Here is a 288,358-nt window from a genome sequence, read left to right on the forward strand (position 1 = left end):
CCAGGAAATGCTGGGGTTTGAAAGCTCCCATGGAACTCTGATTTCATCCTGGTTTGAGTGGAGCCAGCAGAGGGAGAGGAGGCTTCTCACAGAAACCATATTTTTATATTGCAACGTCCAGAGAAATTCAGTAATTCAGAGTCCCGAGCATCTCAACAGAGGAAAGGGAAGACAAAGCTGCTTTGCCAAACTTGCACAAGCTGAGCTTGCAGAGCTTTCCTTTCAGAAGAAATAAAATCTAAGCCCTTTGGTAGCATGGTGTCTCAGAAGGATTTCTGAATCCATCTGTGGGGTGGAAGGTGTGGTCTGTAGTGCAGAAAGTGAGTGGGAACATCCTCTCAGGTTTTGGATGCTGAGATCCAATTCTCTTTGGATCTGAGCAACCAGATTTACCTCTGCTCAGCATTTTGTGCACCACGATGCTGACCAAAGGCTGGAGGAAGGGATGGACAGACACTCAAACAGCTCAGGCTGTTCTGCTCCTCTGTTTCTCTAGGTCCTATCTACTGATCCCCCACCCTACTCATCTCCTCTAAATTCTCACCATCCTCTCCTGACATCACTAAACTTCTTGCATCCATAACTTCTCCTGGCAGGGATTCCACAGCTCTGTTACATTTGTGTGAAGAAAAACTTCCTGTTATTGTTAACCTGGATTTTACAAGCTCTGTATCATGGCCATTTGTTCTTGTGCTGGAAAAACCACAGAATGGTTTGGGTTGGAAGGGACTTCAAACATCATCAATTTCCACCCCGCTGTGATGAGCAGGAACACCTTCCACTAGACCAGGTTACTCCAGGCCCCATCCAGCCTTGTCTTGAACACTTCCAGGGAAAAGGCAGTGAACAGTTTTTCCCTGCTTAACCCCTCCTTGTCATTTGTGGTACTCCAGGTCTCTGTCATACCCCCAAACTGTCCCTTTTCCAGATTCAGTCATGTCTTATATGGAATTATTCCAGACCTTTGATCACACTTTTTACACTTTTTTAGAGCTTTTCCAGTTTAATACATGCTTTTTTTTTTTTTATGTTATGAAATAATTATACATTATTTAAGGTGTGGATGACCCAAGCCTATAGAAAGTGATGAAATTATTTTTGTTTTGCTTTCTATTCCTTTCTTAATCATTCCTAACATTCAATTCACCCTTTTTCTTTTCTTTTTTTTTTTTTTTTTTTTTTTTTTGCCTGGTGTCTTCTGAGCCCTGAACTGATGTTTTCATTCAAGATTCACTTCTTAATCATAATAGTCAGCTCAGAGCCCATCATTTTATAATGAATCTAGGGGTTGTTTTTCCCCACATGCACCACTTTCTGTTTATATACACTGAATTTCATCTGTCACTTTATTGCCCAGCCACTCAGCCTCATAAGGACCTTCTGCAACTCTTCACCCTTCACAACCCCACTGTTAAAAGCCAACAGGAAGGCCGTGGCTCCTTTTGCTCAGGGAAGCTTAGCAGGGACTGGGCAATGCAGGGAGACTCATCCTTGGGCAAACTTGGCTGGATTAGCTGCCTGTAGATTTCCCTCAGGACAAACTGGGCACTCTTGGGGATGCTCAGAGCCTTCAGGCAAAGGAGGAGTTTTCCCAGCAATTCCTCCATGCAATTCTCTGCAGCCTTCACCTAAATGGGGCCTGTCTGAAAGCCTGGGGATGTGAGGATGGGGAGGAGCAAGGCAGGCTTGCCCTGCACAGCTGCAGATGGTGCTGGGACTTACACTGGCTATGGTACAGCCACACGTCTGCTCATGTCAGCTCGTAAAAGACAAAAAAAAAAAAAAAAAAAAAGAAATCGCCTTTGGTTTAAAGTTTGCCCCCTCTGCACCCCCCCTTTTTTCCCCCCTCTCTGCTTCAAAAGAAAGACAGGTTTGAGTCTGACTCTGAAGCACCCTCTGCTACAGTATGTGCCATTTACTTTAGTAAGGCTGATTAAGTCATGCATTTACAAGTAGACCTTCCATCAGAGCTAATTTAAAGCAGATGTTCTGGGTTCCACAGCCAGGGAGGCATCAATCTGAGAACTGCAAGGGTCTCTGTAAGAGCACTGTTTTTACTGCACTTTACAGAGCACTGGGAGGAGGTTAATTGGTGTAAAAGTTTAATTTCAAATAAGGATCCCCTTTTAAAGTTGCATATATGCATATACTTTTTATGGAGCGTTATATTACAAAGTCAAAGTGGGGGAGAAAAATCATCCAAAAACATTTCAGGATCAAAGACACCCAACCTGTCAACTGCTAAGATATTTTTATGAGGAAATAGGACTCACATTTTCTCCAGAAGAAGCAGAGAGAAGTAAGAAGTGGAAAAATATTTAACTAGATTCCATGGTATATTAGAAGAAGGAGAAATAAAACCACCCATGCCAATATGTTGGTTTCAGAACCTTCTGGCTTGGCTTCTGCTGCTGAAAATATTGGCAAGAAAATGCTCTGCACTGGGGATATTTATTAGAAAAGCAATAGATTTGTACAGTTTAACAATAGAGGGAGGATTCAGAGTCGTCCATTTGCTCTGTGTTCTAACTTTCAACTACTTTTGTTTTTTATTTGCAAGCCAGAATAACTATACTTATCCCTTGAAATGATCGTCAGCACTGGCTTAGCATAATTGTATTATTTTATTAATTGTACTGCCTATGGAGGGGTTATGGCCTGTTTCTTACACTGAAAACTGCACAGGCTACTCCCAGATGGGAGGCCAGTCTTTTTATGAAGCTTAAGTCATTTAGATTTACAATTTGCACTTATTAGAAGTTATCAGATTTTTTTGCCTTTAATAAAGACAACAAAAGAAACCAGATTTACCTTGAGCTTCAGTTTAGTTTTGTAGCAATACAGACTATGGCAGTGTTCAGCTCCAGAAAGGTTCTCTCTTCCTCACCATTCCTGAGGGAGAATCTCATTAAATGTTGTTGCTCTTCCTGCCTTGTGCTACAGGAGCATCTATGGGCCTTGGCCAAATTTGCTTAACACTTTCCAAACCACAGCCTTGACAAAGCACCTTCAAGTCTGCCAGGATAAGAGAGATAGAAACAGGCTGCAAATGCTTCCTGCAAAGGAGAAATGAGTGATTTACTCAAGGCTGTAGAAAAACTATGCCCAGAGACCTCATACACACTTCTTCTGCGTGCCAGTCTAGAAGCCCAGTCACAGCAGGCTCTGTTTCTGATCCTGATGAAGACTTCTCATCAGACAGTGCTGAAATGTGACAGAAAGGCTCTTATTTGTTATTTCTCCTTTCCCAAGTGTTTGGAGCCATTCCAGACTTGCATGACCAAGGGAGATTTGGGGGGAGTTCAGTGTAGAGGCTCATTTCAGACTTTCTGGGCTGTAACCTTCAGGGCGAGCTTGGAAAAGTCATGTACACAGAGTGTAGGGCACACAGCCCTGGCTTGTGGTCCTCTTCTCCTCCTTGTACCTCAGGGATCTGTAGTGTTGTGCTACAGAAAGAATTCCATGATGATGTGGTGATGTTTGAGTCACATCCATTGCCCTAAGTTCCTCCCCTCTGCCCATCTGTCTGTAAGTGGTTCTGTGCTGGGATGGGGGCAGCACTGACTGAGCCCCGTGCAGCTCAGGAACAGGGAATGTGTGGCCTGGAAAGGGGAATGGAGGAGTTTGCTTTGGAGGATTCCCAGCAGGAGCTGAGCACTGGGAATGCTGGAGGTGCTGACGTGCAGGATGTTTCCCAGACAGCAGAACAGTGCAGGTGCTGTAACTGCACTGCTCAATGGGCACTCTGCTGAAGGGCTTGGCAGGATTTTATCCCCCAAATTAAGGGTAGCTGTGTAGAAGGACTCAATCCTCAGATCTTTTATGACTGGGAAGAGCACACCAAGCCCATCACTAAATATGTCCCTTCCTAGGGCAGCCTGAAATGGTATTGATAGGATGAGTGAAGTTCCTGTGCAGGGTTTGCACCTATTCTTTATAGTCTGGTTTAGTGAAACACAGAGACCTGAGTGGGCTCTGGGCCCAAGGAAGAATATAATCCTTCAGGGGATATGGAACTAACCATCTCATAATGTATGGAAGCCAAAACAGGCAGAGCACACTGGGCCAAATGCATCCTGACTGGAAATCCTGCAATTTGAGAAGGCTGCAACACAGAGGAGTTTGACCCAATGAGTTTTGAATTTAGAATAGATGCCAAGTAGTAACCATTCCCATGTGAAAATAGCAAACATATCTCTTTGAGAGCAGTGTGTTCCAATGAAGTGCATGAACTTAAGGGTTTTTTCCTTTCCAGGTGAATAATGCAAAAACAAATTAAAAGCAGGAAATCCTGATAAGTGGTACAAGGATGTCTGTGCTACAATAGCATCAATCCCCATCTTCTCTGGCCCCCTTTTTCAACACTTTCTTCCTCATTAATCTCATTTTCAAAGTCCTGAAACAAGTTGCTGCCAAGCCTGATTTTTTTTGCCAAAGTTTTTTTTTTTATACTCCAGCCATTTGGAATATGTATTGTGGTTCTGTTAAAATACAGAAGAGAGAGAGAGAGACTGCTCAAAAGGCAATTACTAGTCGAGTTTATACAAAACAGCAGTTTTGTAGGTTCCTTACCTTTGTTTTGTCTTTCAAATTCACCTCTGAAAACATGGCTTCCAAATTCCATGGAGTAACTTTCAATCTCCCAAATGCAAACTGTGAGGTCTTCAGTTAGCAAATACTGAATTTTGGAGCACATTGGAGTTGTCCTCTTTACTTCAACAGGCTCTTTTGTTTTAGCTTTTACTGACATCAGTACATCCCTGGTAACTTGGGATCTCTGCACATTTTAAGCCCCAGACTTGCAGCTCTCCAAATATCTCTTCTCCCAGAAAAAATGAGTATTTACAGCACCTTTGAGAGATGTGGGAGTTGTATCTAAATCCAAACTTGAAATCCCCAAACTCCTATTCATAAACTTCACACCCTGAAACTATGTAGAATCCCTAGTGCCCAGCAGCAAAGTTCCCTAAATTCACACCTCAGATTAGGTGCCTCCTCCTCCTTCCAGATGCTGCTGGGACACCAATATCACCAACCCAAACCATTCTGTGATTCTTTCTATGACAAATTTTGATTAATCTCCCTGGTATCCAGCGAGGACATGTGGGAATTGTTCAAAGCTGCACCAGGAGAGGTTTAGACTTGACATTAGGAAGCATTTCTTTACTTAGAGGATGGTCAGACACTGGAACAGGCTTCCTAGAGAGGTGGTTGATTCCCCAAATCTGTCAGTGTTTAGGAGGCATTTGGACATTTGCCCTTAATGCACTGGTCAGCCCTGAAGAGGTCAGATAGTTGGATCGGATGAGCATTGTAGGTACATTCCAACTGAAATATTCTATTCTATTCTATTCTATTCTATTCTATTCTATTCTATTCTATTCTATTCTATTCCATTCCATTCCATTCCATTCCATTCCATTCCATTCCATTCCATTCTTCTTAAATCACACAATTTTTATAGTGAAACATGCTAGATAACCAGAATTGCAACCATCATATTGGATGTGTGGTTTCATCATTATTTTTCCTACTTCCATTTCTAAGCACACAGATCAGTCTGATGTTCATAAAATCAGGAGACAAAATGCAAGACTCTGTCCTTGGATGCATCCCCATGGATCCTGGGTTTAGTTGCTGGTGCCAAATGGGCTCTGTGCACAGCACCCCATTCAGCTCTGCCAAGACATTTCCTGCTCCCCCCAAATTTATGATGTCACTTGGAGCAAAACTCATCTCAATATCTTACTTTTATGATGGCAACTCTGTTGTGAATCTGATATAAAAGCAGCAGTACCCTGGCTTCTCAGCTGGTGTAAAAAGGAGAGCTGCATCAGTTTGTGCCAGCTGAGGATGTGGTTCAAGCTTTTTGGTTTTTCTTTTCCCTGCAAGCTGTTTGCTGCAATCTCAGGGACGCTGGAAAAAATGTTAACATCAGCCAGTTGGGGGCAGGAGGGAAAAATCCCTGAAAATTTAATATAGTTGCAGAGCAGTTTTTGTTTTTTCCATTAGCCAGTATTCTCAGGTTACCAGAAAGGAATTCATTGTCCTTCTCCACATTTGCTTGAAACAAGAGATTGAAAGAGTTGAGAATAAATGGCCAGGCTGAAAACTTGCAGTGCTTGTGCTGGGGTTTGGGTTAGGGCCCTTACCAATAGAGGGCTGATTAGGCATCCATTTCCCAGTCCTCAGCAATGAGATTAGGAAGTGCAGGAAATTCATTGTCATGAGCTTGCCACTGCTGGCTTGCTCCAACAGCCATCCATCAAGGGACTGACAAGCTCAAACTGTCCATGTCAATCTGCAGCTGCCTTTAATCACACACAGATTTATGGGACACCCCCCTCGCCCCCTGTGGAGATCTAGAAACTGTGCTTTGTTTTGCCTTGACATATATTTTTCCATTTAAGATGAAGAAGTATGAGTCCTATTAAGCTGCACTGCAGCTAAGAAGCAGAAGGGGCAAAGCTCTGTCTGAAATGGAGGAAATGATGATGTAATTTTGAACAGTTTAGGACTGAAGGGATTAAAAGCTTTGGAGTAGGATTTGGAAAGTCTCTGGTGTTACGTAGAGTGGGGTTATATCTCCTGCCTCCCCACCTGGACAGAGAGGACCTTTTTTCCTGTTTACTGGTATGGGGGTTGTTGTTGTAGCTGTGTTGCTCATAAAGCTCCATGGCACTTCATACTCCATCATCATTTCCATCACAAACCCTCCTTTCCTGGGAGGGATCACAGCATCACAGTCAACATTTGCTGCAGGGTAAAGCTTGCCCCAAGTGTCTGGTCTCAAGCTGAAGAGCAGCAGGGCCATGAGGCAGGATCAGCCTTGGAAGCTTTCCACTTTCTAGTAACATCACACTTACCTCATTTTCTAAAATGAGCATTTCTAGCCATTATCAACAACCCCAGGCCAGGGATCATGCTCCTTTTCCATGTGTTCAGACAGCTCCCTGTCCAGTCCCTGCAAGGATCTCTATCCCCACTGCTTTGGTGGTGGGACACATGTCCTGGGTGATCCTGGCCAGGCACGTCTCACTGTGGAACACCTCAGCAGGCTCAGCAGCTCCTTGGCTCCCCTCCCCACCCCATCTGCTGCTCCCTGATGCTCCAGGCAGGGGCTGCACACCCAGGGAAGGAAGGGGCTGGTTTTCCTCAGCCTCCCCTCAGCCGTTCTGCTCATCCACAAGAGGTCCAAGGGAACACGGGTGAAGTCACCCCATGCTGCTGAAGCCCTGAGTGGTCTTTGCAGTGCTGTCTTCCAGCAGTTCAGTGGGTTTTGGGGGTCTCACTGGCTGTTTTCATTAAGAGAAGAAACTCACTTTAGTTATTTTACAAAGTTAATGATGAAAACCTCTTCATGAACTCAAATCCTTTTTATTAACCAAATCTAGTCTCTCTGAGCAGAGCAGGAATCAAATAACATGTGGGGACAACACCTGGTCTTACTGTAATCAGCTGCTCCCCCATGTTCTTTGTCCTTTTCTGTGTTATTCTCTCTAGGTTGGGCTCTAAGCACATCTCTGGCTGCAGCTCAGGTCTTTGGATCCTTCTCTGGTTGCTGCCTTTTCCCCTCTTACCATTCCTCTCATGTCCAGACACATGATCAAGCCAGAGCTGTATTCTGTCAGAAATGCTCTTGTCAGGTTTATCATGAAATTGAATTTGTCAGCTACAGATATGTCCATATCAAATACAAGACAGGGGTATCAAGCTAAGAATAAGTTGACAAATGGCAAGAAATAAATTACTTCTTAATCTCCAAGAACAGAAGTGGTATTTTGACAGGTGTTCTGGCCATGCTTTAAGGGATAATCAAACTCCCTGCTTGCTCCAAACACATGGAAAGTCAGTACACATGCAAAAAGTGGCCATATCCCCCAGTAAAAACCTGCCTGAGAAATACCTGCATTGCAGATGTATTTTCAAAGCCTGTTCTGTAATTACTCTGCTATATGGAAACACAGCATGAAGTTGTGGTCTGCTCCCATTAGTTTTAATCACAAAGCAGGCAAATAAAATCAGCTATTCAGGCATGCTGAAATAACATTAAGAGCCTGATAAATTTGCAAGTGCAATCACAGTTGCAAGTCAGAAGATATTTACAATTCAAAGAGCATCAGTCCAATTCCAGAGGCTTCCAAAGATCTCCTTTCTAATCAGTCTCCAATGTCAGAATAATTAGAGTGTTATATGCTCTGATAACAACTTTCTCAAGTTCCTTATCTGAATAGAAATAGCACAGGGACTGTCTCACTCAGGAGAGTGTAAATCAAAAGTGAAATGACAGTTTTAGTGGAGGCTCTGGGATTTATTTCAGCTGAAGACCTGCCCATGCCATGATGACATACAAGCTGGCCATAAAGACAGCACTAAATGAATCTTAAAAACGTTAAGAGAGATCCAGTTTGCTCTCAGAAGAGGTCAGTGATTTATAGGATTCATATTCCTGTATTGTTTTTATTGTTATTATTTTATGACAAGGTTCATCCAGGGTCAGTTGAGACTCCAGAGCTCTCTGTAGCTGAGCTGTGCCTGTTGCAGTGGCTGATAAAAGAGGGAGGGAAGAAATTTCCATCTATCCCATGCCCGGGAGTGCATTTCTGCTGGAGGCTGGAGTGCTGCTCCTTAGGGAACAGAGCTGGGGATTACTTCTCTAGAGCACAGCAGCCTTCAAGGGTCCCAACAGGAGCTTTTTGAGGTTGCCCAAAAAGAAGTGTTTTCAGCAGCACAAACCACTCCTGGCAGGTACATCCTGCTTGGTTCCTGAGACTCTGTGTTATGGAAAACAAGCCTGTGTAAGTCAGAGGGCAGCTCATGGACATTGCCCCACATTTCTGCTTGGATTCACATCAATCTGGTGAATTAAATCTTAATTAAAACAAGGTTTGTGTGGCACCAGTACTCACATGGGTATGGTATTCTCTTTTGGAAAGGCCAGGAAACCATAACTGCCCAGAAGAAAAATATTGAGCCACGTCCAAAAGTCCTCTTTGCTCAAAAAATATTCCACAAAGACAAAGAGAGTAGAGTTCTTTTGAGGGATCACAAGCTGCACACCTTAGCAAAGCTGAAATAATGTGGCAAAGCCATTTCACAGGCTGCCCCACTGCATGCAAGTAGGGAAAAAATACACAAGCAAACCCACTACTGCTTGCCAGTGGCCAAGAGCCAGGGAAAATACAGTTTTGACTCATTTTCTCTTCTCTTTCTCTCTCTGTGTTCTCTTCCTCTCTCTTTGTCCTCTCCAGAGCAATTACAGGTAGACATCCAGCAGAAGATTTCAGAGCTCAGGCTGAGTTCTACAGCATCCACTCTGCTCACTACAGGTACCAGAAAAAGTGGTGGAGAAGTATCTCCAGATACTTTTGGGAGCTGTCTCAAGACTCCTTGTAATAAATGATGTTTTCACAATGATAAGCAGCAATTGACTGGTAGGCTGAAGAACAACAACATGGTCACCCAAAATTGATGTTAAATCCTGTCACCTGGAAAGGTGTTCTGCAACATTACTTAGTCCTTATGCCTGGAAAGAGTTTGGTCCTGAGCCCTGACACACAGGTGGACTTTTGCCATCAAGCTGGGAGAAAGCTTCCCTTCAATTCCAGATGCACAAAATTAAATCTGTGAGCTCTGGTCAGTGTTGCCATTGCTGGCTTTCACAGGGTGGTTTAAAAGGGCTTTTTCCCATTGTTTTTCCAAGGACCTGCCCAAAAAATGTTTCCATCCAAACCACCATCATGCAAGACTCCAGCAGAGGAGAGAAGAACAATAGCATACAAGGTTCCAAGTTCAATAGCAATTTCAAGGATTTTGGCTGTTGCAGTTAATGAGTGGCAGTTTCTCTCAGGCCTCCTTTCCTTAACCCTTGACAGCCAAGGATTGGAAAACTGCTGGTTGAGAGGGCAAAGAGGTCAAAAAAACCCCATTTATTTAGCAGACATGAATTATTAAGAAAGCAAAACTAAAAAAATTTTTAAGTGTTTTGAAGCAAAAATGTCAGAGAAAATGAGATTTTATTTCTATTTCCACTTTTGCTTAAGTAAGGCATGAGACTGAAGGGTGGGGTTCAGAGTCTGGATTTTGGGCAGGGCTATTTTAGAAGGCTGAAGACAGTCCAACAGTTGCTCTAGGGCAAGCACTTCCCAAATTTAGGGTATCTTAAAAAATATATGTATCCTGATCTGAAATCTGTGGCTTGGGCATGTTTGTAAACATTTCTTTTTCTTGAAAAAAAAGAAAAATCACTATATGGTGCCACTGCAGAAAAACCCTGGAGCTACCTGAAACTACCTTGTCACACCTTCCCTTCCAAAAGGTGTGGGAGAGGGGTGAGAGATACAAGACTGAAAAATGGGGAAACCCGATGTTCCCCAAAAAAGAAGCACAAACAGGTTCTAAAGGACAGAAAAAAGCATCTCCCAACTCCTCTGTGGGGAGAGCCCGAGGAGGAGACAGCAGCTCCTCACAGGATGTGTGAGGGGACACGCCTGGGGGACAGGGACCCCTGCCAGCAGCTGCCAGCCCACACCAGGAGCATTGCTGGCCTCTGGAATGATGAGGCCCAGGCTTCAAAGCCCTTGTCCCAGGTCACAGCAGCCCTGACAGCCAGGGGCAGACCCTGCTGGTGGCCTGACACAGGCTGAGCCCCTCCCAAGGCAGCCCAGGCCTCCCGAGCCGAGCCTCGGTGTCCCCTTGGATGGAGCAGGTGGGGACCTGAGGTCACCTCCATCACACAGTGCCAGGATCAACACCTGGCACAGCGATGCCTTGCAGTGGTACCTAGAACAGAGGCTAGACAAGATCAAGAGAATAAAGTGGGGATTTATTAAAGGCCCTCAAACAGGAACACCCCGGGCAGGGAGGCCTTCCAGAGGCCTCACCCAAGCTGGATGATGGCCACGAGTTTTTCAGACAATTTTAAGCTTGGTCCATTTACACATCAGGGGTTAATTCTCCAATTACAGCTTCAGGTAATGAAGCCAAACACCCCCAATTTGCTCCCCCTCAATTCCAAGTTTTGTTTATAGTTTTTGGGGCCTGAGGCAGTAGGGTGTCCTTGGATTTCAGGCCAGAGGGATTGTTTTGTCTGACCAAAATGTGAAGGCAGTTAACTAACACTTCATATGGAGTTTAGAGTAATGCAGTACAGAATTTTAAAAACATAGAAGCTAAAATCCTAAGGCATCACAGCCAGGGGACAATGAGAGCCCTCCAGGCCAGAGCTTGAGAGAGGGTTCAAATGGAGCAAAATGTGCCACAGGGAAGGACACAGCATTTCAACCTCCAACACAAGAAAATCCATTATTTCATGGGAGTTCAGCACCCTGCCAGGCACTGCTGCTGTACACAACCCTCTGAGCTGGTTGCTCCTTCTGCAGCAGAGAAGGATTTAACCTGTCAGACACAGGAGCATGTTCTGCCACACCTCCCTGCACCAGGATCTGGTGGCCTCCAGTGCCCCATCTTTGCTGACCCCAAGGTACTTTCCTCCCTCTGCCTCAATTTCCAAGTCCCACGAGTGTGAATGGTGTCACAGATGGGAACAGACCAAAACTGGGGCAACAGAAATCCATTCAATATATCAGCACTTTGGTGTTACCTGAGATACTTCATTTGCAGTTGCTGGTGGTATTCTAAAGACTTTTGTCCATCTTGGGGACAGGGTAAATCCCCAAGATGCCCAGTACAGCTCTGGAGAAAAGAAGAGGCCCTCCCATTCATGGTGAATGCTTGTCAGAGTCCCTCTGACAGCTCAGCACTTGATATGAATGAGGGAGGAGGCTGACAGCAAGTGGAGATCTTCAGGCTAATTACCTGGAATAATTTGCCTGCAGGTGCTGTGCAGGTGGTCTGAGCCCTGAGGCACTGACCTAGGAAAAGCCATGGGAATCCTGCATCCTGCTCCCATCTCAGCTGCAGCTCTGGGATGCTGAAAAAAAAAACCCAGATTCCACATTTTAATCCACAGTTATCAACTTCGAGTTGCTTCAAAAGAGGAGGAAAAATCTGATGTCATTGTAAAGTTTACCTCTGTTCATTTTAGCAGCTTGCTCCGTGTCAGCTTTAAAAGAAGGGGGGAATTTCCTCACAGATGAGAAGAGCATTCATCAGCTAAACCCTGCAGGCATTTAAAAACCAAATCAAAATACACATTCTTTCCTGAGGCTGGCCAGGCAGCCACTGGGAGTCACCCCCTCCTGAACAATGATGTTTTAAAATATTCTGGGATTTTAGTTAGCCAGTGACAAACTCTCTAAAACGTGCTTGAATTCTTCTTCTCCAGGCCACTGACTTGAGGGTTATCATGTCTGCATTAAGGTTTAAAGCTATTCAACAGCTCTTTAAGTGCAATTCTCAAGATGTTTGAATCTTGTGAGTCACAGTGGCTTCTAAGGAGAAGCAGTCATTTATATCTTGGATTATCAGTAAAATCTAATCTCTGGGAACAAATAAAAAAAAACATGACACCATTCTGTCATTTGACATTCAGGAATATGACATGAAATAAGGTTACTGGCTTATGCTACATGCTTTATTGGTTTCTAAAATCAGATACAAGTCCATGATCAATGCATACATTTCTTAACATTGCATGTGCACTGCTTGGGGCTTATCCCAAGAAACAATTGCAATCCTTCCCACACCCAGAAAACATATTGGCTAAGACTCAATATAGGGTGATCCCAAATTTACCAAGAATCTAAAGTCTTCCTTCACATGCTCAGGGCCAAGCTTCTGGGTGAGGGCTTAGAAAAATACTTTCTGGGGAGTTGTCATTCAGAATGCAGAAGATTCCCTTAGAGCCAGCATGGACAGAGGACATGAATTACCCCCTGTGAATTTTAGGGTAAAGAAATTCAGCATATTCTGAGACTACTTCAGAATTCACTTTTTACACAGAAGTTGTCCACTGGTATCAAAAGCTGAAATGCAACAAAGAGGTACAGAAAAGGATCAAAAGAAATGACTGTTCAAAGGAAAGAGTAGGAATATTGAAACCTAAGGAATTCCAGGCAGTTTGGCAAATCTGAAATTCATATTCCTGCCTTACAACCGAGAACCTGTTGTACCATAAAAGAAACCCTTATTTTAGCACCCTTTTTGAGATGGATTTTTAAGTTCTTTGGAGAGGAGCTGAAAGCAAATGGGTTTTGCTTTTGCTGCAGTACAGGACAATTCTGTAGCATGTGATTTTTAAATAATCAATGTTTGGAGAGCTGTAGCTGCAGTGTGTGCACACGTGGGTGTCTTGTCACCTCCCTCGGGCCGGATGGTTTGGGGTGTTTCCACCAGGAGGACACATATGCTGAGCTGTGGTCAGATGCCACTTCAGTGCCATTCTGTTTATTTTTAGGAAATGCAAACTGATCCCTCTGTGCCAGGATGTGATGGGATCAAACAGCAGGAGGCTGCCCCCACGCTGCCCCAAACCTTTTGTTCTTTGTCCTTCTTCAGGATGTGCCTCATGTTTGCTTTATCCCTTGCTGCTCTTGCCCACTCTTCTCTATCAAATAGCATCAGCCTCTTTATCATAGGAAATAGAAATGTCCTGGGAATGTCTCCATATCCTTCTAGCCTCTCAACTCAGTTTTTAATTATTTGCCCTGTGCTCTGCTCTGTTTCTTGTTTCTTTTTGGCTGCCACTAAACGAAGGAGCTGTTTCACTACAGAAGGAAGAGAGCAGTGAGACCAGCCCTAACCTGAGACCAAACACACCCTTTGGAGGCTGTTTTCCAGGGGAACAGCATCCCATCTTCTCCTGCCTCTTGCTGGGTCCACACCAAGCAGAGGAAAGGACTGTGGGCAGGTTAGAAATGGCACAACCACAACCAGGAGCCTCTACTTTGTTCATGATGCTTTCATACCACGAGCTCAGTCTGAGCTCTCTCCTGTACAAACCTCCTGGGGGGATTTGAATCTTCCTGATTGTTTTTGTTACATCTGCCTTTTGAGACAGTCCCTGAGGAATATTATTCTTTCTTTAGTATCTGCTGTCTCTTTCATAAACTCTTTCTCACTTCTCCTATAAAAACATATCCAGAACAGAACTCCTTCCAGTTTCCAATTTAATTTTATTCCTGAGCAGTTTATGCCCAGTTGTTTCATGCTGTGGCTATGCCTTAACTTGAATAACTTTTCCATCCCTGATGTTCTCCCACACAGTATGTGAAAGGTAATTTTTTTTTTTTTTCAGGGCTCCTCACATTTCTTATCACAAATCACTTTTAAAAAGTTTATGACTTCCCTTTCAAAGACTTTGGAGGCATCAGGATTTCAGGTAGATACAACACACTGGACAAATGACACATACCACCAGCCCCTCTTTATCAATGGATGGTGCATTTTCAAGCTGAAAGCCATCTCTTTAAATGAGTACAAGCTTTTTCATACTCTAAGGGCAGGGCTTTTATCTTCCTGCCTTTTGTACCCACCACTGTTTTTCCAGATCCAATAAGAAAAGCCCACCTGAATCCACTGCAGCATTCTTAACATCATCTCTATACAAGAAACATCCAGCATTTAAAATGATTGAGTTTAATTTTCCAGCATTCACTGGTGCTGTCAGCCTGTTTCATGGTATGAATTGGGTGAAGGTCAGGGCTTGACTGACCTTTGTCCAAGGTGTCCCTGCCCATGGCAGGGGAGAAGGAACCAGCTGACCTTTAAGGACCCTTCCAACCCAAATAATTCTGTGCCTTCAGGTTTAATTATGCTCAGTTAATCCATTTTCTCAGCTGTAAATAAAGCCTCTTCTTCTGTTCCTAGTCAGTGGAGTGATTGTTTAATGAGCTTATTTCTGACAGTACCTGGATCAGTTTTACCACCTGTGCCTCTATGAGATCTGGAAAACAGATCCTGGTTCCTTTTCAGAAACTGTCCTACACTGCTGCTTTCCCCATTCAGAGGCACTGCCCTGTGCTGGCACGAGTCCAAGGACAATTCAGAGAACTTCACTTGCTTTTTCCACAGCTCTTTGCCCCTCCACACTCACATCTCTGAAAGCCATGTTTCACAGTCATTGTTCTGTAATATCCTGCTGTTTCTCAGAAATGCTCAGTGAATGAGTGGGAATCCACACTTGCCCCACAAAAGCCCAGATTCCCTGAACCTCTGTGCAGGTCTCGACTATGATGCACTTTCCTCCCTGATCTGACTCTTCAGCTCTGTGCCACCTCCTCTAGCACCTGTTGGGGGAGAAGTTTGTATTGGGAACTTCTGAAATTCTATTCCAGATTATTTTGTATGGCTAAAGGCTTTTTCTGCAGCCAGGATTAATTTTTCTTTCTTAAATTGCAAAGTGAAAGGCTGTAAGAGAACTCCTTCTCATCCTTTGTATGCCAGTTCAGTTTTTCTTGTTTTATGGGGTTTGAACAATGTTTCAAGTCAATTTCTTCTGCTTCTCTATCCTTTCAAGAAGGGCATTTCCTTTTCCTTCACTTCAAATTTTGACTCTCTCCAGAACAGCTTAGGTTCATGGCTGGTGCCCAACTATTTATCAAGGACTTGTACAAACCCTAGATAGTTCAGCTTTTTTTTTTTCTTTTTCTTTTCTCCTCAGTCTGGCAGTAAATCTTGCAGCAGCATCAAAGCTGGGTTGCTCAGGTCCACACTTAGAAACCCATGTGTGTCCATCCTTCCCAGTCAGCCTTCTAGCCTGCAATGTTGAGCTAAGCAGAAAGACCTTTGAGAAGCCTTCCCATCTCAGTGCAGTTTTGCATTATTTTAGAAAAAAACCCAAATTATTTCCCTTATTCAAACTTCTCCGAGTTACTGATGGTTACAAAAAATTCCTATAAATGTCTTAGTTTAGCCAAATTTTCCAGCTCCTACATGAAGAAGGCTGACTTCACTGTCCTCTGTGACCCTTCTGTCACCTTAGCCAAGCAATTTTTCAGCTCCTCAAAAGCACTTGCAGAATCAGGAATTAATTTGCTGCATCATCATCTTCTTCATCACCCAGCACCATGTAACTGGAGGAATATAAGACAAGACATCAGTCTCTTTTTTTAGATTGTATTTTTAGCCTTTTGCAGGTTACATCAATCTATTTTTAGACTAAATAACTAAATAAAAACTTCACTCACCTTCTGCTGGTCAGTCCTGACAGCAGGGGTGCTGTTGGAAGAGATGGGTGGGGAAGTGAGAGCACAGGGCAGCCTCTCATCCTCCATCCCAGCTGCCAGAAATCTTTGAGCCAAGGTGGAAGGCAGGGACACCTTCCACTAGACCAGGTTGCTCCAAATCTCCTCCAGCCTGGCCTTGAACACTGCCAGGAAAAGGCTGAAAAGGCTCCACAGTTTCTCTGGACAACTTTTCCCAGTGCTTGACTGCCCTCACAGTCAGGAATTTCTCCCCAATAACAAATCCAGTCCTGCTGTCTGTCAGTCTGAAGCCATTCCCCCTCGTCCTGCCACTCCATGCCCTTGTCCCAAGTCCCTCTCCAGCTCTCCTATAGGGCCCCTTCAGGCACTGAAGGGCCACAACAAGGTCAAGCAGGAATTGCAAAGGTAAAGAGGCTGGATTTCAGCCTCTCTTCATGCAGAGTTAAGGATTTTCTCTGTTAGAGTAATTTTTTTTCCATGGAGCACCTTGCTCAAAAATCTTTCATGTCTTTTCTTTCTTTGAGGCACAATCCAAGCACTGCTTACCTTGTTGACTTTGCTGGTTTCATTTTGGGAACAAATGGCCCAGTAGAAGCACTGCAGGGTGTTGGGACTCTCCCTCTACCTGCCACAGATGAGAAATCAAAATATAGATATAGATATAGATATAGATATAGAGATATAGATATAGATATAGATATAGATATAGATATATAGATAGATAGATAGATAGATAGATAGATAGATAGATAGATAGATGATAGATAGATAGATAGATAGATAGATAGATAGATAGATAGATAAAATCAGTGCAGAAGCATATAGGAACTTTTGAATTAACACCCCTTAAAGAGTTTTACTGGCTCCATTTTACAAAATCTGAGAGGAATCAGGGTTCAAACCCACAGAGGTAATTTCTGTCACCCTGGGCAGGCAGGGCTGGCAGATGGGACCTGGCTGTGCCCGTGAGAGCCATCAGTGTGTGAGCAATGGTTCTGCCTCCAGGTCAGCAAGATGCCTCTCACCTTCACAAAGTCACCCCTAACACAAGACCTGGCATCTCCTCAAAGATGAGCAGAAGTTTGGAAATCAAAGATCTTTTTCATTCCTGAGCATTTCCATCCTACTCACTGGGAGTCTTTGCATTCTGCAAGAATAAGGCAACCAGAAGTGGTGGAAAAGTGGTGGAAAAAACCCACCCTCCTCAATTTGACACAATTTTTACCATTTGCTAGAGAATGGTTACAACCCCCTCAAAATATGAGTTCTCTTCATTATAGAAATACTTTTTTATTCCTTTAAAAGCCAACGGAATGTGGACAATGAACAATCTCACATTCAGAAGCCAACTTTTCATCGGGGTTTATCCTTTTGATTTGGAAACTGGCTCATTTATGCTGGAAAAATTCTGTGAAATGTTGCAATAAAAGAGGCTCTATTTTTGCATTAGCAGAAATATGCACACACAGAAACCCAGGCAATACAAAAGCCAGCAAACAAAGGAGTGCCCAGCCCATAAGCTGCAAACTGCAAATTTCTTATTTCAAGCACAAAGGCCACATAGATGCTTGCCATCTCTAATAATAATAATGCATTCTGCCACCCAACAGCACAACATTCCCACCAGGCAGGGTATTTTTCCCTGCAAAACAGAGCTTGGTGGATGTGGCTTCAGCTGCCTAAATGTCATCTCAGTCTGTTGCAATCTACTGTGAACTCTCAAGATAAAAGTCATATGTCACAAACTCACAGCAGTTTCTGGATTTGCTTTAGGACTAGAATGTTCCTGGGCAAAAGCTATTCAATAAGGAAGAAAATCTGTCTTCTGGTTTTTAATGGTTCCCTGAAAGTTGCTTCTCACTGATTTTTTTCTTTCCTTCTTTTTTTTGCCTGTTTTTGTACATGTCATTTTATTTCATAAATCAGATCCATCCCAGTTCCATCAATCAGACATGGGAGTGTCCTTATAGAGCCATAGGATACCCTGAGCTGAAAGGGATCCAGAAGGATCATCAAAGCCCCACTCCTGAGTCTTGCTTTTCTGTATGGCAAAGGAGTGCAGAAACTGTACATACTGTTTGAGGGGAGGAAAAAAAGAGAATCTGAATCCAGGATAAGCTTCTGGCCAAAGCAGCTCAGATTTTCCATCTCATCTGCAGTTGAGACATGAAAAGCACAGGTTAGGACTGGGCAGCAGCCTCCAACAGCAGAAGCTCTATTTCTGGCAATCTTCTCCCCAAAGTTTCTGTGTGTAACTCTATTTATGGGCTTTTAGACCAAATACAGTAAAACCAGGTATGAGAAGGATACATTTAGACTGAATCAAAGTTTGAGGGAAGGGTAGGCTTTTTATGTTTCACATACACTTGCTGGCAGATATTTATAGATGATGACTCTCTGAACTCTGATCCACAGTCAAGGAGTGGGATGAGTTACATGAATTCAATGCCACGAGCTCAACATAATTTCCTTTCAACACCATGGCCAAATTGTCTTGATTTCCTCACCTGTAAAATGGGGGATAACACTTATCCCTTTTACAGGGGATAATGTTATAAACATTAGTTTAATTACTTGGAGAGGCACTGACTTCATACTGTAAAATAACTTTACCTGTACTAGCTGTGCCACACAGGAGGAGCTGAAATCAAACCCAGGAAAGTGAGGGAGAAAGGAAGCATAATTTCCTGTTGTATGATGCACTCTGACTAAGAATATAAACCCAAGGGACCTTGGGAGGAAAGGTTTTTTGCAGCCTGCTTCTCCCCTTTCACCATTATGCCCATGCAATGCCAAACACATTCCTCCTTTACCCAGAGAGCAGGGAGAACACAGCCCTTCCACCTAAAATCAATTTTTCTTAGATTCCAGAGCAGCTGTGGTGCCATGTGCCAGCCACCATTCCCCATCCCATGTGCCCATGCTGTGCCCACTTGTCCCCTCTGGTTGCAGAATAAATCAGAGGAGCCACTGTGGTACAGCTGAGAAAGCAATGGAAAATCCAGCCAGCCAGGAAGCTTCTTCTTCTTGATTTCTGTGAAGTTCTCCACGCTTGGCAAGCTTTGTAAGCTCAGTAGTGGGAACTGAAAAGGAAAAACCATCACGTACCATTTTTCTGTGGCTTGCAAATGTGAAATAAATCAAGAGATAAAACATCAAGACATCTGTGATACAAGATTTGTTTAGTGAATGTTTAAAGCATTTAATCTCTGTTCTTCTGGCTCTCAGTCCTGGTTGCTGGGACATTATTATTTTACCTATTTTCCAAGGTATAATCACTTACATCTCAAGAATTTTCTGGCTGTGTTCTGTATTCCCCTTTGCACGACTTGGATAAATCTCCATAACTACCCATCTGTCTCATTTTCTGCCTTCTGATTTATCATCTCAACATCCCCATGTGACACCAGTGAAGTCCCCATTGCCAACAGCAGGGCCAGCTGTGCTACCTCGTTATTCCACCCCTTTGCTGCCTCTCAGAGCTGGGCCAGGTGTCCCTGGGCCACAGCCACTGCTCAGGCAGGGACAGGCACGAGCTGAGCTTCCCATCACCACCAAACTCCTGTCCCTCCACCCTCTGGGCCATAGGACATCCCCTTTTCCCTCTCTTCACACAGAATGATGACAAGGGGCAGGGCTCAGGTTGGTGTGGGAGTCCTGGGGAGCCCCACAAGCCCAGGGTGAAACTGGCACTCCACCACCAGCCCCTGGTGGGTTGCACAGAGGAGCCAGCCCAGGGTGAAGGAGGGCTCAGCAAACAGCCCAGCAAAGATTTGCAGATTGATGGATGGCCTGAAAATAGACCTTTCAGCATCTCTTTCTTCTGTGCCACGTGGCCTTCTGTCTGTCTCCAAACCCTGGTTATCCCAGGGGTCGTGCAGGGACCTCTGCCCCAGCAGGTCTCCATTGTGCCTGTTGTTTGAGCTTGGCTACAGCTGTTTAATTCTCATTAAACAGCCAAGTTTCTTTTCATCTTCTTCCAAAAGAAGATCTCAAGTCTTACAACAACATCGCCTAGGAACTTTCTGCTCTCCTTTGAGGACATATTTCTTTCTAGTGAAAGGAAAATTTCCCAATAACTTTCTTCTGCTGCCAGGCACCAAGGCAAGGCAGCATCGTGCCACTCCCTCATCATTTCCTAAGAGCCTTGCACATCACTTTATTCAGGGCTGTACCCTCTCCTTTTAGTTTCCTATTCTCATTCCAGCCTGTCTGCTCAAATGCAACCAAAGGTGTAAGAAAAAATCCCTCTTGGGACAGTCTGTCCCACGGTGCACCCACGGCCATAAAACCTTGGTGGCCTCACTACTGGTTCTTATCAGCCATCACACCTTCAAGCACAGAAGGTGTGTCTAATATTAGCCAGGAAACGTCGTGGAGAAGACCTGGACTTTTTCAGCTAATCAGTATTAATAACTTCCTATGTTTGTAGACAGCCCATAGGAAATGCAGCTTGACTCATCTACCCTGTAATTAGATGAACTCCCCGAAAAAGTGCAGGTGGCTGCACCACAAAGGCACATTAGCCAAGGTGCAGAATGTGCTCCTGACCAAAGGGCAGATAACAGCAGCTATAATTTCCTCCACTGATATAATGTAAAAAAAGCAGCATTTCTGACAGATTTGGCATATGGCTGAGGTTGGAAAGTCAAGAAGTCTTTTCTTTCCCTCCCTTATCTCACTCAGGGGAAATCTGTAATATGCACAAAGCCTTGATTTATTTTTTACACTCTGGCATATTACTGAAAAATAATTACAAAGCAAAAATTCATGGATACCAGAAGATATTCAGGCCTATTTGCTGTATAAGTTAAACCTAGACTGTGATTCTTACCGAAGATATTTGTTTCCTGTGTTCTTTTCTGCTGCCAAGTTCAGCCATATATCACTTTTATGTATCTGAAGGCCATGGTGTAATGCAATATGAAGCTCTGAATGGGATAAAGTTACATATTCTCCATTGATTTTCCATTGTATCCATTATCTTTAATGTTGGAATGCAGGTTAGTGTGAGTGCCGGAAGCCTCTGCACCTCTGTGCTGGCTGCTGCCCTAGGAAAACCATCCCTGGGGTCTCAGCAAATCAGCTGCAAGCTGCAGAGAGGAGACAGGAGTTCCCTAAAGTGTCCAGCTTAATGGGGGAAGCAGTAGGAAAGAGAGAGGGAGAAGGTAAACTCAGGGATGGGGACATGAGAGGGGCTGGGAGGAAACCAGAGAAGGGCTGGAGGGAAGGCAGGGGCAGGAGAGGAGAGAGAGGAAGGGAGCAGGACCTACTGCAAGGCTTTCTATCAGTGGAAAATTGCTTTTTCCATGCTTAACAAAGGAGGAAGAGAAAGAGATCTGTGGCTCATGATGCTGCTGCAAAGTCCCACAGGCACCACCAGCATCACTGCCCAGGAGAGCAGAAAACAGCAGCCACCAGTGCTTGAGTGCCATTGCTCCCCAGCCCCAGATCTTGTGGAGATCAAGCTGAGGGTTCAGCTGCTCACCCCGTGGGTCAGGATGGGCAGGGAGAGTGTTCCCAGGCAGCCCTGGAGCTTGCCACCATGGCAGATCAAGCAAAGGCTGATGAGAGGGACAGGAGGATGCAGCTGGATGGGGAAGGCAGGATGCTCCCGAGGCTTGTCGCCCAGCTGGGCCCAATTGCACTGGGACTAGATGTTAACACTAACTCTCTAACAAGCTTCTCAAATCACATTTTTAAGGCCATGTGTTAACAGAAAACAACTGTTCAAATTTAGCAAGTTCCAGCAGCACTTTCACCCTTGTTCTGTCTGGGCCTCAGGAGTACGAAACGCCACCACCACTTCATTTTTCATCCCTCTCACAAAGGGGCAGAGCTGTTAGTCAGCTGCCTTGGACGGTCCCACGCAAGCAATGCCAGCAGGATTTCTCCATGTGTGACTAACTGCTCCTCCTGGGAGGCCAGAGATTCCCACTGGGAAGGTAAAGGACCCCCCATGTTCTGTAATCTTAACTCTGCAGTCACCACTGCTGCTGCTGTAAAGTGTTTTTAAGATGAAAATCCTTCTGCAGGACAGGTGACCTGCTCGTCTCCATCTGGGCTTTACTGTTCTGGCTACTCTTGGTGACATCTGTGACTAATTCATGATGGATGAAACCGAGCTGTGACCAGTACAAAAAACCTTTATTAAAACCCTGCCGGGTTAATCAGCAGGCCTTCCTCAGAAAGAGCTAATTCTGAGTAATTCCATGGGATAACATTCCTGGAAGGAGCATCTCATCCAGCTTACCTTGAAGCACATCAGCCATGGACACCTTGTGGCACCTATAACCCAGGGGACAGAGCTTAGGGACCTTTGTGCAACTTTTCCTTTACTTATTTGTCCTGGTAGAGAAAAGGCTCAAACTCAGATGGAGCAAAACCTTCCCAGCTGGTTTAAGAAAAATCTGGTACCTTGTTTAGTGCGAGCTGAGCTCTACGTGCATGTGCTGCACAGCAGGACCCCTTTTCTCATTTAAACAGCCAATTAAAGCCTACTTTGGCACTTAGCACATGACATCAACTTGCAGTACTTAACCTGCCTAGCACAGTGTGAATTTAATTTGATAAAGGGGCAAGTAATAAAGATCCTGGAAGGCTGGTTAAAGTTCATTAAGCCATTCCTTTCAAGGTATACTTCCCTCCAGTGCAAAAGCCTGCATCTACTTTTTTTTTTTCTTTAAAGCTGTGTTGTATCCTGCCACCAGAAAAAGGTGCCTGTGTCACATCCCGACAGGGTATATTTAAAGTCTCACTGTCAAAGCCATGGCAGGCCTTGGTTCTTTGCCCAGGAATGTGCAGAAAGAAAAATAAAAGCCCTTTTCCCTGAGTGTGGGGCGAGGAGTGCAGTGTGTGCTGGTGCAGGCAGGCTCCTGGGAGGGGAACGGGCTTCTGTCACACTGAGCTGTATTCATGCTCCTTCTCCTGAGCCATCCGTGGTTCCAGATGGATTTCATAAACAGATGAGGAGACTCCTCTGAGTTCACTGCTTTAATGCAGCCCGTATGGCTGACTCATGTAATAAGTATTTAATCATGTTGATGAAAATGGTTTCAAAAACTTCCACCACCCACAGTGCTGCTCCCCGTGGGGCTGATAACACCCCAGCCCAGCCAGGGCACCTCCTTCTCCCACAGCCTCCCCAGGTGCCTGCCTTGCCTTTCACCAAGGGCTTTCCAATGTGTGCATGCATTGTGCACTGCCACCCTCTAACAAGGGCCCGTTCATCTTTGAACATACTCCTCAAATCACCCACTGAAGTGCCACAAAAAAGATGGTCTCTGAAGCCCCACATTCCCCATGCAGCTGTTTCAGAGGTCACTCAAGGGTTAACACTTTGGTGTTTATATCTTCTTATTAGTTTCTGTTTGTGCTCACAAATGCCCATGCATTAAAAATTTGCTGAGCTTAAGTGGTCTCCATTTGTAAACAGAGAAATGCCACAAAGCCTTGCAAATATTGAGTCATCTTGGGTGGAAATTGTTCTTTTTGTCAGCAGAAGTAATTCCTGATGCCAAGAAGAACATGGGCCTTCATCATTCCCAGACATGGACCTAAAGGAACATATGTAACACCATCATGTGGCAACCAGCAGTCCACACAGATTCAGTGTATTTTAAGCTACCTCAGAAAAGTCAGGGCTCCTCCTCCTCCTCCATTCAAGGCTGGATTCCTGTTCATGTTTGTCCTTTTACAACACTCACTGGTGTTCAGCAGCAATGTTCTTCTGAGAGCTCTGGGGAAAGGAAGATGAGTCCCGTGCTGTCTTGCACAGGATCCCAGTCACAAACAGAGAGAGGAACCCCTCCTTTATTACATGAAATTTTGTGGATGAGTCCAAATTTGTTGAATTAAATTTAATTTAAAGTGTTGTGGGCAAGGCCGTGTGAGGAGCTTTAATTTGTCAGATAATATTTTCCAAACAGTAGAAATGTTAAAAGCTGAAGGTGTGCCTGCAGAATGCTACCAGTTCCAAGGCTGCTTACATCCTGACAGGGAAAATTATTTTCTGCCATGAGACCAGCCAAAACCTCCACTTTGTGTCATTAAGTTAGTTTCTTTTTGTAAGCAAATTATTTTCCAAATCCCTGAAATGTAGCACAGTGTTCATGGCTTCAGAAGCTGGGTTTATTATAATTTCCCTCACTTCATTTTACAGTAGCCATTTTTTTAATTTCTAAACGTGCAGATGTATTGAAAAGATACCAGTGTAGGCTGAACAGAAAGTTGACTGTGATGCTTTCTCATCCACTTGCAAAGAGTGTGCCCAGGAATTACCCCATGCTTTCTGAGATGCCCTTCATGCATAGTTGTCACTGCTATAGTTGTGCTTCAGTGGTTGGTGTTTAAACCTTCAAAATTGGGAAGTCTTTGTGACTGGAAGGTCCTCAGGACTGGGAAACCTTGTGGCTGTGTGTGTCTGGTATTGCTCTGGCACCAAGATTTACCCAGCTCTAAGAAATGGGAACATTAGGGTCTTTAGAGGCTTGATAACAAAATCCAGAGTTCACTTAACACAAGTCCTTCATTCTTCCGTTCACCAGGTTGTGAATTTTGGTGCAGCAGCACCAGACTGAAAGTGCAGGAATTCTGTATCTCAATTCAGAGCACCTAATGAAGATGTCATCGTGACCCTTCAGAAGAGCACCTTAAACAGGAAAGCACTGGAACAGTGGAGAAGTCTCAATTTCCTTGCTTATGACTTCAGACTCCAGAGCTAAAGGACACCAAAGAGAGAGTTTAATGCCTATAAATCTTGCAGTGTGAACTGATTCATGACTCAGACAAAGCCCAAGTCCCTAAGAGTCAGGAGAACAACCCTTTAAAATACAGTTTGCTACTATTGCTGGAAACTTTAACCCGCTGGCTTCACACTCAGGAGGTTTAAGCTGCAAATGGCAGGAGAGGATTTATGTGCTCCTCTGAACAAAATACATCAGGGTAGGAAAACTTGACCCGACAGTTTTGAGACGTGCCTGCCATAAATAACCAATTGATTGGCTGGGCTGCAAAGCCATTAGCAGGCGTGGGGAGCCTGCTGAGACTCAGACACGGCGTAAAATGCTGGAGGTGCCAGCAAAATGGACACAGCCATCGGCTACGTGGTCACCTCCCAGCAGAACTGCTCAGGAGGGCTGCTGAAAAATGGAGCAGCTTTTATCTCTCTCATTCCATGACACCCTGGAAGGGGGATCCAGTCTGTGCCTGGGATCCAGGCTGTCGTGGGCCAAGGGGGAAGAGAAGAGAGATAAAATGACCACCTTGTGCTTGAGCAGTAAATCATCTGGAGGAGCAGAAGTGTTTCAAATGAAGTTGGAGATCATGCCTTGACAGGTTGCAGACGAGTCTTTGCCGCTGTAAATTACCACGGCTGCCAAGTGGCACTGGTAGGTCTGAGCTAGCAGGGCTTTCCACCCCCAGAAAAGTGGCAGCAGTTACAGCAGAAGAGAATTTGATGACTCACATCACAGATTTCAGGACAGAGGGCCAGAGCTTGCTTTGACCTCTGAGAATGAGAGGGAAAAGGTTAAAATGACCCAAAGAATGTATGTGATGCTCCCATCTTCATTCCCACTGCTGCAATCACACTTTCTGGACTTTCTGGACTGGGTTGATCTTTTTGCAGTGCCCCACTCTGATGGCAAGGGAGAAGGTGGAAGTCCCATAGAGCAATGCTTGCCAAATCTTCCAATCTGGAGAAGAGCAGGCAGAAGGAAGCAGAGCAGACATGATGCTGGTCTACTCCAGACACTCATTTACACTTGAGACACGTGCACATTGCAAGTGAGAAGGAATCTGGGTGTAAATGGCTACAGAAACAGCAGGGTAATGATGAACCAGAGCCAGCTCCTCAGGGAGGCTGTGGATCCAGGCACTATCCTCAAACAAACAAAGATGGGACCTTGTTGCTCCTCATCAAACATGAGATGGGAAGGGATAACTGGTAGATGAAGGGCAGGAAGGAAGGATGTGGACACGTGAAATTCACACAGAATCACTAGGTTGGAAGAGACCCTCAAGATCACAGAGTCCAATCATTCAGTCTGATCCTGCTCAGAGCCTCAAGTGCTTTCCCTGCTCAAGGAGCTGAATGGGGCACCTCTCAAGGGCCATCTCATATGGTAGGTATCTCCTCTGTCCTGGCACTGCCACCACTCCAATCCATTGGCTCTTTCAGAACCAGAGGATTCCTCTGCTATGTAGGACTCAGTTTCCATGGACAGTTTTTCTTTCTTTGGGGTTAGATTCAACAGTTGGGTATGGGGAGCAGATTCCTGCAAGAGAGGAATTGTTTCCAAATAAGAGAATTGTTTCCAAATAATTGTATTTACACAGTATGCAAATGTGCACTGGCCAAGTATTGATGTGCTATTCAGGTGTTTCCTGAAACACCAGAAATGGTGAAAACCAGGAGCAGATTCAGCTGCTTACAGGAATCTGGCCATTCCTATGAACTGCAAACCTGTCCAAGTGTGACTGAGCCTTGAGTCTCACTGACTAAACTCAGATTTTATTTTAACACCCTGCTAACCCAGTAACTACTCCCCCCTTTTTTAATGCACAGGAGGTTATTGATCCCCATCCCTGGAAGTGCTCAAGGCCAGGCTGGACTGGGGTCTCAGCAACCTGGTCTAGTGCAAGGGGTGCCTGGACTTTGTGTCTCTAAAACACAGAGGAAAGTGTTGCCAAGTACTTTGAACTTATTTTTCTTTTGTTGTTGTTGTTGCTGCCGATTCTTTTTTGAACTGAAATCAGCTTTAATCAAAGGATTGGTGGCAAGAAACTGTTGAGATCTTGCTTCTGTTTTACAGGTAGTATTCATGGACTTGTATAAATTAGGGAGATAACAATCATCATCTTTAAAAAGAGCAAGACCTCATCAGCACCTCATCTCTGACAAGAGACAGTAATAAATGCTTTGGAAACAAGTATTGGAAAGGGAAGGGCAGTGGTCCCACCCTCCCAGCCCACAGTAGTTCAGGGCCTTTTGAAGGCAGCTGCTGTATCAAAATGGCTCCTGCAGTGAGCAGGCACAGTCAACACCACCACTGAGGTGTTCTGCAATGCCATGAAACTTCTTAGATAAGAAAGCAGAGGGGAAGGTATTGACCTCTTCTCTCTGATCACCAGTGTCAGGACCCAAGGGAATGGCTGGAGCTGTGTCAGGGCAGGTTTAGGATGGGTATCAGGAAAAGGTTCTTCACCCAGAGGGTGGTTGGGCACTGAACAGGCTGCTCAGGGAATGGGCACAGCACCAGCCTGACAGAGCTCAGGAAGAATTTGGGCCGGGGGTTAGACTCCATGATCCCTGTGAGCCCCTTCCAACCCAGGATGTATCTATGATTCTGTGATAGCTCCTTTTGCTGCCTTTAACTTTGCTGTCAGGCAAGTGTTTTAGGCACCATCTAGTCCTGGCTTTATGGGATAAAGTGGAAAACAGCTCCATATTCACTTCTTGACTACTGAGGGCCCCATCCACATCCCCTCCTCACTCGCTCTCCAAGTGTCCTACTCTCTTTGAACTGACCATTTTTTGGAAGCCTAACACTACATTTTGGACAAATGTTTTGCTACAGGAAGAAAGTACTTGCTTTTGGAAGTGTCATTTTAGTGCATACAGCACAAATGTTTATAAATACATACCTGCACACAGACAGGGCACTTGTCAAAACACATTCAAAGGATACCTAGGTTCTTTCATGTATTACATACTCAGAGTGAAAATAACCAGCTATATTTAACCCAGATCCAAGCCCAGACTAAATTATTTCAAAGGTCAATTAAAGAACAGAAAATCTCACTAGCTAAGAGATAAAAAAGCTCCCATTCATCTGCAGTTCCAAGAGCTTTCACAGAACCAAAGCACAGGATGAGAAACTGTAATTAATTACCATTTCATATAAAAATCATTGACAACTCCAAGTTTCTCTACCTGCCAAGACCTGAATTCAGATGACTGCATTTGGCCTACAGCAGTTGATGGAAACTCCATCACTCACCACACTGATGTAGTTGTTTGGAAACCAACGGCTCTTGGCAGGGCAAACACATTTCAGCTTCTGTTGAATGACTGCACATATGAGGAGCAGGAGATGAGACAGACCAATAGCCAGTGCTCAGATTCAGATTATGTTTTGGCTGGGGCTTAAAGTTCAGGTCTGAGGCCAAGTGGAGGCTAGGATTTAGCCTGCAATGTAATCCTGAAATCACATGGGCTCTTCTCCTCAGGTGTTGGCCTCGGTGGCAGAGGCTGGGGGTGTTTTCTCCCTTGCCTTGGTGAGTCTGTTGGTTTGGCAGGCACTGCTGCGCTCGCTGCATTCCTGTTCCTTGGCCCCGCGTCAGTAGTTCTGGAAAACTCTTATTCGACCACAACTGGAAAAGAAAGAGAGGGAAAAAAAAAAAAAAAAACCAAGCCAAAACCCACAGATCAAATCTGTAGGATGGGTTTGAACCACAGAGCCCAGTTTTTTTACCCTGACAGCCTGCATGATCTCAGCACAGACATAACCACAAACAGGCAAAGGAAGCACTCGGGGAGCTGAGCTCTCTCCCATCAGCAGCCTGAGCCAGCAGGCGATAACAGTCCAACCAAGAGAGCAATGAATGCAGTGAGCCAAATCCCTGAAGAAACTCTGGGATTTGTTCTCTCTGGCTGATTGGAAAAGCTGTTTCCAGAACTCAAGTCAACACCTTCCTTCAACCCCAGAACACCTCCTTGGGTAAACATAATCACCTTCCAGGTTTGGTCCTTACTCAGAACGAGATCACTCTGCATAGGAATCATATTTAGCACAGGTCACGGTTTAAAGCACCATCAGAAATATCTGCCAGAGCGGTCATGTTTCAGCTCTGCCATCAGCCCTAAGGTGAGAACACCCCAGTGTGGATTTGTGATGTGCACCAGAACGTTCATGCACTAATGAATGATGGCCCAGCTCCATTTCTTGTGCAGTCTGCAACTTCCCAACGTGTCTGACACTCTGGGAACCCACGCGCAACAGTGATGGAAAACTTGGAAAGCGAATGGAAGCGAAGAAAAGCCCTTGGTGTAATTTTACAGTGTGTGAAAGACTTAAAGCAAGAAACACAACCAGATGCCACAAGGAAACTACTTTCAATTAGTTCTGCTTTGTGTTATACCTACTGATGAAAAATAAAAACAAATTCATTCTGTCAACAGCTCTATCTATAGCATAATCCTTAAATGAACTCATCCGTCAAACTGGTCTCCTCTGGCAAAACATATTACAATCCCTGTTTCTCAGCTGCGGGAATCAATCATCTGGTTCCCAAACCCATTGGTCAACAGCTTAAGAACCCAATATATTTTTATTGCACTGAACAAGCCAGTCACAGGGCACCAACCTCACCACACCACCTATGTACAAAGGCCTCGTGTATTAGCAGACTCAGCGATTCCAGGGGAGCTCTTCCCCTGTCAAGGTTCCACAGCAAACCTGCCTGACCTGGAATAAAAAGCAAACCTCAGCCTTTTTGCCCCAGCAGCATCCATGGGATGTGCTGCTGCTCACAACTGGACAAGGCAAAAACATCAAAGAACAAACCAGATTTTTTGTGGGTGGACAGTTCAGAGAGTGATGTTTGAACCAGGAGATACAGAGGGAGGGATGTGCATTTTTAAGCCAAAGCTAATGGTTCCACTGAAGTAGCAGCAGAGCCACCCCACCAAAGCACTGGCAGCATTCAGTAGCATCTGCAGTGTTCCTCAGTGGTGAATGCTCCCCATCCTCCATGCAGGAGGACCCTGAAGAAGGGGTCTCTTCCCAGCACTCCAAAGGCTGCTACAGCCCAAGAGCACACCCTCCTTCCAGCAAGGGGACCCTGTGAGAGGGACACCAACTCTCAGTCCTGTGTTATCCATGAGAATGTAAAGGCACAGCCCTACTCCATCCTGGATGTACAGAGGGGTGTAGGTGTGGGGTTTCCAATGGTCTCAGTGCCCAACCTCTCATGCCAGGCCAAAGGGTAGAACTGGCCAAGCTGAGATAATATGGGAGAGCAACTTTTTCATAGGCAGATTGTGACAGGACACAGGGGAATGGCTTTGAAACAAAAGAGGTGAGACTTAAAATAGATATTGGGAAGAAATTCTTAACTGTGAGAGTGGTGAGACACTTGCACCGATTGCCCAGAGAAGCTGTGGATGCCCCACCCCTGGGAGTGTTCCAGGCCAGGTTGGATGGGGCTTGGAACAACCTGGGACAGTGGAAGGTGTCCCTGCCCATGGCAGAGGGTTGGATTGAGATGAGCTTTAATGTCATTCCAACACAAACCATTCTGTGATACGTGCTCTGCATGAACGACATCAGGATGCAATGGTCAGAGAACAACTTTAGTCATGCTTACCAAAGACTGAAATGTGCCTCAAAATCATTCTTGAAATCCCATTTCCCAGCAGGACTCACTCGTGCTAGGAGCAGACACTTCTGCAATTGGTGCTCTTGGCCTCACAACATTGGCTGATAGAAAAAAATTACCAAAAGTGAAATGTAACTGAGGTGTTTTTTGCAGAGTCATTGGCTCAGACAATGCAGCAGTGGTTTTACCTGAGGCAACCTTATGAGAGCTCATTATGTAGCTGTATTTTAACAAATTAAATGCCAATTTCTTTGAAATTCACTGGGAATCCCTATAAAATAATTTATGACACAGACACCAGTGCAAAAAATCAAGCAATTTTGAGCAAAGCAGACATATCAAGGATACCCTGGTCTTACTGTTCCAGCAACAGTACCAGCTACTCTTGGCATTGCAGGAGCAGCAATATCTGACTGATGCTGCACTGGTTCAAGATAAACTTCCATCATTTCCCATAGATTTCAGTCCCCTGGAATATTTGAGAAATTGCTTCTGGTTTTGATGCAAGCCTTCACAAGAAGCTGAACCTTTCAGAAAGGTAACATTTTCTGGGTGGCATTTCCCTGAATCTTGGGGTGCAAGCAGAATGGCAGAGGACTCTCCCCACCACAAGCAGATCTGCAGATGTCTGTTATTGCTCAGGAAAATTGCACAGACAAATAACTCTGAAAACACCACAGGAAGCTGACCTAGTGATGAGGTTTTAAGGAAAAAAAAAAGGAAAAAAATAAAAACATTTAACCTACATTTTTAGCAATATCAGAGTTTATAAAAAGACTGGGCTACCAGCAGGTTGGAGAAAAGCAAGGTGTGTCCACAGTGTGGCAACCTACCTTTTCCTGGATGGAGACTGGCCATGGCCAAACTCAAGGGAACTGTGTGCCCACTCCAGCAGGTGCCACATCTCCATGGCAGGGGAACATTGACATGGCCCATTGGGGCACACAGATGTCAATAAATTTCACTGCAGAAGGCAGCAAAGGCAGTAGGACTCAGCTTGGTGTGGATTTTGACAGCTGAGAAATACCTGCCCAGGGCTCCCAGACCCAGCCAGCCCTGGTGTGGGCCTGGCAGCCTGAGGAGGGAGGAGGAAGGGAGGAATTTGAGCTGAAATCAAAGCCAGACATCCCCAAAGAACAAAGCCGTGCCTCCGGACGTGTGTACACTGGGGGGATCTCTGGGCAGACAGGTGCCTGGCACACAGGGACAGACAGGGAATTCTGACAGCCAGACATCTCCTGTGCCCCTTCCCTTGGCAGGAAAGAAGAGCTACCAGCAGAGCTGGCCAGAAAACAAAGCAACAACGGCATGGATCTCTGGAGAGTCAGACAATCCCCGTGCAGCAAACAGAGTCAAGCTGGAGGAGCAGAACCTCACAGGCAGTGGCTGCTGAGGGCACCTGTGCTGCAGAGCCAGCCCCTGGGGAATTCATCCAGTGTTCATCATCCTTAAACCCAAAAACCATCCCCTTCCCTGGCATCACCATGGAAGCAGCCTTGGCATGGTTCCTGTGTCAGAGGACACACACAGAGCTCCCTGCAGGCAGCAGGAGGGGAGCTGAGCTCTGTCCTGGAGTGCTCCCCTCTCTACACATCCATCTTATGTGGAAAGGGACCTGAAAGACCTCACCAAATCCAAGCATCCATCCCCCTGAGCCAGCTCCAAGCTCTGTTCCTAAGCCAGCATGAGGTTTGAGCACCATGAGGTTTTTCACAACAATATACTGAGTGCACCTTGGCTGTGCTCCTGTATGTCCCAGATCCACTCTACAATCATGAGAAGTAAAAGGATTTTTTGTTTTAAAAGACTGAATTCTGGCTACTGGCACAACCTTAAAGGAGACAGTATCTATATGATGATCAGCCATGGTTAATTCTTTCCATTCCTACTGAAGTGGTGAAAATTGGTGATGTGGCACAATTTTCCTTCTTACTCTGGGACTCAGGAGTCAGATTTGGGAACTGACAAGTGATCATAAAAGAAAATTGACTGAAAAACAACTGTATCAAGCAGACACTTGAATTCTGAAGGAGGTAATCTGTTCTATTCAAGGAAAGGTGAAGATTATTCTGAATATTTTCAGAAAGAAAAAAATATATTATTGAGACAAGGCAGACACAAAACTAACACGAAATAGAGTCATTGCTGGTCACTTCCCAAAATCTCTAGGGGAAGGGAGCAGATGCCCAGGGCAGATGAAGTCCTGGCTGCAGGGCTTGGGCTGCTCTGGGCTTTTCCCATGATGGTGCTGGGGGCCAGGGCAATGTTTCCTACCTCAAAACCATTGTTTTGGTGAGTTTGTCCAGCATCACCAAAGAAGCACAGTCCAAGGGAAGCCATGCAATCCTCAAGAGCAGCTTGGATAAAGAATAGGGCAGGGTCAGAGTGTGTCAGACCAGGAGCAGAGAGCTCTGTGGGTGCCTGATGAGCCCAGCCCAAGCCGGGGGTCACCCACTGGGCATCCCTGGGTCCGAGCTGTCCTCCCAGCCCCAGGTGCTTTCTCCTGCTCTGCTTTAAGTGATGGAGGGGTCAGGGGCTCTCCCCAGCAAGAAATGGCACTGCAGAGCCCTTGCCCTCACCGTCAGGACATTTGTGCTCCTGATCCCTGCATCCTGCTGTCCTTGGGGAGCTGCCCTGAACACTTGTGCCCTTCACATCCTTGGGATGGTGATCACCCCAGGCCCAGCACTGAGACAAGCTATAAATATTCCTCCCAACCTTCCCCCATCACTCAATCAATCCCCTGGCACCCCAGCAGTGGCCACAGGCTCTGTGGAGCAGCCCCCAGCCCCAGGCTGGCCTGGGGGCACCAGCTGCTTCCCCCTCCCAGCAGGATGGGATGCTCAAAGCCCCAGGGGGGGACGGGGCATCCCACAGGCTCTCCCAGAGGCACCGGCAGATTAGCAGCTCTATTTTCCAATCTGATCCACTCCCACCCCCCTCCAACTTCATTCAACTTACAGGAATTTAAGAGAACTTGGCAGGACAGGCAGGACCTAAATATAAACCCTGGTGGCCACTTCGTCAAACAAGCCCCGATGAGCAAATGGCCTCAGTACCTGGAATGTGGGTTCATGGAAGTGCCAGGTCAGCAAAGCAGCTGCCTCTTTGCTCCCAGCACAATGGGGATAGCAGAGATGCCATCAGCACGAGTTTTTTCCTACCCTGCTGTGCACTAAAAAAATTATTCTTGGAACATTATGGAGCAGGGGAGTAAAAATAGATATGCAGGTTCAGCACATGGCTCTCCTCGCTCCTTGTGATTGCACCTTGTTTTGCAGAGAATAGAAGAAAAAACAGTTGTGCCACCCTGTTAAACTCTGCATGCTCAGCAGCTCCTGACAATGACACTTGCTGCTTTCCAGGCTCGTTTTAGAAATCCTTCCAGCAACCTGGGTGTCTCTGTGGTGTCAATTAAACCAGAAAAGATGAGTCTGTAATCAGACCAGCCTGGGTGGGAAAGCTCAAAAACTTGCTGCAACATCCTCAGGTGAAGCTCAGTTTTGCTTGTCACTGTTGGCAGCAGCAAGGAGTCACCACATGGAAAAGGAAGCTGGAAGCAAGGTTTGCTTTGCTCCAAGATCTCCTCTCAGAGAGCCATCCCTGAGCCCCACACCATGGCTGGTGGGAGGCAGCTCCCACAGCTGCTCACTGAAGTTTTTTTGGCACAGTGAAGCTCAGTAGAGACCAAACCAGCTGGAGCTGCTGGGATGCATCACAAGCCCTGTGGTGCCCTGCCCATGGCCTGTGCCCATCACAGAGGGCCAACTTTGTCTGCTCCCCTGAGAAGTGACAGTGGTTAAACAATCCCAGTGTTAATGCTGGTGGAGTCACTTCAGGGATGCAGCCTGGGAGGGGCCATGCTGGTGCTCACAGCATCTCCCACTGAGCCACCTCCTGTGGCTTTTTCAGACCCTTGGGGACAGGCAAGTATGTTTAGGCCAGCTCAGAAGGGGCTGGGTGACAGGCTGTGGCCTCAGGCTCTCCTCTGGTTTCCTTGAAGGAGGAGGATGAGGCTTCAAGATGGGTCACCACAATGGGACCATTGTGGGGGGGTGAGGGCAAACCAGGCAAGGATCCCAGGGAGGCACAGACAGCAATTCACAGAGGGTGACAGAGAGAGGGGCTGGTGTCCCCTCCCAGCCCACACAGCCCCTGCACAGCAGGGATGGTGCCATGTGCTTTTAAATGGACGCTTTGCCACACCACATTTTCAAGAGACGACCCAACAAATCCTTCCTCATCTTGCTCCCTCCTCCCCTCCCCTCTCAGCCACCTTCCTGTGGCATTCACACTCTCTGAAAAAATCCCTTTGCCCAGGATTCTTCTCCTGGGAAGCTGAGAAGCCTCAGAGAAAAAGGAAAACAGTTCTTATTTGCTTCTCCTGTGTGAAATGTGTTTGGGGATTGTTTCATTGGATTCTGGTGTGAGTTCTTTTGCCTCTTTGGCAAGCTGGGGCCAAGCTGTGTCAGGACTCTGGAAAGAGTCACGAGTTTTCATTATTATCTTTCCAGCTTTCTGCAAGTATCTGTATTCTTTAGTATAGTAGAGTATTCTTTAATATAATACAGTACCATAAAGTAATAAATCAGCCATCTGAGAACATGGAGTCAGATGCATCATTCCTGCCTTCGTTGGGGCATTTCCCTGCAAACACAATACCTTCTTCCTTCCCTGAGGAATGGAAGGGCTGGGGAATTTTTTGTGCCTTGGTGATCTTTAGCCTTGGCTTCCCTGCAGCTGCAGAAACCCACAGCAGTTTTGTAGCTGCTCCAGAACCAGCCTGGTTGTGTCAGAGCCCAGCCTGGCCAGAGGAAGCCCCTCTTTAGGGCCTGGATCCTGAAGATTCCAGCAATCACTGAAAGCCCCTGGCATTTGGCCTCCTAAAGACTTTCTCAGCTACAGGATGCCACCAGGAAAAGGGACTGGCCCTCACCTGCTCATGCCCTTTATCATCACTCTAAGCCCCTGGGCTGGAACGGGACAACAAAAAGCTTTTAAATTCACCAAATTACCAACAAAACCTCACATGTTTTTCCAGGTAACATCCACTGGACCCTGCTTTTTTCAGCTTTTTCAGTCAAGCACGTTTCGTCTGTGGTGTAGAAAAGATCTTCAATCCTCAATTTCCCAAAAGATCACTTAAAGGCAAGCTGGAGGGAGTGGAGAGATGACAAGGGGTTTTAATAGAAGGCAAATTAAGCTTTTTATAAGTCACTTCCAAACTGATTTATATAGCCAAGGCTGCTCCACTGTGCTTTCACAGTGGAAAAGTCTCTTAAGAAAACACCTTCAAAAGACTGATCCAACTCTCCTTGAAGCCAGGAGAGGCAAAGCATGCAAGTGAAAACCAGGGCTAAAATGTGCACAGAATCCACAAAACACTCAAAATCACCATTCAAAGATTGTTCCACAGTCCCCTGAATTCCAGATGCTGGAGCCTAATGGATAATGCTGAGCTATCAAAACATGAATGTACGTGGAGTTTCTTTAGTCTCAGCATTATGACTTCATTTCTCAGCATTAACGTTCATTTCAAAGCAAGGAATTTTGCTTGGCCTCCCCTGGGACCCCTAAAACCCTGGTGTTTGTACTCCACCCCTGCAGCAGGAGCACAGGGTGGCAGGGAAGTGCTAAAGCCAAATGTTTCCCCCTTTGCAGCGTGCTGGAGAATGTGCAGCGACACCTCTGCTCAAAGGGAAAGCCTTGTTTAGATAAGGCACAGCAAACACGAGGCACAGGCCCTGCAGGAACAGCTTCAGGGGCTGGGAGAAGGTGGAATATCAGCTTTCAGTATTTGTGGGTGGAAAACAAAAAAAAAAAATCTGTCCATGGTTTCCATGCAGGTTCAGCCTGAGGCTTTGCATCCCCCAGGGAAATGTCATTCCTTGGCTTGTGAGTCACCAAACTGAACTGTCAGATTAAAGAATGGCAAGACAGACATCTTTGGCTACCCAGGCCAAGACAATGTCTCTCCACCATCATCAGAGTCATCTCCCCTTGGAAAAGCACCAGATGAATGTTCCTGTTGCTCAGATGATTCCAGAATGTATGACTTGTAAACAGCAGTGGAAACTGTGCCAGCAAATACCAAAAGGAAAACTGTAATTTTTTAACAATTGTTGAGCTGGGCCCAGCAGTGACACTCTGAGCACCTTGTGGGATGGTGTCCCTTGAGACATTAGATTCTCCCTCATCCCATCTGGTATCACTTGTGCACAAGGGCTGCTTGCCCTGGATGGTGCCACTGGTTGTGCAACAGCTGAGGCTGCTCTTGCTCATCCCCACCTCAGTCCTTGGGCAGTGCTGTGGTGACAGCTGGCAGCCCCAAAGTGCCATGGCAATGGCTCCTTCTGCCCTTCACTGCTGTCTGTGCCCACCAAATCCAAAGCAGGCCAACCTCATGTGACCAGGTTAATGAATAAGTATGAAATCATGTAAGGAAAGGGCTCTTAGCTCTCCACTCCACCTTTCCATTCCACCAATGCCTGGCAAGAGGTCTGCAAGCAGGACCTCACTGTGCTGCACTGCTCCCCAGAAAAGCACACATCCAGGAGGGGTAAAAGAACCAACACTCTGAAGATTCAGCAATTTGTTAAAATAAATTCCAATAAATTCCACATATTAGTGTTGAGGTAAATGTGTGCAGTCAAACATGTCAATATCAAAAGGGCAGTGAAGGCCATAATCCCCTGCTAGAGCTGGGCAGAGGAAGGCACTGTGCTGAGTCTCAAATCCTTTCTGGTGACCTCAAAGCAAAGCCACTCCCAGACAGATCTTCCATCTGCACCTCTCACCTACCACATGGGACTTCACCAAAGCTCTCTGCACCTCTGTAAGTGCTGAAGAACCTGGGCAGCACCTGCTCAGTGAGCAACAGAGGGAATTCCCCTGCACCCCTACCCAAAGCTCTGGGTGAGGAGCCTCCTATGACCACACAACAAGCAGCAATTGAAATGCACCAAGAGGAGGTGTTATTCTGGTGAATGTTCCAAAAGTTTGCCCCAGTGCCATGCACATGTGGGCTGGCAAGGATTCCCTTGGCACAGCTTCTGCCCAGGCTATCCCTGTACCCATCAATGTGCAGCTGATTCTGCTCACTGCTTTGGCCCAAAGGATCAAAGATTGATTATTGTATTTGAAGAGAAGTGGACTGTAGAAATGTGAGCTGAGAAGTGAATAAACCCCTTGCATTCACTCATCTTTCCCTTTAACAAGCATGGAAGTTGTTCATCAAAACCAGGAATACAACATTAAAAGTGAGTCCCAGAGTGTCCCAGTGGAAGGGGGGACAGCTGTAGGAAGCTGTAAAACTGAGGCTCCTTAACACTTCCTACAGGAGATTCACAGCCACAAGCTGCACACACCCAGAAATGCTACACTAAACCCCACTTTCAGCCCAAAGCACAGAGAAACATCCAAATGTGACAGAAGGTGAGAATAAGGCCTGAGATTTTCAAGGCCCTCAATTCCAGCCCAACAGGCTCCATGCTGTCATAACCACATCCTAAATCTTTTCTCCATCCCTGTGTGAATCCCAGTATCAAGTGGAGCTACCTGGGAGGACAGAGAGAAGGGGCTCCCAGGAACCCTGTCTCACTTCAGTCCATGGAGCAGTGAGATGGGCTCCTGAAAGGCAACAGACTGGAACAAGAGCCCCGAGCCTCCAGGGCTCATTAGCTCTCCTTGGCCACATCTGTGATTTGCTCCATGATGTGTGGAGCAGGAATTTCCATCCAGAAAAGTTGTCCCCCACCCTGGGCTGCTCAGCCACCACACTGACCTCCCTGGCCATCACAGACACCTGGAGACATCCATTAAATCACGCCTGCAATCTGGAATGTAAATCAGCTGGGGAAGGCATTAATGGCAGCAATGTCAAGGCTCAGCACAAACCTTCCCGAGATGAACTGTCCTGCCCCTGGCTGGGCTGACAATAAAAGTGTGACATCATGTGCAAACGAGCTCAGAATTCAAACCAGGTGCCGGGAGCTGCCTGGTGCTGTGTGGCTGCAAAGCCCCAACATGTGAGCAGGGATGGTGCTGGGGCAGGAGCAAGGCTGAGCATAGCCAGGACACACAGCAACAAAACAGCCAGTGCAGCACAGGACACAATCCTGCACTGCATGGAAAATGCTGGGATTTGTGCTCTTTGGTGCCAGTTCCACTTGGGGCAAACACTATTAAGTGTAGAGCGTTGCTGGAAGTCATTTCCAAATGTGTGAACTTTCCTACAGCTCTGGAATCAAGGCAGCAGCACAATAACGAGGGGGTTTCCACGTTTGCTTCTACCCAGGACTCCCCTGGACCTTGCAAAGTGCTGGGAGCTGCACTCACAGGACACAGCTACTGGAGAGCACTGTGACTTACAGCCAACAAGCACATCCATGCTTCAGAGCCCCTCCTGGCCAGCCACTGCTCCTCTGCTGCTACCCCTAAGGAAATGGCCTGCTCCCCATGGCTGACCCTCACCTTGCTCGACAACAAGGCCCATCCCAAAGGGTCTCCATGAGCAGTTTTTCACCCCATTATGCACTGCCAGGCCAACTGTTCACCCTTTCCCCACATCCCAGAGGCAGTGCTGGCACAGAGCTGTGAAATAAATTTTGAAAAACATTGAATTCATCCTTGTAAGAGAAACCATTTTGATAGCCCTACAAGCTTCCACTCTGTGATTTTTAATTTCCTGAGTACAACTGACATTTTCAAAAACTCTAAAAATCATGTGCCCATGTGGATCAGTTCTGTTCATGGTAAGCTCCTATCTGGCAAGTGGTTGTAGCTAAACCACCAGTAAGTTTGGGTGAGATGCATTCACTTCCAGCTGAGAGACACTGAGATTAGTTACATTTCTTAACTTCCAGTCTCCTGATTTTTGAAGAACACCAGCCTCTGAATAAATTCTGCTAGCTCCTGTTACAGGGGGGACCACTTCAGTACAGAAGAGGCAGGTTTGCTGTCCATGAACCAATACCTGGGAGGACAATAACTGCATTTCTCATTTTTTGCATCCTTATGTTCTGGAGAGCACAGTCCAAAGGGTAAAATCCATCTCTGGGAGCAGATTGGCCTGGGAGGGGCAGTTAGGAACATTTCAGGATGTGCTGCAAAGCATCACCTGCATAAGAGTGGGGATCACACACACACTGTGCAGAGTGTAAACTGTTCTTTATTTTTTGCTGGTCATTTTTTGGAACATGTCCTGGCTGTCCCACAGTGAGTCTGAGGCAAGGAGAACTCAGAACAGAAAATCTGTTGTACAACACACAGGTTTGACATGAGCTGGGCAATTTTTACATCCAGATCATTATTAATTTCTTTTGGGAATTCCATTTCCACATGAAGCATGGCTGGATGAACACTACTGAAGCACACAAATACCAAGACCACCACCACAAACTGCAGGAATTACACAGCACTTTTGTAATGCTGAAAATTCTCTCCCACTGGCAGCAAGAGTAAACATGTCCAAAGGTCTCTTTGTATGGAGAGCAGCCACAATGAATGGGTTTCAACATCAAAATCAACTGGAAAACAACAATTTCAGGTAAAGTGTTAAATCTAACTAGGAAAGGAGTTCTACAATAATCCCAGTTTTGAGCACTGTTGTTTAGCAGTCTCCTTCTTGCCATGCTGGTTACAAAAACCATTCTTCACACCCAGCTTACCACAGTCCAGCTGAAACCTGAGCAGCCTCCAAATGGACAAGGAATGGAAATAGGAGAAAAACAGAAAATAAATCAAAGGCAACCAATAAATTTTCATCTCTCACATTGTTCTTCCTGCTCAATTGGGGAAAGGGAACTTTTCCAAGTGAGTTCAGAAATGCTGTGGGTCCCTTCATCCATTGCTGTCAAGTCTTCAGTGAAGAAGGTTGGAAAATACTGATGACAGGCAATAAAGCAGAATCACTGAAATTCATAAATCTGGGAATTTGGAAGAAAAAATATCTGTATGCAAGAATAATGAAGAAAATATTTGTCAGCATTTAAATGAACGGAGAGTTCCACACTGGAGGCCTCTTCTGCTCAAAAACTTCATGGAAGTGCACAATGGTAGGAAAACCCTTTAGAGAGACAATGCACAGCACAGCTGTGGGAGATGAGAAGGATAAATTACTCTGGTTTTTCATTGTGGACAACACTCATATCTTCTAAATTTGGGAACAGAAATTCTTTTTCTGCCCCTCCATATTTCAAGTTATGAACTACAGAAACTCAGAAGTAGCAGCATTTCTAGGGTTTTTTCCAGATGAAAGGTAACAGGCATTCTGGAAACCCCTGCACTCTCCTTTCTGCAGCCAAAATGTAATAACAGAGCTCAGCAGAGCTGTGAATTGCTTCCATTCATCCTCATCAACTTCACAGACTGGAATTCATCATTCCAAAGTCTACCTATCAGGACAGTCAGTCAGCAGCCAGGCTAGTTGGGATAATACCCAAGGATTAAAACAATACTGTAGTGATTCCTGCAGCACTACAGGAATCCACTGTAAAATTAACACTGTATTTCAGGTATTTTCTTATTCATATTTTCAAGATGATGCACACAAACCAAACTGCCTGAGGGCAACAGAGCAGTACAGTGCATGGTAAGACTCAGCTTTTTCAGGAAGAGGAGGGAAGAGCAAAAGCTCAGCAAAGCTTTGCCAACTTTCTGTCCCCTCAGAGATAATCTAAGTGTTCAGACTTGAGCATTACTGGTTAGAGTTTAAAATAAAAGTGACTGCAGTAATGACCTACCAGTACTACTCAACAATATGCTACAAGAGCAGATAATAAATGAGAAACAATTTCCATAAAATTTCTAATAAATATACTCCCTAAATTCTAGTGTCTGACAAAAATCCCTGAGCTCATTCTCATTAGTGTAAGGTCTCTTGTTTTCCAAAGAAGTTTTGGTTCAGTCAGACAGAAAATCACTTCCTGATGTACAGCTGTCAGTGCTGACTCAAGGTACACTTTTACAAGGTATATATTTAGTTTTCTACAACAGTGCCAGAGATTCCACGAGCATCTGAATCCCTGCAGTGTAACAAAGCCCATGAGACTCAGCTACCAAAGGGCAGCCACAGGCAGGAAGGCAGCTGCACCTGGTTAGCAGGAGTCTGAATTGGAAAAATAAAGGCAAGATCAATTTTTAGGCAGATAATGTCACATCTTGTGGTCACCTTGGTTTTCTGCTGGGTAAACATGCTGCCAGGAGCCACTGCCAGTGCCACAGGAGGAGCTGGGAACTCCTGGCCAAGTGTGGTTGTGCTGTTTCTGGTACTGCCAAAATATAACAGGGCTCACCTGGAGTCAAGAAACCTCTGCTAGAAACTTTGTTAGAAAAATAACTGCAGTCTTTTCCAGGGATCTTTTTCTCTGGGATCCTACCAAAATTTCTGAGTTAGCTCCCTGGCCTCACCAATTAAACTCCTAGGGAGAAGGATACTTCCAAGCAAAAAGGATTTCTGAAGCAGCACTAACCTGCACCTGGGTGCCTTCAGGCCAACATCAAAACTGAAAAGTAACTCCTGGACCCTGAGAGAGCCAAGTGATCTGCTGGCAGGAGAAATCAGGAATAGAGAAGGTGATTCCAACTCTGCTATTTGCTTTCCTCCCTTTTAGACAGTTCAGGATCAATCAGCCTTTGCTTCCTTAAGGCATGAAATCTCTGAAGAGATAAGGCCACCTTAGGGCCATCAGATCCCACCTGAGAGAAGGAAATGCTAAAACCTCCCCATGGTCTCAGCCACTGCCTTCAAGTTACTAAAATGAGGAACTTTTCTTGTGGGTACCCAATACCATTTCCAACAAAGCCCAGCTGGTGTTGAAAATTGCATTCACATTCAGGGGGCTCAAAAATAAGGAATTATAAAAGACTACATGGAAGTTCATAGACATCTGAGGTAAAATTAAGGTTCCATAAAAGTAAAACTTCCCTTTGTTTTCAACAGAAGCAGATTGTCATCTTTTAAGCCCAAATCTTCTCTGAAACACAGAAGAACATAAAATATAGAAACACTTTCGTTCAAAACGGAAAGATTTGTAAAAATGGGAGTAAGAGAGAAAAAGAGAAGTCTTCCACTTGGAGGAATACTGAGGTACTTTGAGTACTACTCAAAAGTAGATATTAATTGAAAAATGTCTATTATTAACTGCAAAATGAAAACATCAAAATGAAATGCTACTAAAAGCTAATATGCTTGATGGGCAAAGCCTGCTAATTTAAAAATTACATCAGGATGATTCAAGTGTGCTGACACAGAAAAACTGTATTTTAAAAAACAATTAACAAATATTATCATGACATGCCCATTAAACTGAGCTAAGGCACTTGGTCTCTGGATCCATCTTAGGATAAATTAGGATAAACACTTGGAGTCAACAAATTCTTAATGTGAACTGGCTGAAATTTTGGAAATTAAAGTCAAGCAACAGGAATCTTACAAGGATTAGGACAATGTGCACTATCCTATGTGCACATATCACATTATGCACAAAAAGACTGATGTAATGTCTGTTCACCTTGTTGTTTTGAAAGGACAAGTTATTTCAAGTTTCTCTTTTGTTCATTGTGCGCCCTAAACCATTTTTGCATTGCAGAAATTTTCAAGACCTTTTTACTTGTCCTTATTACATCATCAAAAACTCATATTTTAGAATGGCAAAGATGAATTGTCCAGTAACTGAAGAGTGACTCAAGATTAAAGAAGGACCAGCAGTAATGGAGCTGAAAAGAGCATTACTTCTTCCTTGGCAGCTTTGGTCAGTGTTCCTTTAGGATGTGCAGCACTCTCTGCAGCAGTGTTGGCACCTCTCTGCTTCTTGCTGTCCTCCTGGAGCTCAGTTCAGTGTCAATAGCTCTTATTGATCAACCCAATTGAAAATTATTAGAACCAAGCTGAGAAGGCCAACACAAATGCCAAAAATAACCAAGGCACATGCCTGTGAAGAAAGAAAAGCAAAAATTAATGTTATGAAAGTCCACAAAAACAGGTACAAATAGTGTTTTTTAAAATAATCTCTAATGTTTCAAATTACTCAGTCTTGAAACACAAAGAATCTGCTTAGTGGGAAACTAAACCAAGCCTGGCATAGTTTCCCTGGGAACTCCTGGAACAGTCAGGTTTCCCTGCTCACACCATCCAGCTGCACAAAAAATAATTTGCCCATTACAACTCTAAACAAATGGAGAAACTGATTACTCAAAATACAATTAAAATTACAGTGGATTTTTTACATTTTTGAATAGCCAGATGATGATAAAACCACAGTTCAAGAGACTGCAGCTTGCTGATTTATAACAGGCCCCCAAATCTCCTGGAACTAGTCATGACTTTAGATGGTCAGAGGGCATCATTATTAGATTTTCTTTCAGATTCCCTGTCTTGTCAATACAAGAGCAGCCCCATGAACCCTAAGAATGGTAGAAAAACCATGTATAAACATTTTGTCAGCATTTTGGCCACTCTGCTGAGCAGTGGTTAAATGAAGACAGACAGTTACAGTGCAAAAAGCAGGCTCCTGCACAAATTCCAGCCCAGAACTTAACCTACTACAACAAAAGAGAAACCACAAAGAGGAGAAAAAAATCCAAACAAAAAGGAAGAGAAAAAAAAAAAAAACGAAATGTTTTTGCAAAGTCTTTTATAGAAAACAAGCACAAAAACTGTTCCACTTAAATGCAATTTAGCTTTGTCCCAACTGCCCAGACAGCAGAGTAACAGGTAAAAACTGAGCAGAAGCTGGATTAAAAATCAACATCTGAAAACTATAGGGAAAAGCACATAATCAGACCAACTGCCCAGTACATGGACACACTGCTTGCCAAAAAACTCTGCTGAAGAAGGAATTTCAGAAAGACCAGAGCTACCAGGAAGGATGAAAGAAAATGCTCAGAGATTTTGTGAGCTGCAATGAAAACAAGAGCTTTGCCCCTTGGATTGTGTGCTCCACTGTGTATTAAAATGCATTTAAAATGAGCCTGTTTAAGTATTATTAGTGCAGATGAGAAAACAGAAAACATACCCCAAGTTTCTGTGGTGATATAAAGTCCTCTCTGTTAAGTTTAAGATAAAATAGTCCAGGATATACAAAAAGCAAACATGTTGATGTGGTTGAACCTTTATAAAACAGAAAGTAAGATTTTGTTTAGAGAAGACTGAAGCACATTGCAGAATAATATACTGAATTTCTCGAAGTTAAAATAAAACCCAAGAAAACCAACCACCACAAGAACTTACCAACTACTCCAAATACATTTTTTATGTCTGGCACATACATTGCAAACAGAACAACAACTGCATTCAGTGTTAAGGTGACAAGGATATGGCAACTCCACGACCCAGGAAGATGAGAGAAAAATACCATCAACACAGCTTTCCTTGCCTACACAATAAAAGACAAACATTGTGTGGGTAAATACATACATACACACACGCTTTTTTTTTTTTATCTTACCTCAGTTTCATAACTTTAAGAATTACATCATTCCAGATGTGAAAGAACATTTTAAAAATCAAAATGCCAGAAGATTAGTAATAGTTTAATGCTTTGTCTCTCTGTAGTGTAGAATGTGATTTATTACTGTATTAAAGCAAGATTTATCACATGGTCATGAGTCTTAAGAAATGACTGGTCCCTCCCTTTTTTAGAGGGACAAAAGAAGGCCTGGGGGATAGTCTTTGTCTCTTTGAAAATGCCTGGTAGCAAATGTCAGCATGTTGTCAACTGATACAGAATCTATACAGTGCTTCCATACACAGAGTTTAGCCTGCACAGTTTTTCGTCCTAAAAGAATGAATTTTCAATTCTACCACAGTATTGACAAGCTAAACTAGGGGTTTTTTTTTGTGAAATAGGTCTATATGTGTTTTTAATTTACAATCAAATTGAGTTTCAAGCACAAGTGTGTTTGTGTGTGGGTGCGTGCATGTAGAAAGGAAAAACCAAGTCAGCAAAACTCAATTTAAGAGAAAAAAAAAATCAAACTAAATAAACCTCAGAAGTTCTGAATTCTCTAAATTAAAAACAATGCTGTGGGCTAGTTTTAATCTGAAATCTGTCTCAAGAGCACAAATTAGCTTAGTGGTTAGTTGTTATTTTGGAGCTTTCATGGAACATATGCAAATATGTGGTCTTTGATCAATCACTTGACAAGTGAATAAGATACACAAGAGTAGATGTGACTCAAGAATTGCAGTCTGCAAAACATTAGTGACCAGTGCTCAGTGCCAGCTCCAGAGCTCTCAGGAATACTCACTGGGAAATGGATTAGAGGGACTGTGAGGAGCACAGCAAAGAGAATGGCTGCTCTCACAGTCACGATGATGGTATCGTGGGGCAGGTACCTGGAGTAACCTTGCAGCAGTTCAGAGTCCACTTTGTCTGAAAACAAGGCAAATTAATTGCTTTGTTAATCACTGGAGAGCTAAGGTAATTAGCAAGGCATATTAAGGTGACATTCAAATGGATCCATCTGCTTGAGGGATGCAGATACACTCTGGCATTACTGATACACTAGGAGGCAAAATCTTCAAGGAAATTAAAAATTTCAGGTGGCAATGCCAGGCAGAGCCTCTGCTGAAGCCAAAGATCCCTAAAGAAAAGACACAAATGTGAAGGAGACAGCTTAAAAAAAAGGAGGAAATTTAAACAGCAAAAGTTAGAGCACTGAGAGTGGTCTGCTACCCTGATTTTTTTTTTTAATCTTAACTCTGCTTTTTTGGACTTCAGAATAGACTGAAATTTTCAAAGTCTGGTCACTCTGTGAAGTTTCAAATTCACAGAAAACAGAAGAAACCATCCTGAACCACAGAGAGATGAAACACGCTTCATTTCAAAGACTGAACTGTTCTTTTGTTTCCAATTTAAAATAAAATGTTTTACATTTTCTCAGACTGGTGTTTCAGGAACAGGGAACAGACTTTCTCTGTTTAAAGAAGTAAGTTAATTAAACAAGACAACCAAAAAGTGAAAAGAAGCTTGCAAGGGGAAAAAACCAAACCAAACCAACAAAAAAAGCTCTCTTACAGACATCCACTCTTGATTCCAGCATTTCAGGCTCCTGAGCCTTAGAGTTACTAAAGGAAATCAAGCCTGCAGAAAACCCAAAGCATTCCCAGTGAAACAGACTGAGAGGCCACAGTCAAGACAGGGTCTGGTCCCAAAGAAATCATGCCAGTAAAGGTAACAGGAACTGGGATGGCTTTCAGGACTTTTTTTTTTCTCTTTTTTTCCCCTCTTCTTGTTAAGATTTCATCTGGACACATGCCCTGCACTGCCTACTGAACCTCTCTGAGCTGCACTTAAATTTATATCCTCCAGCAAACCTCACAGAGACAGTCAGCAAACAGCAATAGTGGCCAATAGGCTATCAGGGCCTTCAAGATTCCCTATAATCTTTCTAAGGTTTCTGGATATCTAGGGAATATTTTCAGACATGCTTATACTTGGGGGTAAAAGGTACAAAAGTCCCTAAAAATCTGGAATTATTAGATGCTGAATGTCAATATTCCTGGTGCTTTGTCAGACATCTCATTCCCAGGATCAAGAATTACAAAACACTTGAAAGGAAAGGAAATCCTCATCAGAACTTTCATTTACTGCCTTACAGTCTTCTGTAAGAATTTTTATTCATTCCAATCAATGAAGATTAGCATGTGATCATCTCATAGTAAGAGTTTTCAGAGGACATCAGAAGGATCCTCATGGATGACTGTTATGCATTTATATGACAGCACTGGTATGAAACTACAACAGAATCAGCAGGTAGAGGAAATTCAATAAACTAGTTGTGTTATCACTGCTGTATGAAATAGACACTCACCTACTTCTGCCAGGGCTGTGATGGACCTTTAAAAAAAGGCCACTGTGTAGATAAGGGGTCTGAAATCTTTCTAAAGTATAAGAATGCCAGACAGAAAAATCATCTATGTTTAAACTCTACTGAAAATTTGTACCCAGAAGTATTTAGAAGTCCAAATGTAAAGTAATTAAATTGGTACTGCAGCACACTGCCACCTAAACTCCACAGCAAATGAAAATGTCTGTAGAATTTGGTAGGGCAAGTGTGATACCCACTCTTCTGATTGATAATAAAAAGGTACAGTTACTTCATCAAATATCAACAACATTTCTAGGAAATGTCCACTTCTTGGTTCAGTTAATGTATCAGACAAACACATTTCTGGCTCAGGAACCAGAAGCATGTGCTGGAAAACCCACTTCAAAGCCCATCCTTTTGAATTTTTAAAATCTGAGGGTTCAAGTGTACTAATGCCTGAAGCATTCCAGGCAGAAGACATTTATCTTTTATCATTAACTTTTGTTCTAAGGAATACCTGAAGAATAGACTTACCATAAAATGTCAGGTACCCAAAGAGAGCAGATATAAAGTAAATTAGGAAACTCAGACCAACTCCTGTGACAGTTACATTCTGCATTCTCCTTTTGGATGGACTAAAATGGAGAAAGAAAAGGACATCAGTGTTGTTTTATCAGTATTGGGGATGACTGAACACAGCACAAGCTACACAGTACCTTGCATTTCATAAGGAAGTGCTGGCCCAATTTAAGGCCACTGAGTATTTGCTGAGATCTGTGCTGTCACTGATATTTAGGGGGTTTAAAAGCATTTTTAATCTGGTAATTAAAAGGACACTTTTCAAGCAGACAATCAACACTGTACCCATCTTGTATGGAATTTAGACTTCCCAATGTCTCTTTTAAATGAAAATTGGGATTTACCAGGATGATACCTGTTCAGAGCCAGGAACAGAATCTATGTCAAAAACCCTCACTGGATCAGATATGGCCAAATGCAAATTCAGTTACAGCCATAAAAGTTGACTATTAAAGTACCTTAGCAAATGACCTTTTTTCCCTCCTCATTGTCCAGGGCAGGACAATATCCTGACACTGATGATGGAACCACATTTGTTACTTTTCATTCCTCTAAGAGAGAAAAAGCCAGTACAGACTAAAACTATATACTTCCCAAAACCATGAAAGCTCCTTATTCTGCAGTGTTTGATGGCACTGATTTAAAAATAAAAATTCCTTGGGATTAATTTAGGGAAAGTATTACAAAAAAGGTTATAATTCTATTTTAATATTGCATGTGTTCATACATTACCTTTGGAGCTCACAATAGATTGGCAAGACTGAGGTATGGCACAGAAAAGAGAAGGCCATAGTTGGTATTGCATAAGCACTCTGAAAGAGAAAGAAAACATTTTCTAAGTTGTTTGCTGTTACTGCTGGTTGGAAAAATATCTGTGTGAACTCAGAATTCAGTTCAAGTGTTGGAAGTCAGTGGAAATATTTCCAGATGAATGCTTTGAGATAAATCTCCACAAGGCAGAAATGGTGTCTCTAATCAGTCCACAAAAATTCAGCCTTTTCAACTCAGGTCAGTTCAAGTGGACATAGCTCAGTTTCATCATCAGGAGAAGTCATGATGCCTATAAGCCAAAAACAGGGAGATTCTTTTTTGACTATACTGAAGCCAAGTACTTATGGAGAAAGAGCAGGATGTGTCCCAGAGCCAGTGTATCACTTGTGAAATTCTCTAAGAATTTTTCCAAATTCTAATATCCATGGCTAACTGTCAAATTACTGATTCCTTCACCCTGACCTCACTATTTTATTACTCCTTCAGAAAAATTTGGATAAAACATAAAATATAACAGAAAATATTAACAGGAAATGTAACATGCTTTGGCATCTTAAGTTCTAAGACAGTTATGTAATTAAAGATGCAACCACACAATTACTGGTGTATTTTTCCAAAAATTTGTAATAAAAGAGATGAATCATCTAGTACAGCTTACTGCAATTGCCAAGTAGAATAAGCTGAACTATAACAAACATTTTTGTGCTGAAATAATCAGACCCATACTGGTAAAGATATTCCACTTTCTAATGATAAAGCTAATTTTAAAAAAGAAGGAGAGATGAGTCCCAAGATTCTTCAAAGCACAAAAGGCCAAAATCTCACATTAGATGTTTCTGGTCAAAGCACCATTTCTTCTCTGATCTACAGATAACATCTGTCTGATGTTTGCATTGCCCAAGCTTTTTTTCTCCTTCCCTTTTTCCTGGGAGAGTAGGGTGGACTTTTGTTTTTTCACAGAAATGGAGCCACATCCCTCCTAGATCTCACTACAGAGCTATCCCAGATTCACCTTTTTCCCTTCCTCTCCCCCCCCAGAGACCAGGGCTCTACATGACACTTCCCCTCCTGCAAGCCTTGATGGGTGGTTACATGATTTAAATGCCATCTTAATTAACAAATACCAGAGCTGGCACCCAATGAGATGCACAAGACTGCATGAGGCCTGAACAATCAGCTTCAGTTAAGGAAAAACTAAGGTTAGTTTCAGGAAAGCTGCTCTACCCTGCCAGGAACAAAGAGCACCCAGCCAAGTAGCACCAACTTCCAGCTGAGGGCTTGTTCTGATTGCATGATGAAGCTGACCACTGCTTCCTCTGTGATACTTTCTTCTTTGGTCATATTTCCAAAATATTTTCATAAATGCTAACTTGGACAATCAGCCTTCATACCAAAAAAAAAAAAAAAAAAAAAAAAAAAGAAAAAAAAAAGTGAGACTGGATAGCACTTGGAAGCAGGTACAGAAAATATTTCAGCAGCCCATAACGAGTTTTACTCAAGGACAGCTTAGCCTGGGTAAGGTTTAAACCCCAATTTTTAAGAAACTACCACCCCCCTTTAAGTTTGTGTATTGTTAATAGAGATTACCTCTTTTGAAAGATGAAAGAGCTTTGCTTTACAATCCCCAGTAGAATTTGAAACCTGTAAAACATAAATGCATTAAAAAAAAAAAAAAACCAAACCAAAAAAGGCATAATGAAAGAATAAGCCCAAACCACAGACATGAAACTTTTCAGATTCTGTGATGATTAATAAAAGAAGGAATTTAAATTGCAAGCCATTCTGAAAGTGTTAATGTAAAAAAAGCATTACAGTTTACTAATAAAATTAGAACTTCAAACCAGCATGCACTTTACCTGTAAATTCTCTATGGCACTACTCAGAGGTAGAGGACAAGGAATCGACCATTTTTTAATCACAACCTGCAGAGACAGCATATTTCATGTATGAATGATATCCTAAAAATCAGTTTTCAATTTAGATACACATAGCTGAAGTATCAGCCTGCTGGAACACCCAGCAGGGAGCTGCACCCCCAGTAAATCACCAGGCCTGCCTGGCAGCCAGGCCACCAGAAGGAGACTGGACAGAAAAGCCTGCCAGTGTCATTCCATCCAGCTGCTCACCCTGCACAGCTGGCAGCCTTATGGCCCAGGGATCTGGAGGTGGGGCACTGCAATGGGCTCTGCCATGAGCTGAAATCCAAGCAGCACTCCCAGCCCCTCTCCCTGGGCTGCACAGCAAGGGCCTCCCAGTCAGGACTGCTGCTGTGTTAGCGAGCCCAGCCTCGCGCCCGCAGCACACGAGCCCTCAACAGAGATAGAGCAGAGCCTAGGGCTAATCTTGAAAGGCAGAAACATATGGTTTGGACTAGAAAGCAAAGGAAAAACAATAAATGCAATTATTGTCCCAGAATGTCATTGGGCCTTCAGCTACACCCTGCTGGTTTAGGGACTGCCAAGTAACAGGGCTGAAAATCAAAGGGAAATTAAAATAAGAAATGTTACCTCCTTTTTCAGGAGCCCGGTTTAAAATGATAGTTGCCTTGCTCTCCTCACCCTAATTAATTTCCTATTGTAGTTGTCTGGCTGTAGAAGTTATAATTCTTTTGAAGCCTAGAGCAAATCATTAAAAACTTAATTAAAGACTCAGATTCATGAGAAGAATAACATGCAAGGGAGCTCTTCTCCTGGCTCAGAGAACTGTGCCCTGCATGCTGCCAAGTGGTGTTTCCCAGAGGATTAGATGCTCCCTCTTGTCACCAGTGTCAGGAGAGACAAACAAATGTTACCTCTGGCCAAAATGTGGGGAAAGAAAACTGTGGGTACACAGCAGGCTGAGTGCATTGTGGCAGGAACACGTTTTAAACTGCACAAGAACAACTCAGTTGAGGTATGGAACTAGGTGGGAGCCTGCTCAACAGCAGCCTGCAAACACCAAACACTAAAATATAACTTGTCCTGGGTTGTATTTAAAGGCACCCAGACAGGGGAAGGCTTTGAAGGCTCCAAAGTAGTCAGTCAGCTTTGTGGGAACTCCCCCACTCCGGTCTAAAGCTGGAACAGGCACTGGGAAGGGGCATGGAGCTGAAGGGCAAGGTTTGGGGAAAGCAAAATGTGCCTGGCAGTGGTGAGGGGAAGACTTCCTGCAAGCCAAAGAGCAAAGATATATATAAACATTGCAGAGAGAGGACCAGACAAGCCAAACCTAAAAGGCTGGAGAACATTTTTCTAAAATAAATGTAATACAGATTAAGAACAGACTGAAGTGGAAATAAAAGAAGACAAAATAAAATGTACTAGGTGCTTTTAAAAAAATCTCTATTTATATTTGCACACTTGCTTAATTATTTAAATGTATTTGGGTTTCCAATTGTAGTCTAATGAGTTTCCCCAACAGGAAAGGATTTTTAAGCTGGCAGCAAAGCCCAGTTAGCTGAGCAGTCATGCAGGCACCACAACCCTCCTCTAGAACTTTAAGCCTATTTCATATAAACATTCTTTAGAGTATAAAAAATGTTTGGTTATAAGTGAAAAAAACCTGAAAAATCAAGAGAGATTCTAGTGGAAAAAGGGTATTTTAAGCCCACACCAGACACACTGCTAAAGAATAAAGTTAGAGGCTCAAAGTTTTCTAATATCCTCAGTGATTTTTTTGTATCCTGCAGAGGGAAAACAGGAATCCCTTTATTCCAGCAGTACTGACAGCACTGGGCAAAGGGGGCTGTCTGTGCATAACATTATTCATTGCATTTGACAGGTTCCCAATCTGCAACATGTTTTGTTCTGGGAACACAAACAAGAGATTTAGACAAACACCATCAGCAATCATTAACACCTTTGTTGAACAAGCTACCAATAATGCTGTCTCCACACACACAAAAAAATACCAAGTCTGTCTTTATGCTTCACCAATACATATAGCAAGAGGGGAGGCAGTAACAAAAAAGTTTAACAATCACAATTTTTTTTCCCTGAGGATTCAAGTCAGGGAAGTATTCAACAACTGAGCAGCAAAAGTGCTCAAGACCACACAGAATCTGGCTTTGAATTAATAGTTATACATACTTGTTTTTCTCCTAGATCAGCTCATCACAGTGCCTGCAATATTTTTGCAAATAAAGCCTAGAACCAGTTTTTTGGCTTTAAAGGAAGAGATACTGAAGCACAGAGAGGACATCTGAGACCCAGAACAAAGAAGTCTCCAGCCCTTTGCTCAGTGCACTCCCTGACCAAACTGACCAGGACGCCTCTTTTCTGCAGGCTGCAGTAAAATTGTGGCCTGCTGGCAAGAAGCTGAACAGATGGTGTGCACTTGAAAAGGCACAGAATTACTGTATATGCAAAATATAATTATATCACTTCCATATGAGTAACACAGTTCTCTTCTGGAACAAATTAAAACATATCTGCCACACAGAAATTAACAGTGTGCAAACTAAAACACCATTTCAACAGCACATATCACCCACTTCAAAGCAATTAGATATGAAAACTAAACCACATTTAATGCCTTTGACTTTCAGGGCCTGAACAAGTCAGAGGGAATATTCTGTCAAGAGTATTAGTTTTCTGGAAATATCCATAATGGCTTTAAAAATTTTGACCTCAGCTAGATTTACTGTGGCTGCTGCTTTGCCATTTAACAAGAAAGAGTAAGCACACAAACTTAATCATTTCATTAAAAATCCAGCAGTTTGTACTCCTCTCTTAGCACTTTGTACCCACTTTTTTGATAGAGAATCACAACCTAAAATCTAGTTTAACTCATCCCAGCTTGGCATGGCTGCACACAATTCTTGCTTACACATTTGCTTTTTCAGGGATTGAAGTTGTTTTCAAATGCATCCACCCATTACAACAGCTCTCCTCAGAGATCCACACACATTTCCTTTGAAAGCCAGGAGCTGAACTGGTTTTAAAACCCTTGCAACTTGCTTCAGCCAAAGGCCTGTGTCAGCATTATAGTTAGTGCTTTTTCTTACCTTCTTTTTTTCCATTTTTTTTTCTTTAAATTTTAGGAGAGAGGTCAAAAGTTAAGGTAATTTATAAATATTACAAATGAATTTCCATTAACTCTGGAGAGGCTGTGGCTGCCTCTCAATATTCAGCTTAAGAAGAATACTTCCCAAGGTCCTACAAACACTGCAGCTCTCCAGGGATACCCTAGGGAGATGTTTTGACAGCTTTGAAGTTTGGTTTTATCACATGGTTCAGTTCCTAATGGATTGCCTTGGTCTCCTGGATGGCATGTTTGTTCAACTTGCCTTCAACTGTGTTTATCCCTTTGTAAAACAGGTATTAAATGCAAGTCAATGCAAGCCAGAATGACAGGGCAGAGGAGGAACATTTTTGCCAGGCTACCAAATAAGATTCAAATAAATGACAGAGTGAGAGTTGCTCAGTTGTACCACATATTACACATGTGCATTAACACACTTTTTCCCTTTAAAAAGAAAAAAAAGTGCAACATAAAGGCACATTTTCTCTCTTAGATCTGCCTAGCAGGTCTCACTTTTGATATTTGGAAACATCTACCTCACAGGGGCCTTGAGAGGGTGAACATCAGGGTCAAAAACCCCCATATGGCTCAGAGAAAAGAACTTTTCCTTTCAGCTGGAGAGGAGAATAAGGTCATTGACATATTAATGAATCTTGTAAACTGCCTTAATGAAGTTCTAGTTTTCTTTGCCTTTTTCTGAACTCTGTCACTCCATTATACATGTAAATTTAATTTATTTTGGAGTATATTAAATTTTCTGCTGTACTAGTTGCAGTAAGTAATAGTTAGAAGTTAAGAAAACAGAATTCCATTCCTCTGCTAGTAGGGAAACAAAAATGTATGTGCCAGCTCCCTTTGCTGCACCATCAGCAAAAAAAAAAGAAAAAATTGTTATATTTACCAGCCCAAAATATAATTATTTTAACTCTTTTCACATGCTTGGAAATTCATACACATTTGAATTTCTGCAAAACAAATGTAGTCTGTCCAAGCAAGCACATACTGAACTTGAAGAAAATTCTAAATTTCACATAAAAAATTAAGGGGGTAGGGAAGACAATTAATTTCAAAACAGGCTTATGAAAACATTCAAACAATAAGAAAAAAAAAAAAAAAAAGAAGCTGTGCAGAGATTTTTTAACTTACCACAAGAGTAAAGTACACCGTAAAGAAAAATGATAAACTACTTGTGTAGCCAAGAAAGCCTGTAAAATAACAGTAAAAATAAAAGAGAATTTATAAGGAAAGTGATCCTAATGTACAGCTAAAGCTTTACATTTTAGGCATGTTTTCTATTACAGTGCTTGGTATCTGGGGCTTAAGACTCAGAATAACAACATTCCAACTGCCTGTCACAGATCATTTATGTAGTTTTGTAGGGCAGAATTAGAACTGGCTTACCACTAATGGCATGCTGTAAGTAAATGCAGCTCTTTAATGTTCTGCTGTAAAGATTTTATTTTAGTATTGCAGACAAAATACTACTGCAACCCAAGTAATAGGTTAACTAGGCAGGGCTGGAAGGCAGAACACACTACAACAACTGAAGTAATCACCACCACCAGCAGCCCCCTGCCAGTTTAAATAAATAAATAACCCATTAAGGTTTTAAAGTCTTCAACTGTAATTGCTACTAAAGTAGAATAATATTCTCTTCTCTCCTTTAATTACTCACCAATTTTAGGAAGAAGGGCAAGAGGAAAAACAATGCAGACTGAAGTAAGCAGCAGCAGCAGTCTCCCATCAAGGTACCAAGACCTGTTGGAAAATTGATTTAGGTTTGATGTAAAGTCAAGAGTCCTAAAAATATGTTTAACTTAAAACTGTGCTCTTAGACAAAGCAACCACTAGGACAGGAAAAAAATAATTTCCTGTCTCACATGCTATTTACATGAATTTGTACTCCTAGTTTCTACACTGATATAAAACAGAGCTCCCAGATAATCTTCATTCTGTAAGAAACCAGCACTGCAAGCAATGCTCCACAGGAAAGTGTCTGCATGGATCAGGGGTCTGATGTGTGCCAATTAATAATTCTCATCAACACAATATGCAAATCCCTGCCTTGATTTACAGTAATGGTCAGAGGGAAGGGTATTTAATACTCTACAGATTTCCAGCAGAAGTACTTACACAGCACAGTGTGTGTCTAAAACTGGATTACAATGAGCTGCACATTTACACCCCTGAAGAAACAGCAACATCAATTCCCACTCACTGTTGAGCTTCCCTTCCTTGCATACATCCATGAAAACATAAAGACAGAAGGGATAAAAACTATGCTGATGAAATCTGGTAGAATGTTTATACATAAAACCACACGTATTAAAAAAGCACTGCAGAGGCACATTAAGTCCTCACACATTTAAAATCTTTTTGAAGCATCAAGATCCCACCTCTGAAGTGAGAAAAGCACAGATGGATAAGTTGTTAAGTAACAGAAACATTTTGAGGGTGCCTGCCCTCACTTGGCAATAACCATATCCTGCACTGATAAACATCTTGCACATCAGCCTCCAACTTTACCACCTATAAACACCTTGACTTTTGACCTTCCAGTTTATTTAGTCCAGGATATGGTTAGCACCTAATAAACAGGCAGCACCTCAAATTATCATGAGGGAAGTACCATAACACCTGTGTTAAAGAAGAATTATCATACAGGTATATTAACTACTGCTATACATCATGGACAGCCACTTGAGTCACTTCTTGGGAAAGATGTAACATAAGTGAACAGAGAAATTTCAAGTTTGAGGGCATGTTCACTGTATCAAACCCAAAGCAACCATTAGCTGACAATGACTGTATTAAAAATGAGTCAAAATACATCATTCTTCAAAAAGTGTATTATTAGCTCTGTCTGCTACTGCTACAGTGAAGATTTGCCAAAATCAGTTTCTTGCTGTAGCATTTATTCTTCACGTTGTTATTATTTACCATTCATATATTTTTAAACATTTTCTCTTTCCAGTCTGGTGGATGTTCAGATTAGGACAACAGCATCATGGCAGAGAACATAAGGATCATGCACTATGTGGAGATGTGGGACCTCAGTTTAAATCTCCTGATTCCAAACCCACAGCTGCCACTGAGGTTCACAAGCTCAGCAGAACAGACAGAAAATTATTTTGGTTACTTTATGGTAAATGAAGAAACATTTGTGTGGAGGGCGAACAGAGAGGAAATCAGCACTAAGGAAATGAAGGAGAAAAAGTAAGTTTGTACACTGCTTCATTGTGGAATACCAATTCTTATACTTAAAAAGACCTCAAAAAAGTCCATAGTGGGCTGGTTATTGGAAATGGATGTGTCCATTTTCTCCTCAAAGTACTGATGTAAAAATACACTTATTTTCCAAAGGCAGAATAAATGTTTTGATAGTGCCTTTAAAATCAATCTGATCTGTACATTTAATCCTATATGATAAAAGCATTCAAAATATGAAATACAGAATATAAATCCTTGACTGCTGAAAAAGCTTTGGCATGCAGATGTTTCTCCTCCCTCCCCTTTATTTTAACTAAAAGCAGACATTTATAAATCGCTTTAATTTCATTCCTGAATTCAACAGAACAAGATATTCATATGTTCTAAATTAGGATCTTACTCTCAGTTCATATCAATTATACAACACACAAGCAAGACAACTTAATTGCATCAATCACATCCTCTGACAGGGTCATTAAATGTTAACAGAAGGCTCACAAATTACAACTTTTTAACACAATCCTCATTTGAAACTATGTTCATGTCATCAAAACTATGTGGCATTCTTGTTATGCAGACAGAAACATCTCCACTCAATATTAATAAGTGTTCATACTGCATGGTTGTGTTTTTTAAAAAGACATGAGGATGTGTTAGACTGGCTCTGAGCCTTTCAAACACATGCACACCTGCTAACCTCTACCTATAAAAATAATTTAATGCACAGAACATTCTGTAAATGGCTTTCCCAAATGCACAGCTCAGGAGGGTTTATGCATATAAAATACTTTCACAGATAGTTTAACTGACATTTCTGATACATCCCAACTACAGTTAAGATAAATTCTGTACCAAATGAAAGCGTATCAAATGCTATAATGACTTAGCAAACACAGAACAGTTGTGCAATCCCATCTGGAAACAAGTGGTCCAGGTAAAGAAGTTGAATCAAACTATTCAATATTTATGCCCTTTGAATAAATAAGTTGCTTCTTAGGCTTGCTATTTGATTACCAATTTTTGTTGAACAATTTCCTACCATTTAAAATGTCTGCTAGTAAAAATGTACACTTAACATCTGCAAAAAATACACAGAAACAAAAGATTATCATCTAGCATGGCCATCAATATGGCAAAAGAAATTGAATATAGATGTGGGCACACATAGGTGCATGTTCATGGAATACTGCTTGACCACTGCATTTGAACAATTTGCTTGGACAAATACTAAAGGAGGGAAATTGTGTTAAATAAACATTGATTGGTGCAAGAACTCCAATTTACAGAGGCAGAAACTGCATGAGACCAGGCTGCCAACCACCTAAGCACTGGAGCTGTGGTTAGGATTCCTATGGACAATTTCAGCTCTTTCTAAATGCAAAGCTGAACTTCACTCCCATCTCCAACTGTATTTTCAGCTAAGGAAGAAGCATGGGTGCTGGCAGAGCTGAGAGATCACTGAGGATTACAACAGCTCAGGTGATTTGTAATAAACAGTTCAACACTGTAACCTGAGTGCTCACATCCAGGAGATCTGAGGTAGGACCTGGACAAAGCTGTTGGGAGCAATATCCCACAGGCACCTTAATGAAGTTTTCACAGTGCCTTTTTCAAACAGAACAACCCTTGGAGCAGCACAGGGTTGAACCTCCAGGTTCTACCTACCAGGAGTTTTCTTAAGCTGTTTGTTTCAAAGTGTATCTCTGCTGGAAGAAAATTCACTTGGCATAAACAGAGCTGACATAAAATTAAAACCAGTAGTAAGAGATGTTAGATGCTAAATTTGGGGTTAGACTGGGTTAGACATGCAGCAGATACAGCAGCAGCTCAACACCACTGTGTATGAAGAGTCTGAAATATGAGTTTGGAGGAGAAGCTCAAATGAGTTTGGAGGAGAAGATCAAATGAAAAGCTGATAACTACCACAGCTGGAAGAGATACATTAACAGACTAAAAATAACATATATACAAAAAATGTAATAGTTTAGAGAAAAAGAGAAAACTGACAAAAAACCTTACTAAAATTGTGAGGGCCCGTGGGGCAGAAAGACAGAAAGCAAGATTACAGCCACAATTAATTTTTCAAACTCATTACAAAATCCAGAAGTTGCAAGTGATAAAATAGAAAATCAACTAAAGTACCTTTTAACAAACCAATTTGCCACTTAAAATTCACCCACAACATTCAGCAATATTACAAGCATCACACAGCCTTGAGACAATTTCAGCACATTTCAATCCAGAGCAAGTTTTGAGCTCAAAACATCTGAAAATAGCAGTTTGGAAAAACAGCTGTAAGGCTCTCCAAGATACACTGTTAGGAATGACAGGAGCATGGAACAACTCAAACAAGATATTTCAGTGCTGAAGCTGCAGTGTTTGCCTTCGATTTCTTGTGACAGTTCCAATGGAAATGTGAGGGACACACTCCTTACAAACAGCTTTACAGCTCAACTGCAAAAAGTAACTTCTTTACTGGGAGCCAAGTTTAGGAATTATAAACCAAGTCTGGAAACCTGGCATTTTTCCCAAGACAAGTCCAATTACTAGAGCAAGACAACAAAATATTTCCATATAAATGCCTGCCATTTTTTGTACTGTGATTTTGAATTATGTGAAGTGATAACATAACAGCAGTGGAAATGCTTCTTCTCCTCTCCCTCCCAGCACCTTCCTGCTTCCCCTTTTAAAATATTACAGGAAGGAGATTCCTGTAGATGGAGTTTTGCCACTGACTTTAAGGTTGAAGGATGGGAAATCGCCACGAGGAAAGAATCACGCTCTGTGTGTGTGTGTGCTGCAAAAGACCTGCACTTGCCAAATACATTTCATATTCCAACAACTCATGTAAATGACTATTTAAATTCAAGTGTGAGATCAGAGAAGTGTCAGCAACCAACACTTTCAGCAGTGCTGGACCCCTTTTTTCTTCAAGACAAACACAGAATGCACAAAGCATTTTTCCTTACCCGCTCTCAGCTCCACTCAAAAGCCCCGCAACAGCCCCAGGAAGTTCAGACTTGACAATTAACAGATAAGATGACATGGCTGCAAACAGAAGCAGGACAGATTTAGCAGAGGAACAGCAGCATCTCAGCCAGCAGGGCTGGACCAGCAGGGCTGTGCCTGGAACATCTCAGCTTTGCGTGAGACACTGCGGCACCAGAACCAGAATTTATTTTCTCATATACTTCCTTTAAAAATAGCTGCAAGTACTGCACTGATGTCAGCTAATGCCTCCAAAGAGACTCTTACAGTGTGAGTCTTGAAACAAGGAAAACATAATCCAAAGGACTAAAAGGCAAAATAATGTAATATATAGGCTTGCCCTTCTACCTGGGAATACAGACCTACAGGCTAGAGACAGACTATGAGGCTGCAGCACTCCTCCCTCCTCTTTATGACACATTATTCATGATGAGAGTAAATAATATTTGTTTCTCTCAATACAATAGGGTTTTTTAAAGACTCGGTTTTCATAGTTGTTCAATTGCTGTTGTACTAAATAAATACAAGACAGAAATTCAAACACAAGTATAGGACTTGAAAGGGATTTTTTCTATACTGCAAGGTTTGGTCCTTAGAGCTAAGAGGATTATCAGTGACAGATCCCTGCTTCTCATGACAAATCCATCACCAACAAAATCCCAACAATAATATCAAGTGCAAAACTGTACAGGAACTGTGAAGCAGAAGAGAAATTATTAGCTACTCTTAGAGGATTACTGACTTGAAATTAAGTGTTTTTAATTCTATTCAGCAAAAAGCAATCCAAAAGCTCCTTCACAGTGCCACTTTTCTCCTTCACTAAATACTGTGATCAAAGGAAGGAATGAGAGGGTTTTTAAATCCCAATTTATACTAGTGTGATTCCTTCACATACTGTTCATGTTGCTTTTTTATGTAACCAGCAGAGAATGACTCAAAGAATCAAGCTTTACAAACAGCCTCAACAAGCATCAAAGCCTAAGTGAAACTAATTTCTATCCTGCAGCAGCAAGTCCTTTTAGTAAAGTGTCAGTAAAAGCTTAGTTACATTTAATCCCTGACAAAAACTCATCTGTTGTACTGAAATTTTACTGTTCTGTATTTAATAATTCTTTAGAATTTTACCATGGTGTATTTATTCATGCTTTAAAATTAAAACATTACATTTTGAAAAGGCAAACCTTCATAAGCTGATATTTGAGTAAGTTTGTGTGGGTTTTTTTATTTAAGGACTTTTTTGAATCTTAAAAGAAAAGATGTGTGGACTCAAGACACTTCTGTACTACAGCAGTTACTGTTAAATTTTGAAGAAAGAGTAAGGTGGTCCCAATAAAGAAAGAGAATTCTATTAACACAAAGTGACATCTGCCTACCACAAGGTTAAATTAAAACCATTTGGTAAGTCACTAAATAATAATATTCACTTCTTCATAATTAAAAGCTCTGTTTTTTCCCAATATTTATGAATATTTAGTGACATGTAGCTGTTGATTTTGTGTGCTGAGGTATTTATCTGCTGTCCTGATTTACTCTCCTCCAACAGAGTGCATTTTCAACCAGAGAAAATTACAGCATGCATATTTCTAAGTCACTAGAATTTGTAAGGAAATTAACCCAATTTTTCATGCTAAGTTGCAGGCAGCTGCATATTTCATTCTAATATTTAAAAAAACTAAGTGGGAGAGGAGGGAAAGGAAAATTCCTCTAAATTGCAATTCAACCTTATTTATCCATTAGCCTTCTCTCCTGTATGATACACTACTTTATACACAAGCAAGTCAGAATTTTCATATATTTATGTCCTTCAGAAGGACTTCAAAACTAGTTCTTTTGCAGTCTCCACTGCAAAAACCTTCAAATTAATTTCCAGATCAGATTTCCTCCAATATACAATCTGTCACTCTGCCCTTGCACTCCTATTAGCCTCTGGCTAATCACTTGATCACTTATCCTTTGTTGCTCACTCTTTGTTTTTGAGAGGAGTCCTATTTCACTGAATTCCACTCCTAAGGAGGGAGCCAGTCCTGCACCAAGAACTTGTGCATGCTGAACATTTGTGTGCATCTTTCTTCCTTTCTCTGGGCATACGGGAAACAATCTCACATAGTAGGATTTTTTTATATTCTCTTGTTTGTATTACAAGATGAATAATGAATATTAAATAATTTTATTTATATCCTGATGTTGGAATCCTAGGTAAAAAATTATTTAATTTAAACATCAGGATGTTGGTTTTTGCTTAAACAAGACCTGAATCTTGTGCAGGAATCTGAGCAGGATGCCCATACTTAATACAGTTTAAAAAAGCCAAATTCTGCTTTTAGTTCATTTGCAAACACAGTTTTAATTCTCCTCAGGAGAAACAACTTCTTATAGCTTTACTTGGCACGAAGACACAAACCACTGTGTAACTCTGCTACACACTACAGAGTGAGCAAAGAACATGGCTGGTTTGTTTGTTTTTTTAAAGATGAAACTAAAACAGGAAAAGCTAAAACATTGTGCCAGTCTTTTTCTACTTGAGGAACTGAGAGTATAGAATGAGACAGACAAAAAGTCAGGTATCCTTTGCCTCAAATAACAATCTGTACCTCACTTCCCTGACTCAGGTTGTGTTGTACAAATGAAACCTCAGCTCCTCTTGGCAACCTCAATGTTCCATGGAAGGAAGAGATTACACAGCCACAGGCTGAGCTGTGACACAAGAGAACACAACAAAAAGCACAACATCCTTGTGCTCTGATTTGCCCTGAAATACTGACATGAGACACCCATTCCAACACTGAGGGACAGCTTTCCTGCAGAACAAACCTTCTGCAATGGTCTGCTCTGAGGCTGCAGCAATAGGGGGATTCCACAAGGGCTGAACCAGAACTATGTGAGCAACCTTCCCACAGTCACTTGCTAATTTTCAGGTTCTGAATTTCCATGTATTATGTTAGTTTGAGGTAATTTTCAGTATTTCAGTATGCACCTAGAGCTACTTGATGGAGAACAGATCTGAACTCCCCAACAGGCCTTGACACACTAGAGCTCACCAAAAATCATAATTATGTTATTAGTTTATGATTCTGTACGCTCACACTGTGTTGAAAGCAGTAAGAAATATTGCTCTTAAAATACCTATCACTTTGCCATGATCTGAAAGTTTGGTATTAGCTCTTTGACAGAAAAAACAAAAAGTTTATTAAAATATAAAATAGAATAATTGCTTTACACTTCCATTACTACAGCCTGCAGTGCCAGCATGAGCTGTGACTATAAATACACACAGCATGCATACATTATTCAGAATGTCTGTGCTGAGCTACCAGTATTGTTTAACACTGGCCATATGCACCCCTATCTGAAAAAACAGTTGCTGGAGAAAAGGTTGTTTTTTAAATAGTCCTCAAAATACCTCTTCTGAGGTAGCCCAAACTTAAAATATGTGGGTGGTTGCTTGGTTAAAAGAAAAAAAGTGTAACTTTTCTAATTAACCTACCCCAAAAGAGACCAAGTGCTAGAGTCCATAGAAAGGATGTCAGAGAAAGTACAATAAACTTGTAAGTAAACACAGAATTTAAAACTCCTTTAAATAATTTCATTGAAGGGTCTGACTCTTCTGGTAAGCTTCTCCTCATCTGCCACTGTAGATGATGGCATCAGAGCCCTGTAAATATCTCTTGCATTTTTAAGCACTGTGCAAAGATGGAAACAAGCTCCCCTCCAAACTTCCCCCAGGAGAACAGAGGCAGTTACTGGTTTTAATATGTCCTTTTAGTGGAAGCTTTAAAAAAGAACGTTGGGATAATTTCTTTGGTTTTAAATACAGTTGAAGAATGGAGTGTGTGACAGAAGATGTAATCCTTGTTCATACAGAGAAATTCCAAGAACTCAAACAGGTTGTCAATTTCTTTGCTTGTCCTTATATTATGGAGACTCATCCTGATGAATTTCTGTTCCCCTGCTTCCTTTTCCTTCTGTCTTTAGCTTTTACCTGAATGAGTCTGGAACTTACCTATGGCAAGCTTAAAATACAAACAAAATAATCCTTCTCACTGTACACGGAACACACAGGGAGCAGATTTATTTTGGTAAAACTTCCTTAGTTATAAGTGTGCATTTATGCTAAAGAATAGAAAATTTCCTACACAGCTCATCACATATTCCATTCTGTAGTACAGTTGCAGGCTGGTATTTCTGTCATTTTTTTTCTAGTATTTAAAGAAAGCTTAATATTCTTTACAAACCTTCCATCAAACCTTCCATTCACTGCAATAGGAAAACACAGGAGCATGGATCATCAATTGTTAAATTAGTACAGGAGCTGACAAACCTGCCCTTAATTAAGGCAACTCTGCACTGGAAATCTTCACTTTGAATCAGTCAGGATAATTAGGCTTTCAGGTCAAAAGTAAACCGTGCTGTGAAAACAAACATTTGAGTTTGTTTGAAAACAGAATTAGATTTCCCATACTTAAAGGAAGCTCAGTAATTTCTTAAGGTATTAAGGATACAGGTCTCAGCATGAAAAAAGCTGTATTTTATTTTATTCCACCATGATTTGCACTGTTCATTCATTTTCAAAGTTTCTGGAGTATTGTTCTCGCTGATTGTACAAAGGTTATTCCCATCTGCCCCCTCAGTCTGAAAAAATATTTGCTTTATTTAAATTTGAAACAAATTTTGCAAACTGCAGAATGGATGAACCTGGGAAGGGGGGAGAAAGAAAAAAAGAAAAACACAAAAGAAAATAATTTGCAATTAAAAAATGCCCACTTAGCTTGATAAAAAGAGGAGTTTTTTCATCTCTGCACAGCACCTCTAAGCAGGCACTCACAGAAAGCACGATTATATATATTTTTATATATTTACATGGGGGGGAGCTAAATTAAATATTTCACTGTTTACCTCAGAAAAACAAAGGGGAGGGAATGTGGAAGCCAGCAGGAGAAGCTGGAGGCTCCCGAGGCGCCGGGCTGCCGGTATCTCTCCCGGGAAGGCAGCCCAGGCCAGCAGAGGGTGGTGGTGCTGCTTTGAAATTTCAGCTTCGTACAGCGGCTACGCCTCTCCATTGATTCCGGGAAGCTTGAAAAACACGAAGCACGCGATTGTAAATAGTTATTTAGGGTGTCTCACACTCGCAGCAGGGTCTCTGTGTATTGTCTGTCACCTTGGCTGTATTAACAGGCCATAAAATCTACAGAGCAGCATCACCCATTGGAAGGAATCCTGTCGCTCCCGGTCACTGCCTGCAGCATTCAGGCAGTGCTGGAGATAAAAATCCCTCCAGGCACACAGAATGAGCTTTTTTCCTCATCACTGATTCTAACAAAAAAAAAAGTCTGTACCTTTGAGGACACCTTAACTCCAGAATATGGAAACAAAAAGCAAGAAGCACCAGTTATAGAAATAACATTGAATTAAACTGGATTTATAAAAGAAAACAAATAATTCTTTGTAAAAGTAAGATAGATGTCTGGAAAGTTTAGTTCCAAAGAACAACTGCAATGGCAACCTGGGGACAAGCCAAGGCAGGTTATCTGAAGAAGCTGAAAAAATATATATTGCAAAAATCCTCACAGAGGCCACCCAAGCTACATGGTGGTACCACAGGTTGTACTGCAGCACTTCATCCCACTGTTAGTAAATTTTAAATTATTAAACTCCTGTTCTCAGCAGTCTGGACTGATGTTTGTGTGCATCACAGCCACCAGGCCCTCTGGGCCCAGCCAATCCCAGCAGCAGTGACCTTCAGCTGATGGCAGCTCCAGCCTGGGAAGCACGCTGCAAAACTCCACATGCTTCCTGCTAACCTCAGTGCTGGTATTTGTTAGTGCTGGCAACGGGCTGAGAGCTGCTCTTGTGCAATACTTCATTGTGTTTGTCTCCATTTTTCCACCAGCCTTGCTCAAAATCAGCCCTTCTCTAACTTTATTACACACGTTTTAGGAGTCCTAAAGATTTTCTCGTGGCTGTGGGCTGTCCTCCTTTTCAGTCACATCCACAGAAAGGACAATTCTAAAAGGAGAAATTGCTGCTCTCCTTCCTCCCTTGCTTCAGAAAGCACCTAGGAAGCTCCCAAAACTTTTCGGGTGGGGAGAGGGAAGAGCTCTGTGATTCCCAGCCACAACTTTGGCCCACTGTGCCTCATCCATCACTTCCTAGAAGCACAACATTATTAAACAATAGCAGGGAATGCATCCAACTCCAGCTGCTCCTGGGAAGGATGACATGAAGAGCCAGCAGAGCCACGGAACTCAGCATTTCCAGCAGCAGCCTTCCCTCCTTCCTTGTGTGCCTCCAGGCCTGCATTCCTCAAGGGCTCTCTCCCTTCTTTGAGGGCACCTGACACCGTCTGGGAGCCTTCAAGATCCTCTTCTTCACAGCAGGTGAGAAAAGGACATAGGGAAGATAAGTCCAGAGGAAGATGTGTGTGACAGGAAAGGGTTGGGAGGAGCAGATGAACAAACCTGAGCAGCCTGGGAAGTGCAGTTTGACAGTTCCCTTTTTCATGTGCTCTTTGCACCCACACACCAAGCAGCCCTGTCAGGAATAAGGCAGTTCACGTGGTTGTTTACATTAAAGGGCTGCTGGATTGGGTCAAAAAACTGAGAAATAGAATGTAAAAATTAGTAGCACTGGCCATCCCATTCAATCTTTTGTTTATCCTCATTAACAAATACCTATATTACAAGAACATACTCATTATAAGGAAAGCAAGGCAAATGTTCTCCAAGTTTAGTCACTCCAAGCTGATATTCTATAATTTTTTGAGTTAGGGTATTAAAATTATTCTAATTTACATTTGGATATTGAAAAGTCAACTCAGTATCCTGGTGCATCCTTAGTTAAACTTGGTACTTTAATGGATTTTGGTGTTTGATTTGTGTTACATGGATTAATTAAATGCCTTCCAAGGGACTGTTAAAAATCTACAGAAAAGGTTGAATACTCATGGTAGAGATGCATGTTAAAATTCCAGACAATATACTCGAAAACCTGAACCTTAATTTGACCAAGCAGCGCTTTCCTGCAGCTGTACAAAAATGTTTATTTTTTCCCTTAGGTATCCCAGTAATAGAAAAAAATCAATTCCCCTATCTACACAAATCCCTGAGTGTATGCAATTAGGATGTCAAATTCAAATTTGCACATTAGGCTTTCTTTTAAAAAAACACAAAGATGACAAATTGGAAAGCAAAACTATTAAAATTATTACTAAAACGCTCTCTCCACCACAAATTAATGTAAATCACTTCTGCACTTAGGCTATTTTTAGAAGGGATCAGAGCAAACTTTAAAAAAAGCCCAGACTAGATGCAGATAGTGACAATAACCCGGGTAAAGTTGCTTAATCACAAGCCATCTTTCATTATCTCATGCTCTCTAATCACTTCTGAAATAAGATACTGTGTGATGCAATGCACCCAGGTCTGATGATGGAAGAGGTAACACAAAACAATTTTATTTTTAGCCTTCCTCTGAAATCAAAGATGTTGACAGAGTCTGGATGTCTGCCCAACAGGCACTGTGCTCCTGGTTCTTTCAGCCAGACAGAAAAACAGAAAGAGGGGAACACAGCAAACCACCAGGACAGGCAGAGCCCAGGTTTTACACCTAATCCCAGCATGGATCCCAGTCAGGACAAACTACACTCCGCAGTTCTCCCATGTAAAATCTGCAGAAGGACCAGAAAGACAATGAAAATTCTTTTCTTTCCATGCAGTTCTTTAAGAGTCAAAGCTGTGTGAGAAGTGAAGAGAACTTTTCATATCTTATTTTTTTTAGGAGCCTGTCAGCCTTAGGCACAGTCACCTTCAAAGCTGGTCCTGCCATGGGGGACTTGGACTGCAGCATCCAGCATGCACTGGTTTGGGGCTCTAGAGTTACTGAGCTGAATTTTATTAAAATGGCACCGAGGAAGTTATGAACTGTGATGAGGAAGAAATGAGACTCATATTTCCTTTGACAACAGAGTCTTGTACATCATCCCAGAATCTCCAGAACCTGCTCTGTGTATCCCTCCTTCTCTTGTACTGTTTATTTAGAGGTGCACTCAAATGGGAAAGGAAATGAAAAGATTTGTTCATTGCTACAGAACATCCTTTAAAACCTGTAAGAATAAATAGTCCTTAATCTTGGAACTGCTATGGTCACTTCTGTCTAAAATTAATGCTTGGATTTTTATTGCCATTTCATTTGGGAAGCTTTTATTATATTGGAACTTTTAGTATAAGAAAATATTCCAAGTTTATAATGAAAACACAGTTACTTTCTCTAGTTCTAGGTGCTTAGACAGTGACAAAAACCAGAAATCATTGAATTATCTGGACTTGACAGGTAATCTTAAAGGAAAGAAGAACAGCACTGGAATGCTGTTTCCTTCTGTTGATGTATGTGAACATGGGTATCCCACGGTGGTAGGGAACAGAGGAGGGAGCTTTCAGATAACTCCCTCATTTAAAAGAAAGCATCCAAAACATTTACAACAAAAGAAAAATTAAAATTGTTCTATTAGACTTCAAACTGTTCTACTTACAGAAAAATAATTTCTAAATATTTAGTGACTGTCAAGTATGTGAGCATACCTGAGGAAGAGTCCAAGTACAAAACCAGGGAGTGTTTATTTTATTATGCCATGTACCAAGGAAGACAACCATCAGTGGAAGGGGACAGCCCACATGATGTAAGTAAGTCAGGAAGATAAACTCCCCCAAGAAAACAAGTTATGAGCTAAAAAAAGAAAGCTCCCATTAATGCAAACCATATGAAACATCATAGCTAAGAAAACATTCACTTGCTGCACAAATCACTAAAATGCATAAACAGGTTCCAACAGCAAAACCCAAACCACATGATCTGATAAGATGCAGCTACCAGATACAAATGTACAGAAGAGCAGAGAGGAGATGATGCTTCCTGAGCTCCTTTCAATGAGCAGTGCAGCTCTAAAGGATGTGCTCCACATCCTGGGATGCAGCAACAGGCAGAGAATCCAAGCCCCAAAATTCCCCCATCTATCTCACAACTACAGCCCTTCTGCTCAGCACCATCACAAAAGCCTTTCCCTTAAGTTTTCTGTCCTTTTAATCAGTTTCTTAAAAACACTTTAATTATTGCCTTTGGTGCTCGTGGAGCTTTGAAGCCTGTCACAGATTCAATATTGAGCATTTGAAGTCTCTTACCTCCAATATTCTGGATAATTATTGTAGTTGCAACAAGGACCTATAAAAAAATTGATTTCTTTAGAAAGGGTAAGAAGGATAACTAAAATCATATGTCTACAGCAGGCATAAACCACATGTGTATTATCTTAAACACACCAGATGTAGCAGTGATAACAAGTCCTGAAAGGAAGGGAATCTTCTCCTTAGTGAGGAGTTTAACAAATGGAAACCAGCACAATCTACAATGAACATGGAAACAAAATTCTTCCTGAAAATATCACATTTTTACTCTGAGACAAAGCAAGAGTAATTCTACAGTGAAGCCTGTTGTGCACAAAAGAAGGTTTTTAAAGCACTGAAAATGTAAGTGCATTCTAACTGGTATCAGGTGAATACAAATGAAAATTATAATTTATCTCTGAGAGGACAACAGAGATTTGTACAGTACTTCCTTACTCCTGAATATTTCTGTCAGGAATGTCATTGTTTTTTAAAACTTGTAAACCAGATAGACTTTTCCTTAGCACTTGTGATTATTCACACTGGACTGATATGGAAGCAAAAATGATCACAGGCTATTGAAAAACTTGTCTGGATAAAAAAAAAATAATTTCCAACTGAAAAAGAATACCCTAAAAGCGGCTATAAAGTTTTTCCAATGTTTTCTTTTGAGTTTAGCTGTAAAATACCATGATCATGAGCTTCAGTTTTCTTTCTGCTCACTGCCCTTCTTGATATAGGACATTTCCTAAATGAATGCTGACATTAAGTCAACTTGGAAAAAAATTAAGCTACAGTAATGAGAAGAAATACAAATTTGGATTTTTGAAAAAAATAATTTCAGATTTTAAATTAATTCAAAGTCAATTCAAAACTCACCAAGGAAAGGAAGGAAAAAAAAAAAAGATATCTTGGAATTTGCCATAGATGGAAACAAATAGTTCACACCTTTGGAAAGGGAGAATCAGCAATCTTCCAACAGCAGAATATTTCCATTCTTACAAATCTCAGAAAGATACATTTGAAACGAAATCGTAAGTCAGGAAGATAAACTTGAGTAATTGCTCTAGTTCAAGAGTAGTTAACCAGTAATTTACTCAAACCAAGCTGCCAGTTAAAGCAAGGCTCTACACTGGCCTGGCAGAATCATCCCCTGTGTGAGGGAGAACTAAGTACTGCTACAGAGAAAAAAAGAAAAAAAAAAAAAGTCTTCTGTGCCTGACTGAAGTGAGAACTATTCAGGGACAGATGAGAATTCAGAATGGTTGTGGTGAAGTAGAAAAGCCCAAAAATCAACAAGATCAGTTAAAAGCAAGGCATTCAGGAAGCAGACCTCAAATACAAGACTTAAAGAGTTACTGGATTGCAAAGAGAAAACAGTCTGAGATAACACACTCAGAAGCAGCAAAGCTTGTCTTGCAGGAAAGTTTTAAGAAAAATGTATAAATATCAAAGATGTTTCAAGTGACAAAGACAACTGTTCCAGAAAACAGCAGTTCACCAGGAAAGCTTGGTGAACTTTGATTATTTCATCAAAAGAACAGCTTCCCACCACAGAAATATTCCAGTGCTCTCCATGCACACTGAAAATAAAAGGCCAGGTAATTTTCAGCACGGATTACTTAAAATGGAAACAACGAAACAGTATATTAAGAAGAATTAAAAAAAAATACAAAATACACACATTGACTATGATGTGAAGCTGTGAAATCTCCTTCACTTCAGCTTTTAAATAATAGATTAGACAAGCATCTGCCAAGAATGGTTTGTGTGTTCAGCCCTGCTTCAGGGCAAAGGCAAAGTCACATTTTAGTTTCTTCTTAAGCTCTACATTTCTATGACTTTTTCAAGTAATGGCTCATGGTTAATGTGTACAGAACAGCTCCTGTAAAAAATAACTGTGTCTTATTCCTTGCTATTATCAAGGTTTATTATCTCTTGAGGTTAATCACTTGTTAATTTGGTCAATAAATATTGATCCTCAGACTACACTCATCTGCTCATTAATGCTAATGGAAGCCTTACTAACACCTGATAGCTCAGGTTTAATTCTCACTGACATTTAGATAAAAGAAAGAAGTCTCTAGCCTGTTAAGGCAAACTAATTTTAAAAGTTTGCATTGTTTTAGTACAGCATTAAAACCACACTTGTGTGTGTGGTAAGAAACGTGTTTTCAGTAAAGTGTAACTGAACTCAGTGCACAGAATTCATAACATTAAATGTGCAGTATTCACAGGCAGTAACATCCCTGTGGGGAGAGATTCAGAATACACTACCAAAAAAAAAAATAGTTAACATTTTGATTACTCTTGTATTAGAAATGGCTATGTTTGATGGAGGTTTTGGTTTGTTGCTTTTGTTTGTTGGTTTGGTTTTTTAGGGGTCTTGTGGGTTTTTTATAATCATGAGATAAAACAAGTAAGAAACATTCATATGAAGAGCTTATTAAACAAAAGAAAACAAATACCATGCATTATATGTACTCATAGCTGTTCCTGTTGTGGAAATGACATGAAAAGCCATCCCTTATCTTAGATCCCTAGGAAATGCTGAAACACCAACAGCAAATCCATCACTTTCCTGTCTCTTAACACTTTTACAACACAGGCAGGACTGTATCAAATCCAAACCTTGAGCAACAATGCCAGTGAGCAGATTTGTACAGACAGCTGAAAGTGAACACTCTGACAGCAAAGCAGCAACACAAAATCTTGCATTTAAGGAGTGTAAATTTAACTGAAGTTGGGCTTCCACAGAGCAGACACACAAACTGAAACCAAGTGAAAAGCTTCAGGCTACAATGGATTTTTCAGCATACTCTGGTGTTAGTAATATACTATTAATTTCATTTATATTTCTTTATTATGCAAAGACCACTTGCATATCAGAAGCATGAGACCAAGAAGAAGAACAGGTAAAAATTAATACTCACCCTTCCAGTTGATCCAAATGCAAAAAGACCAAGGTCTTCATAAGAAGTGACAGCTGTTGGTAAGGGAAAAAAAGAAAAGAGCTAAAATATCTCTAACTTGAAAAGACTGAAAGCTCTATTTTTGGCCCTTTTTACCCCTTTTTAAATTAATAAAATTCAAAATTAAAATTATATTTCATAGCACGTTTTTAATTACAAAATGGTTTTTATAATCATGTGTACTCCTGCTACAAAATACAGCTTTATTTTCAAACATTCAGAGACTCTTCAGAAACTCAATTTAGTATTTGCAGTTTCAGTATTTAAAATATAATACTAGTACATTAATATCAAATTGCCTTCTCCCAGAGATTTTCTTTGTGGGCGAAGAATTATGAAATTACCATTAGCAATTAGATATAAGATATTTCTGTATTTTATTTCTTAAAAGAGCATATTTTTTTTAAATTAGGATGACAACAGAGGATACATTTTCATCTTTCAACAAATATAAACATTACCATCTTTCCAGCTTTTAAGAACTAGGCCCTATCTATTTTCAAGAGACCTGAAGGTAAACACCTTCTTTAGTTGAAACCTATTATTAAAAAAAAACAAAAGAAAACCCAAAGCAAAACAAAAATCCTGCCCTTACCTGCACCCCACTTACATAATTACATGAAAACAGCCTGTGGTTTCCTGTATAATTTTGCTGGGTTTTAGCTGAAGCTCACTTCTATTATTGCTGGTAACTCAAAACAATCCCTTCTCAGAGAGAAGGATGTCATATTAAAGCCTCTCATTTTTACTCTGTATTTTGTTATCAGAAATTCAAGCAGTATCAAAAAGATGAAAGTTTTCTGAGAAACACTGCTCATTTCTTGGGATATAATAAAACACCTGTTAATGTTTCAGAGGGTAAAATTAATCTCAAACCCACATAATTCTGTTGTCAGGACACTTGGTTTCTCTGCCTTGGTTCTGTTTGGTACAACACTGCTCCTGCTCCTGTCACAGCTTAATTGAGGGCCCAGCTGTGCAAGCTGAGCTTTTCACACCTGAGTGAAGCCCCATCCTCTGAGTAAATGACACAAGGCATGGGAGACACAGGCACCTCACAGATCAGATAACAGCACTGGAGCCTCAGACTTGCCCAAGCTTAGGTGGTTTTATTTCATTGAAGTTCGGCACACAATCAGATCAGTGCCCCCGAGGGGAAAAGAACAAACCAAAAATAAACAGAAACCAAAACCAACAGAAATTCATGAATTTTCTCATATGACTTTCTCAAGGGCAATGTTTCCCATTCTGCTCTACTACAGACATCAGCACACTATGACAATATAAAAGAAATAACAAAATTAAATGGGCCAGAGTCAGTGCTCAGCATAAACCTGGAACTGTCTCTAACAAATATAATTAAACAAAAAATATGCCTTACTAGATTTACTCTGTGTTCTTCCTAATTTCCATTTACAAAGTAGCTAATCAAAAGGAAAAAAAGGCATTTTAGGTAGCCATCTTCATTGCCATTAAAAAAAAAAATCAGAAAAATAGAAAACATATATAAGAGCAAGTTGATTTTACCACATGGTAATAAATATACACCACACATATGTATGAGGAGTTCTGAGCAAAGAGAACAAATTTTTCCACACAATTCCAAAAGAGCAATATGAAACCTTAGAGTGTTTTCTGTAGTAACTGCTTCTGTAATCAGTTTAGTCCTGTGAACACTGGGAAGCTCTATCACTTGATCACATTACTTCTGTAATTTCAAGAATACATGGAACAAAATATTTAGTGCAATTTATATAAAGATAAGTAAGTTCTGCCTGAATAGCTTATTTTTTATCATGTTATTAACACTCCATGGAAATGATCCCTTTAAATGTGAAGGGGCAAGTATAGTACCAGCAATATTTGTGACTGACTCCTAAAATGAAAATAACAGCTACAAAACTTCAAAGTGCCTCCCACTTAAATTCCCAATTCCTCTGCTTTACAGAGTAAGCTTAGCCTTTATCAGCCCAAAACAACACAGGTCATACTGAACCAACACCAGGACAAACACTGACTAAACTAATCTCAACTCAACACTTGACACTTGGCAATATTTTTTTTTGCTAAGCCTTTTGGTCTACACAAATCACTTGATTTTGTCAAAGTCCAGACCAACATAAATGAGTAACTGGAGACACTTCTTTATTTTTGAACTACAACCAAAATGCCTGTGCTTAATAAATCCTGGCCTCTGTTTAAAAGGGAATTAGTATTAGTGCTTTCTTTTCAGAAGGTGTTTTATAGATCATCTCTTCCCTAAATAATAGTTTACAAACACTTTCAACAGTTTCTCTTCACCATCTTTTAATTTTTTCTAGCTTGTTTTTAATATAAAAATACTAAGATTTCCTTCCAATTTTTCCCCATAGATTAAGTTTAATACTCAAACACTGTTTACAAATTAATATAGATTTTTTTAAAGAAGAAGTTCAATTAAGTACTTTGGAATCAAACACGTACAAAGATTTTACTTTGTCAACGTACAAAGGTTTTATTTCCTACTTTTTAAAGAGAGTGTTCCAAGGAAAAACTTTGAATGCTATCTAACATTTAATTACTTCAATAACTGACAAGAATTATAGGAAATATATTCTCATATCTTATTTTAAAAAAATCAAAACAGAAAAGGTCATAAATCCAGCAAAGTTATCCAGACAGTTCTGGTGCAAGTCCTACCTGCCAGCATTAGGTGATAACTAATTATTAGTTTCAGACTAGAAGAATTCTTCATCCTGACACTTCAGCTGCATGCATTTCAAAAATGCTTTCCTGAGGTGGACTCTTGCCTTTGGACAAGAACTGAGGAGTTAAACCCTTCTCGCATATCAGGCCTCTGAGTTCAGAACATCCAGACTCTTCTAGCTTCAATAAACTTAAATCCTTAGTTCTCCCCCTCATCATAATTCTTTTGAAAGAATCTATTTTCTTTTACTAGACAACAGCTTAATGCCACTTACTGCCCATAAAATACAGAACTTTTCAGCCCAAAGTAAGAGGTTTAAAAGGCCATTAAAATTACCTGAAGTCTCCCTTTTTTTTTTTTTTTTTTTTGCTTCTCATGTACCTCTCTAGCTTCATGTTTCAGGTTCTGAATCCTTTCTAATAAGCAGCAGTCCAAAAGGAGGAAAAAATTACCAGACTCAATCCCAAATCATCAAGCAGCCAACAATACCAACCATAAAAGGAACCCTACCTCTGAGGGGTGTTTTTTAAGAATGTATGAAGAAGATCACTCAACAGGTGGGGACAGGAGCAGCAGATCTAAGAAGAATCAGGAAGCATCATCTGAGAGACCAAAGGCAGCTAAAGAAAACAAAGCCAAGGAGGAAAGAGGCAGAAGCTTTCTCCCACCACCTTTGAAAAGAGAGGAAAACACATGAGAGGAAAAGAAGCAGGGAGACTTCCTGCTGTAACATGATCTTTGTGTAGCAGGAGTCAAGGAAAGACTCAGTTGTTTCAGCAGCAATTAAAAGAAGCAGGAATTAAAACAGGAGCAGATTTGACTGCAGGTATTAGAATGGATTGTTTGAACTGTCTCAAAGCAGTGCAGTTTCCAAGGGCTGCTCCATGACTTCTCATTCAGCACCAAAAATGCTCTATAAGCTGCATGTACAAAGCACCATGAGAATAATGATAATCCAATATGACTGAAAAACCTGAAAGGTATCCATTTCAAACCATGGACAAAAACATATGCACTACTCCTAGGAGAATGAAAGGCTGCTGTTTTATGGCTCTTAAGCATTCACTGAAAGCAAAAGCACACACTGAAGTAGCGAAGTTCAGCCAGCACCAAAATAATTTTGCTGCAGAAATACAGGATCTCTCTGGAAAGATAAGAGAGGCATTTGGAAAAAAAAATATTAAAAAATTTAGAAACCAATCAGTTTGGCATTGGCTTTGCACAAAAAGACTCAAAATACTGTTTTTAAATGGCAGATATTAATTGTTAAAACATTAAATATTTTAAGGTCGGTCAATGAGACCACTGTTAACTGCAATCTTTATACTGGGTCATGTCTCTGTGATAAAACTGAGGAAATATTTCAGAGCTCACTGTTAGATAAATCCTTTCCACTTACCAGTCTGAGTGCACAAACTGAGCAGGAGAAACACAGAGTAAGAAGCAAGGCTGGCAACAATCAGCAGCAAGATGCTAAAAACCACAAAATATTCACAATTAAGCACTTTTACAGTACAATGCACTTTCGAGCTTTAAGAATGCTACTCTTGCAAGAACTAAGCTACAGGATTTCCTCATTTTATAGCTTTTATCTGCTGACTATGGTTCACGTGGTTTCTGATCTTCCCAATATTTGCCAAGTTGTCCTGATGTGAGGATTACAGAATGGCCATAACCATGGGAGTTTGTGTATGCACTTATACACAAACATCCCCCAGTGAAGAGAAACCAATGGAATATTTATTACCATTAGGAAATGGACAAAGTGACAATTCCAGTGACTTTGGCCCCATTACCCACAGGTCAGCATTTGCAACAAGTTAAAGTGGAAACAAAAGCACGAGTTGATTCAGAGTTTTCAGCTACATATCCATCCTATTCCATAAGGCCTATTCTTGGAGCTAAAGGAGATCAAAGTTTTGAAAGGAAAATATCAATCTACTAGGAGTAATGGCCAAGAAATTGCCACCCTGTGGCAATTTAATGCAACATCTGGGTAGGACTTAGGTCAGATCTGAATGACTAAATCAAAATGGGGAAGATCTTAATCAACAATTCTGAAAGGCACAAGCTATTTATTTCCTCCTCGGATTTGTAAAGGAGTGTCAGTAATCAAGTTTTGTTCAATTCAAACCTACAAGGTTAGTTTAAAAATGAGTATATGTAAAAACTGAAAACTTACCTAAACCCCATGATCCCTGTGTTGGCCATGGCATAGGATAAGCCAAGTATCCCACTGCCCATGATTGCATTCATTAAGTTAAACACTGAGAAAGCAAAGGAAGAACCATGACTTGAAGAACTCTGTGAAAAGGACAGAAAAAAAAAGTACAATTAGTGAAAGAAGTCTTTTGATCTTTCCTAAAATGAAATTCAAGGGAGGAGGCACCAGTCAACTTCTCCTTCTCTAATCTAAAATCTCACTTCTCATTCTAAAACGACGCAAATCCTTGTGCACACACGATGCCGCCCCGGGAGCATCTCCAGACGCCCACAGCCCTGGAGCAGAGCGTGGGCAGAGCGCAGAACGAGCACAGCAGGATTCAGGGCTGGGAGCAGGCTGTCCCTGCGTGCTCCAGCAGGGCCCACGGCAGCACTTCTAGCACTCAGCAGGCAGGGAAGCGAAGGGATCAGGAGCAGACATGGGACCAGAGGCTCACTCCCCCCCCTCCTCCAGGTGATTCTCCCCTCCCCGGTGCTGTCACCGCGGAGCCGCCCCTCACAGCCCCGTCCCGCCCGCCCTTTGAACCCGCGCTCCCCGAGCCTCCCCTCAGCGCCCAGCGCAGCCCCCTCAGGGCGCTCCCTCCCCGCCGCCCCTCACACGCACGCTGCCCGGCGGCGGCGGCAGCAGCGGGGCGGTCTCCCGGTCCTCCTCTTCGTCCTCGTCGTCCTCCTCCGGCCGCTCGCGGGCGGACAGGTACCAGCCGTGGGCGGGCAGGGGTCGGATCCGGCCGGACCCCCAAGGCGGCGCCACCGCCATCGCCCCCCGCGCCCGCCGAGCGCCTCCGAGGGGAGCGCCGGGGGCGGGGCCAACCGAGGGGAGCGGTTATGAGGTAGGCGTGGCCACAAGCAAGGGGCGGGGCCGTTGCACCCCGCGCCCGCCCCGCAGAGGGACCATGGAGGGGCGGGGTGTCGTGGGCGTGGCCACCTCCTGGCCGCGCCCATCCCGGCGCAGCGGCGATGACGCGCGCGCGCGGCGCGCGGGGCCTGGCATGAGGTGAGGGCGGGGGCGGCGCGGGGGGGATGAACGGGGGGAGAGAATTCCCGGAGGGGAGAACGGGATAATCGGGGATCGTGATCCTGAGGGAAGCGATGGTGTCTCTCCATGGGTGCCTTGGGAAGGTAGCGGCAGTGGCCTCCAGCCAGATCCAGCGTTGCGGGAGGCTCTGTCTTGTGGGTTTAATCCAGTACCGAGAAGCGACAGGATGAGAGGACGTGGCCCCAGGTTGCGCTAGGGAAGGCTTAGTTTAGACATTAGAAAAAAATTTCGTCACAGAAAAGGTGATCAGACATTGGAACGATGTCCGGCAAAGTGGAGTCACTGTCCTGGAGGTGTTTAAGGGAAGATGGGGCGAGGCACCCCGTGCCACGGTGGTGGGTGCTCGGTCACAGTTCGAATCGATGATCCCAAGAGTCTTTTCCAGCCGATTCTGTTCTCTGAGACCCACACCATCCATTTCCACCCCCAGGAAAAGCACGGGGATGCTGAGGCCTCCGGCTGAGGGGTATCTCCTGTGCAGCAGGGTGAGCAATGCCGTGTGCCTTTCAGGAGGTGTGCTCTGCCAGAAGCCTGGCTTAGGGAGATGGGCGGCCTGGGACAGGTACGGAGTGCGGCCAGGAGCTGGGATTGGGGCGGGACAGGGATGGGAGCAGGACCAGCCTCGGCAGGGTTTGGGCACGGCAGGTTTGTGAAGGACAGAGCACACAGCCTGTTGTTACCCTGGAGAGGGGCAGGGCTGAGGGAGGCAGGCAGGAGAACCAATTTCCCTGCAGAGCCTCTCTCTCAAAACAAGCTTTTAAAAAAGTCAGGAGTAATGCCAGCCTCCAGCACCTCCTAAACCGTTGGCTCCTATCTTGGAGCAGCCAGTGCCAAGGCAGAAATTTTGGCCCTTTTGGTCTGTCTCTAGTGGAGGAAACCATTTAGAGAAGTGTGAAGCCACTTTTCAAGTTTCCATCCCGTAGATGAACTGGGGCTCAGTGGCAGGAGCAGACGTTCCTGATGCTCCTTTGGACCTTACAGGGGACATTGCATTTAATTAATGACCTTTCTGGCATGCACCTCGTGGAGCAAAGATCTTACAGAGCATGGGAGGCAGAAATCACCAAAGAGTGATCATGACCACTGTTGCTAATAACTGTTTTCTAGCAACCACTGCTTGGTAATGAATTTTACCAGACACAAGAGGGATCCAACAGGAGTAGGATCAAGACAGTAGAAATCTTTCCATTTGGCTTACTGAGATTAATATCACATTTATTAGAACAAAGAGAGGTCATTGTTTTTTGGCAGGAGGGGATTATCTCGCCGCTTGAAGTCAGTTAACATTTGAGTCTAAAAGTACATTTGCAAAATAACAAATTTGCAGCATATATTTCATAATAAAGAGCTTTACTAAACTATTGTGGGTTGTTTGGTACAGATGGAAACTCTGGTTTAAGAGAACAGCAAATCCATGTGATTTGCAGCCTTTTAAATGGAATGATTACATAATGTCTATAAAATGAATAATTTCTCTTCTAGGACTTTGTGGAGATTGGGATACTGTGCCAGACTACTGAAAACTAATCATTTTAGGACAGCTGCATCAAATACATCATTTCCAGCAGTTTGGATGCTATTGGCACAACATTCTGGCAGAATACCTGGGCTCTTTGTAGTAGTTAAAAAAAATACTTTGTTCACAATGCCCGAAACCGTGGAGGATAAAACTAATCCAGAACTGTATTTGCCACATCCTGGAGTGCGTGGGATGACACTGCTCAACAGAGAGGCTTTCAAAAGGACACTGGTTGTTCCAGCTCTTAAAGTCAAGAAAGAAATTGTGCATAGTGTGCTGAAGTCCCTGAAACAATCTGTACTGCAGCGCCCCGGCCTCAAGCGGGTGGTGGAGGATCCAGAGGATGAGGACAGTAGGTTTGTTATCCTGGATCCTCATAAAGTACCAGAATTCTCTTTAGGAGAGTCAGAGCAGCAGGTCCTGAAACAGCTCAATGTCCTTCCTGAGGTGTGCAAGTACCACTTGGAGCTGAGCTATGAGAATTTCAAGTCGGAGGAGATCCTGCGAGCCGTCCTTCCCGAGGGCCAAGAGGTCACCTCTGGGTTCAGCCGTGTTGGGCACATTGCTCATTTGAATCTCAGGGATCACCAGCTGCCCTACAGACACTTGATTGGTAGGTGAAACAGCTCCTCTCAGGAAGGAGTTTGTGTCTTTTGTATATTGTTAAAAAGTTACTGTACTGAGGGGCAGTTCCCTCCTCTCACAGTGTGGTGCTCTCACTGCACTGAGCCCTGGGCCGGGGTGAAGTGTGTGCCTTGGAAAGGGCACAGCTGCAGCCACGAGTCAGTAGAGGGAGGTTGTTCCAACACAGGCTTACTTTTGTTAATTTACCTGTAAACAGCAGGTTTGTTGTGGCTGTTGTAGAACATTGAAAGGTCCTGGTCCTTTAATCATAATTATCTCCCACCCTCTCTTTCAGGCCAGGTTTTAATAGACAAGAATCCAGGAATCACCTGTGTAGTGAATAAAACCAATATTATTGACAGCACATACAGGAATTTTGAAATGGAAGTGCTTGCTGGAGAGAACAACCTGGTGACCAAGGTACAGGCCTTTTCCCCCATGGTGTTTTAAATTTAATGTGCTAAAATCCAAAGGAATCTTCTGGAGAGGTGTGATGCTGGGATGCTGCTGAGACCATTCCTGTGCACAGTGCCCTTCCTGGCACCTGAACCCAAGGGTTGGCCATGACTTCTGCATTCCTTTGTCCTGGTCTGCCAAGGGCAAACTCAGCCACAGGGATCAGGAAGACATGTATTCTTCCAAGTCACAGCCTAGATTTAATGATGTGGATTTGATCTAAGAAAATCCAGTTTCCTAATTTCACCAAGCCTTGTACAGTGGCTGGTACAGAAGTTTCTATCTCACCAACTTTGCATCTTAGGCAACATTTTGCCTTTGCCTTTTTCCTCTCCTGTCAGCAGCAAGACAAATCTCCTGTCTCCTCTGCTGTGACATTTATCAGGTGCAATCACTGTGTAACTGCCAAGTGTTCTTCACATAAGGTTTCTTGTCTGTAAATGGAAACTTGGCCACTGCTTCCACAGAAATATTTTCTCTTATCTGTTAGCAGCTTTATACTTTCAAAGGAGAAAACATGAGATTACCAAATAAAAAGTTGAATAGCTTGGTGGAACATCCTGTTCATGCTGAGAGAAGGCCATTGGATTGTCAAGGCAGCAGTGACAATTGAATATTATACAGATGGTGTCACCACACACCTGGCACAGCACGGAGCTGCAGAGACACTTCAGGGTGTTTCTTGCTGGCAAAGCAAACGATGTGGTGATCTGGATCCCAAGTTACTGTACTTTGGAATCAGACAATTCCACATGCTGGTGCAAAGAGAGTATTAGCTTGCATCCCATTCTCATCTGAATAAATACTGTTCCTTTTCTGGTCTGTTCTTGAGATAGTGGTCATCCCAAAGCTTGGGTTTGGATCAGCTTCCAGACTCTGTCACCTTGGGAGATGAAATACAGTATTTTTCAAGCTGCAGAACTGGCTCCCAGTGGCTTTGAATTTGGCTGACGGTTCCTGTTCTTGGGCCTATCATTCTCAGACACTTATTTACTGTGTGCACTTCACAAAGGAGGGCTTGAGGCATCTTTCCAAGGTCTGCTTTCAATAAAGGAGCTGTCAGCCAGCCACAAAGCTCTTGAAAACCCTCAGATTTTTTTAGGGTCATTTTAAGTTGCTGCTTTATTTCCACCTGGTGATTGAGACCTGCATAAAGCCAGCCATCAGGATTGATACTGGGGAACTGGCTGTTTTGGATGAGTTGATCTGGTAAAGATTTAAGATCTGTTTATTTGATTCCTTAGCTGATCTGTTTATTTAAGATTCACATATGCTACCAGTGGGACAATGCCGATGCACATGTTACCTTTCGATACGGCACCTTGGTTTTGAATTTTCTTAATTAGTGATAATGCTTAAATCTGCCTGGCATTTGAACACAGAGGCTTAACCAAATGTCTTGGACTTCCAGGTCAAAGAAAATAACATTTCCTACGAACTGGACTTCTCCAAAGTGTACTGGAACCCACGCCTGTCCACCGAGCACAGCCGCATAGTGGGGCTGCTCAGGGCTGGCGATGTTCTCTTCGACATCTTCGCCGGCGTCGGCCCTTTCGCCATCCCAGCGGCCAAGAGGAAGTGCCGAGTGTTTGCCAACGACCTCAACCCCGAGTCCTACGCCTGGCTCCTGCACAACTGCAGGCTCAACAAAGTGCACACCGAGGTGAAGGCGTTCAACATGGACGGCAGGGACTTCCTGCGGGGGCCGGTGAGGGAGGAGCTCAGCAAAGAGCTCCCACTCCTGGGGGAAGAGCACAAAGCTGCGTTCCACATAGTGATGAATCTGCCAGCTCTGGCTGTGGAGTTCCTGGATGTTTTCAGGCATCTCTTGGTCGGGGAGCCTTGCAGCCCTGCTGCCCTTCCCACTGTGCACTGCTACGGGTTCTCCAAACACAGCGACCCAGCCAGAGACATTCAGGAGCGAGCAGAGGCTGCGCTGGGAACCTCCTTGGCTGGACGCTGCTCCACTTTCCTGGTCAGGAATGTGGCGCCCAACAAGGAGATGCTGTGCCTCAGTTTCCAGATCCCAGCAGATGTGCTCTACAAGAGGCCCTGCCCTGATGAAGGTAAGGAGCAAACGTCCCATGTGGCATTGGGATTTCAGGCTGCACCTTGTGCTGCCTCGGGCTGGTCACACCTGCTCAGCCCCGTGGGCCACTCCGGGCGTGTGACAGTGGCGTGGCTGTGGCGCTGAGCGCGGAGGTGGCCGGCAGGACTGAGTGCCTGCACGTGTGCAGCAGCTGCAGGGCTTCCTCGCCTTGCTAACAGCAGCCTGCTCCTCTGATCCCAGCATGAGCCTCCCCAGAAAAATGGTGGACTGGACAGGATCACCCCACAGGCCATAAACCAGACCTTTATGCCTCAGGTTAAGGCTGAGGGAGGATGGGGACTCAGTGATCCTTGTGGGCCCTTCCAGTGCAGGATATTCAGTGGCTCTGTGATCTAATGCCAAGCACACGTCTCTGTTAGCTCAGTCCTTCCGAACTGGAGCTGTGTTCTTGCCCAGATCAGTGCACTTCCAAGGGACTGCTCCCAGCTCTGACCTGCTCCTTATGCTCACACAGACTCAGTGAGGTCTGGAGTCACCACATCAGCAGAATTGGTTCTGTACCTGATTGAGTTTAACTGAGACACAGATACCCTGGAGATCTTCAGTGCTGGATTTGGTTGTTTGTGGTTTTGTTTGTTTGTTTATAATTGTTCATTTAAGAAACTGGTTGGTTTCAGTGATCGTGGGCTTTGCACTCCATGACAAAGGGAGCAGAGGGAGGCTCTCATCTGCAGTTACATGAACTGGAGGAAAGGAGGTTTTTATAAAGCTTTAATGCCATGAAACTTATTTTTATGCTGTTGTCAGGTTGCACTGAAATGTAGCTCCATACAGGTTTTTGCAAAGTCTTTTTTGGCATTCAGTAAAGACTCCCCATTATTGCTCTAAGAGTTTTAATTTGTGACTGTTAATCCCGATTTTAACTCTCATCTCTTCCTGTTAAATCCCTTAACAGAGCTCCCTTTTCCAGAGCTTGTGGTAGGTCAGTCTGTTTACTGTACATTAAATAACTTACTTTTTCTAACCTTTTCCAGCAAAACCAGCCTCAAAACGTCTCTGTACCAGCCAAGATTCTTCAGAAGAGAAGGTACTGAGTTGAAGACCAGAGCTATGGTGACTACCTTAGATTGTGTAAGGGATATTTGGAGTGTCTCTGTTTTACCCCTTGAGTTATAAGGAGCAGAGCTGTGTTCCCATTGAGCTGCAGTTTTCGTTTGGAAGCCTTGTTTCCTGCAGTCACCTTTTCTTCTCATTGTGGGATCAATTGAAATTGCTACTACAAAAAATTAAAACTTTATTCTCTTAAAATAAATGTGTTTTGGTACTTCTCTGCTCTCTACTGTTTCATGCCCTGTGCTAACTCAGTGGCAGGGCCTGGGGTAGTTTTCTGCTGTAGCATTTTGATAATGTGCAAGTTGTGGGGAGAACAGAGTTTTACGTCTTGTCAGGTCTAAGAAGGTGACTGATACAACCCCTGCCCTGGATTCTCCCTGACAGATGTGTTTGGGTTTCAGAATTTTGGATTATGGTTAGCAGATGCACAAACAGCTCTTGTATAAGCAAGGTAACCTTTCAAAAGCTTAACCTGAGATACCAAAAGGGCCAAATAGCCCAACATCCTGAGGCTTTGAGTAAAAAATTATTTTTAACACCAAGATTTAGTTAGGGATTAGTTGACTCCTGACTTTGTGTTTGCCCATGGTTAGAGCCAGAAAGACTTTAATGTCTTTTGCACGTTTGCAGATGAAGTTCATGCTCTCACTGCAGTTCCAGGCTGAAACCAGCACCTGAAAAACAGTTCTGTCCTCCTGAAACCGTGTCCTCCCGTGGCTTTTGTGCCTCTGCCCCCTCCCAGCTCTCCCCACCTCTGCCTGCTCCCCTGCTGCAGTCCCTGGATGATCTTTCTGGCTGGCTTCTTGTATTCTGCAGGGATTTGAAAAGCCTCTCTCTGCCTTTGATTTCCTTTTCTTACCCATCCAAACTATTGTTGGGCAATGTCAACCACAAATAGTTTGTTTGGCCGGAGAACTCGGCTCGCCCTCTCAGTTTCAGATATTTTCCCTCAGCCCAGGCTCTGAGCTACGCCCAGCAACCAGATGTCTGTCACCCTCCTGGCCCTGCTGCTGTGGCCCCAGCCCTGAGCCTGCAGCCTGCTGCATTTTTGGTTCTCACCCAAACACCACCAAGGGCCACGGATTTGTTTTGCTGGTGGCTCCGTGTGACGGCCTTTCCTTCCCTTGGCCGCACAGGCGGCGTTTGGAGCGAGCCCTTGTGGCTGGGTTCCTGCAGGATCTCATTTATCCATCCCCAGGGAGGCTGTCCCGGCTCACCGGGGTATCCTGATCCCTCCCTGGCCTGCATTGAGCCCCAGCACTCCTCAGCCCTTCAACACCAGGCCCTGCAGCTCCAGCCTGAGTGCTCTCCTCCCAGGCACGGCTGTGCTGGGATTCTGGCCCAGCCCTGCTGCTGCTCCGCTGCCTGTCCCGTTTCCTGACACCTCTGCTGCTCTCCAGCTGCTGCCCTCCCCCTTTCCTTAAACATCTGAAGGCAGCTCCTGTTCTCCAGTGCCCCCCACAAACACTGCTGGAGTGATAAGGCACTCACTCCACCACTCTGGAATGGTGCAGCCAACCCTGGGATCCCTGCCTGAGAGACTGCAGGTCCCTGTAACTTCACATTGCTCCACAGCCTCAATTTAGGGCTTGGCACCACTGCACCAACCCAAACCAGGCTTTGATCACCATTTCTGGGCCAAGCCTGTAAAATATGCAGCTCTGATTTTCACTACAGTGTCCCAGGGCAGGGAAGAATTTGAACTGGTAACAATTTTTTTCCCTGAAGGACTGAATGCCAGTGTTATTCCAGCAGCATAACTTCAGTTCAAATACCAGTCTAGCAGATACATCACTATGCTCATAACCAGGGGTTTTCCAGCTTTCTGTGCAGTTGCCAGTTCTGTGAACAAGAAATGACATAATAAATAACAGCCAAGCTACACACAAGTTAATGGGTGTATTGAAATTATAAATATTAATATGCATATGCAGTTCTGCATTCATTAGAGCATGACCTGGGGCTTTACAAAGTGAATATGAAGAGATCATTCATTGGTGAGGTGCATCTTTGCCAGTCTGGGTGAGCCTGGGAGAGGAGAGAAAGGAGAATAGAGGAGGGAAGGATCTGATCTCCTTACCTCTGCCTTCTGCAACATTCCTTGTCAGCAGTTGTTCTGGGCACAACCAAGGGTATTTCAAAGGGCAATGGAAATTTTGCCATCTCCCCAATTTTCTTCAAAAAGAAAACACCAAGTCTGGAATAGATCTCATTCATCTCTTTATTACAGCATAGAAAAAATACATCCATCTAGTGCACTCCTCAGAGCAGGATTCAGCAGCTGTGAGCAGGTGGCCTATAAAACATGGCCAAGGTGGCTGTCCTGAGCAGCTTCCCACCTCCTGCACTTGGTCAAGGCTCCATCACAAGGAGCAGGCAAGGAATACAAAAAGGATCACATCAGGTGGCAGGGACCATCCCCAAAGCCAAAGGGATGTTCCCACCTAAGGAAGCTCCTGAGTTTATGACAGAAAAGTTGCAAATGGAGATAAACAGAAAAAAGCAAACATACAACAGCAAAACAAACAAACCCCAAAAGGGAACCCCACAATTGTGGCTACTTCAGTGACTTTGCCTTGTACTGACATTTCTTAGATTGCTTCTAGAGCACCTCAGCTGAAAGACCTTGAGCTAAAGCTTTTTTTCCAAGCAAAGGTAAGAACCAAGTGACACACAGAAGAAGGATCCCACACAAGAGCTGTGTCAGCATATTTCCAGAGTTTCTTGTCTCATCCAGCTGGCAGGAGGAAAAACCCACTTGTCTAAACTGGGAAAACTAGTTTTATGGGAAGAAAATGCAGGCTTGAATATTGACACTAAATGTTATAATCAAAATGGCATTTAAATGCTTGTGCAAATAAAACCCTGCAATAAGAGTAAAACCACAAACTTTATTAAAGTCTGGCTTTATTTAAAAAAAAATTTACAAGTGTATTTCTTTAAGCCTCAAACGTACACAGCTCAGTTATTCACATCTTCCATTAGATGTGGCTTTATTGCTTCAGCCTCCCTCAGCAAAGTGCCACATGACTAACGAGTTTCCCCCTCCACAAGAATGTATCTACCATTTTACAGAGCTCCGGTGCAGAGGGGGTTTGGTTTTTCCCTTTAACACTTGAACGCAGCCGGGTTTGCAGCAGAGAGGGGCACAGAGCAGCGAGTGCAGCCCTGCCGGCGCAGGCGGCAGCGATCCTGCCCCGCCTTCGCTGCCTTGGCTCGCTCCTGGCCCCGCTGGGTGTCCCTTGGTCACAGGCTGCTGCTCCCTGGCTAGCTGGGGTGCCAGAAGAGCCCGCTGAAAGCGTCCTGCAGGGCCCGGTGACAAGCCAGGGAGGACGTGTAGCCCCCAGCCAGGTCCTGCGGGGAGGCGGCTCGAACGTGGGCGAGGTACCTGCAGCGAAGAGCAGCGTCATTTCAGAGCACAGCAAACACATCAAACACCGCTGGAGTTCACAGCACAGCGAGGTTGAGAGAACTTTGTAGGAGGAAGCAAGGAGATGGAGCTGCCCACTGCCCACATCGGGATAAAACTTGTGTGAGTTACAGCAATGACACACCTTCAGCCAGGCTGCCCCAGCCAGTGCTCTGGTGGCACGGGGCTAAGGGCACCCAGGGGTTTGTGTTCTCTGTGCTCACTCTGGGGGTGGCTCATTTCCCCACTCCCACAGGTCCTGCCGAGACAAGGACACCACCAGAAGCTTTCCTGCATTCCCCCGGGAACAGGAGGGTTTCAGCTCTGCCATTTAATGCCACACACTCCCCCAGGCTGACTGTGCTGGTTGCTCTGATGACCACAGGGCTGAGCTTCCTTTGCTTGCTACCTGCGCCTGGAGCCCACTGACCCTGGGAATTAGATCTGTGGGAGGCCACCATCACTTTGGCTAAAGAAAGTTCTAAACTTCCTCATTAATTAATCATCATCACCCAATTGCGGAGCCATCTAATTCTACCCCAAACCTTCCAGAGCATTGAGTTGACATGGAAGCACAAGCTGACATGGAAACATGAGCTGACATGGAAACACGAGCTGACATGAAAACACGAGCTGACATGGAAGCACAAACATGCTGCCTGTGCTGGTACTGCCACTCTTGGCTCTCCTTGGCTCCTTCCAAGGGCTCCACCCCAGCCACACACGCAGAGCTCCTGCTAAAGGATGGCTTCATCCCACACTGTAACCCCGCAGCTCTTGCACCCCATGAGACAAGTACAAGACAGATTCTTGCCCAGTTCTGCACCAAAACCCCATCAAACAGGCAGACCCAGAGCCCAGCAGGAGCAGCACAAGAACCATCTCCCATCCTGACCATCAGACACAGCCCCATAAACACCAAGTGCTTTCCACAGGGGCGCTTCAGCCGCTGTTTTGATTCCTCACTTGGTACATGTTGCTCCTGGGAAGGTTGAGTCATTCCACCTCTGGCTTGGCAATCCAAGCATAAACTTGCAAAACGCACACAGCCTTTTATAATGTTATCCCAAGAAACCTAAAACAGCTGCACTTTTGGCAGGAAAATACAGGACCACCAGTAAAATATCCAAAACAGTTGCATCTTTTAATTTATGACTGTACACTGTTTCCATAAAGAGTATATAAAACAGGTCAGATTTTATAGGTAAGACATAATAAACAGTCATACCCATTGATGCCATAAAGTATAGAAAAAGAGATTACTGAGAAATGATTAATTACAGTTTTAAAAACTGTATTTCTTGCACCTAATAACCACAATGCACAGACATGAGCAATGTTTCTGAGGGATTCTTGGTGAGATGCTGAAGCTGAGACTGAATTCACCTCCTGTGACTGAGTTGAGGTGTTTTGTACCAAGCTGTGACAGAATCTGGCCCTCACTGCCAGACATTGGTTCCCATCAGCACAGACACAGGCAGGAGAGCACAAAGTAATAAGAAAATAAACCCTTTTAATAGTGCTCAGTCCAAAAGAATCTACAAACACAGCAACAAAGCTGGTCCCATCTCTTAATTTGCAAGGGGAGGTGGTCTGCAGAGAGCTCCTGGTTTGTGGCAGAATGTATTTTATGGGTTTTAATTTTTTTTTTTTTTAAAGATTCTTGTTATGTGTCCCTTAATATTTTAAGAGGAAGATCTCATCCTTCCCAAAGGACTTTTAAAACTGCTGTGGGAAACAGGAGCTCCTTTCCCCAGCTAGGAATGATGGGCACTGACAACAACAAATAATTTCCTTCAAAATGCTGGTGTGAAACTACCTCTACCCTCCAAAACAAAGTTTTATAAAAATCAGTTCCCATCTTGGATTTCACTTCTATCATATTTTTTTCATTGCACAACTTCATTTTCCCCTCATGCATTAAACAGTCCCGTGAAAACTGCAGTATTTTACATTTCAATATTAACAAAGGTTGGTTGTGTCTTTCTCATTACTTTTCTTATCTTCCCTTACTTATATATCACTGAAAAGAGAAAAACAGAGTCTATTGTTTCCCTTTTTCTAGGACATCTGAAATTGGAGCATTAGTTTCATAAGACAACCTGACTTCCAGCCACTGCAGCACTTGTAGTTAATTGGGAGGTGATCTCTAAAGCAATACAAAATCATTGCCAAAAAGGCTCCCATCGACTTTTACAGCACAACCTGCCCTAATTCTCCTTACTCCTGTGAAACAAGCACAGCCTGCTGCTGGCTGTCAAGTGAGGTCTTTATTTTCTTGTTAAGTATCTGAACTTACTGCTCTTGACCCATTTAATTACTGTGGTACACCAGGCAATTGCAAAGAATCTGCCACGCTGAAGCCACACAATGAGAAGCGAATGGTTTTAGCTGCCTTTTCCACACCGGTCCCCATCTGTGCTGCCTGATTCCAGCCATCCCCTCCACAGGAGAATCTCTCTGAACTGGATTCCTGGGGTTTCTGGCAGAGGTCAGCACATCTTTTCATGTACACCTTTACAACAGCAGCAGGAAGAAGGGCTTGCCAAGTTTTATTTCCAAAAAGCCGAGCTCCGTTAGGTCTTGGGACCTGGAGGTAATTGCTCTCACTAGTTAGCAAATTCCAGCACACTGGGTCTGTTTTTCATAGGTTTATTTTAAGTACCTGTAAATCTTATAAGCAGAGACCAGGAAAAAGAGGTTTGCTTTTTCTGGTGCAGAGTTTTTTAATGTAACTTGTTTTTACTGAGGGCAGACTAAACTCTGAAGTTAAAAAAAGCCTGCCCTATTATTTTTGAGCGGGGCTAAAGGGCTGTGTGTTCCCTGCCCCACCATTTCACACTTCCCATTCCCAGCAATGCCTATGCTCTGCTTCAGGCTGTGCCCAAACAAGCCCCCTGTCCTTGGCTGCAGCCTTTGGATGTTGATCATCCCCATTAAGCTTTCACATCAGTTCAAACACATCATATTTTGTTCTTCATGAGCCTTGGGGGGCTCATTCCTGACCTTCAGTTTCTCATCACCATGGAGGGGGTGGGAGGGAAAAAAACAACAGAAAAACCCCTCCTGTTTTCAAGGACAGAGGTGTAATTCACACTCATTCTGGAGGCTCAGAATCGAGCTGGTTGTTCCTGGGAGGGGTTTTCTTCATGTTTTCTCTTTTCCCAAGGCTGTGTCACAACCACTTCACCAGGCCAGGCCAGGACTGTGGAGAGCCATATGGGCTCAGCGTGGCAGAGGATGTGATCCCCCTGTGCCTCCCCAGGAGCCCCAGAGCCCCTGGCACTGCTGCTGCTGAGAGCCAGAGGATACAACAGCAGCTCAGCAACACCCAGGGCCGCTGGCAAACATCCCCTCACTGCTCAGCAGGGTGGTCTTGCTCCAGAGAAATTCAGGAAAGATGTCAGAAACAATCAGAGAGAGTGGAGAAACAGCACAATCAAACCTGGCTAAAATCAACAACAGCCAGAAACCAAACAAAGCTAAAAACCCTCACCTAAACAAAGAAAAAGAACCAAACACAAACCAACAAGCTCAAACCACCCCATAATATGTCCCTTCACCCACTCAACTGAAAATACCAGTGCTAGGGATTATTTCACACAATCTTTCCTGCTACCTGAGATAAATACACTCCCAGGGGGGTTTCTGCAGATGCATCACTTAGAGATACAGATGGAATAACTGTGCTTGGCATACAGATTTCTTTTTTACCTATTAGGTATTTTATGGGAGTGAAGAAAAGAAAAATCATTTCACAAGTTGTTTGACAGGGAAAAAAAAAGAAATAATTTAATTCTATTCCACAGAGTAGATTTACTGCTCATCTGATTATCTGCAGTATCCAAGACAAAGTAATGGGGCAGACATTAGATCTGGGAAATCTTCCAGATTCATCATTTTAATAATAAATAGTGGTTGCATAAAGCAAGCAAAATACTCCAGTCTGGAAAACTGAAGCATTAGGAAGGCAGTAGCACAGGCTGCTGCATTCCTGAGTCTTTCTGGAGACAGCATTTCCACTAGCTTTACCAATCCCCAGCATGAGCTATTGCTGTGTTACTCAGAGGAGCTGCAGGGACTGGGTCTCATCAGAGGAGAGAGCACAGAAGGAACTGGACTGTGTCTGGCCTGGCTTCTGCTGAGGAATGTGTGGCCTGGGTTACTCTCCATCCCTGAGCAGGTACAAACTGAGCTCCTCTGCTCAGCTCTGTTTTCCTTTGAACCAGTCAGCTCTACCACAGCCACTCCATGCAGCCAAACAGAATTTGTTTATAAAATGAGCCAAGCTCATTGCTGCTCTCCATTAAACAGCCCCAGGAAATGCATTGGTGATATTCAAATATGGTGTGGTTCTCCCTCTCTCAGACTAATATAACCAAGGCAGGACAAAAACACAAGGCACAAAGCTGCTACTCAAACCCAGAATAGCAATTCATCATTCCAGGGAGTAGCTGCAAGCCCAATCCTCAAATTAAAAAACCCCAAACAAGCAGACTTTCATCCATTTTAGCAGACACTATTTGGGCAGGAGAATTGTATTTAGATGTTAAACCCACCAGCCATGACTGGTACCAGAAGTTCCTGCTGAACCCCAGCCTGTTCTGACACAGAACTCAAGTTTAACATAGCCATGAGCTCAGCAAGGGCTCCTCATGAGCCCAACCCAACCCCTCCTTGCCTGAGGTCACACTGCCAGCCCTGCCACTCCTCTCCTGCACCCTCCAGACCACACAGACAAAATGGGAGAAAATCCATTTCACAGGTGCAATCACTGAAGGAGTTCTGTTATTTGTTTGGGGTTTTCTCAATGCTTCTCTGTATACAATTGCAGAATTATGTGTGCATGTCAAAACAGGGCTAACCATGATGAGGTCCAAACAGAGAGATAAAAAATACATTTTCACCCAGATTATGGCACCTTATGGACTGAACACAGCCCACAGTGCAGGGGTACAAAGAAAAGTCACTCGAAATAGCACAACAGAGTTCTGGCTGCTAAAAATTCCTGCCCAAGACAAATGACCCAGCACAGTCACTGCCCCTGCAGCCCCAGCAATCCCACCTGCAGACAGCAGTGCTGTGCACACTCAGCTTAGTAAGCCAGGCTGGTTTGTTATTATTAATAACCCTGTGCTGCCTTCTGAGGGCTTAGTGAGCAGAAAGTGCTCTCTGAGGTGTCAGATGAATGCCAGACCCTTCTCCATGCCACAAACTGGCTCAGCCCATTTCACTCACCCCTGCCCCAGGAACCTGCTGCAGAACCATTGCTTACTCATCACAATTCTGATTTCCAGCAAGGAAATGCAGTGCCTTCATCTGCAAAAGCAAATGCCTTCTGTCTCTAATGGATCTCCTTTTGTTACAGTTAAGGATTACAAAAAAAATATATATAATCATGAGTTTAAGCTCCTAGAACTTTTAGGTTTTCTGAGTGAAGAACTCTGTTCTACCAGAAATAAACTTCCCCAGTAGAAAAGACAGGAAATGCCCCAGCCCAGCAAATCAATAGAAGAAATACAGGACTCCTAGTGCTTCTTTTTAACCTCTTCCATCTGCTTTTTCTGAACAGTAATTTGTTTCAAACACTGTCAGAGTTTTCTCAGGGCAGGAGTGTGTGTAAACTGCATGTGGTGAAACAAAGTACTTTAAAATGAAAACAAAGCAGGTCTGCCACAGCACACCTCAGCTAAGATGGAACAGAACACAGTTCTGCTACCAGACACTGAAAGAGGCAAAAAGAGCCTGAAAATGTGATATTAGGTGTGAAACAGCTGTTGCTGATAAAGCCAGGTCTGACTCCAGAGGTAGAAATTAGTGCTGAGTTATTCCCCCATCCTCTTCTCCCTTATAATGTCCTTTCTATAAAGGGCAAAGCTTTTGGATCCTGGAAACCAAAGCCAGCAGTGTCCTGCTGCAGCAGTGACCCAGCAGCACCCTGGGGCTCAGAGCTCTCTCCCAGTCAGCTGCTGCAGTGACCAATAAAGGAATTTCTGAGGGTTTAACATAAAAACTACAGCACTTTAATTTGATGTTTCACATAAACTGTTTCCTCTGTTAATGGTGAAACCCATACATGACCTGTAAGATATATCTAATGACCCATCTCAGAGAATTTACTACAGATTACCTCTGAACTGGTGAGTAGAGTTGTGAACCTTGGAGTAGAAAAACCTTTAAATGCAAAGACCCAAAGTCACAGAAGCCCTCCTGGGTGCTGGAAGAGAACAGAATCAGATTTTCCCATACTACTTTCCCTAAAAACTTCCTCTTTTTGTGATGAAATCCAGAGCCCAGAGAGCAACCATTTCCACTGGAAAGCTAATCCACTGGGGAGTGGAATGGAGGGAAATTTCTTTATGACATCTATCTCAAAATACACCTTCAGTGCTCCTCATAAAAACCCCAGATCTTCTACTGGCAGAAAAAGAGTTTTAAAGGAAGAAAAGTTTTAGAGAACACCTGGTTCTCCAGCATTTTCCCAGAACTGCAATTCTACTGCTGCCCTGGTTTTTAAATAGATGTGAGACCAGACTCAGGTACTTGCATTTATTTAACACATAAACATTTGCTTTTGGAGTAACTGAGAAGCCAGGGCTGTTGCCTTGAGGTAAGATGAAAAGCTCCAGAGAAATTGAGATCAAAGGAAAAGGAGCAATGCCTTCCGCCTCCCAGAAACTGATATAATTTTAAAAGAAGTGGATGTTTTAAAGTGTAAAGACAGGAAACTAACGATGAAAAAGGTTTTATAGAATAAAGGGTGCTTTGTACTCCTCTGCCCTGATATGCATTTTGCACATTTCCTCTGCTGCAGGGTGGATGCAGCCCTGGGCCAGGACCTGCAGGCACTGCCAAAAAAAAAGAGGTTTGGACAATTCCAGTCCCACTGCAGGGCCCTACCAAGAGGGCATCACCTCAATAGCTCAATACAGCTATTTCATGCAGAAAAGTCTAGAAACTCCAAGTACAATGGACCACAGACTTTGAGACAATCAACTTCAAGCACTGTAACCTGTAGATATAAAAACTACTTTGAAATGGGACATAAACCCCCTTAAATGGTGCATATCCAATTACACCTGGAGATGTTACAAGTGTTAACAAGTTAAACAAAGCTCCTCTTTTCACTGAGGAGTTCTCCAAGCTAGAGATTCACATTCAACAAGAAATCCCATGTGTAAATCCAGTGCATGGTTGAGAAACACATTTTGTCCCTTATATGAGCCCACAATTCACAGTGGGCGTCTGCATATTCCTTCTGATAATAATCAAATGCTGCATTTAATCAGCCTCTCTTAACATTTGATCAGGCAGCATCACTTCAGATGAGGTGTAACAGTTCCAGCCCTAGAAAATGTGAATACCAGTGCAAGAGAGCAGCCAATGCTGTCTTTGGAGCACTCAGTGATTCTGAGCTAATGTGGGAAATCTTGAACACAGTTTCAAAAGTTAAAGTGATGACAGAGGTCATCTTGTTTCGTTGGGGATTTTTTAGTTGAAAAGAAAAACAAACAGCCCTGAAGCTGCTAAAGTACATCACAACCCCACTAAGGAACCCTTAGAGAAAGGAGGCACGTCCTGACAGGTCTGAGGCAACAGGGGTTACAGGTTTCTGTGCTGCAGGGGGGATTCAAGACAAGGATTATCTGAAAGTTCTCCTCATTTTAGCACACAACTGCTTATTTTAAAATAAAAACAGGAAATGGAAAGCAGAACCTGCAAATACACAAATCCTTTGCAAGCAAAGGAAAACTAAAGGCTATGCAAGTTTTTTTTTGGTCACATGATTCAGCTCTATAAAGGACATTTTATACAAATTCTATGCTGGCTTCTCTTTCTTTTGATTGTTGGGGGGCTTCCTCACATCCCATTTTCCTCCCAGCAAAGTATTTAGTTGTTTGATGGCTCCACATGCCAGAGAAGAGCCATCACTGACTGTGCTGTGTAAACATTTTTCTTCTTGCTGCTCACCCACACATCTCCACACCACACACTCCTGCCAGCTCCAAAACATGCACAGCCACTACCATTCTGATTAATTCTTTTTTTTTTTTTTTTCCCTTAAACTGCAAGGATTTCTGCTTCAACTCCTTCCCAAAGAGCTGCCTGGATTCCTTACCCCCGTGCACTCGGCTGTAACAAGAGGTCAGTGTTTATTTCTAGAAGCCTTGCTCACAGGAAGCCTTCCTTCAGCGCCAGTGACTTCCGTAACTGCAGAGGGGCTGGGATGAGCAGGGGCACCTGGTCCCCCATTTGTCACCATCCCGAGGTCACCCGCCAGCTGTCTGTGCTCTCAACACCCAGCCCAGCACCAAGGCCCTCTCCCTCACTCAGATTTCCAGATCTGCACTTCCACATCCACTAAATCAATCAGCCCCCACTGAAAGTGCTCCAGTGTGGTATTAACATGCCCTCTGAACAGAGAGAAGAATTATCAAAATAATTCTTATCTCATTTGCTGCTCCTGGTGCTTGCACATGGTGGAATGTGTTGGGAAGGTTGTTTACCTGAGAGAATTTAGTAATTGGATTCTGGGAGAGATTGTTTATGTTAATTAACCTATCAGGTCCAAGCTGTGTGGACTGTCAGTCTGGAGACAGTCGAGTTAGTTAGTGATAGCTCTTGTTAGTACAATATTCTGTAATATAGTTAATTAATTACTCCATTATAGTCTAGTATAATAGAGTAATTAATTAACCTTCTAATATCATGAAGTTCTGTGCATCATTCTTCCTGCCCATTGGGCATCAAAGCAGCAAGACTCCAACAACTGCAAAGGCAGCAGCTGAGCAGCCCTGAGCTGTGGTATTTGCAGGGGTCCCCAGGACGAGGTGAGACATGAGTGAAGCTGACTCCATGTTCTTAGAAGGCTGATTATTCTATTCTATTCTATTCTATTCTATTCTATTCTATTCTATTCCATTCCATTCCATTCCATTCCATTCCATTCCATTCCATTCCATTCCATTCCATTCCATCATAAGCTATACTAAAGAAAAGAGAAAGGATACAAAGTTATTAATAATGATAATGAAAAACTTTGACTGAGTCCTCAGAGTCTGACACATCTGATGGTGATTGGTCATTAAGTTAAAACAATTCACATGAAACCAATCAAACAATCACCTGTTGGTAAGGAATCTCCAGCCATATTCTGAAGCAGCAAAACAGGGAGAAGCAAATGAGATAATACTGTTTTTCTCTGAGGCTTCTTATCTTCCCAGGAGAAGAAATCCTGGCAAAGGGATTTTTCAGAAAATATGACAGTGACACTGAGCAGCCCCACAGAGCACAAGGACACTGCAGTGCCCAGACTGCACACAGGGCTGCAGGGCTGGAGAGAATTGCACTGCAGCACTGCAGAGCTGCAGCTGCACTTAGTCCCTGACTAAATCAGGCTCTGCTTGTACCTGACCCCAGGAAGAATGGCATTGAACACAAGGGCCTTTTCTCAGCTGTGATATTGGATTTTTTTTTTTTCTTTTCAATGGGTAAAACAACCATTAAGGCACCATTTCTGTAACTGCAAAGCAGCTCTCTTTTTAATGTGGAAACGTTCTGGCATACACTGATCTCCAAATTCTTCATCTTTCCCTCTGTCCTCCAACTCTACTCTTCCTCCCACACACTGTGTTTAGGACAAAGGGCACAAGAAGAACATGGATGTGTTTAAATATATATTATAACTCTGAGGAAGTTAACCACTGTTCTGTAATTTTCTACCTAAGACTGTTTTCATAGACTTATCTTTTTTATGTAAAGACAGGGTAAGTTCAGTTTTAAAGACATCACTGTGTCTTTTCTTCCCTGGGCAGGACTCTGGGAATATAGCATCCCTTCTGCAGGCAAGAAGGAAGAACACAGCTTTTATTCTGAAAGACAGTTCTTTTGGACACACAAACTCTTCTTTTACGATAAAAATTCCCTCCTGTTCCTCCTGCTCTGCCTTTTTTTCCATGTTCCACACACCCCACTGAGCACCATGAATCCCCCAGCACACAGCCAGAGATCCATATTGATGAACTGGGGCTTTGGGAAAGCTACATGAAAGAGATTTCTCCAGCTTCCATGTAAATTATGCATCTGTAGGCAAAGGGAGCCCTTTCTGAACAGAGCACTCAGTCAGGAGCACCTCCAGAAGGAGGCTGGAGATGCACAGACACTTTTTTCTCCCTCTTTTCAGCACATTTTGCTTGAGGCTCAGTTCTGAGGCAACAGACAAGGACAGCAATGATTGTATCACAGAATCACAGAATGATTTGGGATGGAAGAGACATTAAAGATCATCCAGTTCCAACCCCCTGCCATGGACACAGGGATGCCACCCACTAGCTCAGGACACAACTGCAGAGTCCAGGGTGGCTCCAAGCACACAGGAGGTATTTTAGCCTCAGGAGCACTAGTAAGGATCTGGATTTCATGCCCAAGGCTGGGAAATGAAGTGTCCCAATGCTTTTCAAGTTTTTCTTGCATTTAAGGACTTGCTTTAGTCCCAGCAGGGAAGAACAGAGCCCCTGGGTGACTCATGTATCAGGCATGGCAACAGGCTTTGCCCCCAAATCACTGCTGACAGAAAAAAATCATATGAACATAGAAAAAGTGGTTATAACCTCAGCTTTGAAATAGTTTCCCCAGGCAGAAAGTCAGTTCTGTTTTCACTGTGACACAGCATCCTCTGTTCTGAGTAGCAATGAATTCACATCATATGGCAATTCCAGTTTGAAATTACTCAAACAAAATAGCACAAGAATTTCTAGAGGGTTTTTAGCTGCTGATACTGATCAGATAAGTAAGCTGCCAAACCTAATAATTATCTCAAATGAAAAACTATGAACTCTTGGTTATTCATTTCAGATAATAAGAACCCAAAGTTATTTTCTTTAGGCAGAATGAGGAAAGTGTAATTGTTGAAAGCAAATGTTGCAGTTTGAATGACAGTATTTAAAGAAGATGAGATGGTTCAGGTCAAAAGAAGGTGAAAACCAGGTGGATTTCCCTTGCAGCTGACTTGTGCTCTAATGCAGGAGCAGCCCCTCAGCCTCCTCAGGTTCTGGCTGCTGCTGGGCAGGTCAGCATTTCAGGCTGATGCTGGGATCAGGTTTACAGCTCTCAGCCAGGCTGGCGTTTGTTCCCCAGGAAGGCCTGGGAGAGCTGGGAGGGAGCAAAGAGGGCAGGAGCTCAGGGAGAGGCTTCTCCTCAAACCAGGGATGGGTGAAGGATGAGAAACATCTGCCCCAGGCAGGTGCAGCCTTTGGGCTGAGCTCTCAACCCTCCCCTGCAAAGGAGCTGCACAGCCCCACTCTGGCATGGGGCAGTCACAGCTCCCAGGTGGGGGAGGAGGGAAAAGTTGCTCTGCTCTCCTGAAAATATTTTTTACAGAGGAATGAAGGGGAAAAAAACCACTCCTTCAATCCTAGGCAACTTCCTCCTATCTGTCAGCATATGGTAGGAGCTATTATTATTTGGCTTAAATATAAAGCATCATTAAGGCTATTTTTCTGTTTTAACAGCTTAACAATTCTATTGTGAAATCTGGGTGAAATTCTCTGGATTTTATTGTCCTTCTCTATTGTGCCTTGGTAGAATTTCTAGAGGGGAAAAATGCAGTGATGATAGGAGATCTTCATTTTACTCTTCTAAAAAGACAATGAGTTAAGTGTCTAAATTGAACCATTTTTATATGATTTCTGTTGAATTAATTTTCTGTTGCTTTCAGTCTAATCCCATATCCTGAAACAGCAGAAGCACAGATATCCAACAGGAGTGTGCAGAGTTAGGCAGATCCCCTTAGTTTCACTTAGAAAATACCAGCAGAGTTGTTACAGAGCAGTGACATCCACAACTGCTGCAATTCTCCACGGATTATTTGTTAACAACTCAACTCAACTTGCAAACTGCATCCCCAAAATCTGTCTCCAAAGAAGTTGTGCCTGCTGACTGAACTGATCCTGAAACTGGTGCAAAAAGTGCCTTTTAAACATTCACTGAAAGTGCCTGGAAATCAGTGGGGATTGCTACTAAAGATGACATTTAATAAATTCTCCTGCTGAGGAGAACTCCCAGTAACACTAGGTGGCAGAAGGCTCTGTCCCATTGAAGACACCTGCAGATAGATACACTCACAGAGCTACTTGAGCTTGATTTTAGAAAAGCTAAGGGGAAAACAGCTGAAAGCAAAACAGTTCCCCTTTTCCATCCACTCTTCCAGTGCTAATTCTAGCTCTGATATCCCTAGTGCACATTATTTCACCATTTAAGCTATCCCAGAATGTGAATACACACTCTAAACTTGAACATTTAATCACATCCTACTCAATTCAGATGAAATTCTGCATATTATTCTATTAAGCTTTTATGTAATTAAAAAGAAATTCACTGTTTAAAGAAATAAATGGCCACTAGGGCAAGTACACAATAAAAACATACACTGTGAGTTACCTTGAAGCAAACTTGAAACCCAACCTGGAGTGCTATACATTTCTGCAAACAAATTTCTGCAGCTGAAAGAAAAACAACAACCTACAAACAAACTCATTCAAAACTGCTCAAGACCCAATGTGTGATAGATCTGATAAAAATGGCAGCTGTTCCCTCATGGAGTTGCATTTTCAGGAATACTTTGGTAACTACACAAAAAATTCAACTGCTTGTTTCTAGTTTTACATCTTTAACCCTTTAAAAAACACCTATGTTCCATTTTCCTTTATTTTGGCCACTCCCTTTCCACTGCTCCAAGTTTCTCTCTCATCCTCTACAAATCCAATCCATAAGGAAACAAAGAGGTGCCCCTGCCCTGGTGATGTTAGGAGGAAGCTGCAAGCACAGAGAGAGAAAGCAAAAGCCAAGCACTGTCTAAATGCTGAAAAACAAAAGGCAGCAGGGGGACAATGACATTTCTGCTTCCTCAGATGGGTAAGTTTGAGTTGACAGCAAAGATTTCTCTGAGATGCCCACAGCTGCACTGCTTTTCCACTTGCCAAGCAGTAACAGCCCAGACTTAGAGCACTTGAGGGGTGCTTCCCCAGGGCTCAGTGCCTCGTGGAGGGTCATCGTGCACCTCCAGCCATGGGGGCTGTTTGTGTTTAAATATAGTATATTTTATCATTCACAGTTGTCAGCAGTGGAAATTGTCATCTAAGCAGGAAAAGATGCTGTTGAAGAAACAGGAGGGGTTGGTTAGAAAGTAAAAATTATTTTGGCTGTGACAACTCCTCTCCCTGCCCATTCTGAGGGTAAGGATCACACCACCCATTGCAAATTGCTGCCTGAGAGTCAGAAAAATCAATAGTAGGTAGGAAAGCTGACTTGCCAAGGCTACAGCCACTGCCAGCAGATTATTAATGCATCTGTCTGCATTCTTTAATGTTTCCTAAGAAGCAACTATGTTAACTGAAAAGGTGTGACGTGTCACCAGCCCTTCCCTTCTCTCCTCTTCATTTTCTCTCCATATTAAAACCTTGGCTACCAAAGAAAACAATCATGTTTCACCTCATCTTTTCCCAGCTTTTCTGAAGTTCAGTTCCTGCTCTAGAGCAATATATACAGTCTAAGTACTACCCCTGACAAGCTGTTTGACAGCCCTAAGTTGCACATCTATTTTACTCCCAGAGCCTTGGAGTTGGTAGGGCTTAGATGGGAAATGGAGGCCAATTAAAATAAACACAGACAATATCAATGCATTCTTCAGAAAGGCACAAGACAAGCAAAATGAAACACTACTGGCTTTTGCCCACAGTTAGAATTCAGCTCATCTCACAGGCTGAATGCTCTGGCTGAGGTCCAGAAAGACACTTAAGCACATGTCTTATTTTAAGCATGTGAGCAGCCTCATTGATTTTTCACTCATGCCAGGAAGAATATTCAATGCTTAAAGTTAAGCACATTGTTAAGTGCCTTCCTGGAGCAAGGCCAGGCTATTTAGCCCTTGCAAGAGTTAGTCTAGAGAACATTTACCATTATTTTAACTTCTCAAGACTTTCTTTGAGATAAAGTTTTATGCTGTATGAAAATATTTCATTCATACCAGCAGTGACTGGCTCACAGCAACCTTCAGGGACCAAGTGTTCTCCCCCTTCCCACATCTTCTAAAGCAGTAACTGGAAGGATTAAAGACACATAAGCAAATAGACCAATAAAGAAAATTAGTTTTGAAAGGGAAGCTAGCAGTCTTACTGATCTGAAGAGTAAAATGAGCCCTGCACTGAAAAGCTGACAGCCATATTAATTTTCAATGAAAACTAATAAAGTCATTTGCCAGTGTCCCATTCCAATACCAAGTCCCGTGCAGGAACTTCTAAAAGCGAGCTAATTGTTGACTGAAATTAATTCTCACAATAAGCACACATTCAATTCCATTTTCCCTTCTTCCTTTTACATCCAGTTCAATACAAAATTCAAGGAAAGGCCTGTTAGTGCTTCCTCAACATGACCTCACCACATCAGAGCACTTTAGAGATCAAAGGCACGACAAACACTTTGCTCTTTGCTACAACAAAGTGATGCCATTTGCTCCTTTTGCTACAGACAATTGAATTTTTATCTGGTTGGCATTATCCAAGCTGAGTAAGAGCTAGAGAAGGTGTTTAACAGTACAGCTAAGGAAAGCTGGGTAAGACACACACTCCCTCCACCCCAGCCATCCCTCTCCAGGAGGAGAAAATGGAGTGCATGGCAGCCTGACCATTCCAGTGGGAGCAGCAGGACACTGACAATTTGCTCCTCTTTTATGAGCAGACGTACCTTTGTACTTCAGTAGTTTTTCCTGCAGAGTTTAAACTCAGTGGTGAAAGAACACAATTGGCAGGGGGATAGAGGAACAGAAAGGCAGTTTAACACTTGATCACCTCTGAAGTCTCAGGGTGACACAGCTGTACCACTCATCGTGTCTCACACCAATGCAGCTCCACTGATTTCATGCTATCAAGCCCACACCTGATGGCAACTCCAGCCTCAGCATCCAACACCCCACTTTAGAAACTGGTGGAGCAACCTCTGAGACCTCTGGAAAAAGGAACTAAGATGATGAAGGCAGTCTGCAGACAAAAAAGACACTTCCTAGTGGATTCTGCTCTAAAGTCATCAATTTGAAATAAATAATCTCTATTTTAAAATATTGTTTTACATATCTTGTTGCTGAGATTATTTGGTGAAATCTTCTCACCTTGCCAGGCAATCAGAGCAGGACAGTGACACTGAGAAGGCTGAGGCTGGAAGGGACAGGAAGCCCACTTGGTCCAGCCTCCCTGCTCAGCAGGGTCAGCTCAGGCAGGCTGCCCAGGGCTGTATCCCAGTCAAGTTTTAGTACCTCCAGGGAGGAACTTTCCAAAAAAGTACCTGGACAACCTGCCCCAGGGTTCAACCTCCCTTGCAGCAAATGCATTCCAGTGGAATTCCATGTATTTCCATTTGTGTCCATGATACCTTGACCTCTCAGTGGGATCACTGAGGAGCATCTGGCTCTGTCCTCTTCACTCCCTGTCCTCCCTCAGGTATTCACACACATCAACAATGTCCTTCCAAGCCTTTTCTTCTCCAGATTGAAGGTTGCCTCAGTTTCACCTCACACAACAGAGTTAAAGAATAAAGTAGGGATTTATTTAAAGGGTTCAATGGATCCACCTTGGGCAGCACAAGAGCCCAGCCAGGGCTGTACCCAAGATGAACCAAAATAGTCACAAAATGGACAACCAGTCAGGAGGTCTCTCACTGTGATCAGTTCTGCTTCATTTGCATATTGGAGTTAATTCCAGCTCCAGCCCACGCAGTCCCATCCTTCTTGTTTTTCTCTCTTCAGCCCATGGTGTTTCTGCTCTTGGATCTGAGATTTGGATCATTTGTCCTTGGTGCCCAGCTAGAGAAGGAATTGTTTTGTCTCCCTACTCTGTAAAGAGAGCTCACCATCCCCTAATGTGAAGCTCAGAAGTCCACACTAAAGCAGCAGAGAATCTGAAAAATAGAAAAGCTCAAACCTGAGGCATCACCAATCCCTACTTGCTCCAGCATGTCCACATCTAGCACCAGGGATGCCAGGACAGGACCCAGCATTCTGGATGTGCCCCTCACCAGTGCTGAGCAGAGGGGAAGCATCACCACCTCCCCATAGCTCCTGGTGACCCTGCCTGGCACAGCCCAGGAGGCTGGTGGCTTTTGTCCCCCACAAGGACAGGCTGCTGCCTCCTGGTCCCCGTGGGCTGCTCCAGCCCCTTCTCTCCCAGCCCCCCTGGCTCATGGGGTTATCCCAGCCCAGGTGCAGCACCCTGCATTTCTCTAAGATTGCTGTGACACATTTCTCCAGCCTCAAGGTCCCTCTGAAGGGCAGCACAACCATCTGGTGCAAGCTCTGGGCTGTGCATCACCTGCAAAGCTGCTGAGGGAGCACTCCTTCCACAGCCAGCCAGGAGAGAACAGGGTGCTGCTCCCAGTATTGACTCCTGGGGGGAACCACTGTGTCCTGCTTGGCTTTCAAACCCACAAATTAACAGCTGTGTTAACAACATTAGACTGTATTGGTTTAACAGTTCTCTTTTTTAAATTTAGGTGCTTCACTGAGTGCAATATTTTAATATATGCAAGATCTGTTTCTGAACAGTATCCACTGGTTCAACTTGTCCTTAAGTGTGAACTTCCCTCAAGAAAATTTCAAAAATCATTTATGATTTTAGAGGGGAGACAGATTTCTCTTTTTGAGTTGCTTTAGTATGTAACTAACCCAAATGGTGAATTTCCTTAAAAAATCATTTCTGCAGACAAAAATGCCCCTTCACTTGAAGAATCCCGAGCAACAAGAAAGCTATTTTCCAGAACTGGGATTACAGCCAGTTTATGATGGATAAACATTGAATGCTTATGGCATAATTATAATGTCACAGCATTTGCTGCCAGAATTACAAAAATATTCTTAAAATTATGCCCTAAATAGAATGAATGGTGTTTAGTTTAGCTAAACTGAAAGCACACTCCAAGAAATGTGAAAAAACAAACACCATGATTCCAAAATCTCAATTCTGCATACTAAGGGCTTGTTTTACTAAAAGTATATTTAGTGGCTGAATAAAGTTTCTCAAAAAATAATTTTAAAGATAATGAATTCCCGATGTCCAAAAAAGTGTCACATGCAATTTCATCAGTGACTCATGTAAACTAACCTCAAATTTAACCAAATGCAACTGTGATCAATATTGTGTCAATCTGAAAGTATCTGGGGTTTAAGGCAACAAAACCAGATGCAAGGATGAGTAAAAATTTGGAACCCACAAACAGAACAGATTTCTTGGCTACTGAAAGGTCTGGAACAGTTATACTGACAGGGAGAAGCCAAAAGAATGAGAAGTTTTGACAGTATTGCCACATGTAGCAGGAAGAGAGTCAAGTGCAGGAGGAATAAAAGGGAGATAAATAACATGCAATGGTAGCAAACTAACTTTTTTTTTCTTTTAAAAATGGCATTCTCCACTTGAGGTATGGACTGTTTCACTCACCTCTGACCTGTTGTACAGTGTCTAGGGATGAACTTGCAATTATGTTCCCAGGCACTTTTGTAATGCAAAACCCAGCAATAAACGACCAAAAAACCCAACCACATAAAATATAAATACTGTCAGATTTACCAACATATTCTTGAAAAAGCTGTAACAGTTTCTGAACAAGAAGGCCAGTTATATAGAGCAGATTTGGGCCACATAAGAAAAGGACATTTGAACTGATTCTACCTTCACTGTGAAACAAAACTGAAGAGTTGTGCATGACCTGCCCACCAGTGCTGTGCTGTCCATCACAACCTCACAAGAAGGTGACAGATGTGTACATCAATCCCTTTTTATTAATTATTTTCTTTATCATTTCTTGGCAGGAACACGTGTCACGAGTTGCAGTGAAAAAATCCATGAAAAATCCATGAATCCCCATTTTGAAAACAAAAATGGGGCTGAGAGGGGAAAAGGTGTTAGAGGGGAGAAAAGGGGATTTTTATTCCTCCAAGCAATAACCCCTACCATGACAGCCTTGCTGGCTCCTTCTCCATTGACAGGAAATTTCTGTAAAAGAATCATGTGGTGCTGGAACACAGAAGTGCAGAGGTTCATATATGAGACAGGCTATAGGTCTGCCATGGGACCAGCAAACAAAGTCAAAAGCCCAGTGCTCTCCTCTGCCTTCCAAATACTATAATCTTAGAATGTGACAGAAACCTGTTGATTCTGACAGAGTTTAAATTATGCCACTATGAAGCCAAAGAAGCAGAACACCTAACACTGGCAGAAAAATAAGAAGCCTAAGACTTCCCTGCTTCACAAGTTTTTTATCTTTACAAACCAGGCAGAAAATCCTAGAGGACCACAGAGAGGCAATGGATTTATGAGGTCTGAGAATCCTCAAACAAAGAGGTAGTTGAGCTAGTGGATTTTATTATTTTTTCCTTGAAAGCTTAAATAATAAAAAAGTTAAAAATAAAAATAGAGCAGAGCAAGCACCTACTAGAAAAGCAGTGTCAGTATTGTCCTTTAGGCATGTTCCTCTCCACACCTCTGGAAAGTTGTCTGGCATTTGACATAATTGGGAGGAAGAATTTTCTCCCCTGGCAAAGTCAATTAACTTCACTGTATTTGTATCATCTGTCAGAGCTGAATCTGCTCCCTTCTTCAAGTCTGACACAAGCTCCTACACCTACTTGACAGATCAAACAGCCTGTACAGAAATTACTGTGCTTTAAAGGGAAGTTCCATGGCTATGTCAAGTCAAAAGCTGCAAGACAAGAGGTGAGTGATTATTCTATTAGTATACACTCCCCTGGAATATTAAAATACAGCCTAACTTTGTACTGAAGTTTAACCTCTTTCATGCAATTTGCTATTTCATTATGAAACTCCTTTAGTCTTCAATCACCAGAAACATCTGTAGAAAATCAAAGCAGGTCTTTTTCCTGCTCTGTGCTCTTCAACTGCTTAATTTCTTGTACTATTAAGATATATAAGCTCCTTGCTGTAACAAGAAATGTAAGAAACAGTGTGGGCCACTGCTTTAACATACAGCCAAAAACAGGTATATGCACGTTTATGCATTGAGTGCTATAACCAAGCTTTTATCTTAAAGCTACATAAAATATTAGTGCTCTGTGAAACACCATTCAATGTGATGTCACTAGATTGCATGTCATGCCACTCTTTGGCATCATAAGTCAATTGCCAGCTCCCATCACATTTTATAGGCATTATAGCTCAGGCCCAAACCCACCTCCCATTAGCTCCAATTTAATATTTGCTGTACATCAATGTACAAACCTCATAATTAAAGGCAGCAGAGGAGAGAAGGGTAACACACACAATGCGCTTAATGCAGTTCTGCAGTTAAAACATGAACACAAAGCAGCATGGTGGGTAATGCAGGAATGAAAACACTTCTCTACTGAAATGCCTTTCCTCGTAATCAGCTCTTAAAAGCAGCCAGACCAGTAATGCAGCTCTCCCAGGTGGCAGCCAGGGACTGGGAGCACTCACTGGATGCATAACTGAGAAACAACATCAAGGTCTCTGTGGACCTACACTCCACAGATTTTATGTCCCTGAGCAGCAGGGAAGAGCACATCACAGATGAAAATGTCACTTTTCTTTGGGCACAGACCTGTTCTGAAGTGAAACACCAAAGGCACTTGGACACTCTGTTAGAAAGGGGGTTTGGTGCAATAAAATCTCTTTCCTACCAGAATCAAGCTGCTGTTTGTATTGAGCTGGGGGAGCAGTGCATCACCTCTGACAGGCTGTTGATGTGATTGAAGGGAGGGGGCACAGGACTGTATTGATCTCTCAGCAGCAGGGCCAGCACTCCACAGAGCTCACTTTGAAGTAGCCCCATACAAGCACTGCATTATCTGCCTCGCCAGCGCCGGGCAGGTTTTCAAAGGCTTAAATAATATTATGGCACATAAATCTACTAAAGGCTAACCTGATGCCCTTTGTGAGTGAGAACTTCTTGTACTACAAAGGTTCTACCAGTTGGAGCCATGGAAGAGCAAAATCCAGAGGGGAAGCAGAGCTGGCTCTTCCCAGACCACCTCTGTGCTACTGCAGCACAGGCTGGAGCACACGAGAGCCTGGGCTGCCCTAAAAGCCATCTAAAATACACCCCACACACAAACTTTAGCACAGGTTTTGTAGGATTTTCCTGTAACTCTCTAGGGAGGTTAAGTCTGTATCAAGGCAAACTCCTCATTTTCTGTACAGAAAACATTCAATTTTTTTAAGGAAAATAATCTGGTAATATTTACAGAGGAGTCCTGTGGTCATCTTTCTGAGTTAGCTGTCCTCCTGCATCAGAACTATTACCCCTCAACCCCCTGGAGCACAAAGGTTGCCACTGTATGCCCTGTCCATTTAATGCACTGCAACTGAAAATATTCTACACTGACCTATGGATTGAAGCAGTATTGATCTCAAATTTCTTTGCCTCAAGAACTAACACACCCCTCAGTGACACACCCCAAAGAAAAGTGCAAGCTCACCTTCAGTTTTACAATAAAAGCAGGCAGTAAATAATTAATTTTTAAAGTTTCATATTCTATTTAGTTTTCATAGGTGCTATGCAAAAAAAAAAAAAAAAAAAAAAAAAAATTAAGCATGATTTACACTGATAGATCTTAAGAAGTAAGTGTGAATGGGGATTCATCATCCAAAGAGGTATTTTCCCTGCGGGGATCTCATTTTATCCTAGTGGTTCTCAAAAACTTTCATCTACCATTTGAAAGAAAATATAAAAGTCACCCATTGCAGAATGTACATCTGTCAAAAAATCTGAGGGGGCTGGGAAAATGGAGAAATGATTCAAACTACTCTGAGTAGCACTTACTAATGTAGCACTTACTTTTTCCAGCTAGAGACAGCTTAACAGCAAAGGTCACACAGCCAGGAGCTAAGAACAGGTCACACAAACACAGCACCACAAATTAATTAATCCTGGAAACAACATAGATAATGGTGCCTGACTTACAAAACTTGAGCTCTGATTTCTTCTGGAGGTAAGGAGGTGGGTACAGACACAAAATAGTATCGAGTAGGGGAATTCAGAATTCACCCTGGTTTTCTGCAGTGAGTTCTCTGAGTGTTACCTTCTCTTTTCTGGGGCAAAACACTGAGCTTCAGCTGTACTTGCTGAAAAAAATCACTGCCCTGCAAAGCTACAGAACACCTAATAATACAACAGCAATAACAGCTAGGAGTTAGCACATTGTAAATGTAAAATGATCCATAACAATATATGCATACACACACAGGCATGCACAAACATATGTATTAAGACAATAATTCCAGCAGAAATGACAGCTTTCCTGGGCACACAGATCATCCCCTCAAAGCAGTTACTCCAGACACCCTAAATCCTACCTTCTCCCTGGAAAAATTAATGGTACCACTGCAGTTTCTTCACCACTTTGTCAGGAAGAAGAGTTTTAGGGAATTCTCATCCTCCTCTGTATCTACCCTCACCATGTGGCAGCTATTCTTCTGGGAGCACCCAGGCCTTTCATCAGAGGAAAAGCAAAAATTTTTGCAACAGCTCATTAAGAGAGAATTTAATCAATGAGTTTATGTACAGGCTGGAGAAAAGGTGAAGGGAATCCAGAAACATGCATGCTTATTTAGATGTCACTTTTCAAGAAATTCTGACAAATTTAGCATGTCTTCTGTGTGTGTTTTGTTTTGTTTTTTGCTTTGGTTTGGGGTTTTTTTACATCAGAAGTATTTTAAACCCTCTCCTTTATTTGTATTTCTTGCTTTTCATATTGTTTTTGCTTTCTCAAGGAAACTGGCAGCTGAAATGGTGTTCTAAAAACAAGGCACAAACATTTAGCAGTGTTGCCATTTCAAACACCGGGCTCAGCTGAAACTGCTGTGTGGTAAGACGATGCTGGTTCAGCTGCTGGAGCCCTCAAAGGACAAAAAAATTGCTGAATAAAACCAAAATATAAGTCATGAGTCAACAAAAACTCTGGGATTTGTTGCAAATAACATCCTTCAAAGCAGCCCAAAATAGAGGATGCACTGCTCTTTGCAGACACCAGGAGCCTGTAGTATCACCTCCACCCAGCCACCCCAGTTTGTGTGGTTGTCTCTACTGGAAGTACCAAGTACTTCCCAGAACCTAATGCTGATATTTCAAATCAGATATTTCCATTTTTCAGATAATGAATCAAAGCACCAATGAGAGAAAGAAAAAAAAACCCAAAAAGAAACAATGCACATGTGCATGAGGAAGGCATGAAATGGACCCATACATGAGCACTGAAATCTCATCTATTGCCTAGCCCCATTCATAGTCTTTCTCTAAGGAGATAAAAAAAAAACATTAAAAGAAAATACATTGATTTTCTTTTCTTTTTCTGATCTTTAATTGCCAGGGCAGACAGCCTGTAAAACCTGCTGCTGCTGTAGTACATATGGGCAGCTGATCTGAGCAGAGAGCTCCAGGCAAGTTTTCAGCATTTGTTTTGAAATACAGGAAAATCAACTAGCAGCCAACAGCTCCCAGAAAAGCCAAATATCTGTGAACTGGGGGATGAAGAGCCTGCAGCACCAGCACAGGGCTCCACTGCCCATCCTCTGTCCTACAGGGAGCTGCATTCCTTTGCTCCATTTGCAAACATCCCTGAGCCATGTGAGCACACTCCTCAATTATATGGAAGAGCCTGTGAGCACACACAGGTCATCCTCTGCAAAGAAAGTATCTACCCAGACAGCCCCAGGGCAGGAACAATAAAGGCACTCCTGTAAGGTCTAATCCTGTTCCCACTGAGGCCACTACAAATTCCTCTGCCAGGGCTGGGAGCAGAACTGGACCTGTGTGGAGCTTTTATTTCTTTTTAAACCCAACGCGCTCAGCACCCAAACAAGTTCAATGGGAATTTTTCAGATTAGTGTTTTGACACCAGAGCCAAAAACAAGTCAAGGAACATGTGAACTTCCTACAGCTCTTTGAAGAAGGCAGGGAAGGAGGTTGGAGGTGTTAACTGGGAGAACTGGTGAAAATGGTGAGGAGGGAGCTGCTCTGAGCAATCCTTGCTGTCACCTCCAGGGTCTGTTATGACACTGGCAATTGCTCAGATGTTTGTGGAACTGGATAACACCAATTTTGTGTGTTCTTCTGCTAGTCCAAGCTTTTCCAAGGCCTGGATAAATTCAGTAAATACAGCAGACCCAAAAAAATCTATAGAGCACTTCTGGGTGAGCAAAAAAGGGAGCACTAATAAATGCAAAATACAAAAATAACAACTTCAGTGACTGCTCTTAGACAAAAGCCAGAAGATCAAGAAGGATCCTATGGCCCAAACTGCTCAAGGCAAGGGACTGCTCAGTCACAGCAGACTCCTGAAAACAAACTCTCCACTGCACTCACACCTTCACAACAATACTTGCCTTGCTTCTGGAGAGAAAAAGAGCAGGATGCACCTACATCATGGAACAAGGGCAAAAATAAAAAGGCAAGATATGGTTTCCTTATTTCAGATTGTTTGCAGACTCTCTATCTGTGGGACTTTTCATTCCAAAATTAACTGTGTGCTGAAGAGAGTCTGGAACAGCAGAGCCTTTATGCTTCCAAGTGTTGAGATGGCCTCAGAGTGCAAAATCTCTTCTCTCTCATTTCTGGAATAGCTTTTGACAATTAGTAGAATCAATGACCACAGAGCAAGAAATCTGCCCAATCCATCAGGGCCTAAATGTGAAAAGAGGGGGAAGAGAGAGAGAACCTTCTAATGACAGGAAGGGGAGAAGAGGTGTCGAATTTTTTTGGCTTTATTCAGGAGCATTTCCTCATGAATTCTGGAAGAGAGTCAGAAAATAAAGATAGCAGCCAGCACTCACCTCCTGCATCTTTTAAGGGAGAACTAGACAAATGCAGCAGTAGCAAATAAAGGAAACCATAAGTAACCTTCTCTGTGCAAGACAGACACTACCCCAGTAGAGAGAGTTGGCACAAACCCAAGGTATAGAGGCTGCTTGGTAAATTCTCAATAAATATTAAAAACACAAGTATGCTGATATCTGCATTTTTTCCAAAGTTGATGGAAAAATTAAAGCATGGGTCGATGCTCCTGAGAACAGAGGAGTCAGTAAGATTCCAGGTTTAGGGGAAAGAACAAAGGGATGGAGAAACTCTTATCATGAATCTCAATTAACGTCGACAGATCCTGGAGATGAGAGAAAAGCGCCTGCACTGGAGCCAGGACCTCAGCAGCTTTTCCATCCTTCCAGAAAGGCTCACCCAGCTTCCAGAGGTGGAGAGCAGAGGGGCCTGGAAGCCAGGCTAGTGGAAAGATGCCAGCAAGACATGGGACCCCCCTCTTTCTACAGATTTCACCCTCTTCTCTCTCCTCATCACAGGTATAGCCGTTGTTCCTATCCAGTTTACAAGGACAGAGGAGAAGGAAAGGAAAGAGATAACTTTGTTTTCCACAGAAGGCACTCCTCATGCTCTGTGGAGACCAAGGGCACAACCATCACCAGATATCATCAGGATTGTTAAAGTCTGAAGAATTTGCTCACCTTTAGCAACATCTTAGAAAAAACACCACCAGCACAAAAGCTGACTTGCTCTCCAAGCAAAAAAAGCTATACCTGTAAAAAGTCTGGACTGATGGGTCATTAAAAGCAGTGACTAAAAGCCCTTTTTTTAAAAAAAAGAAATCTTAAAAATACAAAATAACACACTTCTAGGACGAAAGTAACCCAGCATGATGCAGCAAGTGTATTACATCAACCTCCATAATAAATCTAACCTGCTAATATTTTCAACACTGTATGTGTTCATGCACACTTTCAAATTACTCCAACACTATTTTAAACAAATCCTTCCACTGAAGAAAATGTCAATATATCAAAACTATTTTTTAAACTAATGAGTTTCCTTTTTTACAAAGCAATTACTGAAAGTACTGGAAAGGTTTCCATGGCACCCTCCACTTTCAGCTGACAAATATCAGCAATAGCTGGATTTAAAACAAACAAACTGAAACCCCCAAATCAGCAGCATTTGACTCAAGGAAAAACATTAAATATTTTCAGGCAGAAGCATTGAAAAACTTATTCTTACTGAAAGAAAAAAGTATGAATGCACACCTGCTTTTCTATCAATCTAAGCAGGAAATCATTTCACTGCTGCATCATAAGTAGAAGAAAAGTGCTTATTAAAACATTAATCACAGTCCATTATATTCTGACTCCATGCCAGAAGTTCCCATTACATCACTGAAAATATCTATTAACCAAAACCTGATTCTGACAAGTTACAGAAGTGTAGTGTTTAGGATTTAGTAATGTAAAAGTCAGTTTTAGAAGAACAGTTACACAATTGATTTTCCAGTGGCAAGCAACTATAATTAATTGTTTTTGTGACATTTATTACTGCAGTGGGGTTGATTTAACTGGTGTTTCTACTGTAAAATTATTAAAAAATTATTTCAAACTTCATCTACTTTTATTAAACACATTTATTGTGAAGGTATTTAATACCTGGGGCTGGCTAAACAATTTTAAAACGTGCTGGATATACCAGTACATGTAAAACTGTATTGTCTTGTGTAAATATGGGCCTTGTTCAGAACCATGTCTCACAGGAAATTATGCCAAATGAAAACCATCTCCCCTTCTCCTCTCCCACTGAAAAGGATTTATGTTTTTACATTTAATACCAGTTAAAGAAACAAAAATATGGTGGTGTTACCTTCAAGCCTGAGCAATAGTTCAGCTGTGAAGTCCCATTATGTTCAAACCTCTGCTTTGTTATTAGAAACACAGCCTGACTCAAATGCTTCCATTTGGAAGAGGGAGAAGTTAACAACTCTATTCTTGCTGGAAGCCTGGCACTGCATGTCTTGTTTACCTAGAACAGTTTTCAAATAACTACTAGCAAGGCTTTAAAACCAAAGCCATGAAATTGGTTCTTAAATGTGTGTACATAATCTCCAGCCAACCATTTTAATTCCTCAGCCCCCTCTAAGCAGCACCACTAACAACAAACAAACAAAAAAAAAAAAAAAAATCAGAAATAGCTATAATACATGATAGGAAAGCCATATTATGGATTTTGTCCCTTGACCCAACACACATGAGTCTCTTACTTCAAAGACACCTGAGATAAAAACCTTTACAAACCTTTGGACATCTTCCAATTTCAGATCCAAAGAGTTTCAGTCAAGGTATTTTTAGGGTCCCCCCTCTAGATCCAACCACTCCCTTCCATGCAACAGCTCTGGTCCCAGTTACCCCTAAAATCTCTGCTGTTCCTCCAGGTGTGACAGCCCCAGGGAGAGATGCACAAACTGCTGGAATGGAAGGAGCCAGGAACTCCAATTCTTATGAATGTGGAAGAATTGGATAGTTTTGGGGGTTTTTTTTATTGAGGAAACTGGGAAAAATAAAGATGACACCTGTGATGGGATACCTTTAATTCTTAGGAAAAGTTCTCTGGCTCCACTTTTCCCTCCAGTGTGATCTCATCTGAGGGACCACAGGGTCAGTATCAAAATGAGAAAGCAGAGACTGCCAGCCCAACCCTTAAAAATCTTGTCATCCATCATTATCAGGATTGAGAGCAGTTACATCCAGAGGATGAAATTTATCACTGGAATTACTGACTTTGGCAACTGACCTGCTCCTTCAGGAAGACATCCCTCACTGCTACCACTAAGCACTCTTTGGAGAAGCTTTAAACATTAGAGACTCCTTCAACAAAGCCATCTGAAGGGGGTTAAAGAACCACAAACTACTGCTTCAAAAGCTGCAGAAAGCTTCAAGCAAGACATCCCCCCCAGTGCTTCCCTCTGCCATTTAAGGGAGCTCATAACTCACCTTTTCAGCCATTTGATACCTGAACAAAATTTTCATCAGAATGCTGCTTTACAACTGTGTTTATCAGTGTCAGAGTCAAGATGATGCATAATTCCTGGCTTTATTTTCTTTATGGGTCTTTTTTTGCTAGCTGTCTCTGGCTAAATGTTTTCATTTTACATGACCCCCCCCCTTCTTTAAACAACAGTGTTCAAGGGATTAGGAAGCCTCTCTCTCCTTCCTTCCATATTTCCTTTCCAAATTTTTACTGCAATGAATTTTCACAAATGCTTCAGAAGGCAAATTCATATAGGATGCTCCTCATCTTTCCACTTCAACTACATTTGAGACTAATTAGTTTAAGATTATTGCATCCAAATAGACCCTTCAGGAGGAAATGCCAGGGCAAGTCCTTGTTGTGCCATCTCTCCTGACAGCCAAGCACAGAGCAGGAGCAATGCCCAGATGTTGATGAAGAGGAGGAGCTCAGCAATGGATTTCCATGAGCTCCCACATGCTCCACCAGGCAGACTTTGCTCCCCATCACTGTGTTCCTGCCTCTGTACTCTAACACTGGGCTCAAAGAAAGCATTTGGGGGCTCTGTCCCAGGAAGAACTACAAAAACTGGAGGACACTGAGGCCCTGCTGTTGTTGAAGTGAGAGATAATCAGGACAGATCTCCTGCATGTGCAAAACATATTGTTTTTCTTGTGGCAACCACACAATTCCCAGTGCAATTATCCATCGGGCTGAGGAGCCAGGGAAAGACTCAAAAAGGGCAACATGATGGAGTGCAGGAGAAGCAAGGAGTGAAAAATGTGAAGAAAAGGAAAATACTGAGCATAGAAGCCACTGATCTCAAATTTAGCACATCATTTCAGAGATGCAACAGAAGTCCAAAAACTTCACTTGTACCAAAACACAGCAGCTAAGGAGGAAAGCCTGTGGACATACAGAGTCACAAGAGAATCAGACATCCACAGCCATATCAATGCAGGGGATGGAGGGAAGGATGAAAGCAAAGAAGGGCTTTCAATAACAGATAAGAACAGTCACAGACAATCAGGTCTTTTTAAGTGGCTGGTAGTAACAAGGCTTTGATTTGCTGAGACACAAAGAGCACAGAAAATAGGGCATTTGGCCCACACAACTGCTGGATGCCTCCTGACACATTATAATCCATCAGCAGACAGCTTTGCCTGACACCTTTCAGCTGCCCACTTAGCAGCACTGCCTCCAAACCTGCAGAGACAACTCAGGGTTTGCCTCCTACAAACTCTCAATAATAAAGCCAATATTACCATCCTGATTTTTGGAAGTAATTTTAAATATTTACTGTTTGATCCTGTAGCCCAGTCTGCAGACAAATCTCCATTCCATTAAGGCTCTATTTTTTTCTTTTTTTCCTCTTCATATTTAAGCATTTTAATGAATGTATGATTTAGCATTCAGCAAGCCCACGCTACAGAAAGACTCTTCTGGAAGAAATGGTATAATTACATTTCCTACAGCGACCTTGTAATCTCACGAGTATTTATTCTAGACTAAACAGCCTTACTCAGCTGCCCTGTGTCTGATTGTCGATGAAAGAAGCTTGTTTGACAACTGCTTCGAGCAGAAACATATTTTTTCCATGATTGCATGAAAAAGTAAAAAAACATTACCAGACCGGTATTCCGAGCACAGAGACTCGTGTTAGATCGATGAGTTAATTTTGAAGCCAAAGGCCAACAAAAACAATCACCATGGACATTCTGCTGTCAGGGCCAGCTTTTGAGGTTAATTTAGTGGTACACACACAGCTACAGCCAGCTTTACATTTAAGAAACTGAGTGGTATATGCAGGCTTCCTTCTTTGTTTCTTTATATATTTTCCATATTCTCTGCTTTTATAACCCTCCTGAGACCTTTTACAGTTACAGAACCCACACTATACCCACAGGTGGGCGGGCAGGAAGCAAAACTCTCCATTTCATAAGCAGTCCACTTTTAATATATTCAATTGCTAATGACCTTGACAGAAGAGCTCCATGCAAAACACCATATTCTACAGGGTGTCGTTTGAAATGTTCATAGACTTTTTTGCCAGAAAGCTGATTCCTTAAACAGGAAGATTTCAGACTTACTAAAGGCTGCACTCCTTGATTTCCATTCAGCTGGAAAAATTGGTGCTAATCTACCTCCCCTATATTAAATTTGCATCCTTCCAAAAATCCTAAAATGCAGGCTGTAGGATTTCTGTGGAATGCTAAAGCAATACCAGACAGTTTCTGTATCAAACCAGGTCAGGATGGTTTACAGGCAGTTCTGGTGCCTGCCCTGAAAGAGACAGCACACTTGGCCATGTTCAGGATTCCAAAAAAGGGCACCCACACAGTACTTGTTTTGCCATTCATGGTTTTTTTTTTCAATTATTCATGATAAAATGAACAAAAATAAAAGGCTGTATGGAAACTGCAGCTGAGTCTTTAAAGCAATAATCACTCCTTACTGCCAATTCTCATCCATTGGGTACCCAATGCAAAACACTCTGCAGCAGACAGCAACCTCTCTGCTGAGGATCAGGCCCTGCAACAGGAGACTCTGGGAATTCAGACCATATGCCTTGGTAGCCAAGAGCATTCCTGCAAGGAGTGCAGCTCTCTATGTGCCCTCCAAAGCAAGACAAGCTTCCCTTGCTCTTACTCAATCTTTTGACTCTGACTACTGAGCTTATTGAGAGACTAGATTCCATTAAAAGGAGCAGAATGAATTCAGTGTTCAAAACCAATGGGCCAAAGCAGATCAAATCAGCCCTTCATTTGTGGCTTTTCTCCTTTTCCAAGATTCAAGAAATATCTGCATACCCCAGTGACAGAGCAGATGTGAAAAATCACCTGCTATGGACTTTTAAAGCCCAGTGATCCTGTCACCCATTCAAAATCAATTCTCAGTTATTTCACTGCCTCCAACCCTACACAGACACTGTCAGGGTTCTAGCAGAAGCTAATCCAGCCAAAGACCAGCTCAGCTATGCTGTAAGAATAGTTTGGAGACCATCCTGACTATTGCCTCACTTAAAAAAAAAAAAAAAAAAAAAAACACAATGACTGACAGCAAAGAAGTTACACGAGTCATTTCTAGATTAAGTGCCAGAACTCTACATGTGTTTCAAATTACACTACAACACTGTACAACAAAGAAATATGCAGAAATTTTCCACTTGAAGTGAAGGTTAAAAATTAAACACTAACAAAGCTCTAACAGATATGAAACCCAACCTCATCTTAATGCGAAATTTAAAATGCCTGAGCTGTCCTACACTAGGAAAAAAGGAATGAATCAATCCAGTTGTTCATAAGAAAAAGCACAGTGGGCTAAAACATGTTCATTGTATGTACAGATTTTCACAGCACTCCCATTCTGCTTCAGTACCTACCCCCTCAGCTCTTAAAATCATGTTCTGCTTAAATTAACTTTTAATTTATCAAAATATATTACCTATCCTCATTAGATTAGTGTTCACTATTGAGCTTCTTTTTCTGTATTTTATTTAAACAAAATATCAACCAGGGTGCTCCTAACAATGTGATTATACATGAAAACAAGTTGATAGATCAAAGAGAAGTCACATTTTTCCCAAAAAAGAGGGGTTTTTTATATGCACACATATATATATTCAGCTTGGATCTCTCCAAAGCTAAGTAGGCAAACACAATTTTATTTTAAGCAGCCCAGGCTTGACTTGATTACAAGGTCTGCTGCAAAGAGAAATTTTTAACCTGGCTTGTAAATTACCTCAATTTTATGAGAATGGTGAGGATATGACTGGCACTGTGTTGAGTATGATCCACTGTGGATTACAAGAGACTGCTTCTAAACCTTAAGTCATGAAGTTTACATATCTTTACCCAAAATGCTAATCACATAAGCAGATTTTCAATTTATAGTCAATTTTTAAGTAGCTCGTGTATGGCTCTTCACAGCTGTAAAATTTGGTGGCTGCTGTGTGGCCACTCCTGTTAGACAGACTTGCAATTACTGCCAGGAATGTCTTTACATTCTTCAGGACCTCCAAAAAAACATCATTTGGGTCCTCAGGGGCTTTTTTGTTTTGTTTTTCCTTTCAAATCAAAACTACATATCAAACATACATTTTTAAAGCAACACACTACTTTCCATCCCCATCCTGTGTTATTCTTTCACTGCTTGGAATGTCAGTTTGTTATATTTTTCATTTCTTTTGTTTTCCAGTAAGAAAAATGCAGACCTCCAACCACACAAATTCAGCATGCTCAGCTAAAACATCAGGAAGAAAAAAAAAAAAATAAAATGAAAAGAGACAGGACTTTTTTGCCCATCTAAGAAAACCTCCAAGTGAAGCAAGTGCCCAAGTGCTCCTCGTGTTCTCTTGCAGCCACACACCTCTGCTCCCCAAAAGGTTATTCAACAGATTTGCACCAATTTGAACCAAAAGGTGACACTTCCCACTTCAGTCCAAACTAAGAGTTTGTGGTGACAGCAGAAGTGCCAGCAGAGCCCTTGACAAGGCAGGGATCTCTCTCCTAACACGTCAGCAGGTTGCCCCCAGCTCTGGGCACAAAGCAATTTCTCAGTGCCCGTCCCCGAACACTTCAGTAATTCAGGGCAGTGACAAAGCCACACAGAGCCAGGGCTGTAAGTCATCATGGAGGGACAGGCAGCTGCAGAAGCCACCCCCAGGATGGGCATGTTCCAGTGATCCAAGACCCCATTTTCCTCCAAGGGCAGCACCACATGTTTGGGAGATGCTCTCACACATCCTCTCCCCTTTTCCAAGTCACGTTTCCATCTGACAGCTGAGACAGGCATGAGCTGGTCCTCGAGTCTGAACAACCAAAGTGACCTTCATGGGGGACTGAAGGACACAAACCCCTACACATTATACCAATCATTTGTCTTGGGAAAAAAAAAAAAAATCCTAAATCTTTATTATTCTCAGATTTCCAACACCCTAACAAGAAAATGCACAAGACTGTTAATGCTTTTCTGCAGTACTTAAAAAAAAAAAAGAAAATTTACATCCCCGGGGGAAACTGAAAACAAATTTGTAAGAACAATTTGAACATAAATTTCTTTTTTTGCAAAATATGCAAACTCCACACAGAAGAGCAGTGGAAAAATGCAAAATCAAGTTTATGGTCAGCTCATTAAGTTTTTTGAAAAGCCTAATAAGCAAATAATACAAGTCATCTTAAAAAGCTTTTTTTGTTTTTTAATTATAAAAGATTCCTTACAAATGTTCTACATGACCCTGTAAGTATTCACCCTTTTTCTTGCCCTTTGCTAAATCCTTCTTGCCAGCTGTATCCTTCATTACAGCAACTCACTAAGGAAAAAAAAAAATGCTGAAACCTAAAGCAGAAGGTAAGTTAAGGAATATTCAAAAAACTCATTCTACTGAGTGTTCTGAAGATTGAAAAAAATGTATCTTTAAGAAAAACAGTCAATAAATTATGCTACCTGAAGTGAATTCAAAGTCACCAGGCTGACAACTATCTCTGCAATAGCTCTGGCTCCAGAAACTCAGATAACAGCCTGCACATTTGAGGGAACTATTTAGCAGCAATAAATGTCATGCTACAAAGTTATTAACAGGAAAATGAAAAGAGGGAGAAACTAAAATTTAAAAAATATTAAAACCAGCTAAATACATTCAAAATCATAGAATGGTTTGGGTTGGAAGGGACCTTAAAGACCATGTAGTTCCAACCCCCCTGCTATGGGTAGGGATGCCACCCACTAGGCCAGGTGGCTCAAAGCCCCCTCCAGCCTGGCCTTTTATAAGTGCAAATGAACAGGAAACTAAAAATCTTTAGCTGGAGAGGTTTACATTGTGCCCAGCTCTTCTGCCTCACCCAGGCAGCTGCATGCAGCTGCCTGAAGAGCCCCAAAGCAGGGACAGAGGCACATTAGTTAAGCATTCATCATCAACAGGAAATGCGCATGAGTTCATATAAACACAGAAACACAAATATATAAACCAACAGCCCTGCACTGCTTAAGGTATTTCAGACACCCCATGGAATAGGGTTAGAGCTGTGCTGGCTGGGAACCCACAGCATGGATGTATTTGTTTTGGAATGGCAAACAGCCTCAGGACTCAGAGGAACTCTTCTGGTGGGCACCGCCAACCCACCCAGCCAGCCAGCCAGCCGTGAGCTCCCCTTGCTGCCACAGCCACCCCGCTCTCTCAGCTCCTCCACCACCTCCAGAGCCAAGCCCAACAAGCCTGGCTGCTCCTGCTCACAGGAGGAAAATGGCACATTTCAAAGTGTCTCCAAGGAAAGACTGTGGCATTGTTAGCAAACCCTGCTATGAATCTCACGCAGACACAACTGCAGGCTTTAAAGGGTTTTGCTCTGCAAAGTGTTGGGCTGCCCAAACCTGGTGCCACTAAGTGCAATAGACATAGATCACTGTTCCTGATGGATTTGGACACCAGCATTCATGGGGCACAGGCAAAGGGAATCCTCCCTGTACAAGCCATCTTTTCTTGTTCGGGATGAGGCTGAGGGGGCCTCCAAGCCCCTCTCACACTGGAGGTCCCTCACAGCTGTGCTCCATCCAAACAGGTGGTGAAGGCTGAACCAGGCTCTGCCCAAGTTTAAACTCCTAATTAGTACTTGGTCGCAGAAGCTTGATACCAGATAATAAAAATTACAGGCATCAGGAGGACGCAGAAACAGTAAAAATGGAGACAGCCTCACTTCCAGACAGTTTTCACTGTCAGTTCCCACTTCAGTTTTCTGAAGCACCATTAGGTTGCTTATTTACCTTACTAAGCCTATCTACCTCTGTCATTTCCTGGATGAGATACAACTTCTCCCATGCCAGTGAACGAGATGGGATTCCTGTTTGGATTTCAGTGGTCTCCCAAACTGCACACTGAATTGCCTCAACTTTGTTCAGTACTTTGTGGCTTCAGTTTCCCCAGATTGCACAGCCAAGGATAAACTGCTCTTTTTTTAAGCTCTTTCTTGCCTTGCCAGCCTGCACATTCGTTCTGCCCTGCCGTTTTCCAGGCACTGGAAGTGCTGATGACCTTGAGGGTCAGGCCATGATGAGCTGGGTGACACGCCCCCAGTAGCTCCAGTTTTTAGGTGGCATTTCAGCTATCAACACATCTCTAGAGAGCAGACACATCACTCCTGGATTTCCTAACCTCTATTACTCAGAAAGGCTCCCAAACTCCCTTTCTTTCAAACATGGATGCACACCACGATGCTGCCAAGCTGCTGGACCAGCCCTGCATTATATTTTTTGACAAAGTTAAGCTCTGTGCTTCATTTCTCACAAACACAGTTTGACTGTAGACAGCAGCCGACAAGTAAATCTACCCTTTTCCATGGCAAACAGCCCAACTTTAATATTTTTACTGGCTTACAGCTGGGTAAATTAAGCCCCAGATTTTTATTTATTTATTTTTTAATACCGTGCAACTGAAAATGAACAGCTACTTCACTATGACTGCCAAGGACAACCTTAAAAACACTAATGCAATCCAGTCCAGCTCTCAGTAGATCTATAAAGGCAAGAGGACCAAAAATTTCAGCTTATCCACCCAAACAAAATGTTGGTTGGGCAGGAAGTCTAATATTTCGTTAAGATCCCTTAAAATAAAAAAAAAAAGGAAAGGAAGAAAAGATCCCTGGCAATCAGAAGATGGTAACAATCCCAGCTACAATGCCATAAAATGGGAATTAAAATGCACTGATTTACTTACCCCAGCCTTCCCAACATTTCAGGCTCTGGAACTTGTGGTCCATAAGTCTCCACTTGCAGAGGCTGATATTCATACAAAGTTTCCTCTAACTTTTGAATGGGAGCTAATGAAATATGCTGACCCTGTTGGGGAAAAAAAAAAAAAAAAAAGTAAAATATTTCTACATACAATCAAGGTCAAGGTTTTGTTTGACTTTTTTTTATATGCAGTATAAGAACAAGCATTAACTTGGTCCAGACAAACACCCTCCCACTAAGAACATACTGTTCACTACACCACTCACTTCTTCATGATTTATATTTTCTTTTACTGGGATCTACAGATTGGAAGTGATGTTTCATCAGCTATAACTGTTTGGACAAGAAGAAGGGGGAAGAAGCTTTATTCAGGGCAAGCTTACCATTAGAAAGTACAGCTGCTCCCAGTGTCACAAGCAAAATTATTATTAGGCACTAATTTCATTTATCTGAAGTACTATCAAACAAATGTCTCTGAACAACCCTACTTGATTCTGCAATCAATGATTTCCTGAAAGCCTTAATTAGAAAGGGAAGCCACTTTCCTTTCTCTCCACAGGCTTTGTAAGCTCCCATACATAATGGCTCTCAAGATAGACTTTTACAGAGCAATACAATTAATTCATTCAGCAAATTCCCATTTGTTTCATAACTAAAAATATAGAAACACACAAACATTAAGCTTTCACTCCAGATGGTACTTTTGCAAGACCTTCAGACTGCTGAGAAACAGTGAGACATTTCCACACCCCTGCCCTCCCAGTCCCTATCACTCAGAGCTCTCACAAAACAGGAGACTTGTGCCTGGGAAGGAGGGGGTCAGGAGGCTATGAGATAGAGCCAAAGTTAACAGATGTTGCTGCGTGACATTCTACACTGATTTGTTGATCTTTCACACAGTTTCAATTTTCTACTGTATTCTATGGTGCTCACAAAAATTAGCAGCAGCAGCAAAAAGACAGAGCACTGTGAGCTGCCCCAAACCAGCCTGGCTTTCCCTGTAGAAATTGAGTTTCCCATCTGCAGAATGCAGGAATTTAACAAAGTAGTAGTATTGTTTTTGTAGACATTTTGTCTGAAACAGGAGATGGGAAGCTTTCCATGGTGTAATGCTGTGTATAAGCCTGGCTCCCACTGGTGATCACTTACTGAGCTGAGCTTCCCTGGGGCCACTCCTTTGAGCATCTACTCCCTCAAGTGGAAAATACAGGCTCCTAAAGTGGGACACTGGGTTAAAATTAACTAAAGAGGGGAATGAAAAAGTCTGTAGAAGGGGAAAGCTGTTAATTAAATTTGTGGTTGAAGACAGTGACCTTTCTGAATTTGGAGCAGAGATATTTTTGTTTAGGGAGTTGCAGAAAATAGCTAAGAAAACTGAAGACGTAAGTCCTTGAGAAGTGTTATCGTGGATCTAAGCTGATCTCCACGGAAATATCAGCAGCTCAGGTTTTCCACTGAAACAGCCCCTGTGTGTGTGATGAAAACAGAGAGTTTTAGGCTTTTTCTGCACTGCCTGGGGGACTGGAGAGGCCACTGCTGACACTGGTATGGGGACAGTGTCCTGGAGATGAGATGTGAAGGAAGTTTTCCAGTCAGCCATGCACCACTCCAACTCTCCTGGCCAGCACATTTATTTCTGTGCTACAAACTATTGCTGCAACATTGAAAGAAGGCTGCTATACATTTTTAAAAAGTAATAAAAGAAAGGTTAAAATTTCAGCTAAAGGTTAAAAATTCAGCTTTAATCCCACTTCATGATATTTTAGGACATAAAAGCAGGGGTTTCTATTTTCCTAGAAGTTGTCTATTTACAATCTATCCAAGTTTATTAAAATACAGTACTTTGGAGCTAACATTTATGTGGGCCTCTTACTTAAGCATTACCCTCTTGCAATGTGTGTAAGACTCTTACATTTTAATTTTTAGCAACATCTTTGTCTCTAACCAAACAACATGGAAAGTCATACCAAATGTTTTACATATGTACAACCTCATCTGGTGACTGAAGAGTCTCACTCTTTCCAAATCCAAATTTTGTTCCAGCCATAGAAAAGAAATTTCAGTTTTGGGCAAAGATCAAAACCATGGTAAATACTTTGGGAAATTACTTCTGTGCAGAAAAAGGGAGAATCTCAGATTGCAGGCACCCCATCCCCTGAGGACACCACCAGAACAGCTGCTCACTGTCAGCACAGTTACCACTGGTGCCTTCCTGACACTTTGTTAATGAGAGCAACTTCTGCCAGCACTGGCCAAGAGACACAGGAAGGCTCCCAACACATGGACTGGGATCATCACTGCCCTCCTTTCCCACCACCATTTATGCTGCTACAGATGTCCACCTCTGGAAGCTCCTGGGAGGACAGGATGAAAATGTTTCATTTGTTTTCCCCTCTTTGTGAGGTTCCCAAGGTGCCTGAGGTCACGGGGGATCAGGATGGTCAGGATTTCTTAGATTAGCAGGAACTGTAAGGGAGGTACCCATGAATGGTGGGAAGGCTGACTGGTCAGCACCCCAGGGGAACGGGGAGCACTGGGGTCATGGGGAAGGATTCTCTGTGTGGAACTGCATCACCAGCTCCCTGTGGTGGCCTGGAGAACAGCAGAATCTCACAAGAGGAGCTGCATTATAGAAACTCTCCCCCCTTGAGCTGGTCTGACATCATGTCCAGCACAGGCCAGGACATTTTGTGTTCCTGTATGAAGCCCAAGGACTGGCAATTCAGCCAAAACACCATCTTTTGAAAGGCATCCAATCTAGATTCAGACAGATTTGAGATCACAGAGGTACAGGCACATCCCCTAGGTAAATTGTTGCAATAGTTAATTATCTTCACCATTAAATACTGGCAGCTCATTTCTGGTTCATCAGGTTGACTCTCTCCTATGTCTTTCTCACCTCCCTCATGGGCCAAGGTGCAAGTATTAGGAACCAGGGTGCCATTTCCATGGCAAAATGACTGCACTGGTTTGTGTGCAGCCAGCAGATCTGCACCTCAAGGAGATCAAGCAGCTGGAGGAGACAGCTCATTTGTTTTTGTTTCCCAAAATCACAGCTTTAGCTGATGCACTTTGGCAATGTGGATTACATTCCACTTAGCAATGGGTAAAAAGCCCCATGATCAGCTGTTGTTCCTGCCCTTTGGCTGTCTGGCCTTTAGGCTCCTGAGCTTACAAACTGTTCAGCCCTACACAGGTTAGTGAGGTCCCAGAACTGGGTATGGCCCAGACTGGTGCAGAAGGCTGGAATGCAAACCAAAACCATTGCCTTTCCTATTTCCACTGCTGTTGGGATAAGCTGACTCACAGAAAAACCTTGTTGAAGTTAAAAGGCTCAATTTGACCACTATTATCTCAGTAAAGAGCCATTTGACCAGAAGCATCCCACTTTTGTCTCTTTGTCCCAAGTGGTCCCTAACCACTTCATAACAGACTGGTAATAAAAGGGAAGCTGCTGTGTAACTTTAGAGACACCACAACAGACAATAACTGTTACTTTGGACTTACACAGCACTTTTACAGATCCAAAATCCATTTCTAACATATGAGGTAAGACTTTTAAATTTCCTGTATTCCACCTAGACAGTCAGCCTTACCTCTTTCCAGCATTAGGAGGCATTTATCAGCATGCTGAAACCAAAATGAAAGCAGTGGGACCAAGGTCCTGCTTCTGCATTGCTTTCTCCTGACAAACCTAAAATCTGATGTGGTCATGGGTAAGTATTTCTAATTCCCCTTGGATGCTGTAATGTTTGTGTAAAAGAAGCTGACAGCATCCAAATGAAGACAGAAAAGGCTTCCAAGAACAGACAACACTTTCTCCTGCCTCCTCTCCCTCCCACCCCAATCTTCACAGCATACAAGTGCTTTCCCTGGGATTATTTTAGGCACCAGAGCTGTCTATTACATACTGGAATGTATGGAACCACAAAACATGCTGCTAATTAGAAGGAAGGCATTTGCTTATCCTTAGGACTTTGTTTATATAAAAGCCTGCACAGCAATGGATTTGTGAGCAACTGACATTCTATTCATGTGCTGTATGGGTTCAGATGAGAGACACACAGGATTAAATTGGGAGGGAGGCTGAATAATGTCTTTGTATTAGAAGTAAAACTGACTGGCTGAAAGACTGTTTGAGACAACTCTCAGCTGAAAAAGAAACAAAAGCAGTGGCCAGTTTTGGTTTCAGATTGTGATACAACATGGCATTTATAAAAGAAAAGCCATGGATTACATACAAAGAACTGCCCCTGCAGTAACAAGGAGCTTACTTTAAACAAGACCAACACTCTTTCAGGAACAACCATGGCTATTAGAACATCAAAATTATAGTGTATCACTGCACCTTTCACACAGGTTTGGGGAGGGACTCTTGGCAGATGCCAGGCACATCAGTATTTGCCTGCTAGCAGAATGAGGTTATTTTAGCACAGAGTACAGAAATATCAGCCCAAGTTGCAGCGTTCACACTTCTTCCTGTCCTGCCCTCTCTCCCTGTCCGTGTCCCCAAAATGACACTGCCTTCCTCCACCTCCTTCCCTCAGCAGCAAAGAGAAACAACTGACAGCCTTCCCAGAAATCTTTCAAGAGCCAAGGAGGAGGCGAAAGGAGACTCACACCAAAAATGCACTAGTAGGGGAAAGAGGAGGAACAGCTATGCCACAAAAACATCTCCAGGCAAGAGACAGAAGCCAGAGACTGGGGTCAGTAAAACTTGTCCAGACAAGGCAAGTTTCTGTACTAGCAGCAGCTGGACTAGCTGATGGAGCCAATCTTTTTGCCTTTTAAATTTCTCTCTGCTTAGGACCTTACTCAGCTCTGCCATCAGCCCACTTCCACAGCACACGTCAGAGCACAGAAATAGCAGCGCTCGCGCTACATCTCATTAGTCCCTTTGCAGCAATGGTATTTTTATTTAACCCTTTGCTCTGTCAGGTCACTCTCCTGAGCCTGGCCAAAGGAGACAAGGAGGAACCAAGGGCTGTGGAATGCCAGGACATGATGCTGCTAAAACACATCCCCAGCACTGCTTCCATTGTACATGGCAGGACAGAGAGGCTAACAAAGACCCTTTTAACCACACCATCATCTGAGCGTGCAATTACCCAAATGCTTTCAAGTGAACATTAAAACAAAACTATAAATTCCATGAATTTTTCAGTATAAGCAGTCTTAGGAAACTATTTTACTGTAAAGCTGGTAACAGAACTCAGCTTTTGAAAAGATTTCATGTTCACAGAATTTCTTATAGATATCAATGTAAATATCTTTGGCGATGTGGTGTGAGCAGAAGTTGGGTTGTTGTGGATTTATTCTCCCCCTCCAGCTTCCACCCTCTCAATTCACTACTGACAAATCCATGTCAGCAATGCTAAAGTGGCCTTCTGATTCTGATTAACTACTTTGACTACAGTAATACTCAGGAAAAGGAGAATGAAACTGATAGATTTGGAGGGCTCAGTTAATATTATTTTAACCTCTACCCTCTCTGTCTTCCACAGCCTTTTTAAATAAACACAAAGTATGTCAAACTAAAATGTATAATTCTATTCATTGGCCTAAAATTCCTGTGCCAGTGAAGCTTTTTCAAAGACTTAAATATCAACTGTTCTCTCTCTGCTCTTGAAAAAACAACAATAAATCTAATTTATTTACTTGATTATGAGAAGTAAAATATTACGAGGATATTTCAGAAGTGAAACTGAAAGAACAAATGATCTGACAGAAAGCAACAGAACCAATATTAAGATTTTCTGCTGATCTCAAAACCAAAATCTGACCACAAATGGCAAGATCTGAGACACAAGATTGCCAACCCTTCTCTGTGTGGTAGATTATTTCAGACACCTAATAACAATCTCCCTAAATTCAAACCTTTTCTTTTTTCCCTCCACAGTAACTTAATTTGATTTTCAAATGCCAAAACAGATTTTAAATATGTGCATTCTTTAGGAATGACAGAAATAAGCCAAGAGATCAACAGCACTGAGCAAGATATTACCAAAGACAGTCAGATATATGCAATTTGTTACACAAACAGGTACCTACACCATTAGTTCTACTTGCCTCCAAAATTTTCCTTTACAACTTTCTGACATAAGTAATTACCTGACCAGACTTATCTTTAAGCTCCTGCCAAAAAGCCCCATTTCTCTAATCTCCCAGAAGAAAGCCTGTGTCCCTCTAACAAGCCAAAATACAATTGTGCTGGGGCAGGGCCAGGGCAGGATTTAGTGCCTGCTCTCTTCACAGAAAAGCCCAGTGCCCTTTCCTCATGCCCATGGATTGCAGTGCCTGCTCGGGACTGTCCTCTCCAGCACTGCCTGCTGCAGCCCAGGCAGGATTCAGGGGATAGTCTGGATGCTTGCTCCAATAAGTCACTCTCTTGTTTTCAGCAGAGACCCCAGAGTTCTGGCAGGATCTGCCAAGCTTTCCTCAAAATCCCCACCACTGTTCAAAGGATAGCCCAGTACACAAGACAGCATTATTTTGGGGAATGAAGAATTAAAACACAACATCATTTTCATGTCACTAATAAGCCCATGGGTCACACTCCTGGTTTTTAGCACTGGTTTCTCAATCTTGCTCCCAACTCTGTCTCAGCTCCCAAGAAATTCATTCTGTGCACACCACTGTGCCAGACACGGCTCAATAGCTTCTGCTCCTTTTGTTCTGTGCCCAGGACCTCTACCCTGCACTTGGTGCCTCTTTGGCCACCTTCAGCTGGACTGAAGAGCCATGCCATGAGCTGGCTGCTGAGGGGCATTTGGACACCCTGGGAATGCCTGTTGAATTTGCAAACCTCACTATAAGCTCATGTATTATTTTTGGTTTTGTACAGCAGCTTTTACAGACTCTGTGTGGCCCTTCTCAGGGTACAGCTGCAGGTTCCTCCCATTTTCAGAGAAATGTTTCCTTACAGGTGATTTAAAGTCCATGTTTTGGTCAGTTTGTTCCACCAGCCCTGTTGGTAATACAGCACACTAAGCAGAACTAAACAGACTTTTGTTGCATCTCTACCATCAGACTTCAGGAGCCTTGGTCATTTTGGTTTGCCTATCAACAAAGCACAGTATCCACTATCAACAACAGCCAGTCTAATTACAGGATTTAAGACTTTAATATAATATTGTTTTAAATACACACATTTAAGACCTAATTTTTCAAGGGACATGAAGTAGAAATAAATGGCTAATGCCAGTTTGTGTATCATGAACAATGAGAGGGGGACAGACACAGCAGTGGAGGTCAGAGCACAAAGCATTGCTCATCAACCAGCAACAACTGCCTGAGTCTTTGCACAGGTGAATCTGCTGGTGCTCCTACTTGGCTGAACTAAAGCTGTGTGTTACACTGATATGATCCCTTGATTATGCAAGAAAATTATCTAGGATTTCCTGGAGAACAGTGGAAACTGTAAAAACCAGCTGCTGTGCTGGAAGAACAGCAGCTCATAAAGAATTATACATCACTGTACTAAACTGTCTGCTCTTTCCTGGGATTCTCTAAAGCAGCTTCCCCCATCCAAACAGCCACAGCTCCACAATACTGTTTTTGAGGAATGCAAAGTCTAAAGGATGATTTAAAAAGAAACACTACTTAAAATACCAAAGCCAAACAGAAAGCTGAACAGACCTCAGACTGTAGAAGATGAATACATCTGTGTGTGTGTATGGAAGTCAGAGACATATTCCCTGTTCTACTGAGCATCCAGCCTAGACCCAGATAAATGTTGATAAAGATGCAGAACATCACGTTCAGTATGGCTTTATGTCTGCCTGATAAAGGGAAGAAATAAAGTGAGATTCCTTGAATAGTTAGATTTTTAGGAGGGACTGCTAAAGGTTGATGATCATCTGGCAAGAGAAAGCAAGGAAGTTTTTACAGCAACAGACACCAAAAAAAAAAGAATAAAATATTAAGAAGAGGACAATAAAGGCAGATGAAAGGAAAAGCATGAATAGAATAGAAAAACAGGAAGGGTAAATTATTAGAAACAGGCAAAAAGATAAAAAGAAGGAATTCAGAAATAGTGAAGTCTAAAGTTAAAAAACTAAAAGTATCCAACATTAGCAGTACATGATACAACTTCACAGTATTTGTAGGCTGTATTTAGTACAACATTTAAAATGAAAACTGAAAACTGTTAGCAATATATTTAGAAATTATTACTTAAAGTAAAAGTAGTTTATTTCTAGCCTTTTTCCATTTGCATGCAGGGTGCACAAGTAAACACGAACCAACTATTCCAGGACAGGAAGGGACCCACTGCAAACATAACACACATTTCATGGCACTGCTTTGAAAATGAACATTAATTCTCTCAAACTAAACAAAAAAAAACTCCGTGGGGCAGAAGAAACTGCATTTTTAATCTGCACAAAATTTATTCTTTTGTCCTTCCAGAGAGGTTCAGTTTCTTTCCATGCAAGTTTTCATCTATGTGGGTATTTCATTTAAGTGGGTATAACAAAATGATGCTTAAATCTGAACCACAGACATGACAGTTTTCCAAGTTGTGTGTACTTCCCACGGCACCTGGATTTTACCAGTCCTTTGGACAGGATTCACAGAACTTCACAGGACCAAGAAGCCTACTTGTAAGCCTTGCCTGATCCTGAGAGAATTGCAAAAAATCCTCCTATGGCCTGCTGCACTGCCCTGGTTTCAGTGGCTACAGCTTCCTAACTCTTTGAAACACAATTAGAAATATCTAAGGCATCTTTAACACAAAGAAAAAGGAATGGTTCCTGCCATGAAAAATCTACAGTCTTAGAGAAAACAGAAGCTGGCTGCAAAAATGGATAAAATCACATGGCAATTTCACTCAGTCCCTGAAAAACCATATTCATCTGTTTACAAAATACAAAGATACCTCATCTGTTTTATCTTGTTCAGTGGTTTCGTTGTGAACCCTTTTGCTAAAACACTTTATTCAAATTTTAAAGAAGCAAGTGTTGCCACAGATTCTGAAAGAGGAGACTGCAGCGAAAATAACTGCAGGACAAACACTGTATTTTGAGCAAGTTGGAGAGGCTGCCTGAATATTTCCTGCTATAGGCTTACAACAGACAGTTTTGCCTTAAAAACAACCCTTCCATTGTAGAAGGGAAGATTCCTGAATGCTCTGGCACAAGTACTGGATGGAGCCACAGCAGCAGAGTGCCCTGACATTTAACAATATCCAAGAGGGAAAGGCATTGCTGAAAGGCAGCGTGCTGGATCAGGGACTGCACTGACATCCCAGGCCATGGCCACTGGCTGCTGCTTGGGCAACAACACAAACAAGCTGCAATCCCAGAGAAAAGGAAGCCCCAGGAACAGCATTAAGAACATTTGTTAATCAAAGGACTAATCATACAGGAAGGTCTTCATTTCTTTGAATTTCACATATTATTTCCAATCAGTAAAATATGTACCAGGCTCTCCATAGATGATGCAAATGTTTATCCTGGCTCAGGGCAGCTGCTGCTCCAAGAAACAAACCAACATAAGCTGATCATTTGAATCCCCTTAAAACTCTTAGTATTGGACCAAATAAAGCACAGTAGAGCTTACTACACAGTTGTACAAGCCATGCCAAACATCTTTGTACACTTAAAAACTATAATTTAATTAACTTTACCTGTAAGCTTGGGGAAGGGGAGGGTGCACAAGGGGGGGAGAAAAAAAAATAAAATACAAACTCCTTTTCTCCTAAACTCTGAAAATAATTCAGGGTCCAAATCCCTATACAAGAAGTAATAAAAATAGTTTGGTTTCTGGTAGCAATAACAAAAATGAGGGCAAGATTAATTCTTACACTTTTATGGCAAACAATCTAAAGCAGATGTTTGAGAATAAAAGCGAGATGTCAAAGTAGTTAAAAAGCGCTTTTCAAACTCAAACACAACAAGACAACTTACAGCTTTATGTGCTTATATAAAACTCTAAATCATCCCAATCAGCTCCCACCCTTCACCCTTCTCTAGTCCATGAAGCTTCACAATTACCAAAAAATGTTATATTCAAGTCTAAACCACCACAGACTGGTGTCTCCTGAAGAAAAGCACATGCAAGTGAGCTGATTAGAGATCAGCTCCTGAATCTGGAGCCTTATGAAGAGAAATAGATTTCCCTGGTTGAATATCCAGGATCTCTGGAATAAAGTCCCTGTCTTCAAGAGACAGAGCACACTTTAAAGGTATCTAAAAAAAGTTCAGAGTGTATTTACATTTCTGCTAGAAAACTGGAGTTTTGAGACAGAGATCAAACTTCACATTCTAAGGTCAAAATCAACATAAGCATTCCTCAGAATCAGACTTCAAATGGATATTTGAAGTTATCCACACTTTCTTGTTTGCAAGTTCAAAGAATTGCTGATCATAAAGCAAATTTTAAGATATTAAATCTTTCAAGTAAAGATTTGACAAAAGACAATGTGTATATGCAGGAGAATTGAGTCCCTCCCCATGTAACAGGGCAGAAGCCTGTGCAAAGTAACCCTAAGCACACCCTTTTCCAATGAAACTGCCCTTTATTGTGAACACTGTGTTAACCTAAAACACCGTTCACTTAGATGTGCTTTCCAAAAGGCCTCGAGCAGGATGATACTGATTTAAATAAAGAAAATTAGGCAAGTTTTTGCACTCCAGCTTCCCACACAAGGAGGATTTGCCAACCCCTTCCAGCCTAATCAGTTCTGCAATCACCCTGATATATAAAGAAACTGACTCAGCGCACACAAACACTTCCAGACTCACCAGCAAGAGCTGATTTTTTGGCTGACCACAGCAAACTGCCTCCTAAGCCAGGCAGCCCCAGTGTCCATCTACCTGGAAGCCATCCATCCAGCCACACTGGGCTACTGTGCATCTGCATGGCTGCTCCACTTCATTAGTGAAACACAAACCCGGCTCCAGCCATCGCAGTAACTGATACCGTATCACTCAAGTCAATGGGAGCAAATCAGAAACTCTACACTACATATGAATAATAATAGGTTTTTGTGTTTCCTTTCCCAAGTGCTGACAGTTTGGAAGGTTATTTTCCCCACCACCACCATGGCTGGACTATAACCACATTAATTTCAGCATGCTAAGGCAAGCTGTTTAAGAAGCTTTCATGGCATATTTGGCTTAATAATCCAGGGTGGGGCTTTGGGGGTTTGTTTTCAATTGTCCAAGATTTGACAAGAAAAAGAAAATGAAGTTTAAGATGTATAAATCTCTGGAAAATTATATTTTCAGCAAAAGATGGCAAGTTTTAAAAAAAGTTTTAACAAACAAATTGAAATCACCCTTTAAATCACCAGCAGCCTAAATAACTTGGCCCTAGCTCTGGACATAAACTTTTTATCAATGGTAGTTGACTGAGAAAATCATGTTTTCTCCTTCAGTTTCACATTAATCTCAGGGCACAGTTAAAACATGACACTTCATAAACTTTTTTCTCCCATATCTCCTGTTCACAGCCGTTGCTGTGTTGGCTGAAACATTTATTGCCAGGACAGAGCACTGACCAAGAGACCTACAAGGAACAAAAGCCTGCCAGAGCCTACAGCAGCTCTTACCTTACAAAATCACCTAAGCCCCAGCCCAGCTACTCCAACAGCTGCACTGGTCTGTTCCAGGGTATTAGCACAAGTAGGGAGCTGCAGGGACTGCTAAGAAGTCAAAGAAATTCAGACTTTGTTTAATCTTCTCCACCTCAGATTTAGACCAATACTAAGAGGCAGCCCTCAAGTGCTACACAGAGCATTCTATAATTCATACAACAGTTGAGTCACAGCAAACCAGCAGCCTGGCCAGGATAATGCTTTACTGGATGTACCTACATTTACTTCTGCAAAGGGCTACAGTTTGCTTTTAATTATTCATAATGTTCTACAATGTACTTGGATGTGTATACTGTACATACACACAGCAGTTTGAATAAAATAAACATACCTCAGTAATTAGCTGATTGCAGTGCTCAAATAATGCTGTTTTTAATGAGATGCTCTTTGTGTGCATGGAGGTTTTTGCTCTGTGTGTGTACACACAGATACACCCAAACACAAATAATCCAGGGCATGAGCTAAACAGTTTTAAACAAAGACTATCATAGAATGTTTGCACAACCCTGCAATGCCCCAATCATGTACACATTTGCACACAGGAATTATTTAGAGGCGTGTCAAGCTAACAAATTTCTTTGCCATCAGATAATTGTATCATCCACTTACCTGGGACTTAGACCCAGATTCAGCAACACTGATTCAGCTTAGAGAACTACCCAGCTCCAAGCACACAAAGAGCCTCACAAAGCCAAAGGAGCAGCCACATTCCAAATACTTTGCCTGGATCGTGGCCTGCAAGTCCAGTCCAACAAAGCCAAGCAAGCCTAAACCTGATGGGGTAAACGGAGCCCATCCACCACGCTGCAATTACCTGTGGCAATAAACACCACGCTCTAGGAAGCACAGGCTTGCACAAACAGGCCTCCAGAGGAACAACCAGCACCCTCACAACTCCAGTCTCCACTCCCTGTCCTTGCATGGACTGTTCCAACAGCTGGGAAGTGGAGCAGGTTGTGCCCAGGTGTGTGACACCAACGTGTGCCATTGCTGGGTCCACAGACCCACCACAAAACACGGATGGGCCCTGGAGATGAACTGCAACGGAGATCAAGTCACAGAGCTGAGAGCCAAGGCAAGAGGAATAGATGCTTGCTTGGTTTCAAAGCACATGCTTAAGGGTTTTCTGGGCCAAAGCCAGGGTGATCCATATCTTATGAGATCAAGCACCTCCGCCAGGTTTGCATCAAAAATTTATACGACTATTTCAGCGATAACATTAGCCCACAAGGGCAGACTTTAGCTCAACCCTCAAGGTACAGGCAGCCAGAAGAATTTTACCAGGCTAATCCACATGCCTGAGGCATTTCCAAAGCAAAAACCTACCAGTATTGGTGTGAGCTTTCTTACCAGTAGAAATGGATTTTTGACCATCACTTTCTAAATGAAGGTGGTCATCAGAAGACTAATACAATATTATTAAGATAGATTTTAAGAAGTGTATCTGGCTTCCAAGTAATATCTCAAGATTAGTTATTTATTATATAAATCACCTTAAGTTCATTATCTGGGCCCCAATCCCATAGGCCAAACAAGTTGAGAAAATAATTCCACTAGGGACTGTACATAACAGGGTCCATTACTCATACCAAATATATCAAACCCCTTTAGAAAGTTAACCTACAGAGAAAGTTTCCAAATTTCTCTAATCATCCATTTAAAACTTTAAAAGGATGAGAGTAAGCAATTATAAATCAGGCAGACACACATATTTAGAAATCTGTTTAATTTTAAAAAGTGGACTAGAATTCTAAGGAACAGCTTACTCCAATAACCACTGAATTGTCCATAATCATGTTGGTGGGCTTTCAGAATAATTCTTATCTTAGCATTTAACATTGTTCTTCTTGATTAAAAAAAATTGTAAAATGCACTGCAGACAAACCACAATCCCTGTAAACTGACTGTCAGGGGCATCACTTTCTTCATGGGGTGCACCTCATCTTATCAAAACAACACAAGAAAACTTGCTTTCTTTCCAAATGCATACCAGATTTCTCTAATCTGTGCATTTACCAAACTGCATAAACAGAGAACTGGTGGTTTGATGCAATCAGCACAGTGCCATTTAAAGCACAGCACATCACAGCACCCTTAAGTCTTTTTGGAAATACCTCTGCTGCTCAGCAGCACCAGCTTTCCACCAGTTGCTGCTCCACATGCTATTGCCAATCAGCTGCATTTGCTGTAGTGCATTCCAAAGTTTACTAATTAATCTCTGCACTAACCCCCACTGATGGCTGGTTGCCATTTGAAATGATCATCATCTTTTATTTAAAGACATAGCGACCGTATGGCCAAACCCAGACCTTATTTGTAAGAAAGAGGTGAGCCAAATTTCAGGTAGTTAAATCCAGGGTTGTTTTTTTTTTTTTTTTTAACCTGGACAGAGGCAATTATTAATGGTTTGAGGATGTTTACATTAGACACACTCAGTCATGTCAATGTTAATTGTCAGGAAATGGGCACACTCTTGCCTTCTGAGCTCAGAGCCACATTCAGCAGAGGGTATGAGATGCAAACCACTGCAAAAGAGAGTGTTCATTTCTTGCAAAACAGCCTGCATGCTTTGAAGCTGTTTTAAGGATTCCAGCTTATTGCTCCATTTCAGATGAAGTTTTAAGCAGTGATTTCAGGCAGTGCAACCTCTCACACCATTGTTCCAGGCTGCTCCCATTCAGCAGAGCGTTCTGGCTCCGTGACCTTCACAATGACCTCTACAAAAGCAGTTGTGCATTTCACTGTGGTGTAAATCCTCACAGACAAGTCGAACCTGTTCTTTTTGGCATCCAGCCCTTCAGATGAATACTCTGCAGAGATTTATTATGAAAGGGGAATGAAGGGGCATTATTGCACAACATTCATCCCTCACATACAGCGAAGTTCCATCTCTTACAACTTCTGAAGACTTTTAAATAAACAGATCATATTAATTACACAAAACCCTCTTCTTCCTCACCAATTTTCTGTAATTAAAATTTGCTGTTGTTTACAAAAAGGTAGATATGCCCAGGAAAAAGCATGTGTGTGAAGGTGTTTTACATTATTATTAATAAGTAATATTCATACTTCCTGTTCCTATACACAAGGGATTGGTGTTTCCTAGCACACCATTCACTTACAACACTGAAGTATTATTCCACATTGTAGCAACACACATTGCCCTAAAAGGGTCCATTAATTATTTTTTTAATACCACGAAGTTGCTGCAGGATATTAGACTGTCTCCATAAGAAATACACTGCTATGGTAAAATGATGAATGATGAAGTTTGCAGGTTTTTAATTAGATTTCAGAGCAATAAGAATTTACAAAGTTGTTCTCCTTGGCCTTAGCTTAATACTTTGTGTGACCTTATGCAAATAATTAGAAAGAGATTCAAGATTCCATTAATCGGAACGTATAAAAACATAAAAGAATAGTGAAAGGAGTAGATTTTATAAACTCAGTGAGTCTGCCAAAGTGGTCAGAGAGAGCAGTAACCCTAACACTCACATCATCCACATTCTTTCAGGTTTTCCAATTGATCCTTCAGCAAAATATGTTCTGTTAGAGAAGGGAGAAACCATAACAAAAAACCACCCAACCTACATTGAATTGATATTTCAATCCAAAAATCATGTTCCAACTAGCTGCAGTCGCTTGGTATTAACCACAACTGAAGCATTTTGACTGAAGTTCACATTCCCTGATCCAAATCTCGGAGCTCCCCTCAAAAGCTCCCTCCCCCCACTGTCAGCTGTCATGGACAATTGACAATGCACATGCACATCCCTCCCACTGCAGAAAGACAGAGCTGCTGTGTGTGTCTCTCCCTGTCACCCACAGGCCATGACAGGTAGGGCTTCTCTATCCCCTTCCTCAAAGTGTCAGCTGGCCATTCCTTGCCTTTCCAGCTTCCTTTTCTGCCAGCAAAACCACAGACAACAAAATGCACAGCAGCAAAAACTTCCCTGTGCAGAAGATACAGGAAAACACAGTCTCCTCTCACCTTTCCCAGGTCCAGACTGCACTTTCACAGCTCCAGAGCTGCAGGCAGAAGTTTCTCCAGAAAGAACAGGCAGCAGTGGTTCTTACTTTACTATGTCTAAATTCAGTTCCCCCCAGGAGGTCCAACTCTGCCATCTCCACCACAGTCCACTCCTTCATTTCTGAGGCTACCAGTGAGAAGAGAAGGACTAAAACAATGGAAGGTGAACCAGCATGGTCACAGAGAGCTGCATTTAACAACAAAGATAAACTATCTGCAGTTCTAAAGGAGCTTTCATCCTACAGCAGAAACTTCACATTTTGAAAAACTGCAGTTGCTATGTACTTTGTCTCTTCATAAATAAATCAAATAAAAACTTAAATGCAACTGCATTTATGATTTGGTCTTCATAACAAACAAAATAACCCTGATTGTCCCAATACTTTATTCAGGATTAAAAAAAAAAATCCAAATGTTTTTCAAGTAGATGACAGAGAGACAATGCCAAAGTTATACCTGGCACCTACAGTTCAAATTGGTTACAATTTAAAACAACTAAATGGGTACAACACTCCTCATGAATATTTATATTACTTTAAAGTGACACATCTGTTTAATTTTGCATTTCAAATACACTTAACTAACCAGACACAAAACAGGTTAAAAATCAGCACAAAGCCAATACTGTACACAACACTGTCAATGAAACTAAACTGACACAATGTTAAGCTTTAATATAAATAGCACCTTAAGGATTGGGATAGGGGGCTTTTACCCCATATTCCAAAAGTGCCTGCTATGTGATAAATTCTTGGCCTAACCCTGTCTAGGCTTCAGATTCTACCTAAACAGGAATTCAATGTGGCATCATCCCACCAAGTGGCAGATTAAGGTGCAGAAGTGAAACCAAATGGGTGAAGTCAATGAAAGGATGAAACTCCCACTGCAATCCCCTCTGTGTTCTCTCATGAGCTCTTAAACCAAGCCCTCTTTTCCTCCCCCATAACAAAAGAAAATCCTAATCATGTTTTCTTGTAAACAACCAGAAAGAGGAATGTTAGGTATGCAGGCAAGGCCAAGACAGTGCCACCCTTCAGAAAGGCAGAAAATTCTTCAAATATTTACTGATTGATCATTCCAACTTTGCTTGTCTGAACCCAAAGGGTTTTCACAGGGAACCATTACAAACTGGGATGAATGTGCCTTTTTTGTTTTACGTAGCACAGGTACCAAACACAGGCAGCCCCAGCCCTGGAGTGCCCAAGGATGGTGAGGATCAGGTGCCCACATGCACCCCTTTAGATCTGTCAGCACATCCCCAGAGCCCAGCCCAGCAGCCCAGTGCTGGAGCACTGCCTCTGACTGACTTGCAGAGGATCACATTTCTGTGATCTCTCTATGCCTTGGAGAAGGGAGTGATGCTCTATTTATTTATGCCTCTCTTTCAAGAGATGAAACAGGAGAATGGGCCTCAGACCTAAATATATATATATATGCTGCTTTCCTCCTGTGCACAGCCCTCACTTTTAACTTATTCCTCCCTCCAAACTACTTACCTTTTCAAAGTCCTCCAATTCCACTTGCACTACCTTTAAATGCACCATCTGTGTCCTGCAGGATCTACCTCACTTGCCCAGAATAATACAAGAATCATTCTTCTAACACAAAACCACCATTTCATTTTCTACTAATCATGGCAAATGTTGCAAGTTCCAGTCTCCTGGCCCCCATCCAGCTAATTTAGATAGATGGTTCCACATGTGCTCTCTGTCCTTCCATTTCCTGCCCATACCCCAGCACACATTTGTCTCAGTGAGTCAAAGCAGCTTTCTCTGTAGTCACAATATTCTTTAGTACTTTATATTTTAAAAAAGAAGCCTGCATAAAACACAGCCTATTACCATGCTATTACTGACTTTGCAAGAGGCAGAGGATTTTACTGCTTTGCCACACATTCTGCTGAACTGTAATGGGCCACAAGCTACACCTGAGCCTTGCATTTCCCCCCAAATACAGAAGTTACCTGTGTAGCAACTGTGTTCAAGCAAAGCAAAACAATAAACTAAATTAGACAATTTTCTACTTCAATATTATCCATGTTTTTTGCCTTTAAAGTAAAAACCTTGACAAACCCAAAATATTATGAGGAATGAGGATAAGCCAGACTTTCAGAGACCATGGCACTTCTTCATTAAGATAATTTGTTTCCTTACTAGCTAAAGTTGTTAATATTCCTTTCCAGAGACACCCTGACTGACAACCACTCCATATTTATGGGGACATGCACCTTTTGATGTCCAACACTGCCTCAAACAATATTCCTTTCCCTCACCCTCTGCACCTGAACAAACATTTTTAAGGAAAACTACTTTTGAAGTCTCCTTACAAAACACTGTCTCTTTGATCCAAATATCTTTCTTCAAGTACCCTAGTACAATACAGATGCTACATTACTTGGATGGTAATGATCACTATTGAAAACTAGAGCCTCCAAGAACTTTGAAATACATCTTAATTTTTAAATGAATTTTTAATTTATAAATGTGCCCTTTGAAAGCTCAAATGTGACTTCTGAGACCCTGTAACAAACATTCATTTATTTGCTGTGTGCACTTATGCAGAAGCTAAGGTGCAGAAATAGTGGTATATGCACAGAATGCAGCACAGCCCCAACCAACACATTGATGATTTTTTCTTTGTAAGAAATGAATATATTATTAATTAATTTATCAGTAAGGCTGGTGTACCTTGGACAAAACTAAAGATGCTGCAGGAAACAAGTTCTGGCCATTCACCCCTGCCCAGCACATGTGTGTGGGTGTGGGTGTCACACTTGAAGCCACACAAGTGCACACACACCACCCTGGCTAACCTCAGAGAACAGGATTCTCACACAGGGACTGATGGTGATGGATGAGTTCCAGAATCCCCAGGCCCTCAAATCCTTCTGTCCCAGAGCTCCCCTCTAATTCCCAAGCTTGTGCAAAAACCACTCAGCCCTTCTGCCTAGAAACCCCCATCCCACTCAAAGCCACATTTCTGCCAACTCTGCCCCAAATCTCCCCGCTCAGAGTGATGGTGCCATGGCCCCCATGTTCTCCCCAGTTTGTCTCCTCTGCTGCCCTGGGCTCCCCATCCCAGCAGCCATGATTCCACGCTCCAGCAGGGCACCACTGCTGCTGCCAGCACTTGTTACTGATTTCCCTGCCATATTCCTTCCAGCAACTGCCTCCCACTATGGCCATCCCTTGTCCTCCTCTTGGCTCTCCTTGTATGACCAAGTCTGGCAAGAATTTCAGAAAAGCTGTAAGCTGTGCTTACCTTAAATTTGTCTGAAGGTGGCCCTGAGAACAAGGAAGGAAGAAAATTCAGACATATGGGAGATCTTTTAACTGTGCTGTGAGATCACCACACTCCACATGGACAAATGGATTCTAGTTCATTGGGAAATGTAATAACCAGGAGTGAAACCAGGCTGGGAAGTAAGTCTGCACACATGTGCTTTAACAGGCAAGTCTCTCAGAACAAGACAGACAGACATAGCCCAGCTGAGTGCTGGCTCAGAGGAATCTGCAAAGCCATCATCCCTGCTCTCCACTCCAGGTCACCAGGGCTCCTCCAGGTACACAACAGTGGAGATGAAGGAAAGACACAGAACTGCTTTGATCAGCAGCAACAAAAGAAAGGATTAGAAACAAACATGTGATGTTCTCATAGATGCAGACAACTGCTAAGAAAAAAAGGATCATGGCAGGAAGGTCACACACTTCTGTGCACATATACAAATGTACTACAGCTTCCCTATATGGCTTCTAATACTTCATTGACCTTACTATAGTTCTTTAAATGTTCTTGCTGCTCTCTTTAAAAGAATTTTCCTCTTTAAAAGTCTTCAGCTGAATGTAATTTCACATCCAGTCTGTAAAAGTAGAGACAGTCTACCAACCATCTGCAGGAGAAATCAATATTTTTATTGTTAAATGACAATTAAGGTGCCTGAACTATTTTTTTTAAGACCTAAATTCTAAAACATTTAGTTCTGTAAAGTCCCCTTTACAAAGTCATCTTCAAGGACATAAAAAGCTCCTACAAAGAGGCAGGGAACTTTTGCCACTCCCTAGGTAGAAAATGAGCTTGTATCAGGCCAAGGAAACAGTTGCTGAATTTCTCCTAAAATGTAAAAGCAAAGGCAGTAAGTGTTACCAGAGGCCAGGGAGATTGCAGAGCCCCCATCTCAGGTGGTCTTTCAGAACAGGTTAGGACAGGTCCTGCCATGAAGTCCCCCTGGCTCTGCCTTATGGCAAGGGGAAGGACCTCATGACCTCTCAAGAGCCCCAGCCAGCACTATGATTATACAATTTCAAAAGTACCTGCTGCAATTCTGGCACCACAACTTCTCTTTCAATTAATTTTTCTTCCCTGATTTAAAGTTCCACCCTCACAGAGGGACTTTGTCCACTCCCATTTTTTACCATCTCTGTAAGACAAAATGCTTATACTTACAATTTTGGACAAGCTATTTCTTTCTGTTTCACTCCAGCACTACTTTCTCATGGGTTTACTTTTAAACAGTGCATCAAACAGTACTGCTGAACACCTTCTTGCATTAAAAGTGTGATTCAATAACTTTGCAATGTTCATTTAGCACAAACTCTAATATTTCATGTTTATGATGTTTGCAACTCTTGGCCAAAGTATAGCATCAAAAGAGCATGTATGCACTGAATTGTATCTTGTTCAAAAGAACAGCAGCACTGAAAAAAGTTCTATTGGAACAATCTATAAATGTGTTTACATTATATGAATGATTTGCTGTTCCTTCACAAGGCATGTAGGAAGTCAGCACTTCTCAAATGTGTAAAGTATTTCCATGTGCTTAAAGCACGATCTTTCCAAAACAAACAATGATTGAGAAATTTTTTATTATTCTTTATTTCCCTGCCAGCTGTTTTTTTGGACTCTCCTCTCAGCCACCTTCTTTCTTTCAGTCAGATCCCTCCTTATTGCTCAGAGTAACACCTACTCAAGCAAAGGTGCATTCAGAGCTGTAAGACCCAGAACCAGGAGGATCTCAGGCTGATTTAAATGGCATTTTCCTGAGATTACTCTACAACGTGTCTTTGTGCTATCTTAGCTAGTGGCAGGTCTGGCTGCTGCTTGGGATGGAATCTGGGCATCCTACATTAGAGCCTGCAGCCCATTCCTGCTGTTCTGTCCCAGTGCCTGCTAACATACAGGCAAGGAAGCAAATGACAACCTGGCTGAACTCTTCCAACCGCCTCCTTTTTCCCTGTGAGCCTTTTCATGGGATCAGAATATGCTGCATGTCACAGAAATGTCCTCTGAAAAATGATGGGGAAGAGTGAGGCATGCAAGTAAGCTCTTGGGCAACTCCAAAAATCAAACAGGACACTAAAAATCACAAACAAAACAAAATGAAAACCTAAACCAACCCAAACAACAACAACAAAAAGATAATTTAAAAACCTCCTAACCTAAGAACAGCTCTATTCCAAAAAGTGACAGCTAAAGCACAGATCTGCTCTACTGCTGACCACAGACACTTTAACTAACAAGCACATTGGTCATGCCATTCAGTCCTGTACAATTAACACTGTTGGCATTATTTCATTTACTAAATTCCAGTTATTACAGCTGTGCAAATTTATGGGTCTAATTTGTATTTATACTAATATGTGTACATAAACATGTGCTGCTTTAGCCATGTAAAGGAGCCTTAAAGCAAATGAACAAATATTATTTTAACAGAGCAGTATCAGAGACCCCAACCATAAAAAAGAATCAAGTCAAGCAGTTCTGATTATGTCTGTCCACCAAACAGCTTAATTTCAACTACAGCATATTTCCTAAGGCATTCCAAACTAAAATCCTGCAGAGAGCTACGGGGAGACATAGCACTGCATTTTCAAAAGACAGTTTCCTTTTCCAAGGCCATTGCTGTGCAAATCAAGGGAGGAGAAATAACAAATACTGTCATTTACTTTGCCTTTTTCCCTCCAGAAACATTTTCTTACCAACATAAGGAACAAAATTCATTAAGTCAACATCATGTGCTGAATGTTTATGCACTTTGATATAACAGTAATTACTTAGTAAGGCCAGAACCCAATTAATGTTTCAGACTTCAGTCCATGGGCTGGAGTGCACAGGAAGCATTCTGATGATAGATCACTTAAATAAAGTTTATTTGGCATACACTTCAAAACCAGAGTTCAGAAACTCAAAGCACAGTTCAGCATGTATGTGCTTGACTCTTAACAAAACATCTTTATTTAAACAGAGGGCTAGAGATTTAGTATGACAAATGTATTTACTACTACTAATCATTTTCCATCAAGCTACTCGGAAGTTGCAGTCATATTGTATTTATAAACTTAGGGGATTTAAAGGAGCAGTAGGTGGGTCACAGGACTGTGGATTACTTTTTAAATCCAGCATGTTTGTCCTGACCTGAGTTACATGGTCCAGCATATTTGATGTCCCTTGGTTTATATATTTGAATTCTATAACCACATATTGTGAGAAATGGTAGAGATCCAGCAGCCACAACTTCTTTTTCCTCTCTTCTTTTCAGAAATAGTATCCTTCTTAGCCAATCAATGCTCATTGTTAAAAACAAGACCCTGTTACTGATGACAAAAACTCAATGCTAAAGCAATATGCAATGTACACTCTGAGTAGGAATCAGGAAATGGTGCTTAGCAACTGTGACGGTGTTTGCAGGGGTCCCAGGATGAGGGAAGAGATGAGAATCTTGACTCCATGTTTCAGAAGGCTTGATTTATTATTTTATGATATATGTTATATTAAAAACTATACTAAAAGCATAGAAGAAAGAATTTCATCAGAAGGCTTGCTAAGAATAGAAAAGGAATGAATAATTAACAAAGGTTTGTCGCTGACCGAGACAGTCTGGACAGCTGGACTGGGATTGACCATTAATTAGAAACAACCAGATGAGACCAATCCCAGATCCACCTGTTGCATTCCACAGCAGCAGATAATCATTGTTTACAGTTTGTTCCTGAGGCCTCTCAGCTTCTCAGGAGGAAAAATCCTAAGGAAAGGATTTTTCATAAAACATGTCGGTGACAAGCAATTGCACAATCCCACTTGTCCCAGGGCTGCCTGCATCTCTGTGAATCTCTGCTCCAGGGAAGCTGCTTGGCAGGAACCCTGCTTCCCTGAGCACCTCCATCAGAGACCTTCTGGAAAGTGCTGTGACCCCCCCTGACTGGGACATTTGGGTTTCCTCTGGAAAGGGATTCTGCTTCCTGGCACTGACACCCAGAGCGTCTGAGCTGGGACACAGCCACCACACACAGGCACAGAGACACAGATTGCTCAGTGCCACTGGAAATTTTACCTTTACATGCATGTTCTCTAAACAAATATGCCTATTCCAAAAGGATCTGTATGCCTAAACACACTAGCTACTCTTGAAAATAAGTGTTGTAATTTTGCTCTGATTCTAAACTACCAGGAGGTGCAAAGAGGGAAATATTCCACCCAGCTGTAAAAGAGAAATGTGCATGGTTTGAGCCAAATGAAGATTAAAAACAAAATACCAATTAAACTCAAACTGGCATTCATCTCAAAGAAATCAATTCCATCTGAACAGTTTCAGTCTGAAGATACACCAGCTGAGCTAACAGTGAAGGAAGCCTTGATTGCTTTATTTTTTAACTTTAGGCAAAAACTAAAAGCACCCAAAAAAAAACCCCAGACACTAAAACACACTGCACCAAAACCAACCAAGCAAACCAGAGCAGTAAGAATTGGCAAAGTAAGGCCCCCTCAGGAGCTGCAGAATAGCTGTAGCCTAAACCACAGTGTGACATGCACCTCACTTACCTCAGAGTACCTGGCATATGTCTAAGCAACTTTGAAGGAGCACAATTGATTAAAAAGGGTATTTTGACAGACTTTTTTGAGTTTGGAACAGGATTTTGGGTAATTGCTCCACGAGCTATAAAAGAAACAGACTGAAAAACAGGAGCAGTTGTTTGCACAGGAAGCAATATTGCAGGAAAAGGCAATAATAAAGAACAGTTAATTTGACCTGAGCTGATGAGGTCAATGTTTTAAAAGAAATAGCTCCACATAACATAAAATAAGAACGTTATTTCCCATCAGAATAATACTGCAAGTGTAAGACTACACAAAAATCTCTTCCCTAACACTTGTTATGTACAGCTTAGTGGTAACACACATTCCTGAGGTGTCCTAGACATCCTGTGTCTGACACAAATCCATTCCTCTGAAATATTGGCTCTACAACTGCTCCCTCCTGCAACCTCTGGCTGCTCCGGGCTGCACACTGCTCTCCCCAGCATCCAGCTACTAATAACCTGAAACTGCAAGAACTGGAATAAATCTGGGCAATATTCAGAGCCACAAAGTTATATTTAACACTGCTGCTGTGCTTTGGACAGGGAAGCAGTAGCTGGAGCAGATATTTCACTCTTAATTCGCTGCCATTCAGGGGTGCTGTTGACAGGAGATGGAGCCCAGCTCAGCGGAAGAGCCACGGGTTAGGAATTCAGCCGGGCTGGATCCTATTGCTCCTTCCTCCACTGCTCTGCTGGCTAATCCTGGGTGAGAACATCCCCTCCGGGCATCTGCTTCCCCTCCCTCCCTGACACATCTATTTAAACTGCAAATTCACTGGGGTAGGGACCATCATGGTAATGGTAAAGCACGTAGAACATTCTGCACTAATAGTTCTATTAATAAATATTCCCACTGCTATTAAGTAATAAAATAAAAACTATGGTAAGAATTGGAAGGTCAATGATGCATTACATTAATTCTGAGGTATTTGGGTATAAAATGCAAGAAGACAAACTCTCCCAAGCAGGAGCAAACCAGGGGACACCTATGTTGTTTTCCAGCATTTTTGGGCAATCCAATTAGAGGTAATTGAGTTTTTAACTGCATGAGATTACTCCAAGAATACCATCACTAGAGGCTAAATGTCCTAGCAAGCTGGGGGAAGTCCAGGACAGTCTTTCCAGTTTTGTAAAGTTTCTTTTCTTAAAAAAGAAGAAAAGAAACATTACAGAACTGGAAGGAACAGAAAAGGGACAGATACACAGCCTGAAATGTGCTGGAGATGGCATGAGCTGAGCCAGTCTAAGGCACTCAGATTTGCTACAAACATGGAAACAGCTGGGCCATGGAGTCAAAGGTCCTGTGCTCCCAGTTCAACAAGTTGAGGAGGAGTTAAATACATCCAAACTTTGATGCATTTTAAACCACGATGGTGAGGTAAAGCACAGACCTAGAAAAGCCTTCTACAGTTCTGCAAACTACTAGAGACATAAGAATGAAACTAAATTCATGTAGCACAATTAATTCCTGTTGCATTTGCAAACTGCCATTTGTCTGCAATACATATGAGCATCTCTTTTACACCTTAAAATGAGCTCCACATTAAAGCTACCTGACAACCAGAAATGGTCATTACATTCAGCAAGAAATAAAAGAATGCTTCTCTTGCCAGACCTTGTTTTGCACCTCCTGACAAGCCCTAGAAATGCTGGAAGCATCATTCATTTCAGACAAAGTGTGCTCTTTTTAGAGCTGCTAAAGTCTGAAGTATCACAACTGACAGGAAATCTCATTTTTAGCACTATTGCAGCAATTAAGATTGTTACAGTTTCTTTTGTAGCTTTACCCTGATTTGAGATTGGATTTAATAAGATGGTTTTAAAATACTCAGATGTGCTGAAAGTATATTTCTTAATATGATGAACATGATAAGGAAAAAAGCCTGGCAGCACTGTCTGCCCTACTCAAAGACATAAATCAAAATTGATTTGGAATGTAAGCTTTGTGCACAGAGGACAGAACTTACTGGAAAAGTTAAAGAGCAGACAACAGAGGAAAAGCTGCTTCCACTGGAAAGAAGAAGGAAAAAAAAAAAAAAAAAGGAATTTCACAAAAGGAAAAGTGAAGGAGACCCTGTCCCAATGAGCTATTTGTCTGTCTTATGCTATATGGGATGCTCTTGCTCAGCCTACAAGACATTCCCTCCTCCCCCTCAAGCAGAGGAACTCACAGCACTAATATGACACCTTAAATGAGCCAACTTCCTTGAGCATTGCCCAGGAGACTAGAATGGACATGCTCCTAACTCAGACACCAAGAAACATGTCTGATTAGCAGTCAGGCAGAAGAACATCTCTGACCAAGGAAAAACACTCCTGTTCAAGCTGAAAAAAAACCCACAAGTGGCATATTTTCATAGCCTTTGTGTAAACATCAGCTCCAGATCAGCCAGCAGCCCAGCTAGCTCTATCTGGCTTCCCTTCTTTTGAAAGAAAATTAGAGGAAAACACCCATCAGAAAAGGTCAGTGGCCAAACTATTAGGAAAAAATAAAAGCCCAGGGGAAAGGCATACATAGTGATTCATTAAATGTGGACTGCTAAGCCTCTGACAGTGGGCACAAGCCAGACTTTTCACACAAATGTCCTGAATTTGCAGAACTCTTGTGCCAGAGCATTAATTAGAATTGTATTTCTTAAGAAATTCTCAGTACTCCCCTCCAGCTCTCCCACCAACAGGAGTGGTGTGAACCCCATGGTTTAGAGGGGAACAAAGCCAAAGCAACTACAAAGAGCACAAGAAAAGCTCCACCCACTTCACGTGGACACCTACGCAAAAGGAGTGGACTGAGCATCTCAGGTTCTTAGGAAAACACTCAGCCTGGCAAACAAGCATGTCCTAAGGTGGGAACTCACCTGACACTGTCACTAGAACCCACCCTCATGGATCACGTGCAATGAGCAGAACTGCTTTTCACAAAACTAACCCTGCTCCAAGGTCAGCAAACTTGCATTTGATAACTACAGGAACTTTCCAAGACGCACCCCAATCCTAATCTGAAAACATCAAGAATTTGAGATTTCGTTGCATTCCAGAGCCAATTTTAACAGTGAGGCCAATTAACCAGCAGAACATTGTGTGAACTTCAGGTCTTAGTCCTTCCTTCAGTTCCTATTTAGATGGTGTTTGTTTAACTAAGGTTACTGGTTCTTGGTACATTTAATGCTGCACGGCTCAGACCTGGCATGTTCTGTGCCAAGGAGGTACTTGGTGTCAATTGAGTCATACCTGAACCATCTCCTAATCCAGAGGCAGAATGCAGCACACAGAGCAGATCTTTCTGCCTTTGAATGGACTTTTGTGGCTCCTCTTAACATTCTTTCTGATTTTTGCACTCAAATTGCAGCCAGCAGAACTCTGCAGTTCACAACTCTTCCCAATATTGCATTCAGGAGGAGAAGTCCTTTCCTATTTATTGCTGAACTATTCACATACCCAAGGCCCCCCACACACGCTGTGGCTGAGGGTCAAACTGGTTTACTTGCTTAGCTAAACTTCCAAATCCTCTTCCCAGAGCCTGACCAGGCTGGGGATTTATTTCCTCTTCTATTTCTCATTTTGCATTTAGCCTTATTAAAACACATCTCATTCAAATGAGGCCAGTTTGTCAAAGTGACCCTGTAAACTGCCAATTTGCACATATCCCACAGAAATTCAACATCTGCCTCCAAGCACTGAGCTGCCTCCTAGCAGAACACCCACAGAAACATTCCCAGGCTGTGGAAGCGACTTCTTCAAAAATTATAAAGTTAGACACTTCCTTCATTTATTGTTCAGAGTATCAATATTGTGATTATCGTGTAATAGAATTTCTATATATATATATTTAATGTCATATAATAAATAAATCAAGCACCTGTAAAGAAAATAAGGAAACATTCATCTTTCTAAGCAAAATCTGTAATTTTGTTGGTGTAAAATTTTGATACAATCCATTTTCCATAAATAGTAGCCACCAACTTCAAATGCTTCTATCCTTAACTTTACTGTCAAAAAACATTAATAGAAATAGGTACAATTAAATTGTTCTTTTTCAATTTAGGACTAAGATCAGTCAGGGTGAGGAAATTTTTGTTTCCTGGGATTGAACAAATTAAGTTATTTAGCTATTCACATTTTCTCAACAGTGATGAATTAGCAATTAGTTATCTGGCATATCCCCTATTATTCCAAACATTAGGATTTAAATGTCCTGCTATTAGGATTTAAATGTTCTGCTGCTGGAAATCTCTTCATCCAAGTCTTTCACCATTCTTGCATGAAATTTACTTAGGGCTGCAGATCTCAAATGTCCACTACTACATACTGCATTTAATATTCATTTTTACACAAATTAAAAAATACTTCCACTGTCCTCATAACATACATAAGCTGATCTTCTTCCTTAGCCCACAGAAAAGCCACAGCTTTAAGAAATTCTGACAATGTATTTTAAAAGCAAGAAGAAGTACAGCCATTCAGAGTATTTTTTAAATAGAACAAGAGGCATTTTCTGTCCACTGGCTTTTCTACAGAAAGAATATCAATTAGAAAGCATATCAATCTCCCCCAGACTGTTAGATTTTAAAAGAAATAGGAAGAAGATCAATTTACACCACAGGAAAACAAGAAAACAATCCACACAGCCTTACAAAAACTGACACTGCTTTTGGAAAAATAAGCTGCAAATGCTTCCACACTGTGAGCACTTAAACAGATAATGAATACAGCACAAAATTCATGGCAAAAATATATTGATTACTGACAGGAAACTAGCTTGATGCACAGATTTTTGCTTTGCTGACTTCTTGGTTTGTTGAGGAGAGTAGAGAGTGTTGGCTATTTTCAAGACATTCAGTTTACCATTACCAATTCTAAAATACAAAGTCTAAAAAATGTGGATTTTAAAAAGTCTAAAAAGAGATTTGAAACAATACAAAGCAGAAAACCAGCAAGGTGCAGAAAAGACCAGTCACTGGTGCTCCCACCCCCAGCTTTACATTTATGTACACAGACTGGTGTGTGCTTGTGCCATGTCATGACACAGAACAGGAATGCTGAGAGATCTTCAGCTGCCACCCCAATGGAGACAGATTTGCAAAAATACTTGTTGCTTCCTGAAGCCAAATAACAACGAAAATAGTGTCCTTAACCTTGGCAGAATTTTCTAGATTGTCAGTCTCATACTCACAGATTACTCCAGTGCTCAAAATAAATCTGAAGAAAGTGCAGATGATTCTTGAACTTCAAAAATTTCAACTTCCAGAATTGGTATACAAATAAGAAAAATAATTCAAGGACACCACAACTTCACAGGGAGAGAGGTATAGTTTGTTTTTCGATAACTACATCGTGAAAATGTTCCATATATTTGTGATGACCCTTCTGGGTGGGTCATCACAATATTCCAACTAGCAGAATGATGAAATTCTTCAATAATTCCTAATTACTTAAATAACTGGAAGAAAAGAGGCTATTTCATGTAACATGCAACTCAGGTTTAAGCAACCTCTGAATTTCATATGAGGAAATCCTTGATCTTCTGAAAGGTATTAAAAAAAAACCAAATAAGCAAATCTTACCATTTTGATGCCAGTGGAAAATGTGACTGGTTTGACAGGTTTGGGTTTTTCCAGCTGCATTTCTAGCTGAGTAGATCTGTCCTTATGCTGAGCTAAGAGCAGAGAGGCAGGAAGATCAGAGCTCTCCTGTAAACATATGAGGAATAAATTTGAGTCCTAGACCAAAACAAATATTAATTAACACTGCATATTGTTCCAAACTGCAAGCTGTGACTGCAAGGCCATCACTAGGAGAACAGCAGAATGCCAAGTATCCTCTCCCTCAGCAACAGTTTATAGAAAACTATCATTTTCAGTAATAAGAAAAAGCTGCAGCAACCCCATAAATCAGAATAACCTGCAAACAACTATTTTTATAGAATCCACATTAAAGACAACATAACAGGCTCCTTATTCCAAATGGCCAATGCAACAATATTTATTAAAATTTTAAAAAAATTAGAACTTAATCAGAGAAGGAATAATACTGAGTAGTATAACTTGGATCAGATGTTTATCTAAGACACATTCTTTCTCCCAATGAACTCAGACCAGTTTGAAATTGTTTCCCATTAGATTTCACCTGAGGCCGTTTGGAAATGATCCTTGCTCTGCTCTGCACAATGGCACTATTGTAAGTGCAACCAACAGCATATTTATTTTCTCCTTCAGCAACTTATTTTTAGGGAAGGCAGCCAATTTTTAAATACATATATATATATATATATAAAGTAGTAAAATGAATAGTTAAGCAAATGAATTACTTAAATTGTCAGGACAGAATGATTATTAGCATACATATATGGAAGTGCATTTTTGAGAGAGTCAGGAAATTACTGGCTAAGTAATTTTCTAAGAGACTAATGTGACTATCTACATGCACTCAGAAATCCTTGAGAATTTCTGGCTAGAACTACCATGAAGCTGAGAGCAGGGAAGAAGTTCAGACAGATTCTTCCTGGACTGCTCTAACACAGTATTTTATTCCTAAGGTCCTCACACATCATATTTACTTCTGTTTCAAAGAGCCAAGCAAATACTGAACTATGAACCACATTTGTTACTCACAAAACCAAACAGATTTTATTAACAGGACTGTGATTTTTTAATAATTCTGTTCAATGTAAGAAGCTGGATGTTTTTAATGCCACAAGATGCCTTGATGGTACCTAGAGAAATCCTCTGAAGTGATCATGAAGAACAGTCACGTTGCACACTGACCTTTCACATCACTCTCCAGTCTTTTTCCCTCTCTATATTTTACTACCTTATCACTAGAATGCAAGATTAAAACAGAAAAATCTCACAAGACAAGATCTGGTCCAGAATCACAAATACAACATCTAAGGCACAGCTTCCTACTTGCATTTCTGTGATCAGCTTGGAGGAGGGAGGGAAGATGCTAAAAACCTAAATTGTAGAGACAAAATTTGGACCACAAATGCACTAGTTTAGAGTCTGCTTCTTTCAAGTGTTGTACATCTCTAACCTGCATGCAGCAGCATGTGCTGTCAGCAGAGGTTAAAGATGTTGAACTCTTTCAATGACCAGATTTAACACGTTGGGGGAGAAGGGAAGAGTGGAAAGCATTCCCTTGTTCATTTTGTCATTCATATTCCTTAAACACTCACTGCATTTCTAATAAAATGATTCAAGGAAGCCAATTTTCAACCAACTTCTCAGGAGTTCACACAATGACCAGTAACCAGATTACACAACTGTGGGAAACCCACAGTGTGCCAGCAAGGCACCACATCCTGATTGTTTGTCCTTTTGAATATGCCCAGAGCCCTTCTGTTAACTATTAACACACGTGGAAGTTCCAACCCTGTGTTTATCCATACCAGCAATTTTCTGTATGGGAAAACAAACTGTCTACACCATGAACAAAGCTGGTTCTACACAACAGTTTCTGGAAGATTTGTCTCAAAACCCTTGAGGTTCTGGTCAAAGTGTGTATTTGACCTTTCTAATGCCTTTGCCTGGTTCCAAGCTATGCCACAGTCCAGGGAAAACCTGCTGCCCTGCCATGTGCTGCAATCCCATTGTGCTCATGCCTGGGAATTATGGGCTGTTGAAGAGGAAAGTGCAAGTCCCATAAAACACAAGAGATCATCTTAGAATCCTCTGTAACAACGTGAGAGAGTTTGTACAGCACGTAAAGAAAGTGCTTTAATATGTTACTCAGCCTGGATTATCCAAGGTTAAAAAAAAATTCCCAAACAAACAACAACCCAAAATAAAACACTCATACAGCTCTCCCAGTGATGCATAAAGAGCATTTGAGACTACAAGTCTAAATCAGAACAGGGTATTGTGCTCTTAAAGTGTGAGGTTCTATTGTAAAAGAGGTGGCCTACAATGCAGGTAACACAGAAATTGCCTAATTAGGGAGGCAGAAAGGACCAAATTGCTTTTCCAGGGGGCTGCAGAGCCTGAGTTCCCCTGATGCCTTGCTGATCTCTCCAGTACTTCACACTGGCCTTCCTCTCCAAGTTCCCAGCCAAGGATGGGCTCATGGAGCCTTGGCCCAGGTCCAGCCCTTTCTGCAGGAGCCCCTGCACTCCCCAGGCTGGCCAGAAACCAGGGCACACTGCACAATATTTGGAATACCAAACATTTTTCTGTGCCTCTGGAGTACCTAAAATTATCAGCTCTTTGAAGATGGCACAGCATTCTCAAACACCTTTGCACACAATTGAGCCCTTTCCTCCACATGAAACCACCACAAGTAACACATCTAGTGACTTGGACCACCAAGATGATGGGAGGGAAGGAGCACCTCTGCCATGAGGAAAGGATGAGGGCAGTGGGATTGCTCAGCCTGAAAAGAGAAGGCTTTGGGGTGACCTTATTGTGGTTTTTCAGTACTTGAAGGGAGCTGACCAAAGAGATGGAGAGAGACTCTTTACAGCAGCCTGGAGTGGCAGGACAAGGCTCCAAACTGACAGAGGGCAGGCTTAGATTAGACACTGGAAGAAATTCTTTCCAGAGGGTGGTGAGGCCCTGGCACAGACTGCCCAGAGGAGCTGTGGATGCCCCAACACTGTGAATGTTCAAGGCCAGGTTGGATGGGGCTCTGAGCAATCTGCTCTAGGGGAAGTTTTCCCTCCCCAGGGCAGGGGGTTGGAATTGGATGTCTCCAAGGACCCTTCCAACCCAAACGTTTCTATGATTCCATGAGATCTGCAGCTTTGTAAGATTGCAGCACCAAAGGTTAAATTTATTCCTTGATAAGGACAATAACCAACATCTCTACTTGTACAACACAAAATTGTGTCTTAAATTTTTTCTTGCTGCCCAGTGGTAGGGCCAAAGTTGGGAAAAAAAAAATTTTTTTTCAAGATCCAGTGTGTCTGGGCTGTAGGCTGACCACACCAGGTTATCTGTCCAAAGGAGAGGATTCAAAACCAATGTCAGATTCTCACCTTCCTCTGCTCTCACAATCCTGCAGAGTCAGTGGTGTCACCACTGCTATCTCTGTAGCCAGAAATTAATCCTTTTTGGTTTAGCACAGAACCAGCAACCATAGATAAAAGATTAATTTTTAAGTTAATTCTTTACACTCCCAAAAGCTGCTTATGCTTGGCTTTTGCTGCATTTCTCAATTGAATTTTATTCATGATCAGTTTCACTTTCAGATTTGGAGCAGGGCATTAGAGGGATTTCAGAGACCATAGGAAAAGTTTATTTCTTTAACAACTGCTGTTTTTCCAGAGACTTTGTAAGTCATTAGACAAACACTTCAGTGCTGGTTTTATAAACCTTAGTAATATTACAAACAAGTTTTGGCTCAAATTTAAGTTGGCATTGCCCCTTCAGAAACAGAGACATAACTTGAAACTGTCCAGTTTCCTCCCTCAGCCTTTAAAAATCACATTTATATTGTTTTTAGAATATTAAGATATGTTTTAATAGCAATACATATGCAATCACAGTTCAAACTACTTATTTTAGTCATGTTTTAAGGGTTATTTATAGCTATTCTTTCTGCAAGCCACCTGGTGAAGGTTTCCAGTAAAACAAAATGCTGTGTTAAAAAAAAAAAACAATTAAACCCCACATCAGCCATTGGTCTCTAGTCAGTTAGGACTAAAACAGGGTTTTAAAAAGCAGAAACTCAAAATTCTGAGAAATAATCTGAGAAATTAAATTCAAATTCATAGTGGAGTTTTTATTAATTTATCCACTATTCCTAATTGTGCAGACTGTAAACACATTTACCTTTAAAGTGAAAATAGATTGCTGGATGTAAAGATACAGGCTTGACTTTTTTTTTTAAAGAAGATTTCTGCTCATCTCTGCTTTTGCCTACAAAAGGAAAACCAGTAACAGGTTGCCAGGAATCCTGGCTTGAAGAAAGGCATCCATCTCTTCAGGAGGCCCTGAAACTCCTAAATTTCACTTGGATCCTCTGGCCATGCCAGTGCCTTCTGCCCTGGCTCAAGGAGGAACTCTGCTTTTTCAGGAAAAGCAGAAAAGCATCTGTATCATGAATAAGAACTGAGACTACAAAGCAAGAATTAACACTGTATTAGTGTGAGATGCACTGATATAAGAGAGAAAATATCATTTGGATCTGCCAAACAGCTTTAAACCACACTGACACAGCTGAACACAAGTATGCATCCATGCATACTTCTTTTTTCTGATTTCCCTCAAGGTTACACACAGGCTGTGTGTATACAGACTGTCCTCATGGGTGTTAAACCTGTGAATGTGTGTGTGTGCATGTCTGTACACACTCTTGTACTGAAAAAATTGAGATGTGAACCTTTTTTAAGTAACACATTTAGTGAGTTTCTCTATGCCCACACATTATTGCATTTGACATGCAGAATCAGTAAATTAATCAAGATTACCAAAATTTCCAAAAGCAGTCTGAGTTTTTCTCTGTGTCTATACAGGCTTCATTCACTTCAAAAGGAGCAACTTCTGAAGTTGCTCCTTTTGAGGAGAGGTGTCAGTAAGAGAACATGACACACTCAAGGCAGAAAGCTTTTCATTGTAGTAGTTTTTGCATACAAAGGGGCCACCAGTCATTTAGGTGCTCTGACTGAGAAAGGGCTGAGCAATGCTTGGATAACTCATGAGGTTACTGTCCCCTGCTCTCCACCATCTCCACTGCAGAGGTGGCTGAGCCAAGAAGCACCTCCTGATGACCTTTTTGCTTTCACACACCAGACACTCAGCCACTACTCAGAACTGCTTAACAAGCCAACAGAGGTAGAGCTGAGCTACACATCCCAGAAGGAGTCTTCATGCAGCCCCTAGCTTAGCAAAACCAGAGTGGTTTGCACCGCTGAAATAAATAACAGGTGAGAGAATGGAAACACAAAACAGGGAAACGGGGACAGATCTGTTAATTCCACACAGTGATAGAGATGGATGTCAATGCTACTGAGCTTTCAAAGCCTCTGCTTGTGTTACTCACCAGATCATCCAGGAGTGCCTGTTTATTCTTCCTTTTTATCATCTGCTGTAGCTGCTCTTCCTTCTGCATGAACAGGCGCCTCTGTTCGCTCTCCTGCCGCTCCACCTCCAGAGCCTCCTCCAGCTCCTCCTGCTCCCGTGTCTGAGAGGGAAATCAGAAATCAGCTCCCAGCAGCCCCACAGCTCCCCTGCTCCCCAAGGGACCCCAGACAGGCCAGGCAAGGGGAAAGCAGCCAAATTCTACCTTTTAAAGCAGAAGGTGATTATGGATGATTATTCTACCTCCTCATTGTTCAGTGTAAAGTTAAGATTTTTAACTTGCTGCTCGCTGGAGTCAGATCTGAATCCTTAAATGTTAGGGAAGGGGTTTTCCTTACACTTTCACTCTAAAGTGACCCCCCCTCAGCTCCCACACATCCTAAAACTCAATGATGTAAGTAGGGTGAACAAAAACATGATCCCACAACACTGCTCCTGATCATCCCGCTCATCAGCTGCATCTTCTTTACAAAGCACACTGTGTGTAGAAGAAAAATGAGAAATTACAAATATGTGAATATTAATAGGGAAGACTATATCTTTCAGCATTTAAGCATTAACTGTGAAAAAGTCACATTTTTAGAAAATAAGGAATTTTTCCTCTAACCTGGATTGCAGTCATGTGACATGGGATGAAAAGAAAGATTAATAGTACAAAATGACAAGTTCTTGTTACAGATCTATTTCTTGGCAAGGATCTGTTTAATGTGCAAACTATTAGGTAATCTGTATTTGAAAATCACAGTGAAAGAATAAAAAAAAACCAGAAGAGGGCTCAGGGGCAGAGAAAAATAAGAGGATTAAACTATTTTATAAAGAAGGTAGATCAAAAGAATGTCAGTTTGGTTGCTAGAAGGTACAAGGAAAAACACACAGGAAACATTTTCCAAATCTTATCCATTTAAGATACTAAAGCAAAGGGAGATGCAGTAAAAATGGCAAAATAATTAAAATTTTATTAACGTAAATGGATGATTTATTGATGAAAGAGTTTCAGCAGAACATCTTAGGGAAGACACTGATCTCTTCTCTATGGTACCCAGCGACAAGACCTGAGGGAACAGCCTGAAGTTGTGTCAGGGGAGGTTTAGGTAGGATATTAGGAAAAGGTTCCTCACCCAGAGGGTGTCTGGGCACTGAACAGCCTCCCCTGGGCAGTGGGCACAGCACCAAACCTGACAGAGCTCAAGGAGGGTTTGGACAATGCCCACAGGCACAGGGTGGGACTCTTGGGGATGGTGCTGTGCAGGGCTAGGAGCTGGACTCAGTAATCCTTGTGGATCCCTTCCAAATCAGCTTCTTCTATGATTCTGTGATCATTATTGAGGCCAAGGCCATAGTAAAGTTTGTTCTAATCATAAAATTACATCATAAAGCACAGCTACCTAATAAAAGCCAGAATCTGGGGGGAAAAAAAAAAAAAATCCCTTCACCAGAAAAACTGAGCCAGTGGGTCCCAGTTACTCCTGGGAGATGTCATCACCTGCCACTGAGCCAACAGCTGCTTCCATTTTATAACTGGTGCAGTGACACTGGTAAAAAGCTGGTCACCAACCAGCAATCACCTGGAACTGGGCTCTCTTTGCATTTAATAAAAGGAAAAAAACAAACAAGAAAACCCCTAAACTTCTAACTGAGGTTATGTCTAAGAATTAAGGGATTTAGTTAGTTTGGTCAACAGAACAGAAGAGCTCAAGGTCTTTGAGATATTCCAAGGCTCTTCCACATTTATCTCTAGAGACTGCCTGGAATTTGCACTGAAACAGAAGAAAACTTGTAGGGAAGTGCTGACAGACCTTCAGACCTAGTCTGAAGAAACAGCCCAGAAAAATTAATGTCTGAAATAAGTAAACTGATAAACAAACCTAAACCAGAGCAGACTACAGGAAAATGGAAGAATTATCACGTGTCAGATCAAATTCTTTAAACAGTAAAAGAGAAGAGATATGTTCAATAGGCAGCAAGGGCAGTGTCCAGACTAAAGATAATCTAAACACAGTTCTAATATGTGAAGGGAAAGATGATGACAGTGAAGCCTGGAGTAAACTCAAGCCTACAAGTGAAGAAGTAAATAGAAAGTAAAATCACATTTTGCCACATTCAGGAAAGGATAATCAGGAAAACATGCACATTCACATCACAGAATCCAGACACAACTATTTCAAGACTGCACAAAGCAGCAAGTGAAATTAAACATCTAGTGACAAAGGAGGAAGTGCCAACATTTAAGGGAGAAACACTGGAAAAGCTGTAGTTCACTCAGGGTGCAAAGTTTTATAAATAAAAAGTGTATAAAAATATCTATATATTAAGAAAAACAATTATAACTACAAGAACACGAAGATCTTTACTTTTTTTTTTCTAAACTACAAGAGAAGAACAGTCTTAGGATCAATGTATTTCCAGCAGAGATGGGAAAACAGAGCTCCTTTACGAGAGGCATTAAGATCTCTGCATTCAATTCTGGCCCCATCTGCTTGCCAAACACAAATCACACTGGAGCAGGCAAAGGGTAACAAAAACAACAAGAGGGACAGAAAACATCTATATTCCTCAGAAGCAATCTATTACAGTGGACAGAAAAATTTAAGTCAAGAATGTAGGGACAATGACTGGCCATAAAAAGTTTAAGCAAGAAAGAAGGACACCTTTTACCATACATGGAGTAAAGACATTCCAAAACTTGCTGAGAGGAGCTGGAGAGGAAAAGCAACCCTTCAGCTTTTAGGAGAGGAGGAAATTTATAGGCAAGATTATGCAGTTTTTGTAATAACCACTGTGTAAAGTCTATTATTATGTTTCAATTGTTGAAAAAGAAATTATGAATGTTTCAAATGTTAAAAAAGAAAAAAAGGAGAAATGTTTCCAGCTCTTCAGTGAGTCTGGATTCACACAGGCTTGCCCAGCTTCCAGCAGCCAGCCTCCAGCACAGCAGGACTGTGGAGCACAGCAAACAGAAGTGCTGGGGGCTTGAGAGGGTGCAGGGCATTACAGAGCTGCTTGACAGCATCACACAGCCCCTGCCCAGGCTGTCAGAGCCACTTCCTTGAAGGGAAGGTGGGCTGCAGGCAGAGCTGCTCTCACTGTGACCCCAGAGGCTGCAGCTCCATTGTAAAATAAGACACACAGCCAAAGCTTTGGCAGGTCTCCTCAAGCTCTGAAGCAGAGGATATTGCACAGTGTCAGAGACAGGATAACAGATCAGAGATGGACCCCTAGGGAAATTTCCTTGCCTTTAAAAGGAAGAGGTTCAAACAAACATTTTTCAGATTCCAATCTCCTCCTGTGAAATCCTAGAGCTAAAGAAATCACCCAGAGTTCTGCCACAGACTTCAGGGGAGTGAGGATTTCACCCCTACTGATTTGAAAGCAAGTCCTTAGTGCAACTGGATTACAAACACAAACCCTTGTTATGTCACACTCTGGGCAGACATTTTCCTTCAAGAACTGATAACAATGTGTATTTTTATGCTGAAAAAATATTTAACAGATTAAACTTTTCTTACAGGAATAAATGCATGCAAGTTTATTTTTAAAGAACAAAATGAAATGTGAGCCATAATTTAATGAACGAATCTTCAAAGAACCCTGTGTTTTGCATACAGATTTTATATACAATATCCCTGATGTTACTGTTATCAGCTCTTGAACAAAAGGTTTAATGTTTGTTTCAACATCTTTCATTTCAAATTTTGCACAAACCAGGCCTGTGTTTTGCCTCAGTTTTACAACTCTCTCCTGGGAGCTTCATAATGTCTGAGTCTGGATTTCTTTTTTCCTTCAGATGAGAAAGGAACGATTGTCCTGGTGCAGGAATGAACTTCATCTCTCCTGGCCATTGTCCAACGACACTGCCAGCACACATGCCGTGGTGGTGCATTACACACAGGCTCTACTGCCTGCCCCTCTCCTCAAGCCCTTCCCAAAATAAAGCATAACTACATTTCAACCTCAATATTTAAATACAAAAAACTCTGCATAGTGCTTTCAGCTTTGATTTGTTTTAAAAAAGTACTCCACAAATCCTTTAATTCTTTAACAAATTAATAAAAATTGTAGAGAAGTTAACTAACCAGTTTTAACTTATTCTTCTGAATGACTTCTTTGTTATCCTTTTGATACAGCTCCATTTTCTTTTTGGTGTTCTCCAAGTCCACATTGTTGGTCAAGTTAAATACTGCATAAATATTATAAAGACAGAAAGCAAAAGTATTAGGTCATCATGCATGACTATGACAAAGAAACACTATTCTTGTGCTCTCTATCCCTTCTAGCCAAATATAAACATTGCAGTAACAGGACTTATTTAAACATGCCATATAAAGACAGAGACAATCTGCTAAGTCACTGCACTTCAACAAAAGCCAGCAGAGTTTCTGTAGGTTTACACATCTGTAGGAGATTAAAATTTGAATCTTGCATCCCATTTTGTGACACTGTAATGATACACATGAATAACCATCATACTATTCATAAAACATTGACCTTTCCAAGTAGCAGTTATAGCTAAGAACATGGTGATTCCTAAAAAATTAAATTAGACCAAACACAGGCATATGAAGACAAGGTTGGAAATTAAGTCATTCCATTTCCCAGGGAATATCTAATGCACAAGGACTACAGTGACTGAATTCTCAGGTACACAAAAAAAATTTACATTGCCTGATAACTTAAAAGGCACCAATGTACAATTACCTTTATTATGAGGAATCTGCAGATGCTTGCAGATTAATAGGTCAGCTGACATTCTTTTGATGTCTCTCAATGGTGACAGACTATATCTCATGTAATTATGAGCAAGCAGGGTCAGCCAGCAAGCTCCACAGTTTAGCACAACATTCCCAATTATCTACACATGGCACAGACGGTATCTCAAGAAATTGAACAGTTTCTATAATCAACAGCTTGAAAGATGTAGATGGTTTGGATGATTTGTAATTTGATACAATGCCTGAGCCCTTCACCTCTAGGTCACTGGTTCACTTGAGGGTCAAGTGAATTCCAACTGAACGCTGTTATCACTGGGAAGTCTCTTGGTGATCCCCATCCTGAGGGGATGCTGGGCTCATGCCCATGGCCTTAGAGCTACTGAACAGAGCCAGCACAGAGCACTCCAAGCCTCCAAGAGCTCTGTCATATGCCTACAAGAGCAGCAGAGAAATTTGTGCTGCCATTGATAAACCCTCCACAAGACACAACCGCGCGGTGACTGCGCTGTGTCACACCCTAAAGGGAAGGAGGGTCTTGTGCAAACACCAGCGTGGCACTGGAGAGGTTTTGGTCCAGTTCTCTCTTCCCAGGTTTTTAGGCAACCAGGGCCAAGCTAAGTCTGGGCCCAGGCACCACTGCCAAGTCATTTGTACCAGTGAGGCTGCTGGAGGGAACAGAAGGAAGCAGCATGAAGTCTGTTGTTACTCAGCAGGGTAACACACATCTCCCTCTGGAGAAGATCATGTCCCTTCTTTCATCCTCCCCATGGGTAATATGGCAGAAAAGAGCACTTAGGAGGGTTCTAGGCAAACCAAACCAAAAGTAGCTCAGGCTGGCAAAACAGGTTGAGAGCAGTGAAGGAAACATCAAGAAATCAATGCCAGGAGCAAATGGAGATGAGAAGAAACAGGAAGGTCCTAAATGGTAGAGCTGTGGATGCAGGTCAGTTCTCCAAGCCCAGCTTTGGCTGCCAAGGGAGGCATTCCTGCTGTTATGCCCCTCTCCCCAAGCAGAGGCCTCACTCTTTCCCCTGCTCTGATTCCAGAATTCCCTCAGATACTCTGCAGTGCCAGCACCTAACCCTAACCCTCCAGCAACCTGAACTGGCTCCACACAGGGGCTGAGTGCCAGAGAGGGTACCAGGGAAGTAATAAAAGGCTACAGATGGGAATAGGAATACTCTCTTATCTAGGAGTACCAAACCATTACATCATCTTACTCTTATTAAAAATACTCAGTTCCTCAAGCTGCAACAAAAAAGGGCTCAGCAAGATACAGTTCAATAACCTCCTAACCTTAAAAATAAAACTTTCTAAAAGCTGTATTTATTTTCCCCATTTTCTGCATAATAAGCAGTATCAATAGGAATGACATTTCAATTCAGTCTGGCTCCTGAATCAGCTGAACTCTTCCAGCTCCACCCCAGCATCCTCAGTTCAGAGGGAAGACCTAAGATGGCTGAGTTTGTGCTTTAAGAATTTCAGAATCAACACCTAAGCTGAATTTTCAAACTTTGCTACTGTTCCTGGGCAGACCGTGGGCCACTGTACTGGAGGTCTCCCACAGGCAAGAACCAGAAAAAGGGGAATAAAGGTTCCCTTCTCCTACACACCACCTGCTGTATCTCCATGCTATAGCTTCAGGCAGCACTTCTCCCTGAGGTCTTTATCTCATGCCAGCTGGGACCTCTGGGCACTGCCATAAGCCAAACAAGCCACTCAAAGTTCAGCTCCTTGGTTTTCAGGAAGCAAGCTACCCACCCAAAATGTTTTGGGGATTTTTCCTCTTCAAAAGGCATAACAATTTCCTATTTCATTTTGTGATGAACACACACTTCTTGGTTGTAGCAACCTCTCCTTAGCAAAACATTATTTCAGTCTAAATCTTTAGTATTTTAAAGATGATCTGACATCCAAATTTCCAGCCTACAGTTGCCCACTGACAAGAAGTTTTAATATTTGAGTATTAGAGCAGAGAAGAAGTATCATGTGAAAATGCTGGCACACAATCAGCCCAGGGCTCTGCAGTGACAGCAGCTGCATGGGAATGTCAGCACTTCCTACAACTTCAATCCACACAGCAGCTCTCTAAACTCTTCAGTGACGACACAAGGAAGAAATAGCACATGAGCCATGCTGTGCTAGCAGGATGCCCAGATGCCACCTTCAGGTGCATGAGGAGATGCCAAATTGCCTTCAGGCTCCTGAACATCGTGAAATTTCTCTAAAAATAAATCCAGCCATAAGCTGATGATCTCTGTTTTGCAGTTATTGCTGCTTGAAACCTTCAGGGTTTGTTTTTTTGCTTCTTTCTCAGTTATCTTTAATAGGTTCAACTGGCCACCATTTGGTCTGTAAAACAAGAAGCTTAAGATTTAAAACTCATACTAGAGAAAAACAGGCATGTTTTAAACACTTGCAGATGCCTACCTTTATTGACAACTGCTTAAAAAAAATGGCTGTATTTTGGTACTTCACGGGAAGCAACATTTCTATCTAAAAAATCTATTTCTGCATCAATGTTTGGGAAATTTTTTCCCTAAAAGCCCACTGCTCTGCTCATAGTGGAAGTGCTTATCCCCCCTTGTTTTCCTGCTGTGGCTGGAACCAAGCCACAGCCACATCCCTCTCAGCAGCCAGGTCTGCTCACACCACGCTGACTCTGCTCTGTCCATCTTATCCTGCTTTGTCACTCAAGGATATTGTAGGACACCAGCAATCAGAGATTCTAACTTCCAGCCCCCTCAAAGACCAGAGGAAATTTGTCCCAGAGAACACTGATCTATAGCCATTGATGAGGAACACTCTCCTGGTCTTAAGCATCTCCTCCCCAACACTGACTTGTCCACATTTCAAAGAGTACAAACACTTAAGACAATTTGTTGCAAGAGTGAAAACAGGGTAAAAGAGTGCAAAAAAAAAAGTGTAAAAAAAAAAGTAAAACAATGGAAAGTGTAACAGTGTAACCTGGATCTGCCTACATCAATTTCAGAGTCAACAGCTGCCGTTTAGTACATGAAAACAGCATCTTCCCTCCTACAATAAACATCTACCAGCAAAACAAGCTGCTCTTTGACACTGCATGGTTACCAGTGGCCAGCCAGCAGCCAAAACATCTCTCAACATATTTTCTAATAAATTTTTCATGAGCTTCAAATGTCTTTTCATCAATATTTATAGAATACAAATTCTTGCCATTGTAACCTCACAATACAGCTGACAAGTCTGCTTTGCAAGGGGCACTAGGGCACAAAAAATAATTAAGATATTATTTCCCTCTCTTGTCCCTTGTCCCCTCCACAAGTTACTTGGCATTTAAAACACAACAATTATAAAACCAAAGAACACAGTTGCTAACACTCAAAATATGAACTTTAACACAGTTAGAACTATGTAGCCCTTTTTTTTATTTGGCCTGCTTTGAGTTTTGCCAGAAATTTATTTTAAATGTACTTTAAATACGGAAAAAAAGATAGAAGTAGGAAAACTAGAAAGAGTTAAAAATCCCAACTCATATGCTACACCTACCCTGAAAAAATATTGGTGTAGATCTGAATATGAGTGGCAAAGCAGATGGCTGGTCTGAAAAGGTTTCAAAGAGAAGACAGACTTATTTTTGTCCATGTTGAAATATAGCATAAGCCGATATAAGAGGCCTGAAGCCCTTCAGGGAAAAGAAACAGAAGCTGTTTTGTATGCAACAATTATTTATCTACTTATCCATCTCACATTGGTTGGTTTATAAAATGACTTGCCTTGAGACATCTGTTAAGTATAACAGGAAGACTATTGTGTTTTTTGTGAAACATTTCATTCTATTTAGGTGAAACTCCCAAGTTCTGAAATTCAGCCTCTACAGGGACTTTCTCTGTTTTTCAAAACAACAGCATTCATTATACAATTCTATAACAAATGGGAAAATATTTTCCTAGTTGTAAAAAAGAAAATAAGACAAAAATTTTAATTAAATGGCACAATAATTGAATGAATGAATATCACTGCACTCCAGGACTAAGTCCCTCAAAATCTCCCTGTTTTAGACTAAGGCTGAAAATTCCTAGCATTAGTTCATTATAAAATATTCCTCCCATCCTACTACAAACAACTCCTAAATTATCATCTTTCTAAAACCCCAGGCTGGGAATGGCAGAGTGCTACAGAGGGAGACACAACCTCATCCTCAGTCTGCCTGGGATGTCCCCCAGGCCACCTTGGCAACTTCCCTTGGTGCTTTTGATGCCTGATCCCTGAACTTTTAAAAGGGGTAGGAATGCAGTGAGGGGGAGAAGAGATGGAAAAGAATTTACCAGGTCCCATCTAACCACCATTTCTGGGATTATAACAAAATAATTATCAGAAACAAAAGAAAATCCACAGTTAAGCCAGAAAAGTCTAGTTAGGTATCAATGATTATTTCAGTTTATCCTCAGTGGTCTTTTATTGAGTCAACAACTTTTCCAGAGGAGATGTAAACAGCAGTGAATGACTGAAATCACTCAGCCCCATCACTCTAAGAAAGACCATTTTGGCTGGAACAGTGTGATGATGTGAACTGAAACAGATCTTTGATAAAGCTGCCCAATTTCCAGTTGTGTTATTGCCTGTGTCAGGACCAGCAACACCATCCTCGAGAACACACACACACACGGAGGGGGGAAAAACCAAACCGCAAAACAATGAACAGCACAACCCACAAGTGATCACAGATAGCAAAACCCCTTCTATCCAAGGATCACTTGTCAGATAAGTGTTCTGAGAGGCAGCTGGTATTGCATAAAGTTCTGGAGGATCGGGGAGATACAGGAATACACAAATAACAGCAGCCTCCTTTGTGCTGAATGCTTTTTAAAAAGCAGCAATTACCCAGAACAATCGAGCTGCGGTAATGCCTGGGGGCCTCACTCAGGTACCAGGAGAAGGTGCCAGGCACACGCTGGGAGGCGGGTCCTGCTCCAAGAGCTTTCACACAGAGCTTGCAAAAATGGCCAGACAGATACTCTGGGGAAGAAGAAATACTTGGGGGAAAAAGAAAACTTTATAGAAAGAGCAAGAGAAATTCACATTGTGTCCAGAGAGTGCAAATTGAGTGCAACACTCAAAGGTTTAACCAGGTCCCTCTCCCACATGGGCACAGTCCTGACTCACTCAGATACATGTTGTCCACACCTTTCCCAAAGGCACGTTTTAACCCCTTCACTTTATTTTTATTCCTAGTGCTAATGACAACAAACTGTGCTTACAATGCTCTCAAATTGTCCAACTGATTTTTCTTCTGGGGAGAACTCGCTTTAAAATGTGGTTTTTATTTAAAGCCTTGTTTAACACATTTTAGCCCAAAGCATTATCCAGTGGCTACACTCTAAACCACTTCAAAAACCTGTTTTTTATAATAGAAATCTTAAAAAGTGACTACATTAATGTTTGTTTGACCTTCCCCCCCACACACACACATTGCTGCTGCACCATCCAACTCCTCTATTTCAATAGAAAAAGTCTGTAGGTATAAAACAGCTGATATGAAGGGGGAAAATGTGTTTCAAGTGAGGTCAGCGATTGCTGTGTCACATTCCATTGCTAGTTTTAGAGCTGACCTACCTGGAATATTTGGAAAACTTATCAGAATCGGGGTCATGTGCAATACACCTATACAGGAGATTTACATTTTGTCTGTGCTAAGCAACTACTTCATTTAAGCCTCTAAAACAACTCCAGTAACAAAACCTACCAGCAAAGAGGGACAAAAAATGTGAAGCTGCACTTTGACCCTCTCACAGGAAAACTGAAAGTTTGGGGCATGGGGAGAGAGGAAACCTTCCCAACCACCAGCAGCTACTGCAAGTCTGCTGAATGTTGGCTCCACAAGGCAAAGCTGCCCTGCACATCCTTTCTTTTCCATCTTGCAGCCCAGTTTTCCACATGAACAAGCAAGCAGGGAATTCAGAGACACACAAAAATGAAATAACTCCTCTCAGCAGCAAAGTGTGAAATTATCATACAGAGTCAATGACTTTTAACACACTGTTCAGTCACACCATTCACAACATGCACTGGAAAATGTCACATCAGACAACTGCCAGCTGGGGAATTCTGCCCAGGACCACAGCAAGGATGGGCTTGGGGACAAATGTGCAATGGGGCTTTGTCACCAGGGAGAGCAAACAGGGCTTGAACTTTTGCCTAAAGTGGTGTTGTTGAATCTACCCTGTCCTTTAGGATCTGTCTGGAGCTGGGATATCATAAATGAACTCACTGACAGTGAACATTTAAGAGACTTCTGACTGCACCCCTTCCTTCCTCTCATCACCCTGGCTGCCACATGAATGAACTAGGATGCAGCTGGGCTTCCAAGTCCTTTCAGTATTTTAGGTGTTCCTCTCAGGTAACCAACTTCAATTCTAAAAACTCCGTCAAGCTTCCCCACTGTGCTTTTGCAGGGTCAAAACAATTATTGGCCAAATCACTTTTTTTTCATAAGGTTACCAAGTCTAGCCAGGTTTCTGCTGCTTTTAAAACCAAGTTCCCAGTACAAGATTTGGAACCATTTGCAATGTAACCACCTAATCCCAAGAGCTGTAAAACCTTAACATCCTGCACAAATTCATGAGGTTCACACAATTTCAGGCAAAACTTTAACTCCCTTGTTACAGATGTTGAAAAGCCCTGCAACAGCAGTTAAGTGGGAAATTGTATTTAATGCTACATGAAAAAAAGCAGTTTTCCTTCCCATGAGCACACAGATTCTTCCAGGATCCTCTGGCCATTCTTTCTATTCATTCCCTCCTTTCCCCATACTATTCCAAAAAATAAACAAACAAAGCTACACCCACATCATCTCCTCCAGATATCTGGACCATGTGAGTGTGACTGGTGTTTCCCAGCCACACGATTTGGCTTCCCAGCCTCAGCCTCCTGGTGCCAACAAAAACATGACACACTGCTCACAGCACCAAGTGTATTGGATACATTTCTACAAAACACCACAGTGCAAAAAAGAGCAAGGACTCCTTTGAGAAAAATGAAGGACAAGTGTCATCTCCATGGTTTCCTTCAAATCACATTCACTGCCCCTCCTGCATGCTCTAAGTCACCTCTTCTTCCTCCAGGTCAAAAAAAAGAAAAGCCTCAGAAGCTCATAAAAACCAAGAACAAACCATTTAGGAGTCACTCCTTTGAACACATCCTTGTTTTTCTAAGTAAAACCCATCACTCCACCATAAATCACAAGTCACCCTAACTAAGAAGAAAATAAACTCTGTTGATAACATTGTCCTTTCCCCAAAGGGCAAAGTTCTGCTTCAGCTAATCCAAAGAGAAAGAAATCAACGTCTGTTCCTAAACCTTCTCCTTCTGCACAGCAACATAAAATGCTACCACAGTGGTATGTAAGGTCATCAGCTTCAAAGCAGCTTCAACTACTGTACTTGCAGAAGCAAAAAATGATGAAAGACACCATATGCCTTCTGTCATGGTAGATAAAGCTAATGGAGGGATATAATGAAAATTTCAATTTCTCCTCTCTTTGTTTAATCTTTGTCAGTGCAGCATTGACAGTCCCCTTCAAGCCTTTCTTTTCCAGCTCTTCCTCTTTGGATTGTGGTTTTTTTCTCTGGCAGATAAAATGTTTTACTTAACAATGTCCTACAGTTCAGCAAATATGATTAAATCCAGAGAAAAAGTAATTAGATAAAAATCTGATACTATGATAAATCATATTACAGAAACTGAACTTAGACATTCTCATAGGCAGCTGAGTCAGAAGATAAAAGCCTATGGTCTCACAAGCACAGCACATCAAAAATTCAAGCATTAAGACTTACCAATTTCTTCTATTTCTTCCAAGAAATCATTATATTCCTCTAGAGTGGGAAAGTCTTCCTCTCTTTTATTGTATCTTTGAGAGAAGAGAAAAGTATTTATAAATCACAGAAAGATGCAATTTCCATTCAACAAGGCTTTTGCTGCAAGCTGATTAAGCATTGATCTAGTTTTATCTACTGTGTGCTTTGTGACTCCCAAACTGAGCAGAATCTTTCATGGGAGACAGAAGTGCCTGCTCCAAAGGAAAGGAGGAGCCTGGAAGAAATCTGTGCTATCTTTGCCTATTGTTTGCCAATTCCTTTTCCAGGGTTACAGGTAAACATGAGTACAGAGGCCAAGACAGAGTAACTCCCAGCCAGCCTCTTAACAAAGGCAGAGACAACAGTAACACCCACAGAAAAAAAAAAAAAAAAAAAACTTTTCTAGAACAATCGGAAAAGAGAGTTTGGCTTTGTGCCAACAACAGAAAGCATATGTCAGCAACAAACTGAAAATGCTACACAATTATCTCATTTCATATCAATAGACCATTCCAGCACTCATATTCACCTCTTCAGGGCTGGAGAAAGTAAAAAGATGAAGGGACAAATGGCTTAGAACATGGACAGCTTTTGAAAGTCAAGACAGGCAGACTTTCTTCCCAAGAAAATATACAGCTGAGATTCTGTCTGATCTGTGGAGTGTGACACCCAGGAATACAAAAATCCCAAGAACTGAGGCCATATTCCAATCTGGGGGCATTTTTTCTGCCTCCTAAAAACTAATCTGGCAAACCACAGTGGGCCAAGAATTTTCCAACATTTTCTCTTCTAACTAAACTTTATTCCATGTTTAATTGACTTATTCCAATTTGACTTCTGTTAACTTCAGTAGACTTTAAAATCCAACAGTGGACTTTAAAATCCAACATCAAAATTATTACTGCTTTTCATGCTTGGTATTCAGTGGCACAGTTTCCCCACATCCCAACAACATCATATGATTCATTTACTATTGTACCAAGTTTTAGATAAAGGCTGACAAGATTATAATTTACCTGTAAGTTCACTTATGCACAGACAACTCTCTCTGGGTTGTTACATTTATCAGATTTTCTTCTATTAAAACAACCAACTGGCTCCCATATTTTCCTTATAAAAATGCTGCTTACTGGCCACAAGCAGTGAGATGCAATCTTAGACCTCATTTATCTCAATTTCAAGAGCTTTCAAATCTGCATGACAGACTGGTAACACCAGGCTTATAAGGCACCACTTCCACTAACAATTGCTGTGTGAAGCAAAAAACAATGTGAACTTTCTTTTGCCCATTTTGATTTTGAAGGGAATTGGCCTTCAACTCTCAGAACAGGTCCCCAGGGAACAAAACAATCAAGGTCCTGTTCCTTGCTCTACTGCCATGTTCACCCCCTCAATATCTAATCATCTCCATCTTGGAGCCAAGTCTTTGCCAAAGAAGGCCACATAGAAACACTCAACATTTTCTAATCTAAGCAGGAATCCCTCAAGGCTAAATTGAGAATTCAGCTCTCAATTGTTGCACAAAATCAGATTCTCTGAAATCCCTCCATGATAAATGGAGTCAACTTTTATGATTTACCACTTTAAAAAAGAAGAAAAATCTCCTCTGTACTACTGAACAAGTCAATTTTTAAAAATTTTGATGCATGAAATACATCCACTTTGTTATTTTATATGGTGACACTCACATTTTCAGCACTTTCTTCCGGATTTCCACTTCCTTGTCGACAGCAGGATCCTCAAAGAGCTGCACCCTGAAGTTGCTCTTCCTCAGGGGGGTGTCACACTCGTGGCAGTTCCCAGCCCCTCTCACAAACAGCAGCTCCACACAGCTCTCACATCTGTGGGAGAAAGGAAGGAGTGCAAAGGCACACAGATGTTAAACAGAACTGAAACATGACTGTGCCCCTTTTTGCTGTTTGCCCAGCACATCTGCCCTGACTTCACCCCTTCTGCAGCACCCACCAGGGGCAGGAGGCCAGGGCTCTCCACCCTCCTGAGCAGAACAGGCTCAGCAGCACAAACACATGGATTCTGATTCTCCCTGCCCAAACATCTCCAGCTCTTTGCTGGGACCAAGCATCAATTCACCCAAAATGATGGGGTCTGGATCAAGGGGAAGCTGATACTGACACCAGCAAACCCATTTCACATAGACCAGACTGCAAGATCCTTATTTACTCTAAGCATGACCTCATTGCAGAAAAAACTGTGTCTATTTTCTTGATGCTGCAGTGCTAGGAGAACTCAATCCAAGCATGGACACAAATCTTGCCTGCAGACTTCCAAGCATCTGCCAGTCTTATCACAGAGGAACTGCTACAAACCTGAGTGAAAATCCAGCCCAGCAAAGCTAAAAAATAAAAACCATTTCAGTCAGCAACCAGCTTTATGCAGCTCTCCTGTGCCTTCTGGTAATACTTTTTAAATTGCATATAAAATAAATTTTACACAGAGGCTGCACAGAAATAAAAATACATTTCTGGTTTTATTTCTTTTGACCTAATGAAGACTTCAGATTTTAACAAGATACTTGCTGACCAGTCAGTTGGCATTGAATAAAGGAAGAACACGTAACAAGAAAGCTGATTTTAAGAAAAAAGTACTTGGGTAGTAATAATGTGCAAATTTCTGGTGGAGGACAACACCTGCTGCAGTCATTTCCTACTGCTGGGGAGGCAAAGGGGAGCCTATTTATAGCTTTGCTATATTGAAGCCAAAACAGTTGTACATTAAGGGCTAAGCAATGTTTTACCTTCACAAACCCAGCACAAAAGCTAAACAAGTTAAAAGAAACAGCACTGACATGGTTGAGAAAGATCTTAAACAAAACTTTCACATTGCTGACCTATCCCCAACTAAACTGGTTCCAGTCCTTACAGAGGCAGAGATGAGGAGAGCCAACCAGTTTTGCCCAGCTTCTGTTTTCAAGATTAGAAAGTGCAAAACAAACACAATTGTATCTCACAATTTAAAAAAAAAAAAAAAAAGGCAATTTTTTTGTTGTTGCTAACACAGAGAAGTACAGCTTCAGCCTGCATCTTGCACAGCAGCTGCCAATGTTAAAGAGCAAACCTTGAATTTACTTGGACATCTTCCTGCTCCAGAATTCCTTTAGTTAGAAAACAAAGCGTATTTATAAATACAAATTATCTGAGTAGGGAATAATTAAACTTCATTAGCACACTAAGCCTGAAATTTAGAAGCTGCTGGGACATGAACTCAATAAAATAATGAGAAATTAATATAGTGTACATAATTAAATCCATTTATGGCCCCACTACAGGAGGAGCAAGAGTAAATGCAAGAGAGCAGGCAAGGCAGGGAAAGGGATTTCTCCTTCGTCCCCCAACCTGTCTGTGCATGCAGGAGCCTGACACAAGGACAGCTTCACTGTCTCTATTCTGGCAGCTCTTGCTCTTTCTGTCTCTCAACACAGCAGCCAAAGCACAGAAAAGTCCCTGCCTCCTTTTTCCTAAGTTATAGAATAGGGAGTAAAGAGACAGAACTCAGCAGGTGGATCCAAGTGCAGGTGTTTGTATTGTTTTTTTATTACAGTATTGCCTAAGGACCAACAGAACAGGGGCTCCATGTGCAGGATATTATTCACAGACAGTAGCACCTGAAACTACTTCACTCCCCCCTTCCCTAAATCAAAGACACTTCAAGTTTGCACAGGACTTGACTATGGAAAAAATCCCTCCTTGGAAAAGCACTTCATACAAGTGCTTCCATGCCTTCCCCAACTGAAAGCACTGTTTCTAAGGCTGCAAAATAGCTTTCCATACATAAAAAGATGAGTCAACACCTCACTATGGGAATCCCACATCAGGTGATTGCATTCTCTCACTCATGCACATCCACCCTTATATTTATTTGGAGATAATTCCTTCTGAATTCAAAGGGGGCTGTATGGGACATGTCAAGGGCAGAGCTGGACTCAGTCCATATCCTGCCTCCTCTCCCATCTCCAGACAGATTTAATACACACAGATCCCAAGCTTCCTTCCCAGCCAATCTGTCATCCTTGCCCCTACAAACAGCAGCCACTCTGCCACCAATGGCAATGTCGGGTCACACATTTCCATGTGATTCCTGAGAAACGGAAAAAAGCCATTTCCCCAACCCTGCTCCAAGGAATTCCTTTTGGTTTCACTGCAGACCACTAATGTCAGAGCATGTGTCATCACAAAGGCACATTGTTATAAAGGTGGATTTAATTAATTCTTTCACATCTTCAAATAAAGATTTCAAAATGTGACTTGAGAAAAAATTACCTTGCACCGTAAAATTTAAAAATACTTCTTTTTTTTTTCACTAGGATCATTTAGTTAGCTAGTTATTAAAGATGTGTAGCAATTTCTGTGACTTCACCAAAGGCACCCAACTCATTCAATAGCACAGAGAGACACCCCAACACCACTGGTATCAGCTCCTCATGGCACACAAACCACATCATTTCAGGACATCAAACTACATCATTTCAGGAGATCAATTTCTTTCCAAGTCCAACTCTTCCCCACTGGCCTTACTGTAAGGACAGCTGACTGTGGAAGCAGGACACCATTCTGCACATCTTTCATTGGCCAACACATTTTATGTGGCTTTCTCCAAATGAGCAAAGTACCAAAGCACCTCTTTAATTCACCTTCAAATCAGGGCCAAAACAGATGGCCCTGTGCTTTCTTAAATAGGCAATTTTGCATTTGCCTGTGTATTATGTATGCAGATATTCCACATATATAAACTAATGATGACAAATATCTGTATTTTTAAAAAATCACATCCATACATTTGTTCAGTACTGAGTTTGAAGACAACAGCTTCACATGAGAGCTAAACAAATGGTGTGATGTTGCTGCTTCTCCTCTTCACTGGTTCACACCAAGGTTGCACAGCCTCTGCAATCTGTATTCTATTTCACACACTCAGCAAACCATTTCCTTTTGGATTTGAGTTTGTACCTTGAGAACACGTGATCAGGATGAAGATATCAATAGAAAATGCCCAAGGACTTACCCGTGGACACACAACAGGGACAACTATCAGTAATGCCAAGCAGGAACAATGAAGTTTCCTGGTCTTTGACACCAATAAACATTAGAATGCTCTAATGTTTTCATTTCATGGACAGTGGTTTTATCGGTTGTTCTTCTCTTTAATCCCCCTGAAATATTAAACAGAAGGCCCAGTCTCTGAGCAGTCTAGAACACCACGTTTTTGGGGAAGCAAACAATAAAGCATCTACATGGTTTGGCACCATCAATGCACAAACAGCACTACAGGCCCTCATGTCCAAGGACTTCAGGATCACACTAAAAATGCTTTTGGTACATTGCAGAAAACAAGCAGAGGTTCCTCCCCAGAAAGCTGTTAAGATATTTATCAACTAAATTACACTGACTGGGAACTGAGTGTTTGTTTTGGACAGAGTGTCTTCAAAGGGTACAGGATTTGTGCCCAATCCTGCATTCCTCACACATGTACACACTCACTTCATGCAGGGATGATGGCAGACAAGGAATCACCCTCTGGGACACTGAAGGATGAAAATGGCTCACAACATTAGCACAGCTGATGGTGCTGCTCACTTTTTTAGCTTGGCTGGCAAGGGAGCAAACCAAACAGATTAAAGGAACAGCTATTTCCACAAGCAGGAACACAAGATATTCTCTCAAAATTTTAGATTTTGCTGAGCATTACAAAAATTTGCAGAACTTTAGATATGTAGCCATTAATCATTTCAGTTAAAAAAAAAAAAAAAACGTTATGGCTTTTGCTGTTGACTAGGAGTATTACAGAATGAGTTACTACCCTTCTTTACAAAGCCTGTCTTTAGCAGATAGACTCATTAAACAGTATCAAACACTTGGAATTTCTAAGCCCCTCTTTCTTCAGCTTTTATAACCAAGATGTTTCTGTTATTTCAAGTAACAAAACAACAATCCTCTCTACTATGGAAGAAATAGTTTTGATTAAAAAATAATGATACAGTCTTCAATACATAACCAAGACTCGAACCACAAACAAGAGGAGTGGAAAGAATCAGCAAAAATTATGTTTTCACTTGTTCCTCAATTTTGATATCAGAGGGAAATTTACTTATAGAAGTGGAATGACTTGATTTATGGGGAGGGGATATTAAAAAACAGAAAACACACACATGAGAAAGCTTACAGAATGACATCTAGTTTTTTCAATCAAAGATGTTTCTAGAAACATTCCTGGGCTTCTTGCTTAGCTTGGATTAGACAATTTGATATTCTCAAGCAGTGATTCTTGAACTGAGACAAGAACAGCCCAGTCTGGGGAGAGCAGCTGTCAAACCTGTTTATTTCACAACCTTCAGTACATTCAACAAGTCACAGTGGTTTCTGCTACATAGCCAAGAGCTCACCAGTGACAGCTGACCACTGCAGGTTTATTTTCTGGGCTGATGGACCCATAGACACAGGTTCTTCCTGGAGTCTGCAGCAACCATGACCTCTGTGATCCAAAAGAGCCAAAAGAACCCAGCCAAAGCCATTTTTTGCCATGTTACAGGATAGGGAGCAAAAGCAGAGGAAAGAGAAGCTTGATATCAGTGACACCAAGCACCTCTGAGAGCCTCAGAATAAAGGAGCTTAAAAAATCAGTAGGGAGTTAGGGATAAAAATCAGTCTTTTCCTTTTCACACCTCAGCTTCAGGAATCCATAAATCCTTATTCAAGTACTTGCTGCTGCCTATGTTTTTTGGGCCATCTCTTCCCTGACTGCCAAACACAAGAGGCAGTTGGGAGAAGGAAGAATCCTGTCCAGATTCTGTTAAATTCTACCAGTGGGGATTTTGCTGTCCTTACCTTGTGAGGAGACAACTTCAGAATGCTCTCAAAACCTTATCTGGCCAAAAAACCCACACAATGGGTCTTGTCTTCAACTAGTAAATAAACAGGTCTCACAGGCAGCCCACGTGCCATGCAGAGACTACAGCTCATCATGGCAATAGGACACAGCTTTCAGGCAGGAACCACAACTCTATCAGATTCAGATGGCAAGTGCTCAATTCAGATGAGAATTTTGGGGTTTTAAACACTGCTGATAAGCTATCTGCAGTCATCTGCAGCTCCCTTCTCTTCAGCCCAGTCACACTGTGACACAAAATCTCGGAGATTGCTTTGCTAACATTTCATTTTTTTACAAATCAGGACTCCAGAGAGCTGATCTGAACTCCCTCCTTTAAGCAACAAAGCAAAAGCAAAAAGAGACTCTGGTGCTCTGCCTATATCTGTGTTATGTCAATTCTCAGCATCATCTGCCAAGCTTCTGAGAACACAATCCTCCTTCTAGACTGTTTATATCTTTTGGGAAAAGGATGCACGCACACCACTTCTGTTTCATTTTTGTTTTGTCAGACAAGTTCTGTTCCATATTGCAGAAAAGAGGAGGTTAAATGAGCCCAGACATCTCAAAAATTTAGGAGACATCCAGGCACAGTTTACCCTATTTTCCAAACTCCCATGTACACACTCTGCTATACAGACCAGTTCCTCTCAGCTGCACCAGAAATAAAGCAGACCAGGTAGTGGCTGAAGAACAGCTCTGACTGACTGGTATTTCAAAAGGAAAAAAAGACATACTGAGTCAATTAATAATAAACATTTCCACCACCCATTGTGTTTCAACATCTCTACTACAAAACCATTTCAAGGGGCTTGGACCTGAGAAGAGAATTTGCAGCAAGGTAAAACTTAAATCACTTTGATCCAGTACAGATGAGCCTTTCTTTTTTCCCTAGGGGGAAAAAACAGAGAAGATTTTATGTTATTAACTCTAGATAGCATAGAAAAAAATATTTCTATGGGTATTTAAATAAAAGTGGTTTTTTCTGATATAGTGCTGCCTAGTCAGTTAAGGACACAATCACAAAAACGTGTCTTACAGCACCATTCTGCCAGTTTGGTCAAACAACAGGCCAGTACTTGACAGGCCAATTCTTGACACTCCAAGAGCAGCTGTGTGGCATTGAGAAATAAGTGCTTTCACAATGACTAGGCACACCAAAACCGACCCAGAATTTACTCAGTGTACCAGAACAACTACTCCAAATCCATTATGGTCTACTGGGCAAACACATGCACTAAAATAATAATTCAACTGTGTCAATAACCTTTGTTATTATGCTTTATTCTCCTTCAGTGAGAATTTTGCAAGTTTTCAGAGTTCTCAACAAATATCAAATTAAAATATTTATCAGGATCAACAGCTGCCCACAGCACACCTGAACTTAAGTCACAATTACGAAATCTCCCAAGTGTCTGTCCAAATTGCCAAGACTGCACCTTTTTAGACACAATCCAGCTCAACGCCACCCATTGTCTCACAAGACAAACATACTTGTCATTAACAAGTGTGAAATCTCACACCAGATTCCACACCAGAAATGTGGCTCCCTTCTCCCACCATATCCATTTCTTACCTCATGAGAAAGTCCTGCACCATGGTGTGGCTGAGCTGCCCCCAGAGCTGACAGGTCTTACTGTACCAAGTACTCTGAGCATTCACTTACTCCATCACACCAAACACCTACATAAGCCATGGAAAACAACTAAAACATACACAACAAAAAATAAACACTTGGGGGTCCCAAAATAGTCACAACAAATCTTTTACTGAAACAAGACTTCTACCTTCTGTCCTGTATTTCAACACATTTTAACAGTGCAATAACAGCATGTGGGAACAAGACAAGGAAATGTGGCTTTATGGTAAAAGGGGAAAAACATTAAAAGGTATTTGTGGCATGATGGGATATCCTGACCACATTGCTGAGGGCTTGTCACGAGACACTCCCATATTTCATGTCTAATCTCAGAGTAAGAAGATAAAATTGCTAAGACACATCTGTCAGAGAGCCAGGCATATGACCAAGGTCTTCCAAAATACAACGGTGGTTTGGGGTCTCAATGGGAAACATGCAAGGCTTTGAAAGTCTCTCAAAAATCAAAATCTTGACCCATCTTTCACAAAGATACTGTTGAGTGATCTACAAATGTTGGCTCATCTCTCCTGGGTATTGGGAGGAACCAAGCCAAATTCCTGCCAAGAGCAGAGACTTGTACTTGACTTGAAGCATGAAAAGTACACAACCCAGTTTCCTCAAGCTACTCAAATACAGACACAGTGTGGGTGTATGCACACACCATTAAAAACAACTGAAAAAACAGCCTGGTGGAGCAATAACTGCATCACCCATGTCCTGGATAGCTCTGAAACCCCTATCAGTGCTCAAAAAAAAAAAAAAAGGGTAACAAGTGATGTCCTCCCTACCACTAAACTTGCTTGGTTTAAAGTGACTGAAAGAACAAGTTACCATGACCAAGTGGGAGCTCCTGCATAAATCCTGGTTTATGATACAATAAAATCAAGTGTTTCTTTTTATTTAATTACAAATGAATGGCCAAACTCAAAGGTTAAGACATCATCTGCCATTCTGATAAGCAGCAGAAGTCCCAACAACCCTGAGTTTATATATTCAGCTTGGGAACATCAGAAGTGTATCCCTACACATTAAGTCAGCACCAATGCCAGGGAAGCTGCTGTAACCTGCACTGCTGTGCACTGTCCTCCTCCTGCTGTCCTCTCCCACAGGCCAGGATAACATTTGTAGAGCCACACAATTATTTTTGGGTTATTTTTCAGCCAGATAAACTTGCCCATTGGGTGCATCACACAGGCAGGTTACAGTTTGAACAAGATCCCTGAACTAAGATCCCAGGGATTTGCACTGGGTGGGAAGGCATAAAAAGCTGTTCTTCTCTCTGTTTATTAAAATTTCTCCTTCCCTCCTCCCAAAGCTTTTGGAATGTACTCAGCTAGTTCATCTTGATCCAAAAATATAAGGAGAGGAAAAAAGGCCCAAAAAGTGTCCATCATTATTTCAGGGGACCCTACAAGTTGCTTGATCAACACATCTCTAAAAAGCAGAGTCAGTAAACAGTTAAAAACACAATGCAAAAATACATGGGGTAGCAGACAGAGGGTAAATACTATTTTTTAGACTTGCTGAAAATAAGACCAAGCCAAAAGACCATGACAAATTATTTCAGAATACTTTACACAAAGCACACAAGATTACCCTACAGCCAAGCCCTTCCACAACAGAAACAGAAAGCAACACAACTGAAAAAAATTAATTCATGCATTTGAAACAAGTCAAAGTCACTGGGAGCTCATCACTTAAAGAGCATCAAGCAGAGAAAATTACAGCTCCATACCAATTAAATGGCACCTCGTGGTCCCCCTGCCATGTGGGGCTGTCAGGAAAAGGCACATGGAACCCAAGGTGGCAGCAGAAGAGCTGCTGGTGTTTGAAAGTCACCAGCAGGATGTGAGGTTTAACCTGAAGTGACCAGTGTGGTTCTGGTCAATCACACTCAAAACAGATGAGCTCATCCTAGAAATGCACAAAAAGACAGTTAGATCACCACAAGATTAGGAAAATTGGCTTTTCAGGAAAAAACAGCAGAAAAAGCTAGTGAACCATAAGAAGTCCAACCAATAGAGTAAAACTTCATACTGGAAATTGTATTTCTCATCAGTCACAACGATAGGGGTCTGGAATCAGAATCAACAGGAGCAACAGGACAAAAAATTAGTTTAAAAAAATTTAAATTACTTAGTTTTAAAAAGTTTTCTAAGTCTACAAGAGGAGGATTTGATGACCTGACAGTCTTCAATAGGTAACCTGATTTAGTAGAGATGATGTCTGCAGTCATATCTACAGCCCTGGTTATGTGCTCTAATGACTGAAATCCTGAAACAACAATAACTTAGGAAGGAAAACAAAGGAGAGAGAACAGCTAAAACTATGTGCATCTTAGAACATTTGGGCTATGCTTGTCTTCCTTTAATATTTTTTTTCAGTATTCAATCATCTGATCCCTCTGCTCATAACACTAATCCCTCTCAGCCATCAGTCTAAAGCAGTCTTACCAAATTCAACAGAGATTAATATTCTTCTCTCAAAAAACAAGCAATTTATCTTATCTGGCATAACCTATAATACATATACGTCAGAGACCCAATTCACTTCACTTGGATTCACTTGGACCAATTTTTTTTACATGGTGGAAAGAGAACAGGGAAGATCACACCATTCTGCTTGTCCTTAATAGCCAATGCAACACACAGAAGAAACTGGAGTGAGAATCCCCAGCTTGTCTTGCTTCAGAGAGAATATGCAATTTGTTATGGAGATATATTCTACCACAAAAAAACCCTTTCTGCAGCAAGAGGTGGTGGTCATGACTCAACAAATCATCCTTCCCTCCTCTCCAGTCCCATACAGCCTCGGGGAACTCAGTGCTTTTCAAGGCTGCTGCCTTTTCAGTGGACCAAAAGCACCAGTAGCCTTTGAATGCTGTAAGGACTCAGAAGTATTTCTGCTGCTGAGATCACATGGGTTTTCTGGACTAATTAAAGTAATTTTAAATCATATCACAATTCCCTACTGATATGTCAGTTGATTAGGACATTATTTATTCCCTGCCCTAAAGCACCATTTAGAATGACTTGCTAAATCTCTGTTGGCCTTACTATAGCAATTTGAATAGCTGGACATCAGAGAAGGAAGAATGAGCTCTATGAACTCCTTTAATACCTCACAGAGCAGAGCTCAAATTATTCTGAACATTAAGTTGCAGAAAAACAAAAGATGCAACCCAGTAACACTTTATGGCCATCTTTCATCCAAATTCAGACTCAATCCTTCAAGAAATAACCCTGGGCAAGTATGTTTTAAAAAGAAATGTTTTGGCAAATCTACTTTCTTTTTTAACCTTAAGTTAAAGAAGATGAAAAGAATGAACCCAAAACCAAGTAAAGCATTTCCTGTTGCAATGGGTGTCTCATTCAGGAGTGGCTGTGCTACCTGGGGCTGAAACTCATTTACATCACATCACCTCCCAGCTCCTTTGATCCACTGCTGATCTTTAGCATCCCAGGAAACTTCTCAGGCTCTGAGCCTGCACTCCCTGAAACTGCACCACTGACAAACACAAGTGCCCCAAAGTACAGGTTCAGCTTTCATTTCTGTAGCCCAACAGATTTTTATTGCTCTTTATTTAAATGCTTCTTTCTCTCCCCTAATCTTAATTTTCCCCATTCTAAGTGCAAGGACAACATTCATTAGAAAAACCCCACAGCAGCAATTCCATTTCCCCGCCTCCCTGGTCTCATTTGGGAATCTCCCACTTCCTACCAATTTTTAAGGGTCATTCCTCACTTCATTTTCACATAATCCCCAAACAACCATTATCACATCTTTTCTCAGCATGAGATAAAATATAGACTGTGCTTCATAAACAGTGGAGACCTTAAGATTACATTCTTGGTGGGACACAGCATGATAAATATTTCAGGGATGTCTTGAAATATCCTACAATATGCAACACGTGGCCAGTGAAACAAATCTCAAAAAAACAAGTATATTTTCACTTATTAGAAACAAAAAAGAAAAAGGAAAAACACACCAAAACCTCCTTCCCCCATCCCACCCTGGCCATTGAGCAGGTCAGGTTTCAATTTCCTTTTCAAGGGTGGCAGAAATCCTGACCTACTTAAAGCATGGTAGGAAACATTTTTTTTTGCATTTTAAATTTAATCATTCAAAAACAAAAAAATGCTTTTTCCTCAAGCTGAAAAGTAAATGGCAACTGCTATTCTAGAGCATTAAACCACTTGGTGAATGTCACGCCAACTTTTGAAGCTAAATTGTAAGGTCATATTCAATGCAGCTCCTTTTAGGTATTAAAAAGAAGGAGAACATGTCAGGCCTTCATTAGCTGTGCTGGCATCTCAATCATTTCCTATAGATTGTGGGAAATAAAAACCCAGCTTGGAGGGAGCTTCACAGGTTATCAAACACAAAGGACAAAGTGAGCAAACACATTACTCACCACTGCAAAGACATAACATGAGCTGTTCTCTCAGAGTTGCAGCACATTTCAAAGAATATTATCACAATAAAAGTGTGATGCAAATTTATTCCTTCAGTGTTTGTTAGTAGAAAAAGCAATGAGGGGAATCAGTTGCACAGAGGGAGCAAGAAGCAAGACAACTCGTATTAACAGAGGATCAAAAAGATAAAAGCAAAAAAGTTTTAACAAAATACATTCTGTTCTTGTTAGTATTTCTCTCATACCCATTCTGCCACAAACCACACAAAGCAGAACACCCCAGTGAAGTTACTCAGCAGAGGATGCAGATGCTGGGACAAGAGGGAGGAGGACACACAGCTGCCTCCCCACACTGGTGAGATGATCAGGATCAAATTGTTGTCAAATGATTTGAAGTCAGATAAATATCCACAGATCTGTTCTTCATTATGAGAAGTTCCTCCCATGTACAGCAAATTCAGAGTACAGATTGTTGGGATTTTGTGTGTGCCTTGTTTTTATGTGTGGAAATAGCCTGGAAGAGTATTTCTGAATGCCTGTCTTAGCATAAACCCCACCTGCCACCCTCTGTGGGATTGGTCTAACTTACTCATTTTCCAGAGTATTTTTGTGCATTCCTATCTCTGTGTAATGTTAACGGGAAAGCCAAGAGTTCTCCATCTCCATTCACTACTTCAGCTGTAAATATCACACAGATAACCAAACTCCACCATTATCCATAGCTACATCCCTGTGCTTTGTGCCACCAGAGCCCACTACTCCCCCTGATTAACTAAAGAATCATTGAAAACAAGCAAGGGAAAGGAAATCTGGCCCAAGACTCAGATGATCAGTTCCAGACAATATTTGAGCTGGTCTGTTTTATCCAAACATCAGCTGAGGAACACTCCACAATGCTGCATGGTCTCTCATAATAAACCACACTGCTCCATAATTATACAGGATCTGTGCACATATTCAAAGGCAGCATTTATTTAGGCTCACAACTGTATGAAATGCCATGTGTAAAGAACATTGTTCCTGGCCTGAGAAAGTGTGTATAGTTATTTCCCTATCCATATAAATCACACACAATAAATGTTTGATATTATCTAGTGCCACTAAAGCAGTCAAATTGAAACAAATCAGGGGAGAACAACCCTGAGTACACAACTCTAGGAAGTTTGAAATACAGGATTTCATGCTTTTTATATGTTCTGAGTCTCAGTCAAATTGTAAGCTTGTACACAATAATGAAAAGGATTTTTTCACACCCACCCACTCAAAAAATAAAAATTAAAAATCAATACATCTATCTTACACATGATTATTTGATTCTACAGATCCTTCCAGAATACAATAGCCACGAGCAAAATCCATGCTGACCAACAACTGGGAGACCAAGTGAAGACACAAAATAAAGTAAAAGATGAGTTTTTCAGAAATCAATGACCCCTTCCAATTCCTGACATTTTGGGCTGCCCATGTAACACTGGCCACCTCTAACTTTCTTGACCAAAGCAAGCAGAACGTGTGCAAAATATTTAATTCTCTCTACCCAAAAATGACTCTCTAAGGGGCTACCACACTGAAAATCTACTCTTATCATTTTATGATGCTATTTTATATTCCTGCTAATTATAACACATTTTTGTTAATTTCTCTAAAGCTCTCAGATTCCTGTGAACTTCAGCTGCTTTCTTAACTTTCAATTTTAAAGGGCAATTCATGCTGCTTCCCCCCACAAAATCACATGCAACATTTTGGAGAGATGTGTAAGGCACTCCATAGTTTACCAGCATTTTCTCCAAGAAACATTAGGATGTTATAGAAAAGTGATCACCTTCCCTACTCTCACAAAGCCCACAAGCCAAGTTCACTGATAAATATAAAACAAAAAGGATCCAAAGATAAGGAAAAGATTGATTGCTTGTAGATACTGAAGATTGCACCCTGGCTATTGCACACAACAATTAAAGCCTCAAAAGAATCCAGGGACACAGGCTGTGGTCTGAGACTGCCATTGTGCAACTCAGGTACCTGAAAAGCAACTACAGCTCAACTGAAAATGCCATTTACAGCCTACCCAGGGCAGAAAACACCATAGTGGGTGTTTTCCTTGGAAAACCCTGTAAAACGAGTTTGGTGACACCCACTGCAGCACAACCTGAATCCAATGCACAAAGTTAACCAGTTCAACAAAATTCCCCCGTGAAAAAACATGCTACAGTTGGTCATGGAAATCGGAAAGACCAGGTCACATTCCCAAGATGACTGAACCCAAGAGAGAAAGACCTGCCCTGTCTGTACAGGTGAAGCAGAACCATTATCTGCTGCTCTGCCACCAACACCAGCCCTAAGTTAACTGGGGCAGGGGGATGTCAGCCCCAAAACTGAACCCATCAACATACCCTAATTAGCTGACAAACAAGCATTGCCCAGATCACTAGAAATAAATAAATGTGTAAATTAATTCAGTGATCCTGGGGATATAATATTTTTCCTCTCTTTTCAGTAGGCATTTCAACAGCTCTTTATGCTTAGGTGCCATATCTCAACCACTACAACATGCTGAGCCTTCCAAACCATTTTGTGTTAAAAAATAGAATACATGACTCAGATGGTTTTAAGACATACATGCTTACTCAAAAAAAATACACCACCCCAAAATATCACCTTAGCAGCAATATATATTACATCTTCCAGAACTGACAAGTACTCATCTGCAAAACTTCCAAGTGACAGAACTGAGATATGTGTGAAATGCTGGGCTTTCTGCAGAAATCAGTATTAAACACTGCAAGGAAACTTCCTTGACCAGCCCTTGAGTCATTTTAAGGCAAGGGAATGCCAAGATGATCAATTTTCACCTTTTATCTGAAAGTGTTCTCATGGAACAAAGACTCTCCCCCACAAAGGAGTATTTCCTGCTGGTCATTCCCTCTTATCTGGTTGCTGAAGACCTTGACAATACTGACTGGAGCACTCTCACTTCTCACGGGCAGCTGCACTTAAACCACACAGATACAATCACACCCCACTGCTGCCCAGGCTGTACAGGTGGAATTAAATTAAATTAAATTAAAATCTCAGTCAAATTCTCATAGGCTTTAAATGATAAACTGTTAAAATTGTGGGAACGTGCACAGTGGAGGCAGCATAAACATAATACGGTTTAATTGCATAAAGATGTGAATGCACTAATAAGATAATGTATGCTTAGGTTCTGTTAGTGAGGCAGCAATTGTCACTCTGAGCACAAAGTCTGACAGTTCAAACTGTCACCAGCACCTGCCTCACAGCAGTGAACAGTGAAAGACAAACCCATGTGATTTCTGCTCAGCAGCTTTTTTCAAACCCAGATTCAAGTGAAGCTAAATGGTCTATTAAATGGCCAGGCCAAAAGAGGTTCTTTGGTTTTGACAATATACAATTAAGTCACTTTTCACATGCCCAAAATACCCATTTAACAGGCATGTTAACACTCAAGACTTCATCATTGCTAAGCAAAAAATGTGTGGCTGAACAACAGCTCATAGCTTGTACATTCTCAGATATAACATGTCAAAATGTGAATATGTTCAGGTCTATTTTACTATGAAAAAAAATGGCCCAATCCTTCAGTCAGTGACTACTGGGAGAGGTGAACTGGCTTCAAGGCACTCTGGAATTGAGGTCTCAAGGAAGAAGGGGAAACAAACCCTCAGTATTTGGTGGGCTTCAAGGAGGTCCTGGATTCAGCTCCATAAACTTATTTGAACAGTCTCACAGGTATCACCAGTAAACAAAAAGCCTGTTCATTACTGTTTGCAAGACCAGGCCCCTCAAAGACAATGGCCTACTGAAAGCAAACAAAAAATCACTTTACAGAAAGGAGAAAAGGAAAAAAATCCCAGAATACAGACACTTGAGAAAATACTTATACATGTACTGGATAAATCCCATGTAACTGGAGTTTTTGCTTTCCCTAGCAACATTGTGTGGGTCCAGGGCAGCCCAACATTCACCTCTGCAAGCAGCCCCAGCACTGAGGCCATCCTTATGCCACACATTGTAGAAAACTCACCAAGAACTACTTTTCTCTTATTTACTCTCCAGTCTGTGTTCAAAAACAAATGCTATAAAAACGAATTATTAGGTTTTAGACTAATATTAGACTACTTAGACCTAGATTACTAAAAGGTAACCTGAACGCTCATCCAGAGAAGTGAGAGTCTAAACATGACCTAGAACTCAGCACAACAGACCACAACCTGCTCTGTTCCACTCCAACACCAGAAACAATCTTTCCTCTGCTAAAACCAGAAGATTTCTCTTCCTGCTCTGCAGGAATGACTTGTGAACCATCAAATTCACATACAGCAGAAAAGTGAGGACAAGAACTGCATTGCTCAAGGGCTGGTCCAAGACATGGAGTCTTTCACTCCATGTTCTGGAGTCAAAAGTGTACATATTTGGGCACAGTAGCAAAAGTGCAGACACTCACTCCTGCTTGTCCTCCCTGAAGATGACTTTGCTGCAAAGGTCACAGAGCAGAAATGCTTCCTCTGTGTTTCACAGGCTGCTGATGCCACGTGGGGAAAATGCGTCAAGCCAGTCACTCCCAGAGCATTAAGGAAAACCGGTTACAAGACAATAGCCTTCCTCAGCTCTGAGGAGTGTTTACAAATGTGATGAATGCCAGTGTGTCCTAGCATGCCAGCTAGAAAATAAGTCAAGCACCTGGCCCTTAGCACAAAAGGCTGACTCACCTGTACAGCCTCTATTCTGCTTTGAAAAGACCCCAAGTTTTACACTCCTGGGGACACAAAGTACTCTCATGACGCTGATGGGAGCGTGACTTTTCCTGCCCTTCTCTCCCTCTGCACACACCAGGACAGACAGAAGTTGTGGGATGGCTTCCCAAGGGGAAGAGAGGGGACAAGAGAGATGGGGACAAAGATGACTTGCACACATGTGATCTCTCTGATAATGCACAAACACCCCCTGACACCAGCTGCCTCCTCTGTTCTGGGGGGAGGGGTGTGAAAAAAAAACCACCACAGAGATAGGGAGCCACAAATACTTAAATCTGTGCTCCAGAAAGTTCTAATTCCAGTGTTATTTCCCATCCCATCCTGAAGCTCCACTGAAAACTCATGCATTAAACTGGGCAAGTACCGTAGCAGGAGACACTGTATCAACTAACTCAAGAGGAAACTGTTTCTTGTTCCTACTCTATCTTCACCTTCCCTGCCCAAATTTGTTTACTTTTTACACACAGCTCATCCAAGCCTTTTTCCTTTCCTTGCAGAGAACTGTGAGCTGGGACTCCTGAAAGGTCTTCTGGCTACTACCACTGTAAACAATGTTAAAAAAAAAATAAATTAAAAAGAAAAAACAGCTTGGTGACAACAGTCACAACACATCAAATATCAAACTTGCTTCACTGCCCTTCCTATTACCTTCCAAACAGATTTTGCTTTGTATTACCTTTACTTTCATTCATGTAGAGAAGAAAAATAGGTCAAACAAAACCCATCACTCCTATGAAGGACCACATTGTGCACCCTCCTGAGTAATCTCTCATACCAGCTTTTCATTCACGCTGGTGACAACGTTACAAGCCCACTGTGAACCAAATCCCTGCACAAGTTTTGAAAGGACCATGAGAAGATCTAGACAAGAAGAGATATGAAAACCCTACCCCCAGTTCAAGAAGAAAGTTGCCTCCTCCTCAACACAACTCTTTTCAAATTGGAACACCTCCAGGAATCCACAAGTGATCCTTTTATTTTCAGGAGCAAACTTTACATAACATGAAGAGGCAGTTCCTTGCCATTTGTTTAAGTGAAATCCCAAGCCACACCGTGTTTGAGCAAAAGACAAATGGAGCCTCTGCAAGCTCAGGTTGTCAACTAAAACAAACATCTGAACTGCCACAGTAGGGACTGGGGAAATTCTGCGGGATCATTGGAGATCAAAGCTTTTTCTGCATGGCTGACACACACCTACACTGCACTTCAGGCTGCAGCAATGTTACCAGGACAGCACTCTCCTGGCACAGCACTGGACTTATCAGCAAAGATACATGCAGGTACCTCATACAGATTCATATATTTATTTTTACTGGTATCTAATATGGCTACTACAAGTGCAAGGTCAAGTCTAGTCCTTACAGTAGCTTATCCTATTTTAGATCTGCCCTGCAACCTCTACAACAACACATGTCCAGGAGCAGTACAAGGAGGTAATTCAGCTGATAACCAGTCTAAAACCCTAAAAGGGATCACCTTCCCAAACTGATTCACCATTCACTGCCAAAAAAGGGTTGGAACACAAGGATGGGACAGGCATGTGACACAGGGAACACCTGGATTTTAATTAGCTGGAGTAACCAGGGAGGCTCAAGTGGAAGTCAACACACTCCTGCAGCCAGTAATTTTCACTTGTTCTCTTAACCACACCACCCCTCTTCCTGTTGTCCTTATACACAAAAGGCATCACCAGTGATGTCTGATCACATCCAAAGCATAAAAATATTTTACACCAACCTGGCCAGTAACAAAGCTCATTTGTGCTGGAAACAGAGTGTGGGGAGAGCCATAACATTTTGGGCCCAAGCAATAATAAAACCACTGGAAAGGGTACGGCCACAGATGCCTGGCAAAGGTAAATATAACACAAAATTTAAGACATTCAGAGGCATCTCTGCACATGGCAAGGGGGTTGGTATTAGATGACCTTAAGATCCATTCCAACTCCTTAACAGTCTATGATAAAACTTGTAAAAATTCCAAAATTATGATGCACAGAAAAGCTGAAGTATCATTTCCTTAACTCATGCAAACACCCTTTTCCGGAATGCCCAGCAGCTACTCATGGGATTGGCACATTCTAAGTTGAACACCTGACATCAGGAGGCTTTCAAAAGGCTGGTTTTGTTTGCTGGGGAAGCAGGCTGTGTATTTGAAGATGAAGTGTTGATGGAAAAGAAGTTCACAGAATCACAAGGTCAGAAAAGACCTTCAAGATCATCAAGTCCAACCCATGCCCCAACACCTCAACTAAACTATGGCACTCAGTGCCACATCCAGGCTTTTTTTAAACACATCCAGGGATGGTGACTCCACCACCTCCATTTCCCTTTTAGCACATATAAAAATGTAGAGACCCCACAAAACCATTATGATTTTTCTCATCAGTAAGATGAGGCAGCATTGCTTTAATATCACAGCAGAAATACATAGGCACAAAAAGTTTTATATCAAGAATGCTAAAGAAAAGGAAGAACTCAATGATCCTCTTATTGCACATGCTTGATATGTCCAAAAAGTAATGGATAAAAATGTTGTGATTATAGCATAAAAACACAGCCTGCAAGATGAAAAATACCATTCCATGTCAATAATAGCACCCTACCATATAAACAGAGGAACCACACTAAGCCTGAGTCCTTATCTTGCAATGTTCTAACTTTTGGGTGCTAAACTCTAAAACAAAGCTTGAAATGGAGCTTTTATGCACTATCTATACATTCCTCAACAGATTCCAGGCAACAATACTCAAATTATCCTTGAAGAAATTACAAAAAGAATTCTGGAGCTATTAGGAAAGAAAAATAAACAGAGTTTTATTAATGTAGTTGCTCCAATCTAGAACAAAAAAATGCTCTCTCATAATGAAATGAAGTTGGATTGGTGTATTTATTACAGCCCCTAGTCAAAAGCTGGCCTAGTCAAAGACTGGCAAGGAGAAGGTCAAGTATCACTCAGAAGAAGATGAGTGACAGCCATTTAATGTGAATTGATCACATTTAAAGGGGCAGATGACACAAACCCCCACCTCTCCCTCACCTCATTCACCTTCAGGTTCTACTGTAAATAGTCCAAGCCAAATATGAGAAGTGACAGTATTAGGACAAACTCCAAGTCTGGTGCTATCAACTTATCTTAAATAAACTGTTTGTCTGTGTTAAGCAAACTATTTAACAGAAAAACAACTGTCAGAAAAACTGATGTACATTTTTTAGAAGTGAAAATAAATAGTAGAGGTTTGATCCTGCAAGTAATCATCACATGCAGATTTTCACCATTTCTATGGGCTACTTGCACAAGTGAGGCTACTCTGGCACTCCAACACCTGAAGAACTGAGGCAGTCTTTTAAAACAACAGCCTTGTTAACACAGTTCCTTCATCCACTCTTCTGATGTAGTGCTCTGCATTCCAAACAGCTAGGAAATGGCAATGCTAAGTAGAAATTTGATTTTTTGTAATTAGCCATCATAAATTCAGTAAATATGGATACCAATCCACAGTGGAAGTGTCTATCATGGATACAGAGCTGGCACCACCCAGGGTGAAGTCTCTAGAACAGACCAGCACAGCAAACATTCACTTTCCTACTACAGGACATGTCAGATTTAATTGCCCACACCAGATCTGATCATGTAAGCAAGGAGCCTCTGAAAGCTTTGAAGATCATTTAGGAAAGCATTCAAAAGGCAAAGCAGCAGTGTTCTGCAGGGCCATGCACCAGGGAACAATCCAGAGCAGGGATTACAACCCACAGGCTGTGCTGCATTTCCCACATCTTCCCTCCCCTGGGCAAAGGCTCCTGTGGCAGCAGGGCAGGGCTGATTGAGGGCAGCAGTGGCATCACCCCTGCCCCATTCTGGCTCTCAGGGACTGCCCCCAGCCTGTGCCAATGCTGGCAGTGCCAAGGACACTGCTGCAGAGCTGCACCTCCCAGGAGATGCCAGCCCAACACCTCCTTTTGGTCTGCACCAAGGAGAGACCACCAAGGACAAGAAGTTCTAAGTCTCACTAAAGGTTGAATAAAACTGTGGGGCTGCTTCACACACCTGAAACGGTTCAGGATATCCATATAATGTGCTCAGCATTCTGCTTCCATTTGTGAAGCTGCTAAAAAGTGTTTATAAAAATATATATGGAAAAAATATATATCCTGCTGGTGTAATGCTCCAAGCAAATCAATGCAAGAAAATACAAACTGTCAAAAGAAATCAGGATACAAACATGTGCCATGCAAGTGCAGCTTCCTCCTCGTACTAAACTAATATTTCTTTTCAAGGAAGTTAATAGATAAAACAAAAAATTGCACATTGCCAAGAATGATATTATCCCATCCCCTCTTCCTATATTACTCTCTGTATTATTACAAAGGCAATACTATGTGTAGTAGAGAATGTTTCTGGTTATTAAATTTTATGTTTCTCTACTCAGTGGCATCACATGCTATCTGGCCTTTTTCTGCAATTAACATCCAAAACACAAATTAAATATTTATGGATAAATGTCAATTATGATAATGAGAAACAATAAAAGGACCATAAATTAAATAATGCAGATACAACAAGAAAGTATTTTCACATGACCAAAACTATATTTCAGTGTTAATGCTTTCTTATTTTAATTGAAAATGTAATTATGTACTCATAGGTGTCCTTATTGCATAAAATTTGGTAAACAATACTATTTTTTCAACATTATGATTAACTCCCAGTAAGAAAAAGCCATGCAAGCCTGGTTGCTTCTTCCAGCAGTGCAACCTTATTGGATGCTTCATAGCTATCTCCAGTATGGGACTGTCCAGAGTGCAGTACACAGCTATTCCTAGACCATTTCCATCTTCTGTAGTTAATTATCCACAATCCTGTATTTTGGTCAGTACTACCAGCTCTCCCACATATCCAAAATATTTTCCCACTATTGTACTTTTTAACTAAGAACCTAACCCCGGGCTTGCTAAGAAATAAAAAAAAAAAAAAAAAAAAAAGCAAATACTCCAATATGACACTGGGATAAACCACCTTGTTGTTTTAAGGTCATTGTTTCTGTTTGCTGATGCTGATTTTTACCAAAAAAAATAAAGGTCGGAAACAAAACATTTTTACTGAACTACCAAAAGCAGCCAAAAGTCATCAGTGACAACTTAAGGAATTCTAAATTACGTGGGACATGCTGTTCACAAATAAATCAGATTTATGGTTATGTTCAGTTGTTCCTGTTACCTGGAATTAGAATTAGAAGCTCATTAAAAATGAATACATTTCAGAGAATGAAGAGGCACAGCATTATATTGATGAAAGCTTCATTAAATTTTCAATGATAGAACTGCTTCTATATTTGTGGAGGAAGGACACAGTAGAAAGAAGTTGGGACAATTCTCCTTCAAGCAACTCTGCATCTTTCTACTCTACCTAGAAAACAAATGGATTTTAAAACAAAATGTTGGACTAATTAGGTGTAAGAGAAAATAACTGTGGTCCATGATATTCAAGGAATGGTCACTTTCAGGTCAGCATTTGTTTGCCAATTATACAACTGATACTCCAGAAGAAAGAAACCAGGAGAGAGAAACCAGGTTTGAATGATCAAGCTCATATAAAATACAGGCTCTGTATTTTATCTGAACTCAATGGCACAGTCACTTCTTAGAATATTCACTAAAAAAAAAAAAACAGTATAGGAAATGAAGCTTTACCGAGCAAACAGTAAGAGATAACTTCCTGTGCAAGCAGAAATGTAAATCTATTTATCAAAGTCATGCAGTAATGCAGCTTTGTTTTCACTGCAGAGACTGAAGCCAAGAAACAGACAGAAAGCAAACTATAGCCAAGCCCACTACTCAACCAAATTTCTCCTATTACCATTGGCAAGTCAGACAATTAAAATCTCCATATGTAACACAAGTTACATGAAAGAAAACAGAACCAAAAATGCAGAAGTGAAAATTCAAGCGGTCTGATCCCTCTTGTGGTCATGCACCACAATATAAATTTATTGTATCTCCACACTGTGCTAGCCAGTTTCCTTTGGAAAAAAGGCTTATGCAATCGGGCTGCTACTCAGCTCCTCCCCTCAATATCCATTACCTTATGTCAACTAAGCCAGGCAGCGGGGTAGAGGCCTCTATGTCATGTTATTCCTCTAACAACCTGCATGATATATGGCCCAGGCATTACACGTTTTTCTTAGCACACAGTTAATGTGCTTGGCCTGCCAGACACCAGGATGAGGGCTTGTTCTTTCCAGTTTGTTAGGATCCCACCTCTTTCAGCCTTTTGGATAGGCAACACTCAGCTAATACACTCAGGCAATGCCAGTTTATCCTCAGACCTTGTTTATTCTGCCCTGCTCAAATCCTGCTTCGACACGTTTACTGTTTTTCTCCCCCTCTCCAGTTTTCTTTGGCATGCACAGTCAGCATTAAATAACTGACCTTCTCAAAACCACCATGAGGTAGCATTATCCCCACATTACCAGATAAGGAAATTAAGCCACTATAATTAATGCTTGAAGCATGCCCAAATTTCACATTCCTGATGTGAGAGTGATTAGCATTAGCGCTCTATAGGATTTCCTCTGCTCAAAGCCCGGCTCCCAGGGAGGGCAGGAGCAGTTGCCCAGAGCCTGCACTTCCACGGGGGCATCCCATGGGCACAGCAAAGCCCCTACAAAATGCTGCACTCCAGGCACTTGGCCAACTCCACCCCAGAGCTCTGTAAAACAACTCCAACACCCGGGTGCTGCTCCAGCCCAATGAGGGAACACAGATCTGACTGCCCTCCTGCACCCTGGCTCTTCTCCTGGCCAAGACTTTTGTATCCAGGTTTGGCTAATTTCCATTTAGATGCCTACAGCCCCACAGCACAATGTTCAAGCACACACACTCACTGTCCTCACCTCTGATTGCCACAGCCATGGCTTCCCATGCCTTCATCCTCCAAGAACTTCACATCTTGTTACACACTTCCTGAGCTCCAGTTTTTCCTCAGTTTTCCAAGATTGTCTCAAATTCTTCCCTAGCCTCATCATCACACTTCTCTCAACTTCTCATGCAGTCCTGCCCCTTTCTCTAAGCAAGTCTCCCTTGAGATCTTTGCAGTTTCCTTTACTGCCATACAGTCAGACTGGGAGTCAGCCTCCCCTTTGGACCACTCCAGCATTTCAGCTTCCCCAGAGCCACAGGGTGTTTCCCAGTCACAACTTCCCTGCAGAAGAGAAGGCTCCCTTCCAAAATCTATCAGCTGGCAGCAAAGGTTTCCCCACAGACCCCATTCAATTTGAGCTCCCTAACTTTATCCCAAGAAACAAATCTCCAAGTCACCCATTACTGAGATCGTGTCCATGTGAAGGCAGCTAATTCTGCACACACCTCCTGTATTACCTTCCCCCAAAACCAGGCAGACAGAATAGAAACCAAGGGTTTATTTGGCAAAATTTTGTTTCAAGAGTAGAAACTAAAAAGTTCAAAGAAATGCAGCACTTCTAGACTAAGCTGAACAAATAGCTCTGCAGCTCCTGAATTTCTGAATTCAGCCTGCTCAACTGACAATGTTCAGCAACATCCCATCACCCTGGCATTCCCTCAGTCGTGTTAATGTCCTTCTCTCCCTTTACAGAACACAACCATACCCCAAAATTAAAGATAACTTTTTTTTTTTCCTAAAACAAGGGATCTTAGGGATTTAAAGGCAGCCTCCCATTTGTAGTTCACAGCACATCAGTCACAAGCTTATCAAACGACACAATTGCCACTGACAGTCTTTCCTGACGCCGTGCAGGGTGTGTAAGGACTATTTTTTCAGCCTTTTAAAGCCTACAGACACTACTCCCAGAACAATCTGGACTCTTCTGTTTACACAAGGCTATTCATGTACTCACAGTAAAGATTACCTAGCCACTAGTTACACCTACAGATTGTTCAGTTCCTAATCCCCACAAAGATATCTTTTTTTTTACAGATAAACACATGACACCCTGCAAGTAAGACAAGTTAAACATTTGTCTGCCTGTACTTGTCTGGGACCAGAGATCTTCCTCCTTCACCCTGGCTCCGAGGGCAGCTCTTGCAATACATCTAATCCCAGTGCCAGACTTTCCTGCCCAGTTAGACCCAACACTTCCCATTCTGGCTCAGCAGTCTGAAGGTGTCAACACTGGCCAAACCACTCCCTTGCCTTTTGCTGTCTAGGAACATCAGTCCTCCTTTGCCACCCTGGCAGTCTGGCCACACTTCTTAGAACTAATAAAAAACTGAAGAGCACAACATTCTTGAGAACTTTCACCTCAACACTCCTTCTTAAGAGGAAACCAACAAAATACATTTCTTCTCACTCTGTTGCATTCCAATATTTCCTAACTCTCAGCAGAGCCATTTATCTTCTCTAAAATGTTAAAGAAGTTGTCACGCTCCTGTTAAGCCCAGGATTCTGCAGATGCTTAGACATAATCTAACCCTAGTGCCAGCCATTGAGGCAGGACTGTGTGGGCACAGCAAAATCATTACCTCATGTTTCCCAATTTGAAGCCAAAATATTTATCAGACAGATGACTTCCTCATTGTTCCTTTGTGACAGAGCCATCTTCTTCTCACTGATCTGAACTTACCTACATTCTACACAAAAAAAACTGCAAGAATTTCCTTATATATTCTCCCCCCACAGACATTATATCCAGAACAAGAACAACTTGATATCATTTTCAGAGGATAAAAAAATGTTTTTAGCTATGACAAAGTTTAATTTTGTCACACATAGCAGCAGCTCCTGCTAAGATCTTTTCTCAGATCTGGTCTCATCAAAATTAACTCATGCAAAATATTTTTTAGAAAAGAGAAACCAGGTAAAAGCCTTTACAAAATTCAGATCACTGAATATTGCAGCCAGAGTGGTCTGTGAAGAAACACCCACTGTTCCCTGCATATCATCAAACCAAGAGAGGGAACCTGCAACAAAAAACTGAAGTGTTCCCAGTGCAAGCTCAGCACAGTGCCTGTGCCACAGCCTGTTACTTTCAAGAAATTTTCTGTATTTCCTCACCAGATATGAACAGTGGAGTATTCAATTCAGCTTCCAAAATGTTTACCTGGCTTTTCTTCAAACTTCACCTTCAGTTGTCCAGGAGGGAGGAACAACCAACCAAAGCCCCAAACAAAGAGCATGCACACAAATGCAACTTCTGGGCATTTGCAACAGGGCACTTCTGGATCTGCCCTGCTGTGAATTTACAGTTACCAAGACACATGAGCTTTCTAAAATAACTCAGGAATCCATTTGCTAAATTTCATAAATATTAAACCTATGCATATGGCTTATTAACATCTTGACAGCTAATGCAACCACACAGAAGCAAGCCTGTTGTCCTTCTTCCTCACAAACCCACAGAATTATTGGCTTCAATTAAAATGAAGTAGATGCAATAAAAAGGAAAAGAAAAACCTGCCTAATATGAAATGGTTTAAACAGTTCTTGCCTTTGCCTTCTTTTTGAGAAGCACCTATTTCCACCACAGAGATTTACCACACCTGTGTCAGACCATTACCATAGTCACCCTAACAGGAGTCCTCAAGCTGGGCACCCAAACCCATTTCCAGGACCACAGAATGGTGTGGCTTGGAAGGGACCTTAAAGATCATCTCATTCCAATCCCCTGCCATGGGCAGGGACACCTCCCACTAGACAGACTGCTCAGAGCTCCATCCAGTCTGTTCTTGAACACTGCCAGGGATGGGGCAGCTTCTCCTGCCAACCTATCCCAGAGCCTCACCACCCCCACAGTAAGGAATTTTTTTCTAATAACTAATCTAAACCTGCTCTCATTTGGTGTGAAGCCATTCCCCCTGTCCTGTCACTGCATGCTCCTGTAAAGTCTCCAATCCAGGCTGCAGATTCACTCAGACTGAATTTTCAGAACCAAGGAAAAATAATTTACTTTTCCATTTACTGACTGGAGAGACAGGATATAAACAACAGCTTTCCTTTTGCCAAGGTCACAAGGAGCAGAACCTTAACTGAAATTTCCAAAAACTACTTACAGGGAATGAAGAGTAGAGCTCTGTGAGCTTTGCTAAGCAGACAAGAAGTATTATCAAGCAGACATGGCAATTGATAGCTCAACAGAGAAAAGAGAAGATTTTCTAAATATTCCAGTTTTAAAATAAAATAATTAAACTCAGGCATTAATACCACTTCATCAGAAATATCAAGACCATGACTCAGAGCCAAATGTAAAAGCAAATATCCACTGTCAAAACTGGATGGCAGAAGGAAATAACTTCTTGGGTATTTCAGCAATGATTTAATCACCTCCCATGACTAACTTGTAGAGACTTTGGAAGCCTAATGGGATGGAACTGGATCCAAAGAGCATCTAATCCCAATTAATAAAACCAGGAAAAACTCCAAAAAGACAAAGAAGAAAGATGACCTCGATTTTTATTCCCTAAGAAGTCAGGAAAAAGCTTTCTTTCAGAGAGAATACATCCCACTTAACATTAAAAAAAAAAAATTGCTTCTTCTTCTGAGGAAATAGACAGGCTTTGATTGTGCAATTACTTCAATCAAGCATCAGTTAAAGTCTCAGAGTAGATCTGACAAAATGAGTAAAAACCACCCTGATGTGTCTCCCAAGTCACACAGAAGAAACTAAGAGAATTCTTTCAGAGGTGGAAATTACTGGGAATGAAATACATTTACACAGCTTTCATTACTTATCTCCCCAAAGCAAAGCAGGCATTTTCAGGACCACACCAAGTTCCTGTTCTGGTTGAGATTTTCAACTGCATGTAGACCCAATCTGCTTTAACCCAAGATTGTTCATGCTTTTCATACAAGCAAGGATTTACCATCCAGGAATCTAAGCTGAGGTATGATATGGTAATAACAGCAAAAAACCATCTCAGAGACAAAACAGAACACTTGCTCTCCCAGATGAGCCAACTTTAAAAGCATGCAGCTTCACAAAATGGTTTCAAAAGCCAAATTAACATTGTGTCACAGGAAGGTCCTTCCTTCCACCCTATTCCTAACTCATTTGTAGACACAGATTCCTACAGATGACCTTGCACCACCTCTGATGTCTGACTAACCATTCACAAGCCACTTCAACTTGCTAGCTCTGTACAAACAGCATTAACTGACCAAAAAAGCTCATTTTCTGTCAGATCAGCTCCTGCAAGGGTCTGGTAAGTACCAAAGCCTGGTGGCTCTTTTCCTTGTGCCTACTGCCTGTTCACAAATCTTGAATCCACACTCCATGGCTGAATCAGCACACTCATACTTGTGCTCCAAAGCCCACACACCACTTTTTTTGGCCTAAAAATCATATATATTACAGCCAACCTTTATGTTTACAAATGACAGCCCTGAATCATTGTCCTTGTATATCTTGCATCCAAGGTATTTTCTTTAGCAAAAAAAAAGCTTGCCAAATCAAATTCAAATGCATATTTAAGCCCCCCTAATTCCCACATGCTCAAATTAAAAATTACAGGTCTGACAGATCTTCACTGCCTACCTCTAGTTTAGACTTCTTCACTCAAACTCACTTGGCTGAAATACAGTTTTATGTTATTTTCCACAGCCTCCAGGGCTTTCCCCCATCCTGGAAGAAAGGCATTTTCTTGAACCACACTGCAGAGAAGAATGCAGCAGGAAGCCAAGCCATCCTTTCACTTGGAAGGGGTTGAAACAAGAAGATTCCAAACTGTTTTCCAACATGTCCAGCCCCACGCACTGGCATGAGCCCCCATTCCCCTGAATTCACCAGGGATGTTCCTACTTTTACCTCCCAGGGAATGTGACAGCCACAAAACTCCAAAAGCTTCTGACATTAAAATAAATACAGAAATAATGAAACTCCTGTTTCTTCACATTGCAGCTGTTAACACCTCAATTAGAGCTCTCCAAGGATGCACTTCCCCCCCTAATGAATCCCTGGAAACACCTAACAGGGTGCAGGGCAGATTAGAGAATCCCCACAACACAACTTGGTGAATTGATGTCTCCCCTGAGCAACACAAAGCTGGGCCTACAGACAGTAAGCTTTTTTACACTGGCTTCATTTTGAAGTCTTATTAACAAACTAAATGAGAAATAAATACATCTCCCTCTGGGAACAGGAGGGAAAAAACCCTATATTTTAGTAAGGAGCCCAGACACCTTTCCAGAAGTTTCTTGAAGACAGGAAAGAGACCAGAAAAACTTATAATAAAGCAAGTTCATCAACTACCATGTAAGATTGTGGCAGTACTCAAACAAACCCAAAACCATCAAACTGGCAGCAGCTGAAATTGAATTTTCCAGTTTTCTGTGGAGGCTGTTCTGGTCCCTGAGCCCCTGCCTCCCAGAGACGTCAAGCTTGGAAAAGACACTTTGTCAAGACAGCACAGGAGCTGGCATGACACTGGGGAAGAAAAGGAGTTACTTTGCTTTTGCTGCTCTGCAGACACCCACATTTCCTCTCTCTACAAGCCAGGGTGGCTCCCAGGTAACTGGAGCACCAGGACTGACTCCTAAGGAAGAGCTTTTCACACCAGTTTCCTTCCTGATCCAAATAAAAGGCAGTGGGATAACAAAGGTGAACCAGCAGTCCCAATTAACTACCTTTTTTACCTAACATTTTTGTGTCTCCTTCTTGGAGACCATTTGGTCCAAGTTTACAGGCAAGAATAAATCTCTTCACCCACTTCTGTTTGCAGTAACAACCTTAACGTTCCTTTAATGCAAGTTTGGGTGGATGCATTTCCCGTCCCCTTTATGTAAGTAAATCAGTGGGATATGCTTAACCTGCCTCCTAAAACTCAACACAGGCCATGAAATCCAAGCAGGCAAAGTAAAAGATAATTCATGGTCTCAAGTGAAGCCAGGTGGATTACAACTCCATTGGCAAGCATGCACCCAGCATCTGCATGCTCAGAAAAGACTCTAGGAATTGTCTGAAAAACCAAAAATTGTCATGCATGCAGAACGGATTTTGAATATAATTCTTGAATGAACTTCTAAAAGAAAGCAAAGCCATCAGGGCACCTTAGAAACTAATGCATTACAGAACTTTAATCAAGCATTGCTCCATAATTAGACACACTTTTCCCTGCACAAAAGTTTTTTTTTAAAGCCAAGTATCTGATGCCTTGAACCTCTGTTATACTTAAGAAAATAAACTTTAAAAGACATTCATTATTCTTGAACTAAGCATTTCCTTACTAAGTCCCATCCTAGAACAACTTTTAACTGCTAATTTATCATCCTCCCTCCCAGTGACAGGGAAGATTTATAGTGGAAAAGGCTTATTTAACATTACTCTGATGCCAAAAACACATGGTGTTACACTTTTGGTGATACTGGTCAAGAAGCAATAACCAAGGAAAACAAACGACAAAGAAATAACCCCGCCCCCAAAAAACCCACTCCAACAGTTGTAAGGCTTGGCATGGTTCTATTGGCATAAACTGCAGTGGAATCCCAACCTGAAGGTTGTTTATAAAAGACCCAATGACTGATTTCATCTTCTTGCAGCCACCTGCCTATCCCTTATCTCCACTGCAGCACTGCTGTGCTTATCAGCAGGCTGATCCCACTCTGCCAGGAGCACATTCCAGAGCCCCACTGCCCTTGGGAGAACTGCCCATGCCAAAGGTGCAACACTGGGAGGAGAAAGGCACTGGGAGATCTCTAACACAGGCTCAAGCCACTGACACAGGCAGAGATGCAAAGGATAAGGGAGGAGAAATGCTACCTGCATGTGCTGCCAAAATCCAGACCCAATCTGATGGCAGGGTCAAGGTCACAGTAAGAAAAGAGATGGGAGGCCAGCACAGGGATTTTCACACATAGCATCTACCTCAGATGAGATTTAAATGAATGTAGTGAGGAAGAGGAGAAGAATGAACAGCCAAATCTCCAAAGCAAAGGATTTCATAGCAAGAACCTTCACTGTAACCATCTGTCAAAAAAAAAAAGAAAGAAAAAACAGGATATCTGTTGCCCAAAAAGTTCTCAGATATTCTGAGGTGCTTTTTTTATATAAGAAGTGAGAAGAAAAAAAAAAAAAAGGAGGGGAAATAAACCATGATAAAAAGAATGGCTCTTGTAATTTCATTCTAATCAGAGGGCACAGACTGGAAACAAACTGGCTGACAGAAGGCATAGGAAGACAACTCTCACAGTTCTTCAGAAGGGAAAACAGTCACAAAATGAATAAAATAAACTCCTGATATAACCACAAGCATTCTGAAATCCAGGTGAAACAAAGATCTGAAGCTTATTGACAAATCATCTCAGACAAGCAAAGGCTCTTCAATATTTTAAAATTCAAGGTATTTTGCACAAGTGCAAATCACATCACTGGAGATCACTTCATTAAATGAACAGCACAGTTGACAGAATAGGAAAGGTCAGGGCTTTAGGAAAGAAACTACCAGGAGGGAGCACTGAAGGTAAAATGAAAATATTCCTTCAGAATGCCTGCAATGCAAGAAAGCACAGCTGAAGCAGGAGCGCATTAACCCACGATTCAATGAGAGGGAAAATCTCTAACAGATGATGCCAAAGCACTTGGGGCATTTTCTGCATCAATCTCCACTCAGTAAGATGGATTAGCTGGCTAATGTAACTCATAGCACAGCAGAAGGAGCAGGAGCCCAGGCTAGAACTGGGAAATGCATTACAGCAACTGCTCCAAAGCTCCCGAGCCAGCAAAGCCACAGCTCTGAATTTTCCATGCAGATTTATCGGCACACTTCAAACAAAAAGCACCACAAAGGCAATGTGCTTCTGCAGACAGCTTAATGAGCCTCCATAAACCCATGGACCTGTAGTCCATAAACCTGGGAACTATATCCAGGGGTTACAGCATTAGGAGTACTTCAAGGTTTTCAAATCTGGTAGATGTAATATTTACCCTTTGAAAACTGACAAAAGAAGTTTTGGATCATCTCTGCTCTCTGCATTAAGGTTCAACAACCTAAAGAAGGACTAAAGCACCTGCCTCTAAAGAGCAGGAAACAAGTACACAGGAAAACAGACCAGAGTCAGGCTTACCATCAGATCCTGGAAAGATGCCAAAATAATCTGAGGAAAAAACCTATCTCCTGCATATGTCAGATAACAGAACAGAAGAGATTCAACACACAATTTCTTAGGAAAAAAATCATATCAAAGGAATATAATTCCCTCCAATGACACAGTAACAATATAGGTAGAGAAACAGCAGCTACAGGCAATATAGTTTTGGTTTAACTGGACTTTTGACACTATTAAACTGACAGCCATACAATCTAAACAAAAGCAGAACATACTGAAGTACTCAGAGGTGATTAGAAACCCACACCCAAAGATAAGCTATCATTATTTCAGTCAGAGAGAAAATTGGTAGCAAGCCCATTCACATGGCTTTAATCTTTTCACATTCTCCACTGTTACAGCAAGTAACCAGAGGAAGAGGGTTTTTAGCAATGAACTTACTGCAGGCAACTTCACATTTTGCTCTACTTCACTTGGATTTTTTATGGTGACAAGCAACAATTTCCAATATCTCCCAGACGTTCTGTCCACAAACTACACATTGGAAAATATCAGGATGTTAACAGAGAATAATCTCAGGCAGTTTCAAAAACTTGGATGGAGGTTCTCAGAATCCACAGCCACTGGAAGCAAATAAAAATCACCTGAAGTAACAATTTTTTTAACAGAGCAAAAAGGTAATAATAATAATCACCTGTACAACATAACATAGAAAGCAAGCTTGAATTCTGTTCTGCCCACAGATGTGCTGAGTGGTTAAGTGCTAAAGAATCTGGGGCTTTTGTTCAACATAAATCAAATATATGACTGCAAAAAAACTAAATACATCAAGAGTCATCATCCTGCCTGGATGAAATGCAGGCAGGAAAAGAATGAAAAAGAACAAAAAATGAAAAGAACACAAAATAATTTTGACTCTGGCTGTTGTACTAATGACTCAGATGGAACACCATGTCCAGCCTCAATAAAATGCAAACCAAGTGGAAAAGGTCTAAAAAAACCCCAGTGAGAATAACTCCCGAGTGTAACCAAAAAAAAAAAAAAAAAAAAAAAAAAAAAAAAAAAAAAAAACCACATTAAAAATCACTGAAGAGAGAAGACTGAAGCAATGGACTTTCTTCAGAGTGAAAAACACCAAAGAGAAATCCCTCAAAGAAATCCAGACATTCCTACAAAAGAGAAGTAATAAAGAGTTCACAAGTGTATAAAATTCATGGTAGAGTTCTTAAATGCGTCAATTATAGCAAACAAATCTAGATTGGAAATTAGGAGTAGCATTTTCAATGGTAACAACTGCAAAATATCAAAACAGACTAAGGATAAATATCCATCAGAAACTTATGTTAACTCATTTGCTTTGGGAGCTCATTAAACATTCCTTCCTTGTGACTGAAATATGGTGAATTTATGAGAACAAGTCAATTACCTCCTTTCATTCACAGGTGGGTCATCTGAGCTTCTAGATGAGTTACTATGGAAATTCATTAACCATTACTAAGAAACAACTTCCAGCATGAAGGCTTTGTAACCCTGTGTGGAAACAATAATAGATATACAACCCTGAGGGAGCTCTTGGAAGGAAAACACAGAGGAAAAGTGGCACACTTAAACCACATTGAGATGGAGAGTCCCTAATTACAACAGAGACAAACCCAGAGCTCCTACTCTGCCACAGAGATGCAAACAACAAGAGCTGGGGTGCAGAAACAAGCAGCAAGACAAGAACATCAACCCCAAACACGGTGTCAGCAACTGCACCCAGTAATGCAGAAAACACCACCAATTGTCTCAAGCAAAACTCAGCTACAAAAAAAAAGCCCAAAACAAGAGAGAAGCAAAGCAGGAGAGCAAAGTGAGACATGCTGTCCTCTGCTGGAAGTGGCTCTGGAGGAGCCTGGAAGCACATCAGGACCACTTTGGTCATTCCTTTGATCCTCGGTGAATGCAAGATCGAGGCACGGCTTTGCCTGAACGCGGCTGCTGCCCCTTGAACTCCAGCACTGCTGTCACCAAAGGGACACTCCCAAGGCCACCTCTCTCACACCACCACACCTCCATGGCAAGAGAAAAGAACAGGAGCAGGGAACAGAATGAAAAGTAACACTTTTCTCCTAAGACAGCAAGATAAATCCTTTCTTGTAATTGACTTCCCTCATCCTGTTCACTTACAGCAATGTACCAAGGCAAGCAAAAGCTCCCGGGCTGCATCTTTTCAATGTAAATCACACGTGGTTTAAAAACATACACATCACAGGAAAGATGACAAGACAAAAATAAAAAATATAGAAAGGGCTGCTACTGCAGTACTGGCCTTGGATAGTGTACATCCAGAAAGAATTTAGAGTACAGTCTTTCAAACTTCCACACTAACTAAGGATGGTCTCCAGATCTGAAAGTGAGTGAGTTCAGGCTATTTGTGACTAAAATCAGCAAGACTATCTGTGACTAAAATCAGCAACAGCCAGTGCTGGGTACTAAGGGCTGAGTTTTAGGAGAAAAGGGAAAAAAGTAATGACAGCTCTTGGGGAAAAACTCCAAAAAAACCAAAAAAGGAAAAACCACGAATGAGTAAAGAAGTTAAGAGTACCATCAGCGCATGTTCGCAAGAGGATTTTCCAACATTTAAACCAGCACCAAACCTTCAGCAAAGCACTCTTCATTCAGCCGAATTAACACGTTACAATTATACAACAAAACACCTTTTTTCTTTACTACTGGAGCACAGTTTTAAACAAGAAACGTTTAACTCCATGGGAAATGTATTTTTCCCTTCGTTCCCCGCTTCGCATGCCGAAGCCTGGCAGCGCTGCGGGACAGGAGCGTGTCCCGAGCTCACACCGTGTCCCGCGAGTTCCTCCCCGGGAATTTCACTGCAGAGAAGGCACCGAGGGCAGTCAAACCCACACCGGAGCCAGCCCAGGCTGACACGGACCCTCCGGGGTAGGAAAGGCGGCCCGAGCGGCCCGGAGCCGCCTCGCAAGCGCCGCTCGGGTCTGGCGGATCCGGTGCCGCCCCCACCCCCGGACCGGCCGGGGGAGCGACCCCTTCCTTCACCCAGGCCCCGCCGCCCCGCAGAGCGGCCGGGGCTCCGGACCACGCCCGCTCCCCCCGGGGCCCGGCGCCACTCACAGCGTGTGCCCGCAGACGTTCACCATCAGCTTCAGGGAGGGGTTGCGGTACTTGGTGGTCTTGCACCGCGGGCAGCCCAAGTCGTCCATGGCCGCCTCCCGCTCCCCTCCCTCCCCCGCCGCGCCTTCCGCCTTCCGGTGCAGCCGCCAAACGGCCCCGCCGCCGCCCAGCGCCGCCCCGCGCGTTCCGCGCGCTCCCCGGGCCCGGCCCCGACACCGCCCGCCCGAGCGGGAAGGAGCCCGTGCGGCAGCGCCTGAGCTGTCCGGGGAACTGTCCGGGCCCCAGAGCTCCGGCTGTAACAGCGGGAGACGGAGGACATTTGCCCATGAGTAACCAAGAGGAACCACAGAATCAATCACTTCGGGAAAGATCAGCGTGCCAAGCAGACCATGGCACTAAGTGCCACGTCCAGTCTATCCTTAAACGCCTCCAGGGATGGTAACTCCACCGCCTCTCTTGACAGCCCATTCCGATGTTAATCACCCTTTCTGAGGAGGAATTCCTCCTAGTGTCCAACCTAAACCTCAAGACTGTCCTCTCGTCCTGTCGCTGGTAGCCCGGGAGAAGAGCCCGACCCCCACCTGGCTACAGCCTCCTCTCAGGGAGTCGCAGACAGCGATAAAGTCACCCCCGAGTCTCCTTTCTTCCAGGCGAAACACCCCCAGCTCCCTCAAGCGCTCCTCATAGCACTTGTGCTTCAGACCCTTCCCAGCTCCGCTACCCTCCTCTGGACTTGCTCCAGCACTTCAATCACTTTCTTAAAGTGAGGGGCCCAGAAGCGGACACAGCAAAACTCCCTCAACCCCAGTAACGACAGCAGACAGCACCGGGACCGTTTTAACCCTTTCCCTTCCAGGGAAAGCCGCAGGTGACGGAGCCGCCGCTCCCCGGGGGCTCCAGGTGGGGATGGGAAGGGGGGGAGCGGAGAGAGGAGCGCGGCCGCTTGATTGACGGTTGCCATGGAGACGGAGTAGCCCCGCCCTCCCGGCGCGGCGCAGCCAATGGGCGGGCGCGGCCGGGGCAGCGGTGGGCGGGGTTACATAGTCTTGCGGCGGGTGCGGGAGTCGCGGCGGGGGGAGCGGCGGAGCGCGGCCGGGATACAGCAGCGATCCCGGATGGTCACTGCGGGGCCGGGGGAAACCTGATCGGCTAGAGCAGGAGGAGGAGAGAGAGATAGGAAGGGGGGAGAGGAGGAGAAGGGAACGTGGGGGGGGGGGAGGGAGGAAGGGGAAAAAAAAGAACCCACAAGAAAAAAAAGAAAAAAAAAAAAAGGAAAACAAACCGAAACATGTCTTCTGCCTCCCCCGCCACGGACGACATCGTGATCGCGGTAGAGATCAAGGAGGAAAATGTGATGGAAATGCTCTCCGAAGCCCCCGACGGGCCCGCGCCGCCGCCCCCTCCCGCCGCTGCCCAGTTCCCCATGGAGCATGCAGGCTCCGCTGCCGCCGGCGAGGAGGGAGCCGCGGAACAGGTACTGCTCCATACGGAACTCCTGGCCAGGAATCACCACGCTGCCTCCTCTCCCTCCTCTTCATCTTCTTCTTCCTCCTCCTCCTCCTCCTCCTCGCAGACCCCCTTGGCTTTCTCCCCGGACCACGTCGCCTGCGTGTGCGAGGCGCTGCAGCAAGGTGGGAACCTGGACCGCCTGGCCAGGTTCCTGTGGTCTTTGCCCCCGAGCGATCTGCTACGTGGCAACGAGAGCCTGATGAAAGCCCGGGCGCTGGTGGCTTTTCACCAGGGCATCTACGCCGAGCTCTACAGCATCCTGGAGAGCCACAACTTCGACTCCTCCAACCACCCGCTGCTGCAGGAGCTCTGGTACAAAGCTCGCTATACCGAGGCGGAGCGAGCCCGGGGCAGACCCTTGGGGGCGGTGGACAAGTACAGGTTGCGGAGGAAATACCCCCTGCCCAGGACCATCTGGGACGGCGAGGAGACGGTCTACTGCTTCAAGGAGAAGTCCCGCAACGCGCTGAAGGAGCTCTACAAGCAGAACCGATACCCCTCGCCCGCCGAGAAGCGCAACCTGGCCAAGATCACCGGGCTGTCCCTCACCCAGGTCAGCAACTGGTTCAAGAACCGCAGGCAGCGGGACCGCAACCCTTCCGAGACCCAGTCCAAAAGGTGAGGGAAAACTTTTCCTCCCCGCCCCCTCTCCCGCCTGCCTTTCCCTCTCCCGGCTCTTTCTTCCCTTGCAAACATGGCGCTTACCTTCGGTGCGCCTCGTCCTCCCCTCCTTCCTCCTCCCCGCTCCCTCGTTCCCAACACACCCACCCGGCCCGGGCGTGCGAGGCGGCGCGGGGAAACTTCCCGGACCCGCCGCCCCGCGCTCCCGGGGGAGCTCCCGGCACGGGGGAGCCGCGGGGCGGACTCCCGGGAGTACACGGGATGGGGGTGTTTGTTCCCCCCCGCTCCTTGTTTTTATTCAATTGTAGCGCCTGACAGAGTTAATCATTGACGGCCGGAGGACGCGCGGGGTCTCGGCGCTCCCTCTGTTTTGAAACCTGACTCGGGAGCGGGCCGGGCTCGGGTTTCAGCGGGGGAGCGGGGCCGGTTCCCGGGGCTCCCGGCCGCGCCGCGGGGCGGGAGAGCGGCCCCGGCCCCGCTCCGCCCGTGGTTCGGGCTCGGCTCCCCCCGCCCCGCGGCGGGGGCGCGGGCAGGTGGAGGTGACCTCCCCGCTCCCGCCCCTCGCCTTCCTCCGGGAAGGGACGGGAAGGGGGGAGAAAGCGCGGGGAGGAGGGGGGGAGGAAGGGAGCGGGGAGAGAAGGAGGGAAAGCGGCCGGCGGAGGGGGCCCCAAGGCATTTCTCAACCAAGGGCGCGATTGTGCCGCCGCGGCCCCTCTCCGCGGGACACATCAAAGGGCGAGGGGGGAGGGAGGGGAGAGCGACCGAAAAATGCAGCCGAGGGCGGACCAGTCAGCGAAAAAACCCGGCGCAGCCCCGGGCGGAGGCACAAAGGCCGCCCCCCATCTCTCCGTCCCTCCCCCCGGCCGCCCGGCACGGCCGGAGGTGCCTCCGCCGGCAGCGGCGGCAGCGCGGGCCGGGGTCTCCCCCTTCCCCCGGGCCGGGGGCGGCAGGCTGAGCCCGGAGGGTCCGGCGGCGCTCCCCGGCCTTGCCTCACCTCCCAGCGCTTTGCCAAATGGCCGCGGCCGGTCTCACACGTGTGGGCACCCCGGGCCGGCGGAGGGGGGCCCAGGCAGCCCCCTTCGGTCACCGGGGTGGAGGAATTTATTTACAACTCCATAACCCAGTCTGTAAAGTTTCTCCTTTGGCGAGTGTTTGGTTTGATGTGTTCTATTCTAAGAAATCTCCTCCCTTGGCTTAAATATTCGTTTAAAGTGCCTCGTAAAGGCAAAACACAGAAAAAATTTGTCCATGGAAACTCACATGGTTGTGCTAAAGCAAAAGGTCTCCCTTGGTGCAGAGATCCTGGTACGCCATGGTAATGCAATGTCATCTCTCCATCTTTTCCCGTAGTGAGTCAGATGGCAACCCTAGCACAGAAGATGAATCCAGTAAGGGGCGGGAGGATTTATCTCCCCATCCACTCTCCAGCTCATCTGACGGCGTTACCAGCCTCAGCCTTCCCGGCCACATGGAGCCTGTCTACATGCAGCAGCTTGGAAACGCTAAAATCGCCTTGAGCTCGTCTGGTGTCTTGTTGAATGGGAACCTCATGCCTGCCAGTACCTCTCCTGTCTTCCTCAATGGTAGCTCATTTCTTCAGGGACCCAACAGTGTCATACTCAATGGACTCAGCGTGGGCACTTCACAGACTGTTACTTTAAATTCGCCCAAAACTGCGGCGAGTGTTGTGAGCAACGGGGTGTCCATCACTGACATACTGTCCTCATCGTCCTCAGAAGATGTTAAAGACTTCAAACTCCTTCAGGCTTCGGTCCCCAATGCCACAGCAGCCTTCAGCCCTAGCAACATCCCAGTCACTTTCCCAGGATTGATACCGAGCTCAGAGGTGAAAAGGGAAGGCGTGGAAACTGCTGCTTCCCAGGATGGAGGCTCTGTAGTTACTTTTACTGCTCCTGTCCAAATAAACCAGTATGGCATTGTCCAGATCCCCAATTCAGGAACAAATGGCCAGCTGCTGAACGGAAGCATTGGTTTTTCTTCTCTGCAGCTGCCTCCAGTTTCTGTGGCAGCTTCACAAGGTAAAAGCTTTGCCTCTTGCACTAAGAGGTATGAGAAAAGGTTGGAATCAGGCACACTTAACATTTTAGAAGCTGTGGTCCTTTTCTTACAAGGTATCAACATATGTGGCCACACACAGAACATCAAATAATACTGTTTGCCTTCCTTTATAGTGAGTTATGCTCATGGGCAGACTCTTAGATGAAGCTGAGCTCCTCTGTTAAGAGCATGGAAGGAGGTCTGGTCATTTACACCCCTTTCATCTCATGCTGTTCACAGAAGTCTGTGATAGGAGTCTTCACAAATATCTGTAAATTTTACATGTTTCAGTAATTCAAAATATTCCCCATTTGCCACTGAATTCTTTTAATGAGTAGGTTCATAAAAATGAAAATTATGGCAGCTGGAAATTGTTACCGTTGTTGTTCTTGTGGTGCTTGTTTTGTTTTTTTGTTTTCTTAACGAAGGCATTTCACAAAAATACATTTTGAATTACTGTAGACACAACAAGACCAAGCAGTTGCTTCTACGTTTTCTGTTCCATAATTAAGAAGGATTAAACTTGGAGGAAACAATAGAAGTAAGCACTAGCTCGCAGGTATAAAATGTGAGGCTCTTTGGATAAAACTGCCCTCAGTCCAAGGGAAATATGTCATCACAGGTTCATGTGCCAAGTGTGCAGGCTCCTCCCCTAGTTTGTTTTAGAGTTGGTCTTAGCATACCATAGTCTGAATCTTGCAGCTGGCCAAGAAGAATCCCAGGGAGCACAAAACTTGTTCTGGGTCCCTTTTTTGAAGCAGATCAGTTAAAAAGCACAGCTGAACATCTATGGTACTCATTGACCACTTTATCTTTGATTATGAAAATGATTAAACTGGAATGATTCTCTCTGGTTTCAGGAGCTGTGAATACTATAATGAAAGTCAGATTGTGCTCATGTGCTTCTTTGAATTTAATGTGTATAGGATGTGAATTGTTCTTGCTGAAGCACAGGGAGAAACACTGAAGCTGTGCAACCACATTTCAAATGGGTGCACAATTATAAGGTCCTAAAATGTGGCACTCAGAGGCACTGGAAGTTATTGGCACATAGTTTAAGCAAGATTAAAGAGAGAAGATGTTTAGTCTGAATGCCACCTGTAATTACTAAAGCCACTTATTCCACATGCTCCAAGGCATAAAATAACAGCCAGCAAAGGTGAGAAAGAAAGTTCTGTCCTTTTAAGTATTGTAGCACTATTGTATTTGAAAGTCCCAAGATTTATAATAAGGTCTTCTCTGACCATTTTCCCCATTGTTAAAAATACTGACTGCCCGCTGGAGAGTGATCCACCATATCTTTGGTGCAGAGAAAAGTTCTGGTTGTCTTGGATGGATAGCTGACTGCCTATTCCAAGTGAAGCATGCTGCAGGCTATTTCAAGTAAGCCAGTAAATAATACTGACAGGTAACTTCAAGTTACTTGGCTTTGTTATTCTAGTTTACCCATATGCATAACATCTTCCAAAAAAGCATAATTGAAAACCTGAAATTAATAGGGAACTAAAATATTCCCTATGTGAGAAATGCATCTTTGGTGCTCTTCTAAAATATTCAGCTGTGTCCAAGTGTAGTCTCTTATAATTAAACTGCTTTTGAGAAAGAGAGGTGTTCCAAGTGGGACTGTGTCCCAAGAGCCAGTATTTCTTATTTTAGGAATTACCATAATGACAACTGACATGGCAAGTCCAGTGAAAACAACTTTGGGTCATCTCTGGCCACCTCTCCTTGCTTTGGCTCACTACGACATCCCACGAGCTGTGTCATGGCTTTCAGCAAGGGCAGGCAGTGCTGGGTGACTTTTCACAGCATGGTGGATGTGGTAGGATTAGGATTTTAGAAAAACAGGATAAAGCAAGGTGAAAGGGAATAGAGCTGAGTGCTTGAGGATTACCTAGTTAGACCAATAGAAATTACCGGTTTTTCGTGTTTTCTGTGAGGGTTGGCTGGGGCAGGTTCTCCCCAGCAGCAGTGGATTTCATGTGACGTGTCTCCAGTTCCCACACACAAGCTGTAGTCTGTCACTGAACTATCTTTAATAGCTTTTCATGCTTCTATTCTTAGATGGAAATTGAGTGGTGGCAACTAGTGAAGGCCAAAGCACATTCATTTTAGTCACATGGCTGGGGACTGTTTGCTCCTTAATGAGAGTCTGAAAGATACCTAATCTAATATATCAGAAATTTCTCTTTTTTTTTTTTTAACTTTCTAGAAGCAACTTCTATTAACAGCATTGATTTCTTTACACCGAGTTTTCTCTCCCCTGCTACAAAAATCGCTTTTCAGCGTTGCATGAAATATTAGTGTATGTGTATACTGCAAAGGTAAAAAAGACCAGGACTGCATAACTCTCTGCCAGCTGTAATTTCTGTTTCTTTTCTTTTGCTTCCCTTTCCCTAGGTAATGTTTCAGCAAACCCCAGCACATCTGATGGAGGAACTTTTACGACTGAATCCTCAACAGTGCAGCAAGGAAAGGTTTTCTTCAGCCCCCTCACTCCGAGTGCAGTGGTTTATACAGTTCCCAATTCGAGCCAGGCTGTGGGATCTGTCAAGCAAGAAGGACTGGAAAGAAGCCTGGTGTTTTCTCAGTTGATGCCAGTCAGTCAGAACACGCAACTGAACGTCAACATGTCTTCTGAAAATATATCCAGTGCAGGGCTCCAGTCCCTGGCCTCCTCCTTAGTGAATGTAACACCCTCACAGAATTTTTCCCTCACACCACCAACTCTTTTAAATGCTGCAGAACTGAGCTCTGGTATCTCGGAGAGCCAGGCCATGTCTTCACCTGTGACCAGTACCTCTACAGTGATATCTATCAGCAACACTAACTATGCAACCCTCCAGAACTGTCCCCTCATCACCAGTCAGGATCTCTTGTCCATTTCCACAGCACAGCCCGTGCTTGGAGAAATAGTTTCAACCAGTGGAGACCGTGTCAGCCACCCCCCTGCACAAGTGCACCAGGATTTTGGCAGAGAGCACAGGTTGGTTCTGCAAGCTGTACCTGATGTCAAAGAGAATTTCTTACCTAATTCTGAGAGCAAGTCAACTGGCAATTTAATGATGCTGGATTCCAAATCTAAGTATGTTATGAGTAACATGGTTGACACGGTATGTGAAGAACTGGAAACGGACAAAAAAGAACTTGCCAAACTGCAGACAGTTCAGATGGATGAAGTTATGCAAGACTTGTAGCTTCTTTCTTTTCTTGCTTTCTGTTTTAATAGATAGGTCTCCTGTTGAGGCCCTATCAAACACCTAGTGGGGGTGTTTGTGGGTTTTTTTGTTTGGTGGGCTTTTTTTTCATTTAAAGAAACCAGAAGAACATTTAAGTGGTCTGAATCAATGTACAGAGGAATCTCCAGCAATGGAATTAGGTTGCTACACTTGGTTTGCATGCAGCAGTCTCTTTTAAGCAGATTAAAGGAGAAAGGAAATGGCCAGGGCAAGTACTGAGGAATGGGTACAGGTTTGGCTACCAGATACTACCCTGAAAATTTAACTAGACTCTCCATAGTGCAACATACTCTTAACAGTAAGTATACACTCCTAGCTTCAGATGCAAAACAAAAATCTCACTCCAAAATGGTAGAAACAATGCAGACTTTTTTTTTTTTCTGTTTACTTCCAGTCCATGGGCATTGAGAGATTTCTAAGGAACTCTAGACGATACCTCTCTGGCTACTTTTATGTTGTTTGAGGTTAAGAAACAAAACAAAATCAAAATATTGTTACTGGTATGTTTGCTTTTTTTCCAGCAGACTTGCATTTAAACCAAAAGTCTCACATCAATCATGTACAGGTTTCTAAATGCTACAGCTAGCATTTTGTCAGTGCACCAGAAAAAGCATCGTTTGAAACTCTAATTATGCAATTCAGAAGCTTTCTATCCAGTATGAATGTAAATATTGTTGCAGTTCTTATAAAGGAGACTTTTTTTTTAATTAGTACAATGGATTTTATTTATGGTTTATGTTCCCTTTCACTTTAGACACAATGCATTGAAAAGGAAAACGTTTTCTGGCTGTTTAATTTATTTTATTGTTTGAGCAGGAAGTAAGCGTAGTTATTTCTGACAAGGTTTTACTTTTTTGTAGTTTTTTTCAAGCAATAGACTGTAAAAGTAAAATGTTAATCACACTGAAACTAGAAAATTAATTCCCAGTCTCACAAACCCAGGAGGTCACTGTTTCTACCCCCTCTGTCTTTGTGTTCAGGGTTTTTTTTTGTTTGTTTTGTTAGTAATTTGCGATTTAGTTGAACCCTTTTGTGTATTTTTTACAGAATTCCACGTGCCTTTCTTCTTAGTGGCCTTATCTTTGTTACTAAAGCACAGTGGCAGGAGGAATAAAAACACTGATTTGCAAATATCCGTCCTCAGGGCCAAATCCTGATGCCTTACTTCTGCAAGTAGACCCTCTGATGTGGGTGCCCCTGCTTGCACGAGTAAGAAGAGGTTTGAGAGTCTTCTGGACTTGGTGGTTGACATTTCCTGGCAGTGCAAAGAGCCCAGGATGGGTCCCTCTGCCCCACATCAGCAGGACAGGAGGGGTCCACAGAGGGACCACGGGGTTGAGCTCTTGGCTCCGTGAGATGAGCAGGAAAGGTTGGATGGGCAAGCCAAGGAAGGGAACCCCATGTTTGCACATTGGCCAAACAGCCCATGTGGGACAGCTTCAGCTGCTGTGGAGCAAGGCCCCCATCCAGGAGTGCAGTTGAGTGTGTCTTTCTAAATATCCCCCAGGAGAAGCAGCCTGGGGGCTGTGGTGGGAACTGCAGCAGCCGTGGTCCCTGCCTGGCTGGGGATGGGTGTCCACACCTTTCTCCCTGGAGCAGGTGGGCTCTGGGCAGGTGGAACAGATCTTAACCCTTCCTCCAGAGGAGTTTTTGTAGCATGGAAAAGCACATCCTTATAGCTTTAAAATAATAATGAGGATTCAGATGTACAAAAGTGACATGCTGTTAATCCTGGTGGGTTTGGTTTTGTTGTGTTTTATCCTAATGTGAATATATGCAGTAACTAAAGCATGTCTTCATCCTCCTCAGGAGCCTGGTCCAAAGCCTTTGGAAGGCAATGGGAAATGTTTTCAAAAGCTTCTGTGGGCTCTGAAGCAGGCTCAGGACAGAGCAAGATCACTTGTAAAGGACAAAAAAAAAAAAAAAAAAAATGGAAAGGAAAGATGATATTAAGGTGGCATATCCCAGTGTGTTTGTCTTGGTTTTAGCTGGTTCCATGGAAAGCTTTTGGGGAATGAAGGTTTTTCTGTGCACCATGAGCACAGCATCGGCATTCTCGTTGTGGTTTGCACTATTTTGGGTATTTTGCAAGGTTTTCTGTGGATCCTCGAGGCTGAGCTCTGTCAGTGAGTGCTGGAGTCCATGCTGTGAGCCAGGGCTGCAGGGAAAAGGGCAGGAAAAGGGAAGGAGTGTGCAAGGGGAGCACTTGCAGCTGTACGAAGTCACTGATTCTCTGCAGGCAGGAGCAGCCCATCAGCAGTTGGCTGTCCCCACGTGCTCCCAGGCAAACAGGGTGTTTGAGGCAAGTGCTTTAAAGCAGAGATTATCACAAGCAGGACATGGAGCTGTATGTTCCCCTGGCACAACTCTCCCTGACGTTCCCTGGAGCTCCGCGTGAGCAGGGAATCGGATAGTCCAGAGTTCTCCTCACCACTCTGCTTGTTTATCTGTTTGCTGGGCCCCAGCATGAGCAATCTGTTTCCCACCTCTTCTTCACCCATGTAACTAAGATGGTGATGACAGTAGCTGTATATGCTTTGCATGAAATCCTTCAGCCATTTGGAAAATTAGAAATACCCCGTATCGCTGTCATTTTAATGGAGAACGTGTACGTGGCTCTGAAGGAGTTGATGGTGGATTAACATTTGGTCTGTGAAGCTCAGACTATATTTGGAGGCAAGCTAGGGAATATTTCAGAGCAGTTGTTGGTGTGATCATCTCTCATAATTGAAGAGACTGTGGTGTTACAACAGTACCTGTTAACTTTATTTTTAATTTTTCCTTCTTTGCATTCGCTGTGTTACTGAGGCTCTGAATTCCACGGCTTTGCAGCACAGTTGATGTGGAAAACTGTGTATGTTGTTACAGTGGCACGTTTCTTGGAGTGTCTGGTACTTCTAATAGGAGACTTCCCACTCTTCAGTTGGAGTGGAGGATGTACATAAAAGCAGTGTTTTGGGACAAAGTGAGATTAATCTAATCTAGTCTTCCAGATATCGAGTAACTTCCTATTATCTTTTACTCTTTCTCTTTCTTTCTCCCATTGAAAATAAGTGTCATTCCCTCCAGATAACGTAGTTATAACCTCATGTTTTCTGCAGGTACATATGCACAATGTAAAGACTCATTGCACGGTACAGTGTGTTTAAAATAGAAATTTAAATAAGTAGTTTTATTCCTTACAAGAGTAAGTTTTTATTTTGTGGCCCTCAGGCAGGCAGGCTCACTGCTCTCAATAGACAGTACTCAAAGCCCCAAAAAGTGTCCAGGGCCAGATCTTTGGCTGCTGTAAATAAGGCATTGCTCCACTGACTCCCAAACCAAGGATTTTTATGTGCTGTTTAGGGGATTTGGGTGCTGGTCTCCCACACATGGGAAGGCAGTGAGTGTCCAAGCCCCACAGACAGCCCTTATTATCACATTCTGTTGTTTAAATGGAAGGTGTGTCTACCTGACATACACATCCCTTCTCTTCCCTCCCTCCCCGTTGTGGATGAGAGTAAAGGATCATTTCAACTTCACATATGTTTGTGGCTTCTAAGTCTACTGGAAATCTTACAGAAAACATTGCCAAATTCTACTGCTTTACTAGTCCCAGACTCAGCTTTGAAAAATATGCCTAAGGAAGTTCTTAACAAAACATGATGTTAAAAACCCCTCTCTTCTTTTCTACTTTTGATTAAAGCTGCCTCTGTTTCACCCAGAGTTTTGCAGAAAACCAGAAACACGATGAATTGAATGTTCTGTGTGGACTATTTGCAGCATTATTCTTGTGGTCTTACCTGCAAGAGCATTTCAGCAATGTAAATCACAGACATCCATTGGCCAGGTCCTCAGCTGGGCTAAACTAGCACATTTCCATTGACTTTAATGTCCTTTTTTGCCAGCTGGGAATATGGTCCATTCATTTCACTGCTGTTAGGTCAGGGATGGATTTGGCCCAGTACGCAGTGGCAGCACAAACCAGAGCACAAGGCTGACACTTGGGTAGACCCAAACAGTCACAGTCTATCAAAGCATATACCTCTTCCCATTTACTGCTTTCCCCTTACCTGTGGATTCAGGAAGACTCACTCAGAAAGTGGCTTCACCCAGAGGTGAGCCTGGAACCTTGTTACTGCTCTCAGTCTGAGACTGATGACAATAATGGACAGGTTCTGACTTCAAATCATGTCAAACCACCTCAGTAATGATTTTCAATTAAATAAATCAGGGTGGGATTTGGCCCTGTGTGCACAGGAGCTTTTCATGTAGATAGATTTCCAGTGCCTCTGCACTTTCCTTAGCAAGGGCAGATGAACAAGAGGGTGCACCCCTCCAGTATCATGTGAGATATGTGTGCAGGGCTCTGGGGACATGAACTGCCCAGTGCTTGTGGTCGAGAAGAATGTCAAATCATCAAAAAGAATAGTAATTTTGTAATTCTGAAAACAAAAAATAATGGTATTTTTAAAAGCAAGGATGCCTGAAGTCTTCCTGTATCTCTTAGCAGTTATTATCTTGAAGGATATTTTATACCTTAGTTGTATGTTTCATATAATTTAAAACTTGCTTCTTAAATTTCTGAACTCAAGGAGGGGGTGAATCTTCTGGCTTTCAGGATTCACGTTCAGAGGATGTTTGTTCTTTTGCTGCATGTACTGTTTGTCCAGAACTAACCAGTTATTTCTCCAATATGGGTTTTATTGTGCCTTACAACAAATATTAAATTTAAGCGGAATGTACGTGTTAGAGGAGGGAATAATCAAGAACTTTACTGCACTGTTAGGTGATGCTGCCCCAGAGTGTATCATCAAACATATCTGTGCTTAATTACCCAACCAAAGAGATCTAAAGTATGTATGTTTGTTGTACTGTAATAGGGGTTTGTGCCTGGACAATTAAGTGTTTTATTTGTATTCTGAGATGATGTGAACTTATTTTTCTAAACACTATACTGAATAAACTTTATATTTATACACATCTTGTGTAAATATTTCTGTTTGGATGTTGTGTAGGGGCTTTGAATTTTGCAGTCTGAAGTAGAAACTTGGCTTCTAGTGACTCATCATGAAAGGTGATGGCAACTAGGAGCTCCTGTGCTTGCCAGGGATTTGATCTGCACCCTGTTTAAGTAAGAATGAGACTTTCTGTTGACTTCAGGGGGTTTTGTCGGAATTCTAAAATACTAAATTAAAAAACAGAAATCTTATACCTCATATTGAACCTATTTGTGTCTCAAACCGAATTTGTACTGTAATTAGATAGATATTATTAAAATCTACTTCCACCTGCTAGTTAGGACTAGTCAGTATTTAGTTGTGGTTCCCATGACATTGGCATGCTTTCTATGTCAGGGGCTTTTTTTGGGTAGGTGTACTCCTATTTACTAAATTCCTGTTTGTTGAAATTTTTCTTTAAAATGTTTCACATAGTGTCAGACTTGGTTTTGGCAGCCTTTTGAGAACAGCTTGAAATGTTATGTTCCCCTGATATTAAAGGATTTAAACACATTACCATATTACTTCAGATCTGTGTTCCAAGTACCAGCATTGCCTGGTTACCATTTTGATGCCAAAATGAATGACAATAAATCCAAACAGACTAATCTGTGCAGGTGAAATAGTTTCCCTCACTGAAGCTTTTATATATTAGAGATCATTAACAGCCTGCACACGCCAGCAGGAAAACACCCTTCCTTCCATCCCTTTAAACTGTGCTTAGGCCAGAAGAAGCAAGGTGAGGTCAGGGAGATTTTTTTGTTTGTTTTTAATAGATACAGTTAAAGACATGAAATTCGTGATTTTGTTACTCGCTAAGGCGTGACCTTGGTGTTCTAAGACATTACCTCGCTGTTTTTCACCTTTCCCATGGATCGCAGCCGCTCTCTGCTCGCAGCTCCGCTGGCCAAGCATAGGGAGTCCCCTCCCAGCCCGGGGAGCATCTCCCTCTTTCCTTGAGGCTGATCCGACTCTGCAGCTGCCCAAGTAAATAATCCAGTTACCCGGCAGCAGCCCTAAGCCAGAGCCAATTGCCTCGTTGCCCAATTCCTGTTTCCTTCCCAGAAGCGGGCGCTTGGCTCAGCGCTGTTCGCGGCGCTCCCTTTGCCGTGCCTTGGTTCTGCCCGAGCAGAACCGGGATGGGATTTTCCTGCCTGCAGAGAACAAATCCCAGATTGATCCCCGGGCAGCAGCTCCGTCCCATCTTTGCTTGCAGCGGGAGCTGAGGATCTAAAGCCATCCTTCGACCTGGCTGGGAGCGGCTTCTGCCTCCCCATGCGGACAGGGAAGGCGCTCCTGGAGCAGCGCTGCCGGGCTGGCTCCAGCCCATGTCCCGGGAAGGGATTTGTGGCTGTGCAGCCCCCACAGGGGCTCCGGGTGAAGCGCAGGGCTTTGGGAGCGAGGAGAAGCGGAAGGTCTCGCCAGTGTATGCAAATGTCCAAATTCTCCCTGAGCAGCCACCCATGCGGTATGCAGGATGAATCATGTCCTAACGGAGCGCATTCCTGCTGCTTTGGAGCGCTCCGCAGATGTGCTCCAGGTCACCCTGGGCGAGAAAACCACACACAGCCGCGGCTCCTTCTTCCCTGGCAGCCTGTGCACCGATGGAGAAAGGGGGAACAGCACCTTTGGAAGGGTGGGCAGCCGGCTCCCTGAGCCTCTGCTTTCCCACAGGGCCTGGGGATGCTGCGGGGAGGACGGGGAGCTGCCAAGGCAGTAGCTGGGATGTAGCTGATGGTAGGAAGGCTCGGGGAGATGGGTGGTTTGTCTTGATCTAGCAGGGAAACAAGCTGGGAAGGGAGACAATGCTGGAAGACAGCACTTATTATCCTCTCTATTTGTCTTGATTTTTCCCTGGTGTCAGATCAGAAAGGGATTTTGCTGCTCCAAGAGGCAGAGGTTGGGTCAGTAAAACAAGACTTTAATATGAATGCTCACAGCTTGGAAAGCAGAGGTCTCCTTCCAGGCTGCATCCCCTGTCGTGGTGATCTCTGGCTGCAGAAATCTCTGGGCTGGAATCTTAGGCCGGTATATGGATACACATCACATTTTTAATATAAAAATACATTTTAGAAGGAAAATGATTCCCAGAAATAGGAATTCATCTGCCAAGCAACGTGCACATAACCGATTTCACACTTAGAGGTGCCAGAAAGTTCAGGAATGAGACCAACAATAAAAAACCAACACACGTGTGAAAAATCTACAGCATTAAAGCCAGATTCAATAAAAATAGCACCTAGTTTATATGCTACAGAAGCTGGCACATGCCTGCAAAAGCTGAAGGAGAGAGATAAAATGTTCAGAAGTTGCATGCAGTCCAGAGGAACGGAGCAGCCCTGGAGCAGTGCTGATGGTTACTCAATAACTCGAGTAGGATATTCTCCCGTGTAAATGATTCGATTCTCCATCCTGCTACTTCTCGGGCAGAAAGACACAATTTGGAATACTTGAGGCTGATCAATAAGCTTTGTTGTGGTAGCCAAAGTGCTTTGTGATAGACCTGACGTTATGAAAGGACTCCCAGAATGTTACACCTCATCAGTTTCTGTCCTGCTCTGCACGCTGGCAGCGAACTCGGTGTTCCTGGTATCCCTTGCATTGCCTGCAGCTGTAAAGGCAGCCCCTGAGGCTCACAGGAATAAAAGCAGGCTGGGAGGAGGCAGGAGGGGAGGGGAGGGAGATGAGGTGATGTGCCCGGGGCCATGCAGGCGGTGGGTGGCACAGGCAGGGTGCAAAGCCAGGTCTCTGACTCCCCCTGTTGCTTTGCCCACTGGCTCACGGCACCTCCTCGGGAGCCCAATCCCTCTCGGATGCAGTGTCCCATGGCAGCAGCAGGAGGACTTGCTGCTGACACCAAGGCTGAGCTTGCTGCTTTCATTTATTTGTGGTGTTTCCAGCCACCTCCTCATGCTGACCAATAGCTCTGTTGATAGCTAGACTGGCCCTGGAGCAGCATCCCTGAGCCTCCAAGCATTCAGCCTCCAAAAAAGTGTTCCTGCCTGGATCTTTAGCTCAGGGTGATGCACATGCAGGTCCTGGAGGACTCCAAAGCCACCCCCTCCCAGATCAAGGCAATCTGAGAAAGTCTGACTCATCTCCCACCCAGCCCAAGGAGCTGAGGGGGAGAAACGCTCAGGGGAATGAGGATGGGTTAGTCCAGAGCCTGAGCTGTGCATGCTCTTGCAGGTCCTCAGTCAGTGGTTTCTCAAAAGAATCCATTGAGAACAAATGACAATTTGGATGTTGCTCATGTCCTAGGGAGATGCTGGGGATTTTGCTCTTTCCTGCTGCTTAATCAAGCCAAGGCAGGCCAGGGGATCAGAAGGCAGTTCTGACAGGCAACACTCAACACCATCCCAAGCACATTCACAATGCACATACAAATATACAAGTTGTCTGTATTAAAAAACATTACCTGTTGGGTTGTCTGCATGCAGGTGGAAGTGAGCACTGACCAGATTAAGACTAAAAAATATTATCTTTATTTGGAGGTCCACTATGAAGTTGTGCAAGAGGTACAGCCTCCTCTTCTTCTTGCAGGCAACATATATTAGAGCACAGCCCCAAGACTCCACCACAGACAGGTTCAGATTTGTGACCTTCTGCTGTTAATCGTGTTGTCCCCTTGCTCAGAGCCCGTGGCGGAAGAGCAGCAGAGGCAGCAGGGGCTGACTGCCCTGTTAGTGCTGCTCTTGGAGGAGAGGAAGACTCAATATCAGTAAGAGAGAGAGCTGCAAACTCCAGGAAAGTGACACCACCTGCACGTGGAAGGATTTAGGCCCATCACACCCCTGTGTGGGGAGTCACATCAGCTTCTGAGGGCTGCTGTAGCATTTCTCCTCCTCTTCCCTACTAATGTAGTGCTGTTCTCCCCAGAGCTTCAAAACATTGAAGTGTTTTTACTCCTTACTTTGCCCTCAGGGTTTGGTGTCCCCCAGCTTTGCCAAGAAAGCCATGAACTCCAGACCAGAAAAGTAACACATCCAGCCACGAGGACAAGGACTGGGTACAAGACCACAGCAGACCCAGCCTTCAGGTCAGTGAGCACTGAGGGGCTTCAGCTGAGCCCCTGTGGCATCTTCCCCACAGCTTTTTTTTTGGCTTGTGAACTCCCCAGGACCTGCCAGATAAATTCCAAGGGAGGTGTTTAGGGGCTGCTCTCATTTGCCATCTTCCCCTCAGCCCTGCAGACCTCTTGATACGAGGTGGGACCCAGGACTTCCAAAAACAGCAGTACCTGGCAGCAGGCTGCTGATAGCAGCCTATTTCGAGGTCTGGCTTTATCAGGGAGGGCCTGGAAGTGCTCCCAGGAGCACAGGGCATGCTGCACATTCCAGGCACAGCCCACTTGCACTGACCAGCAGTGCTGCAGGGTGCCTGCTCCCAGGACAGAGGTCACACAGCACCAGCCAGCCCTCCATGGCTCCAGGACACTTCACCCCAGCACAGAGGTGTCAGGAGGACATTTGGCACCTCTTGTTACACTCAGCAGGTCTCAGTAAATCCCTTCTGGCCTCAGTTTCTTGGAGCTATTGTGGGTTTTTTTTCTTGTGCAGACCAAAGGCAGAGTTAACCTGAGCCTCAAGCCTGGAGAGCTTCATCCCATGCCTTTGGAAAAGTCAGCCCCAGCAAATGAAATTACTTAAGCAGTTGCTCAAGTTTGTGTTTGTTACCCAGTAATGGCAGCAAGCATTGCTCACCTGGGCATGGTGGGAAGTGCTCCTGCTCCTTCCACATTTCTTCAGCAAGATCTGAATCTTTTTCACTTAAGTTTTGGATCAGTTTGTGTTTGAAAAGCAAGTCTTGCTTCAGGTGAGTGATGCTCATGACAAACGAAGAATTGTCATTTGGTGGTGGCCTGGAAGACCAGACCCTCAGATTAAAGTACAGGGTAGAGCCTATTTCTGTTCATCTCTGAACTATTCTCAGTTATTAGGGTCTTTGTAGAAGCCATATGAATGAATGTGAAATAAGCAGCTGGTCTGGTCCTCCAGGCCACCACCAAACAACAATTCCTCATTAGTCATGGGCATCATTGACCTGAAGCAAGACTTGCTTTTGTAACACAAACTGATCCAAAACTTAAGTGAAAAAGATTTAGATCTTGCTGAAGAAATGTGGAAGGAGCAGGAGCACTTCCCACCATGCCCAGGTGAGCAATGCTTGCTGCCATTACTGGGTAACAAACACAAACTTGAGCAACTGCTTAAGTAATTTCATTTGCTGGGGCTGACTTTTCCAAAGGCATGGGATGAAGCTCTCCAGGCTTGAGGCTCAGGTTAACTCTGCCTTTGGTCTGCACAATGAATGCACAAATGAATGTGAAATAAGCAGCATTCTCATAACACTGGAGAGCAGTAGGAGAGCTATACCTAATCCCAAAACTTGAGAACACTCCTGCTTAGGTTTCACCAGAGCCACATCCAGTGAAAGAAGTGCCTCCTGTCCTGCCAGCTCTACTTCCAGTACGGGCACCACAAGATCCCACGTTTCAGGATCCAGGTCTCCACACTGTGAAACTCATGCAGAATCATCAGTCCATCTGTATTTAAAAAGCACACTCTCTTCCAACATCCAAGATGTCCCTGCAAACACAGCCTAAAGCTGTGCTGAGTTGAAACACTTGACCAAGAGATCACTTTGATCTCTTGGATCAAGAGATGGTGGTATTTTGACCTGGAAGCACAAGACAATCGCTGATTCAGAACAATTTCCCACCCACCCTGCAGAGACTCTGCCCAGATCACATTTCCCCAGTTCATTGGGGCATGGAACAGCACCAAAGGCTGGTGGGTGCCAAGCTGTGTCACATCTGATGGCTCTTCCCTTTCCAAGCAGAGTATCATGTCATCAAAGGCAACGAGGCTGGCACGACAGAATTTGAGAATCCCACTTTATAGCTGGTAGAAATTGAATCCCAACAAGTCTGTCAGTAATGATATATTCCAGGTAATGCAGGATTGAAATCTCCTGGCCCCAAGTCTCAATCTTAAGCAACAATCTGATTTGTCAACTTACACAATTTATGGGCTTTGCAATATTTAGTAGATAGTGAGAGAGGGGAAGTAGGCAAAGGAGTTATGGCCACGACTTCCTGCTCAACTTCATTCTTAAGTTCCTAGCTTTAAAATACAAAAATAAATTTGGAGATACTGAAGGTCTCCAAGCCAGAATACATATAGATTTGAATGTATCACATCCATCTATCTATCCATCTGCATTTTATCTCAAGTCTGGTGTTGCCTCATGCTCTCCAAGCCTTTGGGTCTGATAGCACTTTGTGCAACAAGACCCTTCAGGAAATAAACAAGGGTATAAAATAGGTGCCATTTTAGAAATAAAAGTAGTAAATAGTCTAAAAGTTCAAGAGAATATTTGTCAAAGCTGCCTCTGGGCTCAAATTCCCATAAACTTTAAAATTAGGCTTTTGAATTCATTTCCTAGACTATTGCAGTATAACCAGTAAAGCTAATTGCTGATTTAAAATAAAAAAACCTCAGTATAACTCAAGCTACAGACACATTTCACTGACCTAAAAAACACCCCCCCCAAAAATAGCATACAAATGCATTTCCTAAAATCAGCACTGTAAAAGCAGTTCTGTTTTTAAGGAATTCCAGCAAATTCATTCTACATCCCTGTGTAGCACAGACAGGATTTCCAGAGCCTCCTGCTGCTGGCAGCACAGACCAGTCCTTGGCAGGTTGCTGGAGACCCCAGCTCCACACCACACCTCAGTACATCTCTGCACACAAACTGCATTTTGGGGTATCCATAATTAGCACAAAGCAAATGGCTCCCAGTTGTAACAAATGGTTTTCAGCTCACTTATCACCCATAGCAAGGACCAGAGGAACCTTCAAGGGCTGTGGGAAAGGAGGCAGAAGAGGGAGAGGAACCTTCTTGAAGTGCCTTTTATTGGCTGCCACCCTCAGCCTTGGCCCAGGAAAAATCCAAAGTGTTTGTTCTCCCAGACAAACCAAATCAGTTCTGGGATTTTTATTTGTTGCAACCTAACAAGGTGTTGCAAGAAGAAAAATCACTGGGCTGCTCAGCTCATTCTGCCTCTTAAAGCTTTGGCCTAAAACAGAAATTTGAAAGGCCAGTGGTGCTCTTCCTTCAGTCCTGGCTATAATGAGTGTTTAAATGTTCCAAATACTTGTATTTTTGCAAAATACCAGGAAGCACCAAGAGAAAGATGAGTTATACTTTATTTATTAAGCCCTACTCAGAGGCAGCTTGAACTGTAACTATCCCAAGATTAGCTGATGTTAATCACTTGGAACCAAAAGTCCAGTTCCTAAATATATCTGGATTTATATCTCCCCAACAGTACCACAACAGTAACAGCAATTCCCTCCTGGCACAGCCAGGCTGGGGTTCACCCATCTGGAATAGCACAGTCAAAATACTGAGGCCATAGACTACTGATCAAACACATTTATTTATAAATATATAAATATATAATATATAAAATATATTGTATATTTATTCCTATTTATAAATATATAAATATATAAATATATCTATAATATAAGCATATATATTAAAATATATATTTAAATGTATAGGATATATTTACATATATTATATATTACATTTTCATATGTAACATATATTGTTTTTATATTATATAATCTGTATATATATTTAGATAATATTATATATTTTATATTATATATACATAGCATATGAAACTTTCAGCTTACACAGATGACTGCTCAGAATTGTCCTGGGTGCTCAATCTCTCCCTAAGCTGTGCCAATGCCTCCCACCTCCCTGTCCCTGCCCACCTCCTGCACACTGGTACCAGGAGCAGGGCACAGCAATAGAACTCTGCCCTTCCCTTTGGGCAGCCCTTTGCCTCCCCCCTTCAGTGACATCTGACCAATTCTGCTCCTCTTCAGCCCACGTGCACAGCAGGGAAAGTTATTTTTCACAGAAATGTAGAATGGTTTGGGTTGGAAGGGACCTTAAAACTCCTCTCATCCCATAGGTGGGGACACTTTCCAGCAGACCAGGCTGTCCAAGCCCCATCCAACCTGGCCTTGAGCACTTCCACAGATGAGGCAGCCACAGCTTCTCATTTCAGTTGAGCCAGGAGGACAACTCTGCACCAGTGGTGATGCAGCCAAGGCTGGACACTGCTTTACCTCCTGGCAATGCATTTTAAAAGCCATTCCTTAACCAAACTGCTCCTTTCATTGTCTGTCTCCCAAACCCACCAGCCCAGCTCTGCATGCTACAGCACTGTCCCCCCTCCTGGGCTCCCAGTGGGTGTCCCTGTCCCACCCAACAGAGCTGTCACAACCTTCCTGAGCAGCCACTTCTACCAGCAAATAGATCACGCTCACAAATCACTGCCTGGAAAGTCTGTGTGGTATGTGGCTTAATTTTCTTTTCCATAATATGAAATCCAATCTGAAATGCACAGATTAGTTTACTAATCTGTGTAAATCCTATTAATAGCACTTACTCTGCTGTGCTCCCATTCACATTCTAACAAATCTGCTTGCACTGGCTTGGTTTCCCCTCATCTCCTGCAAGATCTTCACACCTGGTTGCTGTCACGTCTTCACAAAATAGCTGGCCACAAATGGAAACTTGTGCTTTGCAGTCATCTCTCATCTTTTAATTTGTGTCCCATGGTCCATCATGTTCTGGATCAAAGCATTAGTGCTGTAAATCACCATGGTGCCATCGAAGCTAAAGGGATTATACACAGGATCACACAGCTCCAGCGGGGAAGGGCAGAGCTTGTACCCTCCTCTCCCCCAGCATCTCTGGCTTCTGTGCCTGCTCCAGCTGCATCCTGCCCCTCACAGCTCCACTGGCACCTCAGTGACTCCATCCTGCCCTGGGCACCTGGCCCAAAACTGGCCCAAGCAGCAGCAAAGGACCTGCTTGCAGGGAGGAGCTGATGGACCATCTCTGGAGCCACTGGATGTGCTCACAGCAGCCCCACACACATCCCCTCATCACCCGTGGGTTTAGGGTGGCACACCTGGCACCTGGGCTTGTGCAGCCACAAGGAGCAGCCTCACTGGGAGGGCTACAATCCCCTGAGCTCAATGTGGGCTCTCCAAGAGAACACACCCTTGGTTCTGCTGTAGAATAAACCATTCTCTGCTTGAAACAACAATATTTGCTTTTCCTGTAGCGGTCTGCAGTGGTTCCCTGGGTTGCACTCACAGTCAGAGGGGTCAGAACCAGGAGAGGAGGAGAGCAGGGCTTGCATGCCTGGCTCCAACTTCCTAATTAGCTGTGCATTAATCAGCTAATCCACCTCCACACTCTGTCCCTTGTGCTTCATTTCAGCACTGTCCTGGAGTCCTTGTAACCGAGCACCTTCCACAGCCTCAGCCTGTCCCACAGCATGCCAGCTCCATGCAGAGCCAGGGCCACACTGTTCCCTGGAGCTGAGCAGTCCTTGCCCTTGGGCCAGGCTGGAATTTGCCAAAGCCAGCCCTTGGGAAGGGCTCTGAGCTGCTGTCACTCCTGACTTGTGCCCTTGCACTCTCCCAGCACCTGCTGATGCATTCCACAGCATGTGCCAGGCAGGAGAGGGTGGGTGCAGGACAGGAAGACACCCTGCCAGGAAAGGAGCTCCCCAGAACTTACCAGATGGAAAGTTTTAGTGGAGAAAAGAACATGGAAACTCTCAGGTGATGAAGGGAAAAAGATCTACTCTAGATCACCAAAAGGAAAGGATCTGAGTTAAAATTGCTCTTACACAAGCTCACAGTAGGACAAACCCACTCCCTGCCATGGGATCCCTGCTCCTTGCATTGTCTGCTGGCTGCATGCTCCCCACCATCCAGCTCTCCCCATCTCCCAGGGCCAAGCTCTGAAGTGCTTTCACTAACCTCAATAAAAAGGCCAGACCTACAGTGCCAGCACAAGAAAGTTCCAGCACAACCTTGGATACATTTCCAATGGCTTTTCTACCAGAGTGTGAAACAAATTATTAGCAGAAAAGATTTGTGGCTCTTCTCTTTTCTTCCCTGAAGCTGAAGGTAAAGGCAGCTGAACTGTCTCTATCACCCATCCATACTTGGATTTTCTCTCATCACTTGTTTTCAAGGTCAACAATGCTTCACTCTCTCCTAGTTTCCCCTAATATGGTTTTAAAGTTTTAATTACCTGAATAATTCATGGTGGTTTACTTGAGTGTTAGCTCAGGAATTGTTTGTAATACCTAGTTTTGTGGAAGAAATATTTTAAAAGTGTTACCCACACTGAAGAAATTTTCCCCAAATTCTCTTTTACAAGGGGTTCTTACTTGCTGCCTGTTTTAAAGCTTGCCTGTAAAACAGCTGTTTGTTTACAGGCCTTTAATTTCTTGGAAAAGGTGCAAGTTGTGAGACATTAAAATGCCACAAAGAAAAAAAAATAAACCAAAAAAAAAATTAAACCAAGAAAATTGGGAATTTTTAGAGAGAGAGAGAGAGACAACCAGCCAAATACATTATGTGGCCAGACAGAATCAGAAGTGCTGCCTGCAGAACAAACCCAAGAGGCATCAGAAAAACCTCCCCAGCCACGGTGGTAACAGTTCACCAGCAGAAGGAATGTACAAAACAAAATGGGAGGAAGATTCCTCCTCTTCCTCCTCTGCCTTGCCCCCAAAACCCATCTGATGCCGATGCCTCTGGTGCATGCAAATGTGCCACTCGGGAAGAGCAAACAGGAATTTTGCCTTTGGTGTCCTGCCTGCCCCACCCCCTGCAGAGAAACCTTCGGAAAAGTGGTGTTTAAAATAAAAAAGGGTGAGATAAGAGCAGGGGAACAGCCCATCTGAGCCCTTTGTTCTTCCACGGGGCTCCTCTGTACAACGAGTGTGATTTCTATCACCCTTACTGCAGAGCACCGTGTGCTGGAGATCTTCTCCCAACATCAAGCTCATTCTCCCCCCTGGAATAGCTCTTTCCTCTTGGATGTGGCTCCAGGGGACAGTCACCACCCCTCTCTCACCCTGCACAGCCTGACCAAGCCCTGCCAGACCTTGGCCTGCAAAGAATTCCTTGTCCTGATGTCAAAACCTGCACCACACCCATCATCAGCTGGGACACAGCACACCCTGCAAGAGCCCCTCTGCTTTCTGCACCCTCTGGTTTCTGCACTCATCATTCCCCTTCTCCTCCCTGCTGCTCACAGTTCTGGAATGAACATGCAGGAGAACTCAGCTCTGCTAGGAGGGTACCTCCAAAATGTGAGCTTAACTCAGCTTCTCTTCAAACCCTGCCCAAGAACACACTCCTGAGTTCTGGCTGCTCGTTCTCAGGCACTATCAGGGCTTTCTGCCCCTGCCTGTCCCCAGGACGAAGGTTTCTGCCTCTCTGGGGTCTTGGCAGAAGGAGTGATGTGTCCCCACCGTGGTCATTGCAGAGTTCAGCCTGCTGCACCTGTGCACTCTGCAGGAGCAGGTTACTTCAGCCAGGACATCAGATCACAAATGTGGTTGCAGAGGGCTCTGCTGTGGGGAGATCATTTGGAAGGATAAAGTGGATAAGCAGCAGAAGTCACCTCTAAAACTTCGTGGAGCCTAAAATCCTAGATCAGCCTTTGGAGCCTGGCTCATCCCAGCTTTTGGCTTCAGAAATTCAGAGCTCAATTTCTGCTACAAAATTGTGCTCTTTGATTTCTGCAACTTGCTGCAGCACCTCCTGCTTCCACACCCCAGGATGTCAAGGGAACACTGGCATTGCCTGGTGTAATTGTGCTCTAGAGGCAGCAACAGAAAATTTGCTGTACATTTTCCTCCACTTCAGCCCTTCAAAACCCTTTTTCACCTCCCTGGAATGTAAGTTTTTCCATCACTCCCCTCTGTCTCCAATGCTGAGTTGCACAAGACCCCATCTTTAGGGAAGCATCACAGTGTTAAAACTCCCTTTCAAATGTATTTTAATTAAGTATATATAATTAACACTGGAAGCTGTGTAGAAGATCACAAGTCCTGGCTCTTGGTGTCTCCCAGTCCTCCATGCACAAACACAAATGAGCTGCCAACACACTCCTCAAAGCTGCATCCTGCAGCTCAGTGATCCTGTTGAGGTCTGCATGCTTGGAAGGAAATTATTGGGGTGCCAGCAGCAGCCATGACCACTTTGTCTTTAAAGCTGAGGAATGCTTTGGAAAGTGCTTGTGTACAAAAATAATCCTAAAAACCCCAAATTTTTCATGCTGTCCTCATGCTCAGCCTAAGAACTTCACCAAGCACCCATCCAGTACAACAGATGGCAAAGATAAGTTTCTACCACAACCTTACCTCAAGAAGTGCAACCCCAGGTGCATTCACAGCTGAGCTTTGGGAGTTAAGTGGAATTGCTGGAAATCTCCCAGAACTGAAGGAACTTCACTTCAACATGAGAAAAAGGGGAGGGGAGAAAAACACCATCAGTAGATTAGACACAGTGATCTGATCAAGTCGAGGCACAAAGGACATTAAAATAGAACTAAAACTCAAATTTGGTGAAGCCAAGAGAGAGCAAAGGTGGGTGTTAATTAACCTGCAAGATCCACAGACACAAATTATCACAGGGGCCAAGAGCTTGTCCCTGAAAGTGGGGAAATACTTACATTTCTACACACACCTGAGCAGATATAAATATATGTGTATAACTGTGTTCTCTCAGGGCTGAAAAGGACTTGACAGCCCCATTCAGTCTTTCCCCCAGCTCCAAGACAAGATCAAATAGACGTCGGTATTTTCTGACAGATGTTTGTCTAGACCTGTTTTTAAACAGAGAATCTCCCACCTCCCCAGGCAATTTATTCCAGCACTTCCTTTTCTTCTGCAGCTTCATACACACAGGCACAGGTATCTTGATCTCAGAAGGTGAGGGGAGCAGCCTCTGATGCCTTGCACATCAAAGCTTTGTGAAGTCATTTCTCATGGCAAGACCTTTCTTGCGGATGACGCACGAGCCCGAAAGATCCCATCGTGACCTGAGGTGACAGGCTGGGCTTGGGGGACAGCAGATGGGGCAAGGGGGGGCAAATGGGGAAGGAGGGGGAAATTCAGTCTTTTCCATATTAACCTGTCAGATTAGTCTGCTGATAAGAGAGAGCAGCTTTGTGCATTCCGTTTTTAGACTCAGACGTTAAGTTCCTCTCCTTTTTGATGGAATAAATACAATTTTGGCTTCTCCAGCAGCCACCTCAGAAGAGATGCTGTCCTGTCAAACTTCAGTAAGGCAGAGGAAGGGATGAGGAATGAGGCTGTGCAGCTGGAATATGTAAATGGCAGGATGGAGAGTGGCACTTTTCCAGTCACGCTGGATATCTATTACCTCCACTTTTGGACTGACAATGCACCAAATGTTTCATTGCCTGGGGCCTTACAAAGCTGACCAGCTTTTATAGTCAAAAGCACTAATGTAGAAAGGCAATTGGGAATTAATTATTTAATGTGGTTCTCATTGGTAGAAAGCTTCCACCCCTCCTGCATCTCAGCTACCATTATACATATGTTGCTTTTCTTCAGACTAGAGAGATTAGACAGCAGAGGAAAATGTGATGGCTAAGTCCTGTTCCCACTTGCAATGAACTCCATTTAAATCAGCAGATTTGCATTCAATAACCAAGGGCACAGTTTGGCCCCGTGCTAGGAAAACACTGTTTATGAACAAAAACATAAATAGATTGCAGCATCTCAGTTTCTGAAAATAAGCCTTTTCGTATGTGTGCTCCCAAATTCCCTCTTTGAAAGGCAGAATTCCTACTTAAAAATTAAAATCCATGCAAGTAGCCCTATTTGTAGGAAATTACATCAAGCTCCCTTTAATTTGGCTCTTTGGATGCCTCACTGGAGCAGACAGAAAGGTGTATCCCAAATCCACTGCATCTTGGTTCAGCTCCAACTTCTCCCAAATTCTAAGATAAGCATCTATTTCATTTAGAGCCTTTTTAGTTATGACCTGTGAAGAAGCAAATGTCCTTTTGAAGATCTCCCTGCAACAGCTGCATGCCAGAGACTCCTGGCCAAGTTACTTGAAGAGCTTAAGGATCAGGCCCCACGTATTTAAAAAAACAAAGTGCAAAATAAGATTCTGCAGCAGGTCTGAGAAGGGGCATGAACTTACCTGTCAGTTGTGATACGTTGGAAACTGTGACTTCTTCCCTGCAGTCAACACCTCCAGAATCATTCCAGATGAAGCTCCAACAGGATCCTGCTGAAATTCAATATAGTGAATTACAGGAATTAATTTATTACAATGTGTCATATTTTTCCAAATACAAAATATATTGGGTTTGCTTTCTTTTTTTTTTTTTTTTTTTTTTTTTTTTTTTTTTTTTTTTTTTCTGGCCTTTCAGATGAAAGATATATGGCTGTACAGATGTGCTTTCCTAAGATCCAGTGGCATGAAACCTGAAATGCCCCAGCAAGATTCAGGAGTGAGTTTTAATCACCATGGAAGCACGACACTTTTGAAGGTCTATGAAATTATACACCCAGGTCTGAGAAGAGTAAACTTATCCGTCTGCAGAGATCTGCTGATAAACAGAGACAACTCATTTTCTCCTGGAAAGCTGCATTATATGTTGTTTGAAAAAACAATCAGATGTTAGAGATGGGTTTGTGCTGGGAAGAGAAACGAGAAAAAACAGCACTGGGAGAGGCTTTCTGTGAGGGAAAAGGGAAGGCAGTGTGAAAGTACTCCCTGTAAATTCAGGAGGTGGAAGAGAAGACGGGCTGAGCATCTCTCAGGGCCAGACAGAGCAAGGCTGGCGACGACAGAGGCATATGGAGACCCACCCAGGGCGCAGACAGAGAGGAGGACCCCCAGACCTCGGCTCACGCAAGGTGACCTTTCCCCTCTCTAAAATTTCAAAGCTGGCGTTGCCGGCGCTGAACAGACTGTGTGCCATATGTAACATGACCTCAGCTCTGCTCTGCCAAGCCACTGATGGCATCACTAATGAGAGGTGAAAGGTCCCCTCCTTGCAGCCAGCTTGGAAAGCCACCAGGAAGGTGGGTGCGGGATGGGCCCCCCAGCAGTGGATCCCAGCAGGACTCCACTGCCCCAGAGCCCCGAGTTCCCACTGACCCACCACAGGCACACACACCCCTCCAAGAGGGTGATGGTGCCTCTTCCCTTGGCCCAGCTGAAACTGGCACAGTCCCCCAGAAATGGTAATATTTGTTCAGTACCCGAATGCAAAGCACACAGGCAAACAGAGCCTGGGATGTAAATCCTGTCCCCAATCCAGCTGCCACCCTCGCAGCCCCCGGCAGCACGCTGCTCCCAGTGTGGATCCTGTGCTGGCCAGGTGGGGAGAAGGATTTGTGCTGGGGGATGGCACAGAGGGAGGAGAGCCTCAAAGTGCCTGCGTCGATCCGAGGAGGACCCAAAATGTAATTTTGATTTTTTCCAAGCATTTTGCAGGGAAATCATTATAATAATATATTGCGCAAAAGAAAAAAAAAAATCAACCGTCACCCTCTCTGCCTTTTTTGTTGTTGTTGTTCCCTTTTTAAATATGGGGTTTTTCTGCAGTTTTCCCGGCGTCCAGCGCCCCCGTCCTAACCATCACCTAAGGCAGGGACAGGCAGGACCCTGCCCGAACTCCGTGCCCCAGACATGTGTGGGGACGGTCCGTGCGAGTGTGGGTGGGTGTCACAGATGCGGGTGGGGTGCGGAACCCGGGAGGGTCCGTGCACACAGGGCTGCGGCAGCGCTCACATGGCTCGGGGTGAGCACACAGGGAGCGCGGGCAGGATGCCTGCGCCACTTGAGCTCTACGGGAGCGTGCCTTCGGGGGAGGGGGAGTGTGGCACACGCGGGTGGGGAGTGCCCACGGGTGGATTTTGGGGTGTGGGCACACGGAGGGGCACAAGCTAGGGGGTGCGCATGTCGGTGGGAGCGCACAGGCGGCGTGTGGAGGGTGGCACACGGGTGGGTGTCACAGCGCGGGTGCGGGCGGGGGCTGCGGTGCCCCGCACCCCCAGCTCAGCCCCGGCAGCCCGGAGGGATCGGCCGCGCTGGAGCCGCCTCCCCGAGCGCACGGCGCGGAGAAGGCGCCCGCGGTTTGTTTCGCTTCTGGAGTGACTCATTCCTGGCAGATGTGGCACCGCCGAGGTGCAGCGGGGACCCACCCACGCCCTCAGTACAAACACCCCACCCGCGGCCGTGCTGCTGCTTCCCCACGCAGGGCCAGACCCCGCGGGGAAGGAGCTGGATTTACCCCTCGCTGCTCTTCTGCCGGGATTCATTTTTACATCGCATCCGGCGCTGAGAGATTCAATTATTCGTTCCAAATATTATTCTGCCCCTCGCCCTCAGCACACCCTGATCTCGTAGGGGCTCAGGCGAAGCTGCCCACGCGTGTTGGGTCGCGCTGGGACATATCCAGCTGTGGGCCGAGGAGTGGCTGCAGAGAGGCAGCTGGGGCGTGTTTTTTCTCCCACGGAGGAGCCGCATCCCGAGGGAACATCCTGCCGGCTGCAGAGAAGCAGCACTCGAACCCGCGGCAGCCCCACGCCTGGTTTGGCAGCAGCCTAACTCCTGCTGCAGTATCCTATTTTTAAAAATTTGTAAAAATTAGGAATGAGGCAGAAGTCGCGGCTAACATTGCCTCGCGTACGGCAAACACTATTACGCCGGGAAAAGAGAGGAAAACAATGTCGGGAGAAAGCGAATCTCAGCGCTCATACCGCGCGTCCCTGCGCGCCCGCGGGGGGATCCCAGCGCTCCTTCCCCCCCTCGGAGTGGGGACCCCACCCCCGTGCGGAGGCTGCGGACCCGCAGAGACACTGAGGGGCTTTGGGATGGTGAGAGCAGCTGGGGATGGAGGGGTGGGGGTCTCCCCTATAGGATGGGGGGCTGCAGCTGATGGGTACCCGAGGGCCGTGTGACAGACACGAACGCGGGGGGAGAGGCGGCACAGCCCGTGCCGGCTGGAAGGAGAGCCGGCAAAGCTTCCGTGCAGAAAAGGAGTTAAACCCCGCCGTTGTCCTTTGATTTAGGAAATGGCTCATCCAATTCAGTTCCAGATTATTCAGGGGCAGGCTGCCTCGCTCGCTCCCTCTCTCCCCACACCAGCCCAAACATCTTGAAGTAATCAGCAGCTGAGAACGGAGACGTCCCCCTGGCATCTCAGGTTAAAGAAGGAGGTCCAGGAAAATGTGGTAGAGCCATTACAAGAAACCTGAGATGCATTCATCAGAGACTCCAATTGCCATCGCATTAGGATTGATTAGAGACCAGCAGTACCGTAATGACCCGGAAAGCGGGGCATACGGGGATTATTAATATCAGACTTCTCAAAGGAGAAAAAAAAAAAGGAAAGGAAAAAAAAAAGAGGGAGGAAAAAACGGAGGAAAAGAGGGAAGAAGCAGGAGGGAAAATTTAAAAAACAAAAACAAATCGCGGGGCTGCTGCTCGGATGCAGACTTACCTGAGAGCACAGGCACCGGCGAGCCACACCGACGAGAATTTATCTAACTTCTGGGAAGCAAAAGCAAACAAACAAGGAAAACTCGCCTCTGGACTCCCTGAAATCGCCTGCTCCCATGCACGGCTCGCACAGACTCCCAGCGCTGCGGCCGCGGGCCGGGCGGGCCACGGTTCGGGGGTCCCAGCCGGGGGCTCCCCCTCCCGGGCCAAAGGACGCCGGTCCCCGGGCTGGCGACAGCAAGGACAAGTTAAAGAGCCACCAAAGAGGAGCAAGGAGACCTCGGTGGCTCGTCTCCTTCTCAGTTCCCTGCGCCAAAACAAATCAGCCCCTCCTGGTCTCGGTTTAAATGTAGCTCACTGGATAATTAACTCCATCTTTCCAGCCCTGCTTTAACTGTTTATTTAGTGTCACCCCGTATTACCATCACTAGCACTTTCCTCTGAACAGGAGGAGCTGGAGGGTTTCACCTCCCAAAAGGAAATTCTTCGTAGCTTAAAAGAATCAGCATCCAGGAGGTACATTAACGAAAAGGAAAGGGGGGAACGGGATCTGGGGGTCCCATGGCAAAAGCGGGAGGAAATAAGGGTGGAGGTGGGGGGGACAGGGACAGAAAGACGTGTCGGCCCTCGGAGAGAAGAAAACAACGCGTGATCACCTCTAATCCTTTGAAAAATGTCCCGGTAAGTGCACGAAGAAAGAGCCCTTTGTGCCCTGGGGATCGGCCACATCGGGAAGGCCTTATCCTCATCCTTCTCCTGCCCCAGCATCCCGGCCCGGCCCGGCCCGGCCCTCCTCGGGCAGCCCCGGCCCGGCCTGACCCCGCTGGATGCGGGGGGACCCCTCGGTGGCACCCCCGGGGCGCGGGGCCCGGGCAGGGACGCGGCCCCCGCCCCGCGGACACCGGCTTTGTTTTTACAGGTGTCGGGAGGGCAATTTACTAACAAGTAATTAAAGGTCGCACCGGTCTGCAGGCGAGCCGGGCCAGAGGCTCCTGCAAGAGAAGAGCGGTGCATATGGAGAGGGGTTTGTTCTTCCTCATTAAAAAATAGAATAATAAACGAGGGGGGGGGGGAGAGGGGGGGAGAAAGAAAATACAAATCCTTTATTGTTGGGGAATAAGCCGGGAAGCTGGCTGTCTCCCTGCGCCTCGCATTCGGCGGGGAAGGCGGCGCGGATCCGGTATCACGTTGCAGATCCTCACTCGAGATAACGAAATGCGATCTATTTTTCAGAACAGCAAGTGGATGGGAAAGGAGCCTCTACAACACAAACCTCATTGACTTAATGGGCCGGTTTTGGATTTCGCCTTCGAAATGTTCGGCGAGTGGCAGCGTTGTGTTTCTGCCCCGCCGGTTCCCAGCCTCCAGCCCCGGTTCTCATCCCGACGAGAAGCGGCTCCCAAAAACCCTCTGCTGGTTTTATTTTGCTGAGCTATTTGTTTCCTCTATACCTTCGCACTTATAGGGGGAAAAAAAAAATTAAATTTTACTTTTGATTGGGGAAGAGCTTTATTTCTAAGCTCGGAAGGAAATGGGGGATGTATTTGGTTTACTTTTTTTTCTGCTTTGTTTTGATTTTCTGGCGAAATAGAGGAAAAACCCGCAGCGCATTTCGTGGGCTCCATCTTCATCCCCGCCCTGCGTTGTATAAATACATCGAATAAATAAGGGAATAAATGAATTTCCCGCACAAACAGAGCCGATGGGTGCCCGGGCAATGGGGGCGAGCAGGGGAGGCCCCCTCGCTCGGCCGCCACCTCTCCGCGGGCGCGGAGGGGCCAGGCCCCGGCGGCGGGGGCAGCCCCGGGAGCTCCGGCCAGGCGGGGAGCGGGGTGATGCTGCCTGGTGATGCTGCCCGATGATGCTGCCGGGTGATGCTGCCCGGCTGCTCCTGCCCCGCCGGCAAAGGAAGCACCGAGAGGGGCCAGCGGCAGCTCTGCGCCGTTGTCTTGCTCGGTGGCTTTTTGCTAATTTTTGCTCATTTTATTTGCTTCCTTGTTTATGTTTTTATTTTTTGAGCGGCTCGAAACTCTCATTTTTGTAGTTGCTTTTGTGATTTTTCAAGGGTTAAATGGGATGGGGTGTTCTGGAAATACATTAGCCTCTTCCCGTGGTTCTAAATGAAAGGTTCCCAATTTTTAGGCAAACCAAGCCTGGAGCCTTAACGAACATAGATGCTCAGCGGTCCTTGCCTGCAGCAACTCCCAGGTAGACCCCGACGGGTCTGTCCCCTCCTTTTGTGAATTTTGATGAGAAGGGAGAATAAAGTCCCGCTCAAGAATCGCGAGGAAGCCTCCGCTCAGCCCTCGCCCGTGTCTGTCAGTTCTTCCGCCGGCCGCATCGGGATAATTTGCTTATTCCCAACAAGGGCGGTGTTTGTTTTGGTCGGCCTTTTACAGGAGAAAAAAAAAAAAAGAAAAAGAGAACAACAAAAAAAAGGAGAACTGTGAGGGCAAGAGAAGCCCGCTCTCGTTACAATGCCCAGGGGTTTCCCCAGTCCCGCGTTGCGTTTCTCTCCTCCTCACCCAGAAGTTACAAACTCTCAGGTCCGTGCTCTTCCCGAGCCGAGCACCTCATTAGAAAGAAGAAAATAAAATTTAAAATGAATAACAATAGAAATGAGGGATGGGGGAACCCACCCCTGGGCTGGGCAGGGCGCTGCTCCTCCAGGACGCGGCCGCGGGCGAGCCTTATAATTCTGCCTTATAATTCTGCGCACTTGCTCCAGACTTTAGGGTATTAGTTGATTTTAGAGCCGGGTTTAAGGCTCCGTTCCGGTCCCCACACAGCTGCCTTGTCAATAAGGATCTGTTCCAAGTAGACATTCCTTCTGGGAGGACATTGCAGCTCTTTAAGACTTCATCTGCAACATCATAAGTACTAAAATAAAATGGCAAGGGAAAATTACCAGACACATGGTCATGGGATATGGAAGCGCCCTGACTCCAGCGGACATAGTACAGTCGCTGTACAGACTGGGTGGCAGGGGCTTAATTTAAACAGCCCCGAGACGCGAAGTACGTGGGAAAAACAACAATCCGGATTTAGGAAAATATCGGCCTTTCCCACGTCGTGGAGCGGGCAGGGAGCGCCTCCGGCCCCGGCTCCGAGCCCCGCGGCCGGGAGCGGGCTCCCCTTCCCTTGGAGCAGTGAACTCAAATAAATCCGATTTGGTAGGTCAAATAAATCCGACTGTCTTAGTGAGGACAAACAGGTTTTAAAGAGCCCCGCGATGGCTCTTAGCACCCGCGGAACGAACTCATTCCTGAATCCAAAGCGTTCTGGAGTGTGCTTAAAATACGGGCTTCGACTTATCTAATCAAAGATAAATACAGCCATAAAGACACCCCCGGCCCCCCGCGCCCTACCCTTATCTCACCGCATTGTCCTCACCTCCCTGCTGACAATAGATTATATTTGCTTAGGGAGCCTAATTGTTTTCTAATTTTTTAAATAATTGCTTTTGAGCTGGGGTGTGCAAATGAGGATTAGGCTAATTAAAGCGCCGCCGGTGGGTGCAGCGCTGCTGCCCGCGGTCTGCACGGGGCTGCCTCGACCCGCCGGGCCCCCCCCCGCGGCGAGCGGGGCAGAGCGAGGGGCAGGAAGGGGCGCACGGGCCCGGCGCGTTGTTCAGCTCCTCACGAAAGCATTATTTATTCATCCCCAGCTCGAAGGTAATTAAATATGGGCTGCTTTGGTAGGGGACGGCGAGCGGGCGGGCGGGGGGCAGGAGTTTTGGGGCGGAAAAAAGATGGAAGAAAGAAAGAAAGACAAGAGCCCGCCGGCAGCGGCTTCCCCGGAGATGCGCCCGGGGGCGCGGGCGGCGGGGCTCCCCCGCGGCCGCCGGGGCCGCACCCGCGCAGAGGCGGCGGCGGGACGCGCAGCCGCGGCCGGGGCCGTGTCCGGGGCCGTGTCCCCGCCGCCAGGCCCCGCCCGCCCGTGCCGAGGCTCTGCCCGCCGGGCCGGGCTGGGCTGGGCTGGGCTGGGCTGTCCGGGCTGGGCCGGGCCGGGCCGGGGGTGCCCAATCAGCGCGGCGCGGGGGCTCGGGCGCTTTAAGCGCGGCGGCGGCGGAGCGGGGACAAAGTCCCCCCGGCGCCGCGACGAGCATCCCCGCTCGCCCGACACACCGCCCTCGGCTGCCGCAGCGCTTCCCCGCTCTGGGGCCGGCACCGGGACCGGGATCGGGATCAGCACCGGGCCCAGGCCCGGCGGGCGCCTACCCCGCGCCCCTCCGCCGCCGCGCTCCCGCGGGGTGCCCGTCGCCTCCTCCTCGTCCTCCTCCTCCTTCTCCTCTTCCTCCTGCGGCCGCCGCCGCGCTCGGCCATGTCGATGCTGCCGTCGTTTGGCTTCACGCAGGAGCAGGTCGCCTGCGTCTGCGAGGTGCTGCAGCAAGGGGGGAACCTGGAGAGGTTGGGCCGCTTCCTCTGGTCGCTGCCGGCCTGCGACCACCTGCACAAGAACGAGAGCGTCCTCAAGGCCAAGGCGGTGGTGGCCTTCCACCGCGGCAACTTCCGCGAGCTCTACAAGATCCTGGAGAGCCACCAGTTCTCCCCCCACAACCACCCCAAGCTGCAGCAGCTCTGGCTGAAGGCGCACTACGTGGAAGCCGAGAAGCTGCGGGGCAGACCCTTGGGCGCCGTCGGCAAATACCGCGTCCGCCGAAAATTCCCTTTGCCCCGCACCATCTGGGACGGCGAGGAAACCAGCTACTGCTTCAAGGAGAAGTCCCGGGGCGTGCTGCGGGAATGGTACGCCCACAACCCCTACCCGTCCCCCCGGGAGAAGCGGGAGTTGGCGGAAGCCACCGGTCTCACCACCACCCAGGTCAGCAACTGGTTCAAGAACAGAAGGCAACGGGACCGAGCGGCGGAGGCGAAGGAAAGGTACGTGCCACCCTCCTATCCCCGCTTTTTCCCTTCTCCACCGTGCGGGGGGCGTTTGGGAAACCCGGGAGCTGCTCCGGGAGCGCGGCGAGTACTCGGAGCCGGATGGGATAGGAGCGACGAGAACACTCGGTTCCCTTCAAATCCCCCCCCTCCTTTTTTTTTTTTTTTCTTTTTTTTTTTTTTTTTTCCTCCTCGTAAACCGCGTTGCTTTTTCCCCTTCCGTAGAAACCCAAATGGGTTTTTCACTCGACCTCACCTGCCCTGGGGGAGCAACGAGCCCCCACCGTCCTCTTCCAGGCCGCTCCGCCGCCTTTGTTTGCTGCCTGCCTTCCCGAGCAAACCGGGAGCGATGCGAAGCCGGAGCCTCCGGGAAGCGGTCGGGATGCCGGGTCGTGTGTGGCCGGGGTCGGGCAGGGTAGCTCTGAAGCTCGGAGGAGAGAGATGCAGCTCCGGGATGGCGAGGTGGGGGGAAGCAGAGGGAGACCGGGATGAGGACGCGCTGGCCGGGCCGGGCCGGGCCGCCGCCCGTACCGAGGCCACCCCGACAGGCGACGCGGTGGCCTCGGTGCGAGGCGGCCGCTCGGCCCGGCGAGGCAGAAAGCCACGGAGGGCATCTCCTTCAGCCACCTCCCCACCGAGCCTCCGGGAGAAAACCCCGCACCGAGCTCGTCCCCGGGCCGCACTTTCATTTTTAATTAAAAAGAAAAGAAAACCGCCCCTCAAAAAAATCCCTTCCTCCAATTTTCCCTCCTCACCTAAATTACCGGGCTGTTCGGTGTATTTATTTGTAGGAGGAGTAAAAGAAATAGGGACGATCCGTTATGAAATTATTAGGATTATATTTTCCCCCCTTGAGAAGCATCTGCTCCCACGCTGGAACCAAACGCGAAGGATTTACGGTGGGCACTAGCACAATGCCCATCCCCGTCGCCTCGTGCCCGCCCTAACATCCGCGTCGTGGGATTATATATACAATTTTTTTTTTTTTGCCTTTCCGCAGAGAGAACACGGAAAACAACAACGCGGCCACCAACAAACCGAACCAGCTCTCGCCTCTGGATGGGAGCAAACCCCTCATGTCCAGCTCCGAGGAAGAGTTTTCTCCTCCCCAAAGCCCGGATCAGAACTCGGTCCTGCTCTTGCAGGGGAACCTCAGCCACGCCAGGAGCTCCGGCTATTCCCTGAGCGGCTTAGCCGCATCCCAGACCCCGCACAGCCTCCAAGGCCACCAGCTCCAGGACTCGCTGCTGGGACCCCTCACGTCCAGCCTGGTGGATCTGGGATCCTAAAGGCCCTCGGCGGGCCGCCGGAGGATCGGGAGAGGAGGTTCTGCTCGGGGACAGAGGCTCTGGGTTGTACATAGAGGACAGCACCCGGTTTTACAGGTCACCCGCTGATTGTTAACGGGACTCTCGTCTCTTTTCGCACAACCCCACATCGGCTCTTGCTCCAGTTCCCCCTCAGCGTCTCCCACTATCACCACGATTTTTAAAATTTTTTTTTTTTTTCCACGTAGCCAAACGCAGAGAGCGGCAATAACCCTCATCAGCCCTTCGAGTTCAAACGAGTTGGTCCCAACGGGAATTACAGGAAAAAAAAAAGAAAAAGAAAAAGAAAAAAAAACCCCAACCCCTGCTGGATCCGATTCTACCCAAACAAATCCCAGCGCCGCGGGCGCGGTGGGGCAGGGTCGGCCGGCACATCCCTGCTGCTGCCTGGCCCGGTCCCCGAGGAGCTGGGACGGGGACAGAGGGAGAGAACCGCTGTACTTAGCCCTGTGGCGGAGTGGGAGGAGGGAGGGGAAGTTACGTTTACATTTTTCATATTTAGCTTACCAAAAAGATTTCGATGTAGTTTAAATTAAAAAAAAAAAAAGAAAAGAAAAGAAAAAAAAAAAGGAAAAAAAAAAAAAGAAATGTAAAAGAAAGAAAAAAGAGTGGAAAAAAAATATATCAAAAGCTGCAGTATTAGAGTTTTACCAAGTGCCTGTGTCTGACCGCGGCCGTGCGAGGCAGATACTGAGTGGGCTCCCGTGGACCCGCGTCCCCCACTTTTCTCCTCTTCGGTGGCGAAATGCATCGATGTGGCTAAAAATTAGGATAATAATAGTAATAATAAAAGTCGACGGCCATTTCCTCCTAATCTGCCCCTCCAGTTCCCCTTTGCCTTCTCCGTCTCCCTCCTCCCGCTGGCCGCCTCCCTCCTCCGGCTTGCAGAGAGCCCGCGGATGACGCTGCCTCTTTCGAGTATTTGTTACCAAAAATCGCATGTGCTTTCGGGTTTATTTTCTATTGTACCTAAACAGTCTAAATTAAACAACGCTGATGGCAGAACACCCAGGCTGCGCTTTTCTTTGCAGGGGCGAGCCCGTGCCCCTCTGCCTGTCCTCGCCCGCTCCCCACGGGCTGCAGCGGAGGTTCGGGGCTGCGGGGAAGCCGGTGCCTCAGTAAGGGAGCAAGGACGGGGACAGAGGAGCCGCGTGGCCTGCTGTGCCCCGAGGGAGCCGGGCACCGGGCCGGGAGGGAGCGCCTGGCCCCGCCGCCCGCCCCGTCGGGGCCTCGCTGGTGCCGCTCCTCCCTGTTAGCGTTTTGCATCATTAAGTGCGTGTTTATTTAAGTCTCTGCCGTGTTTGTGCTCGGGGTCTTGGGCCATGGAGAAATGTCACCCTCTGCAGGAGGGTCTTGCCTGGCCGGAGCGCTGCGCGTCCCTCCAGCTCGATCCCCAGCGAGCCCCGGCCCCGCTCCAGAGCCCCTCGGGGACCCCCCCCACCCGCGGCCGGACGGGGCAGTGGCTCCGTGCCCAGCCTCCCCCCCTGGGCTCCGGCTGCGGGGGAGCCGGGCCGGGGCACCGGGGTGGTTTCCCTGCTCCCTCCGGACGGGCCACGCCGCCCCCTCGGGGGAACCGGAGCAGATCCCTCCAGGCTTCCTGAGCCCACGGCGGTTTGGGGGGGCCTGGCCGGGGCAGGGGGGATCTCCTGCCCGCCGGACACCGCGTGGCTCCGTGGGACCGAGGGCACAGGGCGCAAATCCCGCGCACGGACGCGCAAACGGCGTGGGGGGCGCGCAGCTGCTTGCGCTCCTCTGTGGAGCCGGGGCAAGAGCCGGAATTGTGGGGGGAGCACGGACCCCCCTCTCTTGCTGTGCAGCGACCCCGACCTCGGCTGCCCGGCTGGGGAAGGGGACTGGAGGCTGCTTCTACTGCCTGACCCGCCGGGACCGTAGGGGACAGGATGGGAGGGTCCGTGCCCCCGGTCTGGGCTCGCCCTCTTGTCCCTTCCCGGGGACCTTCATCACCTTCCGCGGTCTCATCCAGTTCCACAAAGCAGCGCAGCCACTCCCGTCCCCAAGGGGAGAAAAAGGGAACCCCCGGGGAAATGCAGGATGTTTTTAGGGTCAGCAGCTACGGGCTCCATGCCTCGACGATGGATAAACTCCAGCTCCGTTTTTTTCCCAAACCACGGGCTCAGTGAAGAGGAAGGATAAATATTGCCCGGGGCTGCAGCCCTGCGAGGCGGGAGAGCCAAGCAAGGACTCGCAAACCAGGAGTTATTTTCAAAGCAAACAGCTCAAAGGCGCTTCCTGCGTGTAGGCAGGCACAGGGTTCGTTGTCGAAGGCTGCAGAAGGTGCCATGGGATGCTTCCCTTGCCCAAATCCCCCTTTCCAGCACACACCTGCAGGCCGGGGGTAGTCTCAGTCCCCCGGCCTCAGAGCCCTACCCACCCCCATTTCCCAAAAGGGAGAGCGACGAGGTTGGCAACAGGTGGGAGGTGGAAAGGAGGGATGGAGGGTGCTGAGGGCATCCCCCTGGAAATAACTCCCTGGCCAGCCGTCAGGTAGGAACAGGGAGGCCCTGGAGCTGAGCCAGGCACAGGTTGCTGAGCTCTCCTCGATTAGGCTTGACCTCGCAGCAAGCTTTTCACAGCAGAGCCAGCCTGAGGCTCTTTCTCACTAAGCTCTGCTTTGTGTTTCCACCGGCAGGAAGGAGTTAATTCGCCCCCCCACTCCCGTTCACCCCCCAGGACAGATTTCACACTGTGTCCAGGTCAGCCAAAAAAGGGGAGGAAACGAGAACAGCAGAATGATTAATTCTACCTGCTTTTCCCATGAGTGATCACCTGCTTTCGGGGTCATGAATAGCAGGTAGCTCTCTCCGACTTCAGCTCTGAGAGCCTCATTTGTTTGGTGACAGCTGAGTGACAAGACCTGAAATCCGAGCCCTCAACTTTGCCTGATGTGTGGATAAAACCCTGGATGTTCCCTCAAACATTTCAGGAAATGAAAGTTGTAACGCGATCCCTCGTGCGCCCACATCTCCCCCAGCAACACACAAAAGCTCAAAGGAACCTTCTCGGATTAAATTCAGCCTGGAGAGGATGGAAGGAAAATGGAGAGCAGGCTGAGAAAGCTGGAACTGGCAGGCTTTTCTTCAGCATTTATTGGAAATGTCTGTCCAAAGCAGGGATTTAGAAAGGTCACCTCCACCGTAAGCGCTTCTTCCTCCGTCGGAGTCAGATGGGCAGCCTGGTGCTCCCCTGCCTATCTCCACCTTTGGGACAGCCTGGGGAGGGCTGTGGGGTGCACTTAGATTCCCCAAGCAGGAAATTCAGTGTATAAAAGCAAACACCCAAGGAGAAAGGCAGCCCCCTGCTCTCTCCTCGTTTAATTTCCTGGGTCACACTGAGCCAGCGCTGTCCTGTCCACGGACCACAGGTCTGCTCTGCCCTGTCCTGCTGCAGCTCCTGCCACTCCCCTTCCCCACCAGCCCCCCAAGGGCCAGGTAGAGCCCCACTCTCTGCCCCACAATCCTGGGCCACGTGCTGGCAAATCCTCCACAGAAGATGCTGGTGAGAGTAGATGCTGGCTCAGCTCTTGGATTTAAGTCCAACATTTCCAGGCCTGGCTCCCTAAAGCTTGCACATCCCCAGCTGCAATTCCAGGAGTCCAGAGCCAAGATGTGGCACATTTGTGCTCTGTGTCTTTGCAAACCAGGCCTGAACAGCCAGAAAGTCAGAGTTTCATTTTAAGCACATGGGTTTGGGAATGTCAGCGCCCGGAATGAGTCCAGGTGTGCGGTGCTGTCAGGATTAGGCCAAGGCATCCCAGCCCCCCTCTCTCCTGGGTAGGTGGTTTGATGGAGCTGCCTGTCACTAGGCAGCCAGTGGCTGCTTCTGCTGTTATCCAACCTGAAGATAAAGTACTATTTAACAATTGTTTAACTATTCCTGAAGTGCTTCAGGATCTGCAGGCTCTGTAAAAGAAACAGCACACGCCCCGAGATAACTCTTCACCTCTGAGCTTCTCCCTTGCTCCTGCTTTTCTCCAGGCTGCAACTCATGAATGCTGCACAGGTGGAAAACCTCTCTGTCTGCCCACCCAATGTGCTTTGCTGTCAGTAATTTTGCACCCAAGGAAGAGCTTGCTGAGGGGTGACACTGCTGGAGATCAGCGTCTGTACAAGCAGCCTTCAGGGCAGGTGCTGCAGCCTGTCCCGTGCCATGGACAGCAGCAGAACACAGAGTTTGCACCCCCTGGCTGTGGCAATCCAAGGATGGATTTTGCTGTTCCTGTTGGGGCTGAGGCTGTCAGGCTTTCTGAGGGCACCAGGTGCTGTGTGGGGAGGGCAGAGGTGGCCGGGGCCGGATCTGCAGGAGCTTGGGGGCAGTGCACGGAGTAACCTGACACGCTGCCATCTTACCCAGCTGCATGTGGACACAGCTTTAAATATGGAAATGAAGGAAAATTTGCTTTAATCTTCAGGCAGATTACCAGCAATTTACCAGGCTCCCCAGAGGTTTTTAGTGCTCACCCCAACTGCAGCCTCATGCAGCCTGGAAGGAGGACACCAGGCTGAGTCCCCACCCCGTGCCACCCTGTCTTTCCTTCCAGCTGGACTTTACACCAAGTGCAGGAACATTCCCTCTCTCCCTGTGGTTTGTAGTGTTCATCCACATCTCCTCAAGTTTTAAACAGAGGCTGAACTTTCTCTGAAGCATATAATCCCAATCCTAATAATGAGGTTAAAGAGGCAGATTTAGTTCAATTACGGTTTCCTGTTTTCATTTGTCCAGTGCTTCTGGAAAATACCTCTGTGGCAGAGTGACTCCTTCTCATCCCTGTCTTAGCTTCTCATCCACAGCTCAGCTCTGCAGGGAGAGAGATGCTCTGGTATCTGCTCAGACTCAGGTGAATTTCAGCTGTGGTAGAAAAGCTATGGGAAATCCTCATGCCTGCATCTCAGGATGGAAGAAAAGGGGAAAACTCTTCTTTTTCTGACTTCAGGATGGAAAAGCTTTTAAGATAATAGCTGGAGCATGGATCAGCCCTGTGGTACAGGAGGGAAACTGAGACCTGGGGAGATGACAGACTTGCTGAAGGTCAGAGCAAGGGCAGGTGGTGGGGTGGGGAGGGTGGCTGGTGATCTGCACTCCCACACTGCCTCCCTTTTTAGTCCCCATAATAAGTCACTGCATCTTATCATTATGTAACACAATATTCTTAATATGAGACAAAACCAATTGACTAAGAAACAATGCCAAATGAGGCTTGTGGCTAACACTCCCTGAAGAAATTGTCTCTTTTCTAGAACTGAAAAAAAAACCAACAAAAAAAACCCCACACCAATAAAAAAAAACAAACCAAAAACAACACCCCAAGAAAATTAGAAACAATTGAAAAATGAAATCACATCTGCAAACTATCAGGGTGTTTCTCCTGAGCCCCAAAGGGAGGCTGTGTCCCTCCACCCCTGCTCCCACTGCCCTGTGTGGGCTGTCACAGGGACCTGCAGCTCTGCCCAGGAGGGCACAGGAGGGATTTTGTGGCAGTGCCAGGGATGCTGGCAGACATAGCCTTCGTGCAGCTTCACTCAACAGAAGGGCAGCATCACCCCAGAGCAAATCAGAGATGTATTCAGGGAATTAAGATCTCTCTATGCCTAATGTCCTGGGGCTGGCAGGGAAACACAAAGAGAAAGAGTTCAAGAGGGAAAGAACTCAGTTTATAAACTGCTGTTCCCTTCCTGGGAGCCCTCCTAGGCTGGGCAGGGGCACTGGCACAAAGGCAGTGCAGAACCTGCCAGGAATCCTGCTTGGCTCTCCATGGCCAGCATCTGCCCTCCCAGCAGGGCTTTGCTGCAGGAGCAGCACCACCAAGGGGAGCAGGAGCTGGGAATGCTGTGCAGGCTCAGCAGTGCCCATTGCAGGGGACAGCTCTGTCCCCTGCTGTGGTGGCATCCATCCCTGCTGGCAAACAGGACCCCTGGGGGTTTGCACCACGTGCCCTTCTCAGTGGCTGTGGGCTGGGGATGCTCTGCCCTGTTCCAGCCACCCTGGTGAGTTCTGCTGGTGAGCAGTGGGGAAGGACATGGCTGGGACAGCCCAGGCTGGGACACACATCACTGCTGCCTGTGGGAGGGGAGAGGCTGAAGCTTGAGCCTGGAGGAATCCCCCAGCCCTGGAAGTGCTCAGGGCCAGGCTGGATGGGGCTCTGAGCAAGCTGGTTGAGTGGGAGGTGTCTCTGCCCAGGGGATGGTCTTTAAAGTCCCTCCCAACCCAAACCATTCTACATTTCTGTGATTCTATGAATTTCTATTTCCAGAAGTGTCCCTTGAGGCAACTTCACAAGCCAAGGAAGAGCTTGATGGGGAGGTGGGATTATTCCTTGGGAGGGAACAGCACGGGAGATGCTGGAGCTGTGCTATTCCCAGGAGACCCAGTGCCTGCTGGAGTGGACAGACACACAGAGCAGCAAGCTGGCCAAGAGGCTGATGCCACCTGGGGCTGCACCAGCTGTATCTGTCACCCTTGTTACCCTGTTATCTGTCACCCTTGTGTGCAGGATCTGCTTCTGAGCTCTCCAGGCCCCAAGGCTGACTTGGTCTGGGTTCAAAAAGCCCTCAGGAGGGCAAAGGGAAAGCAGGGCTTGAAGATGGGGAACTGCAGGAGGCTTGTTCAGAGACCCCCACCTCTGCTCTGCTTCTGAGCTCCCCAACAGGCAGGCTGGACTGGAGGAGAGCTTTAGCAACAGGACTGTGGGGCTCTCTGCTGGCCTGTGTGACTTCACCACCCCACAGGATGGCACTGGGCTGGTGGGGGACACTGGTGTGGCCAAAGCCTGTGATGGTCATGGTGAGGATGGTCAGCAGCTGGTCCCCCCACCCCCCCACTCCAGCCTGCTCCCCCTCAGGGCTGAATTCAAGCCTAGCTGGGAGGTTTTAGGGTGGAGGAGAAGCAAGATCCTACATGGCTTTCAGGGAGGTGTTTAGCACCTTGGTCTGGGCTCACAGCACACCAAATGTCCAACCAGCTCATCACAGTGGTCCCTTCTAATTTATGGATGTGTTGAATCCGCTAACCTACCCTAGATAAGAAAAAGAGGTGATGTTGCATGATCTGAAAGCATCAGTTCAAGGCGAATTTGTTAAAATCCTCCAAACCAGAAGGAAAAGAGGCAAAATGAGCCAAATCTGTGAATAGGACTGAGCCATAACACTGAGACATTCCCCCAGCAAGGGGGAGTGCAAGGTGGACACCACAGTGGCTCTGCAGCAGCTGCAGGGTTAACTTCAAACCCAAAACACAGTTTGTGCCACCCTTTCCAAGACTCATGGAACTACAGCAGTGCTGCTACAAAGTCCCTGCCACTAACATCCTCCTGATCCCTGGAGAAAATTACCTCCCCTCTCCTTTCTGCAGCAAGGAAATGTTTTATTTAGGGAACTGCTAAATGATGAAAGTCTTGGGGACAAGATACTGAAAAAGAGAGAGAGAGAGAAGAGAAACCACCCACTGGTGGGGGAGGTTAACCAGCTTCCACATCCCAGCGAATGAAGTAGAGACAGCAGTTGAAGAGAAGGAGATGGAGCTTTGTTTCCTAAAGGACATTTCCTAAAGGACAAACCCTGACTTGCATGGTGATTTTTTTTGTGCCACGCCCCAGCAACCTCCCAGAAGCCCAGCATGGGTGTCTCAGGGGGGCACTCAGCCCCTGCCACTCCCACACGAGGGGACTGTCCTGGCACAGAGCATGGCACGGACGGGGTGGCACTGCAGGATGGGCTGTCCTTGCATGCCCTGTATCCGGGTCCGCATCCCCCGGGCTCCTCCGGATGACGTTTTGGGGGCTTGGCTTTGCCCAGGACGCCTCTCTGTGCTCATCCCTCGCCTCTGCCAGGGTTCCGTAGGCACAGCTATTCGCTGGCGGAGGCACGGAAAGCGAATATCCTGAATATTATAGATATCCTCCTGCCTGTGCGAGCGGAGAGCAGGTGCCCACGCAGCTGCCAGGTTTGAAAGAGGAGCTGGCAGGAGGGGAAGAGGCCAAAATGGGTGTGCCCAGGGAGGGGGAAATCACATCCATCCCATCCTCGAGCAGAGCAGGACATAGTGAGATGGGGAAAGATAAAAAATCCTTATTAGCAAGAAATCTCTCAAGGCAACACGCAAGGGGCCGGGGGCTGAGGCCGGATTTAAATAGAACCTCCTGCCCAGTGATCCGTGAGGAAGGCTCGGGTGCTCAAACAATGAGCAGGGAAGGAAAGCTGAAATGATGATGGTCACCGGGAGAACCTGAAACCCGCGGTGGGGAAAACAAATAAATGCAGGGAGCAGAGCCTTCCCCATCCCGGCCGAGGCAATCTGCGCTTGTGCAAGCCTAGCCCCGGGCTCCCTATCTCTGTGTACAATCTGCCCTGATAAGATTGTTCCCTGCTGAAAATGAAAACCGCAGGGATTCCAGCCGGAGTCGGATTGTCCACCTGAACACCGGGGCACTTTCATGTGGAAATATAATCGCGGTTATTCAGCTGAAATAAGGAGAGGAGAGGGCGGGGAGAGAGGCTCTCGGCGGGTTGGGATGTGTGCAGCGCGGCAGGGATGCCAGCAAGGGCCACCACCCCGGGGGCGAGGTGTCCCCAAGGCGTGACCATTGTTGTCTGAAGCAATCGCAGAAAAAGCAATGGGCTTTTGTCCAAACCTCGCTGGTTTTTAGCGAGAACATCTTGGGGTTTTTTTGGGGTCCGGGGACTTGCGGTTGGCAGCTCTGGTGCTATAAACCCTTAAATGAGAGTCACATGAGCCACACTGGAAGCAGCCATTGCCACTTTGAAGGTGTTTTGGGTGGAGCAGCCCATGATTAATGGCCACGCTGAGTGGGAGACAGAATACATAAACATCTCCTATACATATACATGTACCTAGAGAGATAAATGCAGCCGATAGAGCCACTGTGTGGAACAACTCACCTGATAAGCCATCCCCAGGAGCAAGATGTGCAGGATTAGATCCTTGTTTGCAGTTTAAAAATAGATAGTGGCGGGTTTTGTCTCTATTGTAGCTCTAAAAGCCGTGTTTTGGGGCATGTGCCTCAGCACCCGGCTGATTAGATCCCACCTGCTCTGAATGTCAGCCCTTTCCTCAAGAAAAAAAAAAAATTGATTGGGAAAAGTGGCAGCAAGGGATTTCTCGGTGATGCTGGAGATGGAACCTCCTTTCACTCAGATGGGAGTGGGATGCTCGGATCCTGTACCCTGAAGCAGAATCTGGACAGTACTTGAGCACCTGAAGCAGCATTTGTGTTTATTTGAAGCATTTAGCATCATGTACTGACTGTTCACAAGTTTTAAATGCTGCTGAGTGAGCATATACAGCAGAAATGCCAACTGGCAGGGTGGATGAGGCAGGCGGGGGTGTTGGGCTCCCAACCCCTTGCCAGGTTCCTACACCAAGGACAAAAATCCTGGTGAAAAGCAGTTCCAAGTGCTAGGTGTGCTCCTATGACTCCTGCTCAGTTGCTGCAGTTTTACAATTGGCCTTTTCCAGGGGAATTTGTGGCTGACTTTTTTATCTCTCCCTGCTGCAGGAAAATCCTCGTGAGCCAGGCAGGGAGCTGCACATGTGGTATTATCACCTCAACAGACAGACTTGGCTAAAAATGAATAAGAGCCAGTGCTCCCCCTGCTCTGACATCTCTCCTCATCCCTCAGCTCCCTCCAGCTACAGCAATCCTGCTATAAAAGAGAAATCTGTGTAAAACTGAGCTGGCAGATGGGATATATCCCTTTAATCTTGTGTTCCCAGGGCCACTGCCAGCCCAGGAAAGGCTGCATGTGCACACACACGCACACACAGACACAAACACACACTCACAGTTTTTTGGGTGACTGATGAGAAACCAAATCCTTTAGTCCTGCCCATGGGCAGCGTGTCCTGCAGTGGCCATCCTTCTCCAGGGCTTGGTGTTCCTGGCAAAGCTCATGTGAAATGAAGATGCCTGTAATTTTCTGGAATTCCTTAATCCTGCTTATTTTCTCTCTTTCCCTGAGAGCTCAGAAGCCGCAGTGGTCTCCTCGAGCCCACCCACTAATTACAAGACATGAGCTCAACCCACTGCTGGCCAGAAACAACATCCCAGGAGCAAACAGCAGGAACCAGCTCTGAGCCCTGGCAGAAAACTGCCTGGGAGTCTGTCACCAAGAGCTTGGCAGAGACACACCAGCCAAATCACAGCAAGGAAGAAGGAAAAGATCCCATTTTCCTTCCTGCCCCAGAAATCCTGCCTTTCCTAGAGCCACTGGCTGGCTGCTCCAATGTCTGTGTGCCACTTGTCTGTCTCACCCCACGATGCTTCTTTAGGTCTTGATCTATTTGGCTGCCAATTTTTTGTACCAAATTTGACCCATTTATCTTTCCAATTTGTTTGAGAAGGTCAAGCCCTTCAGCAGTGCAGGGGAGAATGGGGGTTTCCAGCAGGAGGGTGGCATCTAGCAGGAAAAATCTTCTCCCTGGAGAAATTAGATCAGACAGAGCCCCGAGGAAGCCGAGCTAAAAATAAAGGCTGAACTCACAGAGGAGTTATAGGATGGGAACAGAGGCTATGGTGCATCCCTGGTTTTATTCTTAGCAGGCACAACTGGAGAGATGGGTATAAATTTACTGGCATAAATCAGTACAGTTAAGGGAGGGATGTTGGGTTTTCTTTAAATGCTCTGCTCACATTCCTGGTTTTACAGCAAATCAGGTTCTTTGCCTAAATCCCCCAGGTTTGCAGTGGCTTGTGATTGCCCTTTATGCAGCTACCTTGATTTCATGGACTGCTTCCCTCCTCCTGCTTTCCCTGTGCACAAGCAACAGGCACGTTCAGCCTCCTGCATCCCAAAAAACCAGAGATGCCAGAGAGAGGATGAGGCTTCTCTGCTCCAGCTCTTATCCCTGCACCAAAACCTCACCGTGCACAGGACTTCCCTGGACACCCTGCTCTGGCATGGCTTAGAAATAACATCCCGAATTCCACTGCTTGGTGCTGGCTGAAACCATGGAGGGTGCTGGGGTCCCAGCTGGGGGATGTGCTGTGGAGTGCCAGGGAGGCTCCTGAGCCTGAGTGCTGATCTGGGAGTGCAGGAGTGGGAATGCAGAGTGGGAATGCAGGAGTGGGAATGCAGAGTGGGAATGCAGGAGGGAGAATGCAGGAGTGGGAATGCAGGAGTGGGAATGCAGGAGTGGGAATGCAGGAGTGGGAATGCAGGAGTGGGAATACAGGAGGGGGAATGCAGAGTGGGAATGCAGGAGGGGGAATGCGGAGTGGGAATGCAGAGTGGGAATGCAGAGTGGGAGTAGAGGAGTGGGAATACAGGAGAGGGAGTGCCAGAGTGGGAATGCAGGAGTGAGAATGCAGGAGTGGGAATGCAGGAGTGGGAATACAGGAGTGGGAATACGGGAGTGGGAATACAGGAGTGGGAGTGCAGGAGTGGGAATGCAGGAGTGGGAGTGCAGGAGTGGGAATGCAGGAGTGGGAATGCAGGAGTGGGAGTGCAGGAGTGGGAATGCAGGAGTGGGAATGCAGGAGTGGGAGTGCAGGAGTGGGAATGCAGGAGTGGGAATGCGGAGTGGGAATGCAGAGTGGGAATGCAGAGTGGGAGTAGAGGAGTGGGAATACAGGACTGGGAATGCAGGAGGGGGAAGTGCAGGAGGGGGAATAGAGGAGTGGGAGTGCAGAGTGGGAATAGAGGAGTGGGAATACGGGAGTGGGAATGCAGGAGGGGGAGTGCAGGAGTGGGAGTGCAGGAGTGGGAGTGCAGGAGTGGGATTGTGCGCGGATGTAGGAACGGGACAGGGAATGTAGGAGCGGGGCGGTCGCAGCCGTTCCTGGGGCTGCAGTGCCACCTGCTGTCACCGCCGCCTGCCCGGGCACATCCCTGCCAGCGACCCGCGGGGACACGCCGGGGACACGCCGTGCCTCTGCCTCCCCACGGCCTGAAAACATGAAGTTAAGCAAGAAAACGCCAGCGAGGAAAAGGCAGCGCTGGGTCACAGGGGTGGAGGGAGATGAGCCCGCGGAGCTCAGGGGCACAGCGACATCCGAGGGCACGGCGACATCCCGCTGTCCCGGCAGCCCAGGTGGAAAAGCACCCTGCAGGAATTATCTCTTAATCTCCTTCTGGATAGCTGGACGTGATCTTTTCCTTCCTTCTCTGCTTAAATGTGTCCTTCAGGAGCTTTACCCCGAGTTATCATCACTTCTCGCTGGCCCTGGGAAAAGCCTGGAATTTCCCCCGTGTCCATGTGGGGTGGCTCAGAGCAGCTGCTCAGTCCCACCTCTCCAATTCAAGCTCTGAGCCTAAAAATCCAGCTGGCCCTTCCTGAAACACCCATCATCAAAAGAGGGAGATTTCGATTGGATAGTAGAAAGAAATTCTTTACTGTGAGGGTGGTGAGGCCCTGGCAGAGGCTGCCCACAGAAGCTGTGGATGTCCCACTCTTGGAAATGTTCCAGGCCAGGCTGGATGGGGCTTGGAACAACCTGGGAATAGTGGAAGGTGTCCCTGCCCGTGGCAGGGGGCTGGAACATGATGATCTTTAAGGTCCCTCCTGACCCAAACCCTTCTGTGACTCTTCAATCATTACTGTTAATCTCTCAGTGAGAGTTTGTGCTCTGCAGAAAAGCCCAAAAGAGCTGCCATTGCCTCCATTTATGTTGAAAAAAATTATAGCAACCTAAAGAAAAAGTAAAAACAAAAATAAAAAAAAATTTAAAAAAAAAGTGTGGGGGGAGAGCAGAGTTATCCTAGTTGCTGAAAATTAAGCATTAGAGGGAAAAAAATGCTCACAAAAGCCAGATCCAGACCGGCTGGGCAGCTTTCAGAAACAACAACAATTAAGTTTGGAGGAAACCAGATACTCACCATGAAAATTTGCAATTCTTTGTTGAACAAATGTTTCCATGGAAAAGCTCTGTTTACCCTTCACTTGTGCTGTCAGCTCCTGAGCTGGGATGCTGTGCAGCTGGGCAGGCAATGCCCAGAGGACCCAGCAGATCTGGGGCAGAGCAACGAGCCCATGTTTGCCTTTTTAATCTTCTACCTGTGTGGGTGAGTGCATGAAATGCATTAATTCCTCACAGGCAGCCCGGTTTTGGGAAGGAGGGCTGCAAGGGGCTGATCCCTGAGCAGGGAGCAGAGATTGGGGTGGGCAGGGCCCAGCGGAGGAGCCTGCTGGGCATTTGAGGAGAAACCTGCTGGAAAAGCTCACCATGTCCAGCCTTGGTGTCTGGAAGTCTCATGGACAAAACCATGAGACTTTTAGGAGTAAAAACCTCATCTTTAACAGGTTAGACTCACACTCAAATGACCCAATTTTTTATTTTTATTATTTATTTTTTTTTCCTCAGTACGGACACAAAGTAGCAGCACATTTCCACATTCCCTGCAATCCCATCCCGGGATCCCGGCAGGAATTGCCGGGTGCAGCTTTCAGAGCCAGGGAGGTGCCGACGATTCCTTCCAGCCCCGCTGGGAGCCGCGGAGAGAGAGGAGCCAGGGAGCGGCGGCATCCCAAACCCTCCCCTTGGACCCAGCCAAAAGGGAACGGGGAAAGTGAAAACGGGGAAAGTAAAACCAGGGGGAAAGTAAAACCAGGGGGAAACTTGGCTGTGGCTGCTCCTTTCACAGGCTCCTCGCTCTGGGTCTGAGGAAGCCAGCCCACCGAGAGGGGCTGCTCTGCTCTCTGCTGTGCCGGGTCCTGGGGAGCTGGGAAAGGAGCCAGGGAGAGGCTGGAGCCTGGAGAGCAGCCCCTGCCCTCTGCCAGCCCGTGCTGCCAGGGCAGGGAGCAGGGCAGTCATGCCCATGGGCTCCCCACCTCCTCTGCTGCTGGGGAGGAGCCCGGCTGTTGCTGCCCTGCTGGGTACAACCTGCACTCCCATCAAACCACTAAAAATCCATTTGTAGGTTCCCATTCCCTGAAGACCCCAGGCCATACAAAATCAGTAGGGGAAAATATTTTTTTTTTTTTCTTTTTTCCCCCCAAGGAATTAGTTCACAGAGGGAAGGCTGTGCAGGACAGGCTCTCAGCTTGGCTGTCCCAGGTGGACACCCACTCAGTGATGATTTGGGTGTCCCATTCCTGCACAGGAAAGAGTTTTGGGGCCTTCACTGCCCTTTGAACATCTGACTCTTGGGGCTGGTGCATCACATGCTGCTCTTGGCTGCATCCTTCTCTTCCTTGTCCAGTTGCTGTTCTCCCTGGATTGCTGGGAGCCTTTTCCTGCTGCTCCACAGCCCTCAACACTCCTGTTGGGGACTGTCCCTTGCTCTGTGCAGCTCCAGCTCTGGTTTCAGAGGGAGCCTGTCCACAGCAGCTGCACCGCTGTCATTTATGAGGCTGTGGTGACAAACACCAGCCAGGTCCCTGCTGGGGACACTCCTTCATCCTCCCCCACACCCATCCTCATGCTCAAGGGGGTGTTGGGGCTCATCTGTCATTCAGGCTCTGTCTGGTCCTTTCCCCTGAAGATGCAAAGTGCCTCTTCAGCCTGCCCAGCTCTGGCATTTCATCTCAACAGACCAAGCATTCACTCTGTGCCAAACTGGCAGGCAGCTCGCTTTCCTGGCACGTGTCCTCCTTGGCTTTCCATCCAGACTGATTTCTTCTAATTTCATGGTTTTATTTTTCCTCAGCTTTAAAATTCACCCTTGGTTTTGATAGGTGATGTGGACTTGCAGCCCTTGGGCTCCCAGGAGCAGGGAAGGGCAGGTCTGACGTGGTGGCTCTGGTGGCAGCAGAGCCCCAACCCAGCTTATCTTGCCTTTGAGAGAGGGGAACTGTGAGTCAGGGGCTCAGAGGTGGCCAAAGTGTTTTGTTTTCTTTTATTCCAGCATGCTCCCAGAGTCCCTGCAGCTCCTGGGTCCCACCATGGAAATGCCACCTGGAGGAGCTGAGGAGAGCATTGGGGGCAGAGAAAGAAGATGGAGGCAAGTTCCCAGCCTTAAGAAGAGGAATAATGGGGGCAACCACAAAGGATAAACAAATATCTGAAATGTGAAAGAAGCTTTCTATGCAGAGGAGCCCCGTGGTCAGCTTGGAGAGAGCAGAGGTCACTCCCTGCCTGGCTGTGGCATCCCAGGGGAGATTTAGACTCACCTCTGATGGCTCCCTGCCTATCTCCAAACTGCTGAGGGTTTGGGAACCCTGTGCTCCCTGTCCACCTGGGACAGCCAAACACAGAGTCTGTCCTGCACAGCCTTCCCTCTGCCAGCTAATTCCTTGGGGGAAAAAAAAGAAAAAATATATTTTTCCCCCTACTGATTTTGTATGACCTGGGTCTGTGTGGTTCAGGGAATGACAACCAACAAATAGGGTTTTGGTGGTTTGATTTCCAGTGGTTTCACCTCTGGATATAAATGTTGGAGCAAGTGAATGGCTCTGGGTTGACAGGATTTGCAGAAACATATTGGGATTCCTGGGATTTCAGGGTTCCCTTCCTGGAAAGACACCATTGATTTGGGGTGTCCAGGAGACACATCTTCTCCCCCCAGTCCTTGAGCAGATGTGGCCCCTGCCTCACAGACCGTGGGCCAGCACAGAGGCAGCTTGGAGGGATGAACAACATCTGCAGGGAGCTGGGGAGGGTTTGGGGTGGGACATCTGTCCCTGGGATGGCAACAGCAGCAAAGGCTTTTGCCCCCAGGGGAGATGTGGCAGGGTTGAAGAGCAGCCTGCCGTCAGCACTGCCACCCAAACAGCTCCTGGGAGTCCCAGCCTTCACCCTCCATCCTCCCCCAGCTCAGGGAGAGAAGGGAGTGAGAGGAGAACTTGGCTGTGCCCCAGGGCTGAGCCCACCACAGCAAACCTGAGCCCCACAAACCCCACACGCTTTGCCAGACCCCAAAATATCCCAGCCCCTCCACCCTGCTGCTGCTCTTTCATTTTATTTTTAGATCTGTTGCTCCTGTTAGCTCTTTTCTATTTGTTTTTGGTTCTTATTATTCCTGGCTCCCCTCAATGTTTTGCTTTCCCTCCTCAGCCCTCATCCGGATGTTTATTCTCCCTGCTTGTTTTTCTGCTTTCCCGAGGAGCCTCCTGCCTGGAGCTGGGCAGAGATCTGGGCTTGCACTGGGCAAGGGCTCTCATGGAGCTGGGCTGGGACCAGACCATCATCTGGAGACCCCAGCCTGGTCCAGGAGGGGAGAAGCCTTGGGTTTGCTCCGAGCAGGAACGTGGCTGGGGTAGGAATGTGGCAGCTCCTGTAGCAGAAGAGCTGGCAGCAGGGTGGAGGAAGTGGGGCAAAAAGGAGAAGGAAGTGGGGCAAAAAGGAGAAGGAAGTGGGGCAAAAAGGAGAAGGAAGTGGGGAAAAAAGGACTTATCCCATCTCTAAGGAGCTCCAGGGGTCAACAGTGATGTACCCAAGGTGACAGAGAGGATCTCCAGCAGCCCTGGGAGCTGCCTTACCCACATCACCTCGTGTCCAGTGATGTATTCCCCAGGCACCTGCACTCCAATGGAGCCTCAACTTCTTTTATGCCAGGGTTGGGATTAAATGCCAGAGAGGGAATTTCTTGTTGGGACTCAGATGTTTGTTAGTTCTTATCCATGTCACAGTCTCACAAACCCTGAGTTCTACAGCACTTCACTCTAACAAACTAAAATTGGAGCCCCATCTCTCTCTCTACAAGGCCTTTTAAGGATCAACTGTCCAATTAAGAAATGAAACCTGAATTATTTTTACTTTTAACCCAATAACCAACCACCCCTGCCTTGCAATGCAGACTTTTTTATGATTGTGCCTTGAGGTGTCTTGAAAACCAGGCTGGGCCAGAGAGTGCCTCTGCCTACTAAAACCCAGAGAGTTTTCCTTTTGAGGATAAATCCACCCAAACCTGCCTCTGTTTCTTCCATGCTCACCATACATGGATGTTTCTGTGCATCTTCTCTCCCCTCCCCAGAAGTGATTTTCAGGGTTTTCTCAGGGCTCCAGCTGAGACACATCCCCATGAGGCAGGTGGAAGGAGAAGTTTCTTCCACAGGCTGAGAACACAGCAATGACTGAGGTCTGTCACTGCCCCCCATTTGGGAGCATGGTCTGGAGGGTGATTTTGGGCAAACAGGTGGGTGCTAAGTGCACATTCCCTGTGGGAATGAGGTTTTGCCCTCAGCACTGCCAGCAGGGTTACAATAATCCCTCCACCTCTGGCTTTTGCTTTATTTTCTGTCTCACTGGGAGGAAAAGTGAGGCACTGCAGTATCTCACCTCAAAGAGCCATGGTGGCTCTGGCTATTTTATTGCTGAAATGCAGATAAACATGGCACACACTGCATTTCCTGCCAGAAATGTCCTGGATTCTCCTGTTAAATCATTTATTCCAGTGCAAGGGCATGGATTTTTATACATTTTATGCTTTTGGTGATCCTCTGTGTTTTTCTCTCCATCCTTTCTCACAGTGAGGTGCCCAGAGCCACATGGCCATGGGGCAAGGAAGCTCCCAGCAAGGAGACACTCCCAGCTGGAGGATGGGATGGGGACATTCTCTGATCTGTAGGTATTTATTTGAAGAACAACTCAGTCACGAGACTAGTGCAACAATCTGGAGCAGCCTTCCACAGTTTTGGTACAGTTACAGTGAAATTTGCATCTGAGACATTAAAGGGCTGGTCTGGAACTCTGCACATGGGCACGGGGACTTTTTATTGCTCCACTTCAAAGAGGTTCAATAATGGGAATGTTCAGGTAGGGAAAAGTTCTTTCTTTCCATGTGCAAAAGCATGCCAGGGAACACACAGGCATCCCTGCACACACAGAGTTACAGGGCTCTGGAGAGAATTAAAACAGAGCAGGCTGAGAAGTTTGCATCAAAAATAGTATTATTTTTGGAAGGGAAAGTCAGCTGACACAATGGCCCAAGCTGTCAGGATCTTTTAGTTTGGGGTGAGGTGGGGGGGAGGAGGGGGAGAAATCAAAATGAAAAGCACTCAGTTGGCTGAAAGGAGCCAAAACATGAGGATTTTTGATCAGTTTGAGGCCAAAACCTGCAGGGTTTGATGAGAGGTGGAGTCTGGGTGCTGGGGACAACAGCTCCAGGTCCATCTCTGTGCACTCTGAGCAGCCTCCCTTGGAGCATGGCCAGGGATGGGAGCCCTGAGGGGAGGTCTGAGGGCTGGGGGGGCATGGTGGGGGCTCCCCACTGGGTCTGTCCCCAAGGGCTGGAGCTCCTGAGGGTCACATCCAGCCTGAATTTGGTTCAGCAGAAGAAATGTAAATGTTTCATTACCCAGGCACTGAGTCCTGTCCCTCCTGCATCAAAACTTGACAATAAATCTGAATTTTCTGCATGTGTGGGGTTTTTTTGTGGATTTTTGATTCTACAGGCAGAGCTGATCCTTTGTAGCTTGCTTGCTGCTTGGGGTGAAAGCAAGTGTTAGAAAACCATGGGGAACATTTCATTCATGTTTTAACCTGGGGAAATTTGGGTGTTCTGCATTCAGAAAAAGCCTCCTGTAGGAAATCACATGCACTGCAGGACATCTCTGGCAGCGTGCTCACAGACATCCTTCCCTGCCCTTCCTCAGGACAAAAAAGCCTCATTTATCTGATTCCCTGGTTTCTCTGCCATCCCTTTGGACTCCTGCAGGTATCCAGCCCCAGGACCTGAATTTTCCCTTATCCCTGGGTGGGAATGCACTGACTGCCATCACCCATTGCAGCTGAGGGCTGCAAAGAGACAGCCACACCTGCAGAGGACCATCTCTGGAAGTCTTATCTTTTTTGTTTTAATCTTTTCCTCCTCTGGTTTCCAACCCACCACTGTGGGGTTCAGCCCCTAAAAGAGCATCCCTGCATGGACACTTTGATTCAAACAGGCCCTTCCATGGCTGCTTCCCATCCTTAAGCTAGACCCACACGTGCCTGTAGATGTCCCATGAAATTTTCATGTCCTGCCTGCACAGGGGAGAGAGAGAGAGAGAGAGAGAGAGAGAGAGAGAGCCAGGACAGGCCTGAGGGCAGAGCCAGCCTCTCCTCCAGGGTATTCCATTAAATGGAAATGAAGGAAGCAATTCCAGGAGCCCTGTGCCAGCCCTGTTTGCAGAGGCTGGGGAAGCAACAGTGCAGGTTCTGTCTCTTCCTGCAGGCACAGTGGGGCTCTGGTCTGGTGAGGAGCACTGAGGCAGTGCCAGAACCCTTGGAAAAATATTCAAATGAAGTCTCAAAGAAGAGTGATGGCACTGGAAATGGGCCTGGCAGCCTGTTCTGTTTGTGGTAGGGGTGAGATGGATGGTGTAACACCCAGGCTCAGCTCCACACTTGGCTTTTGACCCCTTTTAATTGTAAAGAGAAATAAAATTAGTCTTTATTGGCCTCTTCCATCTCATGTCTTTCCCTGCCCCTTTAAACATTCTCCCATTTTGCTTCCACCATTAACTCTTTGTTGGGATCCTGGGATCCTTCCCACCCTCTTGCTCTGGTTTTACCCGGACAGCCATTTCTGGAGAGCTGGGACTGGAGCTATTTCCTGCCAATTTTCTGCCAGGAAATCGAGGCCAAACCGCTGGCTCATGCTCTGCTCTGGATCCCAAGCCGTGCTGACCCCCTGCTACCTGCCCCAGCTCAGCCCAGGGATGCGGGGGAGGGTAGCATCCCCTGGGAGGTCCCTGCGGGGATGGCGCTGTCGCAGAAGGAAGGGGACAGAGGTCAGATCTGGCTGTTCCCAGAGCTGGGCACAGTTCTGTGGGTGTCGGGGCTGTTTCCCGGGTGTTTTGTGAGCAGCCCCTGGCCCGGGGGGCTCAGCCCAGCGCTCTCCTCTCCCCGCTGGGAACCGCAGCGTCCTTCGCTGCCTGCGGGCAGAGGATTTCAATTACCGGGGATTTGGGCAAGCCCGGGAGGCAGCACTGGCCCCGCTGGGCTACCTCCGGGCTGGAGCTTCTGCTTGGGCATTTCCTTAGGCTGGGACTCTCTGGAGGGCTGCTGGGATCTGCTCCCAGCGCAGGGCACCGGGGCAGATGTGCAGGGCGGGAGCAGCGGCTGGAACTGCCTGGGGTGGGCAGGGCAGTGGGGCTGGCACATCCCATATCCCAGCCTGAGATCCCCCTGCAGCTCCAGGGCACTGAGGCTGGCACATCCCTTATCATGTCCTGAAACATCCCCTTGCAGCTCTCAGGGCAGTGGGGCTGGCACATCCCATATCATGTCCTGAAATATCCCCCTGCAGCTCTCAGGGCAGTGGGGCTGGCACATCCCATATCCCAGCCTGAGACATTCCCTCTGTGGCTTTCAGGGCAGTGGGGCTGGCACATCCCTTATCATGTCCTGAGACATCCCCCTGCAGCTCTCAGGGCAGTGGGGCTGGCACATCCCTTATCATGTCCTGAAATATCCCCTTGCAGCTCTCAGGGCAGTGGGGCTGGCACATCCCTTATCATGTCCTGAGACATCCCCCTGCAGCTCTCAGGGCAGTGGGGCTGGCACATCCCACATCCCAACCCGAGACATCCCTCTGCAGCTTTCTGGCCAGGGGACCCTCGGCTGTGCCTCGGGAGGGTGGGATCTGCTGGCAGCAGGGGAAGGGCAGCTGCAGGCAGGGCAGGATGTCACCAGGCTGGTGCCACAGTGATTTGGGGAAGCAAACAAACTCCACAACTTTTGTGAATGTTGTAAAGCTGGTGTGTTTATTACAGTGCTGGGTGCTTGTGGGGATTGTTTCTTTTAAAAGGACATGCAGACCTCTGGGAACTCTAGATCTTTTAAGATTTCTTTTTCTGATCCATATGCGTGTAATTTCACAATAGGTTTATATGTATTTATTTTACTGATTTTACATTACATTTGCTGCTAGTTTTTGATCAGAAAGAACTCCTGGCTCATCCTGCCCTGTCTCCCACAGCAGCCTCTGTCTGTTTCAGAGCTCAAGGGCCCCCCCTTATCTCTATCCTTCAGCTGAAGCAGTTTCTTAGAGCATAGGCTTTCTGTGAAAACAGGCAGTCAGACTAAACAGCTGTGTTTGCAAGCTATAGACAATTCAAAGATGTACATTTCACCTAAATTAAAATGGATTTCTAGTCTGGAAAATTTCCACTCTGTCTCAACAATGCTGGCCACACTGAAGAGATGTGCAGGTGACACCCAGGCCAGAGCAGTCTGACAGAGAGACTTTGCAGCAGATGTCGCTTCAAGAAACTGTTCTTGTCCCTTTCTGTAGATAAACAGGTTTTTGGCAAGTCTTTTTTGCCAGGCTGGAATGTTGCTTAGGTTCAGGAGGAAACAGTCACGGAGATGTCAGCACAGAGCTGGCCATGGTCAGACCTGATGCCACCTAAACCTTGGGGTGACAGCTTTGCCTGGAGCACATTTGCAAGCACCCAGCAGCAGCCACAGCCCTGGTGAAATACAGAATTTCCCCCACATTTTCTCATTCCCATTGGCCTGCCAAGGCTCAGGGACAGACTGGTGCAGGGTGATGTGGCATCACAGACCAATATGCCACACTCCCCCTGTGCAGGACACACAGAGGAAGATTAATTTTAATTTAATTCCCCTGCAGGGGAACATTGACACCCTCTGGGCACAACCACCAGCTCCCAGCACCTATGGGGGAAACAGCTGCTCTGATTTTGCTGCTGTACAAATGACACAGGAGGGACAAAACACAATTCCCTGGATCTCTGACAAATCCTTCTCTGAGAGATGAGCTCTGACCTACTTTGTAGTGCAGCCAGATGTTTAAATTTATGAATGCAGATGTATTTCCCTCACTCAGACCTGGGAAGGAATGTTGTATTGCTGCCCATCTATGAGGCCTCTTGGGCAGAGGAGGGAAAATGCCATTTGTGGTTCAACCCTAAAGGTTTTTAAAAGGAAGGAAAACATGAGATCATGCCATGCCTTTTCAAAGGCAATCCCAATGGTACAAACCAAGGAATGTTCAAGTGATAACATTTATAACAAGCTGAAAACTGCTGCTAGGAAGGAATTCCTAACCTGACTTTTCAGAGGGTCACATTTCCACAGCTTTTGTCTTGACATTGGTTATGACTCCTTCCCTGGGATTTCACACTTGCTGGTGTCCAAACAGAAGCTTTATGGTGCAGAACAGGATTTAGCAGATATTTCCTCATTCTCTCAATAAATCCCTTTTTCAACCATGCAAATGGCAGAGCAGCATCCCTGGGACCCTCCTCCCTAAGCAGTGGTGGAAAACAAGCACTATATTGCTGCTGACCTCCTATGTGAGTTTTACTCTTTCAAAGTACCCCAGATGGTAATAGAAGCCTGCAAGAGCACCTCAAAAGTGCCAATATCCTGAAATATGACCTGGACATTAATCCCACTGACTGTGTTTGATGTAGGTATCTGATTTAGGGTCATTTAATTTGCAGATTTTACTGTTTCAGAAGTTATTGTGATTTCTAAGCTGTAAGCCAGTTTAGAACCAACATAAGGTGAAGACAAATTTAAATACAGAATGACACACCAAGATACATAATCTTTCTATTCATTTTCAGTTTTTAAAGGTACTTGTTCATTGCCCACACTTCCCAAATTAAAGCAACATAAAGATGCTTGGATTTGGTATCAGAAGATATGATAGGGGCTGAAATCAGGGTACACAGGCTTAAAGGAAGATATTCAGAAAGATTTCAGGCACAAATTGTACAATTTTTTGTATTCTGTGGGATGTTTGATGCTATGTGATGTCAGGGAAGGGCTCTGCCTGTCTTTCAGAGAAGAGCCACTCAGGCACTAATTTATCTGTCAGATTAGACAAAAGCTTTTCCTGCTGGAGGCAGTGCAGCAGGAGCCTGGTGAACCAAGAGCAGAGGAAAATTCTTGACTTTGCTGCTGTCCATATTCAACATGAGGAGGGAGTTCCCTCTGGCATCCTCCAATAAATCCCTAAGCCTGCAGCCTGCTGGCAAGGATGCTCTCCTGGGAGGGATGCATTTGGAGTCCTTACAGCAGCAGTGGATGGGGCATGCACACATCCTCTTTTCTGGGTGTTTTTATGAACACAAACCACCTGTAAGTCCATTTAATAAGGACCTTGATCCTGCTGAGGTATTAAAATGCCAAGGGCACACCTGGAGACATGAGAATTACCTGGTTACCCCTTTCCTTGGGAGAGGACTTCTCCAGTGCAGGCTTGTCCTGCAGTGCAGTCATGGAGGATTTTCTGTTCCAGACAGCATGGGCAGGAACTTTCACCTTTCTGGCTGGCTGGCTGCTGAGCTGGAATGAATTTGCCCTGCAGTTTTGGGTTTACACACCTAAAGCTGGTCCAGGGCTCACTCCAGCTCTCTCCATCCCTTTGGGAGCAGCTGCTTTCCCTGCTGCTCCTCTTGCCACAGGAGGATGGAGCACAAGCCAGAGCAGGCACTCACGCGGCCAGCAGCTGAGCTGTTTTCTCCTGACTGTGTCATTTGATGTGACACAAGACTCAGGATCCTCCTGTCACCTCTTGCCACTGCTGTGGTGACAACACAAGTGTCACCCACTGCCAGGTGATGCCTGGGCTGCCCTGCCACAGGAGGATCCTTGTCCCTGCAGGCTTTTCTGGGCATACCTGAGCCTCAGCGAGATCAGCTACACCCAGCCTCACCCCAAAATATTCCCCAGGCACCTGCACTCCAATGGAGGCTTAACTTCTTTTTTGCCAGGGTTGGGATTAAATGCTAGAGAGGGAATTTCTTGTTGGGACTCAGATGTTTGTTAGCTCTTATCCATGTCACAGTCTCACAAACCCTGAGTTCTACAGCACTTCACTCTGACAAACTAAAAATGGCCCTGTATCTCTCTCTCTACAAGGCCTTTTAAGGATCAACTGTCCAATTAAGAAATGGCACCTCAATTATTTTTACTTCTAATCCAATAACCAACCACCTGTGCCCCACAATGGGGTCTTTTTTATCCAGTTACACAAAACCACCCAAACCCATGGAGAGGAAGGTGAGGAAGAAGGACCAGCCTCCACCCTAAAACCTCCACCTTGCTTTATATATGTTGTTATATCCTAAAATTATAAGTTTTCCACCCTGTGATATTACACACTTCTATTCAAACTCCACTCCACAATCCCAGTTCTATCATTCAATTTTGGAACCTCTTTCTCCACGGCCTCAGGTTAAATGCAGTGTTCTCTGGGGGGGGGTCAGGGTCTGTCAGCACAGAAAGTCTGAAATTCTCAGCATCCAGGGCTCCATCCCTGCAGCCCTCGACGCCGTCCGTGGGGACACGGGCACAGGTGCCGGCAGGACAGCCAGGTTTCCACAAGGTGGCATCAAAAGACCTGGGCTTCCTCTGCCAGAGCTCAGATCCCGCAGGGTTTGGGGTTTTTGTGGGATGGCTCGGAATGCTCTGCAGTCAGAGCCCTCCCTGGGGAGAGAGGAGAGGGGAGGCTGTGGGGTTTGCCCTTTAGGGGTCAGACACACAGTGACACACACACTGACACACCCCACTGCCCTCCCGGGGCTGCCGGGGGGTTTGTCCATCAAAGCTCGTCAGGGCAGGGCAGGCACGGACAGCAAACACTGGGGGGATCACTAAGGAAATCAGTGTGCTCCTCTCCGAGCAAAACAGGAGAGGGAAAAGGGGTAGAGAGCAATGGGGAATGGCAGCAGGTACCAAAAACCCTGGGAAAGAGTGACCTCCTAGCTTGACCCAGGACTGATGTATCCAGATGAGTCAGGTTGGTTCTGTACAGGGCAGCAAAGGCAGAGAGAATCCCCAGGGAGGGGGAACACCAAACCCAGCCTGTGAGTGAACCCAGAGATCCTTCTTTTCACACAGCTCTGGAACAACCCCATGGTTTTATTCACCAGTGTGGAGGATGAGGTTTGCCAGCCCTTATCCCACAGATATCATCCCTGGGGTGTGCCTGAGCTCCTGCCAAGCTTTTTGGAGGTGACACCCAGTTCTTCACCTCTCTGGGGTGGCCCTGGGTGAGCCCTGGCTGGGCTCAGCACTGAGAGGAGCCTCAGCAGGATGGGATGGGACCCTGAGTAAGAGAATTTGAGCAAACACAAAACACAGCTCTGTGGTTTGCTGTGCTGGGGCTGTTTTGGCAAGAGGCAGACTCCAGTGGGACTATTAAACCATTGCAGCCCTTGCAGAGACTACAAGCCAAACCAAAAAAATGCCAAGTGGGTGACCTTTTCCTTGGGGCAGAAGCAGGAAAAGGGAATCAGCAGGAGGCTGTGTCCCTCAGTGATCTGTCAGACACGGGCTCAGGCCCATGCAGAATTCCTGCAGGCTCCCAGGAGCTGCAGTGCAGCAATATTGCAGGCTGCAATATCTACAATGTGTTTAATAACAATGTGTTTTCCACTCCTGCCACAATCAGTGTGTCCTCCTGTGGGAACCCAGGACAAGCTGCCCTGTGGGTCGGTGTGCAGGGGTGGTGGTGCTGGCGGTGAGTTGGTTCTCTTTTTGAAATAATTTTATATTTTATAATAAAATAATATATTTTATATTTAAAATATTTTTACACTTGCAAAAAAAAAAAAAAAAAAAAGAGCCTGACAATGATAATTAAGCAGTTAATAAAGGCAGAGCTGCATCCCTCAGTGATCTGTCAGACACGGGCTCAGGCCCATGCAGAATTCCTGCAGGCTCCCAGGAGCTGCAGTGCAGCAATATTGCAGGCTGCAATATCTACAATGTGTTTGATAACAATGTGTTTTCCACTCCTGCCATAATCAGTGTGTCCTCCTGTGGGAACCCAGGAGAAGCTGCCCTGTGGGTCGGTGTGCAGGGGAGGTGGTGCTGGCGGTGTGTTGGTTCGCTTTTTGAAATATTTTTATATTTTATATTAAAATAACATATTTTATATTTAAAATATTTTTACACTTGCAAAAAAAAAAAAAAAAAAAGGAGTCTGCCAATGCTAATTAAGCAGTGAATAAAGGCAGAGCTGAGGCTGTGGCAGCTGAGCAGTTGGTGCCTGGAGGCTCCTGGCTCACACGGTGGAGCTATTGCTCCAGGAGCTGCGGGTGATGCCTTGAGAAGGCTGACCTAGAACAGAGGCTAGACTGAGTTAAAGAACAAAATAGGGATTTATTAAAAGGCCTCAATGGATCCTCCTTGGGCAGCACAAGAGCCCAGCCAGGGCTGCACCCAAGATGAACCAAAATGGTCACAAAATGGACAACTGGTCACAGGGTCTCACTTTAATAACTTCTGGTCCATTTGCATATTAGAGTTGATTGTCCAATTATAGCTTTGGGTTATGAATTCCCATCCTTGTTTTTCTCTCTTCATTCCACTGTTGTTTACACTCTTGGGCCTGAAATTTGGGTGGCTGTCCTTGGTCCCCAGCTAGAAAAGGAATTTTTTTTCCCAGCTACTCAGTGAAGAGAGCTCAGCATCCCCAAATATGAAGCTCAGAAGTACACAGCAAAGCAGCACAGAATCTGAAACCTGAGGCATAATTTCCTCCCTTTAGAGGTTCAAGAGGCCTTTACCTTGTTGGGTCTCTATTCTAAATATGTACTAACAATAGGTAGTGCCCTGAACCCTGCCCCGACCCCCACCACGACAGCCAAGAGCTCACTTTTCTCTCAAAAAGACAGAATTTGGCTGTGGGACACAACAGCAAGCACAGGTGTACCCAAACCACCAGCCAAATTCAGGGTTTTTTGAACAAGTGGCTGAATTAACAGGAGAGGCTTTAGTGAGGCAGAGGGGGTTGAAGTGGGAACTGGAGGTCAGATCTTACCCAGAACTCTGCCTCAGGTGTACTTGGACCTGTTGGAGAGAGCCCAGAGAGGCCACAAAGATGCTCAGAGGGCTGGAACTGCTCTCTTGTGGGGGACAGGCTGAGAGAGCTGGGGATGTTCAGCCTGGAGAAGGGAAGGGGAGACCTCATGGGCCCTTCCAACACCTAGAGTGGGTTTATAATAAAGTAGGAAAATTGCTTCTTACACAAGCAGGTAGTGACAGGAAAAGAGAGTAGTTTTGAATTTAAAGAGAATTAGAACTAAAAGATATTTAGTTTAGGTATTAGGAAGAAATCCTTCCCTGTGAGGGTGGTGAGGCTCTGTCAAGGTTGCCCACAGAAGCTGTGGCTGCCCCATCCCTGGAAGTTGATGGCCAGGTTGGATGGGGTTTGGAGCCACCTGCTCTGGTGGAAGGTGTCCCTGACAGGGGGCTTGGAACAAAATAGCCTTCAATATCCCTTTCAATCCAAATGACTACCTTCTATGATAATTCTATTACTATCTAGGAAAAAAAATTACTATCTAGAGAAAAATAAAATTTTTTAAATCCCAACAGTTCCAGCTGCTCCTCCAGCCCTCCTGAAGGGCTCCCCTCCACGAGCACAGGGACCTCATGGTCCTACTGCCTGTCCCTGCTGCCACCTCAGCTGGCCCAGGCCTTGAGCAGCTCAGGATGGGTGCAGAGAGAGTTTGTGGGGCTGATCTGAGCAGTGATGGTTGGGGGCAGCTTGGGGAGCCCTGCCTTGACACCGAGGCAGCTCCAGAGCCTGGCACTGCACAGGGGACACAGACACAGCTCATCCTCCATCCCACACACCTTCCATCCCCATCCACACCTGCAGGCTTTCCTGCAGCAGGGCTGTTCTGAACCCCTTTTCTCCCTGCCACCCTCAGCAGGTCTGAGGTCTCACTCCTTTCCAGCCACAGATTTGTGCCTGCAGGGAGCAGGCTGGGGATCAATGGTGCCTTTAAATAGCCTGACCCAAAGCCTCTCTAAGCAGCTGGCTCTGCCAAGCAGCAATAAAACTGCCTGGCTATAAGCTTTTCTATCCAAACATTTAATGTGAACATTACCAGATGAACTCTTCCCTTCCTTTCCAAGCAATGGAAGTGGACAATACCTGTCCCATGAGGAAGACTCTCCTGCCATCCTCCTCAGCTTTCATGGGACAGGATCATTACAGCCATGGCATCACAGTCCCACATCCTGCACACCATGGGCCAGCACAGCCTGGGAGCACCTGAAGTATCCCAGGAATTTTTTGAGAGGCTGCTCTGGGAAGCCAATGGGGCAGAAGGTTGTGCTTAAGTGTTTCCCTGGCTTGGGGCTTGTAGTTCCTAATAATCATGGTTAATCTCTGCCTCATAGAAGTCAGCCTGCACACACATCTTGTTGAAGCTTGATAAGATATGCTTTTGTTTACTGCAATCACCTCTGAGCCATCATTTTCTCACAAATGGCCTATGAATCATCAGTTATGTGCTATTAATGTTGTATGGCAATGTTCAGTGACAGAGGAGCAAAGGAAATCTACTGGTCTTCAAAGGAAAACCTTGAATAACCCTGTGCAAATCCAAGTGTTTTCAGCCTGCTGCCAGGGCTATGAATATTGCAGATATTACATGTCTTTGTATGGTATTTGTTAAATTATTTAGATGGAGGAAGAGGTTTTAGCCTAAATGGCTGCTTGAAGCTGCAGCATTAGAGACTTGCAAAACTATTGCTGGGACCCATAAACACAGGTTTGCTTTTGGATCCAGTCTCTTAACATTTTGTAGATCTTAGGCAGCTGTTTCCCAAAGATCAAGTGCAGGTTGCAGCTCATCCTACCTGGAGCTGTGAAGAGACAAAGGAAGGAAGAGATAATGAATGGAGAGCAGAGTCCTGTTGGGCCAAGAAAATCCAGGTGTTCTTGGGCATCATCCTCAATGAATTTGTACATTGTGCAGAGGGTGGTTATAGACTGGGGTTTTTTGAAATATCCTCAGAATTCCCTGAGCTGGTATAGAGGAAAGTGAATTTTCACAGAATCATAGAATTGTTAAGGTTGGAGAAGACCCTTAAGACCATCAAGCCCAGCTGATAACCCAGCACTGGCATCTTCATCAATACATGATGTCCCAGAGTGCCACATCCACAACACCTTTTGAACACATCAGGGGTGGTGACTCCACCACTGCCTGTTGCAATGCCTGACCACCCTTTCTGGGAAGAACTTTTTTCTAATATTAAATCTAAACCTACCCTGGTGCAACTGGAGGCCATTCCCTCTTGTCCTGTCACTTATTACCTGAGAGAAGAACCCAGCCCTCACCTGGCTGCACCCTCCTGTCAGGGAGCTGTGGAGAGTGAGAAGGTCCCTCCTGAGCCTCCTTTCCTCCAGGCTGAACAATCCCTTGACTTAGCCCCTGGATGAAACTCCTTGCCCTCCTGTCCCATGCCTCTTGCTGTCTCTCTGCTCAATGCAGTCCCTTGGTGTCTCCAGTGAAAGCCCCACAGGAGCCCTGGAGAAGAGCTGCAGGATGGTGCCAAGCTGAGACCAAGCCTGTGTTTAGCAGGTTTTCACAGAATCACAGAATAGCTTGGGCTGGAAGTGACATTTAAAGGCCATCCAGCCATCCCTCTGAAATGATCAGGGACACCTTCAATCAGACCAGGCTGCTCAGAGACTTCTCCAACCTGGCCTTAAATGTTTCCAGGAATGGGGAATTCACCAACTCTGGGCAACCTGTCCTAGTGCCTCACCACCCTCATCAAAAACAATTTCTTCATCATATGTACTCCCCATTAGTTTTAAATCATTACCTTTGGTCTTTTTGCCTTTTAAAGAGTCTGCCTCCACCAGCATTTGATGTGTTAAATTCTACAGCAGCTGAATCCTCATCCTTTGGTGGGTTGCACAGCAAGGTCTGGCCCATGGGATCAGCTGAAGCCAAGGCTGGCTGGTAGGGCACCTTCACAGCTTCACATGGGGCTCTCAGGTGTGAGGGCTGCTGCCAACACCCAGGGGATTTTCACACATGCTCAGGAGCAGGCAGGAAAAATGAACTCTCTCTGGCAACTCCGTATGGTTTTGTCTTTCCCATCAGCCATCTCCTGGGAAATGGGCTCCATCCTCCCCCACCTGCAGGCTGTGGGACACAACATTAAATTATTCACCAGAAAAAGAGCAAAAGCAACTTCCAGCAACCCCAAATCCTGGTGCAGGGCCAAACCCAGCTCAGGCCAACCCCTGCTGGTGCTGTAGTCCCTCTAAGCAGGGGAGAAGCCCCCCGAGCTCAGCAGCACCCCCAGCCCACTGCACTGCTCAGCCAGGCTTGGCTCTTTTTTCCTGCAGTCACCTTTGGGCCCTGTCAGTAATCTCGAAGCATCTGCTCCAAATCATCCAGGATTACAGGAATTAAAAAAAACCCACCCAATTAGAGACCCAGGGTCCTGCAAGCACAAATCCGTTTAGCCCTAATCCAGGCTGCTGCCCCTTCCCAAAAGGCAGAGGATGGTCCTTGGGGGCTGGTTTTTGTGTGGCCCAGCACCACCTCCTCTCCTCAGCCTCAATTTACCCATTTTTGCCCCAGCAGTAGCACCAGGGACCTGCTCATGTCAGTGGGGGGATGGAGCACTTGGCTTTGGGCTCTGAAATCAGCTGCACAGATGTGGGGGCAGTGCCAACCTCTTCCCCTGGGCACACCCAGAGGGGCTCCCAGAGGACTGTGGATGGCAAGGGGGGGGGTGCAAACACATCTGAATGTGGCACAGAGCCTGTCAGGGTCTGGACACCAGGCAGAGGCTCCTCCACAGCTTGCTCACCATCATGTCCATTCCTCTGTGCCACCAGGGCCACCCTCCAGGCTCTGCCATGCTCTGCACTCCACATGGACTGGGACACCTGCTGTGCCATGTTCACCTTGCTGGCAGTTCAGTGTGAAAATGCTCTTCTGAGATAAGGCACAGAGATTGGAGTCATTCAGTAGAGTGAGGGTAGAGACTGGAAACCTGTTAGGAAAGTGTCTCCTTTGAAATCCTCTATTCCTTTCAGTGCTATTGGGGTTTCCTCCAGCTGGTCCAACCTTTCCCCTGCAGCCCTGAACATCTGAAATAAAAGTGCATTATCCATGGAGTGTCCCAGTATGCCCATAAACTCTGGGAATAACACATTTAATCAACACTGGATCCCGGTCATGTGTGGCAGCATTTACATCTGTTTGTAAATTTTACACCCAGAAGACACCCATAAGGAAAACAGTCAATGTTTTAATTGTCAATAATTGAATGGGAAAATCACTGAATTAATTGTCAAGAACTCAGGGGGTTTACATGCTTCTAAGAGATAGGTGACTGTTACAGCAAAAGACAAACAATGCCTTTTTTTGCTGACTTTTTTTCTCGTTTATGATGCAAGAAAAGGTGCTCACAGCAGAGGTTCCAGACAGGTGATGCTGTGCCAATTAGCACCACATTTAGGTGTGCTGAGACATGAGATGCTCTAGGTGGTAAAAGCTCCCACGATTCAAAGGGACACTGGTGGGTGGGAAATCTTTTCCTGTCTCAAAAAGTCCCTCCCTGTGGGGATCCTCCCCGGCCCTCGGTGCTCTGCTCTTTTCTGGCACCTCCTCCAGCTGCCAGGCCACTTCACCTCTGGGCTTGGTGTGACAAGGACAGCTGGGGGCTGTGGAAAAGCTGTGTCTTGTTAGCAGAGGGGTCCACGTTAGTGCCAGGTCTTTCTGTGAGCCTCAGTGGGGATTAGATCAGCTCCAGAGAGATGTGGGGAGAGAACCTGTCCAAGGGTGATGGGAGAGGGCTGGAAAAGAGGAGGAGCAGAAAGGAGGAGCCCACAGGGGTTGAAAAGATGCTGAAGCAAAGACCACATGGACAAGGGAGTGTTTGTGATGAGCAAACAGACGCTGCAGGGCAGAGGAGCCACCATGAGAGCACCCAAGTGCTTCAGACTCGCCCCAAATCCTGTTGGTTTTGGGGTCTGGCACCTCCAATGCTCAGTGCTGCAGGGGTCCCAGAGCCCTGGGGTGGGTGGCACTCTGGGTCTGAGGGTGTGGGCTGGGGCTGTGGAGGGCCACAGTTGTCCTGTGAGCATGGGCAATGCCAGGATGTCTGTGTGGTTTGTCCTCATGGGACACCAGGGCCATGACTGACCCACCACGTCAGCAAAGCCCTCAGCTCACAGACTCCTGCATTTTCTGGCTTTTACTGAAAGCTTGGTTAATTTGATATATCCCTGACTTAAAGGTCCATCAGCCTCCTTGGAACCTGGACCTTTCATCCTGGGTTGCTAGGAGATGCCAGCTGGATGTGGTCAGTCCTGACTTGTTAAGAACAGCAACCATTGAAGGACTCTCCTTGAGAATAAAAATTTGCCAGATAAAAAATACAGGTAGCTCATTTTTCAAAGAGCATTTTCTGAAACTTCTCTGAGGCAGAAATGAGAGAAGGAATAACACCACACAACACCCAGAGCTGTGTACTTCTTCCATCCCTCACCAAGATGAAAAGGCTGGCTGTTGGAAATAATCCTGGACTTTTGCAAAATGGCTAATTTTAATTTAACTAGGGCTGTGGATGCCCCATCCCTGGCAGTGCTCCAGGCCAGGATGGACAAGGCTTGAAGCAGTTTGGGATAGTGGAAGGTGACCCTGCCCATGGCAGCAGGTTGGAACTGGATGAGCTTTAAGTCCCTTCCAAACCAAGCCATTCTGTGATTCTATGATTTTATCCACTTTGATACCCATCACAAGTGTTTCCTTCTTGCTCCAGAAGGAACCATCTGCAGTCCATCTCCCCAAGGTCCAAGGCAGTGAGAGCTACTCTCTGGATGTTCTTAATGCCCAGCAGCTCAGCCCCTTCTGGAGATATGATGCAGAATTGCAAGGGTGGAAAAAGACTTTTCTTAGGTTCTGTAGCTTGTTACAAAGTTTTTAATGTCCAGGTAATTAAAGCCCTGAGAGCTGTATTCTCATGCTGCTGTAGAAGGATTTGATCTAATGGCCATGGAAGTCAAAGAGAGCCTGACTTCTGGTCTTGAGATATGTTTGTTTCTAGCTTGAATTGTCAGCAACATGCAGTGTAGATCTCAGCAATTAATACTGAAGAAGTATTGCTCATTTAGTTATGCAACAAATAATTAATATCATTCTACTAAAGAAATGAAAGCAATTTATTAATTATGTCTACTTTGCAGTGTAAGGAAGGAATCATTCTGCTTCATCACTCTTGGTGACTTCTGATACTTTGCTTGTGCTGCCAGGCATTTCATGTCTTCTCTGAGCCTTGCCCTCATGGCCTAAATAAATATTCCATAAGTGAAAACAGGATCACCAATGCCAGTGTGAGCAGCTGGGCCAAGGCACTGTGCTCTCACCTGTGTGTATTTGGAAGGTGAAACCCAGAAACCTCACAATGGCTGGGTTAGTTCTGTAACACAGACAAACCTGAACAGACAAAATGCATCCCTACAACCCCATGTGTGTAGTGACTCATAGAGGTGACACGAGAACAGCCAGCTGTAATGCCTGGAAGGCTGTGAGGGCCTTGGCAAGGTGACTTATTCGTATCAGAGCACAGGAAATTGTTAAAAGCAATAAAGATAAAGCCATCAAATGAAAATGGTGCTGCAGCACTGCTAAGGACAGCCTTTCTTCTGTCACTCTGTCCCACACAATGTGGGTATGCTCCTGCAGCCCCTCCATGCTCCCTGGCACCACAAACACCCCACTGGCTGCAGCAGGACTGCAGGGAGGCTGGGGACTGCTGGTCATGATGTGACTGTGCAGGATCAGAGCAGCACACAGTGACAGATCAGTCCTGCAGTGCAGGAGAGCAGGGGAAAAAAAGGCATTTTTTTGAAATAGTTGAAGCAGTGGGGATTTACTGAACCAGTGTTACACTGTCTATGCAGCTTGCTCAGTGTGCTGTTGCTAGCAATTCAGATATTGTCCAAGCTGTCCTGCTCATCAGTGCATGAACTCTGAAAACACTTAGCCACTACCAGCTCTGTGCATTATTTCAGCTGGAAGAACCGTGGTAGGTAAAGCAGCGATGATGGATCTAAACGATAATAAAGTCTCCCTGTTAAAAATTTAAAGTGCTATGCAACTATTTTTAGTGACCTCTCCAGCTGAGATAATGCAGAGAGCTAACTAGATGTGAACATCCATCTTAGGAGAATTGATTCCTGCAGTTTGCAAACCAAGGTGAACTGCAGAAGGTTAATGTTCATGCTCCAATACAAGAGGTACCAGCTCTATGAAAAGCTGTATCCTGCACATGTAAAGTAATAACCTATTCAATGGTTAATGTGGATGCAGTGTTTTTTTTTCTTCCTCCAGCATGTTTATTTCCATAATGGACATTTAGTTTAGGCAGAAGACTAAGAGCTCCCTCCATCACATCTGTGTGTCTACGTAGATGTGTGGGGGCATGAGGGAGGGAAGAGAATCTGGTTTTGATTCAGGAAAGTGAGCATGCAAGTGTTCGAGCACGGCCCAAACCTGACTTCTTGGGTCAGCATTTCCAAATTCAGGCTTTTAAAATGAGGCAACTGCATTTTGGGGCTTTCTAAAGAAAAAAAAAAAAAAAAAAAAGAGCTGAGGCTGAGCACCAGCTCTCTGTGTAAGGTGATGGAGAGCCCTGGGTGCCACTGCAAAACCGCAGCACATACTGCAAAATGCAGCACTTATTCCAGGGCTGCTACAGCAAATACTTTGCTTCTCAGAGCTCATTTATCTCAGAAGGGCTCCACATCCAGCAATGCAGCCTGCTGCCCTGCCCCTCCAAACCCTCAGATGGCAATTAGCAGCATCAATAAGTAATAGAACAAATACTTTGTCTCTAAAAAAACAAGCTGCAGGCAGAGCAAGCAGCCCATTCACTTTACTCTGAGGCTGCGCTAAAAACATTTAATTTTTAATATTTCATCTGCTTAAAGCCCCTGTCCTACAAACACTTAATTTTGAGAAGAGAACTTGAAAGCCAATGTGTGATGAAGTAAGGGTGAAAGGCAAGACCTGATGCTTGTGAATAACAATATCCATCAAGTCTGGTGGTGCACACACCAGGGATGCCTCTGTGAGGAAGACTTTTAGCAGAGTTCCTCTGGCTCACCTCTTCACCAAAGAGACAATGATTTTCCATCAGAATCAAAGCCTAGAGAAAATGGCAGAAAACAGCTAAAATACTGTCATAGGAATGTTTATTAGATTAACTAGTAATAAATTGAAATATTACTGAGGAAAATAGCTTAAAAATGTTGAAAAAACAATGAGATCCACCCAGAAGCCATGAGCTTTGTGCTCTTAAGTAGCAATGTGGCTCTAGTGTTGCTTCAAGAACCATTCCTTGCAGAGGACATCCCACCACTGGAGCCCTGAAGTCCCTCTGACCCACGAGTGACCTGCCACATGAGTCTGCCAGGAAACACTCCAGCAGTTTAAGCTTAACAACCAAATTGGTTTGCATCGCTCCTTCAGCACTTGGGGCTCTCAGGGGATAAAAAGGATCACCGACTGAGTGGGAACAATACTCACAGAAATCAACGCTGCCCTCAGGAGTCTCCTCTCACTCTGCGGTCAATAGGCAGAGCCGAGCCTTGGCAGACAGTGAACTTGATTAGAGAGATGATCTTGGTTAAAACTGCCTAGATCTCCTTGCTGTTGAGGACAGAGGGGGAGGAGGCTGGGGCTGGCTCTCCGGGCAACAGAGCCTGATTGACGGGGCTGGATTACTGCGGCAGCGTACCCAGAGTGGGATTAGGTGCCCTGAGTCACCCACCTGAGCACTGCTCTCTCCCACTGACCACACGGCAGCCTAGAGATCAACCCCCTCCAGGTAGGTCACTTTTGGGGACATCTGGCCCCAAGGTGACTCCAGGGACTGGCTGCTGACCTGCTCTAGTGGAAGGTGTGGTAGGGAAAATGGTTGCAAGCCGAGGAAATTTTGAAGAACAACCCATAAAGTCTTCAAGGTGACTTAAGAAACGATCTGGCCTGAAGAGCAGTTTCCAGTATGAATGTCCTGATAGAGATGTTTATCAGGAGGCTTTTTTCCCAGCCTGCAGACACAGTGATTTGCTCCCTGAGGAATGGTTGTGTGTTCCTGTGTTTATTTGAGGTGCCTGAAAGACAGTGGAGCTGTATGTCCCTGTGTGTGCCTGGTTCACTGTACATTTAACAGGGAATTACCCTCCCATACAGAGCTCCAAAGAGGAGCTCTCATTCCATCCTCAGTTACCTTGGTATTACAACTATGTGTTGTGAAAGCATTTTAAGAATAGCTTCTGAAGAAGCAGATGCATTTCAGTCAGTGACATTGGGAGGAATTGGATGGCTTTGTCCTGAATGGAACCACTAATGGCATTGAAAGAAGATTGAAACATAAAAAAAGAAGAAGAAGAAGAAGAAGACTGAAACACTAAAAAAAAAAAAAAAAAAAAAAAGATTAAAAAAACCACCCAAGTCCTGCTCTGCTGTTGTAGAGCTCTCATTGAAATCAACAGGTCTTGAAAAAGAGAAGGTAGTGCTGAGTTAAAACTTCCTGCTTGTCCTAGAGAAGCCCCAAATAGTGTGCCATTGAGGTTACTATGGAGTTATTGAATAAAGGCTGAGAAGCTTGTTCTGCTGATCAATACCTGTGTGTGCATGCAGATCTCAGCAGTGGCTGTTTGTCTCTTAGAGGCTCCACTCCAAAACCTTTATCAAGCTTTTGTGGAGTTTTCAAAGGGATTGAACTTCTGAGACCAGTGCAAATAAGATGTGGGTGCTCAGGACAAACAGATGCTTCCATTCTGCTCCTACCTCTAGATTATTATAACTTCTCTTCTCACACCTTTGCTTTATATTAGACTGCTAAAAAAAAAAAAAGGAGAAAAAAAAAGGAGGTATCAAGAGGAACAGCTTTAAATGGAAATAAAGAGATGTGTCTAAATCCTTTAGGCTGTTTGGGATGTCTCAAGTGATTTAGTCTGGCTGTATCTGTACATTAAAGCATATGAGGGCACTGAGGTTCATCACTTATCCTATTAAAACGTTAGAAGAGTCCCTGGATCGGGTTTGCCTCAGACCAGGCACAGCTGTCTCACACCATCCCTAGGGAAGAGCTCAACAGCCAGCATGGCATGCAGAGTCTTTCCCATGGACACAGCTCCTTTTTGGGAGGGTGAGGGGGCTGAAAATCACGGAGCAATGACCCCCCCCAGCAGGTAGCAGCATCAGGACAAGTCATTTAATGGCACAGACATGGCAGAGTGCCTTCCTGCTCCGTGGCAGGTCTGTACTGTGACAACAAAGAGATAAAACCCTGCCAGGTGTTTTCCAGTCAGGAGTGGGTGCTGGATGAAGGTGTGATAAGGAAAAAAGAGACCACCCCATAAGTCTGCTCTCCATATGGACACCCTCCTCATAAGGCTGTCCTGATTGCCTGAAAATGAGCTGCAAATCCAGATTTTGGGGATAGTGAGCTTCAAGTCCTGTCTGACACCATTTGTTTGGCTGCCTGGTGGGGAGGGAGTCCTGGAGGTCCCACCAAGCCCCTCCTTGGGCATTGCTGGGAAGGAGATGCAGCAGCCAGTGGGGAAGGTGAGGATTCCACCCCGCCCATGCTGGGTGTGAGGGTCACCCACAGAAGTGGGTTTAGCTCGGCTCTGTCAGACAATCCCAAGATAAAAGACAAGTCCCCTGGGTTTTACTCCACACAGTGAGAGAAGAGCCTGTACAGGGAGAGCAATGGGTGACTGGCACAACTTTTAGGATTTCTGGGACAGAAATAGTGGAAACAGTGGTGAGGGCTGATGCTCTGGGCTGACTCCAGTGGGATGGAATGGCACCAGCTCTGCTAAGTGTAAGGAGAAAATTAACAAAGTGTGAAGGATTATGGGGCATCAGTGCCCCTCTCCCACCTCTGGGAAGAGGCAGAGATGATGAATTTGTGAGCCCACTTTGCTTTAACATGGTTTGAAGCTGGAAACTTCCTTCCAAACCATATTTCTTGAAGGGGAAAGTGTGTGCCAGAGAGGCCTGTGTCACAGATCAGAAGGGTTAAAATGAGCTTTCTGGGGAATTTCTGCAAATTGGGGGAGTTTAAATTGGATGCAGCTAGTGATGAAGGAAGGGGAGCCTGTTCCTGGTCTTGCTGGCAGTCCTGACAGAAGGGAATATACATCCACGGGCTTTTTCTGTCACCCTGGTGCCAAGAATAAATACTGGTAGAGTGCAAAGTGCTGTAAGCCTCGGAGGGTCTAAGAGGAAATGTTTCCTCCCTGGATCCTCAGCTAGGTCTCACCCTTTGGGTCCCCCTCGTGGGGGCACACCAAGGTCAGCCCAGGGTTCAGGCTCCTTTGGGGTGCTGGGGCTGCAGGGCAGCCTTGGGAAAGAGACAAGAGAAAGGACAGGTCAAAGTTTGGCAGCTCCTGCACCCCACAGTGCCCTTTCCCTTTGGCCTCTGATGCCTCCATCCTCCTCTCTGGCAAGCACACGTGGATCTTCTCCTGGAGAGGAAACAAATGAGAGGAACATGGAAGAGCCGGTGCCGGGCACTGTTGGGAGGCGGGGCAGACACGGCTGGGGAGTATTACGCTCTCTCTCACGGTATTACCTCCGCTGCAGCCAGGGGTAACTGGATATGCCAGAGTCTGATCCTCCCAAGCCCTTAATTGGATGCGGGAAACGTCCAAAATGCGGCTCACTCTCCTGCTTCCCAGAGCCATGGCACACACCACGCTCCTCTTGTCACACAAGGGTGTTCCCCCCTGAACCCAGCCCCCTCCTACACCTCCCAGCACCCAGATCCAGGCCAGCTAAAGATGACCCTTTGTACAGGAGCCCTCCCAGACAAGAGAAGTTTTCAACTTTCAATAGATTTCCAGACACCCCTTTTTCTGTTCTGCAAAGAAAAGCCCTTGGTCAGACAAGGGGCAAAAGGCAGAACAAGTAGGGAACAGGGTCTTTTGTGGGCCTGGGCTGTGGGATGGGGATGGGATGAATGCTCTGCAAGGTTTGTGCAGACTGGAGTGTGAGGATGGGTGTGCAGGGAGCACCCACATGGGCCAGGCAGCAGCTGGGCCAGTACCCCCGGCCTGGAGGGGCCAGTGTGGCTTTTCCAAGGCTCTTGCATCCCCCAGCCCTCCTTCCACCCCAGTTTCCACTGCAAACAGCAGCAGTCCTCCTCTGCCGTGCAGGAATGGGACAATGCTTCCTGGATAAGTGGGCCTTCTGTCCCCAGCTGCACCAGAGCCAGGCTCTCTCCCCAACCTGCAAGTCTTCTGCTTTTTCCTTTTTTTTTTTTTTTTTTTTTTTTGTTGCTGCAAGGATTTTTTCTGGTTTTGTTTCTTTTTCTTTCGTTCCTTTTTCTTTTTCTTTTTTTTTTTTTTCTTTCCTCTTGCAAAATCAATTTGCAGACAGCTCACTCATTTTTCCCCCTTGCAAACTTATTAGGTATTCAGTCCCGGCTAGCACTCGTAAGCATCCTTTGTCCCAGGGAGGGCTGGAGACCCCTTCATTAGCAGTGATTACCTCTGAGCAGTTTGACAGCCTCCCAGCCCGCTTACAAGACTTTCCCATTCAGCCCTGCCCGGGGCTGCCCCGCTTCTCAAAAGAAACGGAAACATTCAAACATTTCTCCCCCCTTCCCAGCTGAAGAGAGGAAAAGCTGTTTCTCTTTTCCGCCTTCCCCATTCACTTCACTTTTGATACAATATTTTCCTTCTTTGTTAAGCCGGAGAGAGAGGGGTCAAGGCAGACTTTATAGTGACCCTTTTGGGAGCGTTTTGTTTAATGTAAATACAACCTCCTTCACTCTTACCCGCTTATAATTATTATTATTTTTAAAACAACCAGAGGCTGGGGAGGGCGACGACTTGGGCTGATCCATAGGGGGAAAAAGAATCCTGAAAAACCTGGGGGAAGGACATTCAATAAGGGAAGGGAAAGGGCAGTTGGGAAAAAATCCCAGACAAACGTGGGGACGGGGTGTGGAAACCGAGGGTTTTTATTTTGGGTCTTACTGGTCGAACTAAAGGCGCGGGCGCAGCCCCACGGCCCCGGCCCCTGCAGAGCTCCGGCGGGGAAGAAGCGGAGCTGGGAGACGCTCGGTTGTCCCGTTCTCCCACAACAAACAAGGCCGGGAAGCGGGGCTGCTCTTCCCACGGGAGCTCCGGGCTCCTTTCCCCGCCCCGGCCACTCTTTCCGAAGGTTGGTTTGTGCTTTTGCCGCCAGCATCTCTGGGAGGGTCCCTCCACTGCCCACTCGGGAGATCCCGCATCCTTCACGACACTCAAACCCTCTGTCGAAAGAGGCAGTATCATCCCCGCTGCCTATTGAACAAATTCCAGGTGTTTTTCAGTCGGAAAGAAATCCCGCGTTACCAGACGCTGAGCGCATGTGCTCTCTGCTCTCTTTATATCTTTAATTCGCCGCAAAAAGCGCTGCTACTCTGCCTGAAGAAGCCGATGGAGAAATTGAATCAAATTCACCGATTTCCCGGAGAAGAATAGAAATAAAGAAAGAACAGGATGTATTTCAGCAGATTCCGTTTTGAGGCCGAACACCGCTTTTAGTCCCAAAACAACCTCATGGGTGGGAACTGCTGTCCATCAGCGAACCCCGAACCCCAAAACCCTAACCTCGTTTGGCGCTTAAACAGCACAGCCGGGCTCTTCTTGCACAGCTTAAATCCAGAGGGGTTCAGGAGGCAACCAACCTCAGGGTTTGGGGCGCAAAGTGCTCTGCTGACCCTCCCGTAGGTGGGTACCCCAAAGGCAGGCGGAGACCCCTGCTCTGCCCCCGCTCCCCGCCCTGCGATCCGACCCTTCCACACTCCTAAAATGCAGATTATTTGCCTGTCCACCAGGGAAAGAGCTGCCTGTAAATTGACTTGAAAAGCAGTTAAAAAATTCCTGCTACCCGCCCCATCCCTGGAATAGTCTGTAGGGAAAACCAAGGCACATGCATTTGGGGACGGAAGGCAGCTTTAGGCGTGAGGGGTGTAAAAGCCTTGAATTCAGGTTTTAAATTCATACTTCAACAGAGGGGCAGAAGTCACTGCCTAGACGGGAATATACCTCCCGATAAAAGGCAGCAGGGCTGAATTAAACCATCACGGAGCTGAAATGCCTCTGCCCCTTGCAGGCAGCAGGAGCCGAGCGGGAGCCGGGGCATCTCCTGCTGCCAGCGCTGCCCGGCTTCTCCCAGTGCCAGGCTTCGGCTGCTAAATAAATCGAGCCAAGCAATCAGCTTACCGGGAAGGCATCTCTCTGAGGACAGGGAAGTAAACGCGATGAGACCGAGAAGACAAAAAAAGCACAGCTCAGGCGATTTAAAGATCAATGTCAAATTGTATAATATAAAATCCTTCTGCTGGGGAAAAAAGCTTAGCACGCTCCTTGGACCTGGCGTTTGGTCTCCCGCAGCAAAACCGCCGCAAAACAAAGCGAGGGAGGCGGATGGTGGGGACAGCCACGCACATCGCAGAGGTCCCGATTTGGGATATTTTAGCCCCCGTTATGGCCTTTCACTGGCATGAAGAACTGTTAATTCTCCATCTTCTCCTCGCCTTTGCCAGGTGAGGGAGAAAGCTTAGTTACCCCGGCGGGGCTGTGCCCCAGCCATTTCTCTCCATAATATTATTTTTTCTTTTTCTTCCCGTCGTTCCTTTCAGAAAATTCGCCTCCGATAATCCCCAAAGCTTCAGCCCTCGGGAGAGAAAAGGCTGCGGCGATGCCGCTTCCTTCCCTTCCTCGGGCACCCGCATCCCCCGCCAGCCCCGTTCCCGCTCCTCTCGCCTCATCCCGGCTCCTCCCAGCTCCCTGCCTGGCAAAGACATCACCCCCGGTCCCGGGGACCGGCTAGCTCGGTTCCTGTCGAGCTGCTGCTGAAATACCCGTGGCCTCGGAGATCTGCTCTGCGTAAACTGGCGGGCTTGAAACCGACACCGTCATTTCAAAGCAGATGCGAGGGTCGTTCACCAAATATTTTATTATGGTTTTAGGCTGCTTCATACAGTTTCGTCCTGCACATGCTCTACAAGTCACCTGTGCACATAGAGAACAAGCCAAAAATAATAATAATTAATAATAATAATAGAAAAAAAATCTACCATAGCAATCCCTTAAATAAGTAAATAAACATTATATATATATATATAAAAACCCCTTTAAAGTAAAGCAAAACCCAACCAAAAGAACAGCGTCTTTTCAACATGAAACAACCTCGCGGGATAAGGGCGGGGGCTCAGACATTTTGCAACTTGGCATTCGGTTTCTTGATGATTTTTTTTTTTTCGTTTTCTGGGCTTTCTTTAATTATTTCTTTTTAGGCATCAATTCTGCAAATCCTTCGAAATAAAGGCGACAACGATTTTAATGACGTTTTTTAATGCAGTCTGCTGCGGGGCTGGGAGGGAGGCGCGGGCGGGCGGCCCGGGAGCGCCCAATACCCCGCGTTCGGCGCCCGCGCCGGGCACTGCCAGCCCCGCTGCTCCGGCCGTGTCCGAGGCACCGGTGAGCCGGGCCTCCCGCTCGCCCCGGTTTGCCATGGCGGTGGTGTCAGATGTCACATTCACTGTCGCTGGATGTGATGGAGATGGCGGAGGTGGCCGCTTTGCTGGAGAGGCTGGCTGCGGGGCTGGAGGCGGCCCCCACGGCCTCCCCGCCGCTCTCCTCCTCCGCTTGCAGCGAGCGCACCGAGCCCTGCGTTAGGACCTGCTGCTGTAGCCTGCAAGGAACCGGCACACACAGCATCACCGCCCGCCCTCCGCACCCGCCGGCAGCCCCTGTGTCCCCCCAGGGGCTCCCCCGACCGCTGCCCCGGCTCTCAACACTTATACCAGCGATACGAGAGAGGAGGAGCTGGGTGGGCACCCGCTTCCTCAGCTCTGTCTGAAAAACCGGGTGCCCACCCCAGGGTCAGCCGCTCCTCGGCTGGCACACCCAGGGAAAGTTGTCCCCTTCCTCCGCAGCCTGCCCCCAAAGCGGGCCTCATCTTAGGGATCAGTAATGCCCTGCAGAAGCTCCCGGGCAGCGTCTCCCGTCCAGTAGGCCTTACATCTTCCCTTAGCCCATAAAAAAGGGCTCCGGTTGACAGCACCCACGTCCCCGACGTGCGACAGCCCGGTTGAGGGGTGACAAGGAGAATTTTCTGCACCCTGATATCCTGGGCAGGAGATAAAGGGGGAACTCTGCTCCCTCCTCTGCTTGCCGGGACGTCTGCTTGTGCCACTAGTGTTGGGATAACGCTGCTCATTTAGAGCCGTGATAGATATTTTTTAAAATTATATATATAAATATATTTCTATCTGTATATATTCACTTTGTATTTCTATTATATATTTATATATATATATAATAGAAACAAAAACAACATCCCAAGGAATGTTCCCGGATAGCTCTGAAGGAGGAACAGGGCACGGCGGCTGTGGCAGGGCCCGCAGAGGGCATGGCTGGCTCTTCTCAGGCAAAACTTTGGAGGGGGTTTGTCTCCGCTCAGCCCCTGAACATGGCGCTTCTGCCGCCAGCTCCAGCCGGTGGCTCCAGGCCACCCCTCTCCTGCTCCCGCTGTCCCGCTCCCCCACACGGCAGCCAAGAGGAAGCCCAGGGCGGGGATCCTTCCCTATTAAATCGAAGTAATTAAAAAGCCTAAATGTTTTCCCGCTGCTCCTGCTTTATCTCGCTGCATTTCCCGGGGAGAAATCTCCCGGGATTGTTTCCCCCATCCTCTACCGGCAGTCTCGCACCGCCTCCCCGCAGCCTCCGGCCCCGGCAGGCGGGGGCGAAGCCTCGCTAAGGGGAACCTGTGTCCCGACGGGACGGGCAGCACCTTACCTGTTCTTAGCGGCTGCTGCCCTGTCCCTTTGCCTGCGGTTTTTGAACCAGTTGCCCACTTGCGTGGGGGTAAGTCCCGTGGCCTGAGCCAGTTCCCGCTTTTTGCTGGGGTTGGGGTAAGGGTCCTGCAGGTACCACTCCCGCAGCAAATGCCTCGTCCTCTCCTTGAAGCAATGTGTCTTCTGCTCGCCGTCCCAGATGGTGCGCGGCAGCGGGAACTTCTTCCTCACCCGGTACTTGTCCACCGGCCCCAGGGGTCGGCCCCGCAGCTTCTCCGCCTCCTGGTAGTGCGCTTCCAGCCAGAGGGCTTGCAGTTTGGCGTGGGACTCCTTGGTGAACTTGTGGTTCTCCAGGATGTGGTAGAGCTCCCGGTAGTTCCCCGTGTGGAAGGCCACTATGGCCCGGGCTCTCAGCACCGACTCGTTCTTGTTGAGCGCCTCGCAGGCCGCGGGGGCCACGGGCAGGGACCAGAGGAAGCGCCCCAGGCGCTCGATGTCCCCGCTCTCCTCCAGGGTCTCGCATACCCCGGCCACCTGCTGCGGGCTGAAATTGAGGATGGGCAGCTGGAACATGGAGGCGGCGCCGGGCTCCGCTCCGCGCTCCGCGCACCCCCGGCGATGCCCGCCGCCACAGCGCACAGCCCCGCGGCGGGGAAGGGGCAGCGGCCGCGGGCCGCCCCTCGCTCCGCTGCTGCCTCCGCCGGTGCCGGCGGAGCTGCCGCGGGAGGGACGGCGGAGGGCGGAGAGGCGATGGGGACCGCTCGGCAGCTCCGGCGACTGGGGGCGGTGGGCAGGGGCGAGGCGGAGGAGGATGGAGCGGGGAGGGAGGGCGGGCGGGGGGGAGGGAGTGAAGGGGAAAAAAAAAAAAAAAAAGGAGGAAAAAAGAAGAAGAAATAAAGGAAACCAGAAAAGGCACAAGCGCAGCTCCCCGCCGCCGCCGCGCTGCTGCGGGAGCGGCTGATTTGCTGCAGGCTCGGCAGATTGGCTCCCGGGTTTCCATGGCGGGGCTGCCACTCACTGTCAGCCGCTGCCAATCACGGAGGAAGGCCCCGCACCGCCCCGCTCCCCGCCCCGCTCCCCGCCCCGCTCCCCGCTGCGCCGCGGCCGCTCCCCGGGGACCGCGACCCCGCCGCCCTGCCCCGCCGACCCGGGCAGGGCAGAGCCGCCCGGCCGCCCCGGGGAAGGCAGGCTGAGGGGAGGGAAGGCGGCACCCGCTTCAGGGTGCTGGCGGCAGGTTGGAGGGAGTGGTCCCAGCGATAGGACTGCCGGGACCCCCACTCCTCCCCGGTAAAGCTGCGGGCTCCGGCCCGGTGATGCTCGCACAGAGCTCCTCACACCCGCGGGCGGAGAGGGGGACAAGGCAGAGCTGAGAAATCAGATGAAAAGATTGTCTGCGGAACAGTGACAGTGATGCTGGGAGTGTCACTGACAATGGATGCAGAGGGAGCACCGCAGGAACATCCGAGATTTAGGGAAAAACTCTCCCCTTTTCCCCCTGTAACTGACTTCCCATTTCGGTTAAGGCGAGGAATTATCTGCAAAGAGCCCAGCGCCCTTTCCCATTCAACCAAAGCGATATTTCTTTTTAATTTTTTTTTTTAACATTTAAACCCTTATTGTTTTCGGCTGAATAGTCCTGAATACACGCCGAGAATAGTCGCGAGGAGTGAGAAGTCATTTGTAGGTCAGGAAAGCGGCTTAAAGCAGATTTCGGGAATCTTTTGAAATATTGATCACCTTGTAGTAATCATTCCCCGTGGGTTTTTTCCCCCCTCAGTGCTCCGAGAGAGCGATTGCGGGGCTGGGGGCGAGGTAAGCCCCGGCCGTCCCTTCGGAGGAGCGGGGCCAACTTCAGACGTCTCAGGGTGGGATAAAATCTCTTTCTGAGCTGCGAGGATACGATTTATTTTCCGTAGAGAACGGGCAGATGATCAAGAAGCCACTCTTTATTCTACAAATAGCTGCTCAGTGGTAATTTTTTCCCGGGAATTAGGGACCGTGCTCGGAAAGGCAGCATATATTTTGAATTTAGCTCAATATGTTCTCCCCTCTGCTCTTTGCAATGCATTTTTTTTTCTAGAATGCTTGTCAAAAAAATCCCTTCTTAATTTGATATCTTGTTATTGTCTCTTCCCCCCCCTTATTTTTTTTTCCTATTGTTTTTGTTTTCCTCTCTTCCCTTCTTTAAGAAAGCTCCTTTGCTTGTTGCCTATAGACCGAAATTAAATAGATTTACATTTTCTCCAATCATTTCTCTGCAGAAATGGAGCTGGACTGAGGCTCGTCGTCTTTTCTTTAGTATCAAGTACAATTTGTCTTTTGCTTGTGAAGATTTGGTAAATCAGAAGGCAGATAGATAGCGCAGATGGTCGGAGGTGTCGGGTCAGATTATGGTACGCCTCAGTACAGTGCTAAGCTCATTCTGACGGAAAACCCTGATATTATTTTCACAGATCTACACAGTTCACTTGAAAAAAACCCTTCGAGCCATTTACATCATTTATGTGAGGCTCACAGCTAGCGGGATGGAAAAGCTTTCAATACTGCTCATTTTCATAAAACCCGACAGAGCTGGGGAGACATAAAAGCGCACACAAAACTCACGAGTTCAGAGACACTCCACAGAAAATTAAAAAAATAAAAGGAGTGACTTTTCAGCTTCACCTTCATCCAGGTTTGATTTGCCGATCTGCTTAGGGAAAAAAAAAAAAAAAAGGGGGGGGGGAGGAGAAAGGAAAAAATATACAAGAGGAGAATATAATCTATAAATATTGCTGAGAGTCCTCTTCCAGCCTTCCATCCCACCACTGTCCTCTCCCTTAGGGAAAAACAATAATTTGACCAAGTCAACGAAAGATCCCAAATAACCTTTTCGGGCAGGAATTTAAAAAGCCTTCAGACTTCCTCGGTATGAGCATGGGGCTTCCCCAGCGAGCGGGTGAGAGGGCAGCGACCTCGGCGGCTCCGGGCGCGTCCCCGCGGGCAGGAGCTGCCCCGCCGTCCCCAGCCCACCCCGCCAAGCCCCCGGCAGCGTCCCGGGACGGAGCTGGTGGAGAAAAACCTCTGCTGGGAGAGACGTGGAAGGATAGAAAGTCTGTGTTAATGAGTAGCTAATTCAGAAGGGACAAATAAATGATGATGGTGATGATGGAGGTGATTACTAATTTTACTGAAGGGATAATTTTTAATTTTTTTGCTATTTTTTTAAAATCATGCACATGATCTGGCGAGGGAGTTACTGGACTGCAGCCTAATGACCATGAACAGAGCGAGACAGGCTCCGTAATGAAAGCCAGGTCTGTAGGCTAAAGAAATGAATCCTCATTAAGTGCGGCTCGCAGGGGCTGTCCCCCAGGTCCCCAGCCTTTGTTCCCCAGAAACCGGCCTGGATGGGGCGATGCTGGCAGCGCTGCTGGGAGGGGAGAGGAAGAGAAAGAAAAGCGACTGCGAAATGGACCCAGAGACCTTGTGTTAACCATTTGAAGGATCACGCAAGGCGGAAAACCAGCCCAGCCCCAGCAGTTTTGCACCTTCTCCAGCTGGGAGCTACGGGTTCTGGTTTTGGGAAGTGGCACGGTCCGGTGTGACTGATTGTCCCTGGTTGGGAAATGTCCCTTGGGGCTCCCTGCTTTGTGCCACCAGGGCCGAGAGAGATCAGCTTCAAGGGGGCCCCTCCAACCCTTTCCCAGCTCTCAGGGAATTTCATCCATGGCCGGCACCATGACGGGTTTCTTGTTTCCCCGCCTCTCCACAAGAGCTCTACCGCCGGACCGGGCCGGGCTTTGCCTCCGGAGCGCGACCCGGAGCGATGGCAGCGACTCCAGGAGCGACCCCATCCGCGTGGGACGCGCTGCCGCATTGGAAAAGCCGAGATTCCTGCGGTGCCCAAGCTCCTGCCCCAGCCCCCGTGTCGTTCTAGAGCCGCGGCCGAGCCTGGGGGTGCACTTGGCCGTGCCCTCTTCATTTCGGCCCTCCCCCCCCATCTTCTTCTTTCCTCCTCCGTCCTCCCATACAATAGAAACACTACTCGTGACATTAATAGCCGGCAATTATAACTACTTTTATTTAGATGACAGCTTTGATCATTGCTACAGGTAGCGCCATGAGTTAACCCTGCAGAGACAAACCCACTGGAGAACAAGAAATAAAATTGTATATGGAAAAATAATTATCAAAAGTATGACCAGACATCTGCAGCACCTCTGCAGCCTGCCTGGACACGGGGGTTCTGGCCTCAGGATAGGACATATTCCCTTTCCTTAGAACCTTAAAGCAAAAATACACTGAGCAACATATTTATACACCTTTGCATCAGCATTTGTCAGCTATG

At 44.7% G+C, this 288,358-nt stretch overlaps 6 protein-coding genes and 1 long non-coding RNA gene across 12 annotated transcripts; 3 read left to right on the plus strand and 4 right to left on the minus strand.

Moving 5' to 3' along the window:
- Positions 1 to 39,637: 39,637 nt before the first annotated feature.
- Positions 39,638 to 77,682, minus strand: SLC38A6 (solute carrier family 38 member 6). Its single transcript, XM_059850522.1, has 16 exons — positions 77,487 to 77,682; positions 76,842 to 76,963; positions 76,059 to 76,132; positions 71,935 to 71,987; positions 69,020 to 69,059; positions 59,831 to 59,909; positions 55,327 to 55,409; positions 54,798 to 54,856; positions 50,507 to 50,572; positions 50,238 to 50,291; positions 48,612 to 48,691; positions 47,835 to 47,935; positions 45,738 to 45,862; positions 44,719 to 44,863; positions 44,504 to 44,598; positions 39,638 to 43,420 (listed from the first exon to the last, which is right to left on the minus strand). Exons 1-16 carry the CDS (start codon positions 77,637 to 77,639, stop codon positions 43,340 to 43,342), a joined length of 1,410 nt encoding a protein of 469 aa, XP_059706505.1. The 5' UTR covers positions 77,640 to 77,682; the 3' UTR covers positions 39,638 to 43,339.
- A 124-nt stretch (positions 77,683 to 77,806) lies between these two features.
- TRMT5 (tRNA methyltransferase 5) lies at positions 77,807 to 83,879 on the plus strand. 4 transcript variants are annotated; one of them, XM_059850527.1, is made up of 6 exons: positions 77,807 to 77,876; positions 78,349 to 78,480; positions 79,401 to 80,050; positions 80,357 to 80,481; positions 81,929 to 82,583; positions 83,602 to 83,879. In XM_059850527.1, exons 1-6 carry the CDS (start codon positions 77,872 to 77,874, stop codon positions 83,664 to 83,666), a joined length of 1,632 nt encoding a protein of 543 aa, XP_059706510.1. In that variant the 5' UTR covers positions 77,807 to 77,871; the 3' UTR covers positions 83,667 to 83,879. The 4 variants fall into 4 exon arrangements, with proteins under 4 accessions (XP_059706510.1, XP_059706511.1, XP_059706509.1 ...); XM_059850526.1 differs by lacking the exon at positions 77,807 to 77,876 and adding an exon at positions 77,931 to 78,253; XM_059850528.1 differs by lacking the exon at positions 78,349 to 78,480 and having other exon boundaries at positions 77,814 to 77,876.
- Positions 83,880 to 85,883: 2,004 nt separating this feature from the next.
- Positions 85,884 to 204,683, minus strand: MNAT1 (MNAT1 component of CDK activating kinase). The gene is made up of 8 exons (XM_059850530.1): positions 204,551 to 204,683; positions 170,388 to 170,540; positions 168,679 to 168,752; positions 160,226 to 160,329; positions 156,115 to 156,255; positions 150,702 to 150,827; positions 121,642 to 121,763; positions 85,884 to 87,068 (listed from the first exon to the last, which is right to left on the minus strand). Exons 1-8 carry the CDS (start codon positions 204,637 to 204,639, stop codon positions 86,948 to 86,950), a joined length of 930 nt encoding a protein of 309 aa, XP_059706513.1. The 5' UTR covers positions 204,640 to 204,683; the 3' UTR covers positions 85,884 to 86,947.
- A 1,073-nt stretch (positions 204,684 to 205,756) lies between these two features.
- On the plus strand, positions 205,757 to 216,939 carry SIX4 (SIX homeobox 4). Of its 2 annotated transcripts, XM_059850524.1 has the most exons (4): positions 205,757 to 206,024; positions 206,124 to 206,677; positions 208,031 to 208,719; positions 211,139 to 216,939. In XM_059850524.1, exons 1-4 carry the CDS (start codon positions 205,839 to 205,841, stop codon positions 211,933 to 211,935), a joined length of 2,226 nt encoding a protein of 741 aa, XP_059706507.1. In that variant the 5' UTR covers positions 205,757 to 205,838; the 3' UTR covers positions 211,936 to 216,939. The 2 variants fall into 2 exon arrangements, with proteins under 2 accessions (XP_059706507.1, XP_059706506.1); XM_059850523.1 differs by having other exon boundaries at positions 205,757 to 206,677.
- A 7,501-nt stretch (positions 216,940 to 224,440) lies between these two features.
- Positions 224,441 to 238,710, minus strand: LOC132329432 (uncharacterized). 2 transcript variants are annotated; one of them, XR_009487068.1, is made up of 5 exons: positions 238,579 to 238,710; positions 234,360 to 236,930; positions 231,044 to 231,130; positions 229,228 to 229,317; positions 224,441 to 228,435 (listed from the first exon to the last, which is right to left on the minus strand). It is a non-coding gene; the product is annotated as an uncharacterized LOC132329432 (long non-coding RNA). The 2 variants fall into 2 exon arrangements; XR_009487069.1 differs by lacking the exon at positions 224,441 to 228,435 and having other exon boundaries at positions 228,446 to 229,317; positions 231,044 to 231,133.
- Positions 238,384 to 241,577, plus strand: SIX1 (SIX homeobox 1). Its single transcript, XM_059850531.1, has 2 exons — positions 238,384 to 239,241; positions 240,245 to 241,577. Exons 1-2 carry the CDS (start codon positions 238,682 to 238,684, stop codon positions 240,531 to 240,533), a joined length of 849 nt encoding a protein of 282 aa, XP_059706514.1. The 5' UTR covers positions 238,384 to 238,681; the 3' UTR covers positions 240,534 to 241,577.
- A 41,177-nt stretch (positions 241,578 to 282,754) lies between these two features.
- SIX6 (SIX homeobox 6) lies at positions 282,755 to 284,669 on the minus strand. The gene is made up of 3 exons (XM_059848195.1): positions 284,651 to 284,669; positions 284,030 to 284,615; positions 282,755 to 282,923 (listed from the first exon to the last, which is right to left on the minus strand). Exons 2-3 carry the CDS (start codon positions 284,599 to 284,601, stop codon positions 282,755 to 282,757), a joined length of 741 nt encoding a protein of 246 aa, XP_059704178.1. The 5' UTR covers positions 284,602 to 284,615; positions 284,651 to 284,669.
- Positions 284,670 to 288,358: the final 3,689 nt, after the last annotated feature.

The sequence above is a fragment of the Haemorhous mexicanus genome, chromosome 6 (assembly GCF_027477595.1).
Source record: "Haemorhous mexicanus isolate bHaeMex1 chromosome 6, bHaeMex1.pri, whole genome shotgun sequence".
Classification (NCBI taxonomy): Eukaryota; Metazoa; Chordata; class Aves; order Passeriformes; family Fringillidae; genus Haemorhous; species Haemorhous mexicanus.

Excerpts from the sequence above, each read along its gene's own strand:
- SLC38A6 (XM_059850522.1), bottom strand. The coding sequence starts at position 77,639 with ATGGCGGTGGCGCCGCCTTGGGGGTCCGGCCGGATCCGACCCCTGCCC. Across the intron at positions 50,292-50,506 it reads GTGCCATAGAGAATTTACAG|GTTTCAAATTCTACTGGGGA; the intron begins GTAAAGTGCATG and ends TATGTTTTACAG. Across the intron at positions 47,936-48,611 it reads ATCTATTGTGAGCTCCAAAG|TCCATCCAAAAGGAGAATGC; the intron begins GTAATGTATGAA and ends TCTCCATTTTAG.
- TRMT5 (XM_059850526.1), top strand. The coding sequence starts at position 78,180 with ATGTCCGGCAAAGTGGAGTCACTGTCCTGGAGGTGTTTAAGGGAAGAT. Across the intron at positions 78,481-79,400 it reads AGATGGGCGGCCTGGGACAG|GACTTTGTGGAGATTGGGAT; the intron begins GTACGGAGTGCG and ends TTTCTCTTCTAG. Across the intron at positions 80,482-81,928 it reads AGAACAACCTGGTGACCAAG|GTCAAAGAAAATAACATTTC; the intron begins GTACAGGCCTTT and ends TTGGACTTCCAG.
- MNAT1 (XM_059850530.1), bottom strand. The coding sequence starts at position 204,639 with ATGGACGACTTGGGCTGCCCGCGGTGCAAGACCACCAAGTACCGCAAC. Across the intron at positions 150,828-156,114 it reads AGGCACTCCTGGATGATCTG|GAGAGCTCTGATCTTCCTGC; the intron begins GTGAGTAACACA and ends ATATGTTTACAG. Across the intron at positions 87,069-121,641 it reads GAAATGTTGGGAAGGCTGGG|GTACCTCGCCCACGTTCGAG; the intron begins GTAAGTAAATCA and ends TCTTCGCTGCAG.
- SIX4 (XM_059850523.1), top strand. The coding sequence starts at position 205,839 with ATGTCTTCTGCCTCCCCCGCCACGGACGACATCGTGATCGCGGTAGAG. Across the intron at positions 206,678-208,030 it reads TCCGAGACCCAGTCCAAAAG|TGAGTCAGATGGCAACCCTA; the intron begins GTGAGGGAAAAC and ends CTTTTCCCGTAG. Across the intron at positions 208,720-211,138 it reads TTCTGTGGCAGCTTCACAAG|GTAATGTTTCAGCAAACCCC; the intron begins GTAAAAGCTTTG and ends CCCTTTCCCTAG.
- SIX1 (XM_059850531.1), top strand. The coding sequence starts at position 238,682 with ATGTCGATGCTGCCGTCGTTTGGCTTCACGCAGGAGCAGGTCGCCTGC. Across the intron at positions 239,242-240,244 it reads GCGGCGGAGGCGAAGGAAAG|AGAGAACACGGAAAACAACA; the intron begins GTACGTGCCACC and ends GCCTTTCCGCAG.
- SIX6 (XM_059848195.1), bottom strand. The coding sequence starts at position 284,601 with ATGTTCCAGCTGCCCATCCTCAATTTCAGCCCGCAGCAGGTGGCCGGG. Across the intron at positions 282,924-284,029 it reads GCAGCAGCCGCTAAGAACAG|GCTACAGCAGCAGGTCCTAA; the intron begins GTAAGGTGCTGC and ends GGTTCCTTGCAG.